This window comes from Anastrepha obliqua, chromosome 2 (assembly GCF_027943255.1).
Source record: "Anastrepha obliqua isolate idAnaObli1 chromosome 2, idAnaObli1_1.0, whole genome shotgun sequence".
In the NCBI taxonomy this organism is placed as follows: Eukaryota; Metazoa; Arthropoda; class Insecta; order Diptera; family Tephritidae; genus Anastrepha; species Anastrepha obliqua.
The window spans coordinates 86,839,007-87,073,476 of NC_072893.1; the positions used below are offsets into that span (position 1 = coordinate 86,839,007).

The window sequence follows — 234,470 nt, forward strand, 5'->3', positions numbered from 1 at the left end:
ATGTGAGCACAAGTGTAAATGCATACATGCATATACTAAGTATAAAAAAGTAAGTAATCTAGCATTTGAGGCTAAAGTCTAAGTGAATTGCACTCTAATCAAATAAACAGATAAATAAATGAAACAAAAGAATAAAAATAAGAATAAAAATAAACCCAAGTACTTAAATAGCACAGGCTTTCATATCATGTTGCTTTTTTACTTTTTTACGTATTTACCCACCAGTCCTCATTTACTTAGTATATAAATTTATATATTCTTAAAACAATTGTTTTTTACTTACTCTTTCTTTATTAGCCACCTGTGCCGTATGGCTCTTGGTTGGGTGAGCGACTCGCTGTACAAGATTCAGATGTTTGTATACATCGTGATCCTTTCACACGGCAAATGGAAATCCACGGCAGCGAGGATTGTCTGTATCTAAATGTTTATACTCCAGAGGTAAATCTTCCTATTTGCATAAATATTCGTAACACATAAATACATACTTATACTATGTTTCCTTCAAAGCAACCCAAATCATCGAAACCCTTGCCGGTTATGTTCTATATACACGGCGGTGGCTTTATAAGCGGTTCCGGCATAAGCAGCTACTATCCTCCGGATTACTTACTCGATCATGATATCATACTCGTTTCGGGAAATTACCGCTTAGGCCCACTCGGTTTCCTGAGCTCTGAAACTTTAGACTGTCCCGGCAATTTCGGCTTAAAGGATCAAGTGGAAATGTTGCGTTGGGTGCAGAAAAATATTGCAGCTTTCGGTGGAGATCCGAATAGTGTAACGATATTCGGTAACAGCGCGGGCAGTGCTAGTGTCACATACCAGTTGATCTCAAATTCAACAAAAGGTAAATGATTTCAAATTCATTTAAAATTTCTATAATATAAACGGAGTTTTTATAACAATGTCAATATAGCACTAAAAAAACAACAAAGTTCCCACAATTTCTAATGATAAAGCGAGACCAATATTTTTAAGGGAGCCAAATTAATATGAAACGGCATAGCAAATAACAAGTGGCATACATCTCAGGCATAAAATAATAATGTTCAACTATTTTTTTAGGCAGCCGCCGTAGTCGAATGCGTTGGTGCGTGACTACCATTCGTAGATGGCCGAAACCTCGGGCACGAAACACCAAATTATAAGAAAAAATTTTCTGGTAGCGCTCGCGGCTCGACAGTCAATGACAAACACCCGGGTGTATTTTAGGCATGAAAAAGCTGCTAATAAAAACCATCTGCCATTCGGAGTCGGCTTAAATCTGTAGGTATCTCAATTTGTGAAAAAAGCATGAAGACGCTCACCACAAATAGATAAAAAGTTCGGCCAAACACCCACCAAAGGGCGTATGCGCCAATTATATATATTGGATTGGGCAATAAGTTCGTAGCATTTTTACCGAAGGCTTTTATTCAAGCAAAAACTAATAATTATATCAGTAAGTTAATCAATTATATATTCGCCATTGCTTTTGACAAGCTCTTCCGACCTCTCCATCAATTTGCTGATGTCGCTCCGCCAAAAATCGCTTGGTCTAGTGTCAAAGAAGCTATTGAGCCAGTTTTTAAGTACCTCTTTGTTACAGTAGGTAACGCTCTTCATATAGTTTGGCAGGGAACGGAAAAGATGATAAACGGTCGGTGCAAGATCCGGAGAATACGTCGGATGTTGAAGGACCTCCTATTCAAGCTCTTTGAGTGGGGTTTTGGTGGCTTGTGCAACATGGGGCTTGGCGTTGTCGTGAAGGAGTATGGTTTGACCATGTCGATCAGATATTTTCAGTCGAATAGCCTCATTTACGTGGTGTAGCTGGGCAATGTAGAGCTCCTTGCTGACCGTGGCATTCTTTCCGAGCATTTTCCCATGCACCAAGCCCTCCTAGTTCCACCAAACACATATCATGATCTTCTTTGGATGAAGATCCGGCTTGCCTCTCGGCTTTCTCCTGGTGCCACCCACTTACCCACTCCTTTCTTTGCTTGATAAGGCTATACATCCACCATTTCTCATCTCCAGTGACGATTTGGTACAATAAGCGCTGTTTATGACCGAATGTTGCGCGATGGCGGGCAATAACCGAAAGTCTTCTCAGAAAAATTTAAAAAAGCACATAGAACAAATATATTATGTATAAATAATATATCCTCTTAAAGTGGAGTACTAAAATTTCATCACATATTTCAAAATATCATACGCGCTTGGCGGAGCCTTGTTTTTTTTGATAAATAAAAAACAAAATAAAAAAATAATACTTTTGTTTTATAGTGTAGTTGTACATGTATATAATTGTATGTATATATTTCCAGGTCTCTTCCACAAAGCCATTGCACAATCGGGCACCTATTTCTGTCCATGGGGACAACCAGAGCATAAAGGTATTGCCGCAAAGCGTGCCCGAGAGATGGCACAAATGGTTGGCTGCAATCCTGACGAAAAATGGCAAAAACTATTGCGGTGTTTGCGCACCAAGAATGCTGATGATATTGTTGCAACACTTTACGAATTTTTCGTTAGTTTACGAAACAATTGCAAATAACTTTGCAAAAACTAATAAATTCCTTTCCTTGGATGTCTTCATGTAGGAATGGGACTTCGATCCGGCGATACCATTTCAACCAGTCGTGGAGCCGCCACATAAAGACGCATTCCTCACAGCTTCTCCACGTGATACCGACATACCACATGGTTTCTCCTTACCCCTCATAATAGGAATCACTTCAGAGGAGGGTCTACTTAAGACCGCGCCGATTCTTAACTTGCCTGGCCTCTTGGACGAATATAAAACACAATTTCACACGATTCTACCAATTCAACTACAGTACGATCATCATTCAGCAGAAGTGCGCGAAGAAATTACAAAAAAAATTGAAGATTTTTACTTTAAAGAGGGGCATACGTATGACAAATACAACCATCAAAATTTTACTGATGTAAGTCTTTGCAAAAAAAACAAAAAAATGATTGCTTTCTCTATGCTTCTTCTTGATATTCTTTGGTAGCTTCTTTCAGATGGCATGTTTGTTGTTGGCGTTGATGAATATATACACCAGCGTGTAGAAGCTCAAAATTCATTGGATTTGCCTCCATTTTATGTATATATCTTCGAACACCGCGCCCCAGCTAGTTTAACAGAGCTTTTCGAAGGTGGAAGCGAGGATTTTTATGGTATTGTAAAAAAGCTAATCTTCATTCCAAACTTTGCAGTTTTTTAAATAGCTCGAATTATTTACATACTACAGGTGTCTGTCATGCTGAGGAATTGCAATACCTCTTTCCAGTAGGACTACAGTGGTTCGTAAGCGCAACCCCCACTGAAGACGACGTGAAACTCCGTGAGGCTATTCTACAGATGTGGGTGAACTTCGCTACAGAAGGGTGAGTCTTTGTGTATTATTTATTTAGATGAATTTCTAAAATGCAATTAACTTTCCACAGTAACCCAACGCCCACGCAGTCTGCTCTTCCGCAGTGGGAGCCAGTCAAAGGCTACCCAGTGAATTACGCCCAATTGGGGCACAAAAGCCCAGAAGAATTTACAATACTGCAAATGGAGCGGGATGTCTATGGAAATCGTATAAAGTTCTGGCAACAACTTCAAGCTCATATTCCGGCAGAACAGCGCAAAAGGAAAATAAGAGATGAACTATAAGCAACGGAAGTGTCGCAATTGCCCTTGATGTACATGCATAGTATTACTAAGATGTATTGCATATACGAGTATATAATGTTTGCTTTTTGGCACAGTTATAATTTTTTTAAACATAATGTGGCATATATCTGTGGACATTTTCGAAAACAACTTATGTGACTTTAACAGGTTTTGCTTTGAAGCCAATAAATGTTATTAAATTAGTTGCTCAAGCTACGGCTTGATTAGTTGATTCAATCTGTGGGGAAAATCGAATAATTTAGTGTCTTACAGAAAAAAATGCCATGTCAACTTGTGTTATTTTATCAAGAGTACACAAATATATATGGTATGGAATGACTTTGATTATAATATTTCTTAAACCAATATGTAAATACAAAACTTGCAATAATTTTCTTTACATTATGTAAACATTTAAATATTCTAATTTGTAATGTGACTTCTTCGCTCTTAACTTTGCCGAGGGCGGAAGGGGTGCGAAATGCGCCTTTTTCAAAATATTTTTTTTTTTATTTGGATGAACTTTAGCACGATCAACCTTCAATATCAAATATAGCCTTATATATGAATGATTGTATTAGCAGGAGCTAAGCCTTGAGGCGGCCGCCGTAGCCGAATGGATTGGTGCGTAACTACTATTCGGAATTCACAGAGAGAGGTTCGAATCTCGGTGAAACACCAAAATTAAGAAAAACATTTTTCTCATTGGGGTCGACCCTCGGCAGGCAATAGCAAGCCTCCGAGTGTATTTCTGCCATGAAAAAGCTCCTCATAAAAATATCTGCCGTTCGGAGTCGGCTTGAACCTGTAGGTCCCTCCATTTGTGAAACAGCATGTTCACCACAAATAGGAGGAGGAGCTCAGCCAAACACCCAAAAAGAGTGTACGCGCCAATTATATATATATATATATGTATTATATAAGCCTTGACATTAAGCGCTTCGCCCCACTAAGGGTATATTGGAATGGGGTAGTGTTAAAACTCATTTTTGACGCTTTTAGTCCGGTTTTCATAAATTTTTGCACACTTAGCCTTAAAATATCTTAGAAAGTATGTACTTGTATGTATGTATGGAGAGAGTGGTGAGGATGTTTCTGTTTTAAAACCACCTTTAACAGTTTTATTTCGGGTTCTATAAATTTTCGAAGAGATGAGGCAGACCTTAATCGACCTTGATTACAATTTAAATACTGTGGATAATCCAGAAAGAGCAAAACAAAAATGTACAACCCTACAAATATAGCAACTGAATTTGAAATCTAACGGAATTTGTAAAACATGATATAATTTATGAGCAATTTCTTAGGTGCAAGAGTTTTGAAAATACACAACTTACCTGTTTCTTAACAAATACCCTTCAAGACAGCGATAATCACCATGTACAGAATACCATTAACCGGCTCTCAGCGATTTTGAAGGAATCAGCTGATTGGCTGATTTAACAGGAGGCATGACAACAAAACTGAGATTGTATTGATGATATACAAAAAAAAATCAACACAGTCTTCGCTCATGTTGCTTCGTTGCTAATGAACAACGTCTCATTGGACGAGTGTGTGAATACATATGAAATTAACGGGCAGAATTATGCTGCCGAGTACCCGGTGACGTGACAGGCAAAGTTACTCTCACAATTTGGCTTCGAATGGATGATATAGCTTCTGCTCAAATATGAACGAGACGTTATCAATAAAACGGTCCGCGGATGGCATATGGCAAAAATAATTTTTTTGTTTTTTGGTAGGACTGTTATAAGCTTACATGGCAAATTTCAGCGTGATATGTCACATAGTTTGTTTTCTGTGCTACTGTAAACAAGTCAAGCTCGAGTTTTAATTTTGTGTTGATTTTTTCATACGAGGTGTGTTCAAAAAGTGTCGAAAATTTTGAATATTCGCAGGTTACGTATATTCGGATTCGATTCGATTTTTTTGTGGCGATATGTTGGTACTCATGTCTCTTACTCATGCCGACGAGTTCGGCCATTTTTAATGTTCAGTTAATTGTTGACAGCTACTTTGCTTGCACGTGTTTCGACTCGTCTTCGATTTTTACCTATTCAAAAAGATGGATCAAAGAATCTGTATCAAATTTTGTGTGAAAAACGAAATTAAGTGCGCGGATGCATTCCGAATGTTGACTGTGTCATACGGAGAAGCTACTTTGGACCAAAGCAACGTTTATTGGTGGTACAAAATGTTCTCAGAAGGTGGAGAAGATGTGAACGACGAAAGGCGTGCCGGACGCCCGAGCACTTCAACAACAGACGAAAAAATTGATGAAGTGAAGAAAATAGTCGAATCACCGTTAGAGAAGTTGCTGAGAACCTAGACCTATCGATTGGCTCCTGCCATTCGATTTTTTTTTCAATAATTTGGGCATGAGATGGGTCGCCGCAAAATTCGTACCAAAACTGCTCAATTTCGACCAATAGCAGTATCGCATAAGCATTGCTTATGAGATGTTGGACTCTGTCCGCGACGACCCAAATTTCGTAGGTTTATGGTTATGACGTGAAAACCAAAGCTCAATCATCTCAATGGAAACTGCCGCACAAACCAAGATCGAAAAAAGCGCGCCAAGTTCGGTCGCATGTATGCTTACCGTTTTCTTCGATTGCAGGGGCGTTGTGCATCATGAGTTCTTGCCACAGAGTAAAACAGTTAATAAGGAATATTACCTGCAAGTTATGCGCAATTTGCGCGAAGCAATCCGGTAGAAAGGCCTGGATTTGGGAAAGAACAAAAATTGGCTCTTGCATCACGATAACGCCCCTGCTCACACATCGTTGCTTGTGCGCGACTTTTTGGCCAAAAACAACACACTAATGAGGCCACAGCCACCGTATTCCCCAGATCTTGTGACTTTTTCTTGTTTCCGAAACTGAAGAAACCCATGAAAGGACGACGCTACGCTACGATTGACGAGACAAAGTCGGCATCGAAGGAGGAGCTGAATAAGATAAGAAAAAAATATTTTTTGAAGTGCTTCGAAGATTGGAAAAAACATTGGCACAAGTGCATAATATCTCATAGGGATTACTTTGAAGGGGACAAAATAGATATTAATGAATAAATAAATAATTTTTGAAAAAAACACAAAATTCGCGATACTTTTTGAACACACCTCGTATATCAGTCTTATCGCCAGCTAAAATCTGCACGAGCATTTCACACACATTTACACACTCGTCCAATTAGTAGCTGTTCAGACCGCAAAGAAGTGATATTGTGTTAATTCTTTTCGTATATCACTAACACATTCTTAGTTTTTTCGTAAACAAACCGATTCGTAGCTCCTGCTATGTCTGCCACCGACCGATTCTATCAAATTCGCTGAGAGCCGAATTCCAAGAGATTTTCAGCGATTTTTATAAAGGTATGTATGGAAATATTGCATTTAACTTGGATATTAATCATTATATTATATATTCTTTTCAGCAGCGAGCAAAAAGCTAAGGTTGAGCAGCAGCAAGCAAACAACAAAATACCAGCATCATAGTCCGTGATTAATGTAAGTAAAAATATACATTACTTTTTTTAATAAGTGCAGTGAATTGTCATAACAAAGGTGCATTTATATTAGTTTGGGGAAAATATATCCATTATATTTACTCTTTTATTTGCGCAAACTTATTTTGCATAAACTTTCAATTGTTTTTCTGAGCTCGATAGCTCGTGTGGGCAGGTGCTGCGCGGTCGGCTTGTCTATTGTTTAATAGGCTGGTTAAAGTGGTTGTCTGTCAATATACCCCAAGTCATTATACTTATACAATACATAGATTTTGAAACATACTCAACAGACACCATAACACCAATGCAATCAACTACGTAAGACGTGCTTTTGTTTGTGCTCTTAAGTGTTAGTGTTTTTTTTTTAATTCGCCAAGTGTTGCTGATCCACCAGGTTTGTGTCTTCTCCCAGTTGTTCCTGTTTTTGACACATCTACGTGTTGATTCACCTGACCATGCCAGCGCTTTTTCGTAACGAATATTTTAAACGGTGCATACTCGTACATATGTCATCTACGAGAAAAATCCAACAAGAAAACCTGCGTTCCCCCTGAAAACTCCTCTCACGCCTGCATTAACTATTTTGGAGAGAATGGAAACAAAAATGGAAGAGCTGAGAGACTCAATCATCCAACAAGTGACTACAGTAATGGTTACATCAGCATTTGCTGCCCAGCAGCTTATATGTGTGCGAGTTACATATTCAATTTCAAAATTAAATTCACACGGTAAAACAGACGAAATTGATGATTTTGTAAATAAAATAATGAACAACAAGTAAATGTAATTGGAAACGCATTTCCTGTTTTGCAACAGTTTGACTTACTTGAAAAAGTGTGGGACAGGAAATGCGGAATAAGATATTGGCAACAAATTTTGTAAAAATAAATATTAAATGCAGAATAAGCAAATATATATGTACGTTAGCTTAAGTCTAATTGTAATAATTGAAATTATAATAAATCAGTTGTTGAGAAGCCCTTCAAGCAAAAAGTTGTCTTTATTCTTTCATTTATTTTTTTTTCTCAGCCGCTTGAGCAAAATATTAAATTGGCGCAGTCGGTAGGATCCTTTAAAAAGTAAAAGGATCCAGTGAAACGTAATACGTGCGGTGAATAAACTAAAATTTTTTATAACACCCAAATCGTAATCCTGCGAATCCGTAGCCAACTCAGGAGTTGACCGGACCCTCCAGGGTATAACTTAATACACGTATAACCTAAAAGATAAAGTGCAGTGAACATTGATTCAATAAAAAGAACAAGTGAACACCACTAAAAAATAAAGTGCAGTGAACATTGATTCAATAAAAAGAAAAATTGAACACCACTAACGATAAAAGTGCAGTGAACAATTCTTCATTACAAAGAACAGTGGACACCACAAAATATAGGGTTATTCAATAGTGCAGTGAATACACAGAAATTCGTGTACTAGCCACTAAACGATATTCAAGTGAAAAGCTACAAGAAAAGTACAAAATTAGGCAAGCCAGGCAGAACGAATTTGATAAAAGAAGGATGGAGCAGGCCCAACAGGAAATGGCACCGGTAGATCTGGTAGAGCAGCTCGCACGAAGGGAGCAACAACTCGAGCAGCTAAGATTGGCCTACCTAGATCTACAACAAAGGCAACAACAAGATCAACACAGACTGGACAGAACACTGAAGAACATCAACCACCTTCCAGCATTTACAGGACACGGAGACACAACAATAAACTCATTCTTCAGCAGCGTGGAATATTTATTATCAACGCTCGAAGATGAAGGACAGAGAAAAGAAGCAGTACGGACCATATATTATAAAACAATACAAGGAGAAGCCAAAAACGCAATAATCAACATCCCGGAACCGGACAACTGGAAATTAATAAAAGACACATTGAAATTGAGGTATAGACCAGACACGGAGCCTCACGAAATCTACAAGCAAGTGGCCAATCTACGAGTCAATACGGTGAGTGAGTTAATTACTGTAATTCAGAATATTAAGTATAAAAGTGACGAGTTAATTGTATATTATAATGGTGAACTTGGCATAGACTTGACAAACATAGACAGCTTGTTAGTGAATACTATAAAAGAGATGACCCAAGGGACATTACTCGACAAAATTTACGAACAAAGACAATTAAAAGATATTTTGTATATAATGAATCAAAGAAGGTTTGAAGACACGTGCATAAGACCCGAATACAAGAGATTCGGAAGAGAAGAAAAACATAGGGGACAATTCCATAATAAACCATCGTATAATAATCAGAATAGGACATATAATAATCAAAATAGGGATGAAAGAAATAACCGACAATTTCAAGAAAGAAATAGGTGGACTAATGATTTTTATAGGCGCGAAGAGCAGAACGCTTTTAATAATCCCTTAAATAATTCGGGAAGATACAGATTCCAAAATGACGCACGAAATAATAACACCCCAAGACAGTTCCAACGCGTGCCACAAATGGGACACGCTAGGCCGTATTCCAACCAAGTTCGCTGGCAACCGCCTAGACAAAACCGCACGGAACCCATGGAAGTGGACAATATTGAAAGGTGTTATAACAATCCTCGAGTGGCAGGACACCCTAATCATAAGTTTGGCCAAGATCGCTTAAATTTAGGTAGGCAAAGCCCAGAAGGACCTGAAATTAATAATACCATTTTTTTTACGAGGCAGCCACTGAATGCCTGCCAAAGATAACATTAAAGATCGTAAATAAAGAATACGTAGCACTAATAGATACAGGTGCCAGTTTTAGTTTAATTAATAAGGAAATAAATGATTTTGATATACATAAACTAAAATATCCCATAACATTTAGTACATTAACAAATAAGGATACAATAAATTATGAAGTGCACACAAAAAGCCCGGAGCAATTTAATTTACCTAACAATGCCAGGATTCGTTGGAAGATCACCCCATTAAAAGGGAGAACTTATGATTTCATTATAGGTATCGATATATTAAACTTTTTAAATGCCCAAATAAATATAGAAAAAGGACAAATAACACTAAATGGAAAAATATCTTATTTTATTAATAACCCATATAAATTTTATCAAATTTACATGCTTGAAACCAGTGATCCTAAAATCGAAAGGCTTCAATTAAATCATTTAAATAATGAAGAACGTGGTGAAATTATAAAATTACTAAACCGATATAACAAGTTATTGTTTAGAGAAGGCGATTTATTAACTAATACAACAGAAATTCAGCATGAGATAAAAACCATTACGCAAGAGCAAATCTATTCAAAGCTATATAGATACCCACCTCAACATGAAGCAGAAGTAAGGAAACAGATCAGAGAAATGGAGGAACAAGGTATAATTAGAAAAAGCCATTCAAGATATGCAAGTCCACTTATAGTCGTACCCAAAAAAACGGATAATTCAGGCGAAAAAAAATATAGAATAGTTGTCGACTATAGAAAACTTAATGAAATAACCTTAGACGACAAATATCCTTTACCCAATATAGACTCAATTCTAGACAAATTAGGTAGAGCGCAATATTTTACGACATTAGACTTAGCGAAAGGCTATCATCAGATTTTAGTAAAGGAGGAAGACAGAGAAAAAACTGCCTTCGTAACTCCTCATGGTCTATATGAATTTATGAAAATGCCATTTGGTCTTAAAAATGCGCCAGCCACATTCCAACGGCTGATGAATGAAATCTTGAGAGATCATATTAACAAAACCTGTGTAGTATACTTAGACGATATACTAATCTTTAGTACTTCTTTAACTGAGCATATTAAAGCAATAAGAGACATTTTCGAAATTCTCGAAAGTAAAAATTTGAAGATACAAGTTGACAAATGCAATTTTCTTAAAAAAGAAACAGAATTTTTAGGGCACATTTTAACAAAGGATGGCATGAAACCAAACCCAAATAAAATTACAATTATCCAAAATTTAGAATTACCCAAAACCGAAAAACAGATAAAAAGTTTTTTGGGAATAACAGGTTATTATCGCAAATTCATAAAAGATTATGCGAAAGTAGCCCAACCGATAACAAAATACCTAAAGAAAGGCGCAAAAATTAATGTAAAAGACCCAACATACATTGAAGCTTTCGAAAAGTTAAAAACATTAATAAGTACACATCCTATTTTACGTTATCCCGATTTCAATAAACAATTCACATTGACAACGGATGCATCTAACTATGCGATTGGTGCAGTACTATCGCAAGAAGGTCACCCAGTGTGCTACGCTTCAAGGACCTTAAATAACCATGAGAAAAACTATTCTGCAACGGATAAAGAATTCCTAGCAATAATGTGGAGTGTAAATTATTTTAGGCCTTACATATATGGTAAAAAATTTAAAATCCTTACTGATCACCAGCCAATTAAATATCTCCATTCCAAATACAAAGGAAAAGATATGTCACCCAGACACCAGCGATGGCTATTAAAATTAGGTGAATACCAATTTGAGATAGAATACCTAAAAGGAAAAGAAAATAAAGTGGCAGATTTTTTAAGTAGACTAGAAAATAGTGAGGACACTATTTCAGAAAAAGCGGGGAGTGAAAATACCATGGTAGAAAATACCAATATTTTAAATTTTTTTTCAGTTAACAATATAGAAGATGATGTTACAATGGCAACAGTACATTCAGCCGAGGAAGAATTAGGTGATCATTTTTTTATAAAGAAATTGTGAATAAGTACAAAACCCAAATAATATTAACAAATAATAAAACGGAAGAATTTAAGGAAGTACATGGGAAAAGAATTATTTTTATTGCAGAAAGTGACTTTAACCTAATGGGAGACATTTTTAGAAGATACATTTCAAAAGGGAAAATAGGGATATTTTCGGAACTATCCGAACACAACTATAATATAGTACAAGAAAAGCTTATAGATATGTATTCAAACGATAGCCAGATTAATTTTACTAAGTGCACCATGAGAGCACAGGACATTGAAACTGAAGTGGAAGCAGTAAAACAAATATCACTGTATCATGTAAGAGAGAGTATGCACTCTGGCATACAAGAAACGTATAATAAAATCAAAAATATAATATATTTTCCAAAACTCATGGAACTCATCCAAGTGGTAATTAATCAATGTGACATTTGCCAACAAGTAAAGTATGAACGACATCCGATTAAAAATAAATTTCATTACACAGAAACTCCTTCAGATAAAAACCAAATCATACATATGGATACATATGTACGTAATCAAAGGATTTACCTTTTTAACGACTATAGATAAATTTTCAAAATTTGGCGCAGCGTATCCATTGAATGACAGAAATCATATGACTATAATAGAAAAACTAGAAGAACATATCACTAAAATAGGAAAACCAGATAAAATAATAGCAGACAATGAATTTAAGACAATAAGGATAAGGGAATTTCTAACAGAACAAGGAATCGAGTTACATTTATCTAAGCCCAACAGCCATACAGGAAATGCCGATATAGAAAGATTTCATAATACGATGGCAGAAAAGTTTAGGATTTTGTACCAAACTAATAAAAATTTACCTATCCAACAATTAATTCAACGAGCAATCAGAAATTATAACGAAAGGTATCATTCGAGTATTAAATGTGCACCAAAAGACGTTCAGGAAGGACGTTTAGATCTAGGAAAAATTAAACAAAACTTAGAAGAATGCAAAAGAAAGAAAATTGATAAGCTTAATTTAAAAAGAGAGGACTATAAAGAAAAAAGACGCGAGGGATTCATAAAGAACTACAAAGCGGTTAGGCACAAAGAACAACCTAAATATAAAAAAGGACTGTTAAAAAATATTCATCCATGCAACATTAAAAGACAATATAAATTTACAGATAATGACCATACTGATACTAATATTGACCTCGACACCGACAATTAAAGGAGAACTGACCACAATAGAGTTAAAAGACCAAACAGGATTCACGGACATTCAGTTAGGACTTCAGGAAATAGTTAAGGATACAGATATAGTACTCCATATAATTGACGTTAAACAAATAGAAGATATTATTAATGAAATGACAGATAATATTATACAAATAAAGACAATTAACAAAAATGTATTACAAACAGAATTATTAGAAGCGAGAAATAAGTTAATGACATTAATACCAATAGAAAAAAGACATAAGAGAGGACTTGTAAACGCAATAGGTACTGTAGCAAAATGGACATTTGGCACAATGGACGATGACGACAGACAGGCAATTCAAAAACATTTAACACAAACGGGCGAAATGTTGAATCAACAAATACACATAAATGAACATTTTAATTTGGCAATGAAACAAATAAGAAATATTGTACAAGATGATAGGAAAGAAATTGAAAAAGGACTTAACAGTATAAATAAATTCATAGACGGAGAAAATCAACAACATATGTACTTACAACAGATGACAAAAATTCAGTTAATAAAAAGTAAAATAGAACAAATCCAAGACAATGTAGTCGCAGCCAAATATGGTCTAGTTCACCCAAATATTCTAACAAATGAGGAAATTACCAATTATAACATTGATTTCAATAAATTAAAATATTTACAACTAGGAATAGCAACTTTTAATAATACCTATCTAATATTAAGCATTAAAATTCCAAAATCATTCATACAAATAAAAATAAGAAAAATTGTACCACTACCAAATAAGAATGGAAAAGAAATAGAAGCAGAAATAGAGGAAGTTTTTACTTATAAAGATAAAATTATGAAATTTGAAGAAAATAAACATTTCAGACAACTAAAACCCAGCACTCATTGTATAATAACGAAAAATTGTAAATTAATATCAAGTAAAGCATTAGAAATTATAGCACTAGACGAAAAAACAGTTCTAGTTAAAAATGCATTCAATTTATTTGTAAATAACACATGTAATAAAAATGACACTGTCTTAAACGGAAATTACGCAATCCAATTTAACAATTGTTCAATAAAAATTAATGATTATTATTACTCTAATTGGATTGAAAAATTCGAAGGAAATATTATGAGATTGCAATATGACAATATAAAAAATTTTACAGAAAAACTTACATTCGAACAAATAGATGAAGAGAATAAAATAAATTTCAAAAATATATCTAATTTAAAAATTCATAACAAAATCATATACGGGTGTAATTTCTTTCTAATTTTAACAATAATATTAATAATTGTCATTTGGAGAACAAAACTAAAATATATTAAAATAAATCTAAATAAAAGAATTCAGGAGAATTCTAATCTAAAGGGGGGAGAAGTTACATATTCAATTTCAAAATTAAATTCACACGGTAAAACAGACGAAATTGATGATTTTGTAAATAAAATAATGAACAACAAGTAAATGTAATTGGAAACGCATTTCCTGTTTTGCAACAGTTTGACTTACTTGAAAAAGTGTGGGACAGGAAATGCGGAATAAGATATTGGCAACAAATTTTGTAAAAATAAATATTAAATGCAGAATAAGCAAATATATATGTACGTTAGCTTAAGTCTAATTGTAATAATTGAAATTATAATAAATCAGTTGTTGAGAAGCCCTTCAAGCAAAAAGTTGTCTTTATTCTTTCATTTATTTTTTTTTCTCAGCCGCTTGAGCAAAATATTAAATTTGCGTGTTGGGTGCATGACGCTTGCCCGCGAAATATCTAAAGCTGCTGGATAGCAATTGCATAAGCGTGTCACCGTAGCTGAATGCAGAAGATTGGCGAGCTGGCTGCTGAAACGGCAAATTTAAAGCTCACGATAACGGGCATTGAAAAAAGAGTGACTGCTGTTGAGAGCAGAGTCACTGATGTTTTGGCTCTTCGCAGTGAACTAACCTCTGCTCAGGCTCTACTCAATGCTCTTGAAAGCAGCGCAGTTTCAACAGATATAATTATTAACGGGATACCTCCAGCAGCTGATGAGTGTTTGCCAGAACTACTCGTTAAGATATGCAGTGCAGCTCAGCACAAATCTCGGCCTTTGCATGATGCTCTCAGCTGCATAGTGCAAAAAGCAATGGGCAAAAAAGCAACAACAATTGTCCTATTGTTGTGAAGCTTTTCTACACACATAATCGCAATCAGCTCTTAAAATCTATTGCTGTATTCCGCAAATGCAAAAAGAGATCGCTTGCGCTCTCTGACTTTGGGTTACCCGAATACAGTTCAATTATTGTGCATGAGAGCCTGCCAAAAATGATGCATGAAATAATGTCGTACGTCTCAGATCTTAGGCGAAAAAAAGCAATTAGCGTCGGCATTCTCTGTCCGTGGGAAAATTTCTGTGCGACTGAAACCAAATGAGGAGTCTGAGCTAATGAACAACACAGCAGAGGTCAAAATAATTAAGAATAACGACTCCATCAAAGGTACGAAAGGGCATTTGTCAAAAACTAGGGAGATTCCCTTGCTGAAATCGCCAAAGAACAGTTTCTGCAAGCGAATATTCAACTCCCGCAGAAGTATAAAAAGACGCTTCTAGGTTAACAGGTGTTTGCTGTCATAAAGACTTTGATTATATACATGGCGGCCGCCGTAGCCGAATGGGTTGGTGCGTGACTACCATTCGGAATTCACAGAGAGAACGTCGGTTGGAATCTTGGTGAAACACCAAAATTAATAAAAACATTTTTCTAATAGCGGTCGCCCCTTGGCAGGCAATGGCAAACCTCCGAGTGTATTTCTGCCATGAAAAAGCTCCTCATAAAAATATCTGCCGTTCGGAGTCGGCTTGAAACTGTAGGTCCCTCCATTTGTAGAATAACATCAAGACACACACCACAAATAGGGGGAGGAGCTCGGCCAAACCCCCAAAAAGGTTGTACGCGCCAATTATATAGGGTTTTTCAGTAAGAGCGCTTCAACTTTTGAACTTTTTCGAATAAAACACAAACGGTTTGACTTTTTTAACTAATTTTTTTTTTATTATCAAGTTTGAACATATACATTTAAGTATGAAATTCGATTTCTTTTGCATGACCACCGCGTGCACGTTTTACGAAGTCCAATCGTTGAACCCAATTTTCGACCACTCTTTTGCATAAATCAGCCGAAATTCCAGCAATTTCGCGTTCAATATTGGCTCTGAGCTCACAAATCGTCGCCGGCTTGTTACTGTAGACCAATGACTTCACATAACCCCAAAACGGGACGGCTTGTTAAATGGACCGTAAAATGGCCGTAATGCTCTTAAAGTAGCAGCAACAGAACGATTATTTTCACAAAAAATAGCGTTCCATGATGAAATGTATACTAATGAAGTTTACAAATGACAAGCGAAAAATAAAAAATATTGCGTCGTTCGCCCTCCCTATCGGAAAAAAGTTGAAGCGCACCTATTGAATAACCCATTATATATATGCAGTGGCCTTATCACATAATCGGACAATCAGCACTCCTTTTGCTCCAAAATTACGCACTTTGAATTTGATTTTAATTTGTTGCTAATTTTTTATGCTTTATTAGTCTTGTGAAATTTAAATTCGTGGCAATTCATTTCACCATTGAACTGAAAGAAATTATACGGAACACGGTTTTCCACAGCAATCAATTATTCGGACAACGAAATTCTTTTTAGAAAAATGTGGGTTTCTATTGCATTTAACCACTTTGCATCATTCTACGGAGTAATCCGCGAACAAAAACTCTCTATTATCACCAAGAGCGGAATAGCCCGAGTGAACAAAAACTCTCTCTTATCACCAAGAACAGAATATAATCCGCAATAAATTAATTTTTTATTAAAGTTTTAGGAAAATAAATAATTTTGGTAAATCTGTAACATTCTTTTTCATTAGAACAAACAAGACGTTCAGTCTTGCCAACGCAAGGTAAAGGGTTTTTCAATTTGCGCGGGTCGATTTTGGCGCCCTGTGGCAGCCATTTTGTTTTGGTGACATCTGTCAAATTTTTTGTTTATTATTCAGTTGTTTATGCCAAATCATCATGGCAAATTACACGATTGAACAGCACGTTCAAATGATAAAACTTTATTATCAAAATGAGTGTTCATTAACGCAAACGTTGCGCGCATTGCGCCCATTTTTCGGTAGACGTGGTGGCCCTTCCAATTTCTTATGGCCCATATTGAACCATATGGACCTAGACGACATGTGGTTCCAGCAGGATGGCGCTACGTGCCACACAGCAAACGCCATTTTATTCCATTTCAACATCTACCCGCCCTTATTGAAAAACCCTATATTATGGAAACAAGGTATTTTGAGTACATCGCCCAGAGTTATTGTTTTATTGTGTATCCTTTTACAGTAATAACTGCTTATAAGCACCTCGACATTGAGGCAAAACCTCTTTTAGCGCCGAGTTGTTGCGCTCAAGGTGCGAACAATTTCAAAAATACGGTGCTCATTGTCCGATTATGCGATTGGGCCACTCACTGTACATGAAATAACTAAATCACGCCTTCAAGATTCGTGAAATAAAATTTGTAATTTATATTAAGTTTTAGTATTTTTAATATATTTTCAATGAAATAAAGACCAGTTTGTTTTTGTTCATTTCTTTGTTTCTCTTTTCTCTTCAGATTTAAGTAGCAATTTTCTTAAAACACTAGAAATTAATTACATTTTAAACATTTCACTTGATTGATGCAGGTTATTTATTTGCTAGTTATGTTGTTGCTTTTGTTTAATTACAAGTATTTATTATGCATTTCTTGCAATTTTCTGTTAGTATAATAAATCTATATATTTGATACAATTTTGAATCCCGTTATATGTATAATTTATTTATTTCTGTGTATGCACTCTTTACAGTTTTTCAGTTGTCCATGAATAAATAAAATAAAACAAATTATTGAAAATAGCTTTAACAAATATTATAATTTAATTCTTTAATTTTTTCCAGTTCATATTTAAATAGTTTTAACCAAAATTAAAAATTTAACACACAAAAAAAAAACATTGCGTTTTATACATAAAATAGCCACAAAACACACACACAAATTAACTTTAAGCGATATAAATAATTTATGTATGTATTTGTAAATATACAAGAGTATATAAGTATGTACGTTTGTATTTATAAATAAATTAACAGCAGCATAAAATAAATAACAAAATTTGTGACACACACTTTAATGTCGATTGAAGAAATTTGCGATTTCTATGAGTCATAATTATTACATTTTGCTTTATTATAAATAGGCTTCTTTTTCCTGTTTTTTTTTTTTTTTGTTTTTAGTGTGAGTAGAGGTGTATTTAGCTTACATATATAAGTGTATATGTGAGTGTTATGTTCGCTTTTTATTGGCAATTGCACATAATGATTAGATGATCCCAAACTGTTTGGTTGACATTTGGGAGGATCAAATTTTTTTTCAGCTGCATTTTTTTCCTTTTTTGCAAAATAGTCTCTTTTTCTTTACCAATATGGGTGTGACCTTAATAGTTTTTGTTGTTGGAGTATTACTCGTAATTGGCTTCTATACATATTTCCATATACCTGAATATACACACATGTTAGGTAAGCACCACCCTATGTATGTGTGCTCTGCACGTGTAGTTAGGTGTACTGTTTTTTGTTGTGTTGTGTTGTTTATGTTGTACAAAATTTAGTGAGAAAAAAGAAAATATTTTACTTTTTCCTACTAATTGAATCGCCATCTGCAGCCATAGTTGTTGTTGTTACTCATGTAGTACCTTTTATATATTTTTTTTTTAATTATTTCATTTTTTATAAAACTATTTCTCTTTAAATTTCACTTAACCTAAAGGCGAAATTTTATAAATTTTCTGCTCAAGGTCGGCGGTCCAATCAAACAACCGGCAAACTTCTTATTTAATTTATTTAATTTTTTCAGTTAGACTTGTTTGCAACTTTTCAGTGTACAAGTATAATTTAATATTTTTTTAGTTTTACTAACGTTAATGTGTTCATTTTAGGACTAGCTTTCTTTTTTTCATTTTTTGCAAGCGTTAAAACTTATTTCATTAGCATTTCATTAAGCTGTCATATAAATCGTCTATCGGAGATGTGCACATAAATATACATAAATAGATTTAATAACACAAATATGCACATATGTATGTTAGTATATTACATATATACATATATGTATAATTGAAATTTTAACTCCTGCACACTAGCCTAAGTGTTATTGAAAATTTGCAACATTCCCTATTATCAATTTTATTTACTTTATTCATTTTGTTTATCCGAGTTCATTGTTTATTATGCGTTTGCTTTTTACTGCACCATTTAGACTGCATCGCTATACTCTTATTTTTTACATTATTGTTTATTAGTAATAAAAACAAAGCGCACTCAAGTGTTACTACATTTCGTTTAAAAACTAAATATAAATTCAAACACTTAAAATAAAACCAATTTTGTCTAATATGCATACCTACATGCACATGTACATAACTATCTACAGAGCCCCACCAATAAACGAAATAGAGTCGACTTCTACAATGGTTATATACGACTTTATTTCCTTTAGTGTCCAAGCATATACACACATACACAAAGCTTATAAAAAATAAATCCAATTATTACATAAAACGATTCGCTTTTAGTTAATCGCTTGCACACACTGTTATTTGATTTAATTTCCCTCTTTACTATTTTTAGTATATCAGCACATATTTTTTTCTTTTTGCTTTGTTCCTTTTTACATTTATACAAGTACAGTATCTATACATATTGTATATACATATAATATATATTATATGCATATTTGTATATATCTTTGGACTCGATCGAAAATTGCACATTTACACGTAGAGATTTACAAATTTTGGCTTGTAAAAATCATCATCGTCACATTGTTGGTACTCCAACCAACTACTTAAGAGAAAAAATGTGTTACAAGTTGCACGCTGTATGATTTTTCTTTGTCATAGTTTCAAGTGTAGAGTAGTTGTAGTAGGAAACGGAGTCTTTTTGCAACTTTTTTGTTTGATTTAGGTTCTTTTTTTTCGCATATAAAATATGCCATTAGTGTAGGATAGAATTTTCTGCAGTATTAGATAGTATCATAAATAGTTTTAGAAATGTGTTTTAGTAGTAATTATGTATGCATGCATGGTAGTATATGGACGTTAGTACAAGATAAAAAATAAGAGTAGGTATTATTGGAGTAGATAAGTAGCAGTTTGTTAAATGGGTGATTAGATGCGAGTTGTTTATTAAGGGCCTTTGTTGAACCGTGGCGACCATACTTTCAACCAAACGCTCTTGTATTGTTCAAAGCATTCCTATAATATTTTCCATTATGTTTGCCATTCTTTTGCACTCTTTTCTTATGTTTTGTTGTAGCAGCGTCCATGGCCAGTTCCGTTTTTCTAAGGTACAGGTTTGTTGTTAGTAGATGTGTCCTCATTTGGCGATTGTACATAAGACATAAGATGCGAAAGTGGTTGTGTGTGAGAGTGTGAGTGTGTATGTTTCTATTTTTTTTTTTAACAGGCGAGTATTATTGCTTACGCTCGCTCATAGAACAGTATATAGGCACTGGATGAAACTAGATTATTTTCGGACAGCGTATCGCTTACACTGAAAGTAAATTAAGAGTCTTTTAGCAAGTCTTCAAAAAGAAAATGAAATAAATTCTATTAAAATTTTGGAAAATACGTACATATTATCGTTGAACTCATGCCACTTTCTTGAGACCGGGTGTTTGCACAACGCCACGTAATGACCACCAGCGGTTGAACCTAAAATATTGTAGAGATTTATTGGATAAGTAGAAGTTATTAAATGTGAACTAGAACTTCAAAATGACCTCAATTAAAAGCAAACTGGCGTAAAACTGTAGAGAAATAGTACACATTGAAGCAGAAGGACCGGAAAGGAAGAAATTTTATTACTAAAATTTGGTACTACTTGTTGTAACCTCAACTTCAGCAAACTAATAATCGCTGTCAGCAGCGTGGATTACACAAATCGGTACCTGTCAGTGCGAAGTAGTCGCCGATCATTTTCGTCTAACTCATCTACCAGTAGACCCAGAAAACGTGCTGTTTCGACAGGTTGAGTTCAGACGGAGAGGAGTGTTAGGTGAGTAGGTTTGATAGGGCATGCGAATAGGTAGTTAGTGTTTTCCTGCTTGCCTTCACATGCTAGACATATATTGGGTATGTCGGGGTCGATTCTGGATAAATAGGAGTTTCAGCTACAGTATCCAGAGCATAATTGAGCCAAAGTTATGCGGATCTCGCGAGGCTTCTGAATATGTAGTGATGGTAAAATGTCATCTAGTGGTGCGGAGTGGCTGACAGTGAAAGTCGTATTCAGCTCCAGCGCTAGACGGTTTTGGTGTAGCCGGCGGCTTATCTGCGTATTTATAGCGGTCAGTGCTATGGTGGTGCTGTACACTCGGCAGAATCCATGCCGATGTGTGCCAAGGGTCTGATGTTTCGTGTAGAGTGGGAGTAGGAGGCCTTAAGGGCCTTGGTTGGCGCGTTACCCACGTTTCAAGTGTGGGGCCACTCTCCCTGCTTTCCACTTGTCAGGAATTATGAGAGTGGCCAAGGACAAATTGAATACCTTTGTAAGATATCCGACTCCCAATGGATCCAGGTTTTTCAACATCAGTATGTTAAGTCCACTAGAGCGAATGGCTTTAGCTTCTTTTTTGGCCACCTGAACCTCGTCGCTGGAGAAAGTAAGTGGCGCACTATTGGTCGGGAGTTCGTGCAACCGCCTGGTAGCACGACGTTTGGCCCTGTTGACCAGAAAATGCAATATGAATTGTTGGCTTAAACAGCTCGCTCATCTCTTCGGGTTCGACGAAGTCGTTGTGTTTCGTAAGATTCGACAGGGACCTTACGGTGGACCAGAGCCTACTCACACCAGTGGCGAAGTTGGAAGTCTTCAGGTGGGCGATAATGGGCTGACAGTCTCATGCCATAGATACTATTTATCAGACCAGCGCTAGCAATTGTTAGGTCAAGCGACGGTGATATCGAGCCAAACAGCAGTTAAAGGGGGTATACATGTTAAAAATTTCTAGTTCGGCATCACCTGACCGGACAGCTATTGGTTACTGACATTCTAAGGTGATGTGCCTGTGGTCTATGCTTTCATCGATGAGACGATATTGCGCAGTCTGGTGGACTATGAACTAGGACAACACCACTGTCTCGTTCGCGATCTTTTCTGTGCACGTTGTAGCCCTCTCTGGTTATCAGGGAAGAGCTAGCGTGCAGTTTTGTCTCTTGGACCAAAGCTATTGGGATTTCAGTCGGCTCATGAGGTCGATTATCTCGCCAATCTTACTCATGAAACCGTTGCACTTGAATAGAAGAGTTTGATGCTCCTTGGCATGACGGTCGCAATTCGCGGTGATGATGGTAGTCGACCGCAACATATTGGGCGGTTGCGAGTGTCCGGCTTTACAGCAAGGTTTAACGTAGTCACGTGACCAATCTCGGGTGGTGCGCCAAGCCAGAGCCCCGACGAAAGTGGATCCAGCCGTTGCAAGAGTTACATGGAGCCGTAGATGTTCTGTTTGTGGTACTGTTTGGTTGCGCCAACACATTTTGCGAGGTGGAGGCCTTAGAGACTGAGGGAGTTTGTTGAGTTTGGTTCGATCCGTCTTTGGCAAACACAGCAGAAATGTACTTCTGGTTCAGGGTTGAGCTCAATGCCAGCCCTAAGAAAAAGTCCAAAAACTAGCCTTGCTGCATGGAGCTACTCCAGTGGCGGAAGACGAGGGTGAAGTATGGTGCCCTAGATTGTACTAGTTTACTGAGGCGGCAGCCCTTGGTCGGGTAAAACCACCGAGTCATTTCGGAGCGTATTTATCGTGGTTAAAATGATATTTCTGGCGGCATAACCATGGTGAAAATATTTATAGAGGTGTGCCCAAGATCAGACAGGTAACGGGCTGTCAGCGACTTGGAAAGGATCAGTTGATTGGCTGATGTCACATGGTCATGACAGCGGTTTGTTTACGAAAAAATTGAGATTGTGTTGGTGATATACAAAAAAAAAATGAACATAGTCTCCCGTAACATCAGTTTCCGGAGTTGCCGTCTGAAAAACGACTGATTCGATCAGTGTGTGAATAGATGTGAAATGAGCGGGCAGAATTCCGCTGCCGAGTGCCCAGTCACGTAGGTACTCCTTATTCTTAGTAAGGAAAACAAAAGTAAGAGCAAAAGAATGTGAGCACGTGAGTAAATATTCATCAATGCAATATATAATTTTCATCGTATGCAAAAATAACTCTTGACCTAATGCCTTCATACCTAATGTCTTCATAACAACAATAAAGCTAACCAAGCTTTATGGTATACTCACCCATATGATTTGAAATCGCATACAGTGAATAGTATATATTCGTATTGGGGTTCGATCCGTATGAGGCCATATTCAATTCTCGTTCACCAGTCGGGAATTCGACAATGTTAGACAACTTGCTCCAACGAGTCTCCGAGAAGCGCTTCAAATCTTTATGAAATACGTACAAGTTTAATAATTATTTGACAAACTACAAAGATCAAAATGACTTCACTTACGTATAACCAAGTATTTGGGAAATCGTTGTATGGTAAAGCTTTTCGTACATCTTCTTCGTTGGCGACATTTCGCACAGGTTGGCATTTCATCGCCATCCAATACCTCTTCGCGAATAAATAAATCGAGGCAAGATTCTAGCTTGCAACGCGACGATGACGGCAACGATACACTCAAATCCCAAAACGGATCGAAGGTGACGCTCGTATTGCCACAGGTGGTACAGCGTAATGTACTCTTTAGCTGGCCGACGAAGAGGTCGCGTATGAGAGAGTTTTCGTGACGGGAGTACCATTCCCACGTTAGATCGGCCTTTTTATTGTCGCTGCAATGAACAAAAATATACAGTTTCATAAAAAAATCCCTTGATACACATTCTCTCACTTACCTAAGGTTATCGTCGATTTTCAAATGTTCGCCTTTTACACCCGAATTGAGCGCGCTATGCAGGGAATCAAGAAAGAAACGCAGAAACTCCTGTGCATCCTGCTGGTTATAGTCACTGTACATGCGATGTTTGGAGGAAAATGCGCGCTTCAGGTCCATTGGCGTGACACTATGCACATTGCTGGTCCACATCTCGCGAATCAGTTTAGAAAACTCTAATATCAATGGAAGGTAATAAGAAAGTTATGATATATTTCTATGCTTGCTTTTCGCTACTGAGCTAACCTTGCAAGATTTGTTGATCCTTCGAACTTGCGGAACGTGAGCCATTATATGTTCGCAAGAATTTCGTTAATTCGCTTGTGTGACTCAGGCACTGAATGACAGAGTTCATAAAACAAGTATTTCCGATATTTCTCAGCCCGCACAAACCTGTTGGGAAAATATAAAGATAATCAAGAATATTGTGTCAGTCAATTGCTGTTAATGAAGGTAAATCTGTTTGTTGGTTTTATAGACTTTGAATAAAAGTGGATCAACATCACACCAGGTTCGGCCCTAAACAACATTCAGAGGTAAACAAAAATTTTTTCTTATAATGCGACAAATGATGATAGTATATTTTGACAAATTATCCGACAATTTTCACTACTGACAACATATCTTCTCGACGTGCGACTGACAAGAGACAAAGAGAGTGAAAATAAAAGTGGCAAACAATTCCAGTTTTACAAGTTGGCTGTGGAGGTTCACAAAGTGGTTTTACAATAGAGCGAAGCGGGTAATAACCAATATTTAGCTAAAGAAATACAATATTATCGATACAATAAAGGTCATATGATAAAATAAGGATTAGTGGTCAGTAATATTTGTAGATCATGACGCTGGATCCGTTAGACCCAACTGCGAAGTGTCGCTACAATGAAAGATTTCTGGTGCTTTTAAACTAGCTTGAGTATTTTTAATAATATTGGGTGACCTGTGGGATTTCTTACTTGCGAAAAAGGGAGTTAGATAATAACAAAAACAATTACTGAACTGAACGATTCGATTAAAAGCGTATTCGACGAAATTGAGCTGGCAATGGGAGTCACATCGCCTGATATATCACATTTCCCTGGTAAAGGCATTGCTACAGCCGCCTTTCACACACAGTGTGAACCCCACAGCGCATCAACACTTAACGCTATAAATAGTTAAATTGGGCCTGAACCAAAAACCTCGAGTTGCTGGACCTGTTCGGCTTGGTTAATCGCACAGCGCTACTAAAAATACATTGCACTTCTCCCATACACTGAGACTGGAGGAGTAGTCTGCGAATGATCTGAAGGACAAACAATCCACAGTAACATTTAGAGATTACCAATTTAAGCTATGAGTAATTAAATAAAGGGTGCCGCAGGATTATATACTCCACCTTTGCACACAGCGCATCAACACTTAACGCTATAAATAGTTAAATTGGGCCTGAACCAAAAACCTCGAGTTGCTGGACCTGTTCGGCTTGGTTAATCGCACAGCGCTACTAAAAATACATTGCACTTCTCCCATACACTGAGACTGGAGGAGTAGTCTGCGAATGATCTGAAGGACAAACAATCCACAGTAACATTTAGAGATTACCAATTTAAGCTATGAGTAATTAAATAAAGGGTGCCGCAGGATTATATACTCCACCTTTGCTGTTTAATTTCTACATTTTGAAACTCACACAATCACCAAAAGGAGTTTCATTCTGAGCTTTCTCAATTCCTCAATGATCAGAGTCGTATATTCTACTCTACGAAATCAGTGAACACCCTATTCACTAACTGGACAAAAGAGATCATGCTGCAGTTGGGCATTCAAGTCGATGGCACATCAGTATAATATACACACAGGATCAATAAAATAGGTACTCCCGACGTTCGTACGGAAAATGCATGTTTTGAAATTAATAACAGACATTCAATTGTTTGTGGTTTTTATTTCAAAGACTAATATAACAAATATAAATAATAATTCAAGGATCCTTTAAAACTTAAACAGGAAATATTCATGTGGTCATAGATACGATGCCAAAAGAACTTAGTAATTTTATTATAAATGCTGTCTACAGTATCGTTGTTTAATCAATAACTACTGTGTCCACCATGATTGTAATGATATTTTGTATTCGATTTGGCATGGAATTGATAATCCTACGACAGGTTTCTGTAGGAGTTCTTTGATTTTTTGCGATAAATCCTTATTTTTGAATGTTTCCTTCGCTTCTTTAAATCGCCCCAAAGGGTTTACGTCTTGGCCAATCCATAACTCTAGCATTATTTTGTTAAAACCCTTCACATGCTAACATTGAGCAGGGTTTTGGGTTATGATCTTGCACAAAAAGCCACCGAAGTAGCATGTCCTCATCAAATGGTGGCATAATTTCTGGAATTATTTCCTTGTAAATAAATTTGTCCGTGTTTTATTGGTTATGAGGTGGATAGATCTCACTCCATAGCAAGAGAAGCCTCCCCAAATCATTATGTTGCCGCCAGCGTGCTTGACTGTTCTTTTGTCGTTCGACAGTCGGTTCTATCGAAACGACCCGGATTTATATCCGGCCAAGGACTGTCACTCCAGCAGCATTCCCCGTATGTAAGTATGGGGAATGTTTATGATACTACAACAACAACAACTGTTCTTTTGTGAACCGCGTTGAAAACTCTTGTTTTTTTAGGACGTCTGACCATTCGCCCAGCATTATTTCCAAATAAATTTATTTTTGTTTCATCGCTCCAAAGTATGATATATCTGTTTTTCATAGCCACTGGTCCATGACTGGTGCCCTTAAACATAATTTTTCCTCTTCCTTAAATTCCAGAGGAACTTTACGAGCTATTCTGCCTAGTAGTTTCATGCATTACAATATCGCTGATGCTTCGTTGCTGATTTCAGCTACCATGGCCTTTGATGCCTTAAAAGGATCCCTATTGGCAAAATTGTGACCCGTAAATTATCAGTAATTCAAGTATGATAGTTTTCTTTTTGCCACCACGTCGTTCTGTAGATTTTTGGGCTTAAGGACAACTACAAAAAAAAATGATGGACCGTCTAAGTGACTCAGCGATAAATTTGTACGATTTGTTTTCGAAGATTGACAACAAGCCTCAGCTCCTCAACTGTGCAATGCTGCGCACGACCCATCTTTGAACGAAATATATATTAATTATTAGCTCTTAAATGAACTACCTAATTCGCTACTTGCGTTACATTCGATATTTTTCACTAACCATATACTTGATTGGCGTCTATATCTTTTGTTCGTTGTTTTTCCTCCTCCAATGTGTGGTGTGCATCTTGATGTTTTTCCACAAAATGAAGCTTTACTATGCCGCCTCCGAACGACAGATGTTTCTTGTGAGGAACTTAGCATAAATACACTCGGAGGTTTTCCATTTGCCGTCGCCTGCCGAGGGACGGCCGCTATTAGAAAAAAGCTTTTTTCTGTTATTTGGTGTTTCATGCACAGGCTCTACCGCACCAACCCATTGAGCTACAGCGGCCAACTAAGTTTAAGCCCACAAAATGTAGCGTTTGAACGTCTTCTTTCATAGCGTTACAACGCGGGGTGCGTCAAAGCTTCCTTCAAAATGCTCCTCCAAAGCGGCCTATCTTGAGCTGTTGCTTCGTAGTTACGTATTCCCAGCTTCTTAAGATCGTCTTCCACTGCGTCTATCCAACGGTTCCTCGGTCTGCCTTTGGCCTTCATGCCCATTAGCTTTCCTGTCAAGGCTTTCTTCACGGTACAGTCAACAGGCATACGGATCACATGACCTAGCCATCTCATGCGCTGCACTTTAACAAAACGCACAGCTGTCTCGTTCTGAGTTAGATCGCTCAGTTCCAAATTCAATCGGATTCTATAGGTACCATCATCCATTCTTATTGGGTCAAATTTCTTTCCATGCGAGCATTTAAAAAAATTGTAAGCGTTTAAACTTAATTAAGTGGAAAGCAGAGTTAAACTTGCACTAAAAAGCTGCTCCCTATACCAAACCATGTATAAAAATAAGAAGAAGAAACAACAAGCGGCAATCCTGCTCCCTTCCTTAATTTGGGTAGGTAATTTCGTCTATAAATAATAATAAAATCTCTAAAACACAACATTCTAACCACAAAACTAAACTCTTCCCTCGTATCAGTATACTCGTAGCTCAAACTCACTCAAATCACACACTTACCTTCGCTATTTTCATCGCTCGACTTCGACTTGCTCACATCGTCTATGTAATTGGTCGTCGACGATGGGGACGAGGAGAGCGCAGATGACGTTGTTGTGCGACTATCACGGTCCCAATAACGTGATGCTGTAGGCGACGGTGGCGGTGGAGGTATACTCCTGAGGGCTGTGCTGCGAATCTATGGAACGGCGAAGAGAACGGGAGAAAATTTAAAGAATGTGAGATGTCCAAGGGAAAGTATTTAGTTTTTTAGTATAATTTTGTGAACAAAGGCAAAACTTATGAAAACAAGAAATAAATGTGAGTATAACAAAAAATATTTTAGTCGAGCGCCAAGTGAAAGTTGTTTGCGGTTATTCAAATCAGATTCGTGTCTCTTTTTAACGGAGCATAAAATATTAAAACAAACCCAAATCAAGGTTTAGACACAAAAAACAAAGCTAACTTCAAACTCAAAGTAAGGAGTAAAATGATATAGCCATAACACATAGAATACATAAAAGCAACGAAGAGCAGGTGGTAGGGGAGGAGTTAACCAATCTTGGAATGAAGTGAGTGAAGTTAGAATTTGGAGCGCGATCATTGCTAGTGCGGTTAAACGAAAAAATAGGGTAATAGATATAGTAAATGCAATCAAAATTAAAATATGGAATTGAACCAGCTTTCAAGTTTTTTGTAACTCTTTTACTCTGTTAGACGCGGCGTTGATGTAAGTATGATAATGAGGTGGAAACTAATATAGAACGAAAAATTCAACGACGCAACTTGTGAACTCAAGCTGAAACCCTACAATTAACTAACTAAAAAACTGATTAACTGGCAAACGCTGCATGGGTGAGGAATGCTTAATTATTGTGAACTTGACTTGAATGCTAATTGTGTTGTTGTGGGTGTGATAAAATGTTGGTCATGATCGGTTTTTTGTTTGGTGACTATTTGTAGTTTTTTTTTCGTTTTTGGAGTTGATGAGTGCAACTTACACTTTCGACATCTCCGGCGGCGCCATCGCACACACCGTTCGTCTCCGCGTTCGCACACTTCTTCACATCGCCATTCATCATTTTCGCTTCCGCCTGCTTTGTTGGTGGCGCTGCATCTTTGTTATGCAACAACGCGGTAGGAGCGGTGCGTTCCGACGTACGCAAAAGCGACACTTCTTGATGACGATTGGTGGCAACGGCAGCAGCTGTGGTTGTGGCAGCAACAACACTCCCAACACTTTTCATTGGCAAGCTATTAGTGCTGCTGGCGCAGCTACTACTATTCATGGTGCGTGTGGACGATGAAGACGACCCAGTCGAACAGGCCGCCAACGCCGGTCCATGCATTGTGGCAGTTACTTTACAGGCTGATGCTGGCGAAGGCGACACCGTACGGTAGGGCGCTCTTGTTAACGAACCACCACCGCTTTGCGCTAGTCTCAGTAAACTGCCGCTACCGGTGGCGTGATCAAATTCGCTGCCGCTGTGGCGGTGATGCTGTAAATTACTGGTACTACCGCTGCCACCATGTGAGCGCAGAGTCACTTGATCGACTCCAGTGCGTTTATGCTCACTAAAACTATCGAACTTCTCAATGGAGGCCCTGATACTATTTGAATCGATGCTGTGCCGGAGCTCATGCCGGCGCGCTGCAGCTGCTTCGGCGACAAATTTGGCCGCACTACTGCCGCCACCGCCAGCGCTGCCGTTGGCATACTTGTAGTTGTTGATTTTCTCGAAAACGAGATTGCTTGTTGAACATATAATGGTCGATTTAGGACGCATGCGCGACTTGAGTGGCGCACCACCACTGCCACTACCACTACCACCAGCACTTGCAAGCGTGGCTGTTGCAGGCGTCGCGCTATTGGTATGCTGACAACACAACTGCTCACAACGCAGTTGCGTTTTCCGCTCCGACTGCGCGCCACCGCTTGTGGTTGTAGTGGCAGTGGCTGCGGAAGCATGTGCCATCGTAGTCGGCGCGTCATCGCTATCTATATACTTAATATCGTCGTGCTCTAGCGTATGCTGCATGCCGTTGACACCGTTGGCACTACCTCCTGTGCTATTGCTACAAATATTATTATTGCTGCCGTTGACGTTACCGACGACGCCAACGCCGTTGTTATTATTATTATTGTTATTATTGCTAAAACGATTGCTGTTGCTTCCGTAACTATTGAACAGCTTATTGGAGTAAGCGTTGACGTTGTCGCGCGTTGCCGCGGCGTTCACAACAGCCACCGCAGTCGATGGAATGGTGCGGTGCACTAGCGGACGCACCAATTTAATTTGGCCGTTACTTAGCTTAGTCGCTGGCACCGCAGATACGCCACCACCAACTGTGGTGGTTGTTGGTGTTGTGCGCGCTGTTGTTGTAGCGATTAGTGTTGTACTGGTGAGCGGACGCGAAACGTTGAACATATGCTGCTGCGCCTGTTTCGGACTTTTGGACGCAACAAAACGGCCACTGCCGTTCAATTGATTCTGCAGCCGATTATTGAAAACAATGTCGACCTTGTGGACGGTGGTATCAATTGCGGCACTTTTTGACGAAGTGGCATTTAGTGTCGACGCCACCGTCGCCGTCGTCGTTGTTGTCGCCACCGCCGCTGACGCAGACGCTGAACTGACGTGATGGTGATGATGCTGGCTGATGTTGACGCTAGGGTTGGCGGTGACGCCACCGCTGCGTCGCATGCCATTAGTTGTTACCGCCGCCAACGCTGCTGTTGCTGTTTTTGGTCGACTATTGCCACCGATAATGCAGTTTATAGAATAGGAATTGTTGCTGCGGATGTTGATGTTGTTATTAATTTTGGCCAAGTCGACGCTATTCAACCTATTGTGATTACTAATATTGGTATTGTTGTTGTTTTTAATATTATTAAGTTCGCCGTTGTGTACAGTTACACGGTCAATGGCCGGTACGCCACTTTTATGATGTTGTCGCTTCTGATCGTTTGGTGGTGCAACTTGCGCATGTGCCAATTCACATTCCTCCTTCAAAAAGTTTTGATCTTGGAATTGCGGTACCAGAAAGAACGGCTTATTGGCGGCGCGCACCGGATTGTTGTCGTAGCTATTATTGGTTTTATTGTGGCCGTTGTTGTTGCTATTACTATTATTATTGCCGCCTTTGATGTTGCGCGTGCTGCTGACGGAAGCAGCACGCCTACCGAGAAGGGGAAATTTCCGGTCTGCTTCCGCCTTGCCCTTTGCAACGGATGTATTAGTATTTGTTGTTGTTTTTGTGTTTTTAATTGATAATTTCAAGTTTTTAGCTGCGGCTTTTGGTTCCGTTCCTGCTGCTACTGCTTTGTGGGTGATATTATTGGAGTTGGTCAGTTGTTGTTTTTGTTGCTGCTGCACTGATACAGCAGCATGGTCACCACATTTTTGTTTGAGCGATGGAAATTTTTCAAAACTGTTTGCTATTTTATTAATATCTATCATTATATTTTTCGAATATTTTGTTTGAAAATTTTTCCATGCAGTTAATTTACTATTCTTCTTCACACTTCTTTTCTATTTTCTACACACCTTTATACTATTTTCGGTTTGCTTTATGTACTTTAGAATATTTGCACAATTTTTTTAATTTTCATTTATTTATTATTTGCCTTACTCGCTACGCCATAAGAATCTAGTGTGGAATGTGGAAGGTATTCAATTAATTATACGCCTCGTTATTATTTTGCTTTGACGTTTCACGTTAATTAAGATTCTTTGTTATTATTTTTTGTTTATTTGGAGATTCGCCTTATTTTTAAAGTGTTTGTCACTTTTTGATTTGTTTATTTTATTTTTAATTTTTCCGTTACTTTGTTGCTCACAGTGTTGTTGCGCGCACCTCTTAATTATATGTAGTATAATTTTTTTTCAATGGGAATTTTTGTCGGATTTTTCGCGTGAATTGCACACATTTTGTTTTTCTCTATATTTTACTTTTTACTTTTACGTTTGCTTCTGCTATTTGTTTGTTAGTATATTGTTTTTTTTGTTTTTTTTTTTGTTTTGTTATTTAGCCTTTTTTTGGTTTGTCTGTATTTTCAGAGGGGGAAGAGGAGATCAAAAAAGGTGTTCATTCAATGCCAGCAACAAGGCCTGCGAATATTCATCTAGAAAATACACAGAAGAGGATACACAAACAAGTTACATGACGATGCTTTTGGTTAGTAATGCATATGTATGTATGGTATGAATGAATATGGATGTACGTATGTATGTAGTATATATTAAGGTAAATGCTGATCATGATGCTGGGAATGGAATGATGACGATGCTGGCGATGATGCCGCTGATGATGTGACTGTAGCGGGGAAAGGGTTTGGGATATTCAATCTTACATATAGACATTCATACTGTGGGCGACAGATTATCGCTGTCTGAGCAGATGTACAAGTTATGAGATTATATTACACTCTTTTAACCTTAAATTTGTACATATGTATGCCAGTGTACAAATACTACTTGATAAATTTTAACTACATTATAAAAAGTTTTTTTTTTTTTGTTTTTTGTTGCGAGGTTATAAATATAAAATGAAAATTTATATATGTATGTATTCGTTATTTTTTTATTTTCTGTTAATGCTGAAAAAATGCGAAGGCGTGTTTAGTAGTCCGCAAATTGCAAAAAAAAATATATTTGTTTATTTATTTGCTCAGACATAATTCTGTTAAATAGAATTTATTAATGTACCAAGTCATATATGTCTAAAACTGCGCAGATAGTTGCTTTTGGTGAGCATTTTTCCCCATATACCTATTTATTAATTATTATTTTGAATAGACTGAACTGGCCAATTTTCAACAACAATTTGGATTATCTAAAGAATAAATGAAAGAACGAATTTCTCTTTTTTAATAATTAGGTTCCGTTTACTTATCTAACCAATAAATTGAGATTTTCTAATAGAGCTGAGCTGATAAACTATTCCTAACTTTACATTTCCCCTTAAATATTTTCGTTTCTCAACTTTCAGACAAACGAAAATTGACTCGTTCCGGCCAAAGTGGAGTAAAAATCCGCAAAAATGTTCAAATATTATTATATCTAGTCTGGTAATGCCCGTGAGCAAAGCCAGCTATTCAATACTTAGATCGCCTTAATTTCAATTCATTTTACTTCACTTTAAAAATTAAACACATCAACTGTGATCTTTAAATATATCTGCCCGTGAGTTTAACACGCCTTGAGGGAACGAAAGTGTGTTAAGCGGCATGATAAGATGAGCTGTATTGTTAAAGGTTAGCTGAGCAAATGGTTCAAAGGATTAAAAAAAATCGAATTGGAAGGTTTTAATTAGTGAAATTGGAAAAAAATTAATTATTTTTTTAACATTTGGCTAGATTATTTTTCTGTAACAGCATAAACATTCCCGAGAAATGCCACTCCATGCAGTCCTTGGCCGGATATGAATCCGGGTGATTCTGGTAACATAGAACCAACTGTCGTGGTTTGCCTTGATGACATTGATTGATTTATCGATCATAGGAGAAGTGTATGCTGCGCACAATGAAACTCTTTACACCCAACTAAAATCTTAGAAGAATCACAATGCCGACCTACAAGTTTAAAAATGTTAATGCGCCTATATTTTGACAATTTGTGACTATTTCGATCAATTATTTTTTTTATAAAAATGCAGCTCATTCTATAACATAATAATCCAAGTTTTAAATTTTGGTACAAGATTTTAAAAAATTCGAGAAAACAACAATTTCAAAATTTTTAATCAAAATAAAAAGAAAAATTGGGTACGCGAAAGCCCATTAAATTTTAGTTTAACAAATTACAAGCTTGAAGTCGCTCAAAATTTTCGTTGGTTTTTTATATTTTTTGCCCTGACGATATTTCGCATTTTTTCCATATAATAAGGACATGAAATTTTTTTAACTAAAAATTAGTTTGAATACGAGTATAATTATTTTTGAAATATATCGTTTTATGGAAGGCGGCCGTCGTAGCCGAATGGGTTGGTGCGTGATTACCATTCGGAATTCACAGAGAGGTCGTTGGTTCGAATCTCGGTGAAAGACCAAAATTAAGAAAAAAGTTTTTCTAATAGCGGTTGCCCCTCGGCAGGCAATGGCAAACCTCCGAGTGTATTTCTGCCATGAAAAAGCTCCTGATAAAAATATCTGCCGTTCGGAGTCGGCTTGAAACTGTAGGTTCCTCCCTTTGTGGAACAACATCAACACGCACACCTCAAATAGGAGGAGAAGCTCGGCCAAACACCCAAAAAGGGTGTATATATATGGAAGGCGAACCTTATGCCAAAAATAACAGTATACAGCATATGCATATGTACATATATCTCAGTTAAGGCTCGAATCATTTGTTGCATTGTCCCACGAAGAAAAGTCAAAATGTCTGGTGTGCAGGGTTGTTATACAATTTCATTAATTTTCAAAACACGTTATACAAAAAATATCAAAAGGCAATGTGTGGATTAAGTTTGATGAATTGATTTGGAGATAGACACATTTTAAGTGGATGGTGGTTCGCCCAAATCAACAAATTAAAAACAAAATATATGGTTATATAAAATTTTCAAACTTTTGCACGTGCAGACTGACAGACAGACGAACATAGGTAAATCAGTTTCCCTCGCCATCCTAGATGAAAAAGTTTTCCTTCACCAACTTTTCACTACTTCCATCAACGCTCTAGAAAATGTTTTTTATATTCCCTATACAATGCAATTCAAAATGTATCCTTTTTTCAGAATAACATTTCAATAGTAGTATATCATTCCTACTCAAAAAAGTTACTGAAAACTCTAAAATGCCCAAAGGTCGAAAAATCCCGAAATTAGCTTAAGGAGTCAGCTCATAATGAGTTCAAACTTTGTCTAAAAATTCAACCTAAAGACGAAATAATTGCAAACGTTAATGCCAACACCAACCTTTAGCTTTACAATTGAACTAGCTTTGAACTTTTATGCACTTAATATAATATAATATAATAAATATATGATGCACACTTTTTGCAAGGACTCTAGGACTCTTTCGAGTTTCAAGGCCTTTTGAAATTACAGCTGATATTTTGAAAATCGCGATTTCTCACTATGAGACTTCTTTCTATAACTCAGTCGGAGAAAAATCTGCGTCTTCCTATAATAAACCAGAGCTCTGTACACTGAGCTTACCATGCACTGTGGTTTCTGTCGCTGCTTCATCTAATTCCATTTTCAAACAACATCAATCAAGTGCCACTCGTTGCCGCAATTTCTGCCAATCTACCAAAATGGAAATTTCTAAATGGTGATGCTGATCTCTTATTGCAAACTTTTAACAAATAACAAATATTCGATGAGCACACACATACATATATTCCCGACTATGCTGGGTTTCACACAGAGGAGCGCATGCAATTCCTAAAAAATTTAAGTGTGTAAAAGCGGCGGTGCTAGATATACAACGAATCTCTTAAAACTATACGCAAATAAACAGTTAGGGAGATTTTTCAGGATTTATTACTTTTTCGCAGATATTAGAAGTTCTTATTATAAGTAGTTATCAATATTAGTCACATGCATGAGCAGAGTGCGCTGGTAGCAGGCCTCACAAGCTGAGTAAAAAAATTAGTGCGCCGCAGCGTAAAGTGGGGAACGTAAAACGTAAAGAAAAACACAGACGTTTCACAAGCGTCAAAAGAGCGCTGCAGTTGGCGAATAACGTTTTACCTTCTTCGCCGTGATGGGCGCGTCCGCCGTTTTCAGCGTTGAACTGGCACACACCTCAGCGCCGCCAGCAACTGCATTATTAGGCTTTAGTTCGATTGTTGAGGCACAATTGTCGGTCACATCCAAATTGTTGGCGCTATGATTGCGCTTCAGATCGCTGCCACTATTTGAGGTAGACAATGCGCTGAGATGACCGCTGCTATAGCTGGTGCCAAGAGTTTTCGACTGCAGAGGCAAAGTGATTGTAGTAGTAATACTACCACTACTGCTATCCTTATACAGGCCGCTGCCACTGCCAGAGGTGGACAATTTTAACTCCTTCAAGCTGTTTTCAATGTCATTGGTATTACTTTTGATTTTGCTTTTACTGCCAATATCGCCATTAATGAGTGCATCGCCATCCTCAGCAGCCGCCTGCACAGAGATTGTGGACGTTCGGGGTGTACGACTGCTGCGCAAAGTAAATGTTGCTGTTGGCACATCACCGCTGCTGCTGCTATGACTTAACACAGATGTTGCCGATGAGGAGGACGTAAGTGCGTTCGGTTGCTGTTTGGCCGCCGCAGCACGTTCGCGGTAACTAGACCTGTGGGGTTTGGACGTAACGGCACCTGTGTCATTGTAGTTTTTATCGTTGGTGCTGCTACTTTTATTGTTGTTTTTGGTGATGGTGGAATCTTCGTCAGCGCTGTACAAACGACTGTAGCGGCTGCGTGGTCGGTCTAATGTAATGTTTGTCGTTGTCTCGTTACGTGCGTCATCGGTCGTTGTCGTTCCAATGCCGGTCGATGAGGCTGCGGCGGTAACCTCAGACTCAGTAAGCGCTGAGCTGGAACGTGACAGTTCACAATTGGGTTTATAATTAGCGGGACTGTACTTTTCATAGATTTCCAGGCCAGATGTCGCTACTAAACGTGCTAAGGATGAGGATGAATATGAACCTGATAAGCGCTTGCCACCCGCATCCGAGCCGGAGGGGGGCTTTCTAGCGCCGCCGTTCACATCATTGCTGTCATGGCTGTTGTTTGTATCTTTGTCCTTACGCTTGCGCAATGTATCGGATGTCTTAGGTGATTTGGGTAACTGAGGTGCGCAATTTTTTACATATCACATTTTGGGTTTTTTATTTTAATGGTCAACATTTACAGATGCATCAAATTGTTTTCCCCATTAGATATGATTTGATGTAGGAATAAATGAATATGGCAATGACCATGGCAATTTGATAAATTGACAGATTTTTTTGTTGATTGTTGTGGTGATGGTGGAATTGATAGCGGTGTGGTTGGTGTTTTTTTACACGTTCGTAAAGTGCAGTGGTTGTTGTGACGAAAGAACAAATAAATACAACATAAATACAGAAAAGATAAATATGAGTCACGTACATAAATATGTACAGTTGTTGTTTTTGCAATTTTTAAGTTAGTATAGTTTATACCAAAAGTTGTGGCCAGATAAGCAAATGCGTGTCGGAATGAGTGTTTTCTTAATGTGAATATATTGTTTACTTAAAGAGTGGAAAATGGTTGAAGAATTTGTACATATGTATGTACATATGTACGTACATAAGAAATGGCAATAAATGGTGCAATGTGAATTGATATGAAAACTCTAGTGAAACTTTGATTAGAGAAGTTCTGATTTAAAGCTTCTAATCTTACAGCTTTTCTTATCTACAAACTAAATTTTTTTTTGCCAAAGGCGTGGATAAAGTTAAGAAAGCTTATCAATGCCAAGAATGGAAATTCATGGCATTTACAGCTGGAATGTGTATAATGTGATTTATTTGAACTTTGCAAGAGCACGACAGCTAGATACAAGGTGGCGCAAAATTAATCATCCAATTTTGTTTTTAACACAAAACCTACCATGACGGGTCAAATGAACCATTTTAAACTTCTTGTCAGAAGTTTTTAGAAATAACATTATTAAATCGCCATTTGCCTTCACGACTTTTATTAAAAAATACATCGAATGTATTTTTCAAGATTTACTCCTCTCTTACTAATTGTTTTACCGAGAAATATATGTGACCTTAGTAATATGTATAACATTTTAAAGACAGGTAATTTAACCCTCTGTGGTAGGAATAGGAATACATAAAGTATCGGTAGGTTTAGTGTTACATAACTTTTTTACTAACAAGAAAATTATTTTAAGTAATGAAAATCTTTATTTTGACCTTTACGCGCTCTATTGCTTGTCTGTTTGTACACTGCAGACAGCTACTGGTTCGCAAGTGTGAAATATGATTGACGCACTACGATGCAATTTGTAAACATTGTAAATTTTGCGATATGGTGATTAATTTTGCACCACATTGTACATAAATAAATTTGGATATATCTCCACATTAATTAATTTACTTTTTTAACTAGCTGCAGTCAGTCAAAGAGCTTTAATATTAACGTAAGGCACAGCATAATTATTTCTCAGCAGCTAGTTAAAAAAGTACAATTAAATATTTATTTAATTTCTAATTAATTTAATTCAAATTAAATCATTAATCACATTTAAACCACTTTAAATACTATTACACTTTCTTCTATTTAATGCTCTAACCGTATAGTGCTCACTAAACGTATGCTTTGGAACTAGAAATGGACATAAGAATTAATGCTTATGAAAGCCAAGTTCCCAAAGTTCCATGCAAACTAATCTAAACTCCACTATTTATAACCAAGCAGAGATAAAACGTTTCTGCGAATAGTGCTAAATGACGCACGGTTATTGCCAAGCCACATTTTTGTCAGTGCGGCATACAGTGCGGGGCAAAATATAAGTAACAAAATCATCAGAATTTTTTTATTGATTTTTTTTTTGTTGAAAAATGAACAGGTAGTATCAATTGAGCAAAAACAACAAGATTAATGAATTTTGTTTTTGTCAAAACTTATAAACAAGGAGTAATCTAAACTAAATTTGACAATTTAGAAACAAAAACAAAAAAAAAAAAACAAAAAAAAGAAAGCAATCAAACCAGCTTCTACACTGCTACTACCTGTTCAATGTGCCTTTTTGCTTAGCAAATGTGAAAACAAATCAAATGTTTTGAAATGTTTAGTTACGTTTTAAACTCTTATATAACAGCCGTCTTTCAGAACGAAGAATTTGAGTTCAATTGCCCAAAAAAATAAATATTATTTAAAATCAATTCAAAAAAGCAAAACGTATGGAATAAAATTTAAACAATCCGTTTTCCACTTAAATTAGTGGGTTGTATGGGCATTTAAATTAGACTGGATAGAAGCATAAAACAGTTTTGTTCTTAGGGTAGCAACACAGTACAAGTTAATCATGATCTACAGAACTGCATGATTATAATAGTTTGAAGCATTAAGTTATTCTGATTAAGGTTTTTTAATAAAGAGGGTGTAATCAGCAGATTTATGTATACATATACACAGCTTCCCTAAGTTCTTGATTTGCTTGCCCAATTACCCTGCTTTAAACTTATTAAAAATCTTTGTATGTGAAGTGCTGCAACGAGGTCTTCACTTCAAATGTTTTTCTGGTACAGAACTATCTCAAACCCTACAAATCGAATGTGATACTAATCTTTGAATCTAGAATCACAAAATTTGTTTCAGCAGTATCTTGCAGATGAGCATCAGTTATACTAAACCATTTTTTGAAATATAATACACTGATTTGTAGCTTTTATTTTGCACACTTCATAATTTCCTAAATATTTAAAAGAAATTTCATTAGCATACACAATTACAACGCATTCCTATCGTTATACTTATTTATACATGTATAACCTCATGGTGAATTTTAGTTAGAAAAAAAATTAGTAAAGAATTGAATTTGGTTTAATTTGTCGCTTTTTATGCACAGGTATATGACTTCGATGCATTAAAAATATATAACGAAAAAATTCAATCAATTCGTATTCACGTTCGTATACAATTATTGATTGATGATAATGAAAAAATGAGATTGGATAATTGACTGTAGCTACAATCATTTATACTGAATTTAAAAACTAAACTATTGAAAAACAAAACAAAAATATGCCAAAAAATATAAAATGCATGGTTAGAAGCGTTATCATAAAACGCTTACACCAATGCAAACTCCACACGAACACCTCAAGGGTATGTGCAGCATATGATTTTCCTGTGAAGGTGCACTCAATGTTGATATGTGATACTTGTATGCATATGTTACATGCAGGTAACATTCACAACTACAATATTTTTGTTTGTTTACTATTAGAGCTATAAGACATTGTACAAGTGTCCAAAGGATCATACAACATACATACTGTTTAAGTTCAGCAAAAGCACTTGGACAACACTTTTGGTGCTATTTTTTTTTTTTTTTTTGTTTTTTTTGCTACTCACTCCATATCGACTGGATGTAATTGTATCATTGCTACCGGCTGACAAATACGATGGACTACTGCGATAGGTTCCCAATCCAGAGGAGCCACCGCTCAGGTACAAAGACGACAGGGAGTTGCGTTGTGACGCTGTTCGTGGCGAGTAAGATGATGTATTCGAGCCAAAATATGAACTATAGTAGTTCGGTGTGTATTTCGATGTTCCAGACGATGACGACGAAGACCACAATGAGCTGCTTGGCGTAGAGGTCTTCGACAAACTGCCTGCACGATTCAAATACGACGAAGCACTACTGTATGCACCGGCTGTACCAACGCCTGCACTGCCAGTTGTGGACGATGTGCCGTATAGACTGCCACTGTTCGATGTAGATGATCTGCGTGGCGAAATCACAGGCATATTAGTAGATGTGTTAAAAAGTCTGCGACAATGCACACTGCGTTATATTTATTCGCCTTTTTATTTTGTTCTTTTTCGTACTTGCGGTATGGATAATGTGATTATTTAAACTATTCTTCTGTATACTATATTTATTGATGCTAATGCTGCTGACTGAAATATATAAAAAAAACATATAAAGTAAAATGTTGGTTACTTATTTGGCAAAATCGCAGTCCCTACCTAAGTGGCCGGTGCACTTGTTGTCCAGTTTGTTGCCATCAATGCGATACGCACGTCCATTACCTTACATAATTAGTGTCTTCTCAAAACAAGCCACCTCAGTTACAATGTCAGAGTAAATCTTATAGTTGTCAATTTTTTTTTCAGCGTTGAACTGTTTGAAAAAATAAAAATGAGAATTAAAATTTGTTGATTAATGATTGCATATTTGTTTTCTTGAAAAGAACAAGGAAGTATATTACAATAGACGGTTGATTCACCCAATGCCTTCTTAACCCCGTAATCTAATTTCATGGTTTAGTGTAACAGTACTTTGACTTAGCGGCGTGTGCCAAATAGTAATCGATAAGTAAAAATCAGGGTTGCTCTCGTTATAGTAATAGTAGCGAAAAAGGGTATATTCCACTACAGATGGCGATAAAGCCGCTGCCACTGCCGCTGCCACCGTCACTGCCAAAGCAGGAATTGGCGCTTTCGCCGTGTCGTAGCTTTTATGCTCCAAAATTCACGTGCTCAACGACAATGAGTCACATATTTGGCATATTTAAATAATCATCTGAAATATTTACATTATATGTACATACATGCATATATATGTATGTATGTTTTTTTTTTAATTTTGTACTGCTTTGCCATCCTGTTTTTCATTGACACAAACTTTTTCCATTCACCAAAGTCATGGCCGAGATGCGAACACACCCGAAATTGGCATACAATCAGCCCGAACGACGAAAAGCGAGAACACCAATGACAACGTAAACGATAGCAGCACAGTTAGCGTAACTAAAAAATTAAAGGCCGACGGTTGATATATCGGTATTTGCAGCATTTCGCTACTCTTCGTCACCAAAAGTACTGACTTCGTCGTCATCTTCGTCGCCTCCTTGTCGTTATGGTTTCTCGGGGCCAGCGCCACCCACATTTCACTAAAACCCGCTTCACACCTGCGACCAATCCACATACGATAGCTGGCCAGCTGATCACACTACAAATGTATATACAAATGAATGTATTTACATAGCGTTAACTCTCATTCATTTGGGATGCCTCAGCCCAATCATTTTTGCACTTTTGTGTTAACTACTTCGTTCCATTATCACGTTACTACTCCAACAAAACCAGCCGCCTTGGCGTCAACACTATATTTCTTCCTTGATTTTTATTTTTATTTGTATATTACCGTGAAAATGCGCCTCTATTAACACCAAATGCAATTCACAAAACGCGCACAAGAAAAAATGTCTCGCCAAACACAACGTCGAAAGTCAAATCATCATTAAAAAAATCTATTTTTAAAAGCGCTGAATACGCTAACCAACAAATCGACCAGTCAGCTAGCAGCAACGCGACTCACACAAAAAATAAACTACACAAAAATTACGCAAAGTAAAATATTTTTCTCAAAACCGAAAGTGGAAAAGTTGTGACAACCACGTTCATGCCCGCTTCAGTGGTTGCGGCAGCAAAGGTGTTAACTAGATTTTGGTAGTGACAATAAGAGAGGTGCTGTCATAGCACCGTTGGGTACGTCCAGGCAACCAAAGAAACTACTTGCTCGATTTGATTGATTAAGACCTTTGGAAATAGACATTTAAGGTGGTGACTGTAGTGGGTTTTGGGCTACTGCAGAAAACGAGGTCGCACCACCTCCTACTAGCATTTTTTAGCTTTGACTTTTTTTATGAACTAATGGCAACACATCGATCGATCACTGCACATCAAACTTGGATATTGAAAAGAACTTCATTGTTAAAATCTTAAACTTGGAAAAATTCACTCACTTTTACGATTTGCACTAACTCTGGGAAGCATATTCGAATTTCTATTTATTTTTAGCAGCGAAAATCTTATAAGCACAGTGCGTTTCTCGCGAGCCTCATCCGTTCGTCGTTCGTAGTTAATCGTTTTCGTTTGCAGTGTTGCCGGAAAGTGTCTTTATGATTTCGTGCAATTTAGAAACTATTCAAACATGCTTAACATATGTATAAACGGTTGATTTCCTAATGCATTTACATCTACAATATTTAACTGCCAATAAATTTAAGTACTGTAACTATTAGTAGATTCAAAACATTTAAATGGTGATTTTTACACCCAACTCATTGCATTGTCATATATATTTATATATATATTTTTTCTGATTTTCTAAATTTCTGATATATGGCCGATAATTATTCTCGCTTAGCATTGATTGTAACAAGGCCCGTTACGCTTGTTATCATTGTTTGAATTTAAAATGGCAGCGGATGCACTTAAAGCCAGTGTAAGTACATTTTGGCTAATACTTTCTATATGGGTAATCACGTTAAAAATGTCAGAGGAGTTCCACCTATTCTTATGATATTAACTCCATAAATACATAGTAAGTGTTTTGCTTATACATATCTATTTAGGCATATATGAACGCGGTACCAATTTGCCGAAAAATTATGAGTCTTGAAAAACGAATTATGAGTTTTAAATCACATGTTGTTGTTGTTGTAGCAGCATAACATTCCCCGTACATACATACGGGGAATGCTGCTGGAGTGACAGTCCTTGGCCGGATATAAATCCGGGTCGTTTCGGTAACTTAGAACCGACTGTCGTGGAAACGTCACACATCAAATACGCCGTCACATCATCAAATAAGCTGATTCTGTGAAATTCATTGAGGGAGCTAGCGGAACTTGAACCTCGAAACCTTTTGTATTCTCTGATCTGAAGTGTAACCCCATATACGTTTTTTTTCAGCTAATAGCATTTTATTACGCTGGCATCACCCCAGCTGAACAGCCTTCAGCCAAAGAGGAGTATTGCTGGATTCATTACTTTAATGAAGTTGCCAGACTGCTTTTAATTTATTATTATTATTCAATTTGTTAATATCCGAAGAAAAATTATTGTTTAAAAAGTGCGATAATACAACTTTGATACAAATAAATTAATCATAATTTTCGCTAATTATCAAATTTGAAACTATTTAAAAATACGCACGATTACGCATTTTCAAAACCATTTATATAACCCACACCATCAGAGAAGTAAAATCAAATATTTTGAATTCTATAAAAATTATTTTATAAATTTCGCAAAACTTTTTTTTTCGAAAATTTGCATAATGTAAATATAATTTCATCAAAAATAATATTCAATTACTCTCGTTTGAAGTACTATATGTTCTTTTTTAATTTTGATTTTGACCTCACATCGAGGAAATAAAGCTCATCAGCTACTAGATTCACATATGTAAGTTCCGTGCAGAATTCATTTCACCATTGGATACACTTAAAAAATAGCCCTTTATTACTTAACAATTTCTACATTTAAACTGTTAGCCCAACCCTGGCTTTGAGAGAACTCTCAACTTTTTCCGCTACATGTTTGTTAGAAATTGTGTTCAAACGAAGGAGAATTTATTGAAGGTGATATCAGTAGACCACCTGATCCAAATATCATATATTTAACATCCACAAAGACTTAGAATCCGTATTTAAATTTAGTTAATCACAAATCATACACACCCATCACTTCATTAATTGCGTTTATTTATGACGTTAACACTACATTTTAAAGTGAATTTTTATACACAGCAGTAATCTCAGTTGCACAGGAGTAGAGTTTTTCAACTCCCAACGCTGAAAATCCTGGTGATTTGCTGAAGTTATTCCCACCATCTTCGTCAAAGCACAAAAAAAAAAAACTGCACAGATCTTTGCCCAGATGCCAGTCAGCGTCATATGAATTTGAGTATGAGTGATGTTTAAGATTTTGACACAGTTTTCTGCGCTTTGGTGCAGACAGCTGTGAACAGTCTTCGAGTCCATCCACATACTACTCGCGATGATTTAACATCGTGGTATTTCAACGCCATGATATTCGGACGAGTGGCTACTTCTGAAGTGAAGAGATTTGGCCTCGAAAGATAATTGACGAGTGCCGACCACTCAGAGAGTTCGCTGACCACCTCTTCAGCCCTGACGGGAGGGTCGACTGTAAAATGTCATCTAGTAGCCTGGAGAGGGCGATTGTGTCGAAAGCCTTCTTCAGGTCCAGCGCTACTAGGACAATCCTCTCGCAGGGGCGGTTTCGGTTAAGCCCGCGCTTTATGTGGCTGTTTATGGTGGTGAGTGATGCGGTGGTACTGTGCACTCTTGTTGTTGTTGTAGCAGTAACTTTGCTCTGTCAGTGTAGTGTAATCACCTGTCGTCTTCGTCTAGGTCATATAACGGTAGGCCCAGGATACTAGCTGTTTCTGGATAAATAGGAGTTCAACCTGCTACAGTATCCAGAACGTAATTATGCCAAGGTTACGCGGGACTCTTGGGGAAGTTGGAGCCCTTCATCTGCTGTAGGTGGTGGTTTGACTCCGTAACGGCATTCGGGGGTCGAGAGCTTAGGAAGGTGGTAATGGTCTCCCGATAAATGTCGTTTATAGTCTGTCTGTACACTGTCCAATCCAGTAGCTGTTTGTCTGTTTTGTCTTGGATCTCGTCCGTAAATGAGGAAATGCCTCCTGACGTGCCTGGGAGGTGGCTCTGGCTCAAGCGGATTTCTGCATGGGTGAGGCCTGCGGTAACACGCTGGCAGGAACTGTTTGCTGAGCAGTTTGTTATGCTCCTTCACAGGCAGCATGTGGGCCTCGTCGTGTAGGTGTTGTATCGGGGACATCAAGAGACATCCTGTCGCGGTCCTTATTGTAGTGTTTTGGTAGGTCTGAAGCTTCGTTCACTGCGAATCACTGGTTCCAGGCGACCAGACAGGCACGGTACATTTCCTTATCTTTGCCCCAAGTGCTGCCGGCAAGCGACTTGAGGACCTTGTTGCGATTCTGTACTTAAGTTGCAATAGCGGTTGTATGCGCTAAGAAGGAGAGCAAGCTGTCGAAGGTAACTCCCAATATTTTGGGGTTGTTTACCGTCGGAATTGGTGTGTCGTCGACTTGCACTCTTCGGAAGCCATGCTGATGTGCGGCTGGGGTCAGATGTTTCGTGTAGAGTGGGAGTAGGAGGGTTTCAAGAGTCTTCACTACTGGGGAAAGGAGAGTTATCGACCGATAAGATTACCCTTGGTTGGCGGGTTTTCCAGATTTCAGTAGCGGGACCACTCCCCCTGACCCTACTTCCAGATATGACCCAGGTTTTTCAGCATCAGCATGTTAAATCCATTAGGGCCAATGGCTTTTGATGCTTTTATTTTGTTGATGGCTCTCTTTAATGGAGAAAGTAAGTGGCGCACCGTTGTTCGGTAATTTATGCCGCCGTCTGGAGGATGCAATATGATCGCCGATCTATCGGCCGGAGGATGCAATATGAATTGCCGGCTAAAGTAGCTCACGCATCTGTTCGGGTCCGGCGAAATGCAATCGTTGAAGGTGATAGTTACCTTGTCGTTGTGCGCCGTTGGGTTTTACAGGAACCTTACGGTGGACCTGAGCCTACTCACTGCAGTGGGGAAGTTGCATGTCTTCAAGTACTCTTCCCATTTAGTCCGTTTATGTTGGGTGACCAGTTGCCGAATCTCCAAATTGAGATCCATTATACGAGGATCCCCGGGATTAGTCTGGCGTAGGTGGTCACGCACGGGGAAATTGGTATCTATGTCCCGGTTTCTTCCGGCAGGAATGAAGCGATCCGCAGCGGCTCTGAGCACCTTGCGGAATGCGCGTTCGCGTGCACGCACGTTGGGTGGAATGGGAAGAGCGGTGAAGGTGTTCTCTGTAAATTCCGCAAAGCCAGCCCAATTAGCTTTGTTGAAGCTAATGTATGATCGGTGATTCGCGGAAACAAAGACGGCAGCTCTTTCAATTAGGACGATAATGGGTAAGTGGTCTGCTGCAAGCGATAGCATAGGTCGCCAGGTTATGCTATTGATGAGGCCAGTACTAGCAATTGTTATATCAGGTGAGCTGCTGCAATTGCTGCCAAGTGCTGTCGCCTACTATCGTTTGGTAAGCTTGAATGCAAAAGATCGTGGTGCGCAATAAAATCACCTACTTCCAGTCACTTTTAGCCTCTGATAAGCGCACCAATTTCAGGGTGATATCCCGCCGGGTAGCAGGGGACAGGTGGTACATATATTTTCAAAATTTCGAGCTCAGCATCGCCTGACCGAACAGATATACCTTGATATTCTAAGGTGCTGTCCCTACGGTTGATGCCTTCATCGATAAGACGATACTGCAATGTGTGATAGACTATAAACGCTAGGCCACCCCCATTGTATCGGTCGTGATCTTGTCTGTGCACGTTATAGCCCTCCCCTGGTTATGAGAGAAGAGGTAGAGTGCAGTTTGGCCTCTTTGACCGCAGCTATTGTGGTTCCGTATCGGTTCATATCGATTATCTCATCTATCTTGCTCATAAGTCCGTTGCAGTTAAATTGGAGAAGCTTGAAGCTCCTCAGGAGGACTGTTGTAACGCGGGGTGTGAGAGACGCGTGAGTTTGTCTACGTTGGTCCTGCTGTGCGTTCCGCTGTTGTTGTTGCGGCCTGATTGTGGTGGGCGGCCGCACCACAAGGGCGGTTGTGGGGCACTACAGCAGGAGGCAACGTAGACGCGTGTCAACTCACGGGTGGTGCGTAGGCCAGAGCACCTCTGAAAGGGGTACCAGCCATTGCCTAAATTGCATTTGACTGATGTCATGTTACGAGGAACTCTGGTCCGACACATGGAGCAGACTGTGCAGCGGAGCAAGAGCTGCTGGCTTGTCCCTAACAGCTAGTTTACTGCGGCGGCAGCCCTGGGCCGGGAAAATCCCGAGTCAATCCGGTGAACTAGAACGGCCGCTATGGGAATGACGGAGTGGTAATCTGTTGCGATGCTTACCCGCGCATTCACTTTCTTCGAAGATTCGGTTGACGTGTTGCCGCCGAATTAATTCTTTTTCGGATCCATAATATTAAGCTGCAACGCCAGTTTTTCGATTACCAAGTTCTAAACCGAGCAAAGAATTTGATACGCTTACGTTTCGCAAACAATTTGACAGGAACCATTTAAAATAATAAGCTTGGCCTATCAACAGAAACTTCGACGTTGGTGAGTATACGAGGCTTCTGGTCTGTTTGATGGATGTTTTGCTCATATCGGGATCGAGGCTCATGCAACAGTTCATGCCATTTTTGTTGCACCCTGCAACCGAACATCTGTGTATTCGTACGCATGAAGTACCTCGGTAGTCAGCTTTTGTGGTTCTACCGTGTGAAAAAATCGTGAACAGATTGCTTAAATGGTGATCGCACTCAGCAGCATTCAAAAATGAAGCCAAATTTTAAACCTTCGTGGCAAATGGAATGATTAAAAATTCTTTATTCTCAAGTTTATTCGCAACGCAACAGATAAGCGAAATTTGAGTTTTAACCAAAAATTACATTGATACTGTGTATAACCAAAACCTTTGTTATTTCCCTATCTGGACCTTTAACCATCTTCTGTATCTGTATCATCTTTTATCGCTCAGTGTAACGACTGTCGTTGAAGTAATTGCTTTTCGAAGCATCAGGCCAACAGTTGAAGTCATGAAAGTCATACAGATTGATCACCTTTTGGCAGACGTTAGCTCATTGCGGATAAGCTCATTGGTCGCGGCTCCTAACGTGTTACCTATTTTATCTTCTCCTTCAGTGCTCATTTCAGTCGACGCAAATTATAGTTAATTTCTTATTGGGCGCTAATCATCTGCTTTTTTGCAGTACCTTCAAAGTCTTCGCTACTCGATCTTACACTTTATGTGTTCTCGTCCTTCCCTTTTTAACCAACATTTTTCTCAAAACCATAACATGATGGCCACTTATGGGCCCCAGAATCGTGTTCAGACTATAAAAATACATCGGAAACCAAACACAAAAACAACTCATATACAAAAGGAGTCTACAAATTGTACAATTTATAGTCAAAAATTATTTCATTCAAAACTATTAATTACTTAGCCGACACCGGGACTATTTCACTCGTATAAAACGGAAGCGTAAGTATTGCCTTTCTACCAAATTTCCCATCAGCAACCATTTCTCCCTCACTGTTGTTCACTTTTTGTTTTTTCGCAGAGGAGCTGCCCAACTTATACAAATTAATCCTCTTCAATTTTGCATATTTCCCTTCGGTAGCAAAGGATTAACATTGCACTTTATCCCATTCTGCATAGTTTTTAATATCATATGAAGCAATAAAAATTACCTTAGTTCATCAACATTTCAAGTGAAATTTTAAAAAACATTTGCAACTACAAAACTGACGTTGATTTGGCAAGGCTACTCGATTTATTTTTCGTGTTGCTTGTATTTTGAGCTTTCGTACGCCATTTCTGTCTTGATACGTTCTTCCTGTAACAAATGCAATTAAAAAATTTGAGTAGTCCATATTTATGGAATCAGGAGTAGCAGCTTCAATAGGTTTAGTTGCCTCAAAAGCAACGCACGTCAAAAATAAATACTCGCAACAAAGAAGTGGAACGCTTAGTTGATTAACTCCAACGCTTTGTTAAGTGCATTTAATTGACCGCTGCTCGTTGTCATTTCTCTCCTGCAGCTCAAAGTGTTGGTGCTCTATTTGTTTACGCTACTGGCGAGCAATCGAAATAAATTAGCAAAAGAAAAGCGCAAAGTAACTAAAATATAAGAGTACATACAATTATAAATTAACTGCATTTAATGAAAGTTAAATTTCAAGGCATCTTGGTAATAATTACATACGCTTAGAGAAACATAAATTGAATTATTTTGGAGTAATAACTACAATACGTAACGATAATGTCTACTAACAAAGATAGCCCTAGCCGTGACTCCATGACATCTTCTTCGGCGCCAATATCACTTCTGGCCGATGGAGATTCTCTTACCCGCGACTACAGTTTGGGCAGCCTCACATCTGCTGTAAGCCAAGATGAATATTTTCGATGCCGTGATCATGCGGAAAGTGTTTTAAAACGTTTACAGTTATATTTGGATAGTCATCAGCTCTGCGATGTAGTGCTAATCGCTGGGATTGACGGCAAGAGGTAAATAAGGCATGATTTCTTGAAAAAACAATATATACCATTGATAATAAAATGCACTTCCGGCACTAGAAACAAAGAAATTGTAATTCCAAAAGTTAGCATATTTATACAACTAAGGTCAGGTCGCGTGTCGCAGCAAACAAAGGCAGATGAAAAATTACATTCATACATACATAGAAAGGAGTCGGTGAAAACTGCGTCACAAGCGATCTGCCAGACTACATGTACAATGGAATTAACCACACACCGCTTATATCTATTCCCTTCATTCTCAGACGTGCATGTACATATAAAGTTTGCACTAATCGTAGTGCGCCGCGTTCTTTGTCTGCAAAAAGCTGCGCTATAGGAAAGCCAAACCAAACAAAGAAGTGCTAGTACGACAATTGGATAGCCTACACGTCAACTCTTGTCTCCCCTTTTGTACATTCTGATTTCGTTCCATTGAATGACAGCGAGCGGTTAGTGTAGATGTGATGTATGGAGAGCGGCTGTTGTAAATTATAAATAAATTGCATAAAAAACTATCTCTAGATGGGCGTTATGATGATGAAGATGAAGGTGACGTGCAGAAAGGAATAAACGTGTCGTTTCTGTTTTGTTTTGAATTAACTGTTGCCATTACCCGACTACGAGTGTAAATAATACGAACGTCTAGTCACCCAACACAAGGGGAACACATTTAAAAAACAAGTAAATACTACTGCGAATGGCATGATAGCGCGATAACATTTAGAGCGATGATAATAAATCACGACAACAGGGAAATGCAAAACATTCATTGTTATTGGTAAACATAGCTAGGGAAACTAGAAAAATTGCTCAACTAAAAAGTTCAGTTTCAGTTTTTTTTTTGTAATTCCAGTATATCGCGAATTCAGTATTATGCGAAATGTAAAAAATAAGTAAACCAGTGGTAGGTTTAAAGTAGATTCATTGTTTTTGCTTTTATCAAGTGTTGGACTAAGTTGTTTATATCTGTCACATATTAATTCATGTGTGATAAGTAAATATAAATGAATCGGTTTATGATGCATACATGCACACATGCATTTGTGGGTGGAAAGAAATATTCAATTTGTAATATGTTCACGCCCCTATGTTCCACACTGGAACTGTAGGAATTTATGATGATGAATATGTTCCATACGTAATGAATTTATTAATTAGGATTTCTTTTCAAATAATTATTATTTGCTCTTTTCCATATATTTAGAGTGCCTGCTCATCGTGTAGTATTATCGGCGTCGAGCGCCTATTTTGCCGCCATGTTCACCGGTTCGTTGCGTGAGACCAAAGAGCAGGAAGTCACGCTTGGCGAAGTGCATGGCGATGCATTACAAATACTAATTCAGTACTGCTACACGGGATATATTGAATTGCGCGAAGATACTGTGGAAACACTATTGGCCACTGCCTGTCTGCTACAGTTAAACGCTGTAGTTACTGCCTGTTGCAATTTTCTCGCACGCCAATTGCATCCTTCCAACTGCCTGGGCTTTGCCTTTTTTGCAGAACGACAAAGCTGCACAACTCTGCTGCGCCTAGCCAAATCATACACATGCCAGCATTTCATTCAGGTACATTAATTCAGCTGTGGTTTTTCTTAATGCTTTTACTAAATTTTACTTCTTATTGTAAAATTCGTAGGTATGCAAAAATCAAGAATTTTTGCAGCTCGACTCAGAACAACTTGGTAAACTAATCTCAAGCGACGATCTCAATGTTCCCACCGAGGAGGAAGTAGTGCACAGTCTCAAGATGTGGGTGCAACACGATCCTGTCAATCGTGAGAAACACATTCCTGAGTTGTTGGCATTGGTGCGACTGCCTTTGTTGAAGCCTTCGTTCATTATGGATCATGTGGAAACGCTTTGCAGTTCGAATGAATGCCAACAGCTTGTAATGGAAGCGCTTAAGTGGCATTTATTGCCTGAACGCCGCAATCTGTTAGCTCTGATAGCTTCAGAACGTACAAAGCCGCGTAAATCGACGGTTGGACGATTACTTGCCGTCGGTGGTATGGATGCGCATAAGGTGGATTAAAAAAATAATAGAAAAAAGCACAGTAAATCACTTAATATTTCTTTTAAAGGGCGCTATAAGTATTGAAAGCTACTGTCCATATGCAGATAAGTGGTCTGTTTGGAAGAATATGTCTGCACGTCGTTTGCAGTTCGGTGTTGCTGTGATGGATGATAAATTAGTGATAGTGGGCGGCCGCGATGGCTTGAAAACGCTCAACACAGTAGAGAGTTTAGACTTAAACACAATGGCATGGACAGCGCTAAATCCTATGGGAACACATCGCCACGGTTTAGGTGTAGCCGTGCTGGAGGGGCCACTCTATGCGGTCGGTGGACACGATGGCTGGAGTTATTTGTCCACTGTTGAAAGGTAGTTGTAATAAGATATTTTTCTGAAATATGCAATTAGTTTATAATTCTTTACAACTTCAGATGGGATCCAACCACCCGCACATGGAGCTATGTGGCGTCTATGTCTTCGATGCGTTCTACCGCTGGTGTTGCAGTGCTTGGTGGCCGCTTATATGTAGTCGGCGGACGAGATGGTTCTGTTTGTCATCGTTCTATTGAATGCTATGATCCGCACACCAACAAATGGACTATGCGTGCACCTATGAATAAACGGCGTGGAGGTGTAGGAGTGAGTCGAATATTTTATTACATTCTAATGTGCTTTGAATAAACTAATTGCACTTTCAAAGGTGGCCGTTGCAAATGGATTCCTATATGCATTAGGAGGTCATGATTGTCCGGCCAGCAACCCCTCTGTCTGCCGCACCGATACAGTTGAGCGCTACGATCCCGCAACAGATTCGTGGACTCTGGTAAATAGCTATTTTAAAAACAGACAGTGTACGTTTTTAATATTCACGCATTTACAGATCTGCTCACTTAATGTTGGACGTGACGCCATCGGTTGCGCTTTGTTGGGGGATCGCCTAATGGCAATTGGCGGCTATGATGGCAATCACTACTTGAAGACTGTGGAAGTTTACAACGCCGAGACGAATGAGTGGACGCAAGCTGCACCGCTGACATATAGTCGAGCTGGTGCTTGTGTTGTAGCAATACCGAACATAATACCACCTACTCCACCACTACCCAGTGCAACAGTTTAGTCTTATATTAATTATTTTCTTCATTCATATTTATTTTTGTTGATGCGAAAGTATTAAGGCGATCATACTATAGCTTTTACAAGTTAGCTAAGCAAATTTCCTCGTAAATGCATGTCAAATTATTTTTAGGTACTGAAAACTAAAAAAAAACTGCGCTAACTGCATCACGAAAAGCTTACATGTTTCGTTTTCCGCTCTTACGTTCGAACATTCGTGCGCATTTATGCATTCCATTTATACAATTTATACATTCTAATTCAGTTAAGGTCTATTTTAACTACTTTCACTGATCGTTGTTTTTTCTTTATCTTTTCTTTATGTTTTCACATTGTTACGTTTTCTGATACCTTTTTTGGTCTTTGGAATTTGTAGAAGAAATGGAAACCGGTCAGATTGAATCCGATGTGCTACAGACGCACCGTTGAATTTGTCGATTATTACAACCTTTAAGCAACTAAATACAGCAAACAATACATTTTTTATCATACATATTTTTTTACCATACGAGTATTTAGATTTAAGAATCAAAAAATCAAACTTTAATATTGTAATGGATTTTTACTTCGCATACGCAGATACAAACATACACCATTTAGTATATATTATATTTTATATAGGAATTGTGTGCTCGAAATCTAATTTTTGAATTTACGAATATGAGTATTTATTTCTTTAATAAAAAGCATATTTTGCATGCAAGAAAATGCGGGCTTATTTTAAAAACTCCGAGTGAGTATAGCTGAATGTCGACTTATGAACCTGATGAGGCGGAAAAATTCCCAGTGAAGGAACACAACTTGTTACAGTGCAGACAATTCCTGTTTTGATGTGGCTGAACGAAAAATTCAACTGCAACCTGATGCGCAGAACAAAACTGATCTCTACTGGCATGACTCAAATTTACATCTCAAGTGAAAGAAGAATACATAATATATAACCGGACAGTTACACTGTCCATTCACACACGTCAAGTAAGTATAGTTCTTGATGGCCAAACTTATTCCATTGACGTTTATGAAAGTAACTACCGCAAATTGTCATGCGAATCCAGACGAATGGATATGTACGAAAACCAACCACGCAACAACGCTCACGTCGTTCCCACGACAGTCGGTTCTACATAACCGGAACAACCCGGATTTATATCCGGCCAAGGACTGCTGCTGAAGTGCATTCCTCATATATGTATGGGGAATTTTTATGCTGTTACACCAACAACCGCTCATGTTTTCACATATGTACCGACACCAAGAACACTTTGGCCTAAAATATACTCCTTTGTTGCACTTTCTTGAGCCGAGAAAACTTCTGGCACACTTGCACTATGGTTGGCGTACATAAATCTAAATTACAACTTTTACAAGCAGTTTTTATTACTGAGTACATTTATTAGAGGTGAATATATATAAATGAAATAAAAGCAAATGCACATTAATTATAAGAAATATTTAATTAGGAGATGTGTTGCGTTTTGGTGTCGATGGTGGTAAATCCATTGTTTTGCACACCCAACCAGCGATGTCCACTTCCTCAATCTCAGCTTTGCGTATCCAAGCGTGGTTCTATAGATAGAAAACGAAGGAGTTTAATATAAACAAAAAAAAAATAATAATGAATAAATTGTATACCAGTAGCGTCTTTAAATCAGCACGTTCATCTGGGTTCTTTTTGAGACAAATGTCTACAAAGTCTTTAAAATCGTCAGTGAATATTTTGTGCTCCAATCTAGGTGGTGGTTCATTGACAATATAGTCTAGTAACTCAAAAATGGCCATGACTTTAGGTTCCACTACTGTCTGTTGGCCGTCTTCGGGGTTATCATTAAATATCGCTTCGAGAGTTTTGGCATCGGGTGGCGGTATAGGATACATGCCAATAGCCATCTCAACCAATGACAGTCCAAGTGACCAGATATCCGATTGAACTGAATAATGAGTACCTTGCAATCGTTCAGGCTATGAAGAGTAAATAAATGCTATTAGGTTATCTAAATACGTAACTACTTGGAAAGCGCTAGGCTACATTAAAAAATCACTTACCGACATATAGCTACGTGTGCCCACAAATGAATTGGCCATGGAATCAATTAGTTGCCCAGACACGCCAAAATCACAGATCTTTATCTCTCCGCTGCTGTTCACAAGTATGTTGCTCGGCTTCACATCTCGATGCATGATGGCGTGCTTGTCACGTAAGTAACTCAGTCCTTTTAGCACTGCCAATGTTATTTTTCCAAGTATGGATTCCGGTATGCGTCCGGCGCGCTTCAATATGAGATCCAAAGAGCCACCATCCATGTACTCCATACAGATGCTTATTTCACCGTCGCTGTAGAAGGCGCCATAAAAACCCACAATGTGTGGAAAGTTGCATTCATGCAACACCTTCAGTTCGCGTATAATTTGTTTCTTAATTGCAGGTTTCACTTCCAGATGTATAAGTTTGCGGGCCATAATTAACTCAGTAGGAATGTGACGGACTTTCATGACCACACCACCATTACCGGAACCCAGTTCGCCCAACTTTTCGAGGTCATCATCGGACAGTTCGCCAATTTTCTCCTTTTGACTGAGGAACACTTTGATACGATTTCGTGCTGAATCATCCATTTCCAACTCTTCCAAAGTCTCGGTCAGCGCCTCGATACTCGTCTTCGGCTTCCCCAGTAAACTATGTTTTCTTTAATTCAACTTTTTAATGAATTTTTGTGCAACAAACCGAAAAGCAACAAAATTAAGAGAGAAAGATATGAAGAACAAGGCAAAGGAAAGGAAATGCAAAGCAGTAGATCACAAACATCGGACATTGGCATTGTCCAGTACGGAAACTAGTATATTTGCAAGAGTACAGTTTTTTTTTAAAGCGAAGTGAGTAAAACCAACAGCGTTCAAAGACGTTTGCCGGCTGAGCTAAAGTTTGATTACAAGCAAGTGGCAAAATGCAGGTGCAGAAAATGAAAAATCAATGGAAATGTTTATTCGGATATTTACTCTGTTCCAGATGGCGTCTTGAACGGCGGTGTCGGCACAACTTGTGAAGCGGCGACTGTTGCGTCAACAGCCCCAGGAGGCAGCGTTAAATTCAATTTATTTTTCGACATATCCTGAACTTGATTAGATGAACAAAATTATAAAATGACTCGACAGCAAAATTCCAAAAACTACTCCTTGCCAGTGTTGCTGTGCCTGCAAGTTCTGGGCCCTAAACACAAAACGTGATTCTTATAGATTGAAAAACAACATTTTAAGTAAATACTCATGTAAATATAAATAACTGCAAATATTTGGAATATATTCATACTCGCTATATGTTTCACCAAAATTTATGGAAATGTTTTACTTATGCAAAAGTGGTAAATATACATACATCCGGGTAAAAGTTTTAAAGAGATGGCACTACTATTTCTCGTTGATTTCATCGATATATATATTTTGTTAAAAAAAAAAATAAACAGTGAGGAATTCTAATGGAAACAGCTGTTGCATTTATTTACCTATGGACATTAAGGGTATTCACTTCACACTTCAGTCATTCTCTATTGCGAGTCGTACCATTCGTCTACTTGAATTCCGCAATTCGAACACAAAAGCAAACGAAAAGAATTGATTATTACGCGGCTGTAACGTAAAAAAATATAATTCCCTTTGACGAATAGTACGCAAAACAACGAGAGTAATGTCTAATTCAAACGAAAACAATTTTTCTATCGTTGTGTTATATTTGAAATGAGAGACTATTGAAAAAAAGATATTTATTTATAAAATATAAATAATAAATTTTTCGTTATTTATTAATGTACATATGTACAAATGTGAAATTCTTCGTAGGATTTAAAAGTCGGACTAAACGGAAGATAACTGACAACCAAAGAAAATTCAGCGAGGAATACTGCTGGAATGACAATCCTTGGCCAGTTATAAATCCGGGTCGTTCCGGTAACGTAGAATCGACTGTCATGGGAACGATCATCTCTTATTATCTCAAAGTATTGTAGTGTAGTTCCCGATCATCATCGTCATAGTCTAACTTATTTAACGGTAAACTCAGAAATCGTGCTGCTGCGCTAGGTTGGGTCCAGAAAAAGAGGGGTTTTTGGTGAGTGGGCTTGAGAGAGCATGTGAATAGGTGGCTAGTATCGTGCGATGTGCTTTCAAATGCCGCACATATAATATTTTGAGTATGTCGGGGTCTGCAGGGGTGATTTCTTCGGTGAGTGCTGCGCACTCGGTAGAATCCATGCCGATGTCCGGCTGGGGTCAGATATTTCGTGTGAAGTGGGAGTAGGAGGGCCTCAAGTGTCTTTGTTCTGGTGAAAGCAGAGTTATCGGGCAATAGCACTCCCCTTGGATGGCGGGTTTCCTAGGTTTCAGTAGTGGGACTCCTCTCGCTGCTTTCGAATTCTAAGGAAAAGGGGCCGCAAGCAATAAAAAATACCAAATAAAAAAAATATATAAACACACTTTCTTTCCATGGGGTCATCATGCAGAAAAACTGCATATGGAGGTATTTTTGTAGTTCGTGCTCGCACAATTTAACACGCGGCGCTTTGTTTTCATTAGTTTGATTGGAATTGCTTGTAATTTTTCCTCCTTTTGTTTGTTTATATCACCTTAATATTGATGCTTGACAACACACTTCTCAACATTGCGAAAAATAAAGTAACGGTTTGGAAAAGACGCCACCTTCTGTATTTAACTGGCCTTGTTCTGCATACCGTGACTCAAGGCAGATTGAGTACTGAAGGTGACGTCTTCCCAAAACAGTTACTTTATTTTTCGCGATTTCCACAAGTCTGCCGTTTAACCCTTATTAATACAAAACAAACAAAAAGAGGAGAAATAAATTTTTTGTGAAGAGGAAAAGTGGGCGAAAGCAATAGAAGCTACGAGACCCAAATATACACTGTGCACTAGATAGGGCTAGTTTACTGGGCAGGCAGCACTTGGCCGGGAAAAACCCGAGTCATTCCGGTAACGTATAACCGGCTGCCATGACAGAAATCTACAGGACCAGACAGTGTTTAGACCGCCAATAAACGACATTTACCGGGAGACCGTCACCACCTTCTTAAGCTCCTATCCTGTGAATGCCGTAATCGGAGTCCAACCACCACCTATAGCATATGAAGAGGTCCAGCTTCCCCGTGAGACACATGTAACACTGGCACAATTACGTCCTGGATACTGTAGCAGGTTAAACTCCTACTTATGCAGAATTGACCCCGACATACCAAACATATGTCCAACATATAAAGGTACCCTAACAACCTTTCCACGTGCCCTTTAAAACCTACTCATTTAATATCCCTCGTCCTCTGGACCCTACCTGTCGAAACAGCATGTTTCCTGGGCCTACCTTTAGATGAGCTAGACGAAGATGACCGCTGATATACCCTACATTGACGGGGCTTCTACTATTGTTAAAACAACAACAACAACGAGAACCAAGAAATTGTATACAAACACACACATCCTTGCCATCCGCATAAAAACGCAAAAAAAAATTTGTTCATATTCATGTGTGCTTTCACAACTTAAAACGAGGCACTTCGTTTTCATTAGTTTGTTTAGTATAAATCGCGCAAATCACAATATATCCAAGCCATTTACTAAATTTTCACTAACATGTAATTTACCTACCTTTGGTTTGTTTTGTTCCATTTATTGTATTGGAAATAACGTCAGACGTCAGAATCGCAAAAAATAAAGTCACTGTTTCGGGTAGAGGCCATCGTCAGTCTTCAATTCGCCTTGATCCGTGACTATCAAAGTTTACTACCATCACCCTGTAGGGATTCGCCTTACAAGAATCTAGAAGGACAAACAAACAAAAGAAAAACAAACTCGATGAAACTAAGAGAAAATTGGGAAATAAAAATAATCGAATTGTCATCTTATTGACGGAGGCCTACATGAAACGCCATTGCAGGCATTTAGTTTTTTCAATTAGTTCTCAAAATTTGCAACATCATGTCCCATATAGACAATATAATCATCCAGGTTAGAGCTCGACTACAACAATTGGGTATCAAATTGTGGGAAGAGCCTTTCTATTATTCAGACATTGGTGGCATAGAATCTGAAATTGATGTAAGTTGACTTGCCCCATTATAAATTGTGTAAATATTTTATACAGAATACACATTTTTAGCGCCTTGCTCAAGATTTTAGCACAAACTTAAGTTTAAGCATGTCGAACTGTAAACTAGCTTTAATGGAGCTGCAGGACGGTGCTTTACGGAAATTGGCTGCACGGAAGGAATTCAGTGAGACTGGTAAATGCCATGATGATGATACACAATGTAACTTTTCTCAATATGTACTATATATATACATTCATGTATGTATGTAGGCCTCGCCACTTTCAGCGTGAGGCGTATTAGTAATCAAGGAGGTACACAAAATGTATTAGAAGTAAAATGCCCATTGAATGCCCTAGGAAAAGAATTGCAAAAGAATATTGCGGAAAAGCTACAGCTAACCGACTCAAATTGTGTAAAATGTATATCTTCCGGGAAAATAATTGATCCAGAGAGAACTCTCGAAGCGCAAGGTATACATATTTACACGCGAAAAGAAATGCCGATATTAATAAAAAATCCAATTTAATTTGTAGGAATTAAAAATAATCAACAGCTAATGGTTATAATTAGTGAGGTAGATCGTAATGAATCAAATTCCAAGGAAGCAATGTACGATCGTATACGCAACATTAAAATGGATGTTGAGGCAATAGTAGACTCAGAAAAACAATTATTTGAGGTTAGTATTCCGACAAGTGAAGCATGTAGTTTACCGTCGTATTTCTTAGATGGAAGATCAAGATGGCAATCCTGTGTTTCTACCCCCAAATGAAAACCGCGCTCTGTTGATAGCCATGGGCTTCTGTGAGAAGGCGCGAGCGGCTATGAAAAAAGAGCATTATGACGAAGCTTTGATTTTGCTTCTTGAAGCTGATGAAAAGTTTTCCACCTGTAACTCACAATTTTTGGAATCGATAGACAACTATGCATTAATAAATTTAGACATTGTTTGGTGTTACTTATGTCTGAAAGTATGTTGGTCTCAGAACGAAAGAAGAATTGAACTAACAGATCATTTCACATCCGTAGAATGTAACTCAGTTACCCGATGCTCAGCGTCGTTTAGAGATTTGTGAGCGAAACTTCCGTCGCAGTTATGGCGAAAATATGAATCGACTGATAGCACTCAAAGGGAATGCTTGCCCGGAACGTGCACTTCTAATGCGTCTACACTTATTGCAAGGCGTGGTATTCTTCCACCAAAACAGACGTGATGAGGCATACGAACGGTTGGAGTTGGCTGCAGGCGAGTTACGCGAATTGAAAGTGGACGATGCCACTGTAGAGGCACTTGTTGAGATGGGTTATGAACCGTTTGAGGCTCGTTTAGGCTTGCGGGCTTGTAGAGGTAATTTAGAACAAGCTGTAAACTTTATACACGAACAAAGAGAAAAGAAGCGCGAAGCACGAACCCGTTCACACAATGAGCGTAAACTAAATTCGAAGTTGTCACGTACAAACAACGACAAAGATTGGGTTAATCCACGCAGCGCGTGCACGCTTATCGAGATGGGGTTTTCCCATGATCTTGTCGTGGCGGCGCTTAAACATTCGAAGAATGATCTACAACGAGCGGTTTGTTGCTAGAAGATAAAATAAACCCAAATTCTTTTAACTCAATATTTTATTTTGCAGTTGGATTTGCTGCAAACGAATAGTGATGAGTTGTTGCAAAGTTTGCCAAAAAAGGAAAATGCTGATTCTGATATTTTGGAACAGGTAGTGAAGTAGCTGAAAAGATATTACATTTAATTCCTTTGATTAAAAAATTATTTCATATTAATTTTTATATGTACATAAATTTCAGTTAAAAGAGCTCGGCTTTAATGAGGAAATAGTACGCGTGGCGCTTGAGACTACACAAAATGATCCGGGGAAAGCACTCGATTTTCTAGTTAAAATATTCGGCAACGAGGAGGATTTACTAAAGCAAATAAGTCGTATTGCCGAGGCTACTAAAGAAATTGTCGGCGATGACACACCATCTACTTCTAGCGGTTTGAGTTCGCTCGCATCTACAGCTATGGACAAAGTGAAGAATGAAATAGAATCACTGAGAGCATATGAACGCTTCAATGAGGATCTCACATCGAATGGACAGGACTACCTCGATCTACCCCTTCTACAGGAGGAACAAATCTTGGCCGAATATAAACGCTTTTTAGAGCAATGATTAATACCCTTATATTTACCAGCCACTCTATGGTATACATTTATTTGCAAAAAGGTGAATTGTACATTTTACTTTAAGTACAATAAAATAAACATGGCATGCTTTAATTATGAAAGTTATCTACGGAAAGGTGTTACGCAAAAAGTGTACTGCGCAATAATTTGAATATTAGAAGTATCATATTGTAATATTAAAAAAAGAGGAGTTCTACAATTTTGTGATTTGTTATTTTCTAGATATCTTGAATTCTATAATAATTTCGATAAGGCAACTTCATCTTCAGCCCATCAGCAAATAGCCAAAATAAGCCTTTTTAATTTCCGACGACTTATCTTAAATCTACAGATGTTATAATCAGTGAAATGTGAGAACAATGAACAATTGAAAGGTTGGAGCGATTCGCTATAGAACACCAGCCTGGTAGCAACATATCGGACAACAAACAGACGAGCTTACAAGCGAAAGCACTTCGGAAACTCTTAAGGAAACTTGTTTAGTGTGAAAAACGAGTTATTTTTTTTTTTTAGCCGAGTATAGCAAAGTCCAAAGGTGCACAAATCTTTCGCAATCTTTTCTTTTCACTCCAAGGACCTCTCCATATGAAGTCTATAGATTAAAGATAAAGGACTTGTTCAAGGTACGTAATAAAAGCGGGGACGGCAGGGTAGTGCCCTTACGCTAGATTACCGAGGTCGCAGTATTTACTCGTATAACCGTTTGAAACGCTGATGCAAATGCACACTGGTCCGACCAGAAGGCGTTGGCGGACAAAATTCAAAAACTCATTTAATTAAGCTGAAAATATTTATTTAGGGGTTTTAAGAATCAGTGATGACGAATCTGACCTTAGTTTTAGCAAATTTTAAATTCATTGAATACTATAAATACATTTTTACTTCCGTAATTAGCTGTTGAGTTCATTTTTACATTTTCCACGATCCCAGAGAGTACCACGTGGAGGTTTACGGTAAGGTTATTCTCTCCTCATTTTTTTGTTTGTTTTTAGACTTCTTTTTATTTTTTATTTTTTTTTAATTTTTGTTTTAATTTTAAATTTTTTTTTAATTTTTAATTTTTAATTTTTTTTTTTATTTTTAATTTTTAATTTTTTTTTTTGTTTTTCATTTTTAATTTTGTTTAGGATTCAGAATCCTCGGTTTCTGATGAGCTGTTTTCTGAGGCTGGATCATTTTTTAAATTTAAAAGCGCAAGAACTTTTTTTGAAAATGAAGAGGATTTAAAGTTGTCGTTTAAGGGAAAATCAATTTTTTCAGCTAACCAAGATGCATTCTCATTTAATACGCGACCCCAATGTCTGTTAGATCGTTCTAATTTTCTATTAATATCTTTACAAAAATTACTATATTAACAATCTTCAAAACCTGATCTTTCAATTCTTTCACACTATCATCATGGTATTGAAGCTTCTCAAGAACGTAATCTTGTAATTCTAACTTCTTTGACTCAAAACTTTTTTTTTCTGAAGAACGAAAAAAAAAAAATAACTCCTTTTTTTCAAAACTATACGTCATTTTGATTTTATTATTACAAGCAATTCTCAGATGTTCGTTAATATTCTAATCGGCTTATGCCCGTTCCTCCAGTGACAGATAAAAATGTTATATTATTATATATAATTTTATTGTGTATAGTGTTATATATACATATATCATATTAATATTGTAATAATATTAAAAAAAAATTGTTTTTTTAATAAATTTTTTTTTTTTAGTTGTCTCTTAATGCTGATGGGGTCTGTGATGTCTTTTTTTGTCTTTTACACAAAATTGCATAAGCCATATGTAACGTTTTGCCTGTGGGTAAATGCACAAAAGCTACCTTATTTTTTATTTGCGCAACTTTGCGCAACAGGTTTCAGTTTGAGATCATAGCTGAAATATGTGGCTACATCAGCCATGTTGATTTGAAGTGGACCGGTGTGGACCACTCGAAAAAATGATGTTTAAAAAAAAAAATTTCGAAAAATTTTGAAATTAAAAAAAAAAAAATTGGATTTTGTATCACAACTTAAGAGAATTATTACTGTTTCCGTTAATATATTCAATTATCTTTTTTTTCAATATTTGGTTAACAATCAAATGGTAATATTTATTTGCAGACATGAAAATGAAACTCTTGTATGAAGTGCGATTTGCATACAATTTCATGTTTAAAGTCAAAAAACTACAATGAAAATTTTTTTAAATTAAGTAATATTTTCAGGAAATCTGCCTTGAATATTTAAGAAAACATCTGCATTATCAAATTTTTATTTCAAAAATGTTGAAAAATTGAATTTTGTCCGGCCGCCGGACCACTGTGAAATGCCAAGCTCATACTTTTCCAATGCTCGACACTTATTTGGCATAGTTAGGTGGAGGTAAATACGTAAATAGAAGTAATGGAGTTTTCTGTAAATATTTTCCTTGATAATTTCGATATTGGTTTTACTATTTCGTTACAATTGTTTGGTCACAGAGTGCAGCAACATTATTTAACACCACGCTTTCCCTGGACCCACCTCGTCGAAACAGTATATTTTCCGGGCCTATCAATAGATAAGGTTAGCGCCGTCAGCCAATGCCTTAAAAATCCTTTGTAAACGGTTAAACAACAACACACGGGCTTAAATGGGTTGTTGTTGTTGTTACAGCAGCATGAACACTCCCTATACTTGAACGGTACCTGCTACTGGCGAGACAGTCCTTGACCGAATATAAATATGGGTGTCTCCGGTAAAGTAGAACCGACTGTCGTAGGAACGTCGATGTGAGAGACTGATTCCGCATGGTAAAACGAATAATGAAATGAAAATGAAACGAATAATTATTTTTCTATATTTAATATTTTGAAACATTTCGTGTGAAGAGCAGGCTGTGTGTTATTTGCTTTAAGCTTCTGTAAAGTTGCTCGCCTATGCACAATTCCGAGTCTTACGTTCATGTTTGTACATAGATAGCATAATCAATCTGAGTGGAGTCTTACGTCATGGCAGAGAGAGATGGAGCTATAGCGGCCTCTCTCCAACGTACTCGGCTTGAGAGACCTTTAAAGTCTACAGCGGATGTCTAGCAGGAGGAGCGACAAGGGTAAAGGTTCAGTGCAATAGACAGCGCTAGTTTACTGGAGGGACAGCCTTTGGCCGGGAAAAAGCCACTTGTTGGTATGTAGAACTGGCTGCCATGGGAATGCAGGAGGAGCAGTCGTTGCAGAATTTGGCGTCTGAGTTGCGAATGCTGAAATTTTATGCCATCCATTTTACAGTCCAAATGTTTGAGTATTTCATTTAATTGTGATGACGCACCTAGGGAATGAAGGGATGACGTTATATATATATATAAGGTGATTTTTTAAGAGCTATAGGAACGTTTTTCAAAACAACACACTTAAAATTCAGAAAAATTCATGAAATGTTTATTTAAGTCGATAGTACAGTCCATATAATTTAATGTTTGAAGCTTATTTCATACAAATGTTGACCGCGACTGCGCTTCAAATGGTCCATCCGCTTAGTCCAATTTTGGCATACTCTTTCCAATGTTTCGGCCGGTATCTCACATATAAATGTTTTAGTGTTGTCTTCCAATGCGTTAATTAAAGCAGGCTTGTCTGAATAGACATGAGCTTTAACATAGCCCCACAAAAAATAATCTAAAGGCGTTATATCGCATGATCTGGGTGGCCAATTGGCAGGTCCCGAACGTGAAATAAAATGTTCACCGAACTCGCCTCTCAACAAGTCCATTGTTACGCGTGCTGTGTGGCATGTGGCACCGTCTTGCTGAAACCACATGTCAAGCTAGTCAAGCTCTTGCATTTTTGGCAAAAAAAAGTTGGATATCATTTCACGGTAGCGCTCACCATTCACAGTTGAGTTTCGATTCTCAGCATCTTTGAAGAAGTACGGTCCAATGATTGCTCCAGCCCATAAACCGCACCAAACTGTGACCTTTTCTGGATACATTGGGAGCTCTTGCAATTCTTCTGGCTGATCTTCACTCCAAAATCGACAATTCTGCTTATTTACGTACCCATTGATCCAAAAATGAGCTTCGTCGCTGAACACAATTTTTCGATAAAAAAGTGGATCTTAAACTTTCTTAAGAGAACACGCATTTTTATAATAATTTTTTATAATAAAATTCAATGATTTGCTAGCGTTGTTCGTTTGTAAGACGATTCATGGTTAAATTATAGACCAAACTAAAGATGTTTGACAGTGAAACAAAACACGAAACGTGCGACAGCTGTTTAAACCAACTGTTTAAAAAGATAATAGCTAAAAAATCACCCTTTATAATTGGCGCCTACACCCTTTTTTCGGTGTTTGGCCGAGCTCCAAATGGAGGGAGCTACAGTTTCAAGCCGATTCCGCACGGCAAATATTTTTTATGAGGAACTTTTTCATAGCAGAAATACGCTCGGAGGTTTGCCATTGCCCGCCGACCGCTATTAGAATTGCCGGGGCGACCGCTATTAGAAAAACACGTTTCCTTAATTTTGGTGTTTCACCGAGATTTGAACCTCACGTTCTCTTCGAATTCCGAATGGTAGTCACGCACGAATCTTTTCGGCTACGACGGCCGGGATTCGGCTACGCTGAGCGATGACGTTACTATGAACAAATTCCTCCTACTGCACTGAAGCGGTTGACTTTGCCGGAGTCCGAAATATGCAGTCTTTTACGCAAGGGCTTAGCATAAGACTATCCATCAAGCTACATATGTATATACCCACCTCCACGAAAAAGGAAAACTAAATAGATCACATTGTTTTAGGAGTGCCACTAAAACGCAGTACAAATAGCAGTGACTTCGTGAAAGAATAACCAAATCATGATTGCTGACGCTGGTTAGGAGCTGAAAAGATATATGCACCAACTTCTTCTTCTTCTTAATTGACGCGATAACCGCTTACGCGATTTTGTCAAGTTTAACAAAGCCCGCCAGTCGTTTCTTTCTCGTGCTAACCGGCGCCAATTGGACATACCAAGTGAAGCCAAGTCCTTCTCCATCTGATCTTTCTAACGCAGAGGAGGCCTTCCTCTTCCTCTGCTACCACCACCTGGTACCGCATCGAATACTTTCAAAGCCAATGCGTTTATATCCATTCGGACGACATGACCCAGCCAACGTAGCAGCTGGATCTTATTATGTTAAAAAAAAAATTTCGAAATTTTGACCAAAAAAATGTCAAAAAAATTTTTTGAATCAATTTTTAGTTGATTTGGCCAGTTTTTTAGGTTTTCTGTTATACACGTAACGATTCCTTATGATTTAACCTTTATTTTGAAAAAAAAAAAAAATTTTATGGTGTCTATAATAGTTCTCGAGATATTGCGATTTTAGTGGAAGCGCGCACGCACGGTTCGCGCTGCGTTATGTGTTCCTGTATGAAGTGACTGGAGCAGACTGCTGCAGGTCTGTGCGCGTTTTTCTACTCCCGCGCTGCGTAACCGCGAACTTCACGGTGCGCGCTTCCACTAAAATCGCAATATCTCGAGAACTATTATAGACACCATAAAATTTTTTTTTTTTTCAAAATAAAGGTTAAATCATAAGGAATCGTTACGTGTATAACAGAAAACCTAAAAAACTGGCCAAATCAACTAAAAATTTATTCAAAAAATTTGTTTGACTTTTTTTTGGTCAAAATTTCGAATTTTTTTTTTTAACATAATACTAATTTAAACTACTTATTTGTTTCTATATTCTCTGTAAATTGCATTGAACTCCATCCAACGGTTCAAGAAATATTGATTTTTGAAAAAAACACGGTCCCGATTTTCAACATGGCGTAGATGACTCAATTTTGAAAATTTTTCAAAATCCTTTTAGGCTCGAATGTATCTTACCTAGAACTAATATTTCCCAAAGTTTCAAAGAAATCGAAAGACCACTTGCAAATCTCATATTTTCTGACGGAGTCTTACCCGGATACCAAATTCAGACATAGCGGCATACAGGTAACTCCTTTCCGTACTGTCGAATGCAGTTTTGAAGTCGACGAAAAGATGGTGTGTGTCGATTCTCCTTTCATGGGTCTTTTCCAAGATTTGGCGTATTGTAAATATTTGGTCGATGGGAGACTTTTCAGGTCTAAAGCCACACTGGATATGCACCAACACTTATGGCGATTCTGCAATTTCCGATTCAGCAATCTTAAAATAATTACATATATAAAAAATTGATTGGATCTTATCAAATCGGAGCCATTTATATGTCGCTATGTCTGAATTTTTATTCCAAAACCACTTATACGTGTGGCCAAAATGACGATACAGATGAGCGGATAATTGCTGGTGTATAGAGGAATTGCTGGTGTATAGAGGACATGATATCGGCTTCAACAATTCCGCCGATCGCTCTGTCTTCTCCAAGTTCGATAAAGAATCAAAATGGTTCAAGCTGGAGATGAAGTGCTGAAAAGCGAAGTATTTTCTGTTATTAAACAAATAGCCAACACTGACGACTCGATGTAAACAGCTACAATTTTGAAGTATGGCAGTCCTTTTAGTTGCATACTAACATTAATACCGTTAATATTAGGTGAAGTAAAAAGTTGTGAAGTAAGCATTGTAACGAATCGTAATACTTTACATATACATATGGTAATTTAAAGGTGACATTAAGCTTCAAAAAAGTCTTGGATTTGGTTGAAGTTGTTGTAGCAGTAGTACTAAACCCTATCAATGTAGTGTAAATTACCGGCCGTCTTCGTCTATCTCATCTAAATGTAGGCCCAGGAAAATTGCTTTTTCGACAGGTTGGGTTCAGAGGGAGAGGGTTGTTAGATGAGTGAGTATCAAATTTATGTAAAAAGGCGGTTGGTACCCTGCGGGGTGCCTTCACATGCCGGACATACCTTCATCTGCTGTAGGGGCTGGTTGGACTCCGATTATGCCATTCGGCTTCGGGAGCTTAAGAAGGTGGTAATGGTCACCCGATGAATGTTTTTTATTGTCTGTCTAAACACTGTCCGGTCCAGTAGTTGTCTGGTCCTGGAGCTCGTTGGCGTAATTGAAGAGGTACCTGCTGAAGTGCCTGGGAGGCGGCCGGATGAAACCTGTGGTAGCACCCTAGGAGGAACTGCATTCCCATGGCAGACGGTTATACGTTAACGGAATGACTCGGGTTGTTGGCGACCAAGGGCTGCCACCCAGTAAAATAGCCCTGTCTACTGAACCCTACCTCTTTGATTTGGTGAAGTCAGTTGCGTGTTACATGCGTACCGAAATGGAGGTAAACAAAGATAAAATTCGAAATATTCTTTAGTTCCTCTACAATCCGAATGAAACGCTTAACTTATGTTAGAGTTAACGAATAAAATAGAAGTTTGTACGATAGCATCAGTCTACTAAATTTTACGGTGCTCAGAACCTTGTACCTGACGAAGGGATGGTGGGTCTGAAGAAGAAAGAAGAAGAAGAAAGAAGAAGAAGCAGAAAGAAGAAGAAGAAGAGATTCACAAGAATGAGATACATCAAAATGGACGGGGTAGCCATTGAAATGGTTAATGAGATTAAGTACTTTGGCCTTATCATAGACGCCTAGCTTAACTGGAACAGGCCCGCTGATGCTTCCCTGTCCAAAGCAATTGAGGTGCAGACTTTCAGCAAGAAAATCCTGTAGTTGTAGCACATGAACTTTGAGATGGACGTAGACCATGATAAATAGCTCAATGGCAACATACGGATCAGTTGCGAAGGTTGATTAAGCAACAGCTGCGAAAGAAGTGATTCTCGAGCTAACACCGTTTCATATGGTTATTCAGCAGTCAGCCAACTCTATTTAATATAACTAAGGTAGGTTTTGGTAAAGGAAAAGTAATCTCATATAGAGAGATGATATCACTAAGATCATAATATTCTAAAAGAGATTGAAGACTGAGCTAGAGGATAATGCTAACTGGGGTATCCCTGATCTTAAAAGGAAATCCACAAGAGTTTACCCTGCAGAATTAGTGAATTGCCATTCTGAGCGACAATCAGGCTGCACTCAACGCTTTGTAATCCTTTGAGATCAAGCCCTCATTAGGCCTTAAGTGCATAGAGAAATTAAATATAAGCCTCCTTAAACACAAACTGAGAATGCTCACTTGAATTTTCACAGGTATGTGAATCCATCGGTACTATCTCGGGATACGGTGCATCAACTCCTGTCATTTGCGCTTCCAATCCCTGGAAACACCAACACACCTGCTTCTCGAATGCGATGCCTTAGTGGCAATAAATGAAATGAAATGAAAGAAGACGGAGTACGTCGGTCTCGACAGACGGACGTACGAAAGCACTACTTCACTTAGCTATCGCGATTACTTCATGCTGCTACATACAACCGTTATGTGAATAAAATTATTATACCCTCGTGTCGAAGCACGCGTCGGTATTAAAAGGAGTAAGTATAGGGTTATTCAATAGGTGCACTTCAACTTTTTTCCGATAGGGAGGGCGAACGACGCAATATTTTTTATTTTTCGCTTGTCATTTGTAAACTTCATTAGTATACATTTCATCATGGAACGCTACACACTTGAGCAACGATTGCAAATCGTGCAAATTTTTTATGAAAATAATCGTTCTGTTGCTGCTACTTAAAAGCATTACGGCCATTTTACGGTCCATTTAACGAGCCGTCCGGTTTTGGGGTTATGTGAAGTCATTGGTCTACAGTAACAAGCCGGTGACGATTTGTGAGCTCAGAGCCGATATTGAACGCGAAATTGCTGGAATTTCGCCCGATTTATGCAAAAGAGTGGTCGAAAATTGGGTTCAACGATTGGACTTCGTAAAACGTGCACGCGGTGGTCATGCAAAAGAAATCGAATTTCATACTTAAATGTATATGTTCAAACTCGATAATAAAAAAAAAATTAGTTAATATAAAAAAGTCAAACCGTTTGTGTTTTATTCAAAAGAGTTCAAAAGTTGAAGCGCTCTTACTGAAAAACGCTTTACTTATATTTTATATTATACTAAATCATTTAATGTTTTTTTGACACTCATATTTTTTATTTTATTTTATTTTTTGAATTTGATTTTGAATTTCTAGGAAACCGTAAGTAACTTTTTTTTTAAAGAAATCTAAGTTCATTTTAAAAAGATATAAATTTCACTAATTCATTGCAAATACATATGGATATGTAATTATAAAATAATTAAATTTTAAATAGCTAAATTTAGACTTTTTATCGGCAGCATCAGCATTAATCTAGTACGCGAACTAAGTAAATAACTGCGGCCATTTTGGCCACTAAACCTAAACGTGTTTTGACTGCTGAGTTATTACTCACCGAACATTTTTAATGGGTTTTACAAATTATACGCCTTTTTGCTTTTATAATATACAAAATTGATGTTATGTTTCATACCGCTTATTTTTGCGCTCTGATACTTATATACATATATTTCGTACATAATTTTTTTATTTGCTTAAATCTAGAGTACGAATTTCACCTTTTCAGATTGAAATCGACCAGAACTGAACTTCGGTCGAAATCGAACCAAGCCCAGCATTGCTGAGTATACAAAGGTAATGATTTTTGAAAAATTTTTCTTTTTATTAGCAAAACAAATTACACTAGTTCATAAATTTTGAGTTTCAAAAATGGTCTTCAACCAAAAAGCCTTTTTTAGACTAATTTGAGGTCGCTGCAACCAAAATTGACTTTTATTTTATTTTTTTCAAAGAACGGTTTCCGAGATATTCCCAAAAAACCTGTTGTTTGTGCAATAGTCCAGTTAGTAACTGCAATCGCGAAAACAGTGCGCGCCATTTCTTTGAAGTGCATAAATTTCGAAAGGCACATATATTATATAACCTACATGGCAATATATAATTCGGGTCAATGGAAATCGTAGTTTTCGCAAAACAGCTGCTGAAAGTTAAAAAAAAGGCATTTTTGACGTTTTTTAATAAATTATCAAAGTTTATTAACTTTTTTCTGGAACGAAAAATTTTTTATACCGACATAAGATAGGTTTTCGGAAAGACAATTTTGTCATGCACATTTTAAGCCTAAGTTTGTCTGAATCGACGAAAAATTGTAGAAGTTATAACATATTATGTGAATGAAGATAATTTCATCGTCTGTCATATATCCTTTTGATGTAGGTATACAATACGGTTTCGAACAAAAGTAAATAACTGTTCTTGGGCTCACTATAATTAAAAACAATATTTATTTCATACAAATATCTGTACGAGTGGCGTCTATTCATTGATGGTAGCAAGTATAGTGCTAAGGCTGTCTTACTGCACAAAGGCAATACGAAACCATCGATTCCCGTTGCTCATTCTACGAATGTCAAAGAAACTTATGAGACAATGAAAGAGCTACTTCAATTAATTGACTACAGTTCGTATAACTGGAAAATATGCTGTGACTTGAAAGTTGTCGCTCTACTGACTGGTCTGCAGGGTGGCTATACCAAATATAGTTGTTTTTTGTGTTTTTGCAGCAGAGCGGATGACAAACATTTCACTCAACAAGTTTGGCCGAAGCGTGTGGACCATGTCGTGGGAAAAAACAACGTTATCATAAAAGCTCTTGTTGAGAAAAAAAAGTTATTTTCCCCCCTTTGCATATAAAACTTGGGCTAATGAAGCTTTGGCAAAAAAAAAAAACGGCAAAATCAAAGCGGGTATATTTGTCGGTCCACAGATAAAAAAATTGTTTACGGACACCTTGGAAAGCTTTCCAAAAAGTTGTTCATGGATTCTTGGAAAACAACAAGAGCAACAACGATCGTCAATTGATTCATACAATGATGAAATATTTTAAAACTATTTATCATATACATTGATTGGAAAATTATGGGACAATTTACAATTAACTTTGTTTTTGTTAACAGGTGCTCGCATGTCGTTAAAAATGCACCTACTTCACGGCCATTTGGATTTTCTTCATCCGAATTTGGGGGCTGAAAGTGATGAACAAGACGAGCGATTTCATCAAGATATTGCTACGATTGAAAAGCGTTATGAGGGCTTTTGGGATCAAGGAATGATGCGCGACTACTGCTGAATGCAACTTCGTGAAGATTCCGTTCATGCATTTCAGTTCATATTAAAAAATTTAAAAATAAAGCTGAAATATATTTGTACTAATTTGTAGAAAATTCGCATGCAATACTACTATTGCAATAAAATTTTGTTTGTGTGGATGTCACTAGAACATTACCAGCCAGTAGCGCTTGATAGTTGTGGGACGCTCAGTTTTAAGATATTTTACTCAATGTTTTAAAATAGTGTTTTTTGTTTTGCTTGTTAGTCGTTAAGTAGTATCTAACTTTGTTTTTAGACTTCCACGAACACTATTTCACGTTGTAGCCGTCATAGCAAAGAAGCATAGTCGGCTCATTTCGGTTGATCGCAATACATGTGTAAACTCAGTTTTATGTTAAGACTTGCTGTTAAATGCTTATGTTGCTTACATTAACAACACATAACAGCACTGTGAGAAAGTTTTGAGAGAGAATGTTTTAACTACAGGAAAGTAACAAAGTAAAATCAGCGAATGTTAATGAATTTCAATTTTGAATGCCAATTTTTGTGTGGTGCAAAACTCAGTGGGATGTTCAAAAATATTTTATTAGCAAACCTTTCTAAACTCAATTGTAAAAAAATATTTAACAGTAGCATTTGCCCCTTCTCATTTCTTTAGCATTCTCTGGTAAAATTTTGACCTCAATTTTTAACAACATTTTATTTATCCACAATTATTGTGAAAAATGGTACAATTAAATTTTTTTGGCGAACATTTTCTCTCTATTATGATATGGTACAAATTTGATGAGATCGAACTCGTATGCGGTGTACCAAAATCTAGTGAAACAAAGTAACCTCTTCTTGCATTCACAAAAATGGTACACTGATGGATCAAAAACACCTTATGTTGTAGGAGCAGGAGTAGTGGGGGCCAGAATCCACAAATCATTCACTCTCACCAGGGACACCACCATCTTCCAAGCGGAATTATACGCAATAATAGAAGCAGCAAACATAATGCGACGTAGAAACCTCAAGAGAGTAAAGATTAGAATACTCTCGGACAGCCAATCAGTTCTAAAAGCTTTAGATAGCTATACCTACAACTAAAAAACTCTTTTAGAATGCCACAAGGCACTCAATAACCTGGCATCCAAAAACAATGTCTCATTAATTTGGGTACGTAGAAGGTCTTAGACACTCCAAAAAGTTCTTAAGTTTCAATGCTAAAAGAGCTAACATGGCCCCCACGTTAAACAAAAAGAGCATTCGCACTCTCACAGGCGCCCTCACGGATCACTTCACCTGCAACAAACACTTACATAAATTAGGCATAACTAACACCAGCACCTGCAGATTCTGCTGCGAAGATGAGCAGTCTATAGAACATCCCATCATCGAATGTCCGGGGTTGACGAATAGAAGGAAAAAGTTTTTAAACAAGTACATGCTTATAGATGAAGACCTTCAATCACTCCCTCAGAAGGAGCTGGTACAATTCATAAGCATACTTAACAGTCAATAGACAGCATAGAGTGCACAATAGATCAATATGATCGCAGTGCTAAAAGCCCATACCATAACCCTTTACTACCATTAACCATTAACCTCTTCTTGCATGATGTAATTATTTAAGTAAGGCGAGTTCACTCACAAAGTGATAGCCGTAGAACAACAATAAAATTTATAATACATGTAATTTGATTTGCACTTTGGTGGTTGAAAAATCAAAATTTCAATCAGAGGTCAAAAAAAAAAAAAAAATAATAATAATAATTCAAACCATCAAATCTCTAGATAAAAAAAATATAATATTTTATAACATTTTTGAACGAAAAAGTATCGAAATGTTCGGTTGTTGTTTGGCCGAAACTGTATCGAACTTCGGTCGATCTCTATTTAAATAAAAAAAGTCTGATCCATTCCTCAGAATTTTAGGGAATCACGGCGTCCATACATACATTACGTACATACATAGTAAGTATGTAGGTAATGGCATACACAACGAGAGACATGCGCAGAATAATTTGCAAGTGCAAAGTACGCCGATGCCATAAAGCTCTTGTCAACTAACACGTGAACGAGAATTTAAAAGATTACATATGTACATAAATACATATATATGTGTAAAACCAGAGAATCTACAGGGATAAAGTGCACATGTTGGTAATTGCAGATTCGTATGACACTTAAAATTGTTTGTACTGTATTTTTCATGTTGCATAATGCATGTGCTCTTGATGAAAAAAAAAAAACAAAAAAAAATAAAAAATAAATAATTAGCAATTTACGCTGTCAGACATAAGGAAAATTGTTTAAATTGTATAGGTGATGAAGCGTTGCCCTCTGTAATTACTGAAGTAGGCGGTTACTAACTTTGTCATTTAGTAGAAGTATGCAATTTTGTAGAATATTTCCGATATTGATAAACACCAATTAAATGGAAAATCATGCGGAAATTTAAATTGAAGTGTTACAGATTTTTTTGGCAACTACCTGTTTTTTTTGTTAACAAATTACATACATACATATATTGGGTTGGCAACTAAGTAATTGCGGATTTCACTCATAGATGGTTTCAGTTGCATTTTTGGGTGTGCAGACGTAGTACAAATGTAAAACACATTTCGTTATTTGATAGTTGGCAATTCAGCTGTCAACTAGTAAAAAAAGGTTTTTGATCGGTTGCGTAGTTTTCGTTTGGCGTTCGTTGAAAAATGGAAAATCACAAGGAACATTTTCGTCATATTTTGTCATATTTAATTCCGCAAAGGGAAAACTGCATCGCAAGCTCATAAAAGGTTGCTGTGTGCTGTTTATGGTGACGAAGCCTTAAAAGAACGGCAGTGTCAAAACTGGTTTGCCAAATTTCAATCTGGTGATTTTTCACACAAAGATGAAAAACGCTCTGGTCGTCCAGTTGAAGTTGATGACGCCCTAATCAAAGCAATAATCGATTCGGATCGTCACAGTACAATGGGTGAGATTGCAGAGAAGCTTTATGTATCACATACATGCATTGAAAATCACTTAAAACATCTTGGCTATGTTCAAAAACTCGATACATGGTTTCTTAACGAACTGAAAGAAACGCTTTTAATGCAACGCAAAATAATAGTGAAATTGACTTTCTTGTTTTTCAAAAAATTCTCCTTGGAAGCCAATAGACTTCTGCATTTGTTTGAGCAAAGGGTTTTGCCACTCAGAAGTGAATACCTTCAAAACGTTCGGTTTAAAGACGCCAAGAACTTCTTAAGACGTTGACATCGCATTTTATTTTTGATGTTCGGGAGCAAAAGGAAATCATTAGGTGCTAAATCAGGGCTGTAAAGCGGATGACCCATTAATTAGAGCTTTTGAGAGCTCAAAAACTCGCTTGGGAGAGTTCGCATCTTCGTGAAAGATGATGCGGCTTTGGTGGTTGGTTTTCCTTAATTTTCCGAAAACCTCTGGCAAAAAAATGGTTGTGTACCACTTAGAATTGACTGTTTTAAGTTTCTCTAGTGGGGCAGTTACGACATGACCGGATTTTCCACAAAAAAAGGGCGACGAACTTCTTTGAGGTGTTATTTCCGCGAGCGGAAAAATTTAGTTGGATTAAGCTCGCCTTGGAACATCCACACTGTCGATTGCTGTTTTGTTTCCATCTATGCATAGCTTCAAGATTAGTCACCTACTGCGATAGCAAATACGTACTTTGAACCTCCTCGGCTGAATTTCTTCAAAATTTCTTTACAACAATCGACTCGAGATCCTTTTTGGGCGATTGTCAAATTATGAGGTGTCTAACGGCAAAAAATCTTCTTGATGCCCAAATATACATGCAATATTAAAAGCATGCTAGCCCCACTAATACCCAAAGATGTTTCTATCTCGCGATATATTACATAACGATCTTGCATTATCAATTCGCGACCAGCATAGAATGTCTCTGGACGGTATTCACGAAATTCATCCAGTAAGGGTCGATGGTCATTTTGCAGCTCATTTGACGTAGCATTGCAAAGGTGCAAAATATAAAATACCACCCTCGTACTGTTGTTTGAATGCATCATACAGGCGCTGTTTTCTTACATTTGCATCGCTTTTAATTGATACTCTTCATTAAAAAACAAGGTATTGGGCGGTTAAGATCGATTGCATTTTTATTATATGGGATAATGGGACGAAAATTTAATGTTTTTAATAATATAACTATAAAATGTGATACTCTTAAAATAAATTTAAAAATGCACAACATTCGAAAGCTCGAACAATTCGTTAAATTGAACAGGTATGGTTTTCATTGGTTCCAGTTTTTGCGAGTGAACTGTTGTTATTATGAGCTGAAGCAATGATTGAGGCTTTGTACCTTTTTTGCTTTTTATTAATAAAAATACTAGATTTTTAAAAAATTATCGATTGCTTATTAGAAAGGTATAAGATTAATTTATTAAAAAAAAATCTTATACAACTATTTACAATATTTTTTACTTCACTTAAATGAACATACGCCAATAACTTCAAAAGTCGCCTGCCGAAAAAATGAGCTAGATATTTACTTACGATAAATTGCCTGTGTTTTAAAGCACCAGTAATAAAATTGATTAATTTTTTCCATTGAAAATCATTTACACCATTTAGAGCATGAACTATTTCGCTATTACTAAGGAGGGCCAGAGAAAGTACAGTGGTGGGGATCGTCCAAGGAAATGTTGGATTGTTTCCTGATCATTTAAGTTACATAAAGAGCAGTTTATTGTAAAGACCATTAAACATTATGCAATTACTTCTGGCCTTAAAAATCTATGAAATTTAAAATTTTTCTTTGCCATCCTTAAAATAACTTTGACCTACACTAAGATCCTTTATATATTCTGTCCACCTGTTAGTGCGGTTATTACAATTTAGAATTATTTAGCTTCTTCCTGCTCACTGGCTTTTTTCTAACAGCGTGTCGTCTCATTTGAAATTGCAAGCCAAACTTATTTGATTTAAAACCATAGCCCAGAAAAAATTTCTTTTTAAACTTTTTTTGTTAAGAGGCGTTAGAGTCTAAAGACTTCATTTGCAAATACTAGTTTTTGGATATAATTTAAATGCAAATGTGAACGTTAATACCTGTTTATAAATAAATATCATAAGTAGGCGAACAGTTTAGGAGCTTAAACATTTATTTCTTTATGAATTGCAGTTATAATTTGTCAACATTCTCAAACATACAGTATCCTCATACCTGCGCCGTATAACTTTGGATAGTTCAACAGACTGATTGAAACATTTTTCATTTCACACTTCATTTTATTTCTTTCTTTTCAAAAAAGTTTTTCCATGTTAAGTTTAAACTTGGCATTACGGCGCTGTTCCTTTTTTCTAGATGTTTCTGGAAACTCATTTTGTGTTTAATAATATTCTCTCGTTTATATTGCCATTTTTCTTTTTTCGATAGTTTACCCCCACCATGAAAATCCATTATTGCCGATTTGGCTAAGTTATTTATTTATTATTATTATTATTTAGTGACTGGTATGAATACCAGTACTAAAATTATGTTTGAGCATTGGCTGCAGAGGCCATCAGCTCTCTAAGTTATTTATAATTTTTCAAGTGTATTTATTTTATCCGCCAAAATGTCAATATCATTGGCATAGAGAAGCAGCCTTTTATATTAGTTAGATCGTCAACTGTCAAACCACCAACCAAATCTTTATGCAAGTCATTTAAATATAGCGCAAAGAGTAAAGAACACTTCATACGCCCTTTTTTTTACTCCAGAAAACGTTTCAAAATCCTTTGAATAATCTTCACCTGTCCTAATTATAGGTCTAGTCTCTAGATATACTTGTTCAATGAAGTTAACAAATTGGAAGATATCTCCATACAACGTAGTTTGTAAATGAGTAGTTTCACGCAGGAAATTTTGTCAAAGGCAGCTTTGAAATCAACAAAAAAAGCATACATATTTTTCTTCTCCTTAAATTTTAGGTGCACTATTGACGCAAGACTATACAGGGTCCGGCACTCGAAGTGTAACCAATATCAGACCGCTCGCGCAGCTGATGCACGGAAGCATTTTGCCGAGAGTAAACGCGAAAAAAGAAAATCAGTAATGGATTTCAAATGCTTCAAAATCACAACCGGCGCTTGTTCGTGAGCTCGAGCACCTTAAAGTAAGAAAATATCTGACCGTAGCATCCGCCGCATACTGAAAAATTATCTCAAAGTCAAGCCTTAAAAGATCCAAAAGGCACATAATCTCACACCAAAGCAGCAACAAGTCAGACTTGAGAGAGCGAAGGAGTTAATTCGCTTGGCTGTAAGCGGTAAATTTTCGAACATTCTGACGAGCCAATTTTTCAAATTGAGCTATGCGTAAACTCCCAAAACGATAGGGTTTATTTGACCGACCGTTCATACGAGAATTTGAGTCATCAATTGGCCACCAGGAGGCAGCATCCGCCACAGGCAATGGTTTGGGCAGCTGTAACCGCAGATGGGTGATCTCTAATCGTTATCATTGAGCCTGGAGTAAAGGTAAATGCGAAATATTGTCGGGAAAGTATTCTGGAGGTTGCTTCAAAGCCGTGGGAGGACAAATATTTCAGTGGCAGAGCATAGACGTTTCAACAGGACTCGGCACCGTCTCACAAAGCTCGAGTGAACCAAGAATGGCTAAAAAACAACTTTCCGAGCTTCATAACGTCCACACAATGGCTCTCAAATTCACTAGACGCTAATCCGATGAATTCTTCTCTCTGGGCCATTTTGGAGAGCTAAAAGATTTACCAGTATTGCGCTGAAGAGGCGCTGAAAAAAGCCATTGCTGATGAGTGGGCCAAAATACCTGCAAGTCACATTCGGGCAGCTTGCGATTCGTTTCTGGACCGCCTCAAGGCCGTAGTCAAGGCAAAAGGTGTTCATATCCAGCAAAAGTAAATTGATTCTTAATTCTGTATTATTTTCACACATTTTTTACTTTGAATTGAGTAAAAGTAATTTTCCAAACTAAATTTATGACCTTTTTAATTGGTTACACTTCCAGAGCTGGACCCTATAGATATTGTCAATCGTTGAATATTTTTGCCGAAAACCTGCTTGAAACTCTGTGAGCATGATATTTTCTTCAACCTATTGAACGAACCGAGATTTCAAAACACCCTTTAGAATTTTTGCACTGCAATTCATGAAAGATATTCCTCTGTAAGTTGTGACTTCCCCTCTATCATGTAGATATGTTTTTGACAATCGGATTAAGCAAATTTGCGATTTGTCAAGCCCAGGTGCATTATTTGCTTTCGTTATATTAAATTTTTCGCAATCTTTTCGAAGTGCATAAAGGCCTTAGCCTAACCCGTATTAAGAATTTGAATTTTTTCGTCTACAGTGATTGGACAGTCTAAGAAATCATTTTTTAATTTCATAGCAGCGTAGAGAATGTTATTTGCTGTCTGAGTTGGATTTAAAAGTGTTTTGAAATAACTATTTCTTAAACAAAGATAGATTTATATTCGAACCAAACTCAGTTTCTTGACTTCTTATATCTTTTACCAGAGCCCACCAATCTTTGCTGCACTTAATATCTTTTATTTTTCTCTCAATTTCCTTATAATAATTTTCCTTGCTTTCTTTGCAAATTGCTTTGTATCGTTTGTTTGCTGCCAAACTCCTTTCTCAGTCAGACTGTAACTGTGTTTTGTTATACTCTTGGAGTGCTTTGAACGAAATTTTGCGGAACTTTTCGAATCGCAAGTTAAACCAAATCTCTTTTTAATGTAGAGTTTTATTTTTTACGTGTCTATTTGGTACGGAATCATTGATTATTTATTACTTCACTTATTTATTACTTGGGCCCTTTAAGATGTTCAGTTTGGTTTCGGCTCGGCTTCTGCTGTACATATGTACGTATATAAATACTTATATATACGTATATACATATTCATACATACAAAGTAATCAATAATAATAATAAAATTTAGTTATATCTGCTCTCTAAAGGTAAAGCGACTTACTGGTAGCTTTCTCCGTGCTCTTAGGGTTTGAACTTGGCCCTTGTAGTTAATAAGAAAAAATATGTCTATAAAGCTGTTGTTATCACTTGATACATCTGTCGTTGCGAAAAACAGATGCATGTTTGCCCACTAACCGATTCATATAAAAGAGTAAAACATAACATTTCGTCAGCAAAAAGCACTTTTAAGGGAACATTAATTCTGTTTCTATACATTTCCGCTCTGGTATATTGTTTTTATTTTTATTTATTTTTTTTTTGTTTTTTTTTTTTAATATTTAAAACACTTGTTTGAACCAATTGCAGATGGAAAGTTTATTTGTTGCCAACAACTACATTAAGTTTGTAAGTACACACACACAATTACATCCATTTGGATTTAGAACCAACAATTATTAATATTTTTTATTTTATTTGTGCTTAGAATCATTTTAAATGTGGACTTCATACTTGGCTGAATGCGAAAATCAAAGCCATCATTAATGGCAAAATCGTAATAGGAAAAGCAACATAATTAAAAAATAATAAGTTTGAGCGCAAAACGCATAATACAAAATTTAAGTATTTTATAATAGACAAAACTAAAAAAAAAAACAATATTCGCAATTAAAAACAATATTTGCAATTAGGTATTGAATACACGAAAAAATTTTTTTTTCTTTTAACGTGGTGTTGTTACATTATTATTATTAAAATGTGTGTACAAATAAAAGACGATAAAAAATATTTTCGCTGTAGCGTAACTGGTCAACGCAATTTTCCAAGCCCTTTTTGCCCTGTTTTCGACTCTAAAAAATCTCGCCCATAATTAATATACTTATTATTTAGATATTTACTTAAGGGCCTGAATTGTTTTGACGCTGTCAGTATAACAACAAAAACGCTAAGGCCAAATTATAGCTCCGAGTTAGCCAATTTCCATCACATAAGGACGCGAAGAAGTTCGAAAGAAATATATAAGGTTGTCAAAAAAGTCTTGCGGTATTTTTATTGAATTTTCAATTGTTCATAAAATTGGTTATAATAATGCGATTTAAGTCAAATATGCGCCGTTTTGTTCGATGACGAGTTCCCAACGAGATGCCAACTTCATAATGCCCTTCTTATAGAAGCTCGCTTCCCTATTGTCAAAAAACTCGGAGAGCCAATTTTCACAGGACTCTCTTGAGGACAACTTCCGACTACCAAGCTCGTTCGCCATGGACAGAAATAGGTGGTAATCACTTGGTGCGAGATCCGAACTATACGGTGGATGCAAAAGAACCTCCCATCCGAGCTTCTGGCGCGTCACCAAAGATGTGTGTGGCCTGGCGTTGTCCTGATGGAAGACAATTCGGCCTCTGTTGATCAAAGATGGCCTCTTCTGCATGAGTGCTGCATTAAAGCGGTCCAGTTGTTGGCAGTACAGGTCCGAATTGAGCGTTTGGCCATAGGGGAGCAGCTCATAGTGGATGATTCCCTGCCAATCCCACCAAACACACAGAAGAACCTTCCTGGCCGTCAATCCAGGCTTGGCCACCGTCTGGGCAGCTTCACCGCTTTTCGACCACAACCGTTTGCGCTTCAGGTTGTCGTAAGTGACCCACTTTTCATCGCCAGTCACCATCCGCTTCAAAAACGGGTCGATTTTGTTGCGATTCAGAAGCGATTCGCATGCATCCATACGGGCAAAAATGTTTTTTTGGGTCAAGTCGTGTGGCACCCATACATCGAGTTTCCTTTTGAATCCAAGCTTATTCAAATGGTTTATAACGGTTTGATGACTCATGCCCAGCTCTTGGCCGATGCTACGGCTGCTACTATGCCGGTCTCTTTCGATCAATTCAGCAATTTTATCGCAATTTTCGACGACAGGCCTTCCGGACCGTGGCGCATCTTCGATCACCTCTGCACCAGAACGAAAACGTTGAAACCATCGTTGTGCGGTGGAAATGGAAACTGTATCGGGTCCATAAACTGCACAAATTTTATTGGCAGCATGAGATGCATTTTTGCCTTTATCGTAGTAGTACTGTAAAATATGCCGTATTTTCTCTTTATTTTGCTCCAAGTTTGCGACGCTATAACTCACGAACGACTAAAAGCAAACAACAATTAATCAAACACGTGTTAGCACGTGAAAAGGGCTTTCCAAAAAGCTGTAGCGTGTACCGATGCGACGAATACAACTAGAACTACGCGCTTGCAAAGACAAGCTTGCGGAAATACCGCAAGACTTTTTTGCCAACCTTATAATATTTGCAAAATTCTCTAAGTACAAATAAAATATATTAACGGACAGACGGCGCCTGTTGAACACACCAAGTGAAGTGAAGTCGCCACAAATACTTGCCGTCTTCAACGTGCAAAGATCCAAAAATCTTCCGTAGAATCTTTCTCTCAAACACTTCAAGGTATGCCTCATCGGATATTGCCATCGACCAAGCTTCTGCGCCATACGTTAGGACGGGCATGTCGAGAGCCTTTTAGAGTGTTCGTTTTGTTCGTCGAGAGAGGACTTTTCCACTCATTTGCCTACTTAATTCAAAGTAACACTTGTTGGCAAGAGAGATTTTCCGTTGGATTTCAAGGCTGACATTGTCATTGGTGTTAATGCTGGTTTCTGGTAAAAGAAGTCTCTTACAACCTCAGAATCATGACTGTCAACAGTGACATGGGTGGCGATAGGCGAGTGCGTCGAATGTTTGTTTGATGACAGGAGGTACTTCGTTTTGTCTCCGTTCACCACCCACCAGACTCATTCGCTTTGCTTCTTTATCCAGTTTGGAAAAGGCAGAACTAAAAGCGCGGCTGTTAAGGAACGACCGTTGGCCCACCTTTATATAGTTTATCAATTAGCCCGAGGAACTCATCAATATCTTCTTTGTAATATTTATCTTCAGTTCATAGCAGAATAAATGGCCAATCTCATCTGAATTGAAGAGACCAAGGAAGGGTTTGTTTCTTCGTAAATTTCGTAGTTGGTACCATTTCGCTCAGCTGAATACCGTCAGCAACTTAGTGGGAGTTCTTCAAGCAATTACGTGGGTACATACATACATACATATATGTATTTTCCATAATTATTATATAATGAACTTTACTCATTAGATAAATACTAAAATCACGCTATTGTTTGAAATAGTGAAATTAAAATAAATATATTTTTGCTTCGTATCAAAGATCTCCAATTAACTCATCAGCCTTACCAACAGCTTTAAAACCAACTAAAATACTATGAAAGATCGTGTCGTCTTAACGTCATGTTGTCGACATTGTTGACAACACTCAAATGTTGTTTGCACTGAGTTGCCCACCCCGCTATCTCTCCCGCATATATGTATGTGAAGTTGTTGTGTTCAAATGCCGGCAATATGCAAACCCAACGATTACATTCGCAAACCAACAAACAGGTCTCCGCCAACAGCTGTCTAGAACAGCACCAGCAATAACAACTCTTAACTGCACAAGCAGCAACAAAAGCGAGTAAGAATAGACAAAAGTACAACAGTGATAATGATGATTACTTGAGCCGATGATCAGCTCCATTCGATCGATTTGAATGTGCCGAACAAAAAGGTGGGGGACGATGAGCGCGGACATGAACGAACTAGGCAGAGCAGTGCGCAAATGGGCACTGTGCTGCGCTTGGCTAAGCCGAGTTGATGATTTTCCAACCGTCAAAGTGGAGCTCAGTTTAATTGCGGCAACTTGTAACGTTGGACGTGCGAAGCGGAAGAAGCTACCAAAAGGCAACGTTAAAGCGCGCGTGAAAAAATATTTATTTCAACTAAGCTAGCTTGTTGTACATACTCATACATGTGCATATAGTAATTCGTATTGGTCGTGTATTGAAGAAATGAGAATTGTATAGAATTTTTTGAATTTTAAAAAGTGTGGGAAAACCACGAAAATCAGTTAGTAGTTGAGGTTGGCAAAATTTTAAGTGAATTTACTACGAAAAATAAACTTGCGAAATAATATTTACTTATAAGGCATTCCAGTGTAGAGCTACTATGCTTCAGTAGAGTGTAACAGCGTGTGAAACTTTGGACGCCACAAAGCGGCGGAAAGGCAAATGCAACAGCTTTAGTAGTTGACTTAAGATTGGACTCCGGTGCAGTGGCGAAAAAAAGTAATAAAAACAAAAACAAAAAATATAAATTAAACGGCCAACTGAGAACCTGAAAAACGAAAAACGGAAAACAAAACAAAAGCAAAAAAGAGTGTAAATTAGGGTGTGCAATTGATAGTGAATTTAGTGTGAACGCACATTTTTACATACATACACACATACTTATTAGGTACGTGCATGCACTACGTTAAGCTAAAGGAAACCAATAGTTTATTTTGGTAAGCTTGTTTGGTATGTTTTTGTTGCATATGAAATTACATTTCAAGTTTCGTTATTTACTTTTTTTAATTTTTTTTATTTAATATTACGAAATAAATATTTAGATTTACATTTCAAGTTTCGTTATATACTTTTTTTAATTTTTTTATTTAATATTTCGAAATAAATATTTAGATTTGCGTTCAAGTTGGGGTCAAATTGAGAATTAAAGCATCTCAAATATCTGGTGTTGCTTGTAACAGTACCTTCAATGACGATTTATAGCATTCCAAGCAAAAGGGAATTTCTTACACATATAAAGGGGCTCTTAATTGGGGCATAACACATTCTTATTTAAAAAAATTTATTCCTGGTAAGGTAAATTTAGATATGAAAGTTCAATAAAGCTTTTATGATTTCTACGAGCGACGATCAATACTTTAAAACCAATATTCCACCACTCTTCTACATATAATTACCCAGATAACAGCAATTTCACGTTCAGTAATTCGAATCGAAGCTCCTATAACATTGTGAGCTTATTGGTTTAAAACAATGACTTAATAAACCTTATAGAAAGAGGTCCCATGCGACAATACCATTGCCGAATTTTCTCTGCAATAGATCAATTGTTTGGCTAGCTGGATGACAGGTGGTACCATCTTGTTGGATCTTTATATCACTAATCTATTCCACTCTCAAAGTCTATTCCATTCTCTCCCAATTACACCTCCGGCATGAGTTGCACCTCTGAAATTGATTTTTTGATGAAACTTTTCAGGATTTCCTTGAGACGTTTGCGGATTCCAGAGCTCCGATGTTATTTTGAACTTGCATGGTTGTAGGGAAAATACCTATATGCAAAATTCGTTACAACGGGAACTAGGGGTTTTTTGAGTTTTGCTTTAGCTCAGTTTAATTTGATGTTCTTAAGGCTGCGTTGTTTTCGTTACTTCGTCACTTGAACAGGAACTTCCAGTAGCCAATACAAGGGTTGAGATGGGGCAGTTATTGTTATCGAAAATTATGATAGAACATGCGCTGTTAAAGTTGAGTTTTAATAATTTGCAAGCGTTCACGTTCGTGAACTTCAGCACAATAAGAGTGTAAACCTTGAATGGCGTCTTCACATTGCCAAGTTACAAAAAAAATTCTAAATTGGAAAAATTTAAATATAACAATTGCAATCAAATGAAATGGTATCCACCAGTTTGTCCCACGCATATAAATTTGTCGTAAGGAATACCATATTTTAAAAAGTTGTATTTGAACAGGTACATATTTGCAAATTAAAATTTGGTACCGATTTTGAGAATTAGTTCTTTACTTGTTTAAATTCATTTTTTATACAATATAAAAATATTTTTTTTATTCTCAGATTTTTTTTCAATAGGCTGTTATTATATACTTACTTATATATTATTATATATTATTAAAAAAATATACTAACGGTACTAATGTTATACATACAATTATAATCTGCCTGAAAACCTATTTTTTTTTTTAATCAAAGTTCAATGAAACATTTTTTTTGCTTGTTGGGTTCTGCTTAAAGCCAATATTAGCACATTCGTCATTTATTAATTACATTCGCTTTGCAATTATGAATGTTTTATTTTATGTTTTTGTTTATACATAATTTACATATATTTTGTAACGCATCACACGTTCGAAAACCATAAGCTGGAATGGGCAGCACTGCTGCTTTAGTACAGTGTGGCAAACAGGCTATTAATCCCCCGCTTGGAATATTTCGATAGACACATTTGCACCAAGTGAAACTAACCAGATTTACAGCAATTTCGTAAGGAAGATATTTATACAGCTTTGTTTCCTTTTTTCTAACTTGTAGATGAATGTGTAAATATATTTTAGGATGGAATAAGAAGATTTATGGAGTCAATTTAGAAATATGTATTTATATCTGAGTTACAATAGTTTGTAAGCAGTAAATTACGATTTCAATTTCTTTTTATATTTTTAATTCATTAATTTTTTTTATTATTTAGGATTACTTTTTTGAGGCAATTACCATAAAATAAAAAGGTTTTGCCGGACTTATCTGCCGAACGGAGGGTTAAAATACTTAGTCTTGCCATAAATTCTGTGAAAAATTTTACAATGGCCGTATTCAACAAATTTGTAGAAAAAAGTTCCGTTATTTTTGGCTTTGTACGTATGCATTATGCATATACAGGGTGCGCCATCTTTTATGTCGGTATGAAAACATTGAATAACTCAGAAAAAAACAACGGATTTGCATAAGTGAGGTATTTTTATTTGTTTTGGTTATTTACAATTTACTAAAACTATTTTATGAATACAAACTGCGATCTTTTTTCTGCGTTTGCCATCACCTTGCCAAGCATTTCGGGTTTTATAGCGTCTTTCGGTTCTTTCGGTGTAAAGCGATCCGTGGTTGAAATTGTACTGAATTGACGTATCGAAAAGATGTATGTTGGAATCGATCGGTTGATAAATGACAAAGTTATTCAGCGCTTACATACCGACATAAAAGATGGCGCACCCTGTATTTATTTATTTCATAAAATTCAAGAGATATTTAATTGCCATACATCTAGACTCAGAGATCTGATTACTAAAAATCTATTGATTTAAAAACAAATAAATCAAGATAGGTTATGTGCGTATCGAGTTATCAAGACGATTTTATATGTGGAAAACGCCGACTACTTTGAATGTAAAGTTCGTTTTTTTAAATTTGTAATGCGTTTTATAATATCATACCTCACAGAAATAAGTATCTATGTTAAGTTTTTTATACCGATATCTTTGTTGATAGTAACGGTACATTTTTGTTTGGTATGCCAAAGTCTGTAGGTATGTGCAATCAGAGATCAGTATTGATTTGGCAAGCATAGAGAGCAAGTTATCAAAAAATGTTGTGTTATTTGCATTGGTATCATAAAGAAAAATGTAAGTAAAATAGATTAATTCTTTTGAACAAAGAATAATTGAATTATTGATGGGTTAATCTATAGAATGCCACGTGGAAGACATTTATCCGATGAAAACCGTGTTCTGATTAAAGGGCTAAGCGAAAATGGCAAAATTATTTATGAAATTGCTGCTAGAGTAAATCGACATAGGAATACCATCAGTAATTTTCTTAAAAATCCAGAAACATATGGTCAACTCAAACGAAGTGGCAGGTCAACTAACATCGGCAGCAGATGCAAACGAGAAATTCGTCGTCTGGCTGCTCAAAAAGAAATATCTTGCAAGAAAATCAAACACCATTTAAGTCTTAAGGTCACCGATAGACGAATACATCAAATTGTGGTCGAGGACGGAACACTTAAATATTGTTTGCGGGAGCCGGTATCAAGACTATTAGCACGCCACATTAAGGCTCGTTTAGCATTTGCCGGAAAATATAAATTTTCGCTTTCGGACATGGTGGGAAGTCTCCAATTTGTTTTATTCCGACAAGAACCAACGCAGAATTCTATGTTGAAATATTAGAGGATGTTCCCATTGAGTTTGCGGGAAACGTATACGGAGACGACTGGACTTTCCAGCAAGACAATGCCCCAAACCGTACGGCTTGTTTAACTAAGGCCTTCCTAACGTCAAGAAAAATTTCAGTTCAGGATTGGCCAGCACTAAGTCCCGATTTAAACTCAATTAGCGACCTCTGGGGAATATTTTCGGCTCTTATTTATAAAAATGGTTAGTACTTTGAGACAATCAAAGACCTAAAGGTGCTTTAGTGGAAGAGTGGGATAAGATAGGTGATTAAACTCTTCAAAACTTGGCAGACTCTAAGCAAAAGCGTATAAATGATGACATTTCTCAAAATGAAAAACATATTAATTATTAGAAAAACGAAAGTTATAGAAACGTTGAAAAAAATAGTAAAGAAAGGCCAATGCACATATACTTACTCATTTATACTCAAGTTATTTTCATTTCTCTTTTATTTAATTTAATAAGTTTAGTCAAGTTTAATTTTTGTTGTATAATTTTTTGTTGCTATTTTTCCTGAATATATAATTATTAAAATTATTGGTTGAACCTTTCTCCTGCTTCTTTATAGTTTTTCATTTGAAAATACCCTTGCGCATATACTTATTTCTGTGAGGTATATTATATATATTTATTCCTTTTACTCCATAGTGAAGCATAGGGCTACAACAAAACTCTTAAATCTGTCCCTGTCCAATGACATTCTTTTAATTTCATTCCAGTTCATTTCACTTAATGTTATCTCCTTCTCTAGCTGTCTTCTCCAAGTATGCGCTGGGCGTCCCCTTCTGCGTGATCCCTGTGGGTTCCATTCAATGGCTTGCCTCGTGATATCTTGTGCGGGTTTTCTGAGCGTATGGCCGATCCAGTTCCACTTTCTTTTCAGAATATTTGTTTTGATGAGCGTATGGTTCGTCAGCTCCCACAGTCGTTGGATATAGTTTCTGGCCACCTTATCTTTAGTATACGCCTAAGGCATCGATTTGTAAAAGATTGCATGCGTTGTATTAGCCGTGGCGCAGCATTCCATGTTTCACATCCGTATAGTAAAACGGATATGACGTTGGAATTAAATATTTTTAGTTTGGTGCCACGCGACAAGAATGAGGAGCTCCAGATGTTTTTCAATTGACCGAATGCTTGCAGCGACTTATTTATTCTGTTTTCAATGTCTTCCGCACAGCCGCCAGAGGTTGAGATAATGCATCCTAGGTAGCAGAAACTTTGAACTTCCTCTAAAGGTGTTGAGTTTAGTAGGAATGGGCGCGTGTTGTTTGCATTTATGCGCATGGCCTTGGTTTTAGAGACATTGATGTTGAGTCCCACTTTCGATGCCAGTGTCGATATCGATTTGAGTTTTCGTGCCATGTCGTCGTAGTTGTGCGCAAGGATGCAAATATCGTCGGCGTAATCGAGGTCGTTTAAGGATCCACGAAGACCCCATGTGATGCCTCTCTGATTAGCAAGAGCCTGACCTAAAATGGCGTCAAGGACAATGTTAAAGAGAGTTGGAGAGAGCGAGCAACCTTGTTTTACTCCAGCTTTAACAATTATTGGCTCGCTTAGCTGTCCTTCATGTAGGATTCGGCAGCGTGCGTCCGTATATAAGTTTATAATGAGATTAATCATTCTTTCGGGAATGCCTTTGCATCGGAGCGCGGCCCAAATAGCGTCGTGGCGAAGAGTATCGAATGCCTTAGCAAAGTCGATAAATATTAAATAAAGCGGTGACCGATATTCCACGCTTTGCTCCACTATTACCCGAAGGCTGTTTACGTGGTCAACACATGATCGGCGTGGCCTGAAGCCCGCTTGTTCTTCACGAAATATTGATGTCGAGTAAGCTTCGTGGATTCGTTTATTTATAATATGGGCAATGATTTTATTAACGCTGCATATAAGTGTAATTCCTCTCCAATTAGTACATTGCGAGAGATCGCCTTTTTTGGAATTTTTATTATAACTCCTTCCTTAAGCTCGCCTGGAAGGTGCCCGTCTGACCAGAAGCGTTCGATGATAGGTTGAACGAGCTTAGCACTAGTAATTGGGTCTGCCTTTAATAGTTCTGCTGCGACGTTATCAATGCCAGGCGCCTTATTGGCTTTTAATGTTGTTATTGCATCTGCAATTTCTTTCATGGAGGGGCACTGCGTCCGAACGCTATCGTTATCAGCGTGTCTAGCGCAATTGCATTGTAAATTGCTGCTTCCATCAGTGTTGGAGAGTAGAGTTTTGTTAAAGTTTTCCCAGACTTTGAGTTGGTCGTTACTTGAGCTGGCAAGCGAACCATTCTCGTCTCGGATTGGCTTACTAGTGGTAGACGGGCGGTTCCTTAGCTGCTTCACTGTTTTATACAAGTCCCTGCTGCGGTGTGTCTCGCTTGCGGCCTGTGCTTCTTTAGCAATGTTTTCGATTCGTCTTCTTTTGTCGCAACGCGCGCTTCTTTTAACCATGCGATTTAGTAAGTTGTGTTTTCTCTGCGAATCAAGCTTCGCACTTCGAGTTCTAGCGGTATTGATTGCGGCTTTGGAAGCTTTCCGTTGTTGAATAAGATTCCAAGTTTCGTCGGATATCCATTCTTTTGGGTTTGTTTTGATGTAACCAATGTGGTTGTTAGCAGCAGTTATAAAAATGTTTTTAATACCGGGCCAGTGATCACGCGACTCACCAGGGTTGTTTCTTTCAGCTGACTTCGGAGCATCAGTGTATGCGTTTGCCACTTCGGCCACCTTCAACTGCGATACATTGTGCCTTCGCGTTTGTTTATTCTCCCTCTTGACTGCTGCTACTTTAAGACGTAGGGTAGCCAAAATAAGGTGGTGGTCGCTTCCTATATCTGCGCCTCGCTTGTTCTTTACATCGAGCAGTGAGCCTCTCCATTTTTTGCTGATCAGAATATGGTCAATTTGGTTTTCCGTGTGCGAGTCCGGCGACACCCAAGTCACTTTGTGTATGTGCTTATGGGGAAATAACGTGCCACCAATAACCAGATTATTAGTAGTGCACATTTCGGTGAGCATACAGCCATTTTCAGTTATTCTGCCAATGCCGTGAACTCCCATGACATTTTGTAGCGATGTGTTGTCGTTTCCAACTTGGGCATTGAAGTCGCCTAGAATAATGACGATGTCGCCCTTTCGGACACTTGACTGTGAGGTATATTAAGTCATCATTAATTTGTTTTTAAATAAATTCTTGAATAGAACTTGAAATATATTGTAAAGTGAAACTCTTAAGTGGAATATATTTATAATTTTTTCTTAATTTGCAAAGAGTGTACCCTGCGGGACAAATTGTGTGGCAAATTGATGTACGAGAAAAAATATTTTTTTGTTTTATTTCACATTCTATAGACATATACAAGCCGGTGCAAAATTAATTATCCAATTTTGTTTTTGAACAACTTTTTTTTATAAGTAAAACATGATTTTGAGTGATGTAAATATCAATTTACACAAATACACGATATTTCTGCTTAGTTCCATATTTTGGCTCGGAAACCCAAGTATATGAAAATATGTATGAATACGCAAATATGAACACATGGCGATCATTGTTTGCAAAACGAGACAAATATTAGTGAATTTTAAATTACCATTGGACACTACCGCAACTAGTGTCTGTTGTTTCAGCTCCTGGATAAATATTTTTTACTATAAATATTTGTGAAATTGATATTTAAACATTTTCAATTCAAAATTATTCTATAAAGTATTTGATGTACAAGATTTAAGGTGCATATGTAAAAGTCTGCCAGCTGAGGAGCAATATTTAATATTTTTGAGACATAATTTTAGTTACAAATTTTAAATTTTTTTACTGGAAAATATGACTTTGACGCTTACTGCCTTTTTGGGTGTTTGGCCGAGCCCTTTTTCTTATTTGTGATGTGCGACTTGATGTTGTTCCACGAATGGAGGGGCTTACAGCTTTAAACCGACACCGAATAGCAGATATTTTTTATGAGGACTTTATTCATGGCAGAAATACACTCGGAGGTTTGTCATTGCCATACTGGTGTTGATAGTTCAAAGATATTCCTTCATTTTGTGGGAAAACCTCAAGATGGAAAACTCCAAAAATAGGAGGAGGAGCTCGGCGAAACACCCAAAAGGAGTGTAATTACACTTATATATATTTTTTTAACTTCTTTTTTGTTGGTTCATTAGGACTGCTTTGCTAAAAATTGCTATTAAACGAGGATTTAACGGTTCAATATAAATCAAATTTTTTTGGTTATAATCTGCAAATTAAGTAATTTCTTACTTAATTATTTGTTTTCGTCAACACTAAAAGCCATAAATATCGCGAGTTAGTTGTTCCACCTTAATGCTGGCCAGCAGTCCCTTGAGTAAATAGCAGTCAACAGCAAGATTGCGTAATAAATTCCGCCACACGGCAACTTTAAATAGATTTGAGTGAATTTATCGAATTCTAGGAATATCAGTTGAAATGAACGTGACTCTACCAACTTCTTTCATCATTCAAGCAAACTAATCGCCACAGCAACATTTTATTTAAGCCGATATTTATATTCTGCCACACTCGTAAAAAAACTTTATCACTGTTATGCAAAAACGAAGTAACAATTAAAAAACTTGTTTGTACCCTATGATCTGAAAGTACCGGGAATGTTTAAACGGCAAGCAATGATTGTGGCTTAACATCTTCGGGATATGATTTCAACGAGACTTTGAAGTAGTTTTTAGAAAAAGAATTAGCGAGGGAACTTAGGATTAGTGGTTTTTTTTCCTAGTAATCCTGGGCACTTTGAAAGTTATTAGATAAGAAAGATTTCTATACATTGCACGCGCCGCTTTTACAAAGCTTCAATCTACTTGATTTGTGCGATTGCGGTGGCCAATTCAAAGGTATACCACTTTTTCACGAAGTGCACTTTTTAACGTGCATTTTTTTAGTACAACGTGATTTTTAGCTTTTGCTAAGTATGTATTCAGTGCATTCGATTTATTGTACAGAAATACCAGTAAACAATCTTCTTTCTCCAATTTTTTTAACAGGCACCCTGGCGTGAGTTTGACAGGCACCCAGGTGTGTAATAGTGTGAGTGCTTGGTAGTTTTGCTTGAGCGTATTGGCGGGGTTGCTATGCAAAAATAAGATCTTTGACTTTGAAAATTTACAATAGCAAATATTTTTAATATATTTCTTAGGTAAATATATACAGCTTTTTCATTGAGAAACATCTAAATTTGTAGACACTTTTTAGAATTTCTGATACGATTTTCTAAGAATTTAATAACTTTTTATGCCACCAAACTAAAAATTGTTTTCAATATATGGAGTGTTTTTTTGAAAAGCTTGAGAAATTGAAATACTAGTACAAAATAGAAATATTGTTGGATTTTTTCAGGGCATTTATTTTTTGAATATGATATCCGGCGTATGTTCGCTATGATTTTCCCAATAAATCCGAATAACAAATCCAATTTGTGCTGAGCAAAAATGCGACGCAAACGATGGTCATTTGGCTTCAATTGGTGCACGAGCTGTAATTTATAGGCTCGCGGCCGCCGTAGCTGAATGGGTTGGTGCGTGACGACCATTCGGAATTCAGAGAGAACGTGGTTCGAATCTCAGTGAAAGACCAACATGAAGAAACAAATTTTTCTAATAGCGGTCACCCCTCGACAGGCAATGGCAAACCTCCAAGTGCATTTCTGCCATGAAAAAAGGTCCTCATAAAAAATATCTGCCGTTCGGCGTCGGCGTGAAACTGTAAGCCCCACCATTTGAGAAACAACATCAAGACGCGCGCCACAAATAGGAGGAGAAGCTTGGCCAAACACCCAAAAAGGGTGTAGGCGCCAATTATATATATATGTATATGTGAGCCAAGAACCTTACGAAAGACAAGTTAAGAACAACGACAAATCGACGTCTTTTCAACATTTCGCTCTATGAACTCGCGAACAGATTAATTTTTTAAAAATTAAATTTTCGCAATTTAAAAGTGTTTTCTGGCGCTAAACAATTCATGATGACTTGCCAAACTGGGTTGCCCCTTTCAGCTGTCAAACCACAGTCAGCTGTCAAAAGAGAGGTCTCATGCAGCTAAGAAACACCCATGCATACATATGCAAGTTACAGTGCACATTTTCGATTTTCACATTTGAATTTTAAGATTTGGCGTATTAAGAGGCTGATAGTAGAATTTTCCCACAAATATTTTTGTAGTACATTTTTTGTAGTACAGTCCGCTATATTCCTCTGTTAGGTGCATTTTTAGCACTTTCCCGAAAAAGAGACAAAAAAGACACATCTATTGAGTAGTTAGAGAGTTAAATTTTCCACAAAAAAGTTTCTCGTTTTTTGCTGTACAACTGCTGAACACATTATATATCTAAAGTGTAAAGATCACATAGTTTCCTATGCCGATTTATCATAAAAATGTGCCGAAGTGTGAAAGTTAGGCCCCCGCCTCAAATAAATTTCAGATGTAAACGGTCAAGTCCCCGAATGTCGTATATTTTCTTATTATCTCTACCAGGATCCATTGCCGGAACTTTCTTATTTTGAAAAACCATTATTTTGTCGTACAGTGTACACGTACGTATAATAAGCAAGAAATACTGTATGCGTTTTGATCATGCCATTGTGCAATGTAACGCCACCGTACGCATAGAAAAAAGTGAAACCGGATTTGTTGTTGGTTCAGCTATGCAGCATATATACAAGTAATGTACGTACAGGCATATTATAAAAGAGAAACAGGCATATCGATCAAACGACGCGTCACCTATTCACTGCACTTCCTCACACCGCACTTGCCATTTACAATGCCCCACATTTTCATAAATTAACACAACATACAAATATAGACCAGACGCGCTAGAGTGGCTACTCGCCAGCGGCTACTCATCCAACGATTCAGGTATCTGTGTTTTTAAAGCTGTGTTTTAGCGCTACATGCATCTGATTATTTGTTATTGATTCTTCAGCGTGGGGCGAGCTACTTTTATTTCACCAACTCTATTCCTGTTTGTTTGTCATTTTAACTCCATGAAGAGCATTTAGAATTATTTCATATTATCTGTTTTAAATATGCCCAAGTATCGAATGCACTAAAACTTATTTATTGAGTTTTATAATTTCTCAAATAATCAGAGAAAATAAACAGCAATTAACTTGTGTGTAGAGAAATATGTTAAGCCATAAAACAAATGCTACTTGGCAATGAATCAAAATGAACTGGTAGTGAGTAAGTTATTGAATGGCGCAGCAGGCTGTTTAATCGGCTCACACATCACCTCATACGAGTACCTACATCACTTGAGTAACCAAGCAGTTCGAAGTGGCTACATATGCAGTTACAAAAAAATTTTATCAGATGATAACGATCGTCGATAATTAGCCAATCCGTCAAAAGAAATAAAAAATTTACTTTTGAAAAATTTTCAGCACAACAAAAGTGCCTTCTTAAAATATTAAACAGCTGAAGCGACTTTTTTGCTTAATTTAGTATCAGAGCTAATGCACATATTAATTAATTGCAATTAAACCTTCAAATAAGCTGAAAAGACCGCAACCGCGAGCGAATCGACTGAATGTCACAACACAAATATCAAGGTGCTTTAAGAAGCTTAAATAATAATTATAATTATAAAAGTGAACAGCAAAGTGATTTAGAAAATGCTCAAACACAAAAACAAAGATTTAACAATAAAAAGTACCTTATATAATAACCAGTTTGATTTTGCATTTTTAATATATTATTTGGAAATTATTAATGTGTTTGCATATTTTTTTCTTTTGAAATTCATAAACACCAAATAGAAATTATATTTTTTATAAAACCAGATTGAATTACAGTTTTTTGTTGCTCTTTTAGAACTTCTAAAGTAATTTGCTATTTAGAAGTCGACTAATACACACATACATATGTAAATACAGGGTGCATAAGGTAGTTGGCGTTGCCATAGCCTTAACCACATAAATCCGCTGATTAAACCAACCTTTGGACCACACTGTAATCGATTAGAGGTGACATGACATAATGTCGAATTCATAACCGTAACCGTACAGACCAATTGAATTTGGGTCTTTGCTACATCGTGGCATACAGGGTTTGATTGAAAAGTAATGAGCCTTCCCGCGCGGAGCGTCTGCCAAGCGATCAACCGAATCGGCTGGTGGGGGAAAATGATCGTTGAACCTTCCCCTTCCACTAGAAACCGGTCCCGGTTCGCTGGCAACAGTGGTGCCGTCAACATCGCTCCACGCGTGAAAGCTGTTTTAAAAGTGTGTTAGGATTTTGCAGTGGCGAAAATGCAGCGGTCGTTGGAGCAACGTTACTCGATCAAATTTTGCGTACAGCTAAACAGTTTGTACCTCCAGGAAGCACTGTAAATGCGGCATTTTACAAAGAAGTGCTCCTACGGCTGAAAAAGCGCGTCGCCCGGGTTCAGCCCGACCTCGTCAACAATTGGGCCCTTTATCACGACAATGCGCCGGCGCACACCGCCTTCCTCTGCACCTCTGCACCTCTGCACTGGCCAAGATGAGGGTTCTGGTGCTTCCCCACCCACCTTACAGCCCAGACCTGTCCCCTCCGGACTTCTTATTGTTCCCGCGCCTGAAAAGAAAGCTGAAGGGGAGGCGTTTCGTCTCCATCGAGGCGATCCAAAAAGCTGTGACAGCCGAATTTAACGCGATTCCGGGGGATGAGTTCAAAAAAATGTTTCCTGCAGTGGAAGGACCGCTACCAGCGGTGTATTGACGCTCAAGGGTCCTATTTTGAAGAATATTAGTTGTATAAGCCAAAAGGTTTAATAAAACTGCTAAAAAAAAATAAGGCTCATTACTTTTCAATCAAACCCTGTAAAATGTCACTATATTAATGAATAAATTATTAATTTTCTCGTCACTGCTTATGTTGTTATGTTTTCTTTAGTTTCTGCACATTTGAAATGAACAAATGAATGGCAATATATGTAAATATCGACGTCTGTCTGTGGCTATGGCACCAATAATAGATGACAGTAGATATTGTCATGGTTAAGATACGTTTAATGGTTATGGAGTTATGTTATGGCAACTCTAATTTAATCTTAACTTTCTGCAAGCATTATTTTTAGCTTTTTCTCAGATGAGCCATGGAGGACTACAACTTAACTCAAGAAGTGAATAGACACACAGTTATTGTTGCTTTATTTGCAAGTCACACCGATTTAGAAATTTCTAATTTTTCTAAGTGTGCTCGTTTATTTGTTCATAAGGTTTACAGTGAATTGGAAGCATCAAGCGGCGATGTAGAATCTGTTGCAAAACGTAGAAAACACGAGAAACGTTGTGACAGTGTCCGATCTGCAGAATTTATACAACAAGTGCAAGCGATAATTGACCAGAATGCTTCAAAATCAATGAGGGAGCTTTAATATTTCTGAGGGTCTTTTTCGCCGAGTTGCCCATGGAGGTCTCCGGTATAAATGCTACGTTATGCGCAGAAGACAGTTTATGTCGAAGCAAACACGAGAACAGCGTGTTATGTGATCAAGACGCCTTCTAAATAAAATTAAACACTCGGAAGTGCCTGGAATGTTAAAGTTTTTTTCTGAAGAAAAAACTTTGACCAAGAGTAACCGCAGAATGACAGATGGCTCGAAGTGTCCAGTCACTGTTATGTTTTTAAGTATTGTCAGCAACAGAGGACATGTAGGTATTGCGATCGCACTTCTTTAATCAAGGTTTTCGAGTGAATTTTACTGCATATATCGAGGTTCTAGAGACAGTAGTGAAATACTGGGTTGCTAGTGTGCGTGGTGTTAGCCCATACAACTTTGAGCACCATTCCTTCACACAAAGCGATGGCAACACAAGATTCGTTGTCTGAAAATTTCCATGACCACATAACACCGAACTTATGGTCGCCTAACTCCCCAGACCTTAATCCCCTGGATTACTACGTATGAGCTGTAGTTGAGCCTGAAACCAATAAGCTTAGTAAAAACACTTTATTTTCTTTGAAGGCTGCAATTAATATCTTTATGATCAATATGAATAAGGAGGATTGGTGAAGTCTCATTAAATTTTATTCAAAATAAAAGCTAATTAATTTTGCTCTAAAGCTGCCCTCAAATAACGTACGCACCCTGTATATACATATGTAAATGGCGCATACATTCTTTGCTGGGTGTTTGGCCGAGCGCCTCCTCCAATGGTGTGCGTTTGATGTTCTTCCACATACATATACTTGTATATTTACATACCTTCATACATATGAATGAAACTATTTCTCAGCTGGTGATAACGTTACTGTAGGTTTTTTTACAAAATTCAAATTTTTTGTAAGAGCTCATAAACATATGCGTATTTGTAAACAATAGACTCTAGAACATTTATTGACTAACCTACAGACTTTTATTTAAATCAATAGTATTGCGTAATATCGTAACACCGAATTCTAATATGATTTCATCAATTTTGTACTACATCATAATTTACAGAAAATATTAGTCAAAAAACGCAATTTAAATACATACACAAATTTCACAATTCATAGTTCGTAAAAAAATGTAGCTGAATTTCGGGAGTTATTCGAAAATTAAACCAATGCTTTGTTCACTTGCAATCTTTTAGTTAGAATCCATTCATAACAATAGCAGAGAATGTTAATGTATTAATGTCATTAACATTTTCTGATAATAGAACATCAAAGCCCAATGCTAATTCCATATTGTTGTACCAGAGAATGTTATTTAACAGCAACCGCTAATATCAACTGTAAGTGGACATGTAATTAACATTTAGCTGCACGAGCTAATAAAATCAGAAGCTAACATAAGCATAAAACATAATTTTTGCAAAGCCCTCTCGGAGAAATTTCCTTCTCTTCAATTACCACTAATTTGATCATGCAGTGTACAGTGTACAGTTGCAGTTCATCTCTAAGCAAAATTTGCCACAATGTTCACAAAGAGCTTCCCAATTTATCTGATTTCGCCTTTTTAATTGAAGCTCTTAAGGCTGCAATGCTTTCCGTATTTCGACCAGTGCGTAATTTCACAGGCATACACACTATCTATTAAAAGTAGTGCACATACTCTATTTGATGGGATTTGAAAGGATTCGGAAGTAATTTTTAATAACTTTAACTTCTCATAGACGAACTGCTACTACGAACTGATATTTGCCAGATCACATACAAGTTGAAGTGTGCGTTTGTATTTGCATAAAAAGTTTTATGCCTCAATCAAAAATCCTCGTCAAACAGCTTCCCATTGTTTGACATTTTTTACATACATTATGTATTCATTCTTATATAAGACTTACTTTGTTCTCAAAATTGGTAAATTTCTGTATCCAAATTCAGGTTCAGCGTCTCATAATGCATTAAAAGCTGTTAATCACTTCCGAGTGGTAAAAAACAAAAAAAAAAAAAAAATGTACCGCAGGGTAATTAGTAACTTTTCTTTGCACTGTGTTTTTTATGCTGAGTCAGATTTCCTAAAGCTGCTGTAGAGTATTCTTTCGAGTTTGCATAGTTTTCAATTTGTATAAAATAAGATGGCGAAATTTAAACATTCATTTTTGCATCAATATGCATTACGTAAAGTTTTTGACAGGAAGTAACTAAAAAAAACAAACACGCTTGGCCAGATTTCATTGTTGGTCATACCAGATACATGCATAGATAAATAGGTATAAAGAATTATGTGAAACAAAATTATTTTCTAAAAAATTATAAATATATAAATTATATAAATTAAATAACACTGCTGAATAGCCATTAGTTATTGTAGCTGGTTTAGCAACAAATTGGTTTAGTATGAAAGCAATTTAGATTATTCTCATGGTCAGACTTTTTCTAGCAAAGCGTTCGCTTCAGTGGGAAAATTTGTTGTTATTTAAAAATAAAAAAAAAGTCACGTAATTTTTTTTTAAACGAGGCACTCCCAAGCACATTCCCGTTAAAGCATAATTTAAAATTTTATCGATTACTATGAATTTATCTGAATAGTAAACAGTTTCTTGTGTAAGAAAGATTAAAGCAGTGCACCTTCTATGAAATTTTAGTTCGTGTACTACAGAGTAACATCTTGGGTTCCTTACCATCTCATATGCGATCTGCCTACAGTTCAATTAGAGCGAGTGTTCCCACTGAGTCTCTTGACGATGATAGTACTGTGCTATTCAGTAGTAAATACTTTTCGGTTTTTGGTTTCTCAAAAACTCTAACGAACCTAGAAAAGATCATTCGCTAGCTCAAAATAAAAGTTCAATGAAACAACATCTGCCCAGAAAGCTTGCACTCCAATCGAGACAACTATCCATCCATATGAGTACAACTGAATGAAGCTAACATATCGCAGAGCAACGATAGCAAATATCCTGGTATGCCGCAATAGAAGATTAGCAGGAGAACTCATATATTTTCCAAGCCTTACACTCAGAAACTCAAATGTAATGACCCTTCGAAATGAGACTCCTAATTATTAATTGATAATTAACCACTCATATATTCAATGTTATAAGCATAAAACATACAAATGTATATGGAGTTGTGATGTACAGTAGAAATTGAAATATTGCTAAGATATCAATAATCCTCTGAGTGCTATGAAATTATTCTTACAACCAATGCCAACGGCATCTTAGCATTTTTCTTGCAAATGCAGAAATAAAAAAAATGCCACTTCCTGAGACTTACGTCACGCCATCCCACTTAGAACTGAATGCACATCCTACTCAAACACTTTCAACCGACTCAAGATAACGTTAACAAACGATTTTCTTCATTCATTATGCAAGTGAAGTATTTTATGGCCTTTGTCACATATCTAAACAATAAAGTGAGCTTTACTAACCAATCAGAAAAACTATTCCTAATTTTAACATTAAGTGCCGTTTAACTGTATTCGTTCTTTCAACTGGCTGACTAAGATGAATTTGCTAGATCTGAAACTATGGCAAGGATGGAGGAGTTGCTGCGAGCCACTTTGCTTTTTTTCATGTACATCACCTTAATTAATTGTAAATGTCCTGCACTAAGCAGAAAGAAGCTGCACCACCTTAGTGATATTGCCGTGCATCCATATAAATTGTGGAACAATAAGCCTCTGAAAGTACCTACTATAAATAAATGGGGGCTAGTTGGAAAACGGTCCTTATACGCACAAATAATGTGAGTATCTAAAATTCACTACACTCACTCACAAAAAGCGCCCCTTAGTCAAACCTCCCACCATAGTAGTAGTTCTTTCTGAAAATAATATAAAAAGGCCGTAAACTATATTTTCATCAAATCGAGTATAACCTCTAAATAAACCTTTACTCAAAATTATAGCATTGCATTGGAATTAACGGTAATATAAACGTTGAAAAATCCCCAACTAGACGTAACCCTGTTCTGGTTAAATTTACAATCAGTTATTTCATTCTCCTATAATGTAACAAAAATATTATTTAGAGTATTTTTGAGACTGAATCCTCTTGAATCACCGCTCGCAATGCGCGATGTACTCAAAATACCATGCGTCCATAATACCTTGCGTCGGCAAGACTTTTACTGTTTGTTCTAATGAAAAGGAATGTTACAGGATTATCAAAAAGAGGAGAACAATCCATGAGGAACAGCGTACAAGATCGCTCAATAACACTAAACAGGCCACCCCAACATGCCCAGGAGAGCTCATTCGAGAAAGTAACCTGTGATGAAGTCCTAGAAGCTGCCACAAGTGTCGAGGATGATAAGTCGCCAGCGGAATCCGAAATTTGATTTTGAAAGTGGCTGTTAATAATTGGACGCCATCGTTTTTGAATCTGTTTAACAAATGCCTATTTGAAGAAACTTTTCCATTAGTTTGCAAGAGAAACGCGGTAGACCTCCCTCGAAACCTTTCACTTACATGCCAATTTCCAAGCTCGACTCAGTGGGGAAAGTTTTAGAGCGAGTTATATGCAACCGCCTCGAGATAGAGGGGCAAGCTAAAGGAGGTATATCCAATAACCAGCTGGGTTTTAGAAAAGCTATGCTCGTTGGCTCGAAGGATCCAAGCAATACTGCTTAATTGGTACCCTGGATATCAAAAACGCTTTCAACACGGGTAGTTGAGAAATGATTGTAGATACACTGGATGGTATAGGAATATTCTTCTATCTAAGAAGACTCACACAAAGCTATTTTCAGGACTGTTTGTTGGAATATATTATATGTAAAACCTCAACAGGCAGGAAAAATCGCTTTGTCACAGACGGAAGCCTTCAAGGCTTCGTACTGGATCCCTTGTTGTGAAACATTATGTACGACGGGGTCCTCCGTCTCAAGATATTCAGAGGAATCGAAATAAGCGCTTTTTCATACGACATCGCCGTGATTGGAACAACGGAATATTTAAGTGATATTTGTGACACAGTAGAGGTTGTACAGACGTGGCTTTTAAAAAATGGTTTTCAGCTCGCGGAGTTGTAAACGAAGGCGGTTCTCCTCTCTGGCAGTAAGAAGTTGGGGGAAGTTAAAATTTGAGTTGGCGAACTCAGAGTCACGGCTGTACCAGCTACTAAGTACCTTGGTATTATGCTAGATAAAAAACTTTCATTTAAAACCCACCTGGCGTATGATAACAAAAAAACTTCAGCGACAGTAGCAGTGTTATCGCAGATAATGCACACACAGAGGTATGCAAGAGTAACTGATACCGTTTAATACCTACTTGACCTAGATGAATTACTTTGCTTAAAGATATAATGCAATATATATTATATTTTTAAGTATTTAATTGCCATCGAAAGTCGTGTAATCAAATTAAGGATTTTCGTATCAAAACAATGTAATGTGTGTGCAAGATGTATATATTATCAGGCTTTTGTTTGTACTCAGAAATAAGCTTTTGAAATCTTATCATATCAGCGCTTAGCCTCAAGCACTTCATTATTATTGTATTTTAGCTCTTCACTAGCGATTTGTAGTGTCTATTTGTTGGGCGCGTTGATAGCATAAATTTCTGCTCATCTATACAAGACCTTCGATAGCTCAGTTGGTAGAGCGGTGGACTGTAGAGTGTACTAGAAATTAAGCAGAAATCCATAGGTCGCTGGTTCAAATCCGGCTCGAAGGAGTTACAACTTTTTATGTAATTATTTTGTTTTTTGTTTTTTCTAAATAATTCCTACATGGTTGACTTCTTGTTTGCATCTAACCTATTTAACCCTCCGATGTTCGGTGCCTTATGATGCGGTAAGTGCATCATAAGGGTCTGGCCAGACCCATACAAATAATGTAAGCAATACGGTTTTAAAAATAATTTTATTTATTTATTTGAACGGATTAGTATTAATTACGAAAGGCAATTGGGTTTACAACTATATAGTTGCATGGAATGTTCATTAAGACATATGGGACGATTACATTTGCTGCAGTTATAACGAGTTTTACGTCGCTTTTTAGAAGAAGAAGAACCGTGTTGAAGCAACTTAAGCATATGATTGTTGCTGTGCTGCATCTGATGTCGATGGACAAGATTCCGCTATCTAAAAGTAGCGAAATAATTTATTTTAAATTAGTAAATATGAATACATGCATACACATATCTTTATACGCGGAGATATATGTAGGTGTGTATATAATTCATACTCACCTTGATATTGAAAAGATTCATTGCTTGTCTTATATTAGCAAACCTCCATACTAATGGGTTAGTCGCCCGTTTCGTCATATGTGGGATAACTAGCTGCCGTGCCAATTCAATGATAAATGAGCGCCTCTTATCACTCTGCTTTGCCGGATTCAGCTCGTCATAGATGATGAATGAGGCCAAACCGGCAATATCAAGCATATTATAAAACATTGCCAGTGGCCAACGGTTTGTCGAGCGTTTGCACGAATAGACAGTCAACATTTGATCCATTGTATCTAGCCCCGCTTTAAATTTATTGTAGTCCAAAATTTGATCTGGCTTGAATCCTTTCAATGGATCGGTGCTTTGACGGTAATGGGCAGTGGATAACATAATTACTGGCTTTTTCGGCTTTGCCATATACGAGCACAGAGCGATATTATTATTGTGATAACAATCTTACGTTACCGACGAAAGCCACTCTACGATCCATCACCATTTCTGCCAAGTTGTATGTTGAAAAAAAATTGTCAGCATAAACAGTCCTACCGCTGTCCATATAATTTTCCATCAATTTCATGACGACCCGTTCACCTTGGTTCGTTTCTCGCTGGCCACGTGGTGGTTTTCCGGTATAAACTATACCTTTCAAAGGGTAGTTTGAAACAGAGTCACAAATCCACCACACTTCATGCCTTATTTTGCCGGCTTACTCGGAATATATTGGGTGAATCGAGTGCGCCCACGATATGGAAATAACTGTTCATCGACGGTTACATGACAATCCGGAGTGTATGCTTTCTCTAAATTGGCCATCAGCGTGAGCCATACATCGTCCAGGGCAGCAGATTTGCTTTGCTTCAACCTCTCAGCAAGAGTACCACTGTAATCGAAACGGATGAAAGTAGTTAAGCTCTTGAACCGATTGAATGACATAGTGGCCTTATAAATTGGCATATTGTAACTGGCCCACAATTCTTTCGCTGGCTGAGAATTCGAGTGGAATACACCAGCAATAAGTAGCATCCCAAAAAAAGCATACATTTCGTCTTCTTTAGCCATTATCCAAGAACGCTGGTTATTACTGGGATGATTTTCATTCCATAGACGAAACGCTTCAACGGCTTTTCTGTTGGTTTCCCGCACAATGATACTTACGATTTCAGGAGACAGCAATATCTTGAAAAGAGCTTTATGACGCGGTGACGCTCCTCGTAGTGGCCCTTTACGAGTAAAAGTTGTAACATTGTGACAACAAGGCCTTCCAGGTGGTGGAGGATTTGAATTCCACATCTTACCATCTTTCGACCTGTATATAAGGCCATGGGTAATAGATGTGCTGCATGACTGCATTGTGGTTGAAGCCTGAAGGGCGATAGCTTCTCTATACAAATTCTCAATATCATCATGGTTTTCATCCAGAACAGCCTCTAACTCGATTTCCTGTTCTATATCTGATGCTTCACCGAAGTCATCTTCATCTGGAAAATATTCATCATCTTCTACGTCGCCACTTGTTTCAAATGGATCGGACTCCTGTCCCATAATTTCTTCAATTTGTGCCTAAAGTCGCTGACGTTCTTCCGGACTCATAATTGCTGCACTTAGCTTGCGAAGCAAATGCGTCATCACATCAACTTCATCCATATTTACTTGTTCCATTTTATTAAAAAAAAAACACGTCCCACTAATTAAAAACACGTATTCACTTTAATTTTCAAATGTCAACTAAAAAATTATCTCTGCCGCTGCCTCCGCTAACAGTTTAGTTGTTTACACCTAACGGTTAACCAATTTACATGAGAAGCTTATATGGGTCTGCACAGACCCATGTGAGCTTTATTAACGAAATTAGTTTAAAGTTATTATTTTTACAACAAATATAGCAAAAATCTTAATTTTGCTACTTCATTGTGTTTAGCACACTACATTTTAGGAAGTCATGGACTAAGAAGCCTCAGATATTAAAAATAAAAGATCTACATACATTTAAAGATCGAATGGGTCTGGCCAGACCCATATGAACATCGGAGGGTTAATTGTTTGTTGTAAAATTTTCTACAAGTGTTTTCACAATAGCGCATTTACCATATATGGGTTTTCATGACATTTGTTTTTATGCCCGCTGCTAGTGCACTTATACATTTAAGGTATTTAAGAAAAATATTTAATATGCCAGCTTGCCTACTTAATAATTTAAGTGAACATTTTATTCAACTAATGAAATTATATGGTGCAATTAGCACATCTGTACTTTTGTGTGACATTTTTAGAATATACTGGATGCATCTGTATGTATGTGTTTAGGTGGAAATGTGTCTGTGAATAAATATTGACAGTAGCCCCTTTAAGGTATCATAATTGCACAGGTGCTGAAATCGTAGACTAATGCCCTTTATCTGCCCGTTTGCCAAGCAGTTCTGTCCTTGACTCGCGCAAACAAACTTGAAGTGTGTTGTAAAATATACCTGTATACATACTTATATAGTTACACTAAACCTAATAGAGAGAAAAATGATAAATAAATAATTAATAAATATGTAATAAATAATTTTATGAAAACGATTATAATTTTACGTGTAAGGAAATGTAGCACAAATCAGTATATCGGGTATTTTTTTAAAGCTTGAGCACTTAAAATGATAATACAAAATATAAATATTCTTGGAATGAGTTTTTTATTATAATCTCATATTTTCACGTCATTTATATTTTTTAATATGATATTCGGCATATGGCTCCGAGTTCGGTCAGTCCAATTTTTGACCACTCTTTCCAATAAATGTGGCCGTATGGCGTCAATGGTGTGTTGAATATTGGCTTTCAATTTTTCAAAAGTTGCTGCTTTGTCTGCATTAACTAATGACTTAAAATAACCAAATAAAAAGTAGTTCACAGGCGTTAAATCGCACGAACGAACGCAGCCAGCGAAGAGGAGAACTTTTGGAAAGAAATTTGTCACCAAATTGATTTTGCTTGATTGTTAAGCGTGCTCTATGCACTCCACTAACCGATTTATTTTCTTCAAAGTAAATTTTCACAATTTGGAAGTTGGTTATTATGGCGTTCATCGATTCATGATGACTTTCCAAACCTTACTGAACAGAAATGTCAACACGGTAGGACATTCTCAGTTGTCAAACCATAGTTATCGATATCGATAGTTCTCATGGAGCTAAAAAACCACGCTATATTTAATTATTTTTTGAAATTTGCACTTGCACTACACGAATATATTCATACGCACATACTTTAATTATAAAATTTATGCAAATATTTGTACTATGTATGCACGTAGCGTCATAGCCGCTGCCACCGGTTAAATAAACAAATAAAACCATTTTTTTTGTAATCAGTCAGTCCATAAGCCACTGGTTGGCTACTTAGGCTGCAAAGCTTCCACACGTCTAATCAGCCGATAAGGCAGTCGCCCCGTCGGCTATGTGCGTTCGTTCGCCAGCCGCATACGATGGGCTATGGAAAGTGAATGTTATTTTTATTATTGTTATCGTTTTCCCTTTTTTCGACTTTTCGCTTTTCTTTCGATATGTTCTCATTATCATTTCAACACGCGCCTCTTTTTTTACATTTTTCTTTTGCTTATAATTTTTCGTCACAACACTAAAACTTAGGCATTGAGATATGACGGAGGGAAAGAGCGTTCGCTGCTTTGAATTTGTCTTCCGCATGCTAATTTTTCTGCGTGCTCGCAATATTTATTTGCCTTGCCTCTATACTTGGCTTTGTTGTGTTTTTATTTTACTTTGAATTATTAGCTATTTCGATTTTAAATTTGTTTGCAATTACGGCTTTAAAATACATATCTGCATACTTGTGCCAATGTGGCTATAGCAGGTTTTGGTTTTTTTGGGTCAATAAATTCTGATATTTCGCAGACAAATTTAATACTTTTATTCAGCTTTTATTAAAATTCAAACTACGGCAGCCTTTAGTGGAAGTGATGGGTAAAATTGAAATTGAAATTAATTTAATTTTATATTGCTTCTTAAATATTATACAACACAAAATGTGTGCTAGAGGATTTTTCGAAAGATGTAGGCCACGTTTTTCTTAAAATAACATTTTTCAAAATAGCTGGGACGGAATCACAAAAACACAGTAACTGGTTGCTCTTAAATTTTTATACAACATCAATTGCACCAATCTAGACTAGACATTCTTATATTTATCACAGCTGTTGTTCTAGAAGGAAATAAATATTTTAACTTAATTCTAGTTCAGGCTGTAGCATCAGGTCCGCTTGGTTAAGCATTTAATTTCCGGTTAAAAGTTCAGATGTGATTTTGGCATCGTTGGGCCAACAACAAAGTCAACAAGTTCGCTGCTAGTGAATTACTAGCGGTCACAGCAAAGCCGTTCTCCATACGCCAGTGTATCACCGCTGATCACAACGAAAATCAATCCTCTGGTATCAGCCATCTTTATGAATTCAATTGTATGATTCATTAATTTTGTTTGAAGTTATATGGTCCAATTGCTTCATTTTCTATGGAATAAAAAATGCTTTCTTTTAATAGATATATGCCAAATTTAAAAATTTCTTTATATCCTTTCCACTGTAGAGATATAATCGAAATTGTAGAGATCTGGGATCTGTAGAGATAGAAATGTGTCTCCGGTGATATATTATCACCTCAGGAAGGGGTTTTCATGTTCAATGGATTAAAAACCATCAAAAAAAAAAACCTATTCTAGTTTTATATAGGGTGATGAGGTAAGAACGATAGGAAATAAGTTTGAATTAAACAACACTTCAAATGCTCGTCTCGGCTCTGCTAACAGTGCTTCAAGCGGCCGGCCCAATTTTGGATGATTCGGTTCTGGTTATTGGCGAGCGGCGAGCGGCGCTGTTTCTGCAATAGCGTCTCGAATGTTGGCATCGAGCTCGTTCACAGTTGTTTGCTTCATCCATAGATTGCAGACCTGGCGTAGTTCCAGCGGAACTAATCGAGTGGTATCAAGTCGCTTGGTAGCGGCGGCCAATTGATGAACGTCATTGTGGGGCTGGCTCCTTCAAAATTCAAGCGTTGGATCACTTTTTTGACGTGTAGCATTAATATTGATTGAACCAAAGCTCAGATGTATCTATTTTGTCACGATCTAATCATTGAACTTCGGTTAATGTCGCTCTATATGAAGGCTAATTGATAGTATTGGTCTCTTTCTTCATTTTGAAACAAAAAAAAAAACATAGTGTCCAATGGTACTGCCATGCTATAAATCTATATATTTTTGTAGATAAATTGAGCTTGGTCGAACATTAATTAATTCTACTCATTCCATTAATGGCAAATTTTGTTAGTTTGCATAATAATTGAGCTAAAAATTGACATCGTCCGAGAAGATGTGTTGTTGGGCAAAATCCGAATATGCACACTTACAGCTGAGACGGAATTTTGATAACTGCTTTAAACGATAAAATACCAAACTGTACTGATTATTTTAACAGCTGGATGTCACCTTTTCTTTAAGAGCTATTGAAACTTAACTATTGCAAGAAATTATCACAGCTATCTGGTCACCCTTTGATAGCATTTGATTGCATTTGCCTGCTTTTGACATTTCAATTTCTCCCATTGCTTCAGATATTTCCAATTATTTTTCTTATTTCTCAATAATAAAAGTAAATTGTTGGCAATTTCCGCTGGACATTGTGAGCGCTTTTGAAATTTGCTATAGCTTTTGTACTACCAATGGCAATTGTGTTCAGCGCCAGGCAAGGTAATCGCTGATTTTAGGTGAAATAATTCAGATAAGTCAAATATTTGTTGAGAATAGTTGTCACTTGTTGTTTGGGGGAAAATAAATCCGTTATTTTTGCGTAAAATTTAAAACTTTTTTAAGATGTTTTGGATAGCCCAATTTGAGTCAAATATGCACCGTTTTGTTGCATAATTTGTTACCATCCTAAAGATAGCTTCATAATGCCTCTATCGTAAAAGTCTTGGCCCTTATTGGCCAAAAACTCTAATAATCGATTTTCACAATCTTCTCTTGATACCAATTTCTTATCACTCAGGAAGTTTTGCAATGAAAGAAAAGGGTGGTAATCGCTTGGTGTCAGGTCCGAACTATATGCGGATGCATAAAAGCTTTCCAACCAAGCTCCTGGAGCTCTTGGCGCGTCATTATTGACGTGTATGGCCTTGCTTTGTCCTGATGGAACATAAAACCTCTTCTGTTGGCCGTTTCTGGCCAATTGCTAGCTTCAAACGGTCCAGTTGTTGACAGTAGAAATCTGAATTTAATATTTGTTTAATAAATGATTCCTTTCAAGTCCCACCAAATACACATTACAACCTTCCTGGCCCGTAGTCCTGGTTTAACCACTGTTTTAAGCTGCTTCACTACGCCCTGACCCGTATCTTTTTGGCACAATATTTTCGTACGCGGCCCAATACTCAACCCCAGTCACGATCCGTTTAAGAAATGTGTCGATTTCTTTCCGTTTGGTAAAGGCTTCACAGATGGAAATTCGATCTATCTTGTTTTTTGGTGTTATTTGGTGTGGCACCCAAACATTCAGCTCCTTTTTGAATCCAGATTTGCGCAAATGGTCCGAAACTGTTTTTTGGTCGACTTTTAGCTCTTGGGCGATGCTACGATTACTAACATGCCGATCAACTTCGATATTTTCTTTTATCGACATATTTGACGTTTTATTTAGCATGAAAAATGATTGAACGGAATCGACGAAACCAAATTGCATTTCGCCTTTATCAAAGAAAAACTGTAAAGTGCACCGAATATTCTCTTCGTTGACTATTGTTAACACCCTCTAACTCACAACTAAATGGAATAAACAAAAAGCAGCTGTCGAATTTTTTAGTGTCAAATGTCACCCTGATAATGAAATAATTTTTAGATTGTTTGATTGATGCTGAAAACAGTGAACGACGTAAACGCAATCCCCTGTCAGCTGTTACGATTAGACTAATGAGAACCCCATGCCAATGAAAAATTCCTTCCTTCCGTATCGTAGATTTTTTTCACGATATTTAAAAATTCCCGTAAAACCCTATCAGCTGATTGCTCTCTCACCACCCAGTGTTGCCAAGCAGTACATTTCGAAATCATTTACAAAATAAACTTAGAAAAATCATAATTTTTATTAAAATAACTTAAAAACACTGTTGAATAATGTTAATTATAGATAAATGAACTATTTGTATTTGTTGGTTTTTGGCTTTGGTTTATTAAACAATGAAAAATTTTAACTGATAACGCGGACGTGTGAAAAAGTGTGTAAGCGAAAATATTAATGGCAACATTGTGTAGATGCAACCAAACACATACACATATAAACCGATGTATTGTGTAAATATGTAATTAAAAGAACGCAGTTGTTCTCATGGGATGAGTTTTTGTGCTCGTTAGGGGCTGCGGTAAGGGACTGCGTACGTCGTCCACTGTTTTCAGCATGACACTTTACGCGGTATCGATCACTACACCCATCTACCGAGAAAATAATGGATTTATTTTGCCCAGACTACGGGTAATATTTGCAGTACTGGAAAAGAGCAGCTAAAAATTATGTTTATTTGAAAGCACCTAATGAGTTTTAGTAAGGCCGCGTTGATCAAGGAATACATTTTTTGTTTCAACTCGTTACTTGTGTTGCTCATATTTTGTGCCCTCGTTCTTCTTAATGTTGTTCTCGACTTTAGACTAAAAACTAACATTACCAAGGGATGTGAGCACGACTGGCAACACCAAAAGATAATTCGCAAGGTTGACTCAATAAAGGTCTCCCTGCAACGGTCTAATTAAACTCTCTAGAAAGAGAGTTGGCAGCATTGAAAATAGTGAGTTATACCAGTTTTATGAGGTTTAACCATACCCGCTAGCGGTGAATCCTCTTCGATAGTTTTGTTGTTGCTTTCACATGCAAATTTTTCGCCAAGTGAGCAGAGCCCAAGCATAGCAAGCAGAGAAGTGGCGAATCAAACCGTTTATCGCTACATTTCACAATAATACTCACAAACTGAATTTCATCTACACCATATTTTTTTTTTAATTTACAATTGAGGAAATATGGAATAATTATGAAGATCATTACACATTTTTCTTCGAAATAGAACAATAATTTAATTTAAGACTGAAAGTAATATGCTATAAAAAATAAAGTTATTATTTTTAAGACAACTAATCATATATTAAATCTATACAGCTGCTTTCCTGATCTGATCTGATCTGATTGCTGGCCGCAAACAACTTTGTTTCTCTGTATATCTCGGAGTTCAACACAAAAAATACTTAACAGTCACAAAAGTTGCTATTGCAATCTGCGAATAAAATTTGAATAATGAAAAGATGAGAGACATGAAGGGCTCAATGGCAAAAATGTGTCAAAAGAAGTGTAAACGGGCAGGTAAACTTATGTATGTAAAGGTCACGTACAATATTGAATATTGGTTTTTCTATCCAGTAACTACTAGTAAAATAACATACATTTGAGTTACTTAAACGTCGCCTCATAAACAAAAGACTCAAGCGAGCAACTTGAAAACGCCAATATAGCGGAAGCAGTTAAAGTTGTCCTTCTACAGTTTGCAACTTTGCGAAAAATATATGATTTTACCCACACATATGCTACTTTTAATAAGTAAGTATACTATATCTCATATATTGAGTAAATAAAAAATATTAGCTTCATTGATTGGCGCAAAGAGATGCGCCGCAACTCAAAGTTTCGTATTTCATCTGAAATCGAAGCACATATTGGCTTGCATGCAGTTAATATGAATTTGAGGTAATTCGAAGGAACTAAAATATGAATAGAAAATAATAAAGTTGAATGAGAATACATAGCTGTTGCTTGCATGCAGCTGAGTGGACATTAATAAGTAGCAACTGCCGATACTTATTTCAGTGACAAGTAAATACTGAGATTAGAGTTACATGCATGACTGTGCAATTTGTTAGTAACTGTACATTCAAACTTAGCAGTTTCAATTTGTTTTACTACCTAACGAGAATGTAGCAATACTTTCATAGACATAACTTCTGTTAAAAAAAAAATACCAAGCATTTGCTAGTAAAATAATTCAATTATGTACTTAAAGTCATTTGGATCCCTTCGAAATTATCTCCATAGTATTTAACGCTTCATTTATTTTTTAAAATAATTTTTATATGCCAGTTTTTGTAATTGTCTTCAATTCCTTTTACTTCATCGACTAATTCGCCTCAAAATGCCTTTTTTGTAACGATTGATAGCTTCGGTCGTGTGGCAGTAAAAAGTAGCGCTGGACAATCGCAGGTAAGTTTGGAGCTTGTGAATTGGTATCAATTTTCATATTGGCCAAGTTATCGAAAATAAGATAAAATATGTAGTACATTGGCGTGATAAAGAAACAATTCGTAACAAAAAATTAATAGCACGTGAGGGTTTCTGAGATATTTGGAATTCTCGGCAAAAGCCATGCATCTACTCCTCCCAACCCGAAAACATGGTGCTCCTGTTACCCTGATTTACCGACGGAGACCTTCAAATTTAAGGTAGTGCAAAATTATAATCTTAGCCAACGCTATTTGCAAAGTCAATCATATTTGAGATTTATGAACTAGGTAGTTGCAGTATTCAAACAGACACTCAAAGGAGCGCGTAAATTAAGATTTTCATCAGTCAAAATCATTTGTTTTTATGTAGTAAAAAAGTTATTAAAAAAATAATGATTGGATGATTAATTTTGTGCCACCTTGTATAAGAACTAGTCATAGTATTGACTATTCTACCGTCTGCTCACAGTATGAGTATTAAGTCTGTTCGATTTGGAGTAATTATCGCAATCTATCAGTAATCCATATACAATTTTCTAAATTAGGATATTCTTAACATTTTCACCGCTTTCGTGCATAATATTGCGACAGATATCTACGTAATCTGACAGATTTGGCTGAAAAGTGTTATGAGTACAATGGGCAGGTGTACTGATCTGGTAACAATTTTTTTTTATATAATATGTCAGGGGTAGGGGCCAACCTGCGGCTAGCGAGTCACATGCAACTATTAGAAGGTCGGTGCAAGGCCCGGAGAATACGGCGGATGTTGAAGGACTTCCCATTCGAGCTCTTGGAATGCGGCTTTGGCGACTGTGCAAAATGAGGCCTGCCGTTGTCGTGAAGAAGTATGGTTTGACCATGTCGATCAGTTCTTTTCAGTCGAAAGGCCTCATTAACGTGGTGTAGCTGGACACTGTAGAGCTCCTTGTTGACCGTGGCATTCTTTTCGGGCATTTTCCTGTGCACTATGCCCTCCTAGTCCCACCAAACACATACCATGATCTTCTTTATATAAAGATCCGGCTTGACTCTCGGCTTTGTCGTATATGCTACACCCACTCGTTTCTTTGCTTCATATTGATATATAGACAACATTTCGCAATTCCCTTGACGATGCGATACAAAGGGCGCTGTTTATGACTGCGTATTGTTCCATTGCGGGCGAAATGCTGAGAAGCGATTTGAAGGCGACTTTCTTTGTTTCTTTCGTTGAGCTCGTGAGACACCCAGGCTCTCGATAAAAGTGAATGAATGTGATTGAGAATAGTTTTAAGATCGCAGTTTATTTTTTTCGCTAATTCATATATGGTTTGGCGACCGTTTTCCTTCGAAAGTGATTTGCGATGTTCTTCATCGAATTCAGAAGGCCTTCCGATGCGGGACGTGCCATCCACGTCAAAATCGCCATATTTGAACTTTGCAAAATAGTACCGTGCTGTAGACTCGCCTATGACACCTTCCCCATACACGTCGCAAATGTCCCGAGCTGCTTCGGCAGCTTTTTGATCTCGATGAAATGCAAAGAAGAGCAGCTGTCGGAAATGTTGATTTTTGCCTCCTGGGTATTCGACTTCTAAGCCTCAAAACTAAAAATTAATTACCCCAAAAATACAATTAACATAGTTTTGTAGAGAATAGTTTTGTTGAAATAGTTCTATCGAATGAATACTTATCCTTTGCCCAACAGCAATCAAATTGTTGTAAAATAAAAGAAAATATAAAAACGCTATGAACTTATTCCCCAAACCAATACTTGTCAAATTATTTCAATATTCGGAACGACGTACGTATGTGAGTCATTTTAATCAAGTACCAATCAGTATTAGCTAACCAGCAGCTCAAAGAATTACTGAGAAGTGCTGTTACCAATTATCAACCAAATTTTAAAAAATTATCAAGAGAAGTAAAGTTAATGTGTTTAATTTTTAATATTTAAATTCAATGCCATATGTGTACTTTTATTTATATGTTTTCAATAAATATATTTTTGTAAAAAGTTTGTTACAATACCTTATAAATAAGTATTTAATTGTAACTCTTTAAAAATTTCAAATTTTGAAAAATGACTCGGACTATCCAGAAACTTGGCCACACCTGTAATATACCAAGCTTTAATTTCCCAACTTCCGATTACTTTTTGAACACACGTTAGTTTTGGAACTAGTCTTGCTTTTTATGTGATAATCTGTGTTTTTGTTTGCAAATCAAAGTGTGATAACCATAGTTAAATATTGATGAGTCATTTCCCCTACACGAGCGAGCAATTAACAATCGATAAGAACAAACTTGCTGTAGTGTTCGCAGCCAAACCAATTTTCATGCTTACTATCCATTATTAATTTCTTTAAAGTGATTTTAGATAAATTCATAATTCCCACAATTACTTTGAAGTTTTGTTGTGTAAAAATAGTTAACCACTTATTGTTGATAATATTGTCCATAGTTAGTTATAACATCGCATCTTTCTAGTCGAATGAGCACCACGTCTACTGAAACGATTGACAAACTGCCCTTCAGCTACTACTTCTACCAATTCAATTTTCCATTTCTCAGTAAATGAGCTGAACAACAATCACCCGCAATTTGTAATGTCTTTCCTTATATGTATTTTGATCAATTTTCTCAAACCCCATATATGTGTATGTATGTGGTTGTGTTCGGCAACAAGCATCTGTAATGGCTTCACTCACGCTTTTTCGATCAACTTCTTCTTTTGTTATTGCAGCAGCTGTTCTTGTGTGAAAAAAAACGTTGTTCGACATATCTCAGCTTTACTTCGTGCAGCCGACAATTACTAAATGTACAATTTCTTGTTACTTCTGGTACGAGCTCCAGTAAAGCCATTAATTTTTCCGTCTTAAACTGTTTTAATCCATCTGCACGCTCTTTACCTTCAATATTGAAATGATGCGTAGATTAATTAATAGAATACTCCCATAAGTCGCAGTGCTGTCAATGTCCATATCAAAGACAGAAATATGTACAAGTGAGCGCAAAATTAATCATCAATTTTTTCGAATAACTTTTTTAATAAATAGAAAAAAATATTTTGAGTGATGGAAATCTTTATTTTGACCTCTGTTTGTATACTGCAGCTTACTAGTTCTCAAGTGTCAAATATGATTGACGTATGACGTCATTTGCAAAAATTAGAAATTTTCCGATAAGGAGATTCATTTTGCGCACACATGACTCCGATAAAAACTCACAAATGTGATGGTGACATCCGTCCAAACGTGCTGGTTGATTCCTCTGGTCTGACATTTTGGATAAGAATTTACCGCTGGCGCCAGCTACCGTAAAGCCTTGACTTTCAATTTTTCACACACAATATTTATTTATTCATTGACACGAGGTTGCAAGAATTATAAGTATTTTAAAATACATCAACGATTTGCAAGTTACAAAATTCAAATTTATTTTATATTATAATTTTTGTTTCTCTACCAATGGTAAAAAGAATGAATAGCAAAATTCGTAGAAAAAAACTATCAATAATAAATAACAAGATTCCGTAGTTTCCGTAACTGCGAAATATGCATCAAACACAAATGCAAATGCGATTTTTAAATTCAACAAACTAGTCAAGGTTGGCTACTGATCCACTCAGCTAGGATTTCTATTAAGATACAATAGGACAAATGTTTCATGGAATTTCGCAAAACGTATATAAGTATGTATGGTTTATTTTTTTATTATTTATCCAACTGCAGTATTTTTATTATTCAAAATTTGTTAAAACAACATTTCAACTTCTTTCGAGATTTGTATCAATACCTAAATAAGTTAAAAATACACAACAAGCAAAAACACCTTTAATGGAAAAGCCAAATAAAAGTTGATTGAACAAGAAGTTTAAAGTAGGCATATTTAATCGCGTACATATAATACATACAGAAGTTTTTTTTAAACAAGTGTGTATATATGTGTGTATCTATGTTATAATATAATAATTATTAGTATTTCGTATTTAGAATCCCGAATCGGCAATTAAAAAAAAGCAAGTCATCACATCGGAGAGCTAATCGTTTATTTTTCACTTCATTCTCATTTTATGTTTTCTTCAAGTAGTAAATACGAGTATCGATTTAAATTTAAGTTCTCTTTGATTTTATCTTGTGATTTTTAGTTTCTTTTATAAAATATATTCAGTTAATTAATAGTTCCTCTTTCGAACACCGACTATAAGAATTACTATTCAATTCTTTATTTTATTATAAATATTGCAGCTTACATTTCAATAATTTATACAATAATTCATTTAAATATATAAATACATAAAGAAAGAAATAAAAGATTTGTGGCAATAACAATGTTGTTTGTCACAGCTCAAAGTCACAGCCTGAGTATATAAAGCAAGATAGTCTTTTCCAATTGTGGTCATTAAGTACATATATCTATTACTTCTGCTTCATTTAGCTTCGCTGCGTTTAGGTATCTTGTTTTGATCTCCTTCAGTACCGGACATATTCCTAAGAAGTGCTGCATATCTTCTTCCTCGTTTCAATTGCAGAGGGTGCATATTTTCTGAGCATTTCCATACGTAGTTGCATTTAGCTTCAGTAAACCACATCTTGCTTTAAAAATTGTCGTAATGTCAGCTAGCCGCATATCTTCTTTAATATATGATTCCCCTTTTGAGTAGTCTAAATGTTTATAAATTCGCGTAGCGTTTCACTGTGCTTTTTGTCTTGCCTCGTTGAGATCCTTTATTTTCATCTTGGTAAGAAGTTCCATACAGCGATCTTGCCAGTCTATAGCGGTGATGTTTTCTTCAAGCTTCAGATTAAACTCCATTCTCATGTCCTTCAGATGCTTAAGCCAAAACACAGTTTTACTTAAGATGCCTTTTGTTGGTTTGTGTGGGAGTCTGTTGCAATTGTATTTATAAACGGTTTTCCAGATATACTTCATGTGTAGTTCTAAAGAATAAATGTGGCTATCTTCTAAATTAGTTTCTAGTGTTATTGCATAATTCGGAGTGAACTCGGGTAGTTTGAGGATTCTTTTAATGAAGTAAGGTTGAAGTTTATTTACTTCATCGAATAAGGCATACCAACAAACTTGCGCTGCCTAGGTTTGTATCGCTCTGCATATCGCTTGGAACAGCTTCCATTTTGATTTTAATGAATTGAATGGTTTCGCTAAAAAATCGTTCCATTTGCAATTAATACTAGCATTTGCTGAAGTATTTCTGGCTTCTAAGTGCTTGTCGAATGCCATTTTGGGTGTGAGAATGACACCAACATATTTATATTCGGATACCAATTTAATTTCTTCATCTTGATACCACCATTTTTCTGCCTAGGAAAGTCGTCCACCTCTTCTAAAGACCATCTCTCCGATTTATTTGGGTTTACTTCCAAGGAATGGAATTCAGCGCAGTATATCTCCAGGTTGTTAATCATGGATTGCATGACTTTAGGGTTATCCGCCAGGAGAACAATATCATCGGCATAAAGGAGAAGACGTATATTCATGCACTCTACTATAATGCCAAATGATGAATAGCTTTTAACCCTTTACAAGTGGGCATTTTCTATGTTTCATTAAAAATGCAATTGCGCGCTGTGAGATAGTCTTGAATTGATTTTTTGTCTTTTGGTTTTTGATCACATTTATTTACTTATGCAGTAGCAAGCATGGCTGAGTGTTTAATGTTTTTTTTCATTCACAATATTTTTGGAGTTGAATCAATTTTTTTAATATTGTTCATTCTTTAAACAAAGGCAAGGTGAATACATTCAAGTTGATTTCAGTAGATTTTATTTTTTTTTATTTCTCTTTGCTTGGGTCTTGTCAAAACGGGTTGTATCTTTATAATATATATGGTTTGCAGGTATTTTAATTTAAAAATTCTGTACAATTATGCTTTGTGAAAATTGGCTTTCAAAGGCCCAGCAGCCCTAGCTATAAGTTTCTTGTATTATATAGTTAACAGTAAATACAATTATCATTAAAAAAATTAAAAATTAAAAAGAAAATTAAAATGTTTTTCTAATGAAAATATATATGATATCTATATGCATGGGCAAGTGTGTTTTGCAATAGGAATGGACCATTTTTCCTAGTTCCAAATGATTCCGTTGATCCATCACGCGTTAAATTATAGCGAAAGACATACATGTAAGCAATTTTGGGGAGAGATTTTCATCGAGTCATACAAACTATTAGTTTGTAGGAAATAAGTCCCTGGTGCTTGGCAAACTGCCACATTGCTTGCTATTGCTAAAAACAGTCTGCATATAGTCCTTCTGATTTTCGTGCAAGTATCATACCCGCTCTCTCGAACGTTTTTTAGTCTTTTATGGCTGAACAAATATCTTCGCACATTAATAAATTTAGTTTGCTATATCCGTTCCTTTTAGAGCAAAGCATAATTGTTCCACGGCTTTGATTAAAGTTTCTGACGATATTAGGGTATCGTCTCACAAAAATTATCCAACATTGCTATGCCTAACACTACTTGATGCACTACTATGCTCGAAACTAAAGAACTTAATTGTCTTTCAAAAAACGCGTCTAGATGTTGTTTTGAAGTAAAACATGTAAAAATTTCGATCACAATATTTTTTATTAAAAATATTGATATGTGAAAAATGAGATCATTTAAATGCTCAGGTAAATCCACAGGTAAAATTTGCCGAACAGTCGATTCATAAATGCCTAATTGTCGATATATCGAGTTTGAAGGCTTTTTAGCATCACTTTGGTATAAAAAAGGTAGTCACAGGTGCAATGAAAACTAATTTACCAATGCCCGCAGCATCATAATATCATACATCTCTTTCCAATTGATGATATCGTGTCTGCTGTGAGACTTGATGAACTGGGCGTAGGGAAAGAAAACATTTATGATAATTTATAGATATTATTATTATTTATTAGAATAATATAAAATATTACATTAACTTAAAAACAAAAAAAGAGCACACTAGCTGCTTGGGCCTTCTGTGCTAATTTATAGATATATTTTATTATATACCCTATGTGCAGATAGTACCGGGAATGTTTAAATAAAACACAACTGAGTTAAATTTCAAGCAAATTTATTTTATCTCTTTCAAAATATGACTCGTCTGAAGCAACACACAGGTTTAATCCAGTCCTCCATGTACCCCAGGTAGGCCGATGAAGAGATGGCCTTCAGCTCCTTCATCGCATTTTCTTTGATCTCCTCTATCGACTGAAATCTCCTTCCACGAAGTGGTAACTTCAACTTGCGAAACAAAAAGAAGTCGCACGGGGCCATATTAGGTGAATACGGTGCTTGCACGATGGTATTTACTTGGTGTTTGGTAAAATAATCGACCACAATTTGGGCTCGGTGCGATGGCGCGTTATCATCAGCCAAAATCCAAGAATTGTTTGCCCACATTTCCGGCCGGCCAGGCAGACACTAAGGATCCGATGGTGTAAAAAGTGATAGATGTGTGTCTTACAGTCCTACCAACATAAGAAAAAAATATGGACCAGTTGCCATATTTTTTTCTTATGTTGCGGTTCGTTTAAATTAAACATTCCCGGTACTTTTTGATCAAGGGTATATATATGGTATCTTAAGCAGACACTTTCATAACGAGCTTGGGACCATTTTCTCTTGAGCATCTTTCACAACCAAATCGGGACTAGTTGAGGTGTCAATAACTCTATTAAATAGTGCACGCAATAAAGTTTTAATAGGTCTATTTTTTAACTGGTTGCTGTAGCCGAATGGGTTGACGCGTGATTACCATTTGGCATGAAACACCAAATAATAGGGAAAGTGGTCACTAATAGCAATCGCTCCTCGGCAGATAATGGCAAACCTCAGCGTGGCTTTATGCTATGAAGAAAGCTGAAGATAGAAGAAGGGAATTAATGGGAAGGGAAGGTTGCTTAAGCGAGAAAAAGGTTCCTACACAAATAGGTAAATGTTTACTCAATTTTCTGGTAGACTAATTTCATAACTGCAGTAATTTTATAAATTAATTCATAAAAACTTCTCGGAAAAGTTAATTTCATGTGGTTTTAATTTCTAATAAAACAACAGTAAAAATCGTTTATAACCAAGAACAACGTAAAAGTCTACATTCATTGGAATTGAAGTTATTAGCACAGTGCGAAATGTTGTTGGGCCAAAAACGAATTATATTATATTATATAATAAATATTCTCAACTGGTTTTTCTTATGGTTTCGCTATAAGCTTTGATTTATTTAAAAAATACGCGCCAGTTAGTTTTTATTGTGCAAAATGTCTTTATCCAAGTGAGGCTCTCAATGCGGAGGAGACCTCGCCGCCTCTTTTGGCTACCGCTGATGCTCTTCGATAGCAGCATTAAGAGTAGAGTAGCGAAATTATTAGCTGTTTGTTGGGATTAACTGCTTTTCAGACTAGATTGACGTGTGCTGTTAAATGGTCGGTAAGATATTGACCCCAGTTAATGTCAGCTTCTGAGATAGTTCGTGAATCTAGAATATTAAGGGGTCAGGAATTTTTTTACAATAAAAAAAGTGAAAAACGATATTTAAATTCTTTTACATGCAGAAATGATAATGATGATAATGAAAGTAATTTTTTTTTATTTTAAAAATTAAAAAATGGCGCTGAAGTTGACCCTCCGGAAATACTGAATTTGGTCGGCGTTGTCCATTTTGGTACTTCTATTTATCTGAAACACAAAAACCAAAAAAATTATTAATCAGTATGACTGTAGCTGTGTCCCGAACTAGAATAAAAAAAATTGATGAAATGGCGCGGCTTTGAATTTGACACTCTAAAAATCGTTTTTTTTTCAGTAAATTAAAATACGAAATAATTGAAATAATAATGTGATTTTAAAACGGACAATAGCCATTGGTGTTGAAAACAACATATTAAAATTTCAGACGAACATCACCGGGCCGATGAAAGTTGTTTCGAGATAAATGAGTTCAAAGTTTTACTGATGAGGAGCGCGCGTACCGCTCTCTACCTCGTTAATGGGATGTAGAAGCTATAATATTGGGAATTTCCGCATGAAAATTTCCCAGTATATTCTTAAGATACTATAATTTCGAAATATCGAGACCTCTTATACGTAAATCACAACATGTGTAAGGCATCGAGAACTGAGTTTGATAACGAAGAACCTGCCATTGCATTTGAGTTTGTTATGTCTTCCCTTCAAAATACCTTCAAAGTTTTAATATGCCTTAACACAAATCGAGGTTGTAATATTTATGGAGCAGATATACCTTTTACCTTATTTTATTCAGATTTACGATGTACCTATCAACCAGGTAAATATAAACAGATTCTCATGTATGTAAGTGTGTGCAAAGTACTTCTGGATTCTCAACAAACCGGCTGACCTTCAGACAGCGTATTGCTGCGCAGCTTCAGACATCGAACATTGACGCGTGCTCAGAACTAGAGGCAATTTTGATTTCGTTCTTGAGGGGAAGCATTTCCAGTTTCAGGTTGGAACAAAAAAAAATTATAATAAAACAATAATGATTGTAGTCCAATTGTGTAGAACCTGTTTGCTATCAATTTGTGCGAATTAGTGTCATTGCGTGAACTAAAAGCAAATCAGTAAGAAAAATAAAAGTTTCAATAAGTGCATTACTATCATTTTTATTTCCAATAAAATATACAGAAATTAAAAGTAAAAATGATCTTAGTAACAAATGATTCTCAGCTTAAATAAAAATGCAAATAAAAATAAGTGGAAATGCTTTAAAGGCAGATAGTGACCGGCCGTAGAAAGCGAACTTTAATTTCGATATATCGTTTTTTTTTGTTATTTTAGACCAAATCTAATCAGTATTTTAACAAGATTGAAACAAAAAAAGTAATCAATGGATTTTAATAAATGGATATGTGAAATATAAATTTTCTTTTGTAATATCCGACGACTGTTAAATAAGAATTTTGTATGCGAAAAATTAGAGTTCTTCTTCTAACCGCGATGGTGCGATAACCGCTTACGCGATTTTGGCCGAGTGAGAGTTACTGGTAATTTAATACCCAGAGTCGAATGGGTTTGTGTATGACAGTCATTTCGAAAGGCCTACAGTGGGCATGAAAAACCGAATTATAGAAAAAATATTTTCTAATAGCGGACGTCCCGCGGTAGTAGTGGAAATCTCCGAGTATATTTCTGTCATGAAAAAAGCTTCTCATAAAAAAACAATCTTACGCTCGGTGTCGAGAGAACTGTAGGCCTCTCCATTTGTGAAACAACATCGGCCAAATAAAAAGCCGACAATTATTCAAGCCCTTGCCCCTTTAACTGTATCTACTGAGGTAGTGGACATCAAGACACTCCGTGCGCAAAAAATTCTAGCCCTTATATTCAGCCACGCACTAAAAACTGGCTTGAATTAGTTTGCGTTTTTTTTGTCTTGTTGGGTTGGTAAATATGCCATCAACACATGTTTACAGTTTCAATTATATGGCATAGTTAGTTTGTTTTTGACAAATACAATGGTTAGGTGTGTTTTGGAGTGCTCGCCAATTTTCTATAATCGAAAAAAAAGGGTAAAAATAACGCCATTGTTTTACTTCAACGGGCGGAAAATTTGATGAGATAAAGTTTGCATCGTTTGAAGGCCTAACCAAAGCGCTTGTACGTTGGCAAAAGTATATCTGAGGGAGATTACTTTGAGGGGCACAAAATAGTTATTGATGCATAAAGAAACATTTTTCGGGAAATATAAAAAGTCACTAAAATTGTTTGCACCCATCTCGTACTAATAATACAGTAGGCTAGCCTTTCATTAACAGGTCTATTCTAATCTGGCAATAAGTAAGTGATATTCATTGAATTTTTGAAAAAAAAAATTAAATAAAAAAATATACAAAGATTTTACGTGAATCAAAAGAGTTTTGACAGCGCCAATAATGAGTCTTTAAAATAAAATTTCAAAAATCGGCACATCAATAAAGGGTGGTTAAGTTTTAAGGGCCGGTGATGATTTTGAATAAAATACAATATTTTTAAGAAATTATTGCCATTTCTCTTTATTATGATAATATTGGTATGACTCAATTATGTGTAAAACAAAATATCGGCCAAATGGCCGCCGCAGCCTCGGCGGCACACTTCCAAAGACCACAAAATGCAAATAGTTCCTTATCTAAAGGGTGGTTAAGTTTCAAGGCCCGGTGTTGATTTTGAATAAAATACAATTTTTTTTTTAATTATTATCATTTCTCTTTATTATGATAATAATGGTGTGACTCAATTACGTATAGAACAAAATATTGGACAAATAGCCGACAAGGCCTTGGCGGCACACCTCCATCCGATGGTCCAAATTTTCGATGATGCCGAGGCATAATTGAGGCTCTATGCCATTAATGTGCCGAATTATCTCATCCTTTAGCTCTTGAATTGTTGCTGGCTTATCGACGTACACCTTTTCTTTCTACTAACCACAAAGAAAGAAGTCCAACCGTGTCGTTGACGTTTAGGTGTGGTTCATATTCAATATCGGCCCTTGAAATTTAACCACCCTTTATTTTTTGTTCAAAATAATTTTACTCAACTTCAATATACTTATCCCAATGAACTTATAGTAATTTTACACCATCTCGGAAATTATTTCCACAAATCTTTGTTTGATTTTAAATGAACGAGCATACATTTTCCGAACAGCTTGTTCATATGTAATTCTTTATATAAAATAGAGCCTCGCAAATATTCTTTATAAGCTTCTAGTCTCTAAGGTGTACGAGGGTCGTTTGAAAAGTCAGTGCACAATATATATTTTTGAAGTGAAAACTTCTTTAGAATCGTTGGGAGTGATTTGAGGAAAAGTGAAACGAAAAAGCGACCTCTTGGCTACGAAGCGTTATATTATATGTTGATATAAACGTAGCGACGAACTAAATAACTTTTAGGCCAGCACCGACAGCATGGCGCGGTAGCCGAGCGACTAGCATTGTGAGCTTCCGATCCAAAATCCTTGGTTCGAATCACAAGAAAAAATTTTTTTTTATACAGTTATTTTATTTTATTTTATGATATGTTTATGAGGAGCTTTTTTTCATGGCAGAAATACACTCGGTGTTTTGCCATTGCCTGCTGAGGGGTGAGCGCTATTAGAAAAATAGTTTTCCTTAATTTTGGTGTTTTCACCGAGATTCGAACTGACGTTCTCTCTGTGAATTCTGAATAGTAGTCACGCACCAACCCATTCGGCTACGGCGTTTGTTTAATTTTACTGATGCAAAAATGAGGGAAATTATTTGAATAAAGTTTGCTTACTGTTTACACATTTTCCAAAGGTGACGGAGAACCAAAAAGAAAGTCGATTTTCAAACAAATACGAGTGCATATGTGTAATTGTGTTAGAGTTTCGGTCACGCAGGTTTTGCTGGGGACGCTCATAATAGCAACCGCGTGTGTATTTTTATATTCGTAAATATTTTCATTTTTAAATATTTACCGCAATTATGCCGAAAAATAATGCAGAAAAGTGTCGTGAATATCGACAGAAAAAAAAATTAATAAATAGCATCACGGAATTCATTCACGAAAATTTAATAAAGTATACACCAGAAGTATCGCGGATACTTAGAAAAGATTACGATAAAGTTCCAATGATTTTAAGTGGCGATTTTAACGTAAATTTTGCATTGGACACAGCGGTTCCTTCAATTGACTTTCTCAATACAACATTCAATTTAAAAATGTGTAACAATCGCACTGAATCAACAACACGATCAAAAACAACATTTGACGCGGTATTTCAAAGATATGTTGGCAACATCGAAACCAAAGCATTTGTATCATATTTTAGCTATCATAAGCCACTCGTATCATTTGTTGAAATTGAAAACATTGAGGATGAATAATAATAAAATGAAGAAAACAAAATATGAACTTTATAGCAATATTATAATGAACCTATAATTATCCCGCCCCTAATGCTGCTTTCGTCTCATTCTCTCTCAGTTTGTTTTACGGAAGGTTTCACTTCTATCGCGTCTAACCGTTAGACTGGTATTTTTTTTTATATTTTTCAACATTACCTTCTTTTAGGCTGATACACTTCGTCCAATGCTGTTCTAGTTTGTTGATCCTTTCCGAATAATAGGATTTATCCAAGTCGAAAAAATAACCACTAGTTTGTACAATCACCTCCTCGTTGGAATAAAATCTTTTTTTCGCCAGACATTTTTTCAAATTGGTGAATAAATAGTAGCCCGAGGAAGCCAAGTCTGGAGGGTAGAGGAGAATGTGAAACGAGTTGGAATCCTATTTATTTAATAATAATACGACCACAACTGCTGAGGCGTAAGCTGGTGCGTTATCGGGATCGCAAGAAAATTCACTCGACTTCCTCGATTCAAACGAATGCCAAATACAAAGAAATAGACCGATCTAGCTGAAACTTGGTGTGCGTTTTTCCAAGAAATGCTAATAACTAAGGATTACCTTGATACGCACCAGTAGTTCCCTCTTTCTGATTTTGCAGGACTTTTCAATCGACCCTCGTATATAATCATGGGCTCAATAAACGAAATGAAATTGAAAAAGTATCATTCACTTGATCAATGATTTCTGGTAATGTTTCACTCTTTGGACATCCACTATATGGCTCAGTTGGAAATGAAGAAGCAGATTCCTCTAACCTTTTCACAATTCTTTTTACGAATTTCTGTTGCTGATAGAACTTTCCAAAGCAAAGCAAGGAATTTCATAACTGCACGAAGTTCAGTTCCTGCCATTAAAAAAATGAACATGAACTTGTCAACTTAGAATTGTTTGAGAACAGAGGATGAAAGAGGGAAATCAAATTTTTTTATGTGCCCAACTTTGATGACTCTACTGGTTAATAGATGCGGATTTCAATGCTTGTCGAACAACCTGCAATTTCTTAGTGATGTTAGTCCAACTTCTCTTCCAATTTGTAGTATGCGTCTTGATGTTGTCCTACAAATAGAGGGACCTACAAAATCTAAGCCATCTCCGATCGGCAAATTTATTTTGTGGGCAGTCTTGCTCACTGTAATGTTTCTTTTCACCTTCTAGAGCTCTTAAAGAACCCCTGCAACGAAACTAACATTTTTTTAAGGCGTAGGTTGATTTAAATATGTAAATGAACTTATAAAGTTAAAAGCATACAAAACTAAATTTTTATAAACTTGTTCCGCAAAAAATTTATCAATTTGACATTTTAACCATGAAAAATAAAAAATTGATAAAATTTAGTTTTTAACAAAGCGCTAAAAATGTTTATGAATGGTTGAGCCGATTTAAAAAAAAGGTACTTCCATAACGGCAGCTATGTTCATAACCATTGCGACTGAATACAAAACAACTGAAAAATAAAATAATAGAAGGAGTACATACATACATACATACATACATAAGTATGTCGAAAGACAATGGCAAAAAATTAATTACCTATAACAAATCGTACCAACGGAAGCTAAGTAAAAACTATATTTTCACAGTTAATTGATAAGTGTTGTTGTGAAACGTATTACATTTACGCAGAAGTACCTACTTTTTATTGCTCAACCATTTGTCTGGTTAGACATTTTACCTGTATCAGGTCAGTCCATAAGTTTGTGCGTATTTAACCCATATTTTCACTTTTGTACGCCTATAAGAGGCATATTTTGTATTTTTTTTATAAAAGTGGTAAAAATGCAAAAACTGCCGCTGCAGAAATAAACACTGTTCATGGAGAGGATGCCGTGAGTATAAGGACTGCGCAAAAGTGGTTTTCAAAATTCCGAAGTGGTAACTGCGACGTGGAGGATGCCCCATGCGCTGGTCGTCCTGGAGACTTTAACTCCGACGCCTTACTCGAACTCGTGGAAGCTGAGCCAAATTTTACAGTCGATATCATAGCTCAGAGGTTAAATTCATCGCATGGAACAGTTCACAGGCACTTGGTTCAGTTGGGAAAGGTTTCAAAGTTGGGAAAATGGGTTCCGCATAGACTTTCCGTCGCCAACCTTCAGCAGAGAGTGAATGTGTGTTCTCAGCTGTTGCAACGGCTTGAACATGAAATTTTTTTGAACCGTATCGTTACTGGTGATGAAAAATGGGTCTTTTACAATAATCCTGTTCACAAACGCCAATGGTTAGATAAAGATTAAACATCAGAACCGACCTCTAGAGATGGCCTTCACCCCAAGAAGATTCTCCTCTCTATTTGGTGCGACATGACCGGTATTGTTTATTATGAACTTCGGGAACCAAACCAGACGATAACTGCTGATTATTATTCCCATTAGCTATAAAACCTGAATGAGGCATTTAAAAAAAAATCGACCGCCTTTAGTGGATAGACGCAAAGTTTTGTTTCACCACGACAACGCAAGACCTCATACCGTAAGGCAAACATTAGGCAAGTTGAACGAGCTTGGATGGGAGCTAATGCCGCGTCCACCATACTCTCCGGGTATTTCACCTTGTGATTATCACCTTTTCCGTGGCCTTCAATCCCATATGAGTAACAAGAACTACTCCACAAAAGAAGATATAAAAAGGGATATGGAAGCGTATTTTGGCCCCAAGGACAAGCAATTTTTTAAGCAGGGAATTAAAAATTTGCCTAAACGTTGGGAAGACATTGTAAATAATGAAGGAAAATATTTATTAATTTTAAAACAACCTTTCAAAAACGCACGAACTTATGGACTGACCCGATACATCTGGCTGTTGCTTTGAATAGTTTTTCGAAAATCAAAACACCAAATAAAATTTTGCTGCTCACGGTGTGCTTAGCGAATTCCGTGCCTATTAATTTCTTCTCTAAAAATGATATTTATATTTATATATTATTTATATACAAATATATGTAGCTTCCATTATTAATGTTTGCGGGTGCTATCTGCACATATACTTACACACACACGTATTTACATATAAGTATATTATATACAGACTCGAAACCAGGGGTTTTTTCGGGAGGGATAGTTTCGTATAACATCCTCTCATAAATACAAATATTTATATGTAGAAAAATAGCTGGTGCTAAGTGCTAACAGCAATGTTAGTTGTTGTATATACATAAATATTCATTTGTGTTAACATAAATGACTCAACATAACTCCTTACATTGTTTCTCTGTGATCTGTGCATATTAGTTATAGAACACGAGAATCAACACTAACATTAGAATTAGCAATTATGTATGTATGTAAGTATGTATACATAACTCTTGCTTCCTACTGCAATACCCACAAATGAATTAACAGCTGTAGAGCGCTCTTATTTGTGATTGGCAGGTGATTGTGAGGTGAGTAGCGCTGTTATGTGGGAGTGCATGTTGGATTCTAAAGGATTTTCAAATTTTCGAATTCCATTTTTACGATACATTTAAAATTTGTTTGTTTAAGACAATGAGAAAACAATCCAGAATCTATAAGCAAAATTTCAAAAAATCGGTACACCTGGTCTTGAGTTTTGCGAACAGAAAAAAGGCTTTCAATATATATATAATATTAGTATAGACAAGCAAAAAAAACCGAACTTGGGTCGTATATTTTTTTAATTTTATAACAGCTATTTTACATTTAAATAACAGCCTTTGGGATTTATATGATATCGATATGGTTTGTAGTAATAAATTTTTCATTAAATAAGGAACACACATTTTTCATTAAATATTGGACACTTAAACCCACATTTTTTGTTGAAAAAGTTCCTTTAAAATATCCATATGCTACTTCATTGAGTGTGCAATATTGTGCAATGAGCAATTGTTCAGTGCTGCAGGTCAGTTCTAAGATGAAAATGCCGATTAGCTAATGTTTTTACATTACAATGTAAAATTATTCAAGAATGAATAAATATTAAATAACTACTACATGTGCGCATGTAAACATTTTTTTTTTTGTTATTTTTACATACATAAACATATTTTATGAGCTGAAATTTAATGTGATTGAAGCTTGCGTATCTGTTGCCGTGTTGTTGCTTACCTTATAAAAATACTGGATTTATAAAAAGTCCGTGCTTATTTCTTATCTTAGCCCATTCAGTTTGGCCTTAAAAGTTGTTATTCTGTCGTTCTTTAATAAAAACATAATAAATCCAAGTCACAATGGAACAAATGAAAACATTTAATCGCATGAAAATAGATAAAAAATTATAATTAATATAGTTTTCGACTCGTCGCTTAGTTTCAGCAAAATTCTTTTCACCGTCAAACTAATTGTTTAAGTCTCTATATATGTAAAGAGCCATAAGCCCCATTCAGCCACTCTTACGACATCGTACTTCTTAAATATATTTTGAGTTGACCAAGTAACGAAAATATGCTTTCATTCTCGCAAGTTTCTATGGGAAGAGCTGCAAAAAATAATTAATAAATTATAAATATTCGGCAGTGTATTTTTTCGGCACGGTTCAATGGCTTTGAAATTTTTGGCCATTTTTTGGACTTCATACTACAAATTATTACTTTCTAAAGATTTAATTCCATTTGATCCTTCTCAAGTTCTCTTCTAAGTCTTCATTATAAAATCATCCATTTTTTTTTAATTTAGTACACAATTATAGTAAAACACGAGGTATTATCACGGAAAAGTGTTTGGTAACCAAGAAGTATATCTTTATATCTTGAAAACCGGCGTTTTCTTTAGGTTGCGAATATACGGGTTGAATAATGGTATGTACAGTGATATACGATAATGAGCTTCAACGCTTAGTGTTTCAGAAATCTTAAGTCTGAGCTTTGTTTTTTAATAAAACCATTAATTTCAGCTTACTTCTCAGTACTATTGCATAAGTTTTGACCAAAGATTGCATTTTTTAATTTTGAACTCCAAACCCGGACCCCCATTAGTTGCGCGCATGACAATATTCAGCAGTTTTGTTTTCAACCATTACAGATTCTAACTACCGCAATTATTATTTTCATGCATTTTAAGTGATTATTGACCGAACAGTAGTCATAAAATTTACTAGCCGCGCCGTATGCATAGGCAATTGACACACAGCCTTACCTTTACAAAGGGGAATTTTCAATTTGTTGTCTTAGACATTTATTTTATTGTGTTTTGCTTTGTCGGGTGTAAGCACTCGCATCAGACATACATACATACATACATATTTATATTTATTTAAGAGCATTTTTAAATTTGTCAATGTTACGAACGGGCCACTGGCCGATTTGAATGTTTGATTGGCTGGTTGATAGTGGCATTGCCTGGGTATCAAACCCAGACATACTTAGCCCATGAAGTGCAATTTTCTTCAGAGCTCTGGCATCATCTGCAGCAGCTGTGATATTCATTGATATCATGAAACTATTTGAATTTGATAAATTTACTTGCAGTTATGTTAATATTAATCTTTAGCAGACTCTTTTTGGATTTACTTTCAGAAGCAGCTGAGTGGGATGGGCAATTTCAGATATAGTTTAGTCGTTTTCTTACATTCATCGAGTTTGAGGCTATAAGATCGAATGCTGTTTAGAAAACCCATTTTGGGGGAATGTTTACAAAGTTTCCAATGTCCTGCTGTCAAAGCTAATTATTCTGAAAATATGTCTTGTGGCTTAGAAGGTATTTTGTGTTTGATTTGAGGTTGGGTGAAATATGCTTCGAAATTTTGTAGATGCATGTCTTGTTCCACTTTGATTTCGCTATTAGGTAACTTCTTCCAAAGTGCACTGAGTAGGCAATTGTTTAACTGCTACGGATTCCCTAACAAAGACTTCAGCACTGTTATGCTCCAAATACCGGGCACACTGACGGGTGAGATGCCTATTATAATCAGTTGTTAAGCTTAAAGTTGAGTTGAAATACTTGAAAATTTCGCTAGTGATGGTAGATTGCTTATCTGAAAAGTTCCAACTTATTTGGAGTTGTTTCTCAGTGCTTTTTCAATTCCTAGTTGCTAGCACAGTTACTTTAGAGAACACACGACCATTGTTCACTTTAAAACTATTAGTATAGATAGCATTGGGATACTCTTCATTTGCTTTGATTCTTCTAGAGTATCTCTCTAAAAAGAAACTTCACCAAATCCTAATGAAAGAGCTATTCTAAATCCAAAAGAGCTTAAACTGCTTGTTTAAGCGACTTTCGTTAAATTGTATTTCTGCTTGTATGTATGCAGCAAGTTCCTTTTTTGTTTATCATTTCATTTACCGAATAGAAAGGACTTACGGAGAGGTAAATTTAAAGCGAACACCGGTTGCACGCTGGAGGCATTCCGCATACATCAAACGCCCCGCTCAAGAAGCTATTCTCAGTAAGAGCGATTTTTTCCCAGAATCCCCAAGCCAGAAGGCTCATTAAACTTATCAAGAGGTGATCTGCCGCACCATACAACTGTACATTAACAAACTTCACGAGCTATCAACCTCAAATAAATAAATACGTAAATGAGTTTATTCAGAAGCTCAGGTATCACTCCTGCTATCCTCAGCTCCTTCCCGCTCTCCGACAGCTAAACACCGCGAAATTTTCCATTTATTGGTCCCTTTTCGATTTATGCGATTGGTTGAATCTCACTAATCGTAAGAAGCAAAATGGCTAGCCTTACCACCACTACCTCATCTATATACATATACAATATTAATACTTTTACTCCACCTTTGTTGAGCTCAGCACCACCACCCATAGCACTAATTTTTGAGAAGTGTCTATTTTCGCGACTCTGGAAAGAATAAAGAGAGGGAGACATTCGTTACTCTCTATTCTGCTCTCAGTGGATTTCACAGAACCAGCTGATTCGTTAACGTAATAAAATAATTTATATTTGTATTAATTTTATTGTTGCATTGTTGTAATATTTTTATTTTTTATTGTTATTCACGAGCGAATTTTTCCAACTTCGTCGTTATCTTTCTTGTTGATTTATTGTTACATCACAGCTAGAATTACTTTTACGGTTGTCGTTCTTGCTACTTACTTACTAGCGGTTATTGAGCAATTATTTAAAACAGCATTTCTGAAGGTGTGAAAATACTTCAATAAGGTTCTGTAAGAATTCCTGCGAATTTATTGTTTGTAACTCATGTGTGAATATGCATACATATGTAGGTATGTACTTTGACACTCATAGCTAACTAAATGTTGTTTTTATGGCTTGCCACCCAATAATAATTTCCAATGCTCATTTAAAATGATTAATTATTATCAATATTTTGTTAACTACATAAGTATTTATGAACGCCATGATTTCTTAATTTGTTAGCATTTCTTAAAGTTACAGGAACGTAAATCTTGACTTTAAGAATAGAATCTATCAGCAGTTTGGATTTGAGTAATGCAATATGACAAAGTCTACCATTGTTTACTCTTTGATCGTTTTTTAGTGCATACATAGAAATCTTATTATATAGCCATAATTAAAGCATTACAGCGAAAAACATACAGATAAAAGCGATTTTTACATAAAACATCAGAGAGAGAGAGGCTTTATGAGAGTATTACGGTGGGGAAGTAGTTAATCTCTGAGGATATTGTATTTATTTGGATTAGGACAGCTGGTAAGAAGTGTAAGTAGTATCTAATGGGGTCCATATGTACATATTTTGCAACTCATCAACTAATGTAAAATAGAACGACGAGAATTGTCGGTGGTACATACAGTTTATTGATCCGCTGGACGAATACTCATTTCTGTTAGTTATTTACATGTTATGAAAAGGGCTACATTTATGTGCATTCGTCAAATTTAGAACAAATATGGCGAATCCAACAATAAAAGAAAGGAATCAAAAATGTAAACTTAACATAATATGGTTAACATTGTTTGAGGTAGTTATAACATTGTTTTAACATAGCTGGCAAATAATAACATTAATGAAAAAATTAATTTAACAGAATACATTCGTTATAATACTAATACTGTTACGATGAAAGTAACTTCCTGCTGATTTTATTTATTTATGTGCGCCCATTAATTTATTATAACACTAGATATTAAAATAATTAAAAGTTGTATAAAATAATTATTCAAGAATTACTATTATTACGATAACTAATTATATGTGAATTACGAAATTGCATTTGATAATTTCCTTATTTCTTGCTATGTGTTTTGTAGGATAGAATTTATGTACATAAATGTGCAGGCAATTGTAACTACTTTCATTATTTTCTGTCTAAAGAATATTTATGCATGTGCATTACAAATAAACACATATTTCTTGCTTGCTTTGTGAAATAATTTTCATATTATGCATTATATAACACGACCTTTACTCTTGGCCTTAATGGAGAAATAAAATAAAGCTTTTAACCCAATAGTAATTCTTTACAAACATCGAACTCAATTAAATTTGACTTTCTCATATAACCGACCTTTCGACTGCTAGTAAATGCCAGAGTTGTAACGAAAATTCAAATATTGTGAATTACCGAATTTAAAATTTTACAAATAAAAATTATGAAAAATGGAATTAGAATTACATACTACTGTGGGCAAAAAGTAAGGGGAATTTGGTTGTAAAATGAAAAATCTTTATTTATTCTTGTAAATCAATTTCATCCCCTTCAAAATAATCCCCTCTCGATGAAATACACTTATGCCAACGATTTTTCAATCCCCGAAACATGCCAAATAGTCCATTTCCGGTATAGCCATCAGCACCTTCTTCGATTCAGATTTTACCTCCTCAATCGACTCGAAACGCGTTCCCCGGAGTGGTCTCTTGAGTTTTGGGAATAGCCAGAAGTCACACGAAGCCAAATCAGGCGAATACGGTGGTTGCGGAACGATATGCGTGGAATTTTTGGCGAAATGGTCAGGAAGAACGAGTGCAGTGTGAGACGGTGCATTATCGTGATGCAAAAACCAAGAGTTGTTGGCCTATAATTCTGGTCTTTTTAGACGAATTGCTTCACGTAAACGACGCATAACGCCCAAATAATATTTCTTATTAACAGTTTGGCCAGGTGGAAGGAATTCATAGTGCACCACACCACGAAAATCGAAAAAAACTGTTATCATGACCTTTAGTTTTGAATGACTTTGACGTGCTCTTTTCGGTCTGGCCTCGCTTTTAGCACGATATTCGCTTGATTGGTCGGTTGTTTCAGGGTCGTAAGCATAAATCCAAGTCTCATCTCCCGTAATGATGCATTTGAGCTTGTCCGGATAGTCTGAAAGCATTGTTTCACACACATCAACGCGACGACTTTTTTCCAAGAAATTGAGAGTTTTCGGTACCAAACGAGATTTGACTTTTCGTAGGCCCAAATGGTCTTTCAAAATGGTTTTCACAGATCCTTCTGATATTCCGATCATATCAGTAAGGTCTTTAACAGTCAACCGACGATTTTGAGCACTAACTCCTTCACTTTATTGACGTGTTGGTCATCTGTTGACGTCGATGGTCGTCCGGAGCGCTCCAAGTCATCAACACGTTCTTGACCCTCTTTGAAGTCTTTGTACCACTTTAAACATTTTGCGACATGGTCGAATCACCAAATGCCTTCTGCAACATGCTAAACGTTTCCGCAGCCGAAATTTTATTCCGCAAACAAAATTTGATGGCACTTCTCTGCTCAATCAAATCAGACATTGTAAAAAATCGAAAAATGCACTCTTGGTCGTTTGGTAAACACAAGCGTAAATATATTACTGATAATGACATTCACATGAAAGTTGGCCCAGATGTTATTAACAGTGCTGCCAACTCATTAAAAAAATAACTAGAGCGAAATTTTAATCCCACGAAGTTTGACAAATAAATTTACCTTACTTTTTGCCCACAGAAGTAAAATACAAAGAGTTAGATTAACTGTGTGCTTACGGTGGCATAAAATCCATTAGCGTGTATTTATTGTTGTAATTTAATTCAAGATTTGTTATTTTTTCTGAGGAGATATTCCAAATGTGTTTTGGGTTATTTTGATTGCTATACTAATATAGAATATATAGTCCTGAAGGGCTTAGATCAGTCTCTTTTAACTGACTGAAAGTTGGCTTATCGGAGTAGACTAGCAACTTCTACAGAAAATAAGTCATACGTATAATATCAGAAGAGCGTCCAGAACTATTTACAAATTCATAAATAAATTTTGTTATACGAATTTATAAATAAATAAAATATAAAAAAATGTAAAAATAAATAAATATATTTCACGCAACACCTTCATGCCGCACCGTGTTGTTGGAACCAGAGTACTTCAAAATTACGTCCATCAATAGGCATAAGCCTACTGGGTTCAAGCAGTTTTCGGACAAAAATCTGTAGAACTGTCAAATCGCAAAATAACTCGCGTAAGAGCAAGTAACGTGAAAGCAATCGGCTAAAAGAAACGCGCAAAATTATTGATTGGGAATAAAAACAAACTGCTCAGAACTTAAATGAAAAACTTAAAACCATAGTTGATTATTGCTAAGACTTTAAAGACGAAGACTTCATGTGCATCACAATTATTTGGTTAAAAGCATTGAAAGTCAATTATTTGAAATAAGAACAATTTTTTAAAACCCGTTGACTTTTATTTTCCTAAAAGTATTCTAAATTATTTGCTTCAGCCCTTTCTCTTCTTGTTTTCAAATGCAACACTGACAATCATTTGACAGATCTCAGAGACTAACGGTGCTGGCCCAATGCAGTCTGGCTTTGCTTGCTGCACTTTATTTGCTTGATTTTGAAAACTTGTATGGCTAAATGTGCGCTTTGGACGCTGTCATAACAATCAGCAGATTCGTAAAAGGAAACAGAGGTGTTAATTATAGTCAATAAAACATAATACATTTTAATATCAGTATGTTAACTAGAAGGTGTGAAAAAATACTTGCGAATTTTTTCTTAATAGTAAAAATGTGCAAGATAAGACGCCAATCACGCAAACGACGAAAGCTAAGCTAAATGAAATTAAATGAGCGACAGGGGTATTTAATTCCGAATGTCAAAAGCGCTGTCAAATAGAACACTGAGCTAATTGAAGCGCTTCAAGCTGCCATTTGTTCTCATTTCATATATCATAGTATTGTTCTATTCATTTTTGACAGTTATCGAAGCCAAGCAAGCAAAGCGAGTCTGCATTGTGCCAGCATTTTAAATCCTGCAACTTCTGATTGAGAGAGAGAGCTCAAGTTACTCTCCGTTACAGGATTCTCGCTGAAATACTTCGACTAAAAGCTGAAAAACTTGCAAACTTAATACCCACTGGAACGCACCTATAATCACTTTTTCTGCAGGTGAAGGAGAACAGTTTAATGTCATTCCTTACTACTCTATTAAAGGGTCCTGGTGGTCTAGAGCTCGAAAATGTAGAGTATTTTCAGCAATTTTTTTCACAATAAAAAAACTGAAAAACGATATTTAAATTTTATAGGCTTTTTATTAACTTCTCTTACATACAAAAATGTTAAAATAAAAATTGCGTGTAGCGTAGTACACATAACAGAAGTGAGACTTTCAAGGCAGACAAAGAAAGAGGGAGAGACTCGAGAGAGAGAGAGAGAGAGAATATATATCTACATAAATAAATTCTCTACATTTGCAGAGAATACAAATAGAGAAATTTACAAAAAACGGAGAAGGGTCGACCGGTGTAGGACACAAACCGTGGCAACAACGCGCACTACTCCGAGCGTTTATCACCCGCACAAACGCAGCGATTCCAGGACCACTAGTCAGGAAACGGAAATAAGCGCCAAAAAGTAGGCACCAAAAATATATTTCCTACAAATTTGCACCAACAAACAAGCGCCAAAAAGTAGGAAGTGTTATTTCTCACTAGAAATTAGCAACCACAAGGAGAAACTCAGGAAAAATAGCCCAAAGTGTATCTAAGATATATATAAGGTATAGCTCTCTCTCTCTCTTGTTTTCCTCTACGTTATATCTTTTTTCTCTCTCGTGGAACGAAAATGCCCAAAACGTTGCATGGCCTTCAAATTTTACTCTCCATTCACGCTCGTCCATCGACGCCTAAAAAGTTTCACTTAAAAAAAATTTTTTTAATATTAATAATGTTAAAAACGGCGCTGAAGTTGACCCTTCCGAAAAAGTGGACCTGGACAGTGTTGTCCATTTTAGCTCTTCTATTCAACTAAACTAAAATCTAAACACAAAACCCAAAAAAATTATTAATCAGTATGACTGTAGCTATGTGCCGGACTAGAACTCAAAAACAAAAATTGTCAAAATGGCGCGGTTTTTCTAAAAATAGGGGTTTTCAGTTTTTTAATAAAAAATAGGAAATAATTGAAATAATAATATGATTATAGTACGGGCGATAGCCATTGTTGTTGTGAACAACATAACATATTACAATTTCAGACGATTCGGTTGAATAGTTTTTGTGCTTCTTTGACAACACCAGGCCGAAAAAAGTCGTTTCGAAATAAATGAGTTTAAAGTTTGAGGCACAGGAGCGCGCGGACCGCTCTCTACCTAGTTAATGGGCTGTAGAATTTCCGCATAAAAACTTCACAGTCGAAATACCGAAAAAATCAAAAAAGCGAGTTTTTGAAATTTCTAGACCACCGTGTCCCCTTAATACCATTAATATTATTTCACTTATTGTCGTAATTTAAAAGTCAAATTTCTAATGCGGATACCCAACACCCCTGAAATAGGAGAAAACGGTAAGCAAAACTTTTACATTCGACCGAACTTGGCGCGGTTTTTTCGGTCTTGGCTCGTGCGGCAGCTTCCATTGAGATGATTGAGCTTTGGTTTCCACGTCATAACCATAAACCCACGATTCGTCACCAGTTATGACCCTCTGAAGCAAATTTCGGTTGTCGCGGACAGAGTCCAACATCTCATTAGCAATGTTCATGCGACGCAGCTTTTCGTCGAAATTGTGAAGTTTTGGTACGAATTTTGCGGCGACCCGTCTCATGCTGAAATCATTGAAAAAAATCGAATGGCACGAGCTAATCGATAGGTCTAGGTCCTCAGCAATTTCTCTAACGGTGATTCGACGATTGGCCAATACCATTTTCTTCAGTTCATCAATATTTTCGTCTGTTGTTGAAGTGCTCGGGCGTCCGGCACGCCGTCACACTTTTCGTCGTTCACATCTTCTCGGCCTTCTGAGAACATTTTGTACCACTGATAAACGTTGCTTTGGTCCAAAGTAGCTTCTCCGTATGACACAGTCAACATTCGGAATGCATCCGCGCACTTAATTTCGTTTTTCACACAAAATTTGATACAGGTTCTTTGATCCATCTTTTTGAATAGGTAAAAATCGAAGACGAGCCGAAACACGTGCAAGCAAAGCAGCTGCCAACAATTAATTGGACATTCTAAATGGACGAACTCATCGGCGTGAGTGAGAGACATAAGTACCAACATATCGCCACAAAAAATCGAAATTCGAATATACGTAACGTGCGAAAATTCAAAATTTGCGATACTTTTTGAACACACCTCGTATATTTGAAATGAACTGGTCAAAATTACAACAAATATCACTCTACTAACATCAACTTATTTTACGGTTACCCGGTTAGCACAAATCATCTGTCTCCTGTCAAATTTTGAAATGTTATTCACAGAAATTATGGAGTTGACAAAAACCGAAAATGTCCCTCACAAGATTAGCACCTCTTGTGCTTTGTGTAATCCAAAATTTTCTGGCAGAGATTAGATATAGTGGAGTATATGCAAGTATCTTCATAATTTTTCACACAAAAAAGTTTTTTAAGGCGCTATTTGTTTAATTTTAAAAATTGTCTGCTATGTTCTCAATATTTTTCGCCTAAACTATAATCATTTAAAATAGTGAAAACTTACCTTTTCAATAAAATATTTTTTGAGACGGGAGTCTCAATTACAGACAACCTAAAATAAAATAAGGCACCTTTGACCAGCCGCATGTAGCGGAAGATAAGTAGGCGATAAACTGTAGAAGGCTTGACAAAAGATACTTGTACATGTATTTGCTATTTGACACCTGTGTTAATCTACCACTCAGAAAAGATATTAAATGCAAATCGGATTGGAAAAGTATGACTTTTATAAGGTTTTAGTGGCTCTGAAAAAAAGTTCAGTATTATTTTTGAGTATATTTTCGTTAGTTTGAGCATGAACTTGCATAGCTCAGTGCAAGATTTGAGCGAAATCGGTGACCCAGTTGAAGAGGCCTGTTACATTTCATTTGGAATACCTGTATGTACTTGGAGTACCGGTATAACAACTAAATTTGAGAGAGGAGCAAAGGGTCTTTGCATGAGTTTTAAGTATCATTAGGTCCTAGATTATCCAATCCAAGTGAAATTATTGATCTTGTGGTATTTGACTCTATTTTATCTTTTCATAAATATGTCAATTACACCATTTCAAAGTGGTATTCAGCACTTTGCTTTCATTCGACGTTTTTGTTTGGACTATTTTGATGTCAAAATATAATTGAAATAAGTAAATTAATAGCTTAATTTATTTTTAATTGAATTGCTTAGATTACTATATTAAAAGAATAAATAAAAAAAAAATTAATAAAAAAAATTATTGATGGTCCATAGTTTGGAAATTTTAAGTCAATAATACAAACTTTGGCTGCTAAACCAAGCGCAAGCTCATTACAGCTCACATCAATCGAATACACATTATTATTAAAAAAAAATTAAAGGAAACAGGATTTTAAATCGAATTGTTCGACAAGTAGTTAATATACAAATATTAAACATTTCAATTCTGAACTTTAGACTTTCATTCTACTTTAATCTTTTAATTACACCTTGTGAAAACAACCCATAATTTGTTGTTTTTCAAGCAGAATCTTAATAATTAATATTACGATGCTCTTGCTTGTAAAAGCAATTTTATTAAAACAAAAGCGTTAATTTGCCAGCTCAAAACCGGTTACTTTGTTTTATAAACCACTCAGCGCCACAACCAAAAATCAAGCTGTAAAACTGTCGGGCGACTAATCAGCCAGTAAAATATTCAGTCACTCAGTTAGTCCGAGTATTAAATGCAAGTGCACATATACATACATACAACCACAGTCCACGAAAAAAATATAACACCTTAGCATTTTTACAAGTTCTGTTTATTTGTTTATTTATATTCCAATTTTAATTCTTCTTTTTAAGAAATATAGTTCTTTCTATAATAAAGGCCATATTAATCCGTTTTGTACAAGATTTATTGGATGGATTTTTATCAAAATTCACAAAATTTTCTATTAGAATTTAAAACTAAGAATTTAGGCATGTAGTTTTATAGCCCAATAAATTCTAGTGCAAGTTTGAAGTGTCTCAAAATTCACGTTGATTTTTGATCATTTTTTCTTGACGCTATTGCATATTTTTTTCGATAAAAAAAAACGAATTTCATGGATTTTCTATATGAGGAAAATACTCAACATTGTCAGCAAAAAAAAAACGATCAAAAATTAACTGGATGTTCTAGTATTTTCAGACTTATACGTTTTGTTATTAAATTGTGTGGGCTATAAAACTGCGTATCCATTTTTTTCTGGTTCTGATTAGAAAATTTGAAATTTTGTTGAAAATTTTCCCAATTTTTGTATATTAGTTTTTTTTTTATAAAATTGGACATTTGGATTAGTATGGTTTTTTGTTAGCCAACGAGCTACACCTTTATGAAAAAGAAACGAAAAACATTAAAACAAAAACAAAAAGCATTCCAAGCTGGTCAAAATGTTGAGGTGCTATATTTTTTTCGCGCGCTGTATCTCTACCTAGTTCTACTTGGACGTATCTTTCTCTATGCGCTTTCCAGTATTACACAAATGTTCGCTGCTCCTGACCCCATTAACTAGTTTTTTAACACATATTTATGTATTGATATGTGCATATGTGTATATATCATTTGTGGTTTTTTTCTTTTTGGTTTGGTTTGGGAAACTGCATAATATTGCATTTATACGATTCGGTGATGTAAGACGAAAGTTCGAAAAACAAAAATAACAAGTAGGTGCAATAACTTTCGAACGTTGCTGTTGTTGTCCATGATGTTGATGCTGAGGCTGTCACACGTGCTGCCGCTATGCATTCACGCTAACGCAAAAATAGCGTAATACTAACAAAATGGAAACAAGCCGATGCAACCCAACAGGCAATTAACTTTTACCAAGCTGATGGGCTACCAGTGAACCAGTGGGAAGTGAAAATTGCCTCTCCATGCTTCACTTTTTGCCAATAGTTTTGAATTAATGTTAAATTCAGCAACTCACTTATATCCAAGAATGATTAGATAAAGATTCGGCGTTCCACAAGTTGCGTTTGCTTCTCAATTAGCTGCTTGTTGATTACGTCATCGCGGCTTTAATATTTCAATACCATTTTTGAGAATGATTTATCTTTTGACTCAAAATAGGCCTCAGTTTCAGTGATAACCTCTTTATACAAGCGAAATTTCTTTCTGTGAGCAGCCAGTAGTCGATGGGAGCCAAATCTGGAGAATATGGTGGATGTGTGGGCAATTCGAAGTTCAATTCATGTAGTTTTGTCATTATTTTGATTGACTTGAGACATGGTGCCTTGTCTTGAGCAAACGGCCACACCCACTTTGAACAGAGCTTTCTCATATTCAAATGCTCATGCAATATAAAACCAACACATTCTTTTGATATCTTTACGATATCAGCTAACTCACGCAATTCACGTTTCGATCATTCAAAACTAATTTGTGAATTTGTTTCGACTGCGTTCTACATCATCGGTGTCTCTACGACCACGTGTGAGGTCTGCAAACCATCGTTTTATTGTTGTTTCTGATGGAGCGGAGTCTCCATAACACTTTTCAAGCCATTGCTTGGCTTGAACGGTATTTCTTCCTATCAAGAAGCAGTGTAAAATTAAAACACGAAATACTTTTAGATCCGGTGTTTTGAAAATAACAAAAGTAGGGCTACTCTTAGCACAATAGCTGACGAACTAATGAATAGAATATCATGAAATTTTAACTGCTGTCTTTTTAAGGTTATTACTAAGTGAAAAATTGGCGAATGCAATAAACCTACATCTATGAGTTGGAGCCGCGACTTTCCAGCCCATATGTTATAAAAAATATTTAAATTTTTGAATATAAGATAAGAAGTGGGGTCACAAAAACTAATTTGTACAACAAGTAACAAATTAAGAAAGATAACTTTTAATTTAAAATTTGTTTTCTTGTAAAGAGATCACGTGAAATTATCTTCTTGTCCTTATTCGAGAAGTTGAAAACTCATAGCCCTCCGACGCATCCTTTGAACCCACTTATTCTTTACTTTTGACATTTTGTTGGTGAAAAAACCGTATTAAAATATAATTTATTTACTCAAAACAACGAATTGCACTAACATCATTAACTAAAGGGTGTTTTTTAAGAGCTATAGGGAAGTTTTTCCAAAAAACACACGTAAAATTCAGAAAAATGCATGAAATTTTTATTTAAATCGATAGTACAGTCCATATAATTTAATGTTTGAAGATTATTTCATGCAAATGTTGACCGCGACTGCGCTTCAAATGGTCCATCCGCTTAGTCCAATTTTGGCATACTCTTTCCAATGTTTCGGCCGGTATCTCACATATAAATGCTTTAATGTTGTCTTCCAATGCGTTAATTGAAGCGGACTTGTCTCAATAGACATGAGCTTTAACATAGCCCCACAAAAAAAATCTAAAGGCGTTATATCGCACGATCTTGATGGCCGATTGATGTTCAATGATTTGCAAGCGTTGTTCGTTTGTAAGACGATTCATGGTTAAATTATAGACTAAACTGAAGATGTTTGACAATGAAACAAAACTCGAATCGTGCATCAGCTGTTTAAACCAACTGTTTAAAAAGATAATAGCTAAAAAATCACCCGTTATTACACTTTGAATACAGATGTAGCTAATCTCGTCACGGTTGATGAATTAGTTCGAGTTTGGGGCAATTGTACTACATAGTGGCGAACCGGAAGAGTGTTTTACTAGTCTTTTTTACTACTAGGGAATGATCATATTTTTTTGTTTTTGCTTTGTGAGCGTTCGTGTTTTAATTACATCGAGTAAAAGTGATAAATTGCAGATACGTACATTGTTACAGGTACATGTAAACTATTTTATAAGTGCGAAAAATGTTGTAAAACAAAAAGCAAAAAATTAACCTGAACACAAAATAACAATAAATTTAATTGGAAAGTTGTTAACGAATTTGTCCATTAACTATCATAAATTTTAGCAAAAAAAGTAGTAACAATAAAATGAATAGAATAACTATAGTATTTCGTGACTTTTTGAAAATGTTTACTATAGTTAATTAATCTCATAAAATTTAAAAAATTATATTGGAATCCCTTTTTTATTTCCTTTCACTGCCGAAAAATATTCAATTATTATTATATTTTAAATTTTATCAGAAATATTTTTCATCATCTTCATTATGACGCGATTATACATAACATTCAAGCCTATGAAACCTCTTCAAGTAAAAGGAAGAAACCTTCAGTTAAGGGAGAGTAGGAGATGTGTCATAGCTTAATAATCATATGTGAGCACAGGGTTCGGCAATTCAAGTGTTATCAACACCGCTGATCCGTTAAATCAGTCATGACAACTGCATCAAATTTATTCTGCTGGCAGTTTGTTAAGTTAGGCCTCTTCTTTTCGCCAAGAGTTAGCATGTGGCGAATAGATGATGCAACTGGAATAAAAAACATACATATATTGGGGAATTGAGCTGCCTTAAATTACATTTGTTTGTACGGCAGTGAGTTATACCAGTCTAATGAGCTATAGCTATACTCGCTAGCGGCGAATCTTGCTCGATAACTTTGTTGTTGATTGCGCATGCAAATTTTTCATTGAGTTAATCGAGCACAAAGATAGCGAGAGGGGAAATGACCAATAAAAGAGGCCTATTGCTTATTAGTCGCCAAAACCATTTGTGTATCAATTAAAATAAGAGTTATATGGCATTCAAACGGATTGCGTAACATTTGGCTAGAAAATCGCAACCAGTTATTGTCGGTAGCTTATCCACCTCCAAGTGAATAAAATGTGAATCGCAACATCAAACCTTATAACGATGGAGGCAGCATTACCAAACGCATTCGAAGTGGACGCGAAAAACGACAACAACACCTGTTAGATCCGAAGAGAAATGAGCTTAACGCCAGCTTTAAAAGTTCCAAAACACACGCGTTCTTACACCACAGCAAGAATAAGTTCGTTCCGAAAGAGCTAGGATTTTGTTTCCTGGCGAGAAAAATTGTCCCAATGGAATAATCCATAAGCAGATCCAGAATTATCGAGAACATCGTTTAATAGCTGTGGGTATGGAGACGCGCGTTTTTTTTTCATATACATTGTAGCTAGCTTTTGGTAGAGCTATCCTCTAGTGGCCTTCTGAAACCAGCCTAAGTCTGTTTATATACATACATACATCTCCTCTCGCCGCAGGACTATCGTCAAGTATTATATCGCAGTAGAGGGAAGACATTTAGCCGCTGCTGCTGTGACTCAGACTTTCCAGACGTCTCATCTCTTTCATAGTCTAGGCCATCAAGTCGCTTGCCGCACCGCACCAGACTTTCCTTTAAGTGCACGAATGTTTCCAGTGAAGGAGGTTCTCCAAAGGCTGTATAGAGTATGCCTTTCGTTTTGAAAAACGGAAACGCGACTATGTGGTGAATATCTTCTACAGCGTTTTCGTCGCAGTGGGGATTATCGTCGTGGTTGAACCTGTGTGAATATGCTTTGAAGCAGCCGTGTCCACTCAATATATGAACCAGGTAAAATTACTTTCCATGTGGTCTCATTATCCAAATCTTTAGATTGGGGATGCTCTTGTGCATTCAACTCCCTTTGGTACAGTTATCCCACCTTAGTAGAAATACACTCGGAGGTTTACTGTTGCCTGCCGAGGGGCAACCGCTATTAGTAAAACGTTTTTTATCATTTGGGTTTTCCTGCGCGGAGTCTCGTTCCCATGTATATATTTCCATATATTCACAGTGACTGGTGTATACATTCATTGCCGAACCCATTACTGTTGTTTAGTTTTGTTACTAAAGTTTAGTTTTGAAAAAAATACGGAAATTTTGCTTCCGATATGCAAACCACATTGCACAATAACTTTTTCGGAATGTAAATATTTATTTCTTGGGGTTAGAGTCTGTTTAGAACTCAGTAGATAAATAATAATCAATTAATTATTTTATACGCCTGTTGAGATGCAATATTTCAATACAATTATAGCGTGAGATAATCAGTCAATAGTGAAATACTTCCATAAAAAAATTAAGTTCAAGTGCTGCATATTCTATGCACCTATTTGTTGAAGTTTGAGATATCTATAAAATAATCGTTGCTTATTAAAGCCCGTTGCCCATTAGAAAATATTAATCATTAAAGCATTTAAATATCACTAAGTGGAATAACCCTTAATAACGGTTAGTCAGCACTTAAAATTGTAACAAGTTATTCAATAGTTTACAATTGTAGTGCACTTTTACTCAATTATATCTACATATTGAAATCGTGCCAATTATTAATTGAATGTGCATGCGCGTAAATATGCATGTATGTAAACTATTTGCTCTAATACATACATACGTATATGATGACGTAGACGCTAAGGGTAATATAATATAGTTATATTATAATGTTACATCCTACTATACTTAGTTACATGATCACCCTATATGCGTATATGCCTATTCCTATATTATACCTACGCTTAATTCTAACTTAATCTTACTCTTATATTTAATTACTTATGGTAACTCTTATTTAAACCAACAACTGCTTTACATATATTACTTTCTCACACTCTACACCCAAACGCTTACTCACGCACTCAACGTACACACAACATGCATTCCTACATTCATTGCTATGTAGTTTTACTTTCTCCCATTCTCATTAAATGTTAAATATTAGTTAAGCTTTAAGCTAAGAAGAGTCTTTGTAAAAATGGGAGTGAAATAAAGTTCTTTGACTCGAGAAGACGTTTTACTCATTATTATATATTAATGTAGTACTCAATGCAAGTATGTCCATGTGCACAAGAATTTGCCAACTTTTTTGGACCCCCTATTAGTTTGTGACACTGATCTCTCAAACGGCATTTGTTTTTATTATGTATGTACTTATAAGTTTATCCATGGGAGCATGGAAGCAGGTTGTAAACACATGAGTTCCCGAACGTGCGGAAGTTTCTACATAATCAGTGACAAGATATGGCTTATGACTACGAACCGCAAACAAGTCAATTGCCTTCTTTAAGGCAGTTCGATAAACTAGCCAAATTGGGTGTACTACGAAATCCTTCCAGAAAAACAAGCGATAATTGAGGAATACTACTTTGACCTCATACAATCACGTCATTGGCCAGAAAATGGCAAAATGCAACATTAAAAGTTTGAGGAGCCTTAGATACAGTTTAACTTTAAATACCTTATTTAAGAAATACATATACATATATATATATATATATATATATATATCATCAAGTACATCCTCTTTGGGTGTTCGGCCGAGCTCCTCCTCCTACTTGTGGTGTGCGTATTGATGTTGTTCCACAAACGGAGAGACCTACAGTTTTAAGCCGACTCCGAACGGCAGATATTTTTATGAGGAGCTTTTTCATGGCAGAAATACACTCGGAGGTTTGCCATTGCCTGCCGAGGGGCGACTGCTATTAGAAAAATGTTTTTCTTAATTTTGGTGTTTCACCGAGATTCGAACCTACGTTCTCTCTGTGAATTCCGAATGGTAGTCACGCACCAACTCATTCGGCTACGGCGGCTGAATTAGTTTAATTAATTTAATTGTTTAATATTCAAGGCCACTCGTTACCCGAATGCGCCATGCGGTCTTTGTGAGAGAGTATCCAAGAAACTCTATATTTCATCGTTACTCGAGCAAGACTCTAATATCTTGTTCCTATTTTGTTTTTGAATAAGTTTTTTACTGAATAAAAAGAAATGGTTTTGAGTGATGGACGTTTTTATTTTGATCTTTGACCAAAATTATAAATCATCCAATGGGCCAATTTTCGCCGCTTTGTACTTTTATTAATCTTACTTTATTGCTTCGCTTTGATGGCGATAAATTGATACAAATAATGAAATGAAAGGCGGAAATATTAAATTTGGTTTTTAAAGAAGAATCTCAAGTGCGCCCTTCAAAACTGGTACAGATAGAGATGCTAAGCAATTAAAATTAGCGAATGAAACCCTCCAAAGGGAAGTTCGGGATCTGCCACTGAATATACTTATATACATACTATACGAGCTTATGAACGAGGTGTGTTAAAAAAATAAGGGGAATTTTAATTTTTCTCTAAAAATGTTTACTTATTCATCAATTTCTATTTTATCTCCTTCAAAGTAGTCCCTCTCAGATATAATACACTTGTGCCAGCGTTTTTTCAAATACTCGAAGCAATTCTGATATGAACTTTTGGTAGGTTCTTGAGGTCTCTCCGCGATTCGGTTTTTATATCCTCAATTGACGCAAAGCGAGACATGGGTCTCTTCAATCTTGGGAACAGTAAAAAGTCGCAGCGGGCCAAATCTGGTCAATACGGTGGCTGAGGCATGATAACGGTGTTGTTTTGACCAAATAATCTCCTACAAGCAAAGATGAGGATCATGATGCAAAAACCATGCATTTTTCCCCACAATTCCGGGTGTTTTTTTCGTGTTGCTTCACGCAAATGGCACATAATTTCAAGGTAATACTCCTTATTTACCGTATGACCTTGTGGTAAGAACTCGTGATGCACTACAAAAAGGTAATCAAAGAAAACAGTAGGCAAATCCTTGACATTTGATCGAACTTGGCGTGCTTTTTGGTCTTGTCTCTTCTGGATTATCGGGCTTTGGTTTCGATGTTACAACCATATACCCATGATTCGTCACCAGTTATGAACCTTTTAAGCAAATCTGGCTCAGCGTTGATGTCATTCAATAATTTCTGAGCGATGCTCATGCGATGTTGTTATTGGTCGAAATTCAGTAATTTTGGAACGAATTTCGCTGCCACACGCTTCATGCCCAAAATTTCCGAAAAGATTGCATGACATGAGCCAACCGACATGCCGACATACTCAGCAACTTCTCTAATTGGGATTCGATGATCCTCCATAACAATTTTCTTCACTTTCTCAACATTTTCAATCAGTTGTCGATGTGTTGGCTCGTCCAGAGCGAGCGTCGTCATTCACTTCTTCTCGACCTTCTGTGAAAAGCTTGATTTGAGCACTTAATTCCATTGTTTACACAAAATTTGATGCAACTTCTTTGAACCATTTTTTTCGATAGCAGAAAGTTGTCGAACCCGCCAAACACTTGTCTTATTTATGCCTCTCACAAACAACCTAAACATTCTAAAACCGTGAACTTATCTTCGAGACGAGTATACCAACATAAAAAATAATAACAATCGAAAGTCGAATGTCCGTAGCCCGCGAAATTTGAAAATTCACCTTATTTTTTGAACACACCTCGTAGTATGTACGTGCATATATGCATATTTAGAACGACAATGCATTAGTTTTGCTAGTAATTTGCATTTATAGATAACAAAAGTTCATTACGGTTGTTTTATTTGGGCTTTTGTGAATTTTTTTAACAAATTCTTTGCACTAAGCAGTAAATTTAGAACAGCTTTTGCCCTTTTATTTTATTACTACAGAACGTGTTATACAATGTGTGCTATTAGGGTAATCGGTCGTGCATGCGCAACTGTCAACTGCCAATTTTCAAACAATTTAATTGTTGTGTTTCTGATTTATGCATTGCAATTCAAACATTCCTTTATACATTTATAAGTGCAGGTAGAGCAATTTTTTAATAGCTGCCGCCTATCGATAGGCAATGACTAACTTCCTAGTTTGATTCTGTCATGAAAAGTTTCTCATAAAAAAACAACGGCGCTTGGAGGAGGCGTTAAACTGCAGAACTCTCCATTTGGAGAATAACATCAAGAATGATTGTTTTTCGTAAATCTAGTAATATGGAAAAATTTTGGTTCGGACAAAACCGAAATTTATCTACGTAGTAAAGGCTTTGACTTCAAATAAATCCTTCCTCTTTAATTACTTCAAATTTTGTTGTAATCGTATTGTTTATCTAATACAAATCGTAACTCATTATAATAAATTTTGACATAGGCTTCTGTCCATTGTGACGTTGCGAAGAAATGTAGGGCAGATGAACTAGCGAGACTCTGTTCCAAACTACCTAATGAGTACATAAGTATTGATATAGAATGATGAACGTAGGTATACCCTTGCAGAAATGCTAGCTACATACTCATTTTTGAGGAATTTATAAGAGTAGTGAACCCAAAATGGGCTTAACGAACCCACATGCAGAAGCGCTGGACAACTGTGGTTCTGCGGAGCTAAAATAACCATAGACGTAGCACTCTGATTTCTGTTATAAGGAGGTGTTGTCTAATAGGCAGACACGCACAGAGGCTAAGTGCCTAGATGAATAAACGGAAGAGAAGTTTCTGAACCTTCTGTGCTACTGTGTCCAGATGAAGATGCAGCACTTTGAGTAGACTTGAATCAGCTGGAAGAATTTAGCACTGTGGAAATCAGAGATCTTCTAAAGTTTTTGATCAATTCTCAGTAACCCATGTTATATCACAATGGGCTAAGAGCCTGAGTGTGCCTCATAGTAGAACACCGCTGGTTAGAGAAATATCGAACTTTCGGCAACTTGGAAAATCACTTTTATAAGAAGTTAGGGGGGTTGTTAACCGAATTTGCCTATTCTAAGTGGCAGTTCATTTCGTTGACATACTTCAAAATGTTACTTGAGTTAATACAGGGTGGCTGATGAAAGCCGCTACCAAAAAAAAATTGAATAACTTTTTTTCTTTTTAAGTTATCTGTTCCATTTTTGTTTTAATTTGCAGATTGATTTTTAAAATTTATTAAAATGGATAACTGGGGTACGCAAACAAGAATTTGGATAGTCCGCCGCTATCACGCACTGGAGTCCGTAGTTTTGGTACAGAGAGAGTACAGGCGGATGTTTGGCGGCGATCCCCCGAGCAGATGGACCATAATGAGACTGGTGAATAATTTTGCTGAGCAAGGAACAGTCGCAAGAAGGCCTTATCATCGAAACCCACCAGTTCGGACGGAGGAAACGATCGCTGCTGTAGCTGCAGCTATACAAAGCAATCCAAGGGTTTCAACAAGAAGCTTATCTGCTCAACTTGGTGTCAGCCGACAGTCTTTGCAAACAATAATGCACAAAGATTTAGACATATTTCCCTAAAAAATTGAAATGGTTAACAAACTGAATGCAGCAGACTTGCCGATTCGCTTGGAATTTTGCCAGAAGATCCTGCAAATGGTGGAAGAAGACCAAAACATGTTAAACTGCCTTTTCATGTCTGATGAGGCCCATTTCGATTTAAACGGCAATGTGAACAAACAAAATTGTCGAATATGGAGTACTTCTAACCCACAGATACTCTACGAGACGGAATTGCATCCTCTTCGCGTGACAGTGTGGTGTGCGGTTTCTTCACGCTGTATTGTCGGGCCTTATTTTTTTGAAGAAAATGGTCACACCGTTACGGTTACTGGAGACCGTTATTTGAAAATGCTGAAAGAACTTTTCTATCCAGAACTACGCCGAAAGAGAATTCCTTTCAACTCTGTGTGGTTTCAACAAGATGGGGCAACGTCTCACATAGCCCAGACTGTTATGACAGAGTTGCGACGAAAATTTCCCAATAAACTGATTTCAAGAAACTCCGAATTTCGTTGGCCCCCAGGTCGCCTGACCTTACTGCACCTGACTTTTTCTTGTGGGGTTTATGTAAACAAGAAGTTTATAAAACAAAGCCAACAAATTTGGATGAACTAAAACAATCCATTCGGGCAACAATTGCGGCTATTCCTGTCGCAACTCTCAAAGCAGCAATGAACAACTTTTTACTAAGATGCCGGACTTGTGTCAACGAGCATGGGGGGCATTTAAATTCAATTATTTTTAAAACTAGTTAAGCTACATTTAGTAAAATTTAATGACCTTCAACTTGAAAAAAAAAATAAATGAATTCCATACACTAAAAAAAAGTTATTTGAGTTTCTTAATGTAGCAAAATTCATCAGCCACCCTGTAGATAAAAACACCGTCTAGACAGAGAGGTGTTAATTCGTTTGTAAGGCTCACCGTGAATTGGAGCCATCAGGTGACGATGCAGAATCTGTTGCAAAACGCAAAAAACACGAACAACATTCTGACGCTGTTCGATCTGCAGAATTTATTCAACAAGTGCAAGTGACCATTGACGAGGATCCTTCAAAATCAATGAGTGTCCTTGTGAGGGGGCTTAATGTTTCTGAATGCATTATGTGTTTAGTCAATGAAGGCTTCCGGTCTATGCAGGATAAGTCCCGCGTTATGCATAGAAGACAGTTTACGTCGGAACAAACGCGAAAACACCGAGTTATCCAAACAAAACGTCTTCTAAATAAAATTAATAATAAATAAAATTAAACACCCTGAAGCGCCTAAAATATTATGGTTTTTTTCTCATGAAAACATTTTGAGCAAGACCAAAAGACCAACCGCAGCAAAGATCAAAGTGGCAGACGGTTGTTTCGATCCTGCAAATGTTGATGTGGTCATGCACACGAAGTGTCTAGCCATTATTTTTAGGTGTTGTGACACACTTCTTTACTTAAAGATTTCGAGGGAATTCTGCTGCATATATAAGCTTCTAGAAACAGTAGTGAAACGCTGGATTGAGAGTGTACGCGGTGACAAGACTCTGCTCTTTTACACAAAGCGATGTCGGCTCAAGATTGAATGGATGAAAATTTCCATGACCACATAACACCGTACTTATGGCTGCCCAGCTCCCCATATCTTAATGCCATGTATTATGTGGTGAATTCGATGCTTAGGTGTACGAGTCTCCGTCTTACGAGAACTTCACAAGGAGTTTCATCAACCAGTTCGCAAAAACGGGAGAGGCTTGCTCTACTAATTTTTGTTTCCTCAAATGATGAAGGATACTACAATGTCCCGCACATACTAATCCAGTGAGAGCTCGTAAGCGCTCCAGGTTAGGAGCCTATTTGATGCCCTTCTGGAGGGAAGATAAATTGTTAAGCCTGGCTCTGTTTTGGACTCTATAAGTACATCGAGTGTCGTATGAATTTCCTGTTTTTCCAGTATTCGACGAAGTCCTTTATGTGGGCTTTGATGAGTTACGAGCCTCATATTTTGAAATTTCAGTATGAACGATCTATGCAAAGTTTAGTTAGTATACAAAATTATCCATACTTTTTAATCTATAGGGACCAGGTAAAAACGACAGGAAAAGAAAATTAAATAATACAAAAAGTGTGTGAGATATCAAAAAGATTCTGGCTGTGGTTTGAAGATTCGAATAGCACATATTTCCAATGGTCATCTAGGTGGGTTTTATTTGTGATCAATCGGTCCAACAATCTGATCACTTGCATACCTATACATTATTTTGTGTTTTAGACATTTTTCATCTGACACATTTTTGAAAATTTTGAATATTTTACTTACGATTTTTAAGTACAATATATTTTGAATCGAAAAATAATATTTATAAATAATTTAAATAAAATTTTGTCCATTAAAACTTTTATTTTAATATTAATCATAAAATTGAGGGCTGATATTATAAGGCAATAGAAGGAAAAAATGGATAACTTAGTTCTTAAACACAGCTTGCTAAAACATGCCAAATAAAACTTAAGCATAGGCTCAGAAATGGACAAAAATATTATAATAACATAATAAAAGTAGAGTTATTTATTTATCTTTTGAACGACCGAGTGACTTGCATTGAAATTTTTTGGGGATTACCCGATTGCTGATCTTTTCCTTTCATACATTTGCTCGGCTCAATAAAATTTTCCCGCATAATTTTAATTTAAAGTTTTAGTAAAGGTTTAAAAAGACAATCTCAAAATTGTTCATGTTATGTTTTTTTCTGAACACATGTGCTTACTTATTTATATAATATTTATTAATATAAAACTGATCATAGAACTTTAAATAATGCAGCAAACACTCAATGCCACCGATCATTCGATTACAATAAATGTCTAGCTTTTGATGTCGTAGTATTTTATATTTATTTTATTTTATTTATAATGCGATTTAAAAGATAATTGCAAGCGAATTTGCGATGATACATTTATATACATACATATACATATATGCACATATTCCATACTTGTAGTCAGGTAGTTGTTGCATACATATTTACATCGGTCTACTCGCATTCAAGTCAATGAACCAAATGAGGAGGGTTAAGGTCATTTTTATATGGATTCTAATGTCGATTATTTGATAAGTTACGAGTTTCATGATAAGAATAGACGGAAAATGTAAAATATTTTGAATTGAAGTACATAAAAAAGTGAATGCTATTTTCTAAATATAAAAACGGAAACCTAAACAATGAAAAACTCTTTTGCTTTACTAATTCGAGATAAGGTACAAAGCGCGATCAAATAGTTGGTGGAATGTAAGGGTTAAATAGGGATGGGTTCCTGGCGGTCCATTGAAAATATTAATATTAAGTTTCGGTGGAATCGCTTGATTAACCTTTGGGATATCATCGAATAAAAAAGGTAATGGTTAAGAAAATACCAGCTATGAAGAAAATTGAGTTTTGTGCCGTGACTAAGTTCCCACTTGTAGAAAAACCGTTAAAAACTATTATATTATGACAGATATATTATATTATCTGCGTTTGGGTACTCTCGGAAATACAATAACTCATAACTGACATATTTTTTTCTTGCACTCGCTTTGGTCTCTTGAGGCAAATTCCTTTGAATTTCGAAAAAGTCGAAATGGGAACTTATTTGCAAAGATGTACGTCTGATAGTTTTGAATTTCCTCCATAATCAGCTTGACATGCTCAAAGTCAGCTCCAAATGGTTGTAGTTAATGTTCTTGAGTAAGGCTTCAGTAGTGCGTCAAGAGTTCGCGCGAGTTTTTGTATCTATACCTAAAGTACTAGGATACATTTATAAATGAGATTAATATTAAAGGCGATCCTTGGCTTCATCGCTATGAAACTGAGTTGAGGCAGCCGTCTAGGTAGTGACACAAAAAATATGCAGTCCCGCCTAAGGAGCTCAAGTTGTCACAGTTGGTAGGGGAGATAACGGCCGCATTTTTTTTGTTTTTTTATTAAGAAGAATATATCATGGAAAAGTAGAATGGGGTAAGATAGGTCATTTTTTTTTTGGAGAGCTCTTGCTACGGTGTTTTTGCATTGATTTGGAAAAATAAGCAAAATTTTGAAAGGTTATTTATCTGGTAACATTTTGGTTATACTGCCTTATGTTTGGCTAAATATTTTGGAAGCTGCATTCAATAAGACAAAGGTACTTTTTTTCGATATTTTCAAAATCGGGGGGCACGATAGGTCACTATTTGGGAGGGGAAAAGAACAATGTACAAGGCTTGAAAATTAACGTTTTAACTTTTATTTATAGAGTATGAACACTGCACATTTGGTCAATTTTTGGCGTTTTTGTATGAGCTTCTGCCTCTTTGCAGCCTCTCTTTCTTTTTTTTCTTTCGACAGCAAATTGTTTTTTTGCTTCCGCGTCCGATTTCTTCTGAGCTGCAGCTGCTTGCTCAGCGCGTAATGACTCTAGCATCACTGCATCTGTGAGAAGTGCAGCTTTACGTCGCTTCCGGCCTCGATTTGATGGTTTGCGCAGTGATGCTTTAGGAAACGGCCGAATGTCCTCAATTGGAATTAATAGGTCGAGATTCGGTCGATCTGGCTCTTGATTGGCATTCGATGGACCAGTCTCTTGATGAGCAATCGATGGACCAGCCTTTTGATCTGGTTCGTCCTCGAACGGACGATCAGTTACGAATGCTGGCGTGAAATCATCTTCCGAAAAAATGTCGCGATTAAATGGCCATATGCCAGTTGATCTGAATCCAGCGATGATATTCATGCTGGAAGCACCTTTCAACAAGGGTTCAGCTACCAGTTCAGCTATTCGGTCGATGGTAATAGGAATGCCGGAATGATTTAACATCCACGCCTTGCAGGAATGGTCAAAATAAGTTTTGAGCGGCCCAAATACTCCTCTATCGAGAGGCTGCAAACGATGGCTGGTGTGCGGAGGTAGAGTTAATACTTCAATATTATTATTCTTACAATAGTCTAATCTAGCAATTGTCATGTGAGATTCGTGGTTATCCATGATGAGCAAAGTTTTTTCAGTACTGGATCGAATCGCATAATTTTTGAAGTGCTTCAGCCATTCCAAAAATGTGTGGTTGGTCTGCCATCCCGAGCTGGTTGCTACTCCTCTTGCATTCGCAGTGCCGTGCAGTAAAAACTTGTCCTGGAATTTTGACAGTGGATAAATGAAGAAAGGCGGGATTCGATTACCTGCAGCTGACACCGCGAGCACGTAATGTGTCGAACGGAATTTAAATTGTTTAGAGACTGATCGAACACTAGCACCATCTCGGACTGCCGCGATTGCGTTTTTTACGTCCTCTTCACTTCGTTTCGGCGTTTTTCGCTCATAATTACGCACCATTTTGCTGCAAAAACAATTAAAATTTACTTTATTCAATTAAAAGTAGTGACCTATAATGCCCCCAGACGGCTGACCTATAGTGCCCCCAAGCACATGTTTTATGTTAGTGTCGATATTTAAAAAAAAAAAAAATTTCAAAAAACTAACACATTATTCGTGTTCAGCATTATTTTCTACGTAAAATAAAACTCACCTGACAAATATTCACATACATTAAATGCACTGCACCGTACAATAAAAAAAATGCTATGTCGGAGAAAAGCTCACAAAAAACTAAACGACGCCAGAACTAGGATAACTAGTCAATGGTGACGACCGAAATGACAGTCGCGAACGTTGTTCCCTACCACGTATTCAATTCACATAAGACGAGTGACCTCTGCAAAAACAGTGCGACGAAAACCACACCTACCTATTGTGCCCCCATACCTATCTTACCCCATTCTACTCTAGATATTAATACAAGGTGTTGCAAAATTAATCAACAATTAGGTGTTTTAATAATTTTTTTACTAACAAAAAAAAAATATTTTAAGTAAAGGAAATCTTTATTTTGACTTTTACGCGCTCCATTGTTGGCCTGTTGGTATACTGCAGCCGCCTACTTTACAAGTGCGAAATATGACTGACGTACGATGCCATATGCAAAAATTTGAAGTTTTCCGATACGGTTATTAATTGTGTGCCACCTTATATATACTTACATTTTTAATAGCTATAAAGGACAAAAAGGGCAAACATTGACTTGAAGGGTGAGTCTTCTGCATGAAAATGGGCCCATTCACAACAGTCAGCTCTACAGAAGTGTGAATTCTCTATAGTGCAAATTTAGATCCTTGAGAAATATTACCCACTGTCACAAGTGAAGACAAAGATTTCCAAGGGAATATCTTCTTATTTTTCATGGTATAAATACGTTTTAGGAAAAGTTTGATTTCTGCACGAGGCTTAAAAAATAATACGACAAAAATGTTAAATAATTTCATATTTCGTTTCACACCTCGCCCTGCTTATTCACAAAACTTTTTGATCCCCACTTTTCATCCGTGTATTGACTTATTAAAATTAAGATATATTGGGATATTAAGTATTAAAGTCTTTATTTTACAATTCATTACAAAAAAAAAATCATTTTAAACTTTAAATAATATTGCTCTCTATTTTATTTCCTTCTAGTCCAAGGAAGTTAAGAGTGTGTCGAATTGCTCAGACGGTTAAACTTTTAACCGTTTACGTCTTGTAAACTGCAGATGTTGCTGAAATTGTACTGACTTAAAAATAAAATAAAAAAATAAAAAAGGATTATGAAACTGCAACGCTCCTTCAGCGTTAGCCAACTTAAGGCACTGCTACGCAAAGATGGTCTCGTTCGCCTGCGCCAGCCGGTAATTTACTTAAAAAATAAATCAACCTTCCAACTTACCTACATATATGATTTTTTTCTGTTTTTCGACCCTCTTTTAGGTCATGACCGTTGTGCAATTAGCTTGGCCTTGCTTGGTTTTTATTCTGCTCTACCTCATTCGCCTCAAGTTCGGGCCCGAACACATAGAAGACTGCCAATTTCCCACACGCCTGCTGCCGACCAAAAACCAAGTACTGCCCAGTTTTTATTCATATATTTGTAGTTTGGAAAATAAGTGTATGAACACAAATCCATATGAGGAGACGACTAGTTGGAAGAATGCGCCGTAAGTACATAGCTGCCTATCGTATCACTCTTGGAGTTATTTAATGAAATATAATATAATACTGTACGGAATAAAAAAAAGTTTAATTATAATAACGTTCTGACAATGGCTTAAGGAGACCAAGTAATAATGCATGCCATACAGACGCGCCCCGATGAAGAGAATAATGAGGTGGCGCTTATCGTGGTACCGTTACTTTGCTTTGAGCGAATTTGGCAATATCAGCTGATTTTCGTGACGTCACCTTAGTGCAATTGGTGATCAGAGAGACCAGATTACGATTTTCGTAACTTGATTTAGCATTTTTTTTGCTCTATAGCCTCGAAGCTTTATTTTTTTTCTGACATTTTAATAGTCTCTTCTAATTAAAATAAGATGCTTATAATTATGGAAAATATTTTTTTTAATTGGTTTAATAATTCATCCAATTCCTTTTAGCTTTACTTTTTTTTATCATCTGATCACATTATCGGTGATTGCGATTATTGTTCTTCTTCTTCTTGATTGGTGCAATAACCGTTTAAGCGATTTTGGCCGAGTTTAACAAAGCGCGCCAGTCGTTTCATTCTCATGCTAACCAGCGCCAACACACTAAGTAAAGCCACTTCATTTTTCCAACGCAGATGGGGCCTTCCTCTTCATCTGCTCCCGCCAGCTGGTATCGCATCTAATACTTTCAGAGCGGAGCGTTTGTATCCATTCGGACCCAGCCGACGAAGCCGTTGCTTATTTGCTGCACTATGTCTATGCCGAGATTAAACGAAGGATAACTCTTGCCAAAACGTGTTACTTCGGGAGTGTTACTCAGTAGGCAATTCAGAAGTAGAGCCCTCTCTCGAAAAACGAAAACAACGGTATACAAAACCTAATCATCCCCGTCCTTGTATATGGCGCAGAAGCTCGGACGATGACGACAAGTGATGAGAGAGCACTGGAAGCGTTCGAGAGAAAAATTTTCCGAAAAAGCGTTGGTCCTCTTCGCGTAAGCGAGAATAGACATAGTGAAACGTATTAAAATACAGCGGCTGCGCTGACTTGGCCATGTCTCGAGGACGACGAAAGTGCTCCGGCACGGCAGTCCTTCGAGAGGTAACCCACTAATGGACGACGAGGAAGAGAAGGACCCAATCTCCGTTAGGGAGATCAAGTGAGGCCTAACCTGGCAACACTCGGCGCCAGCAAACAGTGAACCGATCTAGATGGCGCAATGTTTTAGATTCGGACAAAACCGACTTATGGTTCTAGTGCTACCTAAGTAAGTAAGCATGACTATGGCGTCGTAAAACTCATACAGGTCATTGTTCCATCGCCTACGCTACTCGCCGTCGCCAACGTGTGATTATTGTTGGTTTTGGAGATCATTCGTGTGTGACATTTCCCCATTTTATTAATATTTTTTTCCAAGTTTTTTCTTCATCTTCTTCTCCTTTGAGCAGTCAAATCTCTCTCACAACTGCAATGTTGCCTGCAGCACCTCTACTTATGTAGAGGTAGTAGGCCTCTTCAAATAAGCCTGCGAATCTAAGTAAGCCTTGAAGCTCAAACCCTGTGAGACATTCCAGCTTCTCATATTGTAAAGCTCCTAAGCATTCCATTCGGATTCTAACTAATGCAGGGCAAGGACGTAGATGGTTTTCTAGAGTGTCCCTCTCTTCCAGTTAATTACAAAACCTGCAGTTATCGTTGTTTGCGATTCCTGTGTTGTAAACATGCGCCGCCTGCCAGTACACCTACGATAGTTCTGCTCTCCTTTTTAGACAGGGCTAGCACGAATCTCTCTGTGCGTACATAATTTTCGGGGTTTTGCAAGTGGGCCTAAAAAAGCACAAAATTTATTGCGAAGGCCAAAGGCTTGCCAACACTGCACGACTACACTAATGTGACGTCACGAACTCATTGATGGGCGCAATATTGTGTCTATCATTCTTTCCTTCTGTTGACAGAACCTTATTATTTAAAAAAAATTAATATTATATTTGTATGTATTTGTTCAATGCAAGTTACTATATATTTTATTTATATAAACTATGAAAATTTATTTCAATTTAATTGAATTAAATAATTAATAAAATTAAATACTATGAATATTTGTATTTTTTTAAGGTCAATGAGTAATTGTTTTAATTTGCATTTATACTTCTTGGTCATTATTTATTTCCATAATCTTATTTGCATATATATTTATTTTAATTATTAATTTAATATAATTTTAGATTTGGGTGTAGATAGTTAACAGATAAATACCGTGACTAGCTGTAAACAAATATGAAGTTAATCGCAGGGTGCGTCATTTAGATCGTCAGTGTTTAGCATTGAATAACTCAAACATTTGTCGCCGATTTTTGACATAAATATGAGTAAGATTTCAAACCGGTTTCGAATACAATGTCGAACAAATGACCATCTCATTTAGATAACCAAATGTCAGCTATTTTTCGACTATTGACCACCGTTACGGCTGTTGTAGCAACTATTTTGGCTCGTATGTTAGCTTTGAGTTCGTCAATGATTTTTGGCTTGCTGGTATAAAATTTACTTTTTAAATACCACAGAGAAACGTATGGTAGCTTTAAATGCGAAGAACGTGAAGGCCGTCCGATTCAATATTTCTCGACACAACGTGTCCCGAGAACTTAATTTCATTGTTTACAATGAAAGCGCTACAGTTTCAGTGCCTTCATTTGGTGTGTTGTGACTTCTAGCTAGAATGGTATTGAATATCGTTTCAGAATGTTGCACATATCGCACCCTAAATACAAAAGGGTCACAACTCAAAATTTTCCACACTCAAGCTTGACTTGTTTACAGTAGCACAGAAAACAAACTATGTGACATATCACGCTGAAATTTGCCATGTAAGCTTATAACAGTCCTACCAAAAAACAAAAAATTTATTTTTGCCATATGTCATCCGCGGACCGTTTTATTGATAACGTCTCGTTCATATTTGAGCAGAAGGGACATTTTGAGTTGTGACCCTTTTGTATTTAGGGTGCGATATGTCCAGCTCGGTTCAAAAATGTTAGAGATGGCGGCACAAAATTAATCACCCTATCGGAGGAGTTATAATTTTTGCAAATGCAAACGTTATACGCCAATCATATTAGACTCTTGTGAACTAGACACCCGCAATATACAAACAGACAAACAATGGCTCGCGTTAAAGTCAAATAAAGATTTTCATTATTCAACATCATTATTTTTTATTTAGTAAAAATGTTATTCAAAAATAAAATTGATTATTGTTGGGAGTTTGACCTAACTGATCTTCCATTTTATAGAGTGCGTCGTTGTTTTACCTATAGTTTCATGCCGCCTCTGAACTTGAGATCGATTTTTATGAGGAACTTTTTCGTGAGAGAAATACACTCTGAGGTTTGCCTTCGCTAGCCGAGAGGCGATCGCTATTAGAAAAAAAAGTATATTTCGAACCAGGATCTTACCGGATGCTAGTCATGCACAAGCTATTCGGCTACGTTGGCATAGTTATTGAAGATTAAAACTACCAAGATTTAGTTGACGAACCCTGTGCATATGCTAGTATAAAAGTGAATATGTACACATAAACGAGCAAATAAATACAATAATTAAATAAATACTAGGTTGTTCAATAAGTTTTGCGGTTCGATAAGATAGGGCATTGCTACTGACCTAAATTTTTTTATGTTGCTTACAAACCATTTAGTATCGGCGTGTCGCAGTATTTTCTTCAATGGAAAAATTAAGTGACTGTATTCTTACAATCCTTGAAGACAATCCACGTCAAGAACGTCCAAAAACAGCAACGACACCAGACTAGAAAAAATACAGGATGCCGTATTGGAAAATTGTCGTTGACTGAAAGAGATTTAGTAGAAGCCCTAGGCATCTCATTGGGCAGTGTAAGTTATATTTTGGCTGAAGTATTGAGTTTCAGAAAGCTGGGTGCACAATGGATGCCGCATTCGCTAATAATAACAAAAACACATTCGAATGCGTCTTTCTCGGCAACATTTAGAGCATTTTATTTATTTATTTATTAAACCAATGAATATAATAGATTCTCATAGGCTAAGTAGACATATTTTATGGTTAATAGGCAATAAAAAAAAGAAAGTACAATTAAACTATTTATAATAAATATCCAAAGATTTTAATAGGTGATCTTTTGAAAATGAAAATCTATCTCAACAAATTTGGAGATTTTATTAAACTCAATTAAGGTTCTAGAAATATGTAGGAGCATTCTAAGCATAAAGGGACTTGAAAGACCAGCATAGAAGAGCTCCGACCTACGCAGAGCTCTGCCCGGAATATTAAAGAAAACCCTCTCAAGAAGCATCAGTCAGTCAACAGCCCCATGGATTAAGTGGAAAATGAAAGATAAAGATAGGATTATTCTCCTGCTTTGCAATGATTTCAGGTTGATCAATAAGCATCGCGCTTCATATGTAGGGATAGGATCCGAAAAGCGTAAACTACGCAAAGCGAAATGTAAGAATACTTTCAGGATTCGTTCAATTCCAGCAGCATGGCACGAATAATACGGAGACCAAATGAAAGATGCATACTCCAGTTTGGAACGGACAAACGCCGTATACAAAAGCTTCAGTATATAAGGGTCGGAGAACGGAGAAATCGGAGCTATAACGCCTAACAAAAGCAAGCATGGCAGAAGATTTGGCAATAATTAAATTTATATGACTAGTAAAAGTAAGCTTCCAATCAAATATTACACCCTAGTCTTTAATTTCACTTACACGTGACAGGGGTGTTCTCGATATGTGATAAGAGGAGTCAATAACAGTAGCACGCTTCGAAACGGTAATTTGGAAGCACTTATTTATGTTGAGCGATAGACGATTAATGGTACACCAGTTGCTGAAATTATCTAAATCAATTTGCATCAATTCAGAGTCGAGGGAACCAGTAATCGTCGAATAAATCTTAACGTCGTCTGCACAAAGCAGGAATTTTGCTGATGAGAAGCAAGAGTGAATATCGTTGGTAAACAGAACAAAAACAGAACAAGCTGAAGGAAAAAATTCGTGAAATAGGCCCAGTTTGCAAAAGAAAAAAATCTTGTTCATCTTGAATCCATTAATCAAAGTTCGAATCGTTGGAACATTCACCGTATTCACCAGATTTGGCCATTAGCGACTTCCATCTGGTTCTAGAGCTAAAAACATTCATACGTGGAAAGCGTTTTTCATCAAATGATGAGGTCACAACAGCTGTGAAAGTGTATTGATGTTAAGGAATGCCATACTGAATAATAAAGTGCATTTCAAACAATAAAATTTTGTCTTATCGAGCCGCAAAACTTATTGGGATGCTTAAGAACATTATTAATGTAAGGGTAATTTCCGATTAATTTGCTTACATGACTTCATGTCCAAAATTTATATGTTTTTAAAATCATGATTTTTAAAGATTATTTAAAAAATGTTTGCTAAAAAATATTATGTCCCTAAGTAGATCTAGGATGACTTTCCCGGTAACACTGTATACATATGTATATATAATATTATTGTAGCATAGTAGTATCCATACTGCGATCTTTTATAGCACAACAGTAAGCCCTTGATAAGTAAACTGTAAAACAACCCACGGTAATTATTTTCGGGCACTTTTCTTCTATAAAATAAATATTATTAAGTTATTTCTCTCTGAATTTATATTTTTAAATTCTCCTTAGTGTGAAACCAATTGTCGATATCGTGAATATCTTTGTCACCGACGATCGCATGTTTAACGCTGTCATCGATTTACCGGTAAAGGCGAATTTCATAAATGCTGTGACGGCAGTGGTCACGGGCGGGCATTTCGATCAGATACGTCGTAAGTACATGTGCACAATTATCTATTCGGGAGTATTGTGCTTAGAATAACTGTATACAAGCTTATTTATGCTTATTTAGACTTAATACAGTAATTTGCGATAATTAAAAAAGTCTTAAAATAAAGACCTAATTAAGTGGTAATTATCAATTATATAATATGAAACTAATTCACATGCAATTTTATTTGTTACTCTTTACAGAAAGTGTCAGCAATGTTATCGATCTAGTGCCACAAGTAGAGGAATTTCTAAATGGCACCTTCGATATAAGGCGGCTATTTTCAGGTACATAAAAATATATATTTATATACATTTGTAATATACATATATGTATGTATCATTGAACTTTGTCAAGAATGAAATTTAGTTACCAAAAACAAAAGGAATTTGTAGAAAATAAAAGTTGAGCTCTTTAGTTCAAACTAACAGTGTAGTTGTCTCTAGCAGGCGGTATCAAATTGGGTTTCGCTAAATTTCTTATACCTAACTTTGGCCTCTCATATTAGTTACGCTTTCGCTCAGAGTTAGAAGTCAATACTGATCATCTAAATGCCATATTTGAAACCGATTATTCAAAGAAATACTGATACTAAAGGGTGAACAATTTAGACGTATCGGATTTTAAATTGAAACAAAAGAATGAAAATTCAAGTTGAGTGGACAACTTTATCATTTTTGTAAATCCATTGTTTCACGGCCTGTATGGCAAGCAGTGCCGTCTTGTTGGAACTAAATATTGCAGAGATCAAGGGCTTGAATTTGCGACATCAAAAAGTCGTTTATCATGTTACAATGGCGCCAGCCTCGCCTTTGAAGAAATATGGGCCGATGACTCTTCTAGCCCATAGGCAGCATCAAACGGTTGTTTTCAATGGATGTAATGACTGTTCTTGAATGGCTTCAGGTTACTCTTACTCTGTTAGGGCGAAGTCTTCTCTGCCGCACGCAGTAGCGCCTTCCATAGCCATAGCCTTCGTGTGCATTAGTTTTTCTTTTTGTTTCGCCCGAAAAATTTTAATTCAAATAATAGAGTAACGAATTTTGTGAAATTCCATATGCAACTTGGAAACGTCTACTGAAACTGGATTCCCGAAGGTCAAACTATTTAGTCAGCTTTACAACTTTATTATCTTGCTGAACTACGTGAAAGAATAAGGACTAAGCAACACAAATTGTAAGAGGACAAGTAATAGGTTTTACTCAGGGTAATGCATTGACACAGTTTTTGTCAATATGTTCTAGCCAAGTACAGCCCCCCCGGGTTAGACCACCCCCCTTTTTCGCCGGATCTTGCGTTGTGCGACTTCTTCTTATTTCATAAGATGAAATCAGCATTTAATGGAGCAATGGAAGTTTTGCCTGGAGGGTTAGGAAAGACTGCATATTGATTTCACATCTATTGAGTAAGCGTCCGGCACTCGAAGTGTAACCAATTTCATACCGTTGCTTGTTAGTTGGCTAAATGATAGTCCAGAGTATTATTTACAAGTGCGTGGTAGCATTTTGCCGAGAGTAAAACGCGAAAAAAGAAAATCAGTACTGGATTTCAAACGTAATAGAGTAATTGCATTATATTTGACTGGAAAATCACAACCAGCGATTGTTCGTGAACTCGAGCACCTTAAAGTAAATAAAGTTTTCGTTTATCGCATCATTACTCGTTACAATGATACTGGTAGCATCGCGAAACGTCCTGGAGGTGATCATCAAAAGACAGCAACGTCTCATGAAATGGTTCAAAAAGTGAAGAAGCGACTTGAGCGAAATCACCAACGAAGTGCCAATCAAATGACGAAAGAATTGAAAATATCTGACCGTAGCATCCGCCCCATACTGAAAAATGATCGCAAAGTCAAGCCTTACAAGATCCAAAAAGCGCATGATCTCACACCAACAAGTCAGACTTGAGAGAACGAAGGAGTTGCTTCGCTTGGCCGAAGCGGTCAATTTCCGAACATTGTGTTTTCTGACGAGAAAATTTTTTAAATTGAGCAATTCGTAAACTCCCAAAACGATAGGGCTTATTTGACTGACCGTTCATACAAGAATTTGAGTCATCGATTGGCCACCAGGAGGCAGCACCCTCAGGAGGCAGCATCTCCAATCGTTATCATCGAGCCTGGCGTGAAGGTAAATGCGAAATATTATCGGTAAGGTATTCTGGAGTTTGCTTTGAAGCCGTGGGCAGACAAACATTTCGCTGGCAGACCATGGGCGTTTCAATAGAACTCGGCACCATCTCACAAAGCTCGAGTAAACCAAGAATGGCTGAAAAACAACGTTCCGAATTTCATAACGTCAACACCATGGCTCTCAAATTCACCAGATGCGAATCCGATGGATTATTCTCTTTGGGCCATTTTGGAGAGCAAGGTCCGAACTAAAAGATTCACCAGTCTCGAGGCGCTGAATACAGCTATTGTCTGCGAGTGGGCCAACATATCTGCAAGTCACATTCGGGAAGCTTGCGATTTGTTTCTGGACTGTCTCAAGGCCATAGCCAAGGCAAAAGTTGGTCATATCGAGCAAAAGTAAATTCAGTCTTAATTGTGTATTATTTTCACACATCTTTTACTTTAAATTGAATAAAAGTAATTTTCCAAACTAAATTTATGACCTTTTTTATTGGTTACACTTCGAGTGCCGGACGCTGTAGAATACAGGTAGGAAATGACAATCTTCACAATACTTCAGAGCAAAATATATTTACAATTTAAATATAAATTGAGCGCCAAAATAACAACCTTATTGTGCCCAAGGGTATTCTACCTTTACTTATATGTAATAGCATAAAGGAATCGAGATGGATATAGAAATATGTATACCAAAATGCTCATCTGTATTTTCGTGCGCACGATATCTCATGCAAAAATTAATATATAATTCAATGAAAGATAGTGTACATACAATTTTGTGTTCAAGGTAGTTTGGTATTGAAAATAAGCGAAATCGGATAATAACCACGCCCATATAACGGTAATTTTCAAAAACAAAAAACATGATATCTCTGTAATGAACCCAAGATAAGAAATACGATGCAAGTAAAATTTTGAAAAATGGGCGATATCACGCCCAGTTTTGGGTAAATACGTATATCTCGACAACGACTTCATAAAATTTGCCCAAAGTTGCTACATCTATTGCTCACACTATACTATATGCCCACATATTATGTGTTAAAACTAAATTTCTGTCTGCCCATTTGACGTCACAAGCTATAACTCTTATTGTTTGTGCACAATCTTACTAAAATGTGCGCTGGAAAAAAGTTCGGCTCAGACCGCATTTATTAGAAAACGACTGAGTTTCGGTTTTGGCTACGAAAGTTCTTTCGGTTTACGGTTCTTTTGGGATTTACATGCTAGAGAGATGCTTTTTTTATAAAAATACTGGATTTTCTTTAAGTTTCTGCTGGTTTTACTCAGCTCCTTGAAAATTTTAGATTCGGCTTAGGTCCGGCTTCAGCCAGATTTTGTACGAAGTTGGGTTCGACCTTCAAAATCGATGTTCCGTCGTTATCTAGAATTTAGCCTTATTCACTTGTGATACATAGTTTTTATTTCATTTATATGAACAAATAGATTTAGGAAAGAGGTGGAGTTCACAATTAGTTCAAGTAACGGAGCGGCTACTGTATATTTCAATCATGCTATTTACTCTAATATGGTTTGTTTTATATTTTTGTTTGTTTTTAACTTGACGCAGATCGTAAAACTTTCGTAAAAGCTGGCTACTTAATGTGTGGTCATCCGTTCCCCAGCACTGATACTATACCGTTAGTGAATGACATCCTTTATGACACCGAGGATTTCAGCAAAGTTAATGACGACGAAATCAATATAATGCCTAGTAAGTTTATATAAACACATTTGCATGTATGTATGTATGTATGTGCACATATTTTGTGGATCATATCCTTATGGAATGAAATTCGGTTTTTCTTTGCAGCCAAATACTGCAAGCAATTATACTTGAACATTACTACTACAACGACAGGAAAGCTAACTTGGAATGTGGTTAAGCCATTGATACATGGAAAAATTCTTTACGCACCTGTTACGGAGGAGACTCATTCAATTATGATGCATGTAAGTTTGATACTAATATTAAAATTAAGTATATCTTAAAAATGTAAGAAAGAAAGAGAATTATCGGGTGAGGTTTACACGATCAGACGAACACTTCGGTTTCATAGTGTTTTGCGCCCTCTACTTATCTCAGTACCTCATCCAAGCCCAGTTCCCTTAGTAAACCTAAGATAGAGTTGCGTTGGGCTAAGCATATGCGCCTTTTTCCGGCCGCAAATGACTGATATATTTCATTCTTCGCGCTATATCACCAAATTCGAGAAGAAGGTTATCGGGGACTGGTCGCAGAACTCTCAGGAGCCAGTGGACTGTATAGCAATCCTGTGCAGATGGTTATGCAATCTCAAGTAATCTGTGAGAAAACCCGTGAGCATTCTCAGTTTGTCCTCAGAGAGGCTTATGAGTTACCAGAAAACTTCACCTGGCGTAGCTTCCTAATCTGGTGCCAGTTAGCTTTAGATTTTCACTTTTAAGCCTTGATGAGTGTGGTCCCATAGGGCTCGGGTCCTATTAATAACGACGCCGCATTTTCTCGAGTCAATGAATTCGCTACTTCGTTTCGAGTTATACCTTTGTGTACTGGAACATATATAATATTAGTCGGATGATATTATACATTCCCAGCAAATTCGATTTCTCGATGCACTCAAGGTCAATTAACGAGGATTTAACCTCAAAGAAGGTATTCGCTTGAATTGTTTTAATGCGGTAAACTATCGACTGATAGAACAAGTTTTCTCTAACAGAGATAGACCCATCTTCAGATACTTTGCTTCGTTTTTGACTAAAAATATAAAACGTTATGTCAAAAGAATTATTACATAATCACGTTTCGAAGTCATATCCGCCACTTGCCACCAATTTTCCCCATCTTTCGAGTAATGCACGAATCCCACACTGGAAGAACTATTTATTTTTTTAGGAGACACATGAAACGATACATTTTTTGACTTCTTCATAAGTCAGATTAGTCAGCCTTAAGCTTATCAACCAGAGCATGTGCCATTCGTCGAGAGGAATAATAGGCGGAAGTCCCAAAGTCTGGAGTGTACGGCGAGTGAGATAAGAGCACTTATCTCGGGGTTTTAAGTATGTCTTCACACCTTACTTTGCTGGAAGACCACTTAGTCGTGTCTATCTTATGCTGTGATCATTTTACCTTAACTGCTCGACCCAAGCGCATTAATTGTGATGGCTCCAATCGTTTTTATTAATTCATAATATATCAAACTGGACTAGTCTCACCAAATACGGAGCAATTCAATGCCGGTCTTCGACATGAAGATTGCCCCTCTTGAAGCATTTATACCACTCCCTAATTAGAGTCTCACCTAAATATTTAAGAGTATTCGAGGAGTCTCGTTTGGACGGAGGTTGGCCCGAATGAAAACCATTGCATTGATTTTTAGACCAATTCCTTAAATAGCTAATGTAAACGTAGCCGTTAATTAAATATTGGTTTTTAGCCGATACGAAGTTTGCTATTTATTTTTCTGACCTTAATCTGACGTGGATTATCAAGACAAGAGTGCATTGATGAACTGAAATCATTATATGGCGATTCTTTAGTACCGTAAAAAGCTAAAACAATGGATTTTCGCGTGGTTACTGTTCGCTCACCGACAAATCTCGTCAAGGTCGTTCAAAATCAGTTATTGTGCCAGTCTAGACCAACGACTTTGCATAGCCGCATAGAAAATAATACATAAGAGTCAGATTTCCTACCTGTAAATGAGATAAACATTCACTCCGACAGCCAAGTGGCATGCAGAGCCTTGGGCTCGCTGATTGTGCGTTCGAAATTAGTCCGGGAATGCCTGACCTCTCTCTCTATTGCATCGGAATACTTCGAAATTAGGCTCATTTGAGTTTCCGGTCACATTAGCATAAAGAGAAACTGCTGGGCCGATGAGCTGGCTAGACAGAAGACGCTGGCGACGGCTTCATCGCAACATTAGAGGATTGGAGTTCTCTTGAAACCCTGTGGCCTGCTACTGGAAAGATGGGCCTCCCATTAACTTAGCGAGCACTGGGCTACTGCGTAAACGCGCTAAATCGCTAGATCTTTGTGGCACGGGTAGATGGGGGACGCTCCAGAGAACTTCTAAGACTAACAAAGCTATCGAATTTGGTAGGTATTCTTAGCGGATATTGTCCGTTAGGTGTCAATGCGGTGAGGCTTGGAATTGCTTCAATATCCTTTCTGCAGAAGCTGTATGGAGAACGAGGTGAAATCATTTCAGCACCTTCTTCTCAACTGCCCTGCTTTCGTCGAGCAAAAGTTTAGACATCTGGGCTCTCACATTTTCGCTACAGCGGCGGATATTGCGAGTTTAAATATCACACATCTGATGAAATTCATCAGTAGTCTGAAGCGGTTAATACAAACGTAAACCACCACTGTTGGTCGCCATCCTCTAGTCCAAGCCCCTTCTTCCTTTTTCTTTCAGCTGTCTGGTTCCTCCTTCTCCCCCAGTATGATGTCACAACGGACAACTTCCATATTTTTCTCCAAGTGGGCTCCTGCAAGATTCCATAATCGAGGCGAACAATTCATTTTTTTACTTGTCACTTGGCATATTAATACAGTTATATGTATATCCAGAATCCATATGAGTAAACCTCTTTTTCAAAACTTCTCGATTTAGAATTTTTGAAACAGATTCTGAAATTTGAAACAGCTTTCGTTAGTCATACAGTCTGAAAATGACACATTTCCAACCAACCGATCTTCCCCAGTATCCTTCCTTGGAACCTTGGATTGAGAGGCGTAATTCTCAAGCCAAAATACGGAAGTATAAGTTAAAATGGGGCGGGCGATCGCTTTCAGTGGAATCTGTCATTCCAAATGCTTTCAATTTTAGCCGGATTTAAGATCGATGCATCTAAGTATCTAAGTGCTACAAGGTGCACCTTATCTGGGTGCCAGGCCACAGAAACATTGCAGGAAATTGTAAGGCGGATGAACTTGCAAGAACCGGTACAACGCTCGGTCTCGAACCGGATAAGGCGCTGATACCCATGCCCATAGCCACTTGTAAATTACTTATAGACAGGGAAACCATCAAAAAGGTAAATACAATCTGGCAAAACCTCACAACATGCGAACTAAGCAGACAGACATGGCCGAACTGGAACAGCGGTCGATCGAAGATCTTGCTACGATTCAACAGAGAATCTATAAGAAAAATGATAGGTGTTTTAACTGGTCATTGCTTAATAGGCAGCCACGCTAGAAGGTTAGGACTCCCTTACTTCGATTTCTGTAGAAGCTGTCTTAATACAGAAGAAGAGGAAACAGTCAGACACCTTTTATGTGAGTGTGAAAGCCTAGCTATGAGAAGGCTGCGCACTCTCGATACAGCATTTCTAACCGATGTAGCGGACATAGCCCATCTAAAACTAACGAAGCTCTGCTCGTTTATTAAAGCAACCGGATGGTTTGAAAAGGAACACGTAGAGTAAGGATAAGCTCCAGTGGTATCACAATGGACCTGCCGAAGGTCTAAGTGTGTCTTGCGACAACCACCCTACCTACCTACCAAGATCGATGCACCTGAAAGTTTGGAATGCATGATTTCATAAGTTGGACAAGCACGTACCATTTAATGTTATACAAATTGTTGCTACTCGTTAGTTTTCATCGACATAACTTTATGTCTTCATTCCATTTATTTCCTTTACCCTAAAGTACAAATATTTAATCTTTTGGAAAATCAATTAGTGGCATCATTACTTTGAATGTATTCGAATTAGATTTACTTCTCATTTCATTACTTCCCTTTCAGGCAAACACAACATTCGAGGAGTTGAATCGCTTGAAGCGGCTGTCAGGTGCAGTCGCTGATATAGTCACTAAGTTACGCGAAGATGAACAATTTCAGAAGAGTTTTGATAGCCTCCTCAAGTTGGCCACATCGCCAACGGTACGCGCTTACATCGGCGAGGATATTAATATCGATCAAATTGTCGGCATTGTTAATCGTATACGCACCGATCCGCTTGTCTATGACATTGTTATGACGGTGAAAAATATCTTAGAATGCTTCTCGGTAGATCGCTTCATCCCTCTGGCATCAGCAAAAGCTTTACAGCTTACTGCATATGAATTAAATGAGAAACGCCTGTTCTTTGCTGCGGCATATTTTAATAAAACCGATAATGAAGTATCTTACAAGTTACATATGGACACTGAAAACACGCAACCGACTTTTGAGAATAAGAACCGGTTCTGGTTTCCAGGACCATCACGGAGCATGATACGCGACATGAAATATCATCGTGGCTTTGTACAGATAAAGAATGCCATCGATATGGGTATCATTAAACATCAGAAGTTATTGCATAAGAATGTGAGTGAAGAAACTGTTTTCGAGTTGGCCACGAGAAGTCCAGTTTCAATTGAAATCGAAACGGGGAGTGGATTTGGTGAAGATGAAGACGAAGACGATGATGAATGGTTGACGCCGTCAACAGAGGAATCTGTGGGCTTTATGCACCATCAAAATGAAACGAAAAGTTTCAACTCGATGGAAACGATAGTCAAGTTGGACGATCAAAAAGTGCACACACGTAAGAGGCGCCAAGCTTTGCTAGATTTGCTTAATATGTTCGGCGGTAGCAACACAGATGCATTGAGCAAATATGGCGTAGATGGATTGCAGATGTATACGAAACAATTTCCATATCCCGCATACACGCACGATGAGTGAGTAATCCTTTGTTCGCATAATACTTTGTAACTGAGATGAAATTCATCAAAATTGGCAATTATTACAGCATGAAAATAGGTATATACTTGGCGCAGGCTATACAAGTCGCCTTCTTTTTGGGTTTGGTAGCGGAAATCGCCAGTTGTGTGCGTCACCTTATTTGGATGCGTGAAAGTCGAAATACTATGGTAATACGGAATTGCATAAGATTTTTGTGCGGTATATTTAACATTATTTGAATTTATAGATTATGCGTTCTATGGGTCTCAAGCCATGCTCTGAGCTTACATCCTGGATTTTGGTAACATTCGTTGAGCTGCTTATCATTTTTTTGGGTGTAACATTCATACTTTACATTGGCGGATTGCTGATGTATGCCTCATTCGTCTTTGTTATGTTTTTCCTGTTGGTTTTCGGTGCTTGTTTGATTTCTTTCTGGTGAGTATATACGTAACATTTGCTTTCGTCATAGACAGATTCTGAAGCCTAATAAATTTTATTTAACAAACTGTCTGCGTAATATATCTAGTACAAGTACGATGGGGTTCAATTAGTACCCGTGCTAGAAATGAAGACACCATTTAAACAATTTTTGATTTTTTTTTTTCAACATAGTCACCTATTAAAAATATATACTTCTCCCAACACTCCGGCCATTTTTTTTTAAATTGGATTTGGCAATGCCTTACTAGTTTGAACTAATTTTTTCCCCCGCGAGCCATTTGTTTATATTAGGTAACAAGAAAAAGTCGCAGGGAGCCAGATCGGCTGAATCGGCAGTAATTCATAACGCAATTCATGCAGTTTGGCGGCCGCAACTCTAGATGAATGTGCTGGTGTGTTATAGTGGAGAAACAGCATCTTCGTTTTTGCCAGAAATGGCCGTGTCTTCTTCATTTTTTTGTGAAAGTGGTCCAATAACTCACTGGACAATAGGATCGTTCTTCATTTACCCAAAAAACCCGGCCAATGGGACTGTCTTCGCCTTCTTTCGAGCAGATGCAACGGAGAAAATCCATTGTTTTGATTGTTGCTTAGTTTCTGGTGCGTGATGATGAATCCAGGTTTCATCAACGGTGACAAACACTGCTTCGAAGTCAACAGCCGTATCCTCTTGTTGTTGCTTGTGAGCAATCGCGGCATTCATTAATGTAAAACGTTAATTATATTTGCGGTCGACACACCTATGGCTTCTGTTACTTTACGCACTTTCGTTCGACGATCAGCGAGAATCATGTCGTGGACTTTTTGAATGATTTCATTGATAACCATATCTCCCGGGCGTCCTGGTCGCTCCTTATCAAAAACGAATGTTCGCCCATGTTTAAATTCGTAGAAGCAATATCTAACTGTGGTTATAGGTGGCGAAGCGTCTCCATAGACAGCATCCAACTTTGCTTTTTTTTCATCCAAAAACAAAAAGCGATTTACTGAACGGCACTGATCTTTTTCGTCCGTCTGAAATTTGTTTTGTCGTCCTTTGACAGATGGCAGCACACGATTCTAACACCACCTTTCCTCAAGAACGCCCTCTGTCATCAAACATGAATACTTTATAAAACCGAATATACATAATTTTGTATTTGCTCGTATGTAGGTATATACATAAATCCAATGAGCCGTTCTTTTAGGACTTTAATAAAGGCGGATGGCTTAACACTGGGATGTAGCACTTGTACAGTGGCCTATTGACAGACCATGCGAAATGTGCTGGTTGTTGTTGGTGTTAAGGCATAGAATTGGCACAGAATGAATTGACAATCCTTATCTTAATTTCATTTCGGCTCGTTCTGGTAACGTAGAATCACTTCTCGCGGAACGCGAAATGAAGCGGTGAATTGTTCAACACTTTGTCATTCCCCAATTCAGGAACTCGTTTATCTAGCCAATGGCTATATGGATTTTGTTGCCAAAGCGAGAGGAGTCGCACTCGAAAGAAGATGCTTCTTACTAAACAACTGGCGATTGCCGGCTTCTTTTATAGCAGCGCAAGTCTCGTTATTTAATAGGCGCATCTTGTATTGCAAATTATTATAATTTAGTCTATGGGCAACCTTTCAATGAGATCCTATTTTGATTAGTTGGCTCATTTATTTCTATATTTAAGTCAATAGTAGACTTAAACAGAGATCTTTGCCTCGCAAAATTAAGATCAAGGCTTCTAGAAAGCCGATTGATGTCTTCAATTCCTTTTGCAAGACGGGTAAAATTGAGGTAATTAGATCTGAGACTTTAATATAAAATGGATTATAAGAGCCAAGTACTCTATTAGGTACATTGAAACTGAATTGACCGAGTAGATCTGAATAGCCATTGATAAGCATGCATCTAGCAGTAGGGTGGCAAAGTACTATCAAAGTGAAGGGGTTGGAGAGCAAAACGTACAAATTTGCGTTGACCTCTTTCAATTTTAAGAGAATGTGAGGAATACATCGAATTCCGGATGTCGATGCATACTTCAACTTCGTACGGGCATTAAATAAGATTTTTCTAGTGTATAGGTCTTCAAAATCAATAACATAGCATCGCAAAAAGCTAAGTTAGCATATGCTTTCGGAATATACATATATATATAATTGGCGCGTACACCCTTTTTGGGTGTTTGGCCGAGCTTCTCCTCCTATTTGTGGCGTGCGTCTTGATGTTGCTCCGCAAATGGAGGGATCTACAGTTTCAAGCCGACTCCGAACGGCAGATATTTTTATGAGGATTTTTTTCATGACAAAAATACACTCGGATATTTGCCATTGCCTGCCGAGGGGCGATCGCTATTAGAAACATGTTTTTCTTAATTTAGGAATAATAGAGTTAATATGGATAATGAACGTAAAAGGCGAGTCATGAATTCCATTGCCTGAGACCAGAGTTACATAATAAATTGAGGAAAGAGGATTCATGCCACTGGAAAGCGTCATGGCACTAGTCACACATCTTACTAGTATTAAGATATAGTTTGTTTTTTCAGAGCCTTATCATTCAGAACATTCAAATCTTCCTGTAATAGCAATATATCCGATTAACAGGAGACTCTGCAAAAAATTCCAAATCGTCTGCACATAATAAATATTTAGAATACTCGAAACAACGACCAATGTCATTAATGAAAAGATTAAATAAGATAGTACCAAGAATGCTACCTTGTGCTACTCCAGAAGTTGATACAAATGTACGAGATTTAGTATTCCCAATTTCAACAAACGAGATTCTATTTGACAAGTACCATTTAAGCCATCATAGTAATACCGAGTGGAAGCCTAGATTTCCAGGCTTCCATAGAACAAAATACTCCGAGACAGTGCGAAATGCTTTCGAAAAATCGGTGTATATGGTATCAACTTGAGATCCACTCTTAAGCTCAGAGGTACAAAACGGAGAAAAAAAAAATAGATTTATAACAGTAGATCATACACTAACAAACCCATGCTGACAAGGATCAATTATTTATTTTATAGCTTTATGCTAATATGTCCTTGACCACTTTCTCAAAAAGTTTAGAACAGGTTGATAATTCAAATATAGGCTTGTGGTTTTTAGTTCATTCTTATTACCAGTTTTGAAGATTGACAAGATTTTTCTGAATATCTCGATTTTATCGTTATCGATCTGTTACATTTATATGCAGAATATATAACCAGAATATGGATTGAATTTTATTATTATCGCTGCATCTCGCAAAGGGCTTATGAAATGGTTAAATTGTACGCATTCTACAAGGATGATGACTATGCCACCGTATCTTATCAAGCTCTCTCAATAAGAGCGATTCCACGAGTCACCGATCCATAGGGCTCAATCTGTCCAAAGGTGTTTAACCGTGGCAAACTGTTGTGAGCTATACAGCTCAAATAAATAAATACATAAAGATACTCAGAAAGGTGACAGAAGCTGAGGTATCATTCTTGCTATCCTTGGTTCATCCACCTGCGATAAGCTAATCAATATGGATTACCTAAATAGCCCTATTTTAACAGCACCTAGCGGGTAATTTTTATTGCTAAAGTATTTAGTAGTTATTCTCTATGGTGCGATGTCAACCACACCATCGAAAGCATTGTACATATGCGACATTAAACTTCCTGCCGGTAGATCTGCAGGCAAAATATGATATATCGTGCGTAGTGCGGCCATAAGGCTGAACACTTTAAGTAAATGGTCAAATAAGAGCTACGGTCACGGGAAAATCCTGGCTGGCACTTCGGAGTTTCCCGGATTGGTGGGCTATGCACTCCTAGCCTCAAGGGAAGAGTGGGAACAGGACGATGTAAGACAGGGCGAGTCTATCCATGCATACACAGATGCCTCAAAGCTTGAGGGAAGGGTGGGCGGAGGTGTATACTCCGAGCATCTGGGGATCTCCTTCAGTTTTCGCCTTTCCGACTACTGAAGTGTCTTTCAGGCTGAACTGATGGCAATAATGAAAACCACGGCACTGGTCCAGTGTGAGCCAGTCGGCGATAAAATCCCTCACAAAACAGTCGACAAACGCCAAGGTAGCCATGAAATGCCGCACATCTCTTAATGAGATGGCTGAGTCATTTCGTTTGAGGATAATATGGGTTCCTGGCCATCGCGACATTGAGAGTAACTGCGGAGCCGATAAACTAGCGAGATTCGGCACCAAGTACACAGACAATGGCATAGGCACACCCTTACAAACATGTAAGCTACTTATTTTTGAAGAAATCGTAAGGAAAGCAAACAAAAGATGGCGTTATGAAGCCACCAGCAAAATCGCCCGTCAACTGTGGCCGACTCTCAATGCTAAACGCACAGAATCTCTGCTAAGCCAAAATAAACACAGTCTTAGCACACTTATTACAGTCATAACGGGACATTGTCTAATAGGTAGGCACGCCCAAAGTATGGGTGACATGACTTCTGTAGAAGTGTTCTTGATGATGACGAGGAAGAGAAAATCCTGCCCCTTCTGTGTCATTGTCCTGCTCTATCCAGACGGAGATTTGCTATTCTAGGCGGACAATTTTCTAACGAATTGGAAGATCTCAGTTCTGCAGAAAGAGGAGGTGTTCTAAAATTTCTGAAAAGCACACACTTGTTTTAGGAAAGCTATCCACACAGCTTCACAATGGGCTATGAGCCTGAGTGTGTCCCACAGGACAACCGCTTCAACGTAACCCAGTTATTCTCAATTATCATATACGAGTATAAGTATATACATTGATAAGTAAATCCTAAATAATGTCATTAAAACTCCAATTAGTACGAGTTTGTTTAAGAAGTTGCGTTTTCACTTTCAGCTATATGTGCTCAACATTCTTTACGTCGGCCACAATTGGTGCTGTTGCTACGGCGTTACTCTTTTTTATCTCTTACTGTCCTTACATCATTGTTTTGCTCTTCGATTCACATCTCAACTCATTTGAGAATTTCTGCATCAATATATCGTTTACTACTGCCTTTTCACACGCTTGGAGTCATATTATGCGCATGGAATTGCAAGAAATCGGCCTAAGTTTTGCGCAAGTCTTTGAAGAAGGTTGGAGTGGTGAATTTGGTTTTGCTTTCTTTATGATAATTGTGGATGCGATAATCTATGCGCTTATCGCTTATTTGGTGCGGCATTTCTTGGATGGTAAGCTTTCACATTTCGAACCAAAGGAAGTGTGCACATTGTAATCTATATTTCTTGACCACAGATGAGTACCGTTTTATTGAAGTGCAAAGAGAGGACTTGGATTCCAGTGTGGGTGCAACAATGACTAATGTGAGCAAATTGTATGATGAGCAAATAGCAGTTAGTGATGTGAATTTATCTCTACCGAGAGATAAAATCACCTGTTTACTGGGCCGCAACGGCGCTGGAAAGAGTACAATAATGTGAGTGGAACAACTTATACCCATAACATTTAAGATCGCCATTTTATAACTTTTACTTGGTTCTTTCATGTAGCAAAATGCTCACCGGTCAGGTGGTGCAATCAACTGGTCGAGTTATACTCTCTCAAGCCATGACAAGCAACGATGAGTTCGATAAAGTTGGCGTCTGCTCTCAAGACAATATTTTGATACCAAATCTGACAGCGCGTGAACACTTGGAATTATATGCATCGATTAAGTTAAAGCACAATTACAATTCAGAAGTAGATAAGACGCTGAAAAGTTTGAAGTTTGGAAAATATGAGAATTATCAAGCGTCGCAACTGTCAGGCGGATACCAGCGCAGGCTTTGTGTGGCCTTGGCCTTCATTGGTAAATTGATGGACGCAGAAACGCTGCAAAGATTCTTGTTTTCAATTCTAGTTTTTCGGTTTTATTTACAGGTTCTCCAAATGTTGTTATTCTGGACGAGCCATGTAATGGTGTTGACTCCAAGGCGCGCAAAGATATATGGGAACTTATTCAACGTCTGAGAATGGGACGTGCTGTTGTATTCGCTACCCACTTCCTGGACGAAGCCGAATTTCTGAGCGATGTGGTAGTGATTATGAAGAATGTAGGTATAATTTAGTTTTAATAGCCATATATGCATATAAACCCATACTGGATCTTTCCTGCAGGGTAAAATAATTGCGAAACACAGTCCCGATACCCTCCAAGAATACTGTACCTCCGGCTATGAAGTGCTGTTCCATTGCAAAGATACTCAAACTATAACCGAAATTGGTGCTGCCGGTAACGAAATGCTGGTCAACTTTAGGGAACCGGACTGGTTAGAAAGCGGTGACATTCGATTACGAGTGCTCTATGATCAGGATGGATCTAACAGATCCGTTAATTTCCTGAATTTCCTACAGAATTTGCAGGCGCGTGGTCTTATTTCTGATTTACGCGTCGAAAGTCGTAATTTAGAACAAATCTTCGCGGAGTTACATGAAGACCGCGTGAACGGATGTGAAACCTTTAAAACAAAGATGGACTGGAAACCAGTAGATTTGAAAAATTCGAATGCTGCTAACATTGTGGATGGTGGCTCCTTGACTTTTACGGCTGCTGTGCGAAATTTGCTTTGGAAACGTCTCATACATTTCAGTCGCAATTACCGCATATTGTTGTGCGTCATTGTGTTGCCTGCAGTATTTGAATTATTCGCAATGTGGTTTGTTACGTATCGTTTGGAGGATGATTACGACACAACGATAAGTTTCACTCGCGAGTTATATCCAAAAACAACGCAAATGTTCAGTATGGAGTTGAATAAAACGCTGACAAATGGCGCTTATGCAGGCTTGAAAGAGCAATGCTCAGCTGAGAGTCCGTGTCGAGAGTTTCGAAATTCTAGCGAAGCTTTCTATTGGATTTTACAGTCAATGGATGACTATCATGAGAAACGTTATGGCGGATACTCCTTCAACGATACAAATGCCATTGTTTGGTACAACAATAAAGGTTATCACGCAATGATGGCTTGGCTTAACGATTTGAATACGAAATTGTTGCAAGTTGAGTTGGGTGACAATAATTTTAGCATCACAACCTTTAATGAACCTTGGAAGCTTGGTGCGGCGGAGCTAAGTACAACTTCAGTGTAAGTTTAGGCTAATAACACAATCCAACAATTTTACAAAAGTTTTACTCAACACGAACAAACGATTATAATTAGCAAAGAGGATGTCTACCAGACTAACTTTGCCGATTGCAATAGTAGTCCAGAGGGTTAGAGTGTTTCTCACGGGGGTCAATGTTCTATAATTTTGACCAAAAATGCAACTAATTTATAGAAAATAAAATGCTTGAAACGATTTTCGATAAAGTTTCTGTCCTCAAAATTTTACAGTAGAATTTAATGAGTAGATTTTAACTGCGCTCTTAAAACAGCCATAATGAAAGGCCATTGAAAATGCAATTAGAGGATTAAAATATTTCCCGAAAGATTTAAGCAGATATTTTCACAAGGGGCCGCTGAAGATGAAAATCTCGTACAGGTTAAGACAAGTGCTTAAGAAAGCTTAGTTCAAGCTAATGTTTACACATTTTGCATAGATAGATACAATGCCAACATTTACGCTTACAAGCATTAGGACGGATCGATTTGTATGGAACAAAATTTTTTGAGCTGAGGGAGAATTTAAATTTTCTACATCATTTCTATATTTAGATATGGAGTATACTCTACTTCATCCCTTCCACGGCTTTCTTTTGAATAATTTTGACATTGCATTATTGACAGAACGATTAGGGTAACATCTATAGCAATCCATGCCTGTCTGCTCACACAAAATTTAGTAAAAATTGAGATATCTCAATGAAACTTGCCCTCGAGCATGTGTGAAATTGTGAATCTTCAATGTGATGGTATTTTTCAAAAAGAAAAAATGATATATTTCAGTAACTAGTGATAAAAAATTGATCCTAGGTTAACGTTGAAGAAAGTAATATAATTATTGACAGATTTTGAACCATTAAAGCCTACCAAACTTGGTTTGCGCATTACATATGATTTCCCTAAGCAGGTTTTTGAGAGCTACTGAAATCTTCCATTAACAACTTGGTGATATGGACAAGAAGGAATTGCCCTCCAATCCCGAATTAGTGTTATTCACGAAAAGAAGTAAGGCAAAAAAATAAATTTGAAAACTTCATCATGAAACTTAAAGCTATCGAAAGAGTCAATATTTGTAGAAGATATTCCCGGCTTTAAGTCTTCTCTGGAAAAACACCGAGTGTGATTGAAGCAGACTGGAAGTTATGACAATATATAACACATTAAATGTATGTACCTACAAGTATCCGGCGGTTGAAAGACCCTTCTCATCTGTAACGCGTTGGTTGCTAAACCTGTATTGTTTGGCATAAAAGAGAAACCTCTCCACGTTTCATCTATAAACATAAGTAGTAATGTTAAAAATGCTCTGCAGCAAAGAACACCCTCAGACTTCGGGACACCCCCGTCTTCAATAGGTCATCGAAGTTCACTGCCCTGATAGAAGTGACTAAAAATTTAATACCGTTCTAAGCGATGACGAAATTTCAGTTGGATAAAAAATGAGCGTCGTCTTCTCACATCAACTGTCTTATATATATTATAATATATATTACTTTAAGCCAAGATGTAGGCAATTTACATAGTTACCCGCTATGTAACTTGATTACCCTTGGACCGGTAATGTCCAATTCGGCATGTGTTCTACAATCTCTTTTTTAGAACGACGCCACTTTCTACTTAAAAAGAATACAAGGGCTCCCAGCATACAAACCCCGATTGGCTTTCTATTTGCGCAAGTTAGGGAGAAAGCTATATCTGCTACTAGTAGTAGGATGACTTATCTGGACACTTGCAATTCACGTTCATTTTCGCCAGCACTCGATGAACAAAGAATACGAAACTTACTGAGACTTCTCACGGGAATACGAATTGAACTATTGCCCATGTGGCCGCAAGGTTATATTGTAGCCGTTTAGAGAAGTCCATTCGTTCTGGAGCGAATGCTCGCACTTCGAATAATGCTCTTCAGATTTTTGGGTAATCACTTCTTCGAGAATTAGTCTCACTGAAAAGGTTGATTGGATATTAGAATTGAATTGGGGGAATTTTTCGTGGACACCAAAGTACAACAGTACTCTGTGGCCATAGAGTGACTAGTCCGTCTGATCTAATCTAATTTAAACAAGCTCACCTATAAATATGGTTATTTTTTGACTATGACATTTCACTTAAAATATGTGCCGAACATAGATACATAGTGAATTGTTGTTGTGCGTGCATGTGCACACATACTCGTATATACAGAAGTATATCAATTTGGTTAATATTTGAAATTTATCGCTAATTACTCCCACAGTTTGCGTCAAGCTGGTGATTCCTCCATGGTTTTCATACTCCTGATTGCCTTTAGTTTGGTGGTAGCTGTGTCCTCCGTATTTCTAGTTAACGAACGTGTAAAAGGTGAGAAACTACAACAAAAGCTTTGTGGTGTTAACTTGGCCACCTACTGGGGCGTGGCCTTCGTGTGGGACTTTTTGGTGAGTACCATCTTAATATGAATTAATATTGAATACTTCAAAAATCTATTTGTAATACGATCAGGTCATGTTCTTCGCCATATTGGTCTGCGGTGCCATTATATTTTCCTTCGGATTACCAGTATTTTTGGCTCGTCAAAATATTTCTGGTATTTTCGTGCTGGCGCTACTCTTTGCGTAAGAGATATGCAAAATAAATTTTAAAACATTATAAAAACTATTTTCATGTATCTGAAATTTACAGGTTCGCCTGTATACCTGGTGTGCATGTATTTGAGAAGTGCTTCAACGACTCCAGCGTGGCGATTGTGACCATCTTCTGTCTGAACATCATCATTCCACTCTTTACGATGGCTAACATCGTTTTGCTGGGTGTGGTTGGCGATTCCGAAATCTGGGATGACTGGCGACACTTCCTAAATAGGGCCTTTCTCATCTTTCCACAGCATGCATTGGGAGATGGTCTACTAGAGATCTGCAAAAACTATATGGTTTCGCTTGTCTTCCAGCGTTACGACATTGATTCGTACAAGCACCCAGTTTCGAGTGATTTACTCCGTCCACATATGCTGGCTTTGCTGCTGCTTGGTATTTTCTTCATCATATTAAATGTGCTTTTGGAAACTGGTAAAATTTATAAAATACGTGAATCGATTTTAAATCGCCTTCCCTTCTACCGGAAGTGCGAGCAAAAGCAGGTGGAGGAATTGAAAATCGTATCCATACAAAATACGCTTAAGGTTGCCGATAAGGATAATGTTCCGCAAGTATTGAAAGTGGACAACCTTTGCAAGGCCTACGACCGTGGACAGTATGTGGTTAAAAATGTCACATTTGCGGTGAAGGCGGGCGAATGCTTTGGCCTCCTGGGAAAGAATGGCACTGGCAAATCGACTATATTCAAAATGCTCTCTGGTGAATTGCAACCAAATGTGGGTGCAGTCAACTACTTCAATGTAAGTGCGCAGTTAAAATGCACATTTAATAAGAATAGTAAAATAAAAATAGTACTAAATACATAAATTAAAATTTTTTGTCCACAGGGCGAGATCGCCTATTGTCCACAAACAAATCCCTTGGATTCCCTTCTCACCGTCGAAGAATGTATACGCTTTTATGGCAATCTGCGGCGTGTGGCTAATCTCGACAAGGTAAGGAAAACTATGCGCACGAGTCCCTTGCAATCTTCAATTGAAAAACTTAAAAAGTAAATATCAAATAAATGATGAAGCACACAGGTTTTGCCATTTCTTGCATCTTTATAAAAATTCAAGAAAAAACTTTATTGATCGTATTCATTGATCATAACCTCCAGGTGAATGCAATCGTTGCCATCATTTGAGAGTATATTGATTTCGCCCCAATTCAATCGCAAACTATTCGTATCGTTAACCAGAAACTCACTTGGATTTTGTGACTCAGTCAGCTGACGCACTTGTGCGATGATGCTGCGCGACGTTGTCATCGTTTGGTCGTAAGCGGTTAGAGTGCAATGTATTGGCTTGGTGGACTGCACGCTCACCAACCAAATGACCAGCAGGTGTTGCTTCATATTTTCAGGTTTCGTTATTTTAGCTTCAAGCTCCTTGTCCTCCAATAACGCACTCCAGGATGTACGGCAGGCCATTATCAGTATGGGCAAATGTGCATCTAGATGTTCATTTGGCTTTGGCAGGAAGGCATTTTGGATGCAAATGCCACGCTTGGCGGGAGGATCTGAACTAAAATCGATACAGTAAATGAAACTGCAAAATTTATAAGTTAACGAATTTTCTTAAATTACCACTTTTCTTTGGTTCCTCCATACGCCAACACACCCAAACACACATTATCACGAAATTCCAAAGTAGTCGGATCGAAAATCAACACCGAGCGCTTACCGCCATAGATTTCTTGACACTGCACACCAAAATCTTCGCTATGATCACGCAAGTAATGCGACAACACCGACGTCACGCCTATAGTGCGGCCACAAGCGCCAATCGGACATTGTACGGGTGTGCGCGAGATTGTTAGTAGCGAGCCTTTCTTCTTCAGCGACTTGCTTTCGCCTTCGCCTCCGCCTCCGCCAGCAGTGCCGGTGCCAATAGCACTTGAAGCACCTGCTTCTGTTGCCGTCGTGAGACTCTCTAAAATTGTACGTTCACCACTTTGCGCTAAACGAATTTGTTGGCGAAATAATGCAACATCCTGAGTGCTGAATTGATCAAACACATCCTTACTATTGGTCGGTTTCCAGTCGGTAAAATTCGTGTTCATTTGAAGAAGTTCCCCCTTTCGCTTCTCAATGGCGTGCTCTTCCTGTTTCTGCGTTTTGAAACGCTGGAAATTTGGAAAGTGGTCATACATGGTGGGCTGCTGGAATTCTGGTCGTACTGGAGCTGTCCCCGATGTCCGTGGCTTCAATCGATCACAATCTTTACAACAATTTGCCACGTTCATTTTTTCTCTTGCTGTTTGCTGCAATGAGCTGAATGATGGAGCTTGCTCCTTGTGTAGTTATAGTAAATAGCTGGCTAGTGCTTTTTATTAGGGAAGGATGAGTTCAGGAAATATGTTCTGAAGAAATTTGCTTTGATAAATTTTGAAATTATAAAGTATGAAACACTAAAATTTATGTATAAAAAAACAAAAACAGAAGACTCTATTTTGACAAATTTTTATTTGAATTTCTGACTAACCATTGGCAGCTAATGGAACACATACTTGAGTCATTCCAACTGAAGTCGTACCGTCATGTTTTGGTTAAGAATTTGAGTGGCGGCAATCGTCGCAAACTAACAGTGGCGCTAACCTGCTGTGGCCGCACAACCGTCGTGCTAATGGACGAGCCCACCAGTGATATGGATCCAGTAACGCGCGCCATTGTCTATCGTACCATACATGAGCTACTTGCAGCACAACGAGCAGTTGTGCTCACCTCACATTCGGTGTCAGAGATTGATGGAATATGCCATCGCATCGCTGTACTAAAGGATGGACAAATACTAACCTGTGGCAGTCCGGAGAGTTTAAGTACGGAATACGGCGGCTATTATAATGTGGTGATTTATGGCGATAACCAGTTAATTGAGTCCGTGGAGAAGGTAAGTAATGCAAGCAGATAAATATGTTTGCATAAATTCGTTAGAATTAAAAAAAGAAAATTACCGAATTGATTTGATTTTAACACTCGAAATTATAAATTTTGTTTGCTATAAATTTATGAATATTTTCAGTGTATTCATGTTCGTTTGCCGCAGTGCGTTGACTTCCAAACATATCCGCATTCCATTAAGTTTAGTTTGAAAATCCAAACGTGCAGGCCGCAAGAGGTAAGTATTTCCAAGAAATTGTTTTCTTATTCTACAAATACTATAACGCATGATGCTCAATATTTCTTCTTCCCCGCCCCATTAGAATGATATTGAAGTGATGCCTTCTTCTAACCAACCAAAAACGCTCACCTTGGCAGATCTGTTCGGTGAGTTGAAGGTGCTGTCCGAGCAGTATGAGAATCGTTTACACTACACCGTCAGCCATTGTCGGCTGGATGCGGTGTTTGAGCACATCTTGGATGCCAGCGAACAGCCGTCCACATACCACAAAGGTTTGAGCAAGTCGGCGCTAATTGGCAGTCCATCAACTGGTTACATACACAATGGCTATGTTGAAACGGAGACTGTCACATGACCGTCCAGTGCGTCGTTGCAAACACCACCACCAGCTAATGCTACAGTTCAGGGCTGTGCTTTACTAATCTAAGCTAAGTTATTATTAGGTATGTGAAGTAAGTTAGAGGCCATCGGGCAGTAATAACGTTACTCTATTGGAGACCTCCGTCCTTGTCAACTTAATTAATTACATATCTACTTAATTAATCTGTGCAATGTGTGATAAGCGATAAGATTTATTTTTATTGTAATAATTGCAACCATTCGAGTTTTTATTATACTTTTTTTAATGTGTAATGGTGTATGATAATTGAATTTAGGAATTGTTGGTGTATCTGAGTAAATAACTTATTTAGTTTTAATGTATTTTTAGATATTAGGAAGCTATATATTTACATGTATGTATTTCTGTGGAATATCTCTTTTATTATATTGTCATTTACTATATATGTATGACTTTTATGTATTTTTTGTTTGTGTAATGTATTTTTTGAACCCACCCGATTCCGTTACAATTATCAGAGCTAAGCTCATATGCAAAAAAGTGCTTTAAATATTTAATATATATATATATATGTCGATCGAAGTATATTTAGGAACAACCATATACTACCTACACACATACATATATGTACATACCTAGTTTGAATGTAAAATATACCTGTAAATAGCTTATCTCGATAATAAACCTAATTTGTCTATTACCACATTGAGTGCCAAGCAGAATCTTTACTGGATGACAAGGTCTTTAGTTAGTAAGTCTTGTGAAAGTAGTACAAGGTGGCGCAAAATTAATCACCTATCGAAATGTTTATTATTTTTGCAAAAAAGGTAGTCAGTCAATCATATTTAACACTTGCGAACTGAACAGCTGCAGCATACAAACACACGTTAAGCAATGGAGAGCGTGTACGTTAACATAAGATTTCCATCGTTTAGTAAAAAAGTTATTCAAAAACAAATTGGATGATTAATTTTATATATTCATTTCTTAGCGATCTCCGATCTGCTGTTGCTATTTTTTATTTTCGATTTTATAACTGTTTTTGCACGACATGACCCCACATGTGGGAACTGAATCAAAACTAAACACAAAAAACTAAATCATCATAGCGCTAAGAAAAATGCTCGATTTTTTATATGGAAGAGAAAGCATAGTTAGGTTAGGTTAGGTTATAATGGTTGCCCAGAGAGTAGGGCCCACTTGGACGAAATAGTTTGGTTCGTCCTTTGTGATACCATTTAAGGACAGAAAAGGGGGAGGAAGGGAAGGAATGGGGGAGTGGTGAGTGTTTGTGGACTACGAACGGTGACTAGTCCGCGGTTGTGTTAACCTCATTATGCTGCTGATGTAGTTCATCAGATTATTGTTATCAAGGCGCAGAAAAGAAGTGAGAACCAAGATACTTGAATCTTAGTCCCGCGAAGGCTGGGTAGCTAAGGAGCAGGTGCTGAGATGATTCCACCTCATCCTCCATGCAGCTGACGCAAAAAGGACTCGAAGTAATTCCGAGTCTCACGGCATGTGTACCTCGCGGACAGTGCCCCGTGATGATGCCCACAAAATTTGAGAGATGGCATTTTGTCATTCCCAGGATATCCCTCGAACGCCTCCTATCCAAACGTGGCCCAGCGTTCGCTGAGTTGGTGCATAGCCCATCCTTCCAGGAGTAGAGCGCAGGTTGTCAAGGGAATCCCGATCCTCTCCTTTCGCGGGCACATTGCCTCACAGGTCCCCTGTCTGGCCAGCTCGTCGGCTTCGCAGTTTCCTGCAATGTCACTGTGACCAGGTACCAAATTATCTTTATGTCGAAGAATTCTGATGCAATCGAGAGTGAGACCAGGCATTCCCTGACCAGCTTCGAATGCACCATAATGGAGCCTAGGTCCCTAATGGCCGCTTGGCTATCGGAATAAATATTTACCTTCTTAACAGTTATTACGCAAGTAAGTAGCCAGTCAGCTGCTTCTTTAATTGCGGCCACCTCTGCTTGGAACACACTGCAGTGATCCGGTAGCCTGAATTTGAGTTTGATGGGGTGCTCTTTGCAGAATACTCCTCCTCCAACCCTACCGTCCAACTTCGAGCCATCCGTGAACAGGTTAACGAGGCCCTGTCCCCAGGTGTTGCCCCCGGTCCACTCCTCTCTCGGTGGAATATGGGTGGAGAAAGTTCCACTTGGACTTAGCGAAGGCACACACTGGTCCGTCGACGAGGGGATGAACTCAAAGTTTCTGAGGATGCTTGAGTGCCCATATGTGAGGTTGAGCTTATAGCCCAAGCCCCTCAGTCTGATTGCGGTACGAGCAGCGGCAATTCTGCCTGCGATGTCTATAGGTACCACATTTAACATTACATTAAGCGCCAGAGTAGGAGTAGTTCGAAGCGCCCCACTGATTCCAATGAGTGCAGACCTCTGGACTCTCTCTAGCTTTTTAACTGATGTCGTCCTCTCCAGTGAGTTCCACCAGACAGTGACTCCATATAACAGAATTGGCTTTATTATGGTATTGTAGTATTGTAATACAACTCTGGGCGAGAGGCCCCACCTTTTGCCAATTGCGCCTTTGCACCCATACAAGGCGATTGTTGCCTTCCTTACTCTCTCCTCAATGTTGGGCTTCCACGTCAGCTTACTGTCAAGGATTAGACCTAGGTACTTCACCTTGTCAGAAAGCATAGTACCGTCATCAAAAAAAAAAAAAACAAAAACGGGAACTGCCGTATTTTAAAATGCAGAATAAAAATAGATACTAAGCAGCCAGGGGCTCTGCCTTAAAACCAAAATACTATTTGTAAAATGCTATGTTTGGTTGGTACTTCGTGAAGCTTGAAGTGTTTGAACTGCGGAGATATCGACTAGTTCTAAAAATACCGTTGCCAGAGCGTGTTACGAATAATGAGGTTCTACAGAGAATATTTTTTGATTTGAAATTCGAAATAGGTGTTGATGCAACTAATTATCCAAGGAAAAATCGAAGGAAGACGAGGTATTGGCCGGAAGCAATTTTCATGACTACATTACACAATGGACCAGAATACAAAATATTGGCAACCTCATTGACATAGCAATGCACAGAGTGTAATACACAGAAATAGTCAAAAAAATGTGTTTGCTTTTAATTTGTGTATTAATACTATGTTTGTAATTATGTGTTATGTACAATTTATATTTAAAAATAGTAATGGTAAAATAGGAAAGATAATAGTAAAATATCAAACATAATTTATATGATCACTTATGTTCGAAATCGAAATTTGCAAAGAAAGGAAGAAGAAGTAAATTTTGTAGTCACTTGAAACTTACACTTTGACTATAAAATTGTTTACTTGGAAAATTCTAAAAAACGTAAACGTTTTGGTGGCATTTTGAAAATTGTTCAAAATTCAAAACTTGCTTTATATGGTTTTTTTTTGTATTAATAAGAAGTATTAGAAGAGAAGAAATCGTATGGGCATGAATTATTAGTGGTTAAGGAAAGTATAATTCGCGAAAAGAATATAGCACCTCAATATTTTGACAACTTCTGTAAATCTTTTTATTTATTTTTTAGTTCAAATTTATAAAATATTCATTTTTTTTTCATTTTTCAAATAGTTTTTATAAAAATATAGTTCATTCCATAATACAGACCATATTCATCTGTACAAGATTTATGAAATTATTTTATTATATTCTATATTTCAAAATTTTTATTCAGAATTAAAAAAAAAAAAAAATTTGGGTGTTCAGTAAATTTTAGTGGAATAAAGTGAAAGTTTAAAGTGGCTAAAATTCTCTTTAATTTCTGATAATTGACACCCTGATGGAGTTGCGTATTTTCTCCATATAAAAAACAACGACATTTTCTTTGATAATTTAAAAAAAAATTCGCATGTTTTGACATGTTGCTTAAGAAAATATGTATTCATGGTTCTCTTTCAATCTTTGGTTTTATTTGACTAATGTAATGGCGGCCGCCTTAGCCGAATGGGTTGGTGCATATGATAGTCATCCATCCGAGGATAGAAACAATTTTTTTAATACCGTTCGCCCCTCGGCAGGCAAAAGGCAAACCTCCCAGTGTATTTCTGCCATAAAGAAGTCGGCTTAAAACAGTAAGTTTCTCCATTTGTAGAATAACATCAAGACCTACGCCACAAATAGGAGGAGGAGCTCGGTAAAACACCTAACAGAAGTGTACGCGCCTATTACTTATTTATTTTGATATAAATAATTCATAAGCTAATAGTAGAAAATACAGTTATTCCGTTTAAAAATATCTGCAATATATCAAAAGCAAATACAATATACACTTCAAACACAGCTGTCAAGAAAGTATGTTTACATTTGCATTTCATATCTTTAAGCCATATGTTTTAAAAAATGAAATGTGAGTCAGCACTTTGTATGACTACTTGGAGCATCTACATACAACACCTTGTAATCTACTTCTTATAAAATTAATCAATTTTTGAATATCATAGTCCTGGGGTATTTCGGGCCATTTCTAGAAAATAACGTTTTTGAGCTCTACTCAAACTTTTTGGGCGTCCATAAATTACGTGAGATGTTTAAGGGGGGGAGGGGGTCGAGTCAAATCTAATCTTACGTTGGAGAGAGGGGGCGGTCTCGGCAAATATCACGCAATTTTTTTTCTGATTGAAACAAAAAAAATACATGGATACATCCATTATCCAGATTGTACATGCTTAAGATTTAATCTTAAGCGTAATCGTAGTATGATTAAGATCATTCACTAATTCGTTCGAAAGAAAAAAAAAGAGGTTGTCTGTAAAGTCGGTTTACTGACGATAGTTTAACGTGACAACGTCATAAGAAAATACTGATTGAATGGTAGCATTTTTCAAAAGAAAATTTTAATTTTATTTGTTTGATAGATATTTTGTATGGATATAGAGAATGAGTTAACATTAACATAACATAATATACTTTAACATAACATAACATAACATAACATAACATAACATAACATAACATAACATAACATAACATAACATAACATAACATAACATAACATAACATAACATAACATAACATAACATAACATAACATAACATAACATAACATAACATAATATAACATAACATAACATAACATAACATAACATAACATAACATAACATAACATAACATTACATAACATAACATAACATAACATAACATAACATAACATAACATAACATAACATAATTTCCTGTTCAAGCAAGGTAACGACGCATTTTTTGGTGCGTGCAGCCGGCTACATAGAATTATAAGACGTTGTCACGTCAAAAAATAATAATAACATTAAAACAACATTCCTCAATTTTTCGTGCACAATTGCTTTTGGAAGTCCTAGGGCAGCCGCGCTCTTGCCAAAGGACTGGCGCAGATTATCGTGCAAACTTTTAGCGACGAGTTTAACATTTTCATTTATTCTCGCTGTCCGGCTGGGCTTCGGACGTAGTCTGTTTGAACGAATCAAATTGTCACTTGGGGCATCACGTGGATGTCGAATATTGTAACGTCAAAAAATCTACGGCGCTTCGATTACGAACTCACATTGTTCGCCTGTCCACTGTGTCATCGTGACAACATTAACCATGCGAATAACGAAGTTAACGCGGTCTTCTCTCCGCCCATTCGCTCAGCATCTAAGGTAGAACTTTAAATTTAAAACCTTATTCTGCCACCGAACACCAGCCACCCTCTAACTACCTAGAAAAAAATGGTTTGGGATTGTGTCAAGCGTAGCGAAATCACGGATGATTTTTAACAGAAGGCATTTTAAGTCTTACATTAAAATCCAATGACTCGCAGTATAACTAATTCAGAAATGAAATAAAAAAAGGGTTGTCTGTAAAGTCGGTTTACTGACAATAGTTTAACGTGACAGCGTCATAAGAAAATACTGATGGAATGGTTGCATTTTTCAAAAGAAAATTTTAATTTTATTTGTTTGATAGATATTTTGTATGGATATAGAGAAGGAGGTAAATGGAATCGCAATAGAATTGGTCAAGTTACATTTACACAAACGTGAAAAATTACGAAACATTTATCACATTCATGAAAGATATGTTCAATTTCGATTGTGCATCAGACGTTAATTAGACAACAACACTAAGAGGCACCATCATCGATTTGACTTTTTCAAGCCACATTAAACTCGAAGCACTCCCTTTCATTTCCTACTTTTCCTATCATCGTCCTATTCTCAACAGAGAAATGGTTCATTACCATGCACACAGGAAGAAGGCATATGCAAATACAAATATGTGAATTTATATACATATGCTCACTCAAGTAGGAGAGAGCCAGATGTCGAACGTTGCCGAACGGGGGGCCGTTTGTGCCTCTTTGCCGTTCGTTCCGCGCTTTAACCATCTTTACAGGCAACCTCTTTTTTATCTTGTTCAGCTCCTCCTTCGATGCCGTCTTTATCTCGTCAATCGTAGCGTAGCGTTGTCCTTTCATGGGCCTCTTCAGTTTCGGGAACAAGAAAAAGTCACAGTGTGTTGTTTTTGGCCAAAAAGTCGCACACACGCAACGATGTGTGGGCAGGGGCGTTATCGTGATGCAAGAGCCAATTTTTGTTCTTCCGCAAATCCTGGCCTTTCCAGCGGATTGCTTCGCGCAAATTGCACATAACTTGCAGGCAATATTCCTTATTGACCGTTTTACCCTGTGGCAAGAACTCATGATGCACAACGCCCCTGCAATCGAAGAAAACGGTAAGCAAAACTTTTACATTTGACCGAACTTGGTGCGCTTTTTTCGGTCTTGGTTCGTGCGGCAGCTTCCATTGAGATTATTGAGCTTTGGTTTCTACGTCATACCTATAAACCCACGATTCGTCACCAGTTATGACCCTCTGAAGCAAATTTGGGTTGTCGCGAACAGAGTCCAACATCTCATTAGCAATGAGAATTCAGCAGTTTTGGTACGAATTTTGCGGCGACCAAAATCTCTTGCCCAAATCTTTGAAAAAAATCGAATGGCACGAGCCAATCGATATGTCTAGGTCCTCGGCAACTTATCTAACGGTGATTCGACGATTGGCCAATACCATTTTCTTCAGTTCATCAATATTTTCGTCCGTTGTTGAAGTGCACGGGCGCCGCCACGCCGGCACGTTTTTCGTCGTTCACATCTTCTCGGCCTTCTGAGAATATTTTGTACCACCGATAAACGTTGCTTTGGTCCAAAGTAGCTTCTCTGTATGTTGACTACATTCGGAATGCATCCGCGCACTTAATTTCGTTTTTCACACAAAATTTGTTACAGGTTCTTTGATCCAGCTTTTTGAATAGGTAAAAATCGAAGACGAGCCGAAACACGTGCACGCAAAGCAGCTGTCAACAATTAACTGAACATTCAAAATGGCCGAACTCGTCTGCATGTGTGAGAGACATAAGTACCAACATATCCCCACAAAGAAATCGAAGTTCGAATATACGTAACCTGCGAACATTCAAAATTCACGATACCTTTTGAGCACACCTCATATATACATACAATATTAAAAGGTTGATACAACTTATTTTATTTGTATTAATTTGCTTGTCATTACGCATATTTAATGTTATGTAATACATTTTATTTTATTTAATTAGGCTTTAACTTAAATAAAAAACTTGATTTATTTACATTAGATGCTGACTCTAAATTAGGTATATCCTTATTTGTACATTTTATTACAAACCAATCTTTGCTACTCATCAATTGTCTTAGCTACATTATCTATACCATCCTTCTCGCTTCTTTCCGGCGCTGTCAATGGCTCTGTTTCGCTATTGGGCGCTGGTGTGTTTGGTTTGTACCGGAAAGCCACAAACATGAAAACGACCATATCAACGAACATAAGCCCAGCGAAGAGGAAGAACTCATACGCTTGCGAATCGAAAAGCGATAGTTCGGCGATAATCACCACAATCACATTACCGAATGCCACTGTAAGTAACCAACAAGCTTGCAGTACTGACTTCATTGTCACTGGCGCCTGCGAGTATGAAAACTCCAGACCAGTTACGGAGAACATCACTTCACCGAGTGTCATAATAACATATTGCGGAATTAACCAAAAAATGGACATCGAGTTCGGCGTCGTTACGATTACGGTGTTAACACTATAGTTACCCGATGCATCTTCATTTATTAAAACCGTATAAATGCCTCCGACTCTGAGATTTACACTTGCAACCTCAACATTATCAACCAGTATTTGATAGGTGCCGGACGTTAGTTCCGTTATATTGCGCGTGTCGGCTGGTTCGGTGTGCTCAATCGAACCTTTTTTATTCTTCCATTCAATTGTGCGACTTGATTGCACATTTGCCAATGTACGTGCCATTGGATAACCACGGCTGGGTTTACTGACCGTGTCTTCTCCCCAGATTAAAGGATTATCAGAGTTTCTCGAATTTAAAAACAAATAATGAGCCGTAGACGAGTTGAACATAAAAGTTTTGCTGGGAAATTGTGCACAATTCACACCTGATTTCTCATTAAACGTGAATGTTACATAGAGATGACCGCTTGAGTCCACATCAGTGCTATTCATATACATATCTAATGAGGTCACGTCAAAATTGAAATTCGTCAAATTGGTAGTAATAGAATAGTCGCAAAGTTCGCCATTGTAGACACGAAGTTGAGCGTTTCCAGCGCTTGGCACTACTGGATAAGTTTTCTAAAAAAAATTAGATTTTATTTTTAATTTTGCGATAGACTTTGAGTTCTTGATTACTTCACTTACCTCCAATTCTAATTCGACTACACCGGAAACAACGAAAGCTATACCAGCAAAGATGCCACCTAAGGTAAGCTTCTGCAATGGGCGACGAATGCCGATGAGGCTAAGCAAAGGGTAGAAGAGGAGCTCATATAAGGGAATAAAAGCTAGAATCAGGAAAGGATTTATCATTTGCATTTGATCGGGCTTAATATCCCATGAGCCCATATCGCCATCCATACGGGTGGCTTGGATAGTCCAACGAGAACCTTGTTGATCGAAGAGCGCCCAAAACACGGGGAGCGGTAGATAGAGCACCAAAACACGCATCAACACCTTAATGTCTTCAATCAATTGACGGTCATACTTCTTATCGGCGTAATCTAACCAGTGTTCGCGAGGATTGGTCTTCTTCTCCCTCCATTTAGTAGAAATAGCATTCTAAATATTTGAAATATTTTATTATGAGATTTACGTAGCATTGCAAATACGAGGAGTGGTTACTAAATAATGACACTGAGGTGACTTGTGAAGACCACGCACGTGTCAAATGCCAGCAACCGTCAACTGTTTACCGGGAGGTCTTCTTTTTTGAACTCAATATTAATTTTTGCACTGCTGTAAAAACAGTGTAGCCATAGCTTCTGTGCGAATTAAAGTTATATTTAATTTTTGTTGTGAAATTTCATATGAAACTTGGAAAAACTGCTACTGAAACGGAGCTTGAAGCTCAAACTGTGTAGTTTACACTACTATCTTTACTAAAATCTGTGAAGGGATTATGAAGAAACAGGCCAAATTATTGCAGTCCATGCCATGAGCTCTTCACCAAGAGCACTGATTCAATCTGCATTGGCTCCCAAAAGGTTTCTTGGCGAGTAAAGTGTCCCAGTAACATAGCATCCGCCTTATTCGCCGGATTTTGCACTTTACGACATGTATCTCTTCCCTAATGGGAAATTGATATTAAAACCAACATGATTTATGACCGTTGAAGTTGTGAAAGAGCATCCGGCACGCGGGCAGAAGCCAAAAAGTACTTCCACCACTGTTTCGAGTAATGGAAGATTCTCGTAGTGTGTTGTGGGGATAAATATTGTTATTATTTAGTAGCCACCCCGTGCAAGCATGTATGTGTCTTATACACATTTCATTTCACAAATGAACTTACGCCAATAGTTTTGCTGACTAACACGACCATATTGCCAGCTGGAGGTTTGCTAATGTATAACGGGCGACCCAATACGAAGATAACTAGAAAATATTAGTATTTGTATGTAGAATAATATAATAACTCAGAATCCAAAGACTTCAAAAAGTGCACTGCAATACTCACTTATCGAGACAACCATAAGAATAGCCGGTACGCCAAAGGCCAACGAGTAACATTCTTTTTCGCCGAAGCAGTAAACATTCTCGCGCAAAATTGGTGTTATTGTAGTTGAGATTAGTGAACCAGCATTGATCGAGAAGTAGAAGAGCGAAAAGAATGTGGTCATTTGCTTCACTTGTTCGGGTAATTTGAACTGGTCACCACCGAAGGCGGATACGCATGGTTTTATACCGCCCGAGCCCAGAGCTATTAACCCCAAGCCGAGCATAGTAAATGTTACAGCAGGCAAATTCAATGGCGGCACTGCACCAAGAGATACCAAAACCGAGCCGCAAACGTAGACAAGTGATAGGTAAAAAATTGTTTTGAATTTTCCCAGCCAACTGTCGGAAATGATAGCACCAACAATGCATAGAAAATAGACCAACATTGTAAAGACGTGGAAGATGACGGTGGCGTCATCACTACTGTAAAGGAGTTGACGAGTCAAGTACAGGACGAGTATTGCTATAGACGATAAATAGAATAGAAGAGAAATAGCATTAGTAGGTATAATAGAAATGTGAAAGAGGGAAATTATGTACGAGTATATTTGAATGAAAGTATTTGGGTTCGCTGAGACGCACTTACTTCGCAATCCATAGTAGTTGAAACGTTCGCAAAATTCATTGCTGATGATAAAGAAGACTGATTTCGGATACGGCAGTTTCTAAAATTATAACAAGATATTTTTATAATCAAACACATAGCGGAAGCTTATGAATTAATAAGTCGTGACATTTGGCATATATTAACTTTTGATAAGGATTTGAGGTTATGCGTATTTAGGTAGATATAAATAGATATTATGCAATTTTCTTTTTCAATTTAGTATACAGTTTATTGAGAGAATTTGTTTGTACAAAAAAGTTTCGACGCAGAACCTTTTTTGGGGAATTTACATTGTTTTTTGTTATTGAAGTATGCGGTTTTATAGCTATTAGTATGCGTTAAAGACGATGCTCGCTTGCAATGCACCTACAGATATACAGACCCTGGTAACCCTTAAGCTAAATATGGCAAAAATACCTTAGATATCACCTTGCCACTTCATGTCGCCCACAAACGGGAGTTTGATTGAAGTCGACAGAATTGTTTCTGGTGGGAACAAGTGAGTGAAAATCGAACAGAACGAAAATTCCCGAAAGTGGATTTCTGAATACAAATTTGTATGTATAGTATAATACACCCTTTAGAAGGTTTTACTACCACCAAATAACAGATCGTGTTTGTGATACGCTTTTTCTTGGGAGATGTAAATTTGGATCTTGGAGGTCTCGCATAGATAACTAGGTAACATGATTCTACATGTGTCCCTTTCTGAGCTGTTTAATATCAAACGCAGTTTGAGAGCATCAGAGCAACATCTTCAAGTCATAACTTTTCATAAAATTGCATAAATAGTGACTGACGATGTTGGTATTCTGGGCTTTATCAGTCGGGCCGTTAGGCGAACACATTTTCTAAATTGAATAAAAAGGGAAGCGAATATGTAGGTCTGGAGATGAACGAGGGAAATAAGAAATATCTCTTTTGATTAAAAGAATCGTTAGTGTATTCGCGACACTGTACAAAGTTGTAATATCAAATTATTGAGTACTTTATTTATTAGAGAACCGCTATTAAGGGTCCCGGTGGTTCAGAATTTTCAAAAAATCGATTTTTTTCTTTTTAGCATCTCGAAAGTATAGGCTTTTAAGAATATACTGTCAAATTTTTGGAAGGATATTCCCAGTATTTTCGATTCTACAGCCATTTTAGCAGGTAGAGTCACTTTAAACTCAATTATCTCAAAACTACTTTTTTCAGCCTGGTGTTATAAAAAAAACTGTTCAATCGAATCGTGTGAAATCTTTAAATGTGGTTCACAACATCAATGGCTATCGCCCGTACTAGAACCATATTAATATTTCAATTATTTCGTATTTTTTGTTTATTAAAAAACTGAAAAAAACCGGATTTTTAGAGTGTCAAATTCAAAACCGCGCCATTTTGTCAATTTATTTTTTATTCTAGTACGGGACATAGCTACAGTCATACTGATTAATACTTTTTTTGGTTTTTATGTTTCAGATAGAATAGAATAGAAGAGCCAAAATGGACAACACCGTCCAGGTCCAATTTTTCGGGAGGGTCAACTTCAGCGTCATTTTTTAAATTAAAATTAAGACTAAACAATTTTTTTTTTCATTTTTGTATGTAAAAGAAGTTATGCAAAAATCCTAAATTTAAATATCGTTTTTAATTTTTTTTATTGTAAAAAAAATTCCTAAAAACACCCTAAATTTTCGAGCTCTAAACCAACGGGATTCCTTAACAGCAATAATAATGACAGTAATGAATTTTTATGCATTCACCCTTGCCAAATGCTATTTTCTACTATAAAAAATATATTATTTACCTTCACTTGCCCCTCTGCTTCCGAAACATTAGCGATCGGTTCGATGCTGTCCTTTGCATTCGCTTCATTCTTGTCGCCTTCCTTAAAACTCAAACGAGGTAAAATGGCTGGTTCTGTAGGGTTTTCAGATACAGATTTAACCTCAGGGGTGTCAGCGCTCGCTGTGTTACCATTGGCTGCAGGGACCGGTTCTGTACTTTGTATGTCGCCAGTACTTGGCTTATTATCTATTGAGAGAAGAATGAAATAACATTTATTTAATAGAAAAGAAATAGAAGCTATAAATAGAAAGAAATAATAGTTGGATTTGCCTATCCAGTAAATTAGTTGACTCACATCAAAAAGCAAAAGACGACGTGATAGGACACCCTATATTATACTTACAGCTTTTTTAATCATATAACAGTAGTTTCATTTACTTGAAGTAATTTGGAAAAAAGGGAAAGAGGTCAGCTAATTTGGAATTTACCACGATAATACGCCATCTCATGTTACATTCATTGTTCGTGGCCATTTCGCGAAAAATTCAACTCATCACCCACATACCTTATTTTTCCTGCTCCGTGTGATCCCTGACCGTTCAGTTAAATAAAAGCGACCACTTAGAAAAAGCCATTTCGAAACTATAGAAGAGGTGTAAATGAGAGGTGTGATCAGTTTTCGAAATTGAGTTATCGAAAATAGGTTCGGAAATATACTAAGTGCAACTTCATATCGAATGCTCTATGCGATTACCAGACTCTGTAAATGTCTCCCAGTAGGATGTTATTGTCATGTGATGTATATGTATATATATATAATTGGCGCGTAAACCCTTTTTGGGTGTTTGACCGAGCTCGCGTTCGTCTCGATTTTGTTCCACAAATGGAGGGACCTACAGTTTTGAACCGATTCCGAACAGCAGATATTTTATATGAGGAGCTTTTTCATGGCAGAAATATCCTCGGAAGTTTGCCATTGCCTGCCGAGGGGCGACCGCTTTAGGAAAAAACTTTTTCTTAATTTTGGTGTTTCACCGAGATTTGAACCTACGTTCTCTCTGAATTCGAAATGGTAGTCACGCATCAACTCATTTGGCAACGACGACCGCCATCATATGATATATATACTTGTAAAATTATCCTAGTCTTTTTTCTGACAGCGATTGATGTGCCTACCGGGATAGCGTTACTGTACTGTCAACGAAATAGCACTGACTCGGAACTGCTCAACAGAGCTAAAAGAGTTTCTTTGAGGGTTGGATCTTTCACCACAATTACATTTGAAGGCTGGTGGATTTAAAATTTTGCCGAATCTGCAGAAGCTTGTGAAGTTTCAAATGCAACAAACGATCTTCAATCAAAGGAGAGGCGGAAGATATGCCTATACAAATCCACGAATTCAAAGCGAATCAGGCAATGAGTAGTGCAGAGTGAACTGCAAGTCAGCAGAAGCGAGCCTCTGCTTTGAATGGAACTGCTTCGACGGGAAAGTTCCAGGTCAAAATTGTCCATCGAGAAATTTAGACAAACGGCAAACCCCCATGCGAGTAAGTTTTTTAAGGTGTGTCAAATAGCGAAAAATAAAGTTATGCTGCTGATCATTTGGGCTTACGAAAGTACGTTTCATTCCGCACAAGTAAATTGAGGACCAAAAATTGCTCAAAGCTCAACATCCGAAAGACCTCATTAAAGAGGTGAGAAAAGACGAAAACTTCCTTTACCACATTGTAACTGGTGATGAAACGTAGTGTTTCCCACATGAACCTGAAACTAAGCGTCAAAGTGCCGAATGGAAGGCCCCAGATGAGCCACCACCTAAAAAATCACAATTGGAAAAGCCAAAATTCAATTCGATGCTAATTTGTTTTACGATTCCAAGGGAATTGCCCACAAGGAGTTCATGCCAATAGGCCAAACTGTCAATGCAATTTTCTATCTTGGCGTGTTGAAGAGTTTGTTGCATCGTATTCGTGGAATTCATCCTGCATGATAATGCACCATCTCATCGATCCACTCTTTTGACTTTTTTTGACTAGAAATCGCATTTTACCCATCAATCACTCACCGTATTCGCGTTATATGGCTCCCTGTGAGCTCTACCTATTCGGATAATTGCATTCGACCATGAAAGGAAAACGTTTTGCGTCCGTAGAGGCCATCCAAAAGACCTGTCCCGGCATCCCGAAGGACATTCCGGTCAATGACCTGACACACTCTTTCGAAAAGCTTTTACCATAGATCTCGCAAAATAGTGTATCGAGGCCAGAGGGGACTATTTTGAATAAATAAACTTGAAGTTGTCAGAACGAAGCTTTTCTCGTTTCTATTTTAGCTCAGTTTTGTTTATTTTGAACTTCACATTGTATATCACAGCGAATAAAGATCCAGTGGCTTCGTTGGCTGGGTCATGTCGTTCGAATGGATACAAAGTATTCGATGTGGTACTAGATGGTGGTAGCAAAGGAAGAGGAAGGCCTGCTCTGCATTGGAAAGATCAGGCGGGAGAGGTATTGACTACCTTTGGTGTATGTAGCACGAAAAAGAAATGACTCGGCCAAAATCGCTTAAGCGGTTATAATCAAGAAGAAGCAGAAGAAGATGAAGAAGAAGAAGAAGATCAGGCAGAGATTGAAACATTTCAACTCTTGTATAGTCGAACCCATAAGCGTTAGCACCTCCTCTATCAAGAACTTTTCCACCCAAATTTTCTAACTAGTTATTTATTTATCTACCTAGCGCTAGTTTGGGTTATAAATACTCAGCACATCAACAAAACCCCAATCATGCACCGAGGATGTACCGTATCACTTTATTACTTGCTCACAATATTTATTACTCTGCCATATTTAGTCTGTTCACATTATTTACTGCGTAAATTTTACCTTTTTTTATCAAAAGACGCATATATCGATATTAGGTGTAACCGGTTTAATGAGAATAGGGAATAATTTCCTGGGCAGACTAGTTACAGATGTGCTCTAGATAAACAAAGGCGTAAATACCTATTTTAAGAGCACATATTTATACTTCACTTATCTTGACCGGATAGACCTACATACGTGTGAGTACTTAATTTGGAATCAGGTGTTGATTCAAGTTAACCACTTCAGGCGAGAATTGCAAATAAAGAAGGGGCATGACAAAGTATTTATCATTCTGATGTAAATATGTAGAGTGCGATCCTCGAACGTCCTTCCAGTGCATATCCACACTCATATTTTGTCAATAGTCTGCGAACTTATAAAAATAAACAAAAGAATCGATGGCGATTGTGTCTAATCAGTACTTATGCCAATAGATACATGATTTATGGCACATACATATATGTATGTTTGTATATACTTATAGCAATGGCAGCGGATATAGAGTGTTATTGCTTTTGATACAGTTGTACTCGTATATGTCCATTTTTTGAATTATCACTGGCACGTACAAGTTATAAAATGATAGTTATAGAGATTAAACATGTATATTGTGTGAAAGTATGAATATATGACTTTTATTTATTTACAATATCCATTCACGAAATTTGCTGACGTCATAGAAGTTCAATTTCTAACTAGATTTTCCACAAATATCTGGTTGAAATTCGCACGCCATAAACGATAGTTGCTGTTATGGTTGGGGAATAAAATCGTAGCGTTTCTACCAAAGACTTATTTAAACAAAAAGCAATAATTATATCAAGGTCCGGAAAATACGGCGGATGCTGAAGTACCTCCCATTCGAGCTCTTGGAGTGTGGCTTTGACGACTTGTGCAACATGGGGGATTTCTGGGGATTCAGGTCTTTTCAGTCGAATAGCCTCATTCACGCGATGTAGCTTGGCTGTTGCGGTTAGGCTCCTTGTTGACCGCGGCATTCTTTTCGAGCATTTCCAGTGAACAATCCCCCCAGTCCAACGAAAACACATATCATGATATTCTTTGGATGAAGATCCGGCTTGCCTCTCGATTTTGGCGTATCTCCTGGTGCCACCCACTCACCCACTCACTTCTTTATTTCTATTTATGTATTGGCACATTTCTCATCTCCCGTGACGATTCGGTACAAAAAGCGCTACCCGCGTGTTGCTCGATGCGGACGCGATGCTGAGAAGCAATGTGAAAGCGGCTTTCTTTGTTTTTTTTTTTTTTGTTGAGCTCATGAGGCACCCAAGCTCCCAATTTTCTAGTAAATCCCATTGAATGAAGGTGATTGAGAATCGTTTTATGATCACAGTTTATTTTTTTCGCCAATTCATAACTGGTTTGGCGATCATTCTCCTTCAAATGTGATTTGAGACGTTCTTCTTCGAATTCAGAAGGCCTTGAGTTGCGGCACGTGTCATCGACGTCAAAGTCGCCATTCTTGAACTTTGCAAAACATTTCCGTGCTGTAGACTCGCCTATAACACCTTCCCTATACACGTCGCAAATATCTCGAGCTGCTTCGGCAGCTTTTTGACCTTGATGAAGAGCAAAGAAGAGCAGGTGTCGAAAATATTGATTTTTGCCTCTTGGGTATTCCATTTCGAAGCCACAAAACTAATGAAAAATTAAATAACTCGAAAATACAGTTAAGATAGTTTTGTAGAGCAGAAAGAGTTCTATCGAACGAATACTTACCCTTTGTCAAACAGCAAACAAATGGTTGTAAAATTAAATAAAATATAAAAACGCTATGAATTTATTCCCTGACCCATTCTACTTCCTCGGCACAGTAAATATAGGTAGTGATGGTTGCCCAGAGAGTAGGGCCCACTTGGACGAAAGAAGTTTGGTTCATCCTTTGTGATACCATTGCAAGAGGGGAAAAAGAGGCGAAGGAAAAAGGGGAGAAAGGGAAGGGATGGGGAAGGTTGAGTGTTTGTGGACTAAGAACGGTGACTAGTCTGCGGTTGTGTTAACCTCTTTATGCTGCTGATGAAGTTCATCAGATCTTTGTTATCAACACCTGCTATATCAGCGGGCGCAGAAAAGAAGTGAGAACCAAGATGCTTAAATCTTAGTCCCACGAAAGCTGGGCAGCTAAAGAGCAGGTGCTGAGATGATTCCACCTCATCCTCCATACAGCTGACTCAAAACGGACTCGAAGTAATTCCGAGTCTCACGGCATGTATACCTCGCAGACAGTGCCCCGTGAGGATGCCCACGAAATGTGAGAGATGAGATTTTGTAAGTAAATATAATTTCAACTATGATTGAAAACTCTATTCATATTTATATAAAATGACCAGATAGTAATGAAAGTTTTTCCAATTTGTTTGTGTCATCCATAGCTACCAGAGTTATCAACCACATTAAGCTGCCAAAATATTCAATAAGCTTTCTGCTTGCGAACATGTGGATTTTGGTCAAAACATTATTTTTTCGGACGGAAATCATTTCGGGTGAAGTAGTTATGCCATCAAGCAAAATTGCAATTACTGGAGCGAACACAATCCCCAAATGTTCGACCAAGCATCTATCGTTCACAAAGATAGATTATTTGGTGTGGTATATAGCGTGACGCCATTATCGGACATTATTTGTTTTGAAATGAGAGAGAAGATTGATTTTTGGATAGAGCGATGTTAACTAACTTTCAATAGTCAGCGTCCGACAATATCGATGCATCCTATCTCTGCTTGCAAGAAGACGGCACTACTGAGCGACGCAATACTTGTAGTTGTGAAGGAGAAATTTAACTGCTGGGTCGTGTCACAGCGAGCTTTTTTTAATTTTTTAATGCGGCCTTGCACCACTTGATTATTTTCTCTGGGGCTATTGTCGGAATAAGGTCATTCATATTGAGCCGAGTCGTCAAAAATAAAGCCGACCAGTTAAAGCACTGATAGCGCAGCCACATCGGGTTTTTGAATGATGTATTATAGCTTAAATAAAGCCACAACAAATCTGATTGTTATAAGGGAATTATATTTTTTATCACATAACGGTTGTATGAAAGAGATAAAGGAACTGAGATAGATATACACATATATATCCCAAAACATTCAGAGTGGTGAGAGGAATGGATTTAACTATACCTGTCCGTCTTTCCGTCCATGTGTACGAAAACTCGAGCAAAAATTAATATATTTCAATCAAACCTGGTACATATATTACACTTTATCTGAGGTAGATTTGTATTGAAGATTAGCGAAATCGGCCAATAATCATGCCCTCTTGCTATATAACGGTAGATTTTGAAAAAGAAAAAGACGTGATGTCTTTATAATAGATTAAGCAAAATCATTTAAATTTGGTGCAAATGATGTACCCAAGAAAGGATATACGACGCAACTAAAATTATTAAAAATAAGCGGTGACACGCCCACTTTTGACAAAAGCGTGTATTTCGATATCGATTCAACAAAAATCGCCCTAACTTGGTACTGGTTAATTTTTTTTGAAATCGGATAAAAACTACGTCCACTTTCTCTATGTCAAGACTAAATTTCTCACCGTCCAACTGATGTTGCAAGCTCTAACTCTCATTATCCATGAGTTTGGTGGATTCCAACTGCCAGCCCAAATTAAATTCTACTAAAATTTGAGCTGGTATATAAAGTTCGGTCTGGACCAAATATAGCTTTCGATACTTGCCTATACTGGTCTCAACAAAGTAAAGAACAAACTCGAAATTCAGTGTCTGTTGCTGGCTATAATTTAACCTTCGGTAGACACACCTACATTTTGACATAAACGACACACCAATTCATACATTTTTTTTCCACAAACAGAGTTAAACTTTTTATTTACACTGTTGTTTTGTAAGTATAGGGTTATTCAATAGGTGCGCTTCAACTTTTTTCCGATAGGGAGGCCGAACGACGCAATATTTTTTATTTTTCGCTTGTCATTTGTAAACTTCATTAGTATACATTTCATCATGGAACGCTACACACTTGAGCAACGATTGCAAATCGTGGAAATTTTTTATGAAAATAATCGTTCTGTTGCTGCTACTTTAAGAGCATTACGGCCATTTTACGGTCCATTTAACAAGCCGTCCCGTTTTGGGGTTATGTGAAGTCATTGGTCTACAGTAACAAGTCGGCGACGATTTGTGAGCTCAGAGCCAATATTAAACGCGAAATTGCTGGAATTTCGGCCGATTTATGCAAAAGAGTGGTCGAAAATTGGGTTCAACGATTGGATTTCGTAAAACGTGCACGCGGTGGTCATGCAAAAGAAATCGAATTTCATACTTAAATGTATATGTTCAAACTCGATAATAAAAAAAAAAATTAGTTAAAAAAGTTTTATTCAAAAAAGTTCAAAAGTTGAAGCGCTCTTACTGAAAAACCCTATATTTAATATAGATAAAATAAATTTAAAATGAATTGTTTAATTTATGAATTGCTAAATTTTTAAAGAAAATTTTTATCAGAAATAGGCTTTTAAATTCGGTGCGCATCAACTGCTGAGGTAAAATCGGCGTTGCTAAAATGCAGCTAACGGTATATTTACAGATGTTAAAAATAAATAAACCACCACCTATCAAACAATTTTTAGGGTGACTCACACCCACTCACACTCCCATTAGTGTTTTTTCTAAACGTGCTGAATAATCATCATTTATCGATCATTTAACGATAATAAAAAAAAGCATTTTAATATATGAATATAACTAATCACCAGCTAACTTAAAATTTAGCGGATACAGTTCGATAGAAATTTTAAGCGAATTAGCATATTTCTGCATTTCTGTACGACTAAACACAACTAATATTAATATTTTAATTATCTGAAGGTAACAAATCAATTATATATACATTTACTGATAACGAGCATGTGGTTGAGGAGGTATGGAATTTAGTACTTTTCCCCATAAACGGGGGTTTTCTCCTTCCGTTTCTCTTTCTCATGTTTTTCCTGTTTAGTTTCAACTGTCGGTTTGTGCGGCCCATATTCACGGCCACGTCATTCTACTAGTTGCACAGGTCACGGACTGATAGCCTGTTGGCAGCACTGATAGTGTGATTATCTATAAGCATCTTACAAGTTGCTAAAGGTATAGATAGGTATGCTCGCTTTGTCTGGTTGGATCGGTAATGTGGTACCCAATCTCGCTAGTTCATCTGCTTTGAAGTTGCCTCTCTCTATGATCCGGCACCTAGAGCAGGTTTATTACAAAGTACTGTGATAGTTCTGTGAAATCGTCGATACATTCTTTTACTGTCTTCGAATTAATATTAGGCGATTTTAAAGCTTTCAGGGTCGATTGGCTATCTGAATATATGTTTATATCTCTTGTGGTAAGGACACTCACCACTAGGGATAGCAGGCCTTCCCTGGTAACCAAAATTTCAGCTTGAAATACACTGCAGTGATCCGGTAACCGGAATGAGATGTTGGCATTCCTCCGCCTACTTGATCATTTAGCATGGAACCATCAATATAGATGTTGATTCTGCTTCTGTTGTCCATTACCACATTGTCCCAATCTTTTCTCGTTGGGAAAGTTGTGGTAAAGGATGTGTTTAAATGCAACTCTACTGAGCTACAAAAGTCTGTCGTTTGATGTAGGAAGGGGTATTCGTCTAGTATTCCTGCGTGACCCTTCTCTTAACCTAAGTGCCGATTTCACCGCCAGCTATTTGCTGTAGGCCTCAATCGGTAATAAGTGCAGCACGACATTCATCGCTGCCGTGGGCGTAGTCTTTAGTGCCCCGCTTATGCAGAGACTAGCACCCCTTTGAATAATTTCTAGGCGTTTTACTGTTGTTCTTTTCTCAAGTGTTGGCCACCAGACTACGACACCGTATGTGATGATAGGCCGTACCACCGCTGTATATAGCCAGTGTACTATTTTTGGGGTTAGGCCCCATTTTGTCCCCACAATTCTTTTGCATGTATAGAGTGCTTTGGCTGCTTTTTTTTACTCTATCATTAATCGTTTGTTTCCACGAGAGCTTCCTATGTAATACAAATCTTAGGTAGCTCGCCTCTTCCCCAATTGACACTGTGATTCCCTCAAGGCTAGGGGGCTTAGAACAGGTATCCTGTATTTTTGGTGAACATGATTAGTTCTGTTTTGTTGGGATTTACCCTAAGACCAATCGGTAACCGGAATGCAGCCCACCAGCTTACATCGTTCAAAGCATTTTGCATTATGTTGCAGAGGGTATCTGGGAATTTCCCTCTTATTAATGTTGCAAGATGGTCTGCGTAGTCCACTACGTGTATCCTCCTTTTCTCTAGATTCTTCAATAATTGATTTATTGCCAGAATCCATAGCAGACGAGAAAGTACACCGCCCTGAGGGGTGTCACTCTTGACGGATCTGCGTATCGTCGAGGGGCCCAACGTCGAAATTACGAACCTAGTAAGAACTGTTCCGTAAATTTCACAAGGCCCTCGGCGACACCCAAATCAGTCATTGCGCTTGTTATGGCCTCCGGTAGGTTGTTGTTGAAAGCGCCTTCTATGTCTAGGAAGGCTACCAGAGAATACTCTTTATTCTCTATTGATTTCTCTATCTCTGAAACTAGTGAATTTAATGCCGTCCCTGTGGATCTACCTTTAGAATATGCATGTTGATCTCGCGAGTAGCGACGGTGTCAAGTTTTCCCTTATAAAGGCGTCTATTAATCGCTCTAATGTCTTTAATAGAAATGAGGAAGGCTAATAGGTCTGAAGTCTTTAGGTTTCGTATGCGAGCTCCTACCAGCCTTTGGTATGAAAACCACCCTGACTTCCCTCTACCTTAGGGGGACGTAATTTAGTCGTAATGTTTCTCTGAATATGGTTATCAGCCATTTCATAATGTTGTCCAATGTTTGTTGTAACAGGTGACGCTAAAGTAATCCTCATATCAGAAAATGCTATAAATTTTGCGATTGGCCCCTAAAGTCAGTTCTGTTTTGACATTTGTGTAGTAAACACATGTGAAATACACGTTAATAAACAATATTACGCTACTCTGCTCCAGAACGCGGAATATTGCTGACTATTTATTTGACCAATAATCGGTCGGTGACTCTGGCACAACATGAATTTCGTCGTAGATTTCCTCGCCGTCCAACGCCTACTGGTGAAACACTGCGACGTTTAGCCGCTCGCCTCGAAGAGACTGGCACAACACCAGATGCTGCCAGGCGTGGTAGACCCCGTAGTAGCTGTTCTGCAGAGAATATTGCTGCTGTAGCCGAGGATGTCATGGAAGCGCCGTCGACATCGACCAGACGATGTGCCACGCAAATGGGTATCAGTCGACGGTCTTTACAGCGAATTTTGGAATGAAAATGTTTCCGTACAAAGTCCAGACGGTGCATCAGCTGTTAGCTGCTGACCCCCAATCGCGTCTAACATACGCTCAAGCCATCCCTAATCATCACCAAGAGGATGATAATTTTTCATCAAAAATAATCATGAGTGATGAGACCCATTTCCATCTTAGCGGGTACGTAAATAAGCAAAATTTACGCTTCTGGGGCACTGAAAATCCGCGTGTAACCCACGAAGAGCCATTACACCCGCTCAAAGTCACTGTATGGTGTGCTGTTTTCGCTGGAGGAGTCATCGGACCTTTTTTCTTCGAAGACGTCGCGGACCATCCGGTTACTGTGAATGGTGAGCGCTACAGAGCAATGATCAACGAGTTCTTTTTGCCGTAACTTGATGAATTGGGATTGAAAAGCATGTGGTTCAAACAGGACGGTACAACGGCACACACTGCACGTGCCACAACCGATATGCTGAAGGATGCATTTCCCGGGCGCCTAATCTCCCGTTTTGGCGATTTGCACTGGCCAGCAAGATCGCCTGATTTGACCGCTCCAGACTTCTTTTTGTGGGGCTTTTTGAAGTTGCGGGTTTATGTCAATAAGCCTCAGACTCTTGCAGCTCTAAAAGACAATATCCGTCAAGAATGTGAGAACCTATCGCCGGAAGTTTTGGCCAAAGTGATGGAAAATGCCATAAAAAGGGCTCAAATGGCAATCAACTGTGGCGGCGGCCATTTACATGACATCATATTCTCGACTTGATTTAAAAAAATTAAAAGACCAAATAAAAATAATCCACAAGAAGAATCAAAGTTTTTCTTTTTTTTTTAAATTACAGCCAAAAAACATCGCAAGGTTACTTTTGCGCCACCTTATAGTTGCGCAGGGATTATCCCATCTGGTCCCGGTGTTTTATATGATTGGAAGTTTTCTACAGCCCAAGTTATCTTGGCTTCTGTGACAATGTTGAGGATGTCGGAACCTAGTACTGCATCCGAAGTTGGAATATTGGCGGTTATCGCTTCCTCTAAATTACCTGGGAATTGAGTATTTAGTAATAAGTCTAATGATTCTTCGCTGGATTTTGTCCAGCTGGAGTCTGGGTTCTGAAGATACCCTATGGGGTTAAGTAAAGTGCCTAAACCTTATATACTGTGAATGGTATGAAGGAAGAGGGTACAACCATTTAAAAAACAATGTTATCTTTTTTAACGTATAACCTTAAATAACACCGCTCGATGCGATTTTCGGGTCTGGCTGCTGAATCTCTAATGTTAGTTTCTAATAAAGGGAAAAATAATTGTTCTGTTAAAAGCTTGCTTTTGTAAATCGATACAAAACAATTTTTTACTTTAATTTTATTAATTTCAATGGATTTTCTAGAAGCCAAATTATCGATGCACAATTAGTCAGAATTTAACCAAGAGGAATCGTTCATTGTGCTCACTCGTGTATACATATTTTGATTTACAGAAATCTTGTCAAATTTAATTTTGGGGGATAGAGATTTTTCATATAATAGCTGCATTTGATAACACAAAAATATGTAATAGCTATTCCTAAGTTTTGCAAATAGGCGCTTGATAACGCCAAAATATTGTCCATCACATAAAAATTTAAAGAGCGATATGGCAGTTCATTGTAAGGGGGACACTAATTCTGTGCTGGAGAAATTATAGGCAGCAAAACTTATCTATCACAAAATAATATGGTCTTAAAGTATTTATATAATTGACCTTTTTGTAAACTATAATAACAAATTTATTTTTTGGTGAATCTGGTCTTTTGTACGCTTCTGCCCTGAAATTTACAGTTTATAGTCAGAAACGATAAAGTGCAAAATTTAACAACAATACAGGTACACGTGAGTATATAAAGTATTTTTATAGTAATTTTTTTGTGCATCGCAAAAATGTTCAAACAATCTCAGCTAATATCTCTACTTCTACCGGTTTTTGCAAGTGATGGAATAGTTTGCGTTCGCTAACTTTTTTGTATTTTCTGCTCTTAAGAATAGAATTTTCGCTTACGCTTTTGATTTGGATTGATGGCTTGTGATGGCTGCTTTTGTTATCAAACACAACTATTTTCACTGTTTTCGATCTAATCTCACGTTTGCTTTTGATACAATTTCCAAAAATGTATAGTTTTTAGATTCAAGTTTTATCTCCGATTTCTCTAAAAGCAATAGCGCAAAGATGTTTGCAATATAAAAGAAAGCATATCACTTATGTATGTATGTGTGCATATATGAATGCTTATTTTTGGTATTAGAATGTATTTTGAAATCTTTGGGAATCTGTGAATTTTTTTTACGATGCGGGTAATTAATGGATTCTTCGCGGTTTTTGTGGGAACCTTGACCAGGAATCTTTGGCATTGCTGTATTAAGTTCGCCGTGCGCTTATTCGAAAGTTACTGTTCGTCTACAAAACCAAACCTCGAAAAATGAGGCATTGTTAATCTTAGAAGCTCCGTCCAACGCCTCCCATCTACACGTGGCCAGAAGGACCTCGCTAGCTAGCAAGTTTGTGTACTTGCCCCGTGTGCGTTGGATTAACGCGACGCCTACCTTTCCAGGCATTCAAGGGGATCCCGATTCTCTTATTTCGCGGGGTCATCAGTTTCTTACAATGCCCCTGTGATCAGGTACTCAGATGGGCCTTGATCACGTACTTTGCACGCTTAGAAGGAATATTCTGAGTAAACCTTGTATTTTCTTAGTGTATATAAATTTTGTATTTCATAGGGTACTAAAGATATTTTATTTTCTTTATTTTAATAGCTCTTCTATAGGCAGTTTTAATACATTTTTATATATCTGCAAAAATAGATAACTTGAATTGCAAAACTTTTAATATCACGTTTTGTATGAGGAACCACTGTTTAAAATAGTCAAAAGGTTTCACCAGATCTACTTGTCACTTTAAGAGTAATTTGGAATTTCTAGAAGGATTCTTGTCTGTTCTGAATTTTTTTAGACATTAATGAATAAATAAATAAATTACACAGGCCTGCGAAATTTAACTTTTTTCAGTTTCTAGAATGGCTGTACTTGTTTCTTGTAGTTTTTTATGCGCTGAAAACGAATCTGACCTTCAAAATGCTCCATCACGTCAGGATTTTTGGTAAATGAAGCCTAAAAGGTCAAAAAATGGCCATTTTAGCCATTTTTGATAATTTTTTTTGGGATAGAAAATTTTTTTTTTCAATTTTCGATGAAAAGGTCGCATAGTACAAATCTTTAGCTTTAAAACCCATTTTTTTAAATTATTGTACGATTTTTTAAAAAAAAGTTATGACATTTTGAAATTAACAGTTTCAGTTACGCCAATAGACGTTATACCCAACGTATACGTAAATTGAAAAAAAAAAATTTTCTATCCCAAAAAAATTATCAAAAATGGCTAAAATGGCCATTTTTTGACCTTTTAGGCTTCATTTACCAAAAATCCTGACGTGATGGAGCATTTTGAAGGTTAGATTCGTTTTCAGCGCATAAAAAACTACAAGAAACAAGTACAGCCATTCTAGAAACTCACCCTCGCAGGACTGTGTTATTTGTATAAATTAATGAGAATTTAATTAAAACAACTGCTTCTAAGTTGAGCATTTTTATTTCATTGTTCCCGGTAAATTGAGATAATTTGAATTACGACTGCTAATTGAATATGCAATATTTTATTGTAATATTATTGTATTTCATGTTTCAACGCTAACGTTCTACTTGTAAAATTTACCATTTTCCACCGTCATGTTGTCTTGCCGTTGTGATCGGTAGCCCTTCGTTAGCTTAATCCCAGAAAATGTTTCTTTGTTTTACACTTTCGATTACTTTTCCGCAGTACTTTCATCAATTATACATCCCTTATGTGTATATATGTATGTATGTATGTATGGCTTAGTGTTCAACTTTTTATATTTAATTACTGAATAAGCAACTCCCGACAATCGCGTACGGTGCACCGGCGCACACTTTGTTTTCGAAATTTTTCCGCCGTACCGTAGAGAGTCACGTCTAAGTCCGTTAACGGCGATTAACAGACTGATTTTTTAGAATTAACTCTGACACATATTGAACACGATCAGTAGCAAATGAACCATATCGAATCGCCTACATTCATACATACTCAAATACAATTGTACTTCCTTCCCATGTATGCATTTGCAGTGGCACACTCTAAAAAAAAACAACACAAAAAAAAATAATAATAAAAGCGTCAACGACATATGTACGAGTATGTATGTATCTCAAACTCGTTACCTTGTCAAGTACGTACTTTATGGCGTAATCGTACGTGTATTGTTGCAAGCAATTGTATTGGTGAAACAGGTACTTGACTCAGAAAACAACAAAAGTAAACTAAACAAGGGAAACTGAACTACCTTTACATATGTATATGATGCACGTATGTGCGTACAATTAAAAAACAAAAACAAGAAAATAATATTGGTGATAAGAAGTAATAAAAGTGAAACACAGTGTTAGGTTGGTGGCTTGTGCGGTGGCGGCAACAAGGAAACAACTTGATAACAGCAAGATATCGCCGCAAAAGAATTTATGGGCTGTATGATTATTGAAATTCACTGAAATGTTGCTCGCAAACGAGAGCATTGAACATGAAGAAGTGAGCGCATGAGAGGACTTCGATGCCTTGAAGTTCGGTGTGATAACTGCAGAAAATTCCAATTAGTTTTGTTTGTAGGAAAACTACAACCGTGCAAAACTATCAAACGGCTGAATTGAATAGGCGGCATCAAAAGGAAGCAATGAAAAACTGATTCATTTACAAGAACATCAAAACAAGAGATAGTTACAACACCAAACAAACATCAGCAGTAGCTACGGGTGAGTACTCGTACAACAAGTAGAGCAACGTTAACAATGCACAGCTAAAATTGCTTTCTCATTTTGTTTAACTGACAACGGAAGTACTGCAGAGCGATGAAGTTCTGAGTATTTCGCTCTATTTGCATCTATTTAAGTATGACTGTCTCAACATACTCACCGACGACACACCAATACGCCTGGTATCGTGAGTATCTTGTGAAGATATACATAAGTGTCTTGTAAAGATGTTGATAACACCCCTGGCTGATGAGCTGCTTATCTAATTTAATTAGGTTTTAAAGTGCAGTAGACAACACAATAGACACGAGTGAAGTGTACGTCGGAAGCATCGGTTGACTTGAAAACATATGTGCTTAAGTGAGCTGCGCACGCAAAAACAAAAAAAAAAATAATCCCAAATAGTTGCACCGTCATGGCAAGTTTATTTTAAGCAGATTTCAGCTTAATGACGTATAACAGCGATCAACACTGAAGCCAATAAATGTAGGAAAAACTAATTACATTACCTTAATAACCAAATACCAATGTGCAATTAACAGTAGCTAAAAGCACTGTGGAATTTGAGAAAACACTAACGAATTCATCAGATTACCATAGAGTTAACTCAAACAGTTGGTGGCCATCTGTATTTTTATGTTTAAATGATACGTACGTGACAGTCGCCGTAATCAAATGGGTTGGTGCGGGATTACCATTCGGAAGCGCGTAGATTCGAATCCCCGTGCATGAAAATGAAAAGCAAAATTAAATTTTTTTTCTAAAAGCGGTCGCTCCTCGGCAGGCAATGGTAAATCTCCGAGTGTATTGCTGCCATGAAAAAGCTCCTTATAAAAAATATCTGCCGTTCGGAGTCGGCTTAAAACTGTAGGTGCCTCCGTTTGTGGAACGACATCAAGACGCACACCACAAATGGGAGGATAAGCTCGGCCAAACACCCAAAAAGTTACCCCAGTTATATGTATATACATATATACCGTTATCAATAAAACGGTCCGCGGATGACATATGGCAAAAATTAATTTTTTGTTTTTTGGTAGGACTGTTATAAGCTTACATGGCAAATTTCAGCGTGATATGTCACATAGTTTGTTTTCTGTGCTACTGTAAACAACTCAAGCTCGAGTGTGTTCTTCAAATTCTCTTTTATGACTACAATTGTCTCAAAATGTTTTCCACGGAGTGAACGATACAATAATATATTTAATTTCATATAACAATCAGTGGAAATGAGGCGGCAAAGCTTAAAAGAAAGTGTTAGCGCCCATTTAGCAAGATGGAGAGATTTGCAACGAAAGCCAATAACACTACTTTATGGTATATCACTACTGTAGCATATGGCTTTAAAATATTTCATATTTATACACATTTATACTTGTTACACTCTAAATATCGTTAAGAAGCACATAGTTTTAGGACAACTGTCCAATATTCAACAAAGGATGCACGGCGTCAATTACGTACATACAAGAATATATACATATATACGATTATATATACGAGTATAGAGGGACACACCATAAAACAGAAATTTTTTGCCACCTTTTCAGGGCTAATAATATAATCGAGCTCGAGTGGTCACTAAAGGAAATTTATAACCACCGCAAAATATACGTTAACGATTGGACTTCGCCTTGGTCACGATAATCAAAAATGTTTACCCTTTAATACGAATATCTACTTAGATAAGATTTCAAATTGAGTATCTGCATAAATAAGAAGACAAAAAAAAGGTAAATCTAGCGACTTCCTCGATAGAATTACAAATTCAAATTTATTCGGGATTTTTGTATTCATAGAGCGTGGAAAAAACTATAATAGAATTAGAGTTTACGGCGGGTGAACTAGCATTGTTATCTGCATTTTTATCACAATCACTATGGCCAGCGCTCGATAAACGAAGAACTAAATATTAATGAAGCTTATGAAAACAGATCTTCCGCTCCTTAAGGAAATATCAGCAGGTATTAGACTATTAGTCATATTCGCATGACTGTCAGATTTGGAGCCGCGCATTTTGGTTTCTATTTGAGCTGCAGAGATAAGGATGAAGCAATTCTCATTCAATAATTCATCCCTCCTGCATGCATTCTTCGAGAATCTGCACAGTTTTGGTACTGTCTTGTTGCAAAGATTGAGTGGATTTGATAAATGATTTTATGTATTTTAGTCATCTAGAAAATCCACGAATATTCCAAAATATATATTTTGTTTGCTTACAAAATTCAATACCGCATTCAAATTCACGTACTCAAATTAAAGCGAGAAGAACTCTTAATACATCTATTTGGAATTTTGGCGTCGCTCCTCTCAGTCTGATTCATACCCTACCGAAAATTGTGTTTGAGTTTTTCATGAAACTAAGTACATTTTTGAAAACGGTCAGACATAAAAATCGAACTAATTGTGGCCGATGGGCTGAAATTTTCCCTATATTTTCAAAAGTAATTATGAATAATAAATTTATGGCATGAAAGTGTAAAAGAGTTTTTTCGATACAATATATTAATTTTTCGCAAGCAATTTTCGCCCGATGTTTTGTTTAAACTTCTAAGTTTAAGTAGAAGCAGTTCACAAAAAGAATAAAAATTTAAAAACAATTTTCAGACGTATTTGTGTTTTTTTAGACGATTGAACTTTTTTTAAGTTTGAAATTTTTTTTAACGTTGTTCAGAAATCGTTATAACAAGAAAAAAGTTTGTGCTTGTATAGAGGTTCGCAAAAAAAACAAAAGATTTGTATAATTTTCGGATGAGTTTTTTGGAAAATTGAACTTTTTTTAAGTTAAAAATTTTTTTAAAGTACCGACTTTCAAAAATCGTTGTAGAACAAAAAATGTTGAGCTTGTATAGCAGTTGAAAAAAACAAAAATTTAAAAACAATTTTCAGACGATTTTATGGTTTTAGAAGATTGAAAAAGAATTTGAAATTTTGCTTTCAAAAGCAACGTTGTTTTCGAAAATTGATACAACAAGATAAATGTTGGGCGTGCATATCAGTTCACAAAAAAAAAATTAAAAACAATTTTCAGACGATTTTTTGGTACTTCTTCAATCTTCTATTGAACTTTTTAAGTTTCAAATTGTATTTAAAAATTGAAAAGCGCCGTTTCCCAAAAATCGGTATAGCAAGAAAAATGTTGTGCTTGTAGAAGGTCACAAAAAAAGGATGTGCATGATTTTCGGAAGTTTTTTTTTTGGAATATTAAACTTTTTATAAGTTTGAAAAATTTTTAAAAGTGCTGGTTTTCAAAAATCGTTGTAACAAAACAAAACAAAAAAAATCAAAACAATTTATAAACAATTTTTAATTTGTTTTTAAGTTTAAAATTTGTTTTCAAAAGCACTATTTTACAAAAATCGATAGAACAAGAAAAATGTAGGGTTTGCGTAACGCAAAAAAGTCTATAAATAATTTTCAGACGATTTTTGTTTTTTTTTTGGAGTATTGAAGTTTTTTTTAAATCACCATTTCCAACAGTTCACCAAAAAAATTTCATTCTTCGTAAATTAATATTACCAGTTGTTGCCGCCACGCACCCTAAAAAACGGCCTCTTCGAATTACCGCCATTTCTTTAAATGCTTTGAACATGAACATTAAAAAAACATTTTTTATATTTATTTTCCTGTTCTGCTGACAAAAGTTTCCAAAATATGATCATTTTTTCCACCACAATAGCGGCCTAACCCTTTGAATAATATAAAATAAATATACAATATATTTTAGTCGAAAACTTACAATGTCAGCGCCCCGATAGTTTAAAATAGTATAAAATTAAATGAATTAAATTAAAATATTATATACAATACAATACATATGTATGATTGGAGTTTAAGTCCGTTTTGGGTGTTTGGCTGAGTTCCCCCTCCTCCTATTTGTGGTGTGTGTCTTGTTGTTCTACAAGTGGAGTTACCTACAGTTTTACGCCGTTTCTAAATGGCAGATGATTTTTATGAGCAGAAAGCAAGCATTTTAGAGCAGTATTTGAGGCACAATGAAAATCATCTAGAATACTTTTCATTTCATGGCATTTTTTTTAAGGTATTTTGATTAAAAAGGGTAACTTTATAATTGCTTTTACCACAAATCGCGCACACTAATTTTTCACAATCCATTTCGATGTTTGTAAACAATACTTGTTAAACAAATATGTGGAAAACAGCATGAAAAAAATTTACTCCAAAATTATTATTTGACAACAGCACGGGAACTTTGAATCACGTGATCTCGCCAGAGCCAATCACATTGCAGTATTATTCGGCGCAGAGAGCAGCCGATATACGATCTCACTCACACTTAAGTCTAGGCATAGCGCTGTTCACTAGCGCTCACGAAAATATTGTCGAACACCTGGCAGGTAGAAAGCCCCATCAGAACATTCTGCCTTTTTGGCAATATTTTTTTAAAATTATAAATAATATGTGTTAAAAATTTCAACGTGCCTCAAAAACATTTTTTCACGTTTTAAAAAATTATTTTGCAATCACCTGGCAAAGGTTCGACCCAACCAAATAATCTGGCTTATTTTTTTTTTATTTTTCAAACATTCAATTTTAACATATTAAATTTTCAAAGTGCCTCAAAAATATTTTTTGCATACAAAATTTATTTATTTTTGCCTGCCGAAAAGCAACCGATATTAGATTTTTCTTTCGTTTCCTATCATTTGATGTTACGTGCCTGGAGTTTCGAACCTGTGCACTTTCGAGTGGTATACACGCAACAACTCATTCGGCTACGGTGGTCGAGTAGTAGTAGTAGTGGTATAATATACTTATATACTATACCAGAATAGTATTCGCTTCTTATCTAAATACACAAATACTCGCCGACAGATGCTCTAAAATAATCTGCCAGAGGGATTATAAAACTGAATATTTAGAAAAAATCGAATTTTTTCGAATTTATAATTTTTATGTTAACATATGCACAGAATTGTTGCTAAGCATATCAAAAAAATAAGTGTTCAACTCATAAATTCAATTGTGTCTGCTTATTATTTTCTCGACTTGAAAAAGGGCTATAGCGAATTTACTGGGAAATGGTTATCAATAAAGAATTATCTTAAGTAGTTTTACAAACCACAGAAAATATTAGACAAATGTGGCAACAATACACGATAAAGTTTGATTTGCAGCGGCAATAAAGCGGAGCTACGTACATACATTGATTAGTAGCGTATGGACGATGTAATATACTACGAGGGGTGCCTTTTATATTTCGGGATTAGAGAACAAAAACAAATTTTAATCATCGAAAATCACTTTATTGTTTTTCAAAATATTCTCCATGAAGATCTATACACTTTTGCATGCGTTTCAACCAATTGTCGAAGCACTTTTGCCACTCTGAATGAGGTACCTCCAAAACATGCATTCTGAATGCCACAACCGCTTTTTCAGGTGTCGAAAAACGTTGACCTCTCAGTTTGTTTTTTACGTACGGGAATAAAAAGAAGTCATTCGGTGCCAAGTCAGGACTATACGGCGGATGACCCATTAATTCGATGTTTTGGGTGCTCAAAAATGCACTTGTTTGAGCCGATGTGTGAGAGCTCGCATTGTCCTGGTGAAGAGTGATCCGTCTTTGGCGATTGGTTTTCCTAATTTCTTGGAAGACAACTGGCAAACAAATGGTTGTGTACCACTCACAATTTACTGCTCTGCGTTGTTCTAGTGGTACGGTTGCGACATGTCCAGTTTTTCCGCGATCGTATTTTTTGAGCATTTCCTTCGACCAATCGACACGAGCCTTTTTTTGAGCGATTGACAAATTGTGTGGGATCCAACGCGAACAAATTTTTTTGACAGTCAAATGCCTAAGATTGTCTCAATCTCACGATAGGTCACATGACGATCTTGCAATATCAGTTCGCGCACAGCATCAATGGTTTTCGGAACAACAACTGATTTTGGACGACCTTCACGAAATTCGTCTTGGAGTGAACTACGACCACGATTGAATTCACCATACCATCGATAAACACTGGTCCTTGATGGAGCTTCATCGCCAAAAAATGAATTAAGTTCATCCATGCAATGTTGCTGAGTTAATCCACGTCGAAAGTTGTAAAAAATAATCGCACGAAAATGTTCACGATTTAATTCCATTTTTAGACCGAGATGAATCTTTTAAGTTACTGTAAACAACACAAATAGCGCTGGTATTTCAAAACGTTCTGAGCACGTAAAAGCCAAAAAATGTCAAACTTTGCGATACAGCTGTCAGTTGCCAGATTGCAACACCAGGGTTGCCAAATCCCGAAATATAAAAGGCACCCCTCGTATTACGTTTAGTGGGCCTACATATATAAAAATATAACATATATTTACCAAATCTCTGGGTAATATTCTTAGTTGATATATTTTTGATTACTTCTCTTAAGATAACTAATCTGATTTTTTCTTGTTAAGGCGAGATTTCATTTATATTCGCTAGGGTAAAAAATACAGCATTTTGTCAATAAATAAATTAAATCCTTACTAATAATTATATTCATATAGCTACACGGGTACATATATAAATAAAGATGTATGTATCCATCTGTGATTTTTAAATAGTCGCTTTTTCAAGCTTCTAAACAAGCACTATTTTTTTACTTTTGTTTCTTTGTCTGCTAATCTTCGAAATGGATGCACCGATTTTGACGAAAAAAAAAAACTGGTTTCACTTCAAACGAAAGAAGATAACTGAACAACTAATTCACTTTCCAATCACTCAGATGTGTGTAAATCTGTAAATCACTTCAATACTGCAAAAAGATGTACCTCTTTGAATAACCAAAGTGCCGCATGAAGAGCGCTTCTCATCAAATACGTAGAAAGTTTGAACCCTTGACGCCTTAAGGTACTCGCTTCGAAACAGACCAATTTCCATGACCGACTTTATATACGAGTACATATAAGCCAATAAAACGAAACAGCGTTATCGGCTGATAGCAATTGAATGATACATAAATTTCAAGAGTTCAGTTCGATAAGTGTAAGTTAATCTTCTCAATTTCAAGTATATAACACTAATGCCAAGACAATGCTATGCTTGCCAATAAAAAGCCAATAAATGATTGTCGAAACACTTGCCTCCACATCTACAAATAAACATCCATATTGTAATATCTCGATATCATTTCCAATATTTAAAGAATTCCAACGAATCGTTAATGACAATAGAAAAGTACACCGATATACTTACATACATACATACATACATACATCTATTCGCCGCATATAATGTAAATACATACTTATATATATTGAATATTTTTCCGGAATCGCGTATTTCAATTGATATTCAATTACAGTTTTCCTATTGATCACTACAATGAATGAAACATATCCATAAATGTTTCCAAAGCTTGGGCACTAGGCAAATGACAATCGACAGCCGACAGCTGCCACACTTTTGCACAGAATTTCGTACAAATTTGTATTTGCAAATAAGTGCTTAGCAACATTCTTTTGTCCTTTGGTAAAAAAATTTTATGGAAAGGCAATTGTTTTGATTTATGTATGTAAATAGCCTTCCAGAAAGGAAAAGTGCTACACAGCTGCTTCAATAAAGACGTGCATTTTTTAATGAAGTTTTTGGTAAAGACTTATATCAACAAAGTTACGATTACCAATTTTTATGTGGGGAATTTGGTTGATCTTCGATTTCAGCAGTATAACACGCCATGCATTTAGCTCACCAAACAATCGATTTAGCCACCTTGCCGCCTCACAGCTATGATTTAACACCATTCCAATTTTTTTTGCATAAAAAAGCTAAATTATGCAGAAACAATTGATACTATTGAGGCAAATATCGTTCAGAGTTATTCGTGAAATAGCGCTAGAAACAGTTAAAAAAGCTTTGTAAGAGTAGGTAGATGGAAAGTCCATTATGAGAGGCTAACCAACCTTTATGAGAAAAGTGGTAAGTGTACCATCAAAGATACGTGGGTCCTCCAAAGGTGGTAAGGTATCTTTCAATAGACGACTGGAAAAATATTGCGCTGAGTGGAATATGGAAGTGAATTCAATGAAATCTTTAAAAAAGGTAATCAATGGAGGAATTTCTTACAAAGCAAAATGTAAGCTGTTTCAAGCTGTGTGTAGAGCCATACAAACATACGCCGCTGAAATCTGGGGTTATACGCTATTTGAAGAAGTAAATAAACCTAATTGTTATTTTATTAAAAGAATTTTCAAATTACCTGGTTTCACCCGGAATACACAATAACGATAAAAATTAACCTGGAAGATAGCTGCTTACATATATTTGCTAGAACTACACATGAAATACATTTGGAAAACTATTTATGAATACAGCAGCAGTAGACTCCCGCACAACTGAATGCAACAATCTAGGGAAACGGGGAGAAAATTTGCTCCCCGTGCAACATGAACAAATAAGAAGGCATCTATCACTTTTTTGAAGACATCCTGTACTGAAGGACATCAGACAAAGATATTTAAATTCAGAGAAGCTAAACGACGATGAGGTAATACATAATAAATCAATAAATAAATATTGAATGACCAAAATGACTAAAATTGGTGAACGTTAAGTGATTTTATATATTCAGCCTTACACTAAAGAGAATTCCTTATATTTAGCAGAGTTCAATTACACTGCGACATCAATTTTCGGGCCCAAACCAAACAAATTGGAAATCATGTAGAATACTAGAATACAACAACTGGGTTTTGGTCTACCGGGTAATATTTTTTTTACAGTGTATGAAAGTTTCTCAATATTGATCAAATGTAAATTTTTTGCAGAACATTTTAACCCGTTGAATCCCTACTAGTTTGACGTTTTTTTGGAAGTACCCATTTATAAATACATATACATATGTATATATACATATAATATATATTTCAAAATTTACATATGTATGTAGGTGACTTATGCATAAATATATATATATAATTGGCGCGTACACTTCTGTTATGTGTTTGGCCGAGCTCCTCCCCCTATTTATGCTGTGCGTCTTGATGTTGTTCCACAAATGGAGGGACCTACAGTTTCAAGCCGACTCCGAACGGCAGATATTTTTATGAGGAGCTTTTTTCATGGCAGAAATACACTCGGAGGTTTGCCATTGCCTGCCGAAGGGCGACCGCTATTACAAAAATGTTTTTATTAATTTTGCTTTCACCGAGATTCGAACCAACGACCTCTCTGTGAATTCCGAATGGTAATCACGCACCAACCCATTTATTTATGTGTACACAGGAAATCATATGTATGGAAGCTTGGTGTAGTTAAAATGAATGCACTCAATATTTATATGCAATTTTATATTTACATTTTTTTCAAGTACGTTTAACCCATAGGTGCTCAATGTCTAGAGCAAAATTCCAAGGAATCTCTTTGTAGAACATATTAACCCTCCAATACCTAGTTTAAGAGAGCTTTTGAACAATTTTTGAAAATAATGGGTTAAATAGTCATATAACGGTGGCATTCAACGGGTTAGAATGTTCTACAAAAAAATTTATCATTAAATTTTACTAAAAGTCTTCTAAGACGAAATTTAAGAAAAATCAATATTTGTACTGGATTTACCATAATATTTAATATGGCATTTGATCAAAATTGCCAAATTTTAATACACTGTAAAAAAAATTGTGATCCGGTAGACCAAAACCCAGTAGGGGTTTTACTATTCTACATGAATAATTTCATTCCCAATTGGTTTGGTTTGGGCCCGAGCCGATGACCTGAAAATTGTCGCACTGTGTTATTAATTATTCAATCTACAGATAACATCGTTATTGTCACAAACATTCTTATTTATTTCTTTATTTATTTTTATACTTATGTATGTATATGTGACCTGGTCTACGAAAAGGTACCTTACGTGCGAAAACAAGTTTTCGAGAAAAGAGCAGTTAAAGTTTAAACCTCTAAAAACCCTTGTAACTTTTTTAAATATTAATATTTAATCCGGTTTAGCTTATTTTCTTTAGCATAGATCACAGTATCAATAAAATCACAGAAGCAGTGATATACAAATAAATAAGAAAAAGTTAATGCAAATCGCAGAAATCGTTTTAAAAAATAAGTTAGCTTTTGTACCGACATTCATGCCAAAAAAAACTTATAAGACCCGGTGACAAAAATTTTTTGAAAACAGACTTCAGTATCGTATTCATTATTCATTGCACAAATTATTTTCTTCGTTATTCTAATTTGTATCATGACAAAAAATCAGTCTTTTTCGTATTTGTACTTTTTTTTTTTTACTTTTAACAAACTTTTAAACAAATTATGACTTTCTGGTTTTCACCATTTTAAAGAGCCTTTCACACACTATTCGAATCAACAAAAAAATGAAAAATGATTTTTTGACACGTAAGTGTCAAACAAATGAAATAAGCTATGAGCGAATTTTATTAAAAATCTCTATTTTTTTTTTATTTTTTTCATTTTATACAGCAAATGGATGAACTGCTACGCGCAATATGAAAATTTAAAACGTAAGTGGAAGCTTCGGAAAAATATTGCAAATTAGAATAGGCTGTGGGTGAGCACGCAAACAATCTTTCAATGTGTAATAAAAACAAAAATATAAAGAGAATATAATCTTGAGTACCATACAGGTAAATGATAAGCCTAGCCCTTTTATGAAAGACAATCTAGAGGGTTTGAATAAAATGATCTTGAACAATTGTTTCCTTTGAAACGTGCCAAGCGTCAGTCGCCTACAAGCGGGTTTTTAGTCTACATACATTGGTTTTTATAACCTTACCAAATGGAGACTTATCGAGTGACTCGGTGTAAGATCATTAAATTTTATGACTGACACAGGTTTGCAAATAATCAATGTTTTTTTACCCCAGAATCAAACCATCCAATTCCTGTGTAAAATTGGTTGCAGAGTCCGAAAACATGAAATAAATAAATAACGGTTTTGGATTAAAGAAAAAAAGATTCATTACATACATATATTATACAAATATCTAATATCCGCAGAATCATTTAAGTGATCAAAACAAACAATATCACTTCTAAATCAGGGAATAATAATTTAAGTGGTACATTAGTACAATAGTTTAAGGGCAGAATGGTCAATAGTCTGCAAGGAAACTGTTTGTATTATTGTTGCATATGTTAAAAAAAAAAACATAGAACCAAAAAATATCAGGTCAGTCCATAAGTTCGTGCGTATTTTACCCATAATTTCACTTTTGTACGATTTTTGCATACAAAAAATTATTCGCGGAATATAACGGAACTATTTATATTTTCTTTGATATATTGTGCATTCAACAAGTGATTTTAATCGCGGATAGAAGCACGTGTTGTTAAAAAATAAAATGGAGTCTTCGAACGCGTATAAGAGGCATATTTTGTATTTTTTTTATAAAAGTGGTAAAAATGCAACAATTGCTGTTGCAGAAATAAACACTGCTACCGTGAGTGTAAGGACTGCGCAAAAGTGGTTTTCAAAATTCCGCAGTGGTAACTGCGACATGGAGGATGCCCCACGCGCTGGTCGTCCTGAAGTCTTTAACTCCGACGCCTTGCTCGAACTCGTGGAAGCTGAGCCAAGAAAGTTTTTTGAACCGTATCGTTACTGGTGATGAAAAATGGGTCCTTTACAATAATCCTGTTCACGAACGCCAATGGTTAGATAAAGATTAAACACCAGAACCGACCCCTAGTAATGGCCTTCACCCCAAGAAGATTCTCCTGTCTATTTGGTGGGATATGGCCGGTATTGTTTATTATGAACTTCTGAAACCAAAGCAGACGATAACTGCTGATTATTTTTCCCATTAGCTATAAAACCTGAATGAGGCATTTAAAAAAAAATCGACCGTCTTTAGTGGACAGACTCAAAGTTTTTTTCACCACGACAACGCAAGACCTCATACCGCAAGGCAAACATTCGGCAAGCTGAACGAGTTCGGATGGGAGCTAATGCCGCGTCCACCATACTCTCCGGGTATTACACCTTGTGATTATCACCTTTTCTGTGGACTACAATCTCATATGAGTAACAAGAACTACTCCTCAAAAGAAGAAATAAAAAGGGATATGGAAGCGTATTTTGGCTCCAAGGACAAACAATTCTTTGAGCAGGGAATTAAAATTTGCCTAAACGTTGGCATTGTAAAGAATGAAGGAAAATATAAGGGATAAAAATCGATTTTTTTTGCATGTTATTGTAGTAAAACACTTCAAAAATACCGTGTTAAAATTTTAAGTCAATCCGAGCAAAACTTTTTAAGTTATAGAGCATAAAGCCGAGCCGCCTCAAACATCTGCCGAGACGCAGAAGTTGCGCGCGTAGTCCGTTGCAAACTTTAAACGCGGTTTTCTCCAACCTTTTTTTTTAAAGTGCGTAGTCATTGGCATTTGAAAACTACTCAACCGATCCTTTTGAAATTTTGCACACATATTTTACATTTAAAAAACCTCCCGCCAACGTTTTTTTTTTTGCCATTTTCCCCTGACTTCGTGGGGGATGAAGGTACCAACTTGATCAAAAAGTTCCTGGAATAACTGCCACGTAACGCTCTAAAACAACTGGTTTGAGTTCTGTTGTTTTTGTTTTTTGTTAGGTTTCCACATCTGTGATTAACAATCCCACCAAAATGTTATCGTCATTGATTGACATTTGTAAAAGTTACGCCGTCTTCACTGCTTTCAATTTTTTACTGTGTTAAAAATGGATTTGAATTTGCAACAACAAGTCTGTATTAAATTTTGCATTAAAAATGGATTCATGGGTGCGAAAACCTAAGAGATGTTAGGAAACAGTTTCGGTAATGATACTCTAAAGAAAACAGTCATTTAAGACTGGCATGAACGATTCAAAAGAGATGGTGAGTTGAAATCGAAAACTGACGAAATCATCAATAAAGTGAAAGAAAAGTTAATTGATAACCACAAACTAACCACATTTCTTATAGATCCGTTCAGATCATAATAGTTAATGTTTTGTGTTTGCGCCGTGTTGCTATGAAGTTGGTCTCAAAGTACCTGAATTTCATGTAAAAAAGTGACCACCTTGATATTGCCAAAGTCACGATTTCCAAGGCTAAATCATCAAACGCATCATTATTGGAGACGAGACGTGGGTTTAGGAGTACGACACACAATCCAGACATCAGGCAAGCGAGTGGAGAGCTCCGAATGTATCAAGACCAAAAGAACCTCGTCGTTTTCAGTCAAAAAAAAAAAGCTATGCTCACGGTTTTATGGATTATAATGGTATCGAACGCAACTAATTATCGCCAAAAGGCCCAACAGTTGATAAGGACTATTTTTTGAGCGTTATGAGACGTTTACATGGAGCAATTCGCCAAAAAAGGATTTGTGTGAAAACGATTTTGCGATTTTTTTTTAATGGAAAAAGCGAAGACGGCTCTGTTGGCTATACCGAAAATACAGTTTCAGAAATGTTTCGAGAGGTGGATCAAACGCTGGTATAAGTGCGTTGCATTTGAAGGGGAGTACTTTGAAGGTAATAATATGAGTTTTGAGGAATAAACTTGTTTTAGACTTTTTGAATATATTCCGGTAACTTTTTCATCGAGGTGGTATAGGATTTGTACGATACTAAGTCGTTTATAAACACAGCGAAGGTATGGAAAGCGGCGATCGAAGTGAATTTTTGTGTAAGACAACAACGATCATAAATATTTTAATTTATCATTAAATAAATCTTATTTGCTAATACATTAAAACCTTAATAAAATATACAGTCACTGTCACATGGCTAAACGCACACGCATGTAAAAAAGATTACAATTCTGTGAGTCATGGGTAATATTAGGAAAACAATAAGAAAGCGGAATAAAGTAAAATGAACAATTTAAAAAAAAAGAATAAAAAATATAATTGAAATCACACATATGAATACGTGTATAACGGTGCTTTCCCTTGTTGATTGCATATAAAGGGTGGTTAAATTTCAAGGGCCGATGTTGAATGTGAACCACACCTAAACGTCAACGACACGGTTGGACTTCTTTCTTTGGGGTTATTTGAAAAAAAGAGCTAAAGGATGAGATAATTCGGCACATTATTGGCATGGAACTTCAATTATGCCTCAGCGTCATCGAAAATTTGGACCATCGGATGGAAGTGTGCCGCGGCGGCCGTTTGGCCAATATTTGGTTTTATGCGTAATTGAGCCGTACCAATATTATCATAATAAAGAGAATGACAATAATTTCCTAAAAAATTGTATTTTATTTAAAATCAACACCGGGCCTTGAAACTTGACCACCCTTTATATGAGTAGTATAATGAAAAAATATACAAGTATTTTACGATATTATTTTGCAAACATTGTATACCGTATTTTTATTGCGCTTTCCATTGACGATAATACTTTTCTTTGCTTCTAAAATATTCGTACATTTGCACGTCATTGTAACGTCAGTGCGGGACTTTAATCCAAAATAACTTCCTGCCGTTTAAGTACCGATCTTTTCCCAGTACAATCGCTGATTAATTCATCAGGAAGCGGTTCGAGCATTATACTATACGTCAATTATTGTTCATATCCAGCCCGTCCAAAGTTGCATATAAATCCTTGAATCCTTCCACTATTTCGTTTATTAACACACTTTTATTAGGTCGGGTTGTATGTATGTATGTATGTAACGGAATCTTTGAGCTTAATTTTCACTGGCTTCTAAACATCTGATCTACTTGGAATTTTGCACACCTATATTATCAAGGACCGATGACAATGCAATAATTTGATAAAAGTTTTCCATTATCCTTATTAGGATTTCCAGGATTAATATTTTCTTTTTTTACCTGTGGGCAAAAAGTGAGGGGAATTTGGTTGTAAAATGAAAAATCTTTATTTATTCTTGTAAATCAATTTCATCCCCCCCCTTCAAAACAATCCCCTCTCGATGAAATACACTTATGCCAACGATTTTTCCAATCCCCGAAACATGCCAAATAGTCCATTTCCGGTATAGTCATCAGCACCTTCTTCGATTCAGCTTTTATCTCCTCAATCGACTCGAAACGCGTTCCCCGGAGTGGTCTCTTGAGTTTTGGGAATAGCCAGAATGAGGTAATAGCAAATCGAACGATCAGTCATAGTCAACTACCTCAGAACAGAATTATAACAAAAATTAAGATACAAATAGAATAATTCAAATTAGAGTTAAAAGCGTGGGATGCATTTTGCTTCACTTTCATAACCTTCTGTACATAGGTAGTTGCCAATAGAATGATTGTAATATTTACTATATCAAGCATCCCACGCTTTTAACTCTAATTTGAATTATTCTATTTGTATCTTAATTTTTGTTATAATTCTGTTCTGAGGTAGTTGACTATGACTGATCGTTCGATTTCTAAGTCTAGCATCATCTGTTTTGCTGCCGCTTATCTCAGCCGACTATGCATCACACTCTCCTGCTTGCTTTAATGTATGCCGCATAGAGCTGACTGTTGAAAAAATCTTATCGCACGCAAACTTTGAAGTCATCATGACGTTGAGCAAGTTTTCGGGCTTATCGGATCTTTTAATAGTGTTGATAAATTGCGTCTTCTCGCCGCAAACCGTGCGCACACAAAAAATATATGGTTCGCATCAGCAGCCATAACCTACCAGAAAAGCGTTAGCTGGAAGTTAATCTCATCATAGCTTCGGTTTAACTATCTTTCTATATTTGGGATTAAGGAATAAACCCACCTTCCTCTTGTTGAGTGTTCCCAACGCTCGTGCCATTTTCGTAATGATGTAGGCCTCCCTTTTTCTCTCAGCAGCGGGGTATCCATTGCCGTCATGCCTACGATCACCATTACAGCTTCGCTCGAACTGGTTTTATTTTCGTATATCATCTTGAGTGCAAAAATCCTTTACAAGGTCTTATATAGTCTCACATACGATTTTACCTCCAAGGGTTTCGCCCATACTGCAGCTACATACAGCAGAGCTGATGTGATGATGCTGGTTAGCAAAGCGAATTTCTTACTTTTCAGTGCACCTACGCTTGAAATCATTGTAGAGATCACAGCGTACATTCTTGACGCCTTTGGGTTCTGTATTTGGCGTGTGGTTCAAAATTGATTCGGGCATAATTAATAATTTGACGTGACGATTTAAATTCATCACTCGGATTTATCGCTGGCACTTATGATACCCGCTTTTGTTACTTCTGCAATAGCGGTGTTTGCCTTGGATTCAATATCAGTAACCAATTTGGCTGCAATCACCAGAGCTATCTCACCCATTCATGTGTTCACCTGGAGGCAATGGATTCTAAACTGAGCCTTGTGGCACACCAGCTGCTACCTCATGGTCTTGCTATTCCATCATATTCTTGAACTCGATTATTCAGATTGCTTCTTATTATTCAGGCAGCTCCTTAGCCTACATTTTCAACATTGAGAAATGCAATAGAAATTGTGTGTTTATAAGGACGGCTCCAGTTCACTGTGATTGCTAGGCATAATTAGCGGATACAATCTTCGTTGGGTGTTTGGACGAACTTTTATTCTTCCAATTTGTGGTGTATGATTTTCACTTGTTCTACAAATGAAGGAACCTATAGGTGTATGTAAATTTTCAACACCGAGTGGCAAATAATTTTTATAAAAAGCTTTTTTATGGAAGAGCTACACTCAGAAATCTGTTATTGCCTGCTGATTGTGGTCCAGAAATTAAAAAAAATCTATTTTTTTCAATATTTTGAAAATGCAGTATCTTAAGAATATACTGTGAAATTTGCATGCGGAAATTCCCAATATTATAGCTTCTCACCTTTAGCTAGGTAGAGAGCGGTCCGCGCGCTCCTCATGGGTCAAACTTTAAAGTCATTTGTCTCGAAACGATTTTTCTTGGCACGGCGGTGATGAAAAACAAAAATATTCAACCGAATCATTTAAAATTTGAATATGTTGTTCACAACATGTATGGCTATCGTCGGAACTATACTCATAATTTCCCTTTTTTTCACAATAAGAAACTAGTGAAAAAAGACCCGATTTTTTTTTCAATTTTTAATTTTTTCGATTTGTTCTAGTTCCGATCATAACTGCACTCTTTCTAATTAAGTATCTTTTTACCATTAGTGAAATAGCGAAATGAATAAAATTTGTAAATTATCGTTCTTATGATTTTAAATAATAAGAAAGTGACGGTGACATCTCCCAAAAACACGTTTTTATAACATCTATGTATTTTTCTCAAAACCAGGACGTGGTAAGAACTTTGTTGTTCGGTGCATAAAAATACATTGGAAACTAGTCTCATGTTAAAAAAGAAGAAAAGATTTATGTAGACTTAGAGAGGAAGGATCCAATTGAAGTTGTTTCGCGATAAAAGAAAAATTTTAAATAGTTAGGCAAAATAATAATTAGCGACACGGCTGATACGGCAATTGGTTTCCGTGTCAAATATTGCCATATTCAAAGAAGTTCACCATATAATTATTGCTTCTTTCTCACTCTGTTTAGGATCAAGGGTACCATCAACATTATGGCAAGTGTGTCGAACTCAAAAAAAATTATTTGGAGTGCTGATCACGTGATGCGAATGAAACTAAAAAAAAAACCAATAAACACTGAATGCTCTTAGAAAGAATTGACGTGGCAACCTCTAAGCCCTTTTATGGTGGCCGGTTGCATCCTAAGACCACCTTAAACCATCCCGATATTACTAACAAACTAGGCAACCAACAGTTCTATTCTGTGTACTTCGTTCATCGAATTTGCATACAAATTAATGCGATAGTGTGCAAGTTTCCAGATGAGTACCCTCCTAGGCCTCTCCTGAACTTGCGAGAACACAAGTTCAAGCGTGGTTTATACTGTATGCTTATGCTCGATTTCCCAAGACTTGTCTCATAGCCTTTCTGGCACACTCATCTGCTTTATGTAAACTATATTTTTGAACACTTTTGTAGTTAGTTAGTTACTACAAGGTCCGGAACTGGAAGTCTAACCAATTAAAAAGGCCATCAATTTAGTTTGGAAGTTTACTTTCATTCAATTCAAGTAAAAAATGTGTGAAAATAATACAAAATTAAAAATCAATTTACTTTTGCTCGATATGACAAACTTTTGCCTTGACTATGGCCTTGAGACGGTCCAGAAACGGGTCCCAAGCTGCGAATGAGACTTGCAGGTATTTTGGCCCACTCGCGTACAATGGCTTATTTCAGGGCCTCGAGACTGGTGAATATTTTAGTTCGGACCTTGCTCTCCAAAATAGCCCAAAGAGAATAATTAATCGTATTTGCATCTGGTAAATTTAAGAGCCATTTTGTGGACGTGTGGAAGTTGGGAACGTTGTTTTTAGCCATTCTTGGTTCACTCGAGCTTTATGAGACGGTGCCGAGTCCTGTTGAAAGATCCATGGCCTGTCACCGAAATGTTTGTCTGTCCACGTCGTCAAGGCAAACTTCAACAATGATAACTGCAGATTTTGCCAATGAACTAGAAGAGAGGGAAACTCTTGAACACCTTCTATGTTCTTGCCCTGCATTAGCTAGAACCCGAATGAAATGTTTAGGAGCTCTACAATATGAGAGGCTAGAATGTCTCTCGGCGTTAGAGCTTCAGAGTTTACTTAGATTCGCAAACGACGCAGGCTTATTACAAGAAGCCTACTACAAGAAAACGTAAGGGTCAAGCTCCATCTGGTACCACTAAGGACCAATAGGTCTATGTGATGGCTTTCAGGCAGCCAGGTCAAACTAACCTAACCAGGCCCGTAGAGAGCATATCCGGGCCCCGGGCGAAAATTGCAAATGCGGGCCGTTTCCAATGATGTCTAATTCATATAAATACGTATAATCTCGAGTCCGGGCCTCTCTGAAAACTCCGGGCCCGGGGGAAAAATCAATCCTAAATTCACTTGGTTACAGCGGCCGCCGGTATTGTAGTTATTTTTTTAATTAATCAGTTTAATGAACTCGATGTGTATGCCCGTACATTTGCACGTTTAAATGCTTGCTATGAGCAGAGGTACGATTCGAATTCGTATTAAAATCAACTCGTGCATTTTTACTCAGTAACACGGATCAATTCGATTATCTAATCTGAGTATGTTAGCATTTGCCTTTGCCTTTTTTAATATGAAACCATTTTATGGCAACTGGTAAATCATAAAGAACCACTTGTTCTACTGACTTGTAGCAAGAATCAAGAATTTTCATGGCTTCCATTCATAAAAACTAGATTTCCTTTGTAATGAAAAACAATAGTGAATAAATGTTTTATTTTTTTTTGTTTTTTGAACGAAGGGAAAATATTTCACTGGAACTCATGATTCAATTACACTGTGTGACAAAAAAAAAATTAAATATACTTTTATGGAGACCTAGCACAACTTATGGCTATAGAAAAACTAAATAAAATGGTATAGGAGAAATTTCCAATACACCCCCAAAATCTTATTTTATGGCCATAAAACCGTTTTTCAGTAGGTTGATGTGAAGAATCACTCCTAACTTCGCCAATTTCCATCCGATTTCGAATTTGTTTTTTTAGTTCGAAAGAACAAAAACAAGGCTTTTTGACAGTGTGTTGACAATTTTTCTGAAATGACAACTGACGAGACTGTAGACGGAAGTATTTGGAATTTTTTTATTTTTTCTCTATTTTTTCAACTTTGACATAATTTTTACGATAGTATCCGATATTGAGGATTTTTTTTAATACACTACTGTTATAGTAAATTTAATTTTGCATCGAATGAGCTATATTTGACTGTAATTGAATTAAAATTAATAGAGTTGTGTGAGTTTTAAGATTTTTTTTTTTACTAATTTGGTATGTAGGCATCGAAGCATGAAAATGATAACAAGTGTGATTATAAACACATAATATTTATTGGAGTATTGTGCAGTGCAGCACTGTACGGTATGGTACGGTGCGGTACGGTGCAGTACACAACGGAACTGGTTCCAAACTTAAAAATGCATTGGAAACGCCCCTTTGGAGTTTAGTATGGTACGGTACATTTGTCATTCTCTTCATCAGTTTTGAATACTTCTCTGTAAGAAATTCGATCATCATCATTCATCTGAAGTCGTCATCAACTAAATTCCATTGTTTAAATCGAGAAACGAGCGTTTCAGATTGTCTTCTCGATAGAAGTAAATCACGAGAAAGATCCTGAAAATCTGAATTTGATACAATGTGTCGTTCTGAAGACTTAGAACGAGACGGAAAGTACTCTTCATCATCAGGTTTATTGTTATCAGTTTGATCATCATCAGCAATGAGTTGAACTTCCTTCAGTTCATGACCTGCAGTTGAGTCAATCATATCGTCCAAGACTACGGGGTTCTTAACAGTTGCAACATCAGCATACTTTATGTGCTTTCGAGCTTTATAATGATGGCCGTTTACGTCCGTTTTACAAAAATAACAATCATCTGGTTTATGATAAGGCTGATGATGCCACATCATCGGAGAATATTGAGAAATTCGACTTTTCTGGCAACGTTTTGATTTATATCTCTTGAATTTCAATGAAACAAACAATAAAACTTTGACGTTTTAATAAGGTTAAATTATAATAACAGACTTTTTTTGTTAATCAATGTACAGTGTGAACTTTGGTACACTTGGGAGCTTTTCCATATTTCTATTGAAAAAAAAATGTGCTATAATATGTCAGATATTTTCGTAAGTTCTAACCAGTTCTGTTGTATGCAGTACAGTGTACTCTTATGTATACATATATACTCCAATAAATATTACAGATCTATAATAACGCATCAAAACACGTCCTTATTCCCATTTAGCGTAAGTTATACCTACAT

General features: G+C 36.9%; 8 protein-coding genes, 1 long non-coding RNA gene and 1 other non-coding gene across 24 annotated transcripts in view; 5 read left to right on the plus strand and 5 right to left on the minus strand.

Annotated features, from left to right (window-relative positions):
- LOC129237789 (venom carboxylesterase-6-like) overlaps nt 1-3,858 on the plus strand; it is an 8,808-nt gene extending 4,950 nt beyond the window's left edge. The window contains exons 2-8 of the mRNA XM_054872721.1: nt 298-441; nt 511-850; nt 2,313-2,515; nt 2,589-2,936; nt 3,006-3,171; nt 3,246-3,381; nt 3,442-3,858. Of these exons, the coding sequence (XP_054728696.1) occupies nt 298-441; nt 511-850; nt 2,313-2,515; nt 2,589-2,936; nt 3,006-3,171; nt 3,246-3,381; nt 3,442-3,655 (1,551 nt within the window). The 3' untranslated portion in view covers nt 3,656-3,858. The remainder of the gene's footprint in view (nt 1-297; nt 442-510; nt 851-2,312; nt 2,516-2,588; nt 2,937-3,005; nt 3,172-3,245; nt 3,382-3,441) is intronic.
- A 14,434-nt stretch (nt 3,859-18,292) lies between these two features.
- LOC129239245 (ubiquitin carboxyl-terminal hydrolase Usp2) lies at nt 18,293-42,796 on the minus strand. Of its 9 annotated transcripts, XM_054874607.1 has the most exons (13): nt 42,656-42,796; nt 40,875-41,028; nt 40,734-40,805; nt 40,254-40,674; nt 35,905-36,987; nt 28,228-28,405; nt 24,305-24,451; nt 24,021-24,234; nt 23,635-23,957; nt 23,417-23,566; nt 20,748-20,826; nt 20,597-20,665; nt 18,293-20,454 (listed from the first exon to the last, which is right to left on the minus strand). In XM_054874607.1, exons 4-13 carry the CDS (start codon nt 40,650-40,652, stop codon nt 20,334-20,336), a joined length of 2,763 nt encoding a protein of 920 aa, XP_054730582.1. In that variant the 5' UTR covers nt 40,653-40,674; nt 40,734-40,805; nt 40,875-41,028; nt 42,656-42,796; the 3' UTR covers nt 18,293-20,333. The 9 variants fall into 9 exon arrangements, with proteins under 9 accessions (XP_054730582.1, XP_054730579.1, XP_054730581.1 ...); XM_054874604.1 differs by having other exon boundaries at nt 40,254-40,805; XM_054874606.1 differs by lacking the exon at nt 42,656-42,796 and adding an exon at nt 42,055-42,202 and having other exon boundaries at nt 40,254-40,805.
- A 6,346-nt stretch (nt 42,797-49,142) lies between these two features.
- On the plus strand, nt 49,143-54,638 carry LOC129237217 (kelch-like protein 5). Of its 2 annotated transcripts, XM_054871788.1 has the most exons (10): nt 49,143-49,847; nt 51,064-51,427; nt 51,498-51,884; nt 51,943-52,244; nt 52,307-52,514; nt 52,576-52,698; nt 52,756-52,986; nt 53,365-53,963; nt 54,044-54,387; nt 54,449-54,638. In XM_054871788.1, exons 1-8 carry the CDS (start codon nt 49,600-49,602, stop codon nt 53,440-53,442), a joined length of 1,941 nt encoding a protein of 646 aa, XP_054727763.1. In that variant the 5' UTR covers nt 49,143-49,599; the 3' UTR covers nt 53,443-53,963; nt 54,044-54,387; nt 54,449-54,638. The 2 variants fall into 2 exon arrangements, with proteins under 2 accessions (XP_054727763.1, XP_054727764.1); XM_054871789.1 differs by lacking the exon at nt 54,449-54,638 and having other exon boundaries at nt 54,044-54,427.
- Nucleotides 49,476-50,170, minus strand: LOC129237219 (uncharacterized). The gene is made up of 2 exons (XR_008581749.1): nt 50,021-50,170; nt 49,476-49,912 (listed from the first exon to the last, which is right to left on the minus strand). It is a non-coding gene; the product is annotated as an uncharacterized LOC129237219 (long non-coding RNA).
- On the minus strand, nt 54,345-56,175 carry LOC129237218 (dual specificity mitogen-activated protein kinase kinase dSOR1). Of its 3 annotated transcripts, none has more exons than XM_054871791.1 (4): nt 55,983-56,175; nt 55,032-55,662; nt 54,621-54,947; nt 54,345-54,554 (listed from the first exon to the last, which is right to left on the minus strand). In XM_054871791.1, exons 1-4 carry the CDS (start codon nt 56,090-56,092, stop codon nt 54,441-54,443), a joined length of 1,182 nt encoding a protein of 393 aa, XP_054727766.1. In that variant the 5' UTR covers nt 56,093-56,175; the 3' UTR covers nt 54,345-54,440. The 3 variants fall into 3 exon arrangements, with proteins under 3 accessions (XP_054727766.1, XP_054727765.1, XP_054727767.1); XM_054871790.1 differs by having other exon boundaries at nt 55,032-55,671; nt 55,983-56,174; XM_054871792.1 differs by having other exon boundaries at nt 55,032-55,682; nt 55,983-56,036.
- Nucleotides 56,176-58,765: 2,590 nt separating this feature from the next.
- Nucleotides 58,766-61,354, plus strand: LOC129238914 (NEDD8 ultimate buster 1-like). The gene is made up of 8 exons (XM_054874144.1): nt 58,766-59,081; nt 59,143-59,266; nt 59,344-59,544; nt 59,608-59,753; nt 59,803-60,045; nt 60,104-60,649; nt 60,710-60,793; nt 60,882-61,354. Exons 1-8 carry the CDS (start codon nt 58,962-58,964, stop codon nt 61,245-61,247), a joined length of 1,830 nt encoding a protein of 609 aa, XP_054730119.1. The 5' UTR covers nt 58,766-58,961; the 3' UTR covers nt 61,248-61,354.
- A 22,539-nt stretch (nt 61,355-83,893) lies between these two features.
- LOC129239646 (ATP-binding cassette sub-family A member 13) lies at nt 83,894-186,919 on the plus strand. Of its 3 annotated transcripts, none has more exons than XM_054875309.1 (22): nt 83,894-84,567; nt 157,501-157,709; nt 157,789-158,015; nt 163,693-163,835; nt 164,038-164,121; nt 167,542-167,685; nt 167,785-167,924; nt 171,713-172,632; nt 172,704-172,824; nt 172,884-173,074; nt 177,895-178,229; nt 178,294-178,474; nt 178,548-178,846; nt 178,918-179,090; nt 179,155-180,122; nt 182,377-182,557; nt 182,622-182,734; nt 182,802-183,513; nt 183,601-183,708; nt 185,248-185,643; nt 185,776-185,871; nt 185,957-186,919. In XM_054875309.1, the coding sequence occupies exons 2-22, from the start codon at nt 157,629-157,631 to the stop codon at nt 186,227-186,229; spliced, it is 5,886 nt and encodes a 1,961-aa protein (XP_054731284.1). In that variant the 5' UTR covers nt 83,894-84,567; nt 157,501-157,628; the 3' UTR covers nt 186,230-186,919. The 3 variants fall into 3 exon arrangements, with proteins under 3 accessions (XP_054731284.1, XP_054731283.1, XP_054731286.1); XM_054875308.1 differs by having other exon boundaries at nt 83,894-84,554; XM_054875311.1 differs by having other exon boundaries at nt 83,894-84,505.
- Trnay-gua (transfer RNA tyrosine (anticodon GUA)) lies at nt 103,004-103,099 on the plus strand. Its single transcript has 2 exons — nt 103,004-103,040; nt 103,064-103,099. It is a non-coding gene; the product is annotated as a tRNA-Tyr (tRNA).
- Nucleotides 183,784-185,248, minus strand: LOC129239647 (uncharacterized). Its single transcript, XM_054875312.1, has 2 exons — nt 184,341-185,248; nt 183,784-184,278 (listed from the first exon to the last, which is right to left on the minus strand). The coding sequence occupies exons 1-2, from the start codon at nt 184,997-184,999 to the stop codon at nt 183,840-183,842; spliced, it is 1,098 nt and encodes a 365-aa protein (XP_054731287.1). The 5' UTR covers nt 185,000-185,248; the 3' UTR covers nt 183,784-183,839.
- Nucleotides 186,920-193,756: 6,837 nt separating the features above from the next.
- LOC129238796 (peptide transporter family 1) lies at nt 193,757-220,677 on the minus strand. Of its 2 annotated transcripts, none has more exons than XM_054873984.1 (7): nt 220,491-220,677; nt 198,701-198,927; nt 196,891-196,969; nt 196,264-196,767; nt 196,099-196,181; nt 194,952-195,368; nt 193,757-194,885 (listed from the first exon to the last, which is right to left on the minus strand). In XM_054873984.1, the coding sequence occupies exons 1-7, from the start codon at nt 220,621-220,623 to the stop codon at nt 193,908-193,910; spliced, it is 2,421 nt and encodes an 806-aa protein (XP_054729959.1). In that variant the 5' UTR covers nt 220,624-220,677; the 3' UTR covers nt 193,757-193,907. The 2 variants fall into 2 exon arrangements, with proteins under 2 accessions (XP_054729959.1, XP_054729960.1); XM_054873985.1 differs by lacking the exon at nt 220,491-220,677 and adding an exon at nt 212,614-212,908.
- Nucleotides 220,678-234,470: the final 13,793 nt, after the last annotated feature.

What these genes read in the sequence shown, in the direction of transcription:
- LOC129237218 (XM_054871790.1), bottom strand. Translation starts at nt 56,092, where the DNA reads ATGTCGAAAAATAAATTGAATTTAACGCTGCCTCCTGGGGCTGTTGAC. An exon ending in AAGACGCCATCTGGAACAGA is followed by an intron (nt 55,672 to 55,982) that starts GTAAATATCCGA and finishes GTTGAATTAAAG; the next exon opens with AAAACATAGTTTACTGGGGA. An exon ending in GCACACGTAGCTATATGTCG is followed by an intron (nt 54,948 to 55,031) that starts GTAAGTGATTTT and finishes TACTCTTCATAG; the next exon opens with CCTGAACGATTGCAAGGTAC.
- LOC129239647 (XM_054875312.1), bottom strand. Translation starts at nt 184,999, where the DNA reads ATGAACGTGGCAAATTGTTGTAAAGATTGTGATCGATTGAAGCCACGG. An exon ending in GGAGGAACCAAAGAAAAGTG is followed by an intron (nt 184,279 to 184,340) that starts GTAATTTAAGAA and finishes TATCGATTTTAG; the next exon opens with TTCAGATCCTCCCGCCAAGC.
- LOC129239646 (XM_054875309.1), top strand. Translation starts at nt 157,629, where the DNA reads ATGAAACTGCAACGCTCCTTCAGCGTTAGCCAACTTAAGGCACTGCTA. An exon ending in GTGTGGCTAATCTCGACAAG is followed by an intron (nt 183,709 to 185,247) that starts GTAAGGAAAACT and finishes AACCATTGGCAG; the next exon opens with CTAATGGAACACATACTTGA. An exon ending in TAATTGAGTCCGTGGAGAAG is followed by an intron (nt 185,644 to 185,775) that starts GTAAGTAATGCA and finishes GAATATTTTCAG; the next exon opens with TGTATTCATGTTCGTTTGCC.
- LOC129238914 (XM_054874144.1), top strand. Translation starts at nt 58,962, where the DNA reads ATGTCCCATATAGACAATATAATCATCCAGGTTAGAGCTCGACTACAA. An exon ending in GCATAGAATCTGAAATTGAT is followed by an intron (nt 59,082 to 59,142) that starts GTAAGTTGACTT and finishes ACACATTTTTAG; the next exon opens with CGCCTTGCTCAAGATTTTAG. An exon ending in AGAATGATCTACAACGAGCG is followed by an intron (nt 60,650 to 60,709) that starts GTTTGTTGCTAG and finishes TTTATTTTGCAG; the next exon opens with TTGGATTTGCTGCAAACGAA.
- LOC129237217 (XM_054871788.1), top strand. Translation starts at nt 49,600, where the DNA reads ATGTCTACTAACAAAGATAGCCCTAGCCGTGACTCCATGACATCTTCT. An exon ending in AACGGCGTGGAGGTGTAGGA is followed by an intron (nt 52,515 to 52,575) that starts GTGAGTCGAATA and finishes GCACTTTCAAAG; the next exon opens with GTGGCCGTTGCAAATGGATT. An exon ending in CACCACTACCCAGTGCAACA is followed by an intron (nt 52,987 to 53,364) that starts GTTTAGTCTTAT and finishes TGGAATTTGTAG; the next exon opens with AAGAAATGGAAACCGGTCAG.
- LOC129238796 (XM_054873984.1), bottom strand. Translation starts at nt 220,623, where the DNA reads ATGTACTCGTATATAAAGTCGGTCATGGAAATTGGTCTGTTTCGAAGC. An exon ending in CACTTTGGTTATTCAAAGAG is followed by an intron (nt 198,928 to 220,490) that starts GTACATCTTTTT and finishes TTCTCTCAATAG; the next exon opens with ATAATAAGCCAAGTACTGGC. An exon ending in TAGTCGAATTAGAATTGGAG is followed by an intron (nt 194,886 to 194,951) that starts GTAAGTGAAGTA and finishes AATTTTTTTTAG; the next exon opens with AAAACTTATCCAGTAGTGCC.
- LOC129239245 (XM_054874603.1), bottom strand. Translation starts at nt 31,667, where the DNA reads ATGATAGATATTAATAAAATAGCAAACAGTTTTGAAAAATTTCCATCG. An exon ending in GAGCGATGAAAATAGCGAAG is followed by an intron (nt 24,452 to 28,227) that starts GTAAGTGTGTGA and finishes TTTTCCCAACAG; the next exon opens with GTTTGTGCGGGCTGAGAAAT. An exon ending in CATGAGTTCAACGATAATAT is followed by an intron (nt 20,666 to 20,747) that starts GTACGTATTTTC and finishes ATTTACTTTCAG; the next exon opens with TGTAAGCGATACGCTGTCCG.